Source organism: Caenorhabditis remanei, chromosome IV, assembly GCF_010183535.1.
Source record: "Caenorhabditis remanei strain PX506 chromosome IV, whole genome shotgun sequence".
NCBI classification, from domain to species: Eukaryota; Metazoa; Nematoda; class Chromadorea; order Rhabditida; family Rhabditidae; genus Caenorhabditis; species Caenorhabditis remanei.
This window is the reverse complement of record NC_071331.1, coordinates 24,749,446-25,008,214: the sequence shown is the minus strand read 5'-3', so window position 1 is coordinate 25,008,214 and position 258,769 is coordinate 24,749,446. Positions and strand designations below refer to the sequence as shown.

The following is a 258,769-nucleotide window of genomic DNA, read 5'->3' as shown; positions in this document are numbered from 1 at the left end:
TTTTGACTTTTCTCAAATAAATTCATATTTTTCATCGAACAATTGTTCAAATTTTTAAAAAAAAGTCGTTCTGATTCTTCTAAAAAGAAAAAAATGCAAACGCGCTCCATTCGAACTAGAGTTCTATTTTGTAACAGTTCTATTTTGTAGCAGTTCCATTGCGTCCCGTTCTATTTTGTTGAGTTCTGTTTTGTTGCGGTTCTAACTTTCACTGTTCCACTTTGTAACAGTTCTATTTTCGCCTGTTCTATATTTTCACAGTTTTATTTTGTCGCAGTTCTATTCTTCCGAGTTCTAAACTCAAATACCTCTTATTTGGAACATCCTGTATGTCTAGAACATGAATCTAAAGAGTTTGTGGTGTTTCAAGAAGTATAGGCGCAATAGTTTTGAAAAATGAAGTTTGAGGAAAAAAAAAATTTTTTGGCTTTTTTCTTGAGGGCAAAATCAATATTCTGTTCGTTCCCGCCTGATTATTCTACATTCATTCTCAATTTTTGCCCATTTTCGGTTCTATTTTTTCATTTTTTGTCCAACTTCCCCCCAAAATGCTCATATTCTCAAGCCAAATTGTAATTTTGAAAGAATATTAGAAATCAGATCTTTGAGAGCTTTTAGAAAAGCGTAATCATGCCTATAATCCGATCATTTTAGGTCTTATTACAAAAACTACAGTAACCCAGTAACCCCCGAAACTACTGCAAGCCCTATCAAGATGGAGTTATGATGAAGTTAAAGCGGGAAAATCGTATTTCGTAAATGCAGAAGAGCGGCTAAACAACACGCAGTGCGGAATTTTCCATAACATCCGTTTGATTTGTGATTTTTGAGATAAATTTTGAAGGAACACGACAACACAGCCTCCTGTGAGCGAAAAAGTCGGAGAAAGTATCTGAGCGAGGAGAGACGTCAAGAGGAAGACAAAGATAAAGTTTGGGACGATGGTACAGGCTTCGGAACAGAGAAAAAGTTTTGAAACTTTGTGTATGAATAGATCAATCCTTGTACTTTAATTTTGTAGTTGGTTGTTTTTTGATGCGGGTCTTCCCTAGACTGTTGTACTTCATTGAGCATGACTGACTCTCTATGAGCTACCCAGAGAGGGGTCTTACAAAAAGTGACCGAGTACCTCCCTTTCGTTGACTCATGAAGCTATCAGATATGAAATGAAACGAAAGTTGAACAAAACGACAAAAACTGACTTTCAGCTATTTAACTGTGTTTTTGATGTATATTCCAATGTTTTCCAGAAGTTTCTAAGGTTTTGAGTCATAATCTGGAAAGTTACGAGAGGTAAAATATTTTGACTCGAAAAAATGGCTGTCAGCTGTCTGTAACTCACTGAAACATGGCTAGAATTGTCTGAAAAGTTGTGCCAGCACTATTTTAGCTCTGAATAACTAAAACCAGAAATATTTTTGATTTTCGTCATCCAGCCATTTTTAACCATGGAGAGGGGTACGTTGAAATGCATCAAATCCGTCACTTTTTTTAATCATAATTCACCTAGACAGTGAAACCTGAGGAAAGTATTTATATTTTCAGATAGCCAACACAAATTTGTATCTTACCATCATAAATTTACTTCGGACCACAGTACTTCGACCACCCGAAAAATCCAAAAAACATGAAAAAATAAAAAAAATTTTCAAAAAGTGCTTTTTTCTCTATGATGCAGGAGAGTTAGAAAAAGTAGTTATCTTGTAAAATGCACAAAATGAAGCTGGCAATTCATTTCTTAAGAGATTTTGATTCTATCTTTCAAAAGAAAAATTTTCATTTTTCTACTTCAATCGATCGTTCCGGTAGGTCAAAGGGGGCGGAGCCTAATCTGGTATAGTATAAAATTCTTAGAATTCCTAGGGTACTAACATCTTTACTATTAACAAACACCAGATTCTGTATGTTTGTTTGTGTGTCGCCGATCCTACCGCCCTCCCTACAGAACCGATTTTCTTCAAATTTGGACCAAAAGGTCAGAAATTTTCTCTTAATGATGCCCGTCTTTTTCATTTTTCAAAATTCTCAAAATGACGTCTTCTGAGCCAAAAACACTGATAAAGCATAGGGAATGAAAAACGGAAAAAGCGACGTGAAACTGTCGGCCTAAGCTTCGTCATTTCTTTCCTTTCTTCGGCTCTCATTTTCTGTGGCCGCATGGTTCGGGTTGGCGTCACAGGTGGTTCGCGATGGATGCTATATGGGGCATATTCAAAATGGAAGCACATAACCTCCCATGTGCTCGCATAAAACGATGTGCTTCGCGCGCGGAAGTGATATGCTTCGAGGCGTGGTGCTTGTGGCACGGATCCTGCGTGCTTCCATATAGCTCGCATATAGGATCCATGTTTTCATCGTAAACCTGAAACTTGCAACGACACTCCGCCATTACACCTTGGCGTGTTGTTTATCGTAATTGAAACTGCATTTTTTTTTCAAAGACATTTTCATAATTTTCTCCGTTTTCGAAGATTTTCATGCACTTTTTGTCAAATTTTGCTGAAAACAAATTACGACTAAATAAAAATTAATTTTTAATTAATGTCCGAAAAGAATAATTTTAATTTTCGAGCTGAATCGTAATTTTTTTTAGGAAAAGCTCAATGAAATGAAATGATAGAGTTATCTTATTCCATGAAAGTAAGAGCGTCTTTATTTTTCTTACTTCGGATTGGCTATAATAATTATTTTTAGATGGAAAAAGGTAAGACGGTAAGTTTTTGTCAAGACGAAGTAAGAAAAGTAAGAAGCTCATCACTGTGCACTGTGCCAAACGGCTTTCGGAAAACATTCATTTCATTGATTAGCGTATTTAAACTTTTTTGATTCATTGATTGATTTCAGTTTTTCGGTAAAGAATAGAATGAAAGAAAAAGGAACGAAAAAAAAGTTAAAGTTTTTGTGCTTTCTCGAAAACTATTCGTGTTTTTGTTTCTGAAAGTATAGTCGTAATTTGTTTTCCATGAAAACTGAAAACGGAGAAAATGAATATGTCATAAAGAATAGAGCTGAACAGACTCGGAATGGAATAGCAAAGTAGCAACACATTATAATGGGTGGAATTAGTGGGCGAGAGCATCGTACGAGCTGTCGGGAGGCATGACAAACGGCAAGAATAACACGGATCGCGCGTGGGTCATATATGCTTCTCGATGCCGCATGCTTCCATATACCAGGCATATAACTAGCACATAAGTTTCCTATGACTCCCATATTCGACACCGCGCGAACGCACAATGCTTCCATCGCGAACCACCTGTGGTGTCGCCGCGTCCGATGTGGCAAGTTAAGCAACGTTGACTACAGTTAGTTGGTTCGATCCCGGGGGCGATGAGAGATTTTTTGATTTTTTTTTTGTTGATTAGATTCGGAAAAAATAGAGGTTTCCGAACGCGTTGTCTATTTTCAGTGAGATCTTCGTCACGAAAAAATGCGAACCGTTTTCTAAATAGGGACGACGAAAAAGACTTTTTGTTATCATCTGGCTCAGAAAAAATTGTTGATTAAAAACGTTTCGTTTGCTTTCAGATTGATCGGTATCACAAAAAGATACGGGCAGTTTTCCGGACACAGGCTAAGGGATATGGATCCATTATTGATCCACATGGGTTCACTTTTTTAAGTTTTAATAGTCATTTGGTTAGCATTTCTCTGCTTTTTACCACTGTTTTCGCTCAGCCCATTTGTAAAATACAGTCACGAGCGGAAGTTCTGTAAAGTCCAGATATGGTATCAGGTAAAACTCACGGCATTGAGATCCGATTACCGGTTATCAGATCGGATGCTCTATGTCTGATGGCTACTGAAGGCGAGATTCATGAAATTGTGCTCTATCGCTCAGAACCAGAGGGGAGCGCGAAGCTCGGAGGAACCAACGACAAATGGGTTGGAATTAGAAGGGAAAACAAGTCTAAAATGATTAGACGACATCTAGGCGGGCTTCAGTGACTTCCCAGGCAGCTGTCAGACGATCAAAAAAAACTGATGACGTGACGGCGAAAAGAACGAGGGCCAACACCATCAGAACTCCTCTAACTCGGGCAAAACTCAAGCTTTACTATTAACAAACACCAGATTCTGTGACGAAAAGATCAGAAAATTTCCTCTCGGGATGCCCGTTTTTCCTTTTTCAAAATTCTCAAAATGACGTCTTCTGATCCAGAAACATTGATAAAGAATTGAATAATCGGCAGCGGATAAAGAGGGTCGGCAAAGCGTTGTCTCTTCTTTACTTGCCCGGCCGGCATTCTCCAGTTTGTTCATATTGCGAGGCGCTATATTTCAAAGCTAACTAGGGAATGTTGTGAGTGGGGTATGGAGTTATGGCAAGTGACCTATATCATTGGAAAGCTGAGAACACGTTGTTTATTTTTCTGTTTTTCGTTTTTGCTATGGACCCTCACGGTTCGAGAAATTTAGGTCTGAAAATTTGAAGATATTTTCCCCGTGAACTCGCGGTCACAGTTGATTTTCTGAGATTTTCAGCAGATTCAGCTCACGTGAAGTTTCATAATATAATTAAACTGAAAACCTTCAAAAATCACCGGTCGAATGGTTCAGTGGTAGAGTTCGGGAATAGTAATCAGAGGGTATGGGGTTCGATTCCCTCTGATGGAATTGTTTTTTTTTTGTAGTTTATCTGTAGATCCTATAACTGGGTCGCAGAGCAGTCTAGGTCACTTTTTCTATGTTTTCGTTGTTGTCCTAGCTTTGGAGTATCTGATTCAGGCCTTTTTCAAAAAAAAATTTTTTGAATTTTTTCAAGATTTTAAATGATCATTTCCGACAAAAAATTTTCGAATTTTTTTCTGTTTAAAAATGTGAAAGTTACCTATGTAAGGTTGCTCCTGTGTGCGAAAAAGTGGCAAAAACTCATTGACTACACCTCTCAATGACTACATTGTCTCATTGACTCCACATTCTCAATGACTACAAAGTCTCTTTGACTTCATTTTTCTCAATGACTACACTTTTCTCATTGACTACACCACTCATTGACTACAAAATTCGAGAAATGCTCTCATTGACTACATCAACAGTACTAGGCAAAAAGAACGCGATACTCGCAGCTTTTGAGTTAAAATTAGTCAGCTTTGAGCATGTGCCACACCCTCACTGACTGTCTTACTTTTTTTTTGACCAGTACATTATCCAAATCTGGAAAAAATCGGGGATTCCAAATCAGTGTGCTGAAAGAGGAACAAAGTTTACCCAATCTGTGATTCTTGTGGGGGGACCACTTTTCACCATTCTCTTAGGCTTAGGTTTCTCAAAAATTCGGGGAAAAACTTGACAAAAACGGTTATTAATCGTTTCTCGTTTTTGTCAATTCTTTTCCGAATTTCTAAGAAACCTAAGCCTAAGAGAATGGTGAAAACTTGTTCCTAATTTGGTCAGTCCGCTACCTTTTCTGGTCCTTTTTGGAATACAAGGCTTCTGAGATATGTTATAAATTTAGATGGTCTGCTGGACTGTCTTTCAGAGAGATGTAGTCAATGAGAGAATCCCTCGAATTTTGTAGTCAATGAGTGGTGTAGTCAATGAGAAAAGTGTAGTCATTGAGAAAAATGAAGTCAACGAGACTTTGTAGTCATTGAGAATGTGGAGTCAATGAGACAATGTAGTCATTGAGAGGTGTAGTCAATGAGTTTTTGCCCGAAAAAGTGACCTAGACTGCTCCTCGAGTCAGTTATTGGATCTACAGAAAAACCAAAAAAAAAATTCCACCAGAGAGAATCGAACACCAGACCCTCTGATTACTATTCCCGAACTCTACCACTGAACCATTCGAACGATGATTCTGACGGTTTTCAGTTTAATTATATTACACGGTCTCCCATACTGCGAAAAAGAACTGCAAGGAACGTGAAGGCGATTTTTTCACGTTTTAATTCAATTCTTTTATTTTTTGCACTGAAAATTCAGTTTTTTCAGGTTTTTAGACGACGCAATGGATGAAAAAAGGTCCCGTCCTACAGAATTGTAGAAAATAAAATTCTCTATCTTATGAGCCAGAAAACGTGAAATTTGGTCTGAAATTCACTTTTTCTATACAGAAAAACTGATTTTCAGAATATTGAGATTTTCTGCCATTTCATCCAATATTTTTTTTCAAAAAAATTGTAACAGTTTTGGAGCATCCTCAAGAACATTATGTGCAATTTTTATTAGAAAGTGTTTTCTACCAAAAAAGTTATACTCAATATTCTGAAAATCAGTTTTTCTGTATAGAAAAAGTGAATTTCAGACCAAATTTCACGTTTTCTGGCTCATAAGATAGAGAATTCTATTTTCTACAATTCTGTAGGACGGGACCTTTTTCCATCCATTGCGACGTCTAAAAACCTGAAAAAACTGAATTTTCAGTGCAAAAAATAAAAGAATTGAATTAAAACGTGAAAAAATCGCCTCCACGTTCCTTGCAGTTCTTTTTCGCAGTATGGGAGACCGTGTATTATGAAACTTCACGTGAACTGAATCTGCTGAAAATCTCAGAAAATCAACTGTGACCGCGAGTTCACGGGGAAAATATCTTCAAATTTTCAGACCTAAATTTCTCGAACCGTGAGGGTCCATAGCAAAAACGAAAAACAGAAAAATAAACAACGTGTTCTCAGCTTTCCAATGATATAGGTCACTTGCCATAACTCCATACCCCACTCACAACATTCCCTAGTAAATGTAAGTTCGACTTTTAAACGGTGAAGGTCGGTGCCTTCAGGAATCAGATCTGGCAAGTTAAGCAATGTTGACTGCAGTTAGTTGGTTCGAACCCATATGTGGACGTGAAAATGCTTTCTCTTCGCCAGATTCAGAAAAAGTAAAGGAGCAAGGGATCGAAATCGTATCAGAAGGAGAGATTTTACAATTGTGATTTACCGGAACGGATTGCTCACAGCTAACAAAGAATACCAACAAGTTAAGAAAAACAATACGATCCAGAAGTTTGAGATAATTCTGAGACCTCGATAGTTTGGAAAGGGCCGCAGGCGCTGTAACAAGTAAAAGGGTGGTGTAGAAAAGGAGGTTTAGTCGCCGTTAGGCGACGTGAACCGACTGGTCTTTACTATTAACAAACGCAAACGGCTGTATGTTTGTGTGTCTGTCGCCGATCCTACCGCCCTTACTACTGAACCGATTTTCTTCAAATTTGGAACAAAAGATCAGAAATTTTCTCTTAATGATGCCCGTCTATTTTTTAGTTAGAATAGGTCTCGACTAGGTCACTAGGTGAAAAAACGTGGTTTTCAAGCCTTTCAGTGGCTTTTGATTCCGAAATAGGGAAATAGGAGTTCACGGGGGAAATAATTATAGAACATTTTCATTCTTCAAATGAATTCATCTCTTCAAATTTTCAACACGGGTGGTGTAGAAAAAGAGGTTGAGCAGCCGTTAGGCGGCATTAACCGACTGGTATCAAAAATTCAGCCGAAACGGATCACTTTGGTTTATATGAAACATGACCTGGTGGCTTGAGCGAGACATTGTCTCTTAAACTGTTTGGGCAGAAAAAATACGCAAAAATGTCTGTATTCTTGATATATCAGAGTTGAATGCACAAATCGCTTAATGCTCATTTCCCTGTTTTTTGTGAATTTTCTACAATTTTTTTTTCATCAAAAATTCAAAATTAGTATTATCAACATTTCTAGTTTTTCTCCAAATTTCACTCGAATTTCCGAGTTCGACAAGCTTTTCGAAACTTGAAAAAATATTTTTTCGGGTTACTGTACTTTTCGCTACGTACCTCGGCTGAGTGTCTATCGCACGATTTTTCTAGTCCCTCGTCGTTTTGGCGACGCTGTGCGTCAACAAACCCAAACGACCCAACTACCGTAAAAACTGTAATAGACATACTTGCAATCCGGGCCGATCCGGGCCGACGGTTTTTATTAAATAACTTTCTTCAAAAAAATCGTATCGGGTTGGTTAATAGCTCAAAAGATGAGTATTTCGACCTGTCATCAGACAAATGCAAAACAAACTTCCATGAAGATCCACAGAGGCCCCGGACCGGGCAAAAGTGTCCGGGCCGGGCCGGTCCGGCCCAACAGCAGTTTTAGCCGGCCCTGCAAAATTTGGTTTGATTATGTCTGATGGCAGGTCGAAATACCTATTTTTTGAGCTATTAACCAACCCGATACGATTTTTTGAAGAAAGTTATTTAATAAAAACCGTCGGCCCGGATCGGCCCGGATTGCAAGTTTGGTAATAGAAGCGCCCCTTTATTAGAGGCGGCCCTCTAATAGTGGCGCACCCTGAAAAGCGGTTTGAATAATAGTGGCGCACCCTCTAATAGAGGCGCCTCTTTAGTACACTTCAAATATTTTTTTCTGATTTTCAGTCATTCTTTTTCAAAGTTTGTGAAAAAACAATAATAAAATCCAATTTTTTCCATTCAAAGTACTGCAAATTTGGGGATTTTCGTGTAATTTTGTCCGAGAAAATGTGAGTTTGGTTGAAAATTGATCACTTAAAGGAGGACTGAAGTCATTTTTTTTAATTTCAGATTCTGATACTTCATAAAATTCTGAACAACTTTCATCATTGGAACATGTGCTAAAAATCGCTCTAAACGCCCTAAATTCACGTTTTCCCGGCTCAAACGGAGCCTAGGTGGAAGAGTTTTCTTTTTATTTCTCGATTTTTCGTTTTCTTGTTTTTTTCAACAAAATTTTCGTTTTTTTCTTCTTTTTTACGATATAAATTGAAAAAAACACGAAAACTTGTTGAAAAAAGCAAGAAAACGAGAAATAAAAAGCAATAATTTTGTCCGAGAGGACTACACGGGGGCAAAAATTTGCATGGGAAAACTCTTCCACCTAGGCTCCTTTTGAGCCGGGAAAACGTGAATTTAGGACGTTTAGAGCGATTTTTAGCAAATGCTCCAATGATGAAAGTTGTTCAGAATTTTCTGAAGTATCAAAATCTGAAATAAAAAATATGACTTCAGTCCTCCTTTAAAAGTTGAAAAAATAGACAAACGAACAAGTTGAAAAATAGAGGCGCACCCTCTATTAGAAGCGCCCTTGTAATAAAGACGCATCTGTGAACGAGGGTTGAAAAATAGAAGCGCATGCGCCTCTATTACAGTTTTTACGGTAGTTGTGTTTATTTTTTTCACATTTCATTTTTGAAAATAAATCTATTCTTGTGAAACCTGTAATGTTTGAATCTAACTATAAGAATAATAATGTAAATTATAAGCAATGCATTTATTTCCGCAGGCCAACTGCTCAAAAGTGCAATAACTACGTGAAAAATTAACAGAAGTAAAATTATTCATCGTCCTCCGCCTCCTCCTCATCATCAGCTTCCGACGAGTCTTGCTCGTTCTCATGGTCGTTGACGACTTCTTGGAGAGCTGGGGAGACGGTTCCACTTCTGCCAATCGATGAGCTCGTTGGACGTTCGGGGAGACTGAAACTATCAAGATAATTGCTTTTTTCATTCGAAACCATCAAAATGAGCCCAGAAGCAACTTTTTTGACCTCGGGGACTAATTTTCCATGAATTTGGGTTTCTAGGCCACGAGTCGGAAAACTCGGCCACGGACCACTTTTGGTGGTTTTTGTTGTTTTTAGGCTGTAGCTCTAAGAGCGCTTGAAATGTCAAAAACTAACTTTCTGAGCTCGCGGACTAGTTTTTCATAAATTTGGGTTTCTAGGCTACGAGTCGGAAAACTCGGCCATAAACTAAATTGGTTAGCGGTGAGCATAAAACTTGGAAAAAGGGAGTAATTTGCGATGATTTAGAGGCAAAGATCTGGATTTTTCAAGACTGGCGTGACGTGGACGCGTTTTTGACCACTTTTGTTCAAAAATCGGCAAATTTTAATCGGCAAATCCAGAATTTGCGGGGCTGTCGTGCCTTGGTCGCATTTTGGCAAAATGTGTGATTTCCGATGAAAAAACCTGGAACTTTCAAGGCTGGCGTGACATGGAAGCATTTTTGTTCAAAAATCGGCAAATTTTAGAACTATTACGTCTTTTTTTGCAATTTTCCAAATTTTGACCTCATTTTTCTCGAATACCAGACCTCGAGGGCAAAAACTGATTATATATTTAAAATCAGCGTTTTCTCAGCTTTCCAATGGTATAGGTCACGCCCCTTATCTACAAACTGACTCCATGATCTTTCCTAGTTAGTGAGATATTGGATCCAGGATCTAGGATAGGATACAGTAACCTCCATAGGATCCTGGAACTAGGATATAAGATTGGGTACAGTAGTCCACAGGATCCAGGAATCCTCGGTTCTCTAGGATCGACTACAGTACCCATCTAGGATAGGGAAGGACCTTCCCTACTAAGTAGTATTACAGTCTGGCGCAACTCCGACGCGTTAACTTACATTGGATCCAAAAACGCGGATCTAGGATAGGGTACAGTAACCTCTATAGGATCCTGGAACTAGGATATAAGATTGGGTACAGTAATCCACAGGATCCAGGAATCCTCGGTTCTCTAGGATCGACTACAGTACCCATCTAGGATAGGAAAGGACCTTTCCCTTAAAGTCAGGCGCACCTCCGACGCGTTAACTCACATCGGATCCAAAAACGCGAGATTTTTGTAGTCATGAGTGATCGCTTTACTCGACGCGAACTCCGATTCATACACCGCCATCTGCGCCTGATCGACCACGGCGCCCGTCGCCATCGCCGCCATCAAATGTTCGTAAGCTGGAATGACTTGACGGAATTTCAGCATATAATCGGCCTTCATTCGATGGAATTTATGGGTTTTCACTGGGGAGATGAGCTGTCGTGCGGCCGTCAATTTGTCCAATATCTCCTTGCACTTTTCGTTATTTTTGAGCCGCGCGTACTCGCTGAGCAGGAAACAGTAGGCTGCTAGAATGTGTGGGTGCTCGTCGATGACTTCTTCCAGTAGTTGGTAGAGTTCCTTAAACTGATCAGTGGTGTTCTAGAGGAAACGTTTTTGAGAGATTTAGAGGTTTTTAGAGAGGGAATGAGAGTGTTTTAACATGTTTTTCAATCATTCTAGCTCTAAAATCTGGCTCCGGCACTACCGGGACGTCCCAGAGCCTTAATTTTCCCTTTTTTCAGTAATATCTTGATGCTGGCGCACCTTCGACGTGTTTTTGAATCGAAAATTAGATTTCTGGCGCACCTTTGGCGCCAAACGATCTGAAGAGTTCTGGCGTGACGTGGGCACGTTTTTCAGACAAAAAACCGCGAATTTTGGCATTTTTTATCACAAAAATCGTCCGAAAAACATAAAACTGTTTTTTTTTACTTTGCGGACAGAATTTCAGTGCTCTAAAACACAAAAAATGTGTGTTTTATCTGAAAAATTCAGATTATATATGAAAAAACGGGAAAATTGAGGATTTTAGGTAGTTTTTCTCTCATTCCAGCCCTAAAATCCCCCTGAAACTTCATTTACTTTGGTATGATTCGCCTCAGGATTCCGGCTGACTCCATTCACGAGTACATGAACTTTCAGCAGTTTCGCATGCACGTTATTCTGATTCTCATGCAAGAACTTTGTCGCGAAGATCTTTGCAGCACGATGGCCTCTGGAATTTCAGTTTATTTCAGATATATATTCATATAAAATGTGACACGAACTCTTCATCCTCCAATAGTGTATCCACATAGAGTAGACCGAGATCCGTACTGCTGGGCATCAAATTCACGGCTTCTTCCAGGAATCGGTGCGCTTGATGACGGTCTGGAAATGTACCGATAGAATAGGTTTAGAATGAAATTTGCTGTTTCAGACCGGCCAAAAACGTTATTTTCAAGACTAACTCGCCTCAAGGTTATAAGCTGAAAAATATATCAGAAAAGCTGAAAAACTGTCTAAAAATCACTCAAATATGCATTTTTCAACCAAGAACGAGTCAAAAATCACAATTTTCGAACTAAATTTGATAAGAAAAGTGAGAAAAATGGCGAAAAATGCAATTTTCGGCTGAAAATCAATAAAAATTTGACTGAAATTCTGCTATTCTCTGCGTCTCTACTGAATTTGGCGAAAATTTCGATATTCTGAAGATCAAAATCGTCTGAAACTCCTCTAGAATCGACTATACCTAACTTTTTTTGGCTGAAACTCGACTATACCTAACTCCTACCAAATCTGACGGTTGTTCTTGGTTGAAAAATGCATTTTTGAGTGTTTTCAGAAAGAAAATGCGATTTTTACTCGAAAAAATAAAAAAAACGGGCTGAATAACTCGAAAATCAGCTGAAAAATGGCGATTTCCGGATAAAAAAAGACAGATTTCATGAAAATTTCATCCAAATTCTGAAAAAGTCTCATTTTTTTCACTTTTCCCTCACATTTATCAGCATCCACTCCTCTCGCCTTCACCTCCAACGTTCTCAAGCAATAAGCCTTCAAGTGCACCGCAAACACGTATTGATCCGATGGTGGCGCCGCGCATTTCATAGCTCGATTCGCGTAAGCCCACGCCATATCCAAATCCATTTGATGTATCATAAACCCATTGACAACATATGTCTCCACTCGATGAGGCCATTCTGTGTTGAGTGTGGTCGCCAGCTCCTCGATGAGCGTCTCATATTGTGCGAAATCCTGGAAATTTTCCTAAGATTCATTGGAGAAACCGCACGAAAAAGATCAAATCCCCGTACCCCGATACAAAGAAACGCGAGCAAATCCATTCCGTCGATCCAAAGAGGGTCATTGGCATGGGCGGTACGAAGCAGACGACGTGCTTCGTCTCTTTTATCGATTCGATAATTGAGACGAGCCATCGCTGTGAGTACTCGAGGATTCTGATGGGACATCTTCTTAAGGCAAGCGATGGCGTCGTAGATATTCTGATTCCCGACCGCTTCCATTGATTTCAGCCACCAGAAGACGTCAGATCTCTCTGTACCAAGAAATTGGTCGGAGAATCGTTTGACGAGCGTCGCGTCTCCTTTGCCTTTCAGAAGAACGGACATCACCGGTCCGAGAGAAGAGGAACAGATTCTGGCGCTGTTTCTGGAAAAAATGAAACTGAAGTTGGCATTTTTCGAGATTTTTAGATGATTTTAAGCTATCTTTACACCGTTTTCAGCTGATTTTTCATTAAATATGCGAAAAATTCAGGCGGAATAGCCACTTTTTCGAAATTTGGCCATTTTTAATGCGAAATTCCACTTTTTGGCTCAAACTGCAAAATTCCAATGAATTCAAAGTTGATTTTCAGCTAAAAATTCAAAAATTTGATATTTTTCGAAAATATTTCTGGAAATATGAGGTTGAAATTGACATTTTTCGATGATTTTGAGCTATTTTCAGTTTTTCTCTGATTTTCATCGAAAATCTCAAAAAATTCAGCCAGACGAGCCAATTATTCGAAATTTGGCCATTTTTAAAGCTAAATTGGACGTTTTCAGCTAGAAAGTGGGATAAGGGGCAGATTCTGGCGATGTTTCTGGAAAAATCGTTATTTTTCACAATTTTCGTCAGATTTTCATCAAAATCGGCGAAAAATACATTGATTTTCAGCTAAAAAGTTAAGATTTTGGAAATTTTTAGCTCTTTTTTGGTTTTTTTACTCGATTTTAGCTAATATTTTCTCCACATACTCGTCTGGAAGTTCATTATCACATTGCTCCGGCACTGCAGTACTCAGCGGTTCTTCTTTCTTCAGTTGTCGCTTAACTCGCTTCATTTCGCTCAATTTTTGCGGTGTGTATGTCTTACCGCGCACATGTTTAAGAGCTTCTGTAAGGAATTATTGATTTTTTTGAATTCCAAATTTCATCTGCTAACCGTAAGCCTCTTTCAGTTTATTTGTCTTCTGAAGAGTGCGATACAAGCACATCCACGTGAAATCCCTGTCTTCAATTTCTCTAGGTGTCTCAACCACTTCATCCTCATCATTCCCCTTTGGAAAAGAGAGGCTTGGACGGGAAAATGGTGTTTTATTTGGGAAAGTTTGAATGATGGTCTTAAAAATTGCATTTGCTTGAGCGTATCTCTTCGTCTTATCATAGAAATTGCCCAACAGATGAAATACTTCGAATTCTTCTGGATTCTCGGGAACAGTCCAACGAGTCGAACTTGTACTTTGATTGGTAATCTCGTAGAGTAATAGCGCGTCTTCGGCGTACGCATGATCTGCTAGGATTTTCAGATGTTTCCATAATGGGATCGGTCGCCGCAACATTTCCATCGGTGCACCGCCGACAGGAGCGCGAGGTCTTCGTGTTACTGTGGGAACTTTTGCTCGAGGCATTAGTAGTCTGAACCGATGCACCAGTACTAATTTGTCTATTTGTAACCCACAAAGATACCCCAAATGAAGACAACATTATTGCAATAAGACAGAACACGGTTTTTTTTAGAACAGATTTATTGGAAAGTAACAACAAGTCGGGGGAGTCGACGCTTAGCGAAGTCTTCTGGCTTCTCTCTCGGACTCGAGGAGGGTGAGGATGTCTCCCTCGCGGACTGGGCCCTGAAAGATAAAATAGTTTCGAAAAGTTTCAAAAGTCTGTTGATTTTTCTCTAGAACACAAATATTCTTACGGAACAACAGTGAAACGAACTGGAGAACCTTCCGATACTAGAAACACTCAAATCAGGCTTTCTGATTCGCAGTCTTCACCGTCTCAGAAGGTTAAAAGCTCTTTCAGGTTGTCCCGAACAATATTTTTGCCAGAGAAAAAGGAAACGACAGACGACTAGCTTACCTTAACGTTTCTGATGATGGAACGGTTGTTCTGGTCGTTGATGAACTCGACGCGAACTTGGGTACATTGTCCCTGGGATCCGGTGCGGCCGATGACCTTGGTGACCTGAAAATGATATCATAAGTCTCGGATATGTTTGGTTTGAAAGCAGAAATATCGATTTCTGTAAAACTTGAGAGAAATAACTTACACGAGCAAGAGTAAGCTTGTCCATGGTGACTGATTACCTGAAACAACAATTTTGGTGGGAGAAATTCGTAGAGGAGCGATAAACGGAGAGAAATGAACGGAATTAAGGCAGAAAAGTTTCGAAAAAGATTTTCAGAGCAATTTTGCCCATTTTTCAGCAATTTTCAGCGATGAATCGATAGAAAATGTTAGTTTTCAGCAGCAAAAACAGATTTTTTAACAATATTCGCACTTTAAAACAAAGGAAACCGTCAAAAAACCAACAAAACAGCGAAAAAAAGAGTAAAAAAATTTAGGCCAGCTCGACGAAAAACGTCACCGCACAGAAAAGTGGGCGGAGTCGAAAAGGCAAGCGCGCCGCACGGTCTTTGGCAGCGGAATAGCGGAGCGTCGTTGTAAGAAACCGTCTTTTTCTCTGCGTTTCTTCTTGAATTTTGTTTCAAAATGAGAATAAAAAAAGGAATTCTGGAGCGTGATTCGACGTCTCATGTGACTCCCCCGCTTGCTGAAAATTGAAAATGTACCTATTTTAATGATAAAATAGTAGAAATAGCAAAACTAGTGTACCTAAAACTTTTAAAAACCAAAGATGATAGGTGGTAGACAATAAAAATAGAAAAACATGCAAAAAAATCAAAAAACAAAAACTTTCGGATCACCTGGCCATCTCGTCACCTTCTCTGCCCACTAAACATCAAACTAATTCGCTCAATACTATACAAAATTTCAGTTTTTCCCTTCATTTTACCCTTTTCTCCGCCGAAAACTCTTCTCTCCACGTGTACTTTTCTTTTCCTAAATGCACTTTTCTCTAGTAGTTTTGCGTATCCAATTTCCGCCCTTTCTGGTCTTTTTCTCGTCCTTTTTCCTGGAAATTTCGCGTTGGTAATTGAAAATTCTGTTCCCCATGACGACTGTTGGTAGCGAAGGTGCCTCGAAAATATAATTTTTTAACAAAAAGTCTCACGGAGCCTGTTTTAAGACTAATTTTGACCCATTTTTCACTATTTTTGACCAGAAATCATTGAAAAAGTGAAAAATGGGTCGAAATTACTCAAAAAACAAAAATTTTAGCCTGAAAAAGCGATTTTCGAGGATTTTAAAGGAATTTTCACTGAAACAGTTGACATTTTTGAGCAAAAAATCTCAAAAAATGACTAAAAATATAGATTTTGAGCATTTTTGAGCAGAAAAGTGCAGTTTTTCGGTAAACTTTCCCCTAAATTCCCTCGGTCTGTGTGTCTGTCAATCCAGATGTCCAAAACCTGAAAAATCACGTTTTCAGGGTCTGAGGAGCGCCAGGTCGCTAATTGGCCAATTTCGTTCGAGTTTCGGTCAATTTTCATCCAAAAGGCGCGCCAGAGGTGCGCCAGATCACTTTCATCGAAAAATCGCGTCAAAGATGCGCCAGACATCGTTTTTGAGCGAATTAGGTGGATATATTATCATTTTCATCAAAAAATCGCGTCAAAGGGTGCGCCAGACATCATTTTTGAGCGATTTTGGCTGATCCCTGCCTAGAAATAGATTAAAATGTCCTCATCCTCTCGCGTAGTCCTCAACATCTTCTCCGTTCATCGGTCGGTTCTGTCAAGGTTGTTGTCCTATTTCTTCTCCATCCGATTCGATTATTTTCTCCTCTTTTTAGGTTGTTCTCAAGTGCGTTTAGGTCAATTTGACACATATTATCTAAGATTGATAAAAACACAAAAACTGTGGTTTGATTATCAGGAATTGCTGAAAAGACGATGAAAATGGGAATTTTTGGCAGAAAATCTCATTTTTTTCGTGATTTTCAGCACTAAAACTGTAATTTTCATTCAAATTTGTGTCAATGTTAGTGATATTTGAATTTTGGCTTTATATTCCATTTTTCGGCTGAAAAAGTGCAATTTCGCTCAAAAATCACTATTTTTACAGTTTTTGGTGCTGTAAATCGCGAAAAAAAGTTTTTCGCTGGAAAATAAGGATTTTGATACGAAAACCGCGATTTTCAGCATTTAAACTGTGAAAATAATGATTTTTGATCTAAAATTGCACCTTTTTCAGTCAAAAAATATTAGAAATTTTGAGAATTCGCGATTATTTTCGTTTTTTCTGAGATTTCTCCAGAATCCGCCTTCTGAATCCCACTACCACTCTCCTCTCTCAGTCTGCTGATGATCTAGTTGGCATTGTGTCAACTGTGTCAACAGAAAGAGTCTGAACACAACCCCCCATTGATGTTTCTTTGCAATATGAACAAGAAAGAATTTTTTTTTCTCTTTTGTCATAAAAATGATGATTTTTGCTCCATTTTGAATGCTATTTTCGCTTAAAATTGATACAAAATGATACCGCTAGCTGAAAATTTCTGAAAATTGCTGAAAATTGCTGAAAATTTCTGAAAATTGCTGAAAATTTCTGAAAATTTCTGAAAATAGAATAGTAGACTTGGCTTTGCATTCATTGAATTCAGGTTGTTTTCCCATATTGACCAAATTTTTCATATTCAAAACAGCTGGTTGTCGATATATAGCAAGTACAGAACAGAGTATCCATCTCTGCGTCTCTTCTCGCCTCGTCTCTCTCGTACCTCCGCCGTTTGTAAATACACTCACAAAAGTCCATCCTTTTCCCCTCATTCGACCATCGAAACTAAGCGTTTCCTAGTGGAAGTTTCAAAAAGTTGTAAATGCGCTCTATTGATAAGCTCTGTTTTCTTTGAGTCTCTCAATTTCGCACACTATTTTCTCACTGTTTCGGTAGAGCGCACTTTTTCCACTCTGTCGACCAAAGTTGAAATTGAAATAGTGACGAACAATTTGATCTTTGATGAAACTTTTTAGTAATAAGAAAACCAAACAATTCTCTCTAGATTGATAATTATCAATGGAGCGTATTCGCATTCACCTTACAGCTATCTTCCCCCTCTTGTTAGTTTTTTGTTCAATGACGTTTCCTCGCTGCTGATCGGGCTGGTTTTGTGTGATGTGTGTGTGTGTGTATGTACATGTGAGAGACACGAAAAGGAAAAAGAGGAGACACACAGTACAGTTTCTATATTTTTTCGGTCGCCGCTCGGTTTTCGTCCTTTTTAGTAACTTTTTGCCATGCAAAAACGCGTGGAAAATGAAACAGTTCTAGACTCTAACAGTTTCCGTCAAACTCAATATTATGAGCTGAAAACTATACCAAAATGTAGAACTCGTCGAGATCTACATTTTGGTATACTTTTCAGCTCATAAGATTGCGTTCGACCCGTTTAGCAAGTTTGAAATAGATCAGTTCAATTTCTAACACAAAAATCACACCGTCCTTATCAGGAAAACGACTAGAAACGGTCTAACTTTCCGATTTTTGTAAAAATGGTCAACACGAACCTCAGTTTCTAGCGGGAGGGCTATAAACTTGTGCAACAAAACGGTTTCATAGGATTCCTGCCAAAAATACAGAAAGAAACTCTCTCCTATCTACCCAACCATCCAAATCAACACAACCCGTTCACGTGTATCTTTTTCTCTCTCGTTATCATCCGCCTCTTTCGTTTTTCCACCCCGAACACAATACGTATCAAAGTTCACATGCGCTCTATCGATTTAGTTCAAAATGTTACCTTTCCTTGGTGCCAGAAAGCCTTCTTCCAGATTCTGGAGTCCAGAATCCTTCTGAAAATCTGAAAATGACTAGAGACCTCGGGTACCTTTTTCCCCCCAGATTCTGTTAATTTGGTCCCGTGGCTTACTGTAATTAGATTTGGCCAATAATTACCAAGATCTCCTCCACTAACCTCCGAGATCCTATCTCAGAGCTCACCTGCTCTCTCTTCTCACGTTGCCCCGGGTTTCCCCCCGCCGTTGTTTCGATGGTCCCTGTGTCTTTTCCCCAACCGAGACGTTCGTGTTCTCTGCACCACAGAAACACAACAAACGCTCATCTTTCCTCCTATATTTTCTTTACGGCCAGCAGCAATTATTCGGGGTTCAAAATGTATAGGAAAGAGGCTTATCCTTCATACATCCGTTGTATATTTTCATATAGTAATTAGGACCTAGAATTCCGCAGAATTTGGCTTGAAAAGCTTTGCAAAACTACATTCTAGCTGCATTCTGCAAATGCGTACTTTAGGTACAAATATCTGATTCAAAGAATAGCAGTCAGAATAAGTGATTTTTGAATTTGGAGTATTCATGCTTATGCATAATAGAGAAAATTCCAAATTCTCACGTAATCAGCTGCCTAAGTTCATCTCTAGAACTCATTTTCTCCAAAAAAAGTGAGAAAAAGTTACATGATCTACGGGTGTCCCTATCCCCCTCTCCACTATTCCCACACACTCTATCTGTCACATTCTCTGTGTCTTTTGAAGATAGCAGTAACATTTTCACTTTTTCAAGTTTCTGAGCGCCCGCCAACGACCAGTATGTGTGTATGTGTGTGTGTGCCGGGTGTGTTCTTTGGTCGGGTGCACTTTATAGGAGTCTTCTCTAGTTTCATGTGTTTCATAAGCTTGTTTTCACTTTTTCATACAAATTTCCGGTTGTTCTTTGTAGCCTGTAATACATTTATCAATTTAGAAGATTCTAGCTCAAGGGATTTGATTAGGTTTTGATCTAGTGAGCTGAAATCGTAAGCTCTTACAATGAGAAATTTCTGAAAATTGGTTTATAGGTAGTTTCGACCATTCTGAACACGATGAGCACAAAATCATTTTGCTACTTTCTGCGGAGCTCAAAAAACGAGCTCTCTTCTTTGATCTCCCGAGCAGGAATGAGCAAAACATTTTGTTATCATCGTATTCAGAATGGTCGAAACCAATTTTCAGCAAATTCTCAAACATTTTCTAAAAGTTGTTCCCTTGTCGGTGTTCGAATTTCGTCGAATTTCCCACATGTTTTATACATTTTTTCTTCTGAAATAAGTTTTTTTCCGAAGATCAGCGGGAACCCGAATCCGAGCAAACACACTCCCACAATCATTTTCTACACGTTACATTTCGTTCCGACGAAGAGAAAAGAGGCAATGTGTAAATAATAGTGAACTCGGTCGGTCTCCTGTTTTCGTCGGAATGATGTAATTGGAATGGGAATACTTCGCGCTTTTCGCGCTCCACTGAACCTGATAAACCTCTGGTGTGTCAATTAGAGCGAGTTTGCATTATGAACACGGAAACCTCGAGGGGAATGTTATATTTTCACGAATCCTGAAATTTTCATTTGAAAAGTAGTTTCAAATGTCTTTTTAGAGCGTATTTGCATAGGTATCGTGGATCTCATCGTGATTTCGTTGATCTACAACATCAGTTCTAATTCTAAGAATCTTTATCTATCTCGAGATATCTCCCACGCGCGTTATCTCCCCACCAAACTACATACAAATTCGCCGTAGATTTTGCGCATTGTGGTGATCACATCACTAAGGACAACATAGTGTAAGTAAATAATTTTTCGGACATTTTTTGTTTTGGCACAAAATTGGGGGCGGAGCTTTGCTCATTTAGCCGTTGTTAATCTCACTTTGATCATTCGATCCCCTCACATACTAATTATAGTGTTTTTGATCTTTACACATGATTTTATCCCCACTATTTTTCGAAAAATAAGTTTCTCGTGATTCTCTTTTTCCGCCCCGCTTCCAATACACAAAAACTTTATTTTCCTTTTTTCGATCCGCCAGTACTTAGATATAATCATTCCTTTTCCTAGAAGAGGAGCAGGTGAAACTAATAGTCTGGCGTAACGTTGACGCGTTTCTGAATTTTCGAATTCTAGGCGTATTCTTTCGTATTTTCCAGGCAATATTGTGATTTTCGTAACAAAAACACGAAAAAAATTGAGTCTGGCGCACCTACGGCGCGTTTTTGGAAGCACAAATTGCTCAATTCATCGGAAATCTGAGTCTGGTGTGCCTTGGGCGCTTTTTCTGACATTTTTCGAGAATTCCTGAAAAAGACTTAAAAATTAACATTTTGAGGTCAAAAAACCAACAAACTGGCGTGCCGTTGGCGCGTTTCTGAATTTCCAAATTCTAGCCAACAATTTCGAAATCTTTTGTTTTTTCCAGGCAAAATTGTGGAAAAATTCGGAAAAATTGAGTCTGGCGCTCCTATGACGCTTTTGTTGCTCAAATCATCGGAAATCGGAGTCTGGGGTGCCTTGGACGTTTTTTTTCTCGAAATTTCCATCAATTTAAGACATTTCTGGCGCTTTTTCTTACAATTTTTGAGAATTCCTAAAAGGTCTTAAAATATAACATTTTGAGGTTAGAAAACCGACAAAAACACATATTTTATGACTTTTTCATGATTTCTCAAAAATTGTCAGAAAAGCGCCCAAGGCGCGCCAGAAAGCTCTGAAATTTCCAATTTTCGGTTCCAAAAACGCGCCGTAGGTACGCCAGACTCATTTTCTTCGAGTTTTTTGCCATCAAAATTCAGAAAATCTTTTTTGAAAAAAAAACTTTTTTTCATTTTCATTCTTTGTCCTTGCCTCCGTTTCATCGGTGTCAGTGCACTTCTCCTTTATAGATACCGATCTTTCGAATCTTCTTCTTCTAATCGATTTTCCGATCTTCTCCGACAAAAAAAAATAATTCGTTTCAATTTTCTCAGCCTCTCTCAAATGCCTCCAACTTCAGAATCACACTGGTTTTCGGCCTCCCCAATAGCTCCGATAATGTCATCGGGCGGCCTGATGACATACGGTGGCATCGGCACCTCTTCCTCACCAGAGCTCTCGCCACCGGGCACATCATCGACACAATTCGATGATGGGTGTGCGGTGTGTGGCGATCGAGTGAACGGGAAACGGTACGGAGCACCGGCGTGTCTCGGGTGCATAGTGTTCTTTCGGCGAGCGGTGACGAACGATGTCACGTATAAATGTTTGAAAGGAGGCAATTGTGTGATTACGAATGGTTAGTGTCGATTGATATACAGTACTGAAGAAAGTGACATTTGCAGTTTTTAGTTGAAAATGGTCCTGACCATAGTGGTCACCGGACCTTGAGATACCTCGCTTCAAAATGACAATTAGGAGTCGATCAACCTGTCAAATTGTAGATCTCGGTGAGCTCTACTCGATTCTGTTTTCACTTTCTTTGTGAGTTTAGTGATAACCCCCTGTACAATCCATTTAGTGGTCGGGCCTTGAACAGCCGGGCCTTGAATCAGCCACTAAAGCGGCTCTCACTGAACTCACAGAGAAAGTGAAAATAGAATCGAGTAGAGCTCACCGAGATCTACAATTTGACAGGTTGATCGACCCCTTATTGTCATTTTGAAGCGAGTTATCTCAAGGCCCGAATCGGCAACTATGGTCCTGACGACCTCCCTGATAGTCTCACAATATCGATTGTTAATTATGTGTTTAGATCACAATTAGAGTTGTGAATAGTTGACAACTTTTTTGTACGGACACTCTTAAAATGACCATAGGAAGTGTCCGTATCAAGAAAGTTGTCAACTATTCACAACTCTAATTGTGATTTAAGCACATAATTAACAATCGATATTGAGATATCATCAGGGAGGTCGTCAGGACCATTTTCAACTAAAAACTGTATCTCCAAATTCCCAGAATCCCGATGTATATGTCGATACTGTCGACTCCAGAAGTGCTACACCGTCGGTATGAAAGCGTCGGCGATTCAGAGGCGTGATGTGATGGGTCCGCGAAAGCCGAAGACCAAAGAGACCCCGATAAAACAAGAAATCGTCGAGGATAATAACACACCGAATTTGAAATGTATATCGAATCCGTCGAGTAGCAGTAGTATGGTCGATAGTGAGTGGGATATTTTAAGCGTACTTGGAAACAGGGTGTAACTCGCTTCAAACTTAATCCTATGATCTGAAAAATATACCCAAATGTAGATCTTGGGGCGGATCGGTAATGTGCCGTGCGTCGAGAAAAAAGTGCAAAAATGGTTTTAAAACAAAACTTTTTTGAAATTTTTCGAATTTTCATCTGAAAATAGTCAAAAATCCTGTGTATTGTCGAAAAAATAAAGTTTCGACAAGGATTTCAAAAAAAAATTTCGCGGGCTGGAACACGCAAGCGCATAAAGTTCTGGGCGGAGCTTAAACTGCAATCGCCGCATTTCTAATTTCAGTTGTTTTTTTTCAAATTAAGAACCGCGCCGCTTGCAGATTTAAGCTCCGCCCAGAACTTTATGCGCTTGCTTGTTCCAGCCCGCGAAATTTTTTTTTGAAATCCTTGTCGAAACTTTATTTTTTCGACAGTACATTCGACTTTCAAAGCAAAAAATTCAAAATTTCCAACTTTTATACTGAAAAATCGGGCGGAACGGGTGAATTTAGTACAAAAATTGGAAATTGCGAATTTTTTGCAAAAAAGTCGAAAGTACACATGATTTTTGATTATTTTTGATGAAATTTTCAAAGAATGTATTTTTTGACCACTTTGGCCCTTTTGGTACCGGAAAAAGTGTCAAAATGGTCAAAAAAGGAACCATTTTTGACATTTTTTGAAAAGTTTCATGAATTAATCAAAAATCCTGTGTACATTCAACTTTTAATCGAAAAAAATGCAAAAATTGTCAAAAAAGTCGAATTTTCGAAATTTCGATTAAAAATTGAATACACAGGATTTTAGACTATTTAAGATTTTTAGGTTAGTCTCATGCATACTCGCTCGAAGTTCAGTATTATGAGCTGAAAAATATACGAAAATGTAGATCTCAGCGTGTTCTATGTCTCTGATATAATACGGGACCGACTTAGGGTCCCTTATTGTACCGCAGAGCGAAAAAAGGCGAAAATCGTCAAAAAATGGCACTTTAGCCCGGAAAAATACGGTGGTGAGCTGGGCTAAAGTGTAATTTTCGACGATTTTGTCCTTTTTTCGCTCTGTGGTACAATAAAGGTTCCTAAGTATTATATCATAGACATAGAACACGCTGAGATCTGCATTTTGGTATATTTTTCAGTTCATAATATCCATTTTGAAGCTAGTTACGTCCTGTTTCCAAGAATGATCTTTAAGTTCTCTGAAAATTGCCTGATTATAGGATCCCCATTCATCCACCCTCATCGTCACGGTCTCATCGATACGCTGGTGCGCCTTCAACGCTTTCAAATCGACAAACATCGCGAGTTCTTTGCGGCACACGAAACGGTCAACTTGGACGGTGACTTGTATGCTCATTTGCATAGAAAAGTAGGTGCCGACGCAACAATGCCTATTTGCAGGACCTCATGTCCTTATTTGAAGCTAAACGGCACGAATCATCGGAGAGCTCGTGCTCAAGACGTGAACAGTATGCTCAAATTGGGACTCATCGACGCGGCGACGTGGGGAAATCAGTTCGAACCGTTTCGACGCTTGTCAACTGAAGATAAGAAGCACATTTTGACGGAATTCGGTTTCACATTCATGTTGGTCGATCAGGGATTCAAGACCGCTCAGAAGGCGGAGGAGGGATTCTGGTTGTTGCAGAATGACACTTTCATGCATGAGGATTATTTTTTGGGATTGCCAGAGGATGATGCGAAGAAGGAGAATGCGGCGACGAAGGCAAAGTTAGTGTGTGTGGAAAAGTCAATTTTCGTTTAAAAAAAATCGAAAAAATTTGACTTTTGAATTGCCGATTTAAGCCATTTTTGCGATTTTTAGCCAATTTAAGCCATGTTGGCCATTTTTAGCTAATTTTAGCCAATTCCAGCGATTTTTTTGCCATTTTATACGATTTTTAGCCGGTTTGAGCCATTTTCAACAGTTTTTAGCCTATTTTAGCGATTTTTGGTCACTTTAATCGATTTTTAGCCGATTTAATCCATTTTTCAACTATTTTTAGCCTATTTTAGCGATTTTTAGCCGATTTAATCCATTTTTCAAACATTTTCTGTCATTTTAATCCATTTTAATCTATTTTAGCTAGTTTAAGTGATTTATAGCCGATTTCATCCATTTTTCAACCTTTTTGTAGCCAATTTTAGCGATTTTTGGTCATTTTAAGCGATTTTTGGCTATTTTAAGCCATTTTGGTGATTTTAAGTTGACTTTTTCGCTAAAAAATTAGAAAAAAATTCAAAATTGAAATTTGAACTTTTGCGATAAACTTGTAATCCTCTTCTCGTTCCAGACTCCACCCACTATTCGTCAATGAGAGTCTGAATTGTGTCGGCTATCCGTTTCGAACGTTACAAATCGACGAATTCGAGTGCGCCGTTCTCAAGACGGTTCTACTATTGACTCGTGAGTTTCGGGGAAAATTCAGGATTTTTAGACTGAAAAAAATTCATTTTTGTGTCAAAAATGGCAATTTTCAGACAAAAATTCGAGGATTTCAAGCCAAAAACCGCATTTTTCAGACAAAAGTTCGGGAAATCCGCACTTTTTAGACATCTAAAGAACCATATTGCAATTGAAACTCCGCCCATTTGAGTTTTTCGGGCTGAAAAAAAATTGACTGAAAATCTACTTTTTTCAGGTCAATATGACCAATTTCGCATTGAAAACCTCAATTTTCAGTCATTTTCCGGCTCAAAATCATGTTTTTGATTCAAAAATCTTATTTTTGACCCAATTTTCAGACTGAAACCTAATTTTCCGACTCAAAATCATGTTTTTGATTCAAAAAACTCATTTTTGATCCAATTTTCAGACTGAAACCCAATTTTCCGACTCGAAATCCTCGTTTCCTCAATTCTCTAACCTCTTCCAGAACAAGGAATCTTCAAAGAGCACTCGGACGCCGCCCGTGACATCTCCAATCGATGTATGCAGGAACTAATGGATTACGCTCAACGAAAGCATCCAGACGCCGCCGCCGAACGATTCGGTACCGTAATCCTGTTGACGAGCTCGATTCGTTGCTCCATCAACGCTTTGTATAACCAGACGAGAGTGTCCGATGTATTCGATTTGATGAAGTTTGATCCACTTGTAAGGGATGTTCTCCTATCGTGAGTCTCCACTCTATTATCACCGCTTACAACTGCGCTCTACCGAAACCCGGAGACAATTGTGTGCGGTGGAGCGCAGTTGTAAGAACTAATAGTTCTATTTATGTATTCGGTGTGATCCCCTCTTCCCTCACTTCGGTTATTGTTATTATGCACATGCGCTCTATTGTTAATTTTTGCGTAGGCGTTGCGGTAGAGCGCACTTTCAACGTTTCTAGTCTTTATGTACCATAAATCTGTGATCACTACCCCCCTACCTCCATATTTTTCGTATTTATTCCCCTTCACTTTTTTCCATTCTTTCATTGTTTTTAAAAAAACTTCTTTTGAGACACATACGAGTATATTCCATGTAGATATTATATGTAGATCTCAAATAAATTGGTTATCATTTGCGAGCGATAGTCTGTAATTTTCAGATGCGGAAGCGTCGAGGCGGATTTCGAATTCAATCATCGAGTGCTGTGCCCGCCGATGATGGTCATGGTCTAGGGGATGGAATTATTTCGATTTTCAATAATCAAAATGTATATTCAAAGAATTTTATTAATTAAATTTTTAATTTCAAGTTTTCGGATAGTTGAAGGTGATTATCGTCCGAATAGAAAGGGGAGTGGAGATCCCATGCTCTGAAATAATTGCAATTAATTAATTCAATTAATATGCTAAAAATCGCTCTAATTCCCGTTCTCCTGACCCAAAATGAGCCTTCGCGGAAGAGCGAGTTTTTTCCACCGTGTAGTCCTTTCGGACAAAATTTTTCTTTTTTTTGTGTTTCCTCGCTTTTTTCAACAAAATTTCGTGTTTTTTTCGCAAAAAAAACGAGGAAACAAGGAATTGAAAAATAGTTTTGTCCGAGAGGACTACACGAAGCCTCCTTTTGAGCCGGGATAACGGGAGTTGTGGCGTTTATATGTTCCAATGATGAAAGTTTCTTAGAATTTTCTGAAGAATCTGAAAAAAAAGAATCCAAAAAATTACCATCAATGGACCCAACATTTTCGACACATCCATCCCTCCTACCGGTCCATCATCGACAGCGAATCGACTCGGTGTCGACTCTCTGTGTCTCATTATCGATTTCCGTGATCCTGAATCCTTGGTTAGGGCCTCATGTTTCCTATCAAGTTCGGCACTTTTATCCAACAGAATACTTTTGACAAGACTCATTGGATATGGGTCTTTCCGTTCCTTTCGTTTTGGGTCCCAGCTAGATTTCGATTCCGAATCGTTATCAAACGAGATACCAATGGAAACTGGAGAGGACTCCCGATGAACAATCTCGTCTTGCAGTGCCATTATACTTTTGAAGAGATCTTGGAACACTGACTTTCGTTTGGAAGGTTTAGAGATTTCCTCTTCTTCCTCTTCCTCATCGTCTTCCTTAATCTCAACAGTCCTGATCTCGTTATCCACCTTCGTACTCTCCTTGAATCTCTTCACAAGTTCTGGAAGTTTCGTCAAGTCGACGGAATAGTCGGTGTTTACTTTCAGGTTATTGTTCTCGGCGCCTTCATCGCATGAGTAGAAACAGAAGCGATCGCATTTTGAACCTCGAAAGTTCCTGTAATTAAGTTCATGTAATTTTGGGAATTTTTGCACTGGAAATGAGAAATTATACACTCCTTGGGGTCATAAATGATCCAAACTTGAAAAAATTCGGTTTTTCAAAAAAACGTATACGGCAAATTGCGTATAATTCAAAAAGGGGCGGAGTCAGAAAAAAGAGGTACACTACAAAAATGTAGCAAATTTCATGTGCTTGGGGGTCGGCTACACAAAAACGAGTTAGAGATCTCAGATTGGGGGGAATTTCAGCTTTTGAATGATATACAGTCCTTCACATGAATATAGGTCCACACCCCAAAATGACCCAAACTTTAAAAAGTTAAATTTTTCAAAAAAGGTGAATACGGCAATAATAAGCAAGTAGGAAGAAGCCAATTTTAATGGTCAAAGTTCAAATTCTGTAAGTTTTGAGAAATTTCGAAAAATCTTGAAAACTTCCGGAAATCAAACTTTAACCTTTAAAATAGGCTTCCTACATTTTCGTATTCACCTTTTTTGAAAAATTTAACTTTTTAAAGTTTGGGTCATTTTGGGGCGTTGACCTATACAGGGTGGCTAATAAGTATACGACGCTCTTAATTCTTGGATATTTGGCGGGAAAACGCTTTAATCAACAAAAAAACGTTATTAATAGTTAAAATGTTCAAAATAGATTTAGTATACAAAAGGAATTCGAAGTTGGATACTTTGGCTTTGATACATGCCTTCAGACGTAAGACGCCAAAATCGCCTGTGCGCCGCGTGTCGGGCGTGATCTGGACTTATGATAAACATTTTATTATTGAACCTTTTTCCAACTGTCAAAAGCAAAAACTTTTGTTATCAAAAGGTGATAGTAGGTCCCCTTAACGTCACCAGGCCCATGACCACCTTATTTCTAAAACTGTGATGGCGTGGGCCGCGGTGACATCATACGGTAGAACTTCGTTAGTTTTCATTTAAAAAAATGCGAAAATCAACTCGGGGTCTTCCAAAACTTGGTTTTGAAGGATGTTTTGTTCCTCTGTACAGCTCAACACTCTACTGGACTCTTTTCCATCTTTCAACAAGATTGGGTTACCTCCCATAGTTCCAAAACAACAAAATTCATCATCTCTCTCATGTTCCTGGCTTCTGGAATAACGACTTTAGGCTTTCCTCGTCGGCGGATCTGAGTCCGATGGATTTCATCGTATGGGAATATTTGGAGAGCAAGTTATCAGGAATCTCTCACAACATGGCCGTTGTTCTCAAGACCGTCCTTCAGAAGATATGGGACGAAGTCGACGTCGACTACCTGCGGCGCACAGGCGATTTTGGCCCCTTATGTCAGAGGGCCTGTATCAAAGCCAAAGTATCCAACTTCGAACTCCTTTTGTATACTAAATCTATTTTGAACATTCCAACTATTAATAACGTTTTTTTGTTGATTCAAGCGTTTTCCCGAAGAATATCCAAAAAGTAAGAGCGTCGTATACTTATTAGCCACCCTGTATTTATGTGGAGGACTGTATGCCATTCGTAGGCTGAAATTCCTCCATCAATCTGAGATCTCTAACTCGTTTTGTGTAGCCGACCCCCTTGGGACCTAGAAACTAATAAAAAAAGACGAAAAATAGGAAATCCCCGAATGTTCACAATGTTACTTTCTTGCATACTTGTCATCCGGACCGGTACGCAATTCGCTTCAAAATATATATTCTGCGACCGAAACTATACCAAAATGCAGATCTCAACGAGTTCTTTGTCTTTGATATAACACGGGACCGACTTAGGATTCATCATTGTACCGCGGGCCGGGCTAAACTCCAAAAAATTGCGAAAATCTCAAGGCCCAAGGTACAATAACAGGCCTGTATTATATCAGAAACATAGAACTAGTTGAGATCTACATTTTGGTATATTTTTCAGCTCATAATATTGAGTTTTAAGCGAGTAATGTGCCAGAAACTAGCATAGTGAAAATTCGGGAATTTTCCTATTTTTCGACTAATTTTAATAGTTTCTAGGTCCCAAGGCGTCGGCTACAAAAACGAGTTGTAGATCTAAGATTGGTGGAACTTCAGCTTTTGAATGATATATAATTTCACATTGGTAAATCTTGATAGATTTATGTGCCGGCCCGGATGATAAGTATGATTTCTTATCATTCCTTTAACTTGGACCCCAAAACACCGATTACTCACTTGTCACACTCAAAAATGAGCTCCAACCCATTCAACGGAAGATGAAGTTGCTTTGGTGACAGAACTCCTCGAGTCGGTGTGAATAGAGCGGTGTGAGTACTTCCGTTGATTCCTGGAAGTACATACATATGCCTTAGGGAATTGTTCCATCCTAAGTACTGTAATGGGCTCCGGGACATTTCGCCACCAGACGTTTCGCCACCAAAAAATGGAGAATTTCCAAAGCTTTATAGGGAAAAAGCACATAACTTTAATTAGCCTAATCAAAACGTACTAGTGGTATGTTTTTTTCCCTATAAAGCTTTGGAAATTCTCCATTTTTTGGTGGCGAAACGTCTGGTGGCGAAATGTCCCGGAGCCCTGTAATGGAGTACTGTAGTGGACTTACCAAGCTCTTCAACACGTCCACCATTAATACTCAATTTATACATCGTCCCATTGAATTCGATTGGGAATTTCCCGAGTTTTCTGACTTTTCCCGCTTGAAGAACAGTTGGGAGTGAGAGATAAGTAGTGGAGCGTGAGACATAAGTAGTGGAGAGTCCTTGGCTTATTTCGATTGTCGCCTCTTGACGATACTCACTTTTCAAGCGGATCTCCATGTAACCGGAACATGACACCTGGAATAGTAGCTACAGTAACCCACAGTAATCCTCTTCCAAGATCTAGGATCCCAACTACAGTAGCCCAATCCTAAATTTTTAACTGAAAAACTCACCTCATAAACCAGAGCACTACTGAGCAGCAGTGCAGTGAAGAATTGTATCATGGTGATTCCTGCAAATGACTAATGCCAAATGGTAAAGATGAGATGAGACGTTCTTCTCGTTTCTAGGTCATTCGAGGAAGGACATCAGATCCGCGGATGACATTGGGGAGGTGATCGTATAGTTACTGTATACAGATAAAGGAACAGAGATTACATTATATCATGTGTTTTGTAACTGACGAACTGGAATAGTGTCAGTGTCCAAGGTACATTGTATTGTAGTATTGCCTACAGTATCCCAAGCGATCCAGTACCGTAACCCACAGCAATCCTCTTCCAGGATCTAGGATCCAAACTACAGTACCCCGATCCTACATTTTTAACTGAAAAACATTGAAAAAACATTTCCGTAGTCCCCCTATCAAGTTACGTAAGCTGAAAATCTCAAATGTTCACTCTTGGTTACTGTAGATGCACCATACCTCACGATAAAATACAAAAAGTTTCAAAATTTTGACAAAAACGCATTTCTAGGCTTAAGAAACATCAAAAAAGTAGATTCCGACATCAAAAATGTTGAATCGATTCCTTTGAACAAAATCGATAAACAACGTCATCACATCTTTTTCTCGAACATTTTATTGGATGAACATGTGATAAGAAACGCAACTTGTCCAGTTTGGAAACGCATTCAAACTTGATATAAATCATCGATCTGGGGTACTTTTGACGCGCTTTTTGGCTGAAAAGATCCCATTCAATTATTAATCATTTATTAATTATACGATAATCTTCTCAAAAATTGAATCAGAAGTATGTAACACAAAACAATAATTTATTTCTCCCCACTTCCATCTCCAGACGCCTCCATAATCTCCTCCTGCTCCAACAATCTCTCCACTTCCAGATTCTCCTCGGCGAACGAATTCGAAATCTCATTCTCTTTCTTCAACATCCCAACGATTGTATCCAATTTTTGTGTGTTCATTGTGTAGTCCACATCGAGTTCCAAGTCATTCAGTGAATTTGAATTTTCGAGTAGTTGTTCTGCACCTGAACCTTCGATTTCCTGTCCCGAGAGGAGATCACACTTCTCTCCCGTCCAGTTTCTGAAAAATATTGAAATTCAGAAAAATTAATGCACGGTACTGTAACTCGCTTCATAATAAATATTATGAGCTAAAAAATATACCAAAATGTAGATCTCAGCGAGTTCTATATCCTAAGGGTACTGTAGCTATGACTACAGTAGGATATGAAAGGGACTGCATTCTGAGAGCTCATCACGGCTTTATTTTCAATTCGATTAAGATGAATTTTTATTTATCTTGTAGATAAAACCTAGATCTCCATTTTTGTAGCTGACAAGTTTTTGATAACTCTCCCCATTTTTAAGATACGGGTCTTTAAAGATAGGCACCTGGGAGGAGAGACGCAGAGCAATTTGTACCGCGTATCTCCTCAACGTTCAGCGCTATCAAAAAGTTCTCAACTACAAAAATTATCTATTAGGTTGGCAAGAAAGTTTTTGACCATGATTTGTTTTGAATGCTGTCAGACAAATGACGAGAATCAAAACCAACTATGCATGGCCTATGTTAGATAAACTCTCTGGAATTCTGATAGTATACAGCATTTCCCTCCGACGCTTCCCTTCTGGGAGAGCCCTGCCTATTTTCTTTCTTGACCAACAATTCTTACAACAATATTTTCGATTTCCCTTTACATGTTATACTAAAATTACTATAATTGCTCAACCGATAGGAGAACTTAGCAAGGGTGAAATCTTCTATCGACACACTAAAAGTAATTTAGTTCACAACGTTGAGAAATGTCATTTTTTATGATCAAAGTATCACGTACTAAAAGACCATATGAACAGGATTTGTACATGCTGTGAGTTATAGAGGAAGAGTATCCATCCAAGTATTTTTGTGAATTATCAATGACAGTCCACACTGTTTACTACCACAATTAAAAACTTCTTGAAACGTGTTGGCAAGAATAAAAATTGAGACATGTGTTCGACATCTTTTAGTCGTTTTTAACTTTTAGCGAAGGGTAGTCCTACGACTTCAATTCCTCTCTTCTCCTCCAAATTTTAATTGATTGAACCGTTTCTTAGTTTTAACAGGGCGATGGTCTTGTACAGTAATTATTACAGAAAAGTCAAGTGACTCGGGGTTGATAGAACGCCAGCAGACATCGTCAAACGAGAACGATTCCAAATGAAAGTCATGCCCTCCCTACACGACGTTTATAACTGGAATCTTCTAGACAAGTGCAAAACCATAATCTTACACTACTGCTCTTTCACTGTGCAAAAAATTAAAGCTCTACGCAAGTCCTCAGTTTCACGCGGTCAAAAAATCCACCGCCTCCATGATGTTGCGCATCCGCATGTTACATAATCGACGACGTACATTCTCACCTACTTTTGCAAAATACTTCTTGCTCACAAAAATTACAGCTGTAACCTTCCTCTAACAAAATATCATATATTCGGGGTAATACAGCGTGCTACAGCTGGACAGGAATACGAAACTTGAAGTCAAGTCGAGAAATGGGTCCAAGTTTATTTTAGCATGAAACAACCGGAGTTTTGGCAGGAAGATATCCGGAACGTACCCAATAAACAGCAGACTGTTGTGTACCAATATAGTCACTACGTATGCTATCGGGCATATTTTCTGTCTGAGTAGGAATGACTTGAGTTATGGTCAAAAACTTTCTTGCCAACCTAATACTTGAAATCTTGCACATTTTTATAATTAACACCTTTTTGATAGCTCCGCCCATTTTTGAGATGTACGCTTTTAAAAATAGCAACCTTTGAGACAGGAGGAGAACTAGAGCACAACTTTCTAAGAGTATATCTCAAAAGTGGGCGGAGCATTCAAAAAGTTGTCAACTACAAAAATATAGAACTTGTCGAGATCTACATTTTGGTATATTTTTCAGCTCATAATATTGAGTTTGATTACGCGTTACTCAGTTACGCGTTACTCACTTCTCGCATTTGAAATCGAATCTCACTCCAGTCAATGGCAAATTCAATTTCTTCGGAGAAGATGTTCCAAGAATCGGTGTGATCTCTCCTCGGTAGACACTTTTTGCAAGTCCCAACGCTTCAGTTTCATCCAATTCGATGGTCACTTTGTAGGTCTCATTGAAGTTGATGAACATATCTTCGAACGACGTCTCTTCACCTTTCACCAGTTTGATAGGTAGTACGAGGTATGTTGGGTTGACATCGTTTGAGAGGATTACGGTAGCTTTTTGGTTGTGAGCACTCTTCAAACGGATGTCTAATAGGCCGGCTGCATCGATCTAGAAATTTCAGACATTTAAAGTTTTAGTTTTGAAAAATTGACCAACCTTGGAAAATAAGACAGCGATAAGAGTAACTAGTATCCACATTCTTCTTCAGGAGATAGAATAACAGTAGCTGTAGTCGTCGGGTTGTATATAGAATTGTGGAGCAAGGTCATCTCGGAGAATGGGTTGATGGATGATGATAACATCGGGAACACCAAATGACCAGGAGAAAGATAAGACACGGATAGAAAAGGGGGACACTCGGGGAAGGGAAAGATTGGGGGAGAGAGGGGGTAAAAGACGGTTTAGAAGGGGAAATCCAAGTTTTCTAGAAAATGTGTCAATTTTGGTTTCAGCTATCTCAGCTTTCTTCATACCGACCAGACCATAGTGACGAATTCCTTATCCGGAAGTGAAAAAATAGTTTTTGGCCGAATAAAAGCCGGTTCATCGCTTTTCGGTTCATCACTTTTCCTTGTATTTCTGCAGTACCGTGCAGTAAGATACACAATTTGGCCTTGTCTGTTGAAAATGACCAGCTTTGAGAGCGTTTCATGGTAATACTGATTGTCTCATCAAGTAGATTTTTAATGGATCATACAGACCAAGAGTAGAGCTTCATTTTTGTAGTTGACAACTTTTTTGTACGAGCAATCCCTAGAGAGTTATGGTCATTTTAAGAGCATAGCTCAAAAATCACTATTTTGCACTGAAATGGGTAGATTTGAAGGAGAAATTACATTGTCGATATGTAACTTGCTAGTGAGTACAAAAAAGTTGTCAACTACAAAAATGGAGCTCTACTTTTGATCTGTATGATCCATTAAAAAAAATTTTGTGAGACAATCAGTATTGGCATGACAAAAGGCTGTCAGAAATTGCGGCCGGCGGTGAAGGGCCTTTTTAGAGTTTCAATGGAAAACATGACTTAATATACTTATGAGTTTTTGGTACCAGTGTGACCAGCAGACGTTTTTGGGCCGGCCGTTCGATAGCCTTGGCAAGACAAGTTGGAAAATTGCAACATTCAAAAACTCCAATCAGTTTTTGTCTGAAAAAAGCCAATTTTCGGTCCTTTTTGATCATTTTTCATTATATTCCTGCGATATACTCTTCAGAGCTGTGCGGAATTCATTCCTTCGACTTCCGGGCTTTTTCCACTTCCGACATTCTTCTTCCTCCTTCTAGCTTCCAGATTCCGCCTTTTCGGCAGAATTTTGGTGGTTTTTGATGAAATTTTGAATGAAAACCATATCTAAGATAAAACCAAATAATTAATTCATTCTAGAGATCAATATACATAATTCCAGGACTAAAACATATAATTACTTCTCAAAGATGTCCAAATTTCGGCAAGCAATTGTCATAGAACTTCTCATCGACTGCATACGCTTTGAGCACATGACTCAACTCGATATCTTCCAAGAATCGGCGAGTGGCTCTCTGCAAATTACTTTTTCCTATGGTTATTATAGAAAAAAGTTCAAAACTCACATGTAAACTCGGAATTATCGAAATCAAATTTCCCAATCTCAATGATGCGTCTTCAGGAGTCATTGTAGAAATATAATATTTGAGCATCTCCTTCTGAATCCTCTGTCTGACTTTCCGACAGACACTCGCAGTATCTTCTGATATATTCTCTAGATCCGCATCAAACAAGGCTAACCCAGTTAGCGCCAGAAACTCAAATCGATCCGCGTTCTCTCGCAACATTGGATGTGTCACGTTCCGCCGGTAGCTTTGGAATGAAGACGCGAACATTCTGGAAGAAACACAAATTATTTAATTAGTTAATTACTTTAATTATGGAATCTCTTACGTCACTGCCTCATCTGGAGTCATTGGTTGTAATCCATCAGGATCGTAGTAATACGTCTCAGGATTCACACAATCTATGTAGTCACCGGATGGAAGGTATCGAATGTCACTTCTTTCTGAAAAAAACAGGATATTGAATCGGAAAAGAAGAATAGAAAAGCTTACTGTGGTTACAGGAGAAGAATCCACCCTCGAGGACGACGAATTGCAGATAAAAGCTACGGTGCAGAAGGTCCTTCTGATCTACCGGGAATGCCGCGAACTCGGGAAAGCAATGGGACAGCCAGTCGCCAACCAAATAGTACTCTTTTAGGAAAACCGCTATTGTCTCCTTATAGTTTACTGGTTTCGGTGATCTTTTCTGGAATTGTTTTGTATAACAGATAACAGATAATAACCATTATTCTAACAACTTTTTCCAGAAGAAAATGTGTCAGAGGGGTGATGGTGGCACCGAGTGTTCTTGGAGTTATAAGATGTGACGTATACCATTGAAAAGCTGAAAAAACGCTGATTCCAAATATATATTCAGTTTTTGCCCTCGAGGCCTGGTATTCGAGAAAAACGGAAACAAAATTCGACAAAATGGAGAATTATTACTTTTTTAGGGCAATGGCTTGAGGTCTAAGACTCCAAGTACCTTAAAACGTAATTTATATGGAAAATGAAGTCATGACCTTCAAAATTATATTAATATCTTTAGATTTGGTTGAGTTTTCCGAGAGTTAGAACGATTTTTTTAACGCGAAAAAAATTTTTGTACAAAAAAAATTATTTTGAGACTTTTGGACCTAAGGCTGCACCAAAAACACACATTTTGTATCTATCTGTCTGTCGGTGTTTCGGTTATGTTTCCAGAAAGTTAAACTTGGTGACCGGACGGAATTGAACCAAAAAGTGGTTGTGCATTAACCATCTCTGCTACCACCTACACCACTCTGCCGATATTTTACACACGTCGGTTAGGTAATGACTTGTTAGGGCTCGAAACTTTGACCTCGTTTTTCTCGAATACCAGACCTCAAGGGTAAAAAAAGAATATATAGTTGGAATCATCATTTTCTCAGCTTTCTAATGGTATAGGTCACGTCCAACGACTCCATGACCTTCCCCCGTAAGTAAATTTTTTATGGATCGTGAAGATCAAAAATAGAGCTTCATTTTTCAAGTTGACACCTTTTCTGTACGGACACTCCCTAGCAAGTTACATATCGCCGAGGTAATTTCTCCATCAAATTGAACTTTTTCAGATTTTTGAGCTATAACAACAATATTGTTAACTACAAAAATGAAGTTCTACTTTTGATCTGTATGGTCCGTACATTTTCAACTTTTGTAACTTACCGGAAATACTTCTCCGTTTGGCCCCCGATGTACACAAATTCTGACATTCTCCAATGTCTTATAGGTCTCCACAATGGTGTCCAGAATCGGAAGACCTTGACGATTGATTTTGAAATTATTGAGATTTTGAGAAGAAGAAACAACTGCCAATTCCATTTTCTCTCTTCTTCCGTATCCTTCTCTCCCCTTTTGTACTATTTCTTTCTGCATTCCAACACTCAGACATTTCGCAAATCGACAACTTTTACAGAATGCGGATCCAGCTGAAATAGGTATACGGTAAGGATAAACAAATTCTGGAGAAGTTCTTGCACTTGAAACGACTTTACAGCAATTGATAGGCTCTCCCCAGCAACGGAATTTGCGGTTTTTGAAGACGGTGCGGCGGAAGAAGGCAGAGCAGGCACTAGAAATTATATATTTTTGATTTTTGATGGACATTTTCAATAAAATACCTGCAAACTTCGATTCCGAAGTGAAATCCATTCGATGGGGCCTCACAAACTGGACACGGTGGTGGAGAAGGTGTCATGAGGGAGTTCTAGACAAGTGCAATGATGCAACATCAATCGATGATCATCGACGATTATTGTGTGAGAGGCGGAGAGAAATAGAGAAAATAAGTATTTACGGGAGACGACATGTGGTGAGTGGGGGGGGGGGGGGACCTGGAGGAGAAGGGGAACTTTTCATTGAAAGTGAGACATTGGAGGAATAGAGAATAGAGAATAGTCACGTAGTTGTTTCGTAGTCTAAGGCGTTCTCGGTTTCAACGACTACTGTACTAGGCTCATGACTTTTTTCATACTTGCAAACCGGGCCAGCGCGTAACTTGCTTAAAAAGCAATATTATGAGCTGAAAAATATACCAAAATGTAGATATCGACGAGTTCTATCTCCGTGACCCACTACGGGCCGGAAGGATATTTGTTACTATGCCGCAGGCCGGAAAAGGGGCCAAAAAACGCGAAAATGGCCAAAGAAGCCATTCTAGCCCGGCCAGCGGCACATTAGCGAATAGCCATCCGGCCTGTAGTGGGTCACGGATATAGAACTCGTCGAGATCTACAATTTGGTATATTTTTCAGCTCATAATATTGAGTTTTGAGGGAGTTACGAGCCGGCCCGTGTCGGCCCGTTTCCGCCCGGTTTGCAAGCATGATTTTTTTTAGTTCGATTCTTTGTAATTTTAAATGTTTCAACCAGATCTTACTTAAAGGAGGACTGAAGTCATGTTTTTATCTCAGATTCCTACACTTCAACAAATTCTTAAAAAAAGCGTTTATTATTGCCGCATATGCTAAAAATCGCCCAGAATTCCATTCTCCTGGAGCTAATGTAGAAGAGTTTTCCCGCGCGGCCGTGTAGTCCTCTCGGAAAAGATTTTTTGGTTTGTTCAATTCCTCGTTTCCTCACTTTTTACCATGCTTGTCAAGGGACCGGGTTTTTTCAAAACTTTCAACCCGGCCTGGTCCGTCTTTCAGAGGAAATTTTTTAAGGCTATCATGAAGAAAGCATAAAAAAAACCAACGAGAAAAATTTCTTCGAAAACCCCATACTCCTAAAAAGACGGTCCTAACGGACCGGGCGTTTATATCGAGAACATTTTTTTTAAACTGAGAAAACGAGGAATTGAGCAAGAATCTTGTCCGAGAGGAGTACACGACCGAGCGGAAAAACTCTTCCGGTAATTGCAGCGTTTAGAGCAATTTTCAACATTTGCGTCAATAATAAAAGTTTCTTAGAATTGTCTGAAGTATCAGAATCTGAAACACAAAATATGACTTCAATATTCCTTATTTTCTTATAGAAAAAGTTCGAGAAGTGAGAAGTACAAAAATCCAAACAATTCATATAAAACAAAAAATACAACTACAACTTTCCAAGTTCATAAAACTTCTGATCCACTGAATACGCATTCATCACATTGCTCAACGTCATATCCTCATGGAATCGTCTTGCGGCTCTCTGGAAATTTGAATTTTGTTATTTTGTTCACAGTTTTTAAAACTGCGCTCCACCACACAATTTTCTGTGATTCCGGTAGAGCGCAGTTGTAAGAAGCGGTACCTGTAAATTGGGAAGAATCGATAGCATATTCCCCAAACGAATCGACGCATCCAACTCTGTCCTCTTTTTCAACTTGCAGTACAGTAACACCTCCCGCTGAATGGATTCTCTCATTCGTCGGCATATTTCAATATTTTCATCCGATTGTCCTTCCAAACCAGTGTCGAATAGAGTTAATGCGGAGAGAGCGAGAAACTCGAATTGATCTACATGGTCTCGTTGCATCGGGTGCGTCACGTTTCGACGGTATGTGCCGAAGGAGCTGGCGAACATTCTGGAAGAAAGAAGCTAGATTAAAAAAAAAAGTCAGACACTTTTAGCGTCTCCCTTTCTCACTCTCACTTTTAACCTTTGAAAACGCGTCTATCTCTAAAGTGGGCGGAGCTACCAGAAAGTTGTCAACTACAAAAATGTAGCCCTTGAAATTCTCTATATTTTGTTAATTAAAATATTTTTGATAGCTCTTTAACTCAAAGAGTTATAGTCGTTTTAAAGTTGGCGAAGAGAGCGAGAGGAGAGAGCACAGACAGCGAGACACTCTAAAAAAACCAAAAATTTACTTCGCCGCATCTCCTGCAGAAATCGGTTGCCGACCATCCGGATCGTTATAATATGTCTCTGGATTCACACAATCTATATAATCCCCAGATGGCAAGAAGGTGATGTCACTTCTGCCACGTTGACATGCAAAGTGTCCGCCTTCGAGTAGTACGAATTGAAGATAGAAATTGCGGAGGAGTACAGACTGAAATAGAAGGGTTGGAGGTGTAATGGGACGTGGTGAATATCATTGAAAAGCTGAAATCACGCGTTGATTTCAAATATATATTCAGTTATTGTCCTTGAGGCTTGGTACTCGAGAAAAACCAAATTTAAACAGATGCCGATCAGAAACGCGTCCTATGCGCCCCAGACTCTAAACATTTGGGTTCTTTACTCAAAATCACAAGGGGATTAAAAAAATATCATAAAGAGGCGCTCAAGACTCGACATTTTTTGATTTTTGAGCCAGTGCTGATGAAAAACGCGTTCAACGCGCTCCAGTTTATGAAAATTCCAGGTTTCAAGCTCAAAATCGACAAAAATCACTCATTTTTATCCAAATTTTTCTGAAATTAACAAAAACGCGCCCAAGGTACGACAGCTTTCTAACTATTAGATTTAAAGCTTGAAATAAATTCTAGGTTTTTGGCTCTAAATCATCCCAAATTACTCCTTTTCCAAGTTTTGAGTTTAGCGGAAGATAAAAACGCGTCGAAGAAGCCCCAGACTCCAAATGGTGAAATTCGTCTAAAACCACAATGAACATAAGGTAATGACTTGTCAGCGGTCACAATTTCGACCCCATTTTTCTCGAATACCAGGCCCCGAGGGCAAAAACTGAATATATATTTGAAATCAGCGTGATTTCAGCTTTCTTGTGGTATAGGTCACGTCACAAGTACCAACCTTCTGATCACTTGGAAACATGGCAAACTCATTGAATGAGTTGACAATCCAGTCCTCCACAAGTTGATATTCTTTCAGGAACACATTGATTGACTCTTTGTAGTTGAGTGCTCGCGGACTCTTTTCCAGGAAAACACTTTTCGTCTCATCTCGATGTATCACTTGTCTCACGTTCTCCAGATGTGTATAGTTACGAACGAGAGAGTCTAGAATCGGAAATCTTGGGATGGAAGGGGACACTCGGGGACATTCACGTTTACCGTAGACATCTCGGAATTTTTGAACGCCTAGAAAAGTTAACCGGTTATATTGCCATAAATTGTAATTGTATGAGTTGTAGGTACCAACTACAGTGCGTCCAATAATGTTAAGACACCCCCCTAAAATGAAGGTTCCGAGAAAATGGGAGGTGATCTGAAAAACTGTGAATGCAGTTCGATTCAGAATCTTTGAAAACCCCTACAAACAAATTTCTAAACAAAAACACCTTAGGTAAAGGAGTTGGAGGAACATGGGACGGACTGCACTCACGGTCCTCCACGCATGCCTCTCCTTAAAATTATAAAAATTATTTAACTGAATTAGGTAAAGGAGTTGGAGTTGGAGGATTAGGTAAAGGAGTTGGAGGAAGGAGTTGGAGGAAAGAAATGCTGAAAAAATGAGAAAACGAGAGGAATTGACCAAAAAATCTTGTCCCAGAGGACTACGGAAAACCTCCATCAAAGCTCCAGGAGAAAGAGAATTGCGTTTAGAGCGATTTATAGAATGTGCGAGTTTATTTGGTTTTGACCACTTTCAATGGGAAACTAGTCTGCGATTTTTCAGTTGAATTTATTTTTTATAAATCGTCTTCAAGATTCCGCACATTTTGAGCCTAAAACCACTTCTCTAAGTTGTTCTAGGTTGAGTTTCGAAAAATTTCGAAAACCCTAATATTATTGTTTGTCATAAAATACAAGCAGACCTACCATCTTTCTTCATCCCCACTGCCAAACACTTTGCAAATCGACAAGACTTGCAAATATTCCGGATTGCTGCAAACAATAGTTATAAAAGGGTTTTTATTAAAAATTTTGGACAAACAGACATTCAGACAGACATACACATAGTTAAGAGACTCACTTGACAGAATCTCACACGCTTTCTTCTCCTTACACCTGTATCGTTGGTTTTTAGAGACAGTTCTTCGGAAAAATGCTGTGCAAGCGCTGAAATTCAAGAGTGATTAATATTAAGACTCAAATGTTTTGGAATACCTGCAAACCTGAACACCGAAATGTGTTCCAGTTGAAGCGTCATGACAGACTTGACATAAATTGGTCATTTTGAGAAAATTGGAGAATAGAAAACAATGTGTGAATTAGCGATGGTACAAACGTGACACACTACAAAATACATATTGTGTACGGAATCTGATAGAGTACGTAGGAATGAGAGAGTGTGATAGAGAAATGATGATAGGAAAAGTGTAGGCGACGGTTTTATTTAGAGACCATTTGTAATATTATTCGTTATTTTTTAAAACTTTCCCAAACACGTATCATAAAACTTTCGGTCCACGGAATACGCTTTCAACACATGTCTCAATTCGATTTCCTCTTGAAACCGCCGCGTTGCTCTCTGAAAATATGGCGATTGAGGATGATGACATCAAATTGCTTTGTAGATAATCTTCCTCAAAGTTGTGCTGATTTTTGGCTTTAAATTATCGTGGAATTCAACTTTTTTATATGATAATCAATGAAATGCTCAAAATCGAGTACCACTTGCTTTATCCGCGTCCAAAAGGAGCTCTTAATAGGGAAGGCCTCCAAATGACCGTAGAGTTGCGAGACGTTACATATACCATTGGAAAGCTAAGAAAACGCTGATTTCAAATGTATATTCAGTTTTTCCCATCGAGGTCTGGTATTTGAGAAAAATGAGGTCAAAGTTTGGATAGCTGTCAAGTCTCTACCAGTGTCCAAACTTTGACCTCTTTTTTCTCGAACACCAGACATCAAGGGAAAAAACTGAATATATATTTGGAATCAGTGTGATTTCAGCTTTTTAATGGTATAGGCCCCTAACGGTCACTCGGTGAGACAACATTTTGTTAGATACTGTAAATACCTGTATATTCGGTAGCATTGACAGTACACATCCCATTCGAAGTGGTGCTTCTTCTGTAGTCTTCGTGATTTTGTAGTAGTCAAGCATCTCTTTTTGAACACGTTCTCTCATCTGCCGACGTAGTTCATAACACTCTTCGGATTGCCCATCGATGCCTGTATTTAGTCAAAGGGTTAGAACTGAAAAACAGTCTTACAAATAGTACCTGTTGAGAAGAGTATCAACGTTGCCAGAACCAATAACTCTACAGTATCAATTTGATGGTTAATCATTGGAATGGACACGTTCCTATGATATACACCAAATGACCATCCGAAGACTCTGGAACTCGGATTTCAAAAGTGAGGTTACTATTAGCTAGCTCACTTGACAGCTTCCTCTGAACTCATTGGTTGGGGCGTGTCCGGGTCGTGAAAGAAAGTGTCCAGATTAACACAGTCTATGTAATCCATGGAAGGCATGAACCAAACATCATTCCGCCTATGTTGACCGGCTCGGAAACCCGCTTCAAGCACCACAAATTGGAAGAAAAAGTTGCGGAATAAAACTTCTTTTTGATCGTTTGCCAGTGCGGCGTAGTAGCTGTCAAATGAGTTGTATATCCAATCAGAGAGCAAGTGATATTCTTGCAGTAATACTTGAGTTGTATGCTTGAAATTTATAGGACTCCTCCCGGGTCTTGGGGTGTAGACTGCTAATCGTTTGACACCCAACTGGTTATACATTTCCACAAGATTTTTGAGAAATTCAGGTATTGTCATCGATCGTTTTCCATACAAATCTCGATTCTTCTGTACACAATCTTTTCTCATTCCAATCACAGTGCACTTCACGAATCGACAACTTTTACACATTGTTCGTCTAGCTGGAATTGGGGATTAGGGATTAGCTGGAGGGGACCTAGTATATGTCTGTCTGAATACACAAAAAGTACCAACCTGACATAATTTCACACGACCCTTGACCCTTGCATTTGTACACGTGGCTTCTGGAGACTGAACGACGGAAGAATGCAGAGCAGGCTCTGAAAAAATGATTCTAGGAATTTGAGTATCAAAAAAAGCGCCAAAGGTACGCCAGATTCGAAATATCCCGACATTGAGTTTTTGAAACAGCGATTTTTAGCGATTTCTGGCTGTTTTTAGCGATTTTTTTGCGATTGTTAGTGATTTTTATTCATTTTTAGACATTTTTAATCTATTTTAGCCATTTTTAGCCATTTTAGGATAGACGCGTCGGCGACGCCCCAGACACTTCTAAATCTTTCAATTTAGGGTATCAAAAACGCGGCAACGACACGCCAGACACTGAACCTAAAATTGCCCAAAATTGTATGACGTTTGTTTTCGGATCCAAAGTGCCAACTCAATTTTTTTTGGCTCCTTTAAAAATGCTCACCTACAAACATCGGCTCCAAAATGGACTCCACTGGCCGGCCCATCACAAACCTGACATTTAAAGCTCATTTTTTCTCAAAAAGAAGAAAATGAACACCACCAGACAGAAGTCCTTTTCCACCCAGTTAAACAATGTTTGCTAAGCCAACATTCATTTCAAAAGACTAGAGACTACAAGATACAAAACTAGAGACCGTGTTGAGTGGAGAGGCGCAGAGAGCGATGACAATTAGTGGCCGATGGGGGGAGAATATGGAAGGGATTAACACGATGAGGTACAGTTTTATTCAACTTTTGAACATTTAACAACGCGGATCTGAGAAATATTTATAGAATGACCCAACGTCAGGGGTGTTGTTGAGAAGATGCACTAGCTCCATATCATCTAGCATTTTGTAAGTGGCTTTCTGAAATGGAAAAAGGAGTTAGGGGCTTGATTCCAGTTTTGTGGGTATAGTCGAAATAAACTTTCTTGAGATCGCTCAAGATTGGCTGGGATCGGTTGACATTGTTCAAGATTGCTTCAGATCGGTTGAGATCGCCTAACAAGGGAAGTCGTTGGTGACGGGACCTTCAAACTATCTATAAATCTGACCATAGGTACTTTCGACTACGGGGAACCCATTTCTAAAATCAAAACTTGCTAGATGTCTCTGCGAGCCGAGTTATGATCTCTCAAGCGTTTCAAAGGTCTTCTATTTATTCTTAACCATTCGAAAAGTTTGAAAGATCAAAACTAGGCTCGCAGAGACAGCAGAAATGAACACCACGTAGTCAAAAGTACCCAAATTTATAAATAGTTTGAAAAGATCCGCTGAAATCGCTTAAGATCGGTTGAGATCGTACATATCCTCCGGTCCAACACGGGCGGCACGTAACTCCCTTCAAAATATATATTGTCAAAATAAACTTTCTTGACATTTGGCGTTTGCGGTCCGTTGCCTCGGCTATATATTTAGAAAAGCTTGGGAAGTTCGTCTCATAGCCGAGATAACGGAAACATGGCGTGACTTATTTTAAGCTTGGGAACTTTAGTCCGCAAACACCAAATGTCAAGAAAGTTTATTTCGACAATATACATTTTGAAGCGAGTTACGTGCCGACACGTGTTGGGCCGGAGGACTTGTACGATCTCAACTGATCTTGAGCGATTTCTGACGATCTTTGCCAATCCCAGCCGATCTGAATCGATTTCCACCAATGTCAGTTGTTTCCAGCCGATCTTAAACGATCTCAGCCGATTTTATGCAATCTCAAGCAATCTCAACCGATCCCAGTCGATCTCCACCGATCTCAACCTATCCCAGTCGATTTTCTTGAGTAACCAGTAATTAGTCAATTACAAAAATAAAGGCCAATACCTGCAAACTCGGAAGTATTGATAAAATATTGCCCACTCGTAGAGAATACTCATCAACACGCCTCGCTGCATAATATTGTAAAAGCTCCCGTTGTACTGTGTTCCTGATTTTGTAGCATATCTCGGAACTTTCTTTCGATTGTCCTTCGAGGCCTTAAGTATCATTTTCTTGTAGCTTCTTAACACTAAAGTTCACCTGATTCGAATAATATCAACGCGGCGAGGGCCAAAAACTTAAATTGATCAATTTTCTCTCTCAACATCGGATGTGTCACCATTCGTCTACACCCAACACATGTTCCTTTTGATAATCTGAAAATATTAGAACGTTGTAGATTTGCTCCGTCGCACAACGGTTGGCACGGTGCTAAAAAAGACTTTTAAGAATTTCTGACGTTTTTTGGGTCTTTGTCGTGTGATATGGTGCATTTACAGTAGCATATGGTGAAATTTAACGATTGAACCGAGACGGGGCACGCATCGCGAATTGGAAAAAAACAAATCTCTTAATACTCACTTCGCCGCATTTTCCGAGTACGTCGACGACTGTTGTGGTTTACTGTGATCCGTGTAGAAACTTCCAAGATTCTGACAGTCAATATAATCTCCATTTGGCAAGAACCATACATCATTCCGTTGTTTTTTACAAGCAAGAAAACCACCTTCAAGAATGAAGAATTGGATGTAGAAGTGTCTCAACAGAATATTCTTCTGGTCAGTTTCGAGATCCGATATTTGAGGAAACGAGTTGAAAATCCAATCTTTGATGATTTCAAACTCGATTCGCATCAGCTTATCTGTTTCTTTGAATGTGTGTCGTCGCGGAACTTTTTTCTGGAAAAGATTTTAAATCTTTGACAGAAAACTTTTTGTAACGCACCCAAAAGGCCCAAGGAATTACTTACGATTAAGCAGTGCAAATTCTTACTGTAGTTTTAAAGGCGCATAGCAAAAAAGCTTTCATACAGTATACAAGAGTTACTAATTCAGCCATTTTCTACCGAACTCAGTGAACTTTTGGTATTTTATAGCAATAAAATTTCGAAAATTCCCCTAAGCTTATTTTTAATCTCTGTCAAAAACTAACCATAAACATACTGCTCCCCTCCTCCAAATGCACCACTAGCCTGAGATTTTCCAAATGTGAATAATTGTTTCCAATTGGTTCCAAAATCAAAGAAGGTACTGGGAACTTGAGCCTATTACTTCCAGATGGCGAGGGTACAACTGCCATCAAATTCTTCCGACTACCATAAGAATCTCGATTTTTCTGAACTGCATCCTTTTTCATTCCAACGTTCAGACACTTCTCAAATCGACACCTTCTACACTTTTGCGACATATCAATCGAGAGATTTCCAATGTCACAGGAATAGTCTTCATTGCATTTATACACCTTTTCTTGGACAATGGAACGACGGAAAAATGAAGTGCAGCCTCTGAAAATTTATATTTAAAAACTAAGTAAAACATGGGACCTACCTGCAAGCCTCGACTCCAAAATGAAGTCCATTTCCAGTAGAATTACATATTTGACAAAAAGTTTTCAAGTTTTTCATGTCTTTTTTCATCATGCGCATATAAATCAATAGAAGAAGAGAAGGAGGAAAGTACAAACAGAGAAAGAGAGTGTGTAGAGAAACAGAGATGACCACTCTTATCTATGACAGGTATTACATGGAGAAAAAGGAAGAACTGTCGGTCAAAATTGATCTGGAAGTATTCACGCATTTGTAGATGCGGTTTTACGCTACAGTACAAAGTCATATAGACAGTTAAAAAAAATTTTCAAGTCTAACTATGGAATGGTCTACACATAGAATGGAGTTCTGAGTGGGAAAATATTGCAAATTTTGCGCTGATTCCGAATCTGTGTTTTGTTTTTGCAAGATCCGTCTTTGAAAAGAGTTATTAATGCATTTTCACGAATATCAAAATTGTGTTTTTAGAAAAAAAAATTCCTCAATTTTTAAAAAATTTAATAATATTGAATGTTGTTTGGTTTTTAACTTCGTTAGTGAGTTTTTTCTGATTTAAAAACAGCTAGAAAATGAAAAAATAGTTTGTAAAAAACATCGAAAAGGACAAGTTTGAGATCCGTGTAAATTAACCATTTGTTACCTGGAGCACTTGAGTAACTTTTTTCACAGATGAATTCTGCAAAAACGGAACACAGATTCGGAATCAGCGCAAAATTTGATATGATAGAATTTGTCTCAACTCGAAACTCCATCTTATGTGTATGAACCTATGGGTCAAGTTAAGGGCCTACTTACCGGAATGCATGTAGAAGAATCTGACAGATATCTAGACAGACGGGACAATGGAAATTGTGAAGACTAAGCCCAAACGTCTTCCTAAGAGTCTGTTTAACGTCTTCCTAAGAGTCTTTTTTTTTTCCTCAGGTTCATCTAAAGGGTTTGCGTGAGTCTTCTTCGGGTCCAAACATCTGGACAGACCGACAGGCAGGATGATGACCAAAACGCCGAAACGTTATGAGAACAGGCTTGAGGTTTTACGGTACCTAAAATTATAACCTTGGCTTTTCCAAATTTTTTGTCTGGCAAGGGAACCACCAAAGGACTTTTCCAAACTTCTCAAGAATTTGGTCTCTGATACTTTCGAGTCTGTAGATTCCGAATCTGAAATAATATTATGCTTAATCCTTCTGTCAATCGAATTGTGACCCGTCAAACCTTGGAAAAGTGGTAGACATTCCGGCAGTCCCCTAGGAAAAGACTGAAATACTCTAACAAAGGAAGTCGTCGAAGTGTCCTCTTTCGCACGACTCAAGAATTTGACCCCTGATACTTTCGAGTCCGTAAATTCCGAATCTGAAATAAAATTCTGCGAAAACCTAATTTGGGCCGAGTTATGACTCGTCCAACTTTTCCTATTGTTAAGCTTTTTTGCTACAGAACGATAGGAAAAGTTTGGCGGTTCATAACTCGGTTCACAGGAGCATTTTGCAGAATTTTCATTTTAATTCGGAATCTACGGACTTCAAAGTACTGGAGGACACTTTTTGTTACCAAAGAGTGAATATACATTTTTTGAGAAAATTATTTATCAAATACCAATAATTATAAAAATAGAAGCTGATCACAGAAGTGTTTCATATGGAGAATGTAGACAGCACTTTGTCGGAGATTTCTTAGCGCCCGTCACTTCAGAAATTGGAATGCATTCCGAGTTAGTTGCTTCACCTCTACTCTGTAACATAACATATTTCTTAGAGTTTTCAGTTAAAAAAATTTAAAAACTCACCAAAAAACTGGTGTCTGTCTCAACGGATTTCAATCGCTCGCCAAGTTTTTCAGGGGACGATGAACTCTGGAAACATCTGAGTACTGCAAAAACAGATAGCGTCTCTAATTTCACCCCAATTACTCACACATGGAACACAAAGTCGCTTGAATCGCAGAAATATCTCACGACGGAGAACTGGTTGACAGTAAAGGTAGATGGGGAGGCGTGCGGCACACGCCATTGTGGTGAGGAGGGACACCAAGTCAATTAGGACAATGTAGAGGCTGAAAATGGTACACTTCTATTAGCACGGCACGTTTCTTACAACCGAGCTCTGCTACATTTTTGTAGTTTGCCACTTTTCTCTAACTCCGCCCTTTTTTGAATTATCAAGGATTTTCAACGTTTCAAAACTCACTCTGGATGATCATCAGCCAACTCGTTATTAGTCTGTTCCAATGAAGTTAGTATCACATTGATGATATTTGACACGATATAACAGCACCCAACCATTACCAATGTCCGAGTTGCTGCACGAGCACTTGCCTAGAATAAAAACCGTTGACTAGAGAAAGTTACGGAATGACCGTGGAGTTATGGAGCGTGACCTATACCATTAGAAAGCTGAAATCACGCTGATTCCAAATATATATTCAGTTTTTGCCCTCGAGGTCTGGTATTCGAGAAAAACTAGGTAAAATCTACCACCCACGCCTCGTTCCCCATATATTGACTCGTCTACGAACTAAAATGGTTGACCTCATTTTTCTCGAATACCAGGCCTCCAGGGCAAAAACTGATTATATATTTGGAATCGGTGTAATTTCAGCTTTCCAATTATATAAGTCACGTCCCATAACTCTATGTTCACTCCACCTTCCCTAGTGAGTTTAACAATTATGGTTACTATTACCTTTCTTTTCTGCAAGTCCTCACTGTTTCCATTAGTTACTAGGCATACTGTAGCGGTGGTGTATGTGGTTAGCGCCTTTACTATTCGAATATTCAGATAGAGAAGAATAAAGAATGGTGCGAAGACTGTCACAAAGTTTCGATACCAGAAACGAAAGAGGTAATGGTATTGGGTCTCAAAGACAAATGGGCGGAACTTCATCGTGGTCGCCATCATTTGACCGATACATTGTTCGTGATGGACTAGCTCAAACTCAATTGAAATCGTTCCTTTACTCACAACTCCCAGAAAAACTGCACATAGTGCAAGGAATGATCGGTTTCTGAAATAAAGTACTGTACTGTGAGAAAATTGTTTCAAACTTCCTAACGTACCTCTGCGCAAACCTTAAATACGGTGAGTTCAATGTTGCACAATATCTTTCAAACGACGCAGCAACAATGAGAAAAGAAGATGACGTCATTGCAATATGGGATACGGTAAGAATTGGTATCATATACGTGTACCAGACACTGACAAGAACTGGCGACATCAACACATCGGATAACACGTTCACTGACATCAGCATGATGTACGCCATTGATACGAAGATGTCGAAAAACGCCAGAAGCATTATGAAGAGGTTTTCTCGACGATGTCGACGACTAGAAGTAAAAAAATTCGATTGTTGAACGGTTAAACCACTAAAAAGCCGAGAAAGGGCTAAAACCGAGAATTTTGAACTTTAGGGTTTCTAGGTTTCTCACTGTTTTAATGGTTTCCCAGCTTGAAAAAAACAGTTGGGGGACTAACTTTCGCAAATTTGGTTTTCAAGGCCACGTTTATTTTCTTAAAACATATTTTTGGTGTTAAAAAACGTAAAATGTCAATCAGGGACTAGTTTTGGATGTCTAGGTCATATGCTCATATTCGGGTACTCCAGGCAATTCTAAGAAACTATTATCATTGGCGCATATGCTAATAATCGCCGTGTAGTCCTCCAGGATTTTCAAAATTTTTCAAAATCCAGGAAAGACCTAAAAGAATTTCGGAAAAAAATCAGAAATCCGAAAACCCTTTTTTTTCCCCGAATTTTCAAAGTCTGGGGAAGAAAAAAGAAGAACGAAAAAGGGATTTCCCACTGTATTCTGTTTTGAAAGATCCAGCTGAATCAGAATCCACGGAGTCTGTTTTCATTTCCTCACATTTTCCTGTTTTTTCCTTATTTTTCGGTATAAAAAATGGAATTTAGCAAAAAACTTGTCCGAGAGGACTACACGGAAAAACTTTTCCACCTAGGCTCATTTTGAGTCAGGATAACCGGAATTGTCGCCAATTTTCAGCTCAAGCTCCCAGGTTTCTAGTATAACTCGGATTTTGAAAAATTTTGAAAATCTTGGAAAGAGTCCGAGAGGACTATTAGCATGTGCGTCAATAATAAAAGTTTCTCAAAATTTTCTGAAGTATCGGAATCTGCAAAGTCCTCGTTTAACTAAAAACCAAAAGTAGAACCCACCTCGTAACAAAAAGCCAAAACAAGAAGATATTCTCAATCATAGAAATGAAAGAAATCGTCGACCCAAATATGGAAACCATCCAAAACCGCATAACAAGCATATGGGGTTGTAGGACTTCATAGTGACAGTAATCTTCGACAATGTCTGTCACATTTCCAGATGTTGATTCCATTTCCAGATGTGAAGAGATGGTGGTGTTCAGTAGATCCATTCTAAATGCTTAAAAATTGCTTGGAATATGAAAAATGTGATAACCAGAGAGTCATAATAAACTCTATTCTCGCGCCCAGGTTCGTGGGTGATGAAGAGAGAAAAATGGCTCTGGAAATTCAATTTTCCCGCTATGAGTCCCCCATCTACTCACACAAACACTCGTTCGGATGTATCAGGAAAAAAATTGGTAAAAGAAGAAGAAAAAAAGAAGAAGAACACATACACGCAGATGCTGTTATTCTTTTACTAGAAGAGGAACCCTTTCGAGATGTTTTTTTAGAAGAGTGTGACCAACAAACATTTCGGAAAACGGGTCTATAAGGATATCTTCTTGAGAATTTTTTTTGTTGAAATCAGTTAAAGGGAAAATCTGATTAAAATTAAATAAGGTAGTTAATTGAAGGACAAATAGTAACTGGCAGAATATGAAAATAGGTGATAATAAAATCGTTAAGATTGAACTTGTGCGTAGGTGCATTTGACTACGTAGAATCTGGAATCCATTTTTGCAGTCAAAACCGGCTAAGTGTCACTGCGAGCCGAGTTACGGGCTCTCAAAGGTTTCATATGGTGAAAAAAGGAGAACACTTACATCATTCGCCATTTCGGAATCCCATGCTTTACCATATGAAATGTTTAAAACCTCATTTCTCGGCTCGCAGAGACATTTAGCCGGTTTTGAGTACAGAAATGAATTCCAAAATTCTACTTGATGTGACAATAAGTATTACCAGGACACACTATCAAAGTCGGACCTTTTCAACTGAAAAAGGTAAAACTTAATGTACTTTTGAGCGGTACTGTAGGTACTTTTGACTACGTGGAATCCATTTCTGCACTGAAAACCGGCTAAGTGCCGAGTTACGGGCTCTCAAACTTTTCATGTGGTTAAGACCTTCACCATTTTGGAATTCCATGTGAAAGAGCTCATAACTCGGCTCGCAGAGACATTTAGCTGGTTTTGACTGCGGAAATGGATTCCACGTAGTCGAAACTACCTATGACCAGATTTAAAGATCGTTTGAAAGCCGCATCTCCAAATAATTCCTTATAAGAGATTAAGAATTGCTCCAAGTAAGTTTGACCTAAATGCAATAGAGGAAATATCTTCACATCCCATAAGAGGTAATGTAAAAATGTTTCGAATCAAGTCATTCTGAATGACCCACAGATTCTGAGAAAATAATCAAAGTTAGAATGTGTTACTAGAACTTCAAGAATAGCGTGATGAAACAAGAATCAAAAGCGAATTTTGAGAAGACATCAAGAAACAACGGTTCTAAACTAAACTATAGTTGTGCTTCTCGGGCTTACTTACCAAATTTAAGACTTCTAGCTTTTTAGGGAGTTACAGTACTGACCATACAGAATGCGACACTTGCTGTTTTTAGTTGAAAATGGTCATGAGTGTGACACGGCCTCCCTGATATTTTCACAATACTCATTGTTTATGGACAATACGAAACAAGGGTAGAGCTTCATTTTTGTAGTTGACAATTTTTTTGTACGAGCACATCTTAAGAAGTTATGGGTAGTCAATGAAAACAGCTCAAAAATCGCTTCTTTTAGCATTGAAAAAGGGCAACAATTGCGAGAAATTTCTTTGACGATTGATAACTTCTTTGGATGTGTCCGTACAAAAAAGTTGTCAATTACAAGAATGAAGCTCTATTTGTGATCTATACATTCCAAAAACAATCGATATTGTGAGACTATCAGGTAGGCCGTGTCACAGTCACAAAGTTGCCCATTTTCAACTAAAAACTGCAAGTGTCGCATTCTTTATGGTCAGTACTGTACAACAGTCATAAAAATCGAACCAAATCTTTTTCTGCCCCCAAAAGGTCTGGCCGCACCAGACTCAATTAGATACTCTTAAAAATAGTAAACCAACGAGGATGCGAAAAGAATTTTGAATTTACAAATAATGAACTAAAGAATATGAATATCTGTCAAACGCAGCAAAGGAAGTGAAATTAAACAAAGATTTCCAATATTTTCTATTTTCGGGTAATTTCGAGAGCCCATTGACCAAAAAGTCATTTCTGAATCATTCTTGTGAATGAAAAAGCAAATGGGGATTATCCCATTGCCTCCCACCACCAACAGTTGCCTGTGGGCAATGTGAATCTCTGAGTCTTTAGTAGGTTCAGAATAAAAGATGGAGAAAAGAGGAGGACAAATGATCGAGAATCACACTTCTTCTGTTCTGGAACTCACTTAGTGTGAATAAGGGGAATAGAAGATAGGGGAGGGGGGGAGTAAAAGAAAAGAGATGTTGTTTTTTTTAGTGAGGGGTAACTTCGTTGTTTGAAAATCACTGTGAGGGAGGGTGATGAACAGTTATTAGCTCCGCCCACTTTTGAGATATACGCCTTTAAAGTACCGAAACTTGGGAGACGCAGACAGTTAGACACTCTAGCTTCTCTGCGTCTCTCTAAACTTTGAACGCGTTTATCTCAAAAGTGGGCGGAGTTAGGAAAAAGGTTTAAACTACAAAAATGATCAGCATTAAATTCTCTACGCTCAGCACAGTTCTTACAAATCTGAGTTTCTCAATTTCGCACACAATTTTCTGTGGTTTCGGTAGAGCGTGGTTGTAAGGAGAGTGCAGTGTGTGACTTGGGGAATCTGAGCAATAAATAAATTCCGAGTTTCCCATCCCACAGATATCAGTTTCAAATCTAAATCTTTGGATAATATCCCTTCTCTATGAGTTTTCATTTCTGGATCTCAAAAATACTTCCTAGAAATAACAACATAAAGAAATCTGAATCTAATCCTAAAGTAGTGTATGAGAAGAATGGAGAACTGAATGAATTAGTCACACCAGGTTTTTCTTCACAAAAAAAAACGAGAGGAGAAAGAAGAGAAGAGAAGTGGTGTAGGAAAATGCGGAAACACATTTGTATGAGGTCCGCAGAAAAAAAAGGAACAGGAATCTCATAAAGAATAAAAATGATGATTATAGGTGTGCACAAGGTTGCACACGCTAACGGACAATGAATATGTGAATGGATATTCGATGGTTCTTACTAGGGAAAATCATGGAGTCAATTTGAAGATATAGAATGTGGTCTATATCATTGGAAAGCTGTGAAAACGCTGATTCCAAATATATATTCAGTTTTTGCCCTCGAGGCCTGGTATTCGAGAAAAATGGGGTCAAAGTAAGGACAAATGACAATTCGACAAAAAATTAGGCTTGTCAAAAATCGGGCCGGCTCGTTTCGGCCCGGTTCGCAAGTATGGTTTTAAACATAATTTCTTCAAATTTTTTGAAAATTTTTAGTAAAAGTACTTAAATTTATCATCCAAATCATATTATTCATCTTTTAAGTCGAAAACTCGAGAAGACGAGCGTCAAAGCACATTTCTACCTTTTCCTCGGCTTGAAAATTCATTTTTCAGACTTGCAACAAACCGGCCTGGGTTTCAGTACAAAAATTTGAATTTTTCATAGTTTTTTTTTTAAATATCGATAAAAATACAAGCGTATGGGAGATTTTTGACTATTGATTAAAACTTCAAAAAAATTCGAAAAAAGTGTGACGGGCCGAGATTTGGAACCCTGAACGGACGTGTTGAAAATATCAGTGGTCTAAACTTTGACCCCGCTTTTCTCGAATACCAGACGTCGAGCGCAAAAACTGAATATATATTTGGAATCAGCGTTTTCTGAGCTTTCCAATGATATAAGTCCTGTCCTATAACTCCAAACTGACAGCTTTTAAAATAATATGCCTAAACAGCTGAAGTAACCTTGTGTTTTCTAAATTCAAAACATAAGTCTCTCTAATTTCGTTCACCAAAGAGAAAAAATAAGTCAACGAACGTCTGGTTTCAATTTACAAACGTCTGCTTTTAATTCATAGAACCAGCCGTGTGGATATGAGTTTTTTCCTACTGAAAAACAGCTTTAGAGGGGGAAAAATGTGTTGCAAGGTGAAAGTGTCCAAAGGGGGTATTTGAAATTAAATTATTTGCGAAAATGTATGAATAAACATAGAAACCGCGGGTAGACACAAGATCTCAATTAATTTGATTTTGGTCTCTTACTTTCAGCAAGTTTCGAGGAGACACAATTCCAGCAGTGAGTGTTGAAGAATCCAATAAAAAATTTTATTCTCTTGGGACTTGAAGAAATGTGCTTTACTCACAAACAAATGATCGTTCCAGATTTTTCTCGCGGATAAGAAGAAAAAATTTGTTGCAGAGTCTTCTTACAGGGGAAGTTTTTGGAGACTTCAAACGATCTATATAATTCTGGGCCTAGGTACTTTCGACTACGTGGAATCCATTTTTGCAGTCAAAACCTGCTAAATGTCTCTACGAGCCGAGTTATGAGCTCTCAAACTTTTCGAATGGTTAAGCTTGTTAGAGATGAACGTGTCTAAGCTTTGTGTTTTATTCTCTTATCTTTGAAGATGGCAACTGCTGGAGTCAAAGTACATAAGACCACATTAAAAGTAGGTGGAAAGATGAGCAACTGACGTTTTTTTTTGAAAGGTACATGGGAGGTCAAAGGATGATATTGGAAGAGAGGAGTATTTTGATTGATAGCGAGCATTTGAAATGGCGGAAGGCACAAAGCGAAATGAAAATAGTGCCAAAAATCGAAAAAGTGTAATTTTTAATAGACGATGTTGACCATATATTGATGTGTTGTCGCTGTAATTGGTTGGTCAGTGTGATGGCCGAGTTGTCGGATCCTAGGCCACGACTACCAATTTTTAAAACCAACTTCAATAACGGGTTGAATTTGAGTAAACTTTAGTTTTAGGTAAAAACAGAAAAAACAAGTTTTGCTATAAAAAACTTAGAAATGTACATAAACTTAGAAATGTACATAGGTCAAAGGATGATATTGGAAAAGAGGGGTATTTTGATTGATAGGGAGCAGTTCGGTTTTAGAATTGAAAGAAAAAGGTTATTCATTTTTTCTAACCTGAATTTTTGAAATTAGTCTATACTGATAGAGAAAAACACGGGCTTTCTAATAATGTAAAAATCTCGTTGATGCGATCAAAACTGGCAAAGTTATGATGAACACCATTTTGAGGGAAAACCCCGTTGGTTATATCAGATCATATTTTGCAGTGAATTTTTTGAAATTAGACTATATCAATAGAGAAAAATACAGGCTTTCTGATGGTATAAAAATCTTGCCGATCCGATTAAAACTCAGACATCGGCTGATAGCAATTTTCGGATACGTACAGACACATATTGCTACTTATTTGGGATGAGAGAGGATTACGTTCTAAATAGTTTGGAAAGCTAATATACCGTAAAAACTGTATTAGAGCGACACCTCTAATAGAACGACGCCCATAAATACTCAGGATTCATGAATATGATTATTCCAGTGTATTTTCTTGGTTCTGATTAGAAGCAGCATGATTAGTAACCTCTAGATAAACAAATAGATCGTTCAAAAAGTTTTTTTCCGTTTAGCTTTAATGAGTTTCTGAAACCACAAAATTTTTCTGAGAGGCGGTTGAAAAATAGAGCGACATCTCGCTCTAATACAGTTTTTACGGTAATTATGTTCCTAATTATCTCAGATGTAGGTCTAACCTAACAGTCACCGCATAACATCAGGAAAAGGGGAGAGCAGTCCCATTCATCACACCCTTGTTGTGATTTTTGCAAAGGGGAAGAAAGAAAAAGGAAGAGAAGAAGAATTTTAAATGAGTCTGCTATGTGTGTGACTTATAGGATAAATGTGTGTTTTTTTCTTATTCTGTTTGCTTAATTTTTGAAGTCAAGGGCGGTGGGATTATAGCTGGAAATGTAGCAGAGACATTGTTTTTGTAAGTGGGTACAAAAGTTGTCTAGTTGGATTTTAAGTGGTAGAAATCTAAGTTTTAAGTTTAAACAATTTTCCCCGATATTTTCGTTCTTCTTTTTTTTCCCCAGATTTTCCAAATTTCGGGGAAGAAAAAGGTTTTTCGGATTTTGATTTTTTTTTAGAATTTTCAAATCTTTTTCCGAATTCTTGCTCTCACCAGATTTCTAGTCTAACTCGGATTTTAGGTCTTCCCCCGGATTTTGAAAAATTTTGAAAATCCTGGAAAGAGTTGTACGAGAGGACTACACGGCCAAAAGAAAGATGTTTTTAAAGATGTCTGAAATATACGTGTTGTTCGATCGAAAAGTTCTTTGTGCCTAACAAAGAATCGGAAAAAAATATGTTCTTTGTTTTGTTACGCACAATTTTGTTATAGTTTTTCAAGGAAAAACCGAAAAAAAAATTTCAGCCCTAAAAATGTACGAATGTGTTGTGACAGCGTGTTTATTTCAGTTTTTGCGGTTTTTTGCGCTCACAGAGTCAATATGAGATTACTAGTGCCGATGGCCGCAAAATTAGATCACGGTTTCCTTTGGTTTTCTTTATTCGTAGAAACATAGGCTTATTTTCTAGATTGGAAGGGGGCGGGGGATTTTTGACCGATGATGTACAAAGTATGGGATCGTGGCAGCTAGTTGAAATTCTCAGGTACACCCTACTATTAGCACAGCACGTGTCATACAACCGCGCCCTACCGAAACAGAAGATAATTCTGTGCGAAATTGAGAGACTCAGAGAAAAAGGGCATTTCAGTGGAGCGCAGTTCTTAGAAATGTAATAACTAGTCGTACTCAGGAAAAAATCACTCATTCCTTTTTTTCAAACAAAAAAAAGTTTTTAAGTTATTCATGAGAGCGAAGTACAAGTTAAAAAGGAAGAGTAACACACAAAGTTGAATATGTAATCAGCCTAGTTGAGACAACCAAAAATCGGGATTATCTGCCCAGAAATGGTTTAAATGGGAAATGGTAATGGGTAAAATGGTAAAAATGAGTAAAAATGGTTGAAAATGGCTTAAAATGGCCAAAAATAGGTAAAATGATATTTTTTAAAGGCATTTGTTAAAAATTTTCGAAAATTCAGACTAAAAGTGCTTAAATTATCAAACATATTCACATTTTGAATTTTGAGTCGAAAACTAGACTTTTTTCAAAAAAAATTCAAATTTTCATAATTTACACTGTTGGGTATTGTGTGTAGGTTGGTGAGTGCGTTTTAGAGCAAAAATTGACTGAAAACGACCCAATAAATCGATTTTTCGCTCCCAAACTGGTGCACCTCTGACGCGTTTAATTGTCACATTTTGAAGGCCTAGACAAAATCTGGCGTGCCTTTGGACGCGTTTATAGACTTTAAAAATGCGCCACACACTTCAAAAATGAATCTGACGCTTCATTGACCCAATATATACAAAACTTAAATTTGACAAGTTTTCTGGAAAGTAATTTTCAAAAATGGTACGTAACCAGTTGAGTAAAAAATAAGAAAAAAAACTGGAAAACTATTTTCAATTTTTCTTCGAAAATGTGAACATTCACGGTGATTTTTCAGGATTTCTTCTAGTTTTGAATGATAGTCGAAAATTTGACTTTTTCGCAAAAAAAAATTCGAAAAAAAATTGAAATTTGACTTTTAGCGCCAAGTACCCGGGCTTAAGACCCAGGGATTGACAAGTATTTTTTTAAAATTCAAACTTCGTAATTTGCTCAAAACATGTTTCAAAACAGGCTGAGCCGGGCTAAGGACCGGGCCGGTCCGAGAACATTTTTGATTTCGGCTGAAGCGTAATTTTCGAAAATGGTATGTAGAGTAAGGAATAAGGAAAAAAAGCTGGAAAAAAGATTTGGAGAGGGGACGGGAAGAAAACGTAAACTCAAAGGCCCGCACGAATTTTATTTCCTGTTTTATGATGACACATCCTCTTTCTTGCTATCTTTTCTTTCTTTTTTTTCCTCATTTTTTTTACCTTTTTACAACAAAAAAAATGGTGTTAGGATGAAGTTCTGCAAAAAAAAAGTGTTTTTTTTTTCATTTCAAAATCTAATCTAGAAAATATCTATGTGCAAGGAATGCATGAAGAAAGAAAAACAGAAGAAAGAAGATGACCAGGATATCAAATTTGACGTGGCAGCACACACACAGACACACACCACACAAAAGACAGATGATGGAGATGCGTCTTTTGGAACAAAAAATGTGGAATGATGAAGGAGAACGGGAACTACAAAACCTGTCATAACTCGAAATCCCAAAGTTTTCAGGGGACATCACTATGATTTTCAGATTCAGCTCATCAAGACGGTTCAAAAAAGTATAATCATGACACACTTTGGACAAGTTTGGGTTTTGGTCCCAAAAGGTGCCTAGAGGGTGTCTAAAACTGAAAATCTCCAAAAGGGGGCGTGATTATACTTTTCTGAACCGTCTTGCTTTGCTGATTTCAAAAATACCAGTTTGACCTGTGTCACGTCAATCCTGACGGAGTTACGGTAGATTTTGTAGCTTCGTGTCAGGAGCAAAAATTTCAAAATCTCAAAAGTATGGCTTGATTATACTTTTCTAAACCGTCTCAACGCGCATATGTCAAATATAAAACTTATATCTCTCTTTGAGATGTTGTGACCAAGTTACGATAGATTTTTAAAAAGTTTTCGTAAATTTCATCGAAAATCCACATCATTAAGTTAACTCGTGGTGATAAAAGTAAGTTTCCTGGAAAGACACTCGATTGAATAATATCCGCCCAAACCCAGACTCTGCTCGTTCCAGAAACCAAATATGTACACCCACAAAATGATTTCATTTTCTTCTCCAATAGAGAAAAAGAGAGTGAGAGAGAGAATGTGTTTCCAGATAGTTAAACACCTTGGAAGGAGATTAGGCTTAGGTTTTGAGTGTAGTTTGATTGGCAGGGTGCAAGAATTTCGCCCCAGACACTTTTGGGTCCGTAGATTCCGAATCTGAAATAAAATTTTGCAAATCCATTTGTGAGCCGAGTTATGACCCGTCAAACTATTCCTATGGAAGTAACTTGACCTTAGGAAAGTTTGACGGCTCATAACTCGGCTCACAGAAGGATTCAGCAAAATTTTTTTTCAGATTCGGAATCTACAGACTCAAAAGTACCTTTGGTGAAACCTACAGTAGTCCAATGTGCAAGAACTTACGTATTTCCTTCCTTCCGCAGCGTTATTTGTTCCTTGAAGCTGACCAATTGAGAACTTTCCTGGAAATAGATGAAAAGTGGTGTGTAATAAAAAATGGAAGGAAATTAATTCGCGAATTAAATTAGAAGTATAAATTTGGGATAGGAGTCGTAGGGGAAAGGAAAAGGGGAAGGAATCAGGAGGCAAAAAGGGGGAGATCGAGATGAAATTACGAGGAGAAGAAAAGAGAATTCGTGTTGAACCAAGGAACAATTGTATTTAAGAAAAGGAAAAGCGCACGCACACTGCGGAGAGAGACAAAATGACGTTTTGAGAGAAAAGTATCAAAGGGATTTCGATATGAAGGTTTTAGAGGGAGAGTTCCTTTAGGATTTTGCTGAAAAACTGAAAAATCACATAGGGACTTAGACTTACTTCCAGATCGGAATGCATTATTTCCATAAGTGCAACCGGGCCGAGTGCGGGCCGTGGGCGGGCCTCGAGATACCTCGCTTCCAAATGAAATTACTAGTCGATCAACCTGTCAAACTGTAGATCTCGGTGAGCTCTACTCGATTCTATTTTCACTTTCTCTGTGAGTTTAGTGATAACCGCTGTACAATCCATTTAGTGATCGGCCCGGTTGCAAGTATGGTTATTTCAGAACTGCGGCTTTCAAACAATCTATAAATTTGGTCCCAGGTACTTCCTACTACGGGGAGTCCATTTCTGCCATCAAAACCTGCTAAATGTCTATGCTTGCCGAGTTATGAGCTCTTGAACTTTTTAGATATTTCACATAAAACTCCAAAATGGTGAAGGTCTTAACCACATGAGGGCCGGGTGGCTATTCGTTATTGTGCTGCAGGCCGGGAAAAAGTGCCAAAAAAGCCATTCTAGCCCGGCCCGCGGCACAGTAATGAATAGCCATCAGGTCCATATTTGGTCACAGATATAGAACTCGCCGAGATCTACATCTTGGTATATTTTTCAGTTCATAAGCCCGGTTTGCAAGTATGAATTGTAGATCTTCCTCGGATTTTGAAAATTTTTGAAAATCCTTTAATTTCCTAGAATCGTAGTTTATGGACGGATGATTCCTCCTGAAATCGAATCTCCCAATTCGAAAATCGAAAAGATTCTCTCTCCATGAAACTTGAAAAAGCCCAGTCCCCCCAATGGATCTACGTCATATATTGTTGTTCGCCAGAGATCGAATGATCACTTGCTTTGTTGCATACACTGTGTTTGTTTCCCCGTTTCGATAGGTATCTTGCATGCAAAATTGCTTAATCTTTGTCTGGATGACAGATCTTTCCGCATTTCTAGTTTGTACGATTTCTTATTGACGGAAAATGTTTAAAAGACCGTTTTCTCATATAAGAGAACACTAGGTTTACATTTTTCTGAAGATATTTTTGTAATATTATTTACCGTTTATATCTTTTTCTGGGTGTCTGAAACTATAAAACTATGTACAATTTTCTGTTCAATAGATTCTAGCTGTCATATACTTTCAGCCAACGGGTATCCAAGAGATGGCAACATCTAATAATGGGAGTGGAGCCGAGAAAAAGGTGAGTTGCTGATTAAAATTTACTTTACTATAAAGAAGACTTGTCATAAATGATTACTGTGCTTAAATTTTAAATTTTTAGTCGAAAATTAGACTTTTTCAAAAAATTCTATAAAGATTGCGATAAATTGCTTTGAGAGAATCTGTTACCGAGTGCGTCAACTAATTATGTAACTTCTTTCCCCATTTTGTTCAAAACGTGTTTCAAAACAGGCCGGGCCGAAAATACTTTTGATTTTTTTGATCTTGCAGACCAGATTGTAGACGAGAATTGTATTTCTTCTGAAATTGTGAAATTTACATGATCCTGGAAGTCTCAAAAGTTTTCCGCTACCGTAAAATCTGTAATAGAGGCGCACCAAGGGCACTCTATCTCTGCTGTCTTTAGAGATATGAAAACGGTTTTAACTAAAGAAATATTTCATGAATCCTAAGGTATATTTTGTCAGTTAAAAACTTTTTGATATTTCCTTTGGGAACCGAGATATACCGCTGCGAACAGGCGCCTCTTTTACGGCTTTTACGGTAACTAGGGAAGGTCATGGAGCCAGTATGAAGTTATGTTACGTGACCTATACCGTTAGAAAGCTGAGAGTACCCTGATTTTAAATATGTATTCAGTTTTTGCCATCGAGGTCTGGTATTCGAGAAAAACAAGGTTAAAGTTTGTACTCCCAGACCACGCTGCTGAAATTTTTCGCACATTTTTCGCACAAGGTAATGACCTACCAACCAACGGTCCCAGTTTTGACTCTGTTTTTTTCGAATACCAGGCCTCAAGGGCGAAAATTGAATATATATTTAGAATCAGCGTTTTCTCAGCTTTCTCATTATATATAACACATCTCATGTCTTCACTGACTTTATGAACAAAACTTAGCTATAAATCGGGAATTTCCATTGTGAAACCCCTATAACTCGGTCCAAAATCAACTTTTTGAAATTCTGAAAACGGATTCAGAATCTTCACGTCTTCATCATCAAAGTTATCCTTTTAGACCGCTCGGAACCGCGTGAATACGAGTATTCTTAAAATTTTCAAAAAGTTATTGAAATTTGTTCATTGTAGTTTTTTTGGTCAGTGTAACTTTTTGGTCAGTGCAACTTTTCGAGGCGGAAGTGACCTTGTTTATACTACCTACATTACCGCATCACTCGATGAAACCCCTGTGACCTCCGTGATCTTCCTCAAAGTATTTGCACGTCAGTTGCATCCGGAGTTACAGTACCGGACAAAAAGGTATCAACTTTGGCTGTTTTCAGTGGAAAATGACCAACTTTGAGAGTGTGTCATGGTGATTCTGAATGTCACACCAAGAAAACTTTTAATGGATCATACAGATCGAAAATAGAGCTTCATTTTGTAGTTGACAACTTTTTTGTACAGACACTCCCTAGAGAGTTACATATCGACAAAGTAATTTCTCTATCAAATCGACCAATTTCAGTGCAAATTAGTGATGAGGTCTTAAAATGATCATAACTCTTTAGGGAGTGTCCGTACAAAAAAGTTGTCAACTACAAAAATGGAGCCCTACCTTTGTTCTGTATAGTCCATACATAATCTACTTTGTGAGTCAATCAGGAATACCGTAACACCATCTCAAAGTTGGACCTTTCCAACTGTAAAAACCAAAACTTAATACACTCTTGAGCGGTACTGTTTATATGGTTAACTACAGTATACTTTTCACCTTCATCGGTTATTCTCAAAGATCATCGCAGTCTATGGATGGCAGTGTCCGTAAGCGATCCAATTACATACCGTATCACTGAGTGCTGAAATTAATCAATTTATCGGATCTTTCGTCTTACGAAGAACATGAGACTTTCATTCCGTAGATCACAATCTCAAACCGTAAGGACGACGGGGGGAAAACGGGTGCGTATCGTCGGAATGAAGAGAAAAAGAGAAAGAGAAATCCACTCTCCACGTTTTCTCATCTCAATTTGGTCTTTGCGAATGATTTTTATACATTTTCTTTAAGTCTTAAAAAACAAAAATCGTTTAAAAGTGAATATTTCAGACTACTCAAGCTCTACAACTTGTGACCACCACTATCTTCCATGTAAGTGTTTTTTTAGCCGGGGCGTAACTCCCTTAAAACTCAATATTATGAGCTGAAAAATATACCAAAATGTAGATCTCGACGAGTTCTATAACTTTGGCCTACTCCGCGGGTCGTGGAAACTGCCAAAAAAGCGCGAAAATGATTTTAAAAAACCATTCCAGCCAGGCTCGCGGCATACCAGCATATAGCCATTAAGTGATGTACGGAACTATTCTGATTCTCGGAAATTCCGGATATTTCGGAAACTCGGGTTTTCAAGTTTTTTATGGACAAAATCTATAAATATGCAGTAAAAACTAACTACGAATTCTGTAAATTTTGGTAGGTTTTCAAAAAAAAGTTTGATTCCTCAAAAATTCCTTTTTCACGAAAATCTTTGAAATTTCGGAAAGATTACAAGAAAAGATTGGAAATTTTGAATTTCCGATTCCCGTTCCGTACATTCCTGTACCTAATCTGAGTACACTTTTAATATGTCGCAACCGGAAAAAAAGTGCCAAGAAACGCGAAAATGGCCTCAAATTCATTCTGAGCCGGCCTGCGGCACATTAACGAATAGTCATCTGGCCCGTATTATATCAGTGACATAGAACTCGTCGAGATCTACATTTTGGTATATTTTTCAGCTCATAATATTGAGTTTTAAGCGAGATAGGTGGCGGCCCAATTTGCAATAAGCTCACGATGTGGCATCGGCTACCAATGCATCCGCGCCCTATTGTCAATAATGGTACATTTTTTGCGTCATGGTTAATATTCGAACTTAATGTTCACCGTGACGCAAAAAATGTGTCATTCTTGGCAATAGAGCGCGGCTGCATTGGTAGCACTGGCCTCAGCGTGAAATCTTTTTCTCTACTTTAATGTTTCTGTCAAATAAAAATGCCCAATTTCCAGATGCTGGTTTCCCGACGGATACCAATTCTAGCCTATCTGTTCCTGGCCTCCCTTATAGCTCTACTTGCATTCAAATTCCATTTATCCACACTTTCAGATGGTGGGGTCTTTGAAGATGGTATCGAAATGCGGTGACGTTGTCTGAAAACGAAAATGATTTCAGAAGACGACCCGACTCCGTTCGATTTCGCGTTGAATTTTATTCTGAAACCAAAGTTTCCGGATAACTTGAATGCGGGGAATACACCGAATGTGTTGGTACTGGTGACTACTACTGCGTCGGAGGGGAAGATGAGAGAACAAGTTAGACAGTCATGGGCAAACTACACAAGTCGCGCGGTTCGAGTGGAGTTTCTGATTGGGATTCCGGTAAGTGAAGGATTCAGAATTCTCAGAATTCATCGAGTCTTACAAGGGAAGGTCTCCGAGTGACCGTGGAGTCGTGGGACGTGACCTATATCATTGAAAAGCTGAGAAAACGCGGATTCCAAATATATATTCAGTTTTTGCCCTCGAGGCTCACCGATTTAACCAAAAGTAAATGGAAAATTGAGAAAACTACAGTTTTTAGTCTAGAAACGTCTAAAAAATCAGCTGGAGAGACGCAGAGAAACGAGACACTCTAACAGTCTGCGCTCTCTCTCTCTCCCTCTTGGTAGAAAACTCTCAACTTGTAGCTACCGTATCTCCTTGGGGTAAATAGCTATCAAAACGTTGTCAACTAGTAAAATGTAGAGAATTTTACGGGCTACATTTTTAAAGTTAACAACTTTTTGATAGCTCCGCCCCTTGTCGAGTTATGGCGTGTCAAAGATGAGCGGCAGGCTAGAACGAAAGGACTTTCACCTTTTTTGAGATGAATATGTGTATTTTGACCGCAAAATTCGTAGACAGTAAAACTTGGTCTATAACGCGGCAAACACTGATTTCAAATATATATTCAGTTTTTGCTCTCGAGATCTGGTATTCGAGAAAAACAAGGGAAAAGTTTGGACACGCAAAAAATTGATTTTTTTGCAATTTTCAAATCTTTGTAACTTTTTGGAAACAAAACTAATCTTTGGGATATTTGGACATTCGGACACACCGACAGACAGATAAACACAAAATGTGTGTTTTTGGTGGAGCCTTATGCTCAAAAGTCTCAAAGGAAATTTTTTGAACAAAAAAATTTCTCGCGTTTTTTTTTTCAAATTTTTCAAACTCTCTGAAAAATCTGTCAAAACTTAAGATTTTAATACTATTTTGAAGGTCGTGACTTCATTTTTCATATGAACAACGTTTTAAGGTACTTGGAGCAGTAGACCTCAAGCCTTAGGCATAAAAAGGTAATAATTCTCTAATTTCCCAAACTTTGACCCCATTTTTCTCGAATTCCAGACCTCCTAGGGTGAAAATTGAATATATATTTGGAATCAGCAAGATTTCAGCTTTCCAATGATATATAACACATCTTATATCTCCATGACATTTCCTAGTTATACGTTTCAGACCGACGAACAACTCCCACTGATTCAAAAAGAAAATGAAGAGTATGACGATATGATTATAGCAGATGTAGTTGAAGGGTATTATAGTTTGGCAGCGAAGACCATGGCTATGCTCATTTATAAAACTAGGTGAGGGCTCGAAATTTTGAATCAAGAAATACTTTTTTCAAGGTACTATCCCGACTCAAAGTGTCTTGTGAAAGCAGATGTGGACAATGTGTTGATATTGAGGAATTATGAGAGACTATGCGAAGAAGCTAGTACGTTTTATTATTATAGGATGTGACCTATATCATTGGAAAGCTGAGAAAACGCTGATTCCAAATATATATTCAATTTTTGCCCTCGAGATCGGGTATTCGAGAAAAATGAGGTCAAAATTTTGAAAAATTACAAATTATTACCTACCGGACCACAACTTCAAAATTTCGGATTTCTTAAAATTAGGTCTAAAACAGGTAAAAATCAAAAACCCTCGGTGGCCAATATATTTCAGCGGTGGCCTAGAAAACGCAACAACTCGGCCACCATCAAAATTTTTGTTTTTTGAAGATTTCCAGAACAAAGTTTTTTTTCCCATTTTTTTTCGGTTTTAAAATTTTTACTCAAATACCCGATGTTCCAGCAATTTGTAATGAAAAATAACCAAAAAGTAGTTTTCTTGCAAAAATTTAGGTCTAGAACAACTAAACATCATGAGAAACGCCCTGTGGCCGAAGTATTCCAGCGGTGGCCTAGGAAACTCAGGAGGACGGTTCTCCATTGAATTTCCTAAATTTTGAGGGTGATATTGCCCCGATTCAAGATTAGTGGCCTAGAAATCCAAAATTTTGGGTTTCTAGGCCACCGGAAGATTTTTAGCAGATTTGAACGTTTTAAGGGAATTTTCGCAATTTGGGGTCGAGTTAGCCCTATTTCTGATAATTTTCATGTTGTGGCCTAGGATTCCAAATTTTGGGTTTTTAGGCCACCAATCTTAAATTTCTCTAAAACATGGCAATATGGGGCTCAAAACTTTGGAAATTTTAAGGAGAATTTGAATATGACCACGGTTTTATCCAAGTGTTCAAAATACAGAAAAACCGCATTCCGCTCAACATCGACCTCGTTTTTCTCGAATTCCAAGCGTCCAGGGCAAAAACGGAATATATATTTGAAATCAGTGTGATTTCAGCTTTCCAATGGTATAGGTCACGCCCATATTTAGAAAAATTTAGAAAATTTTCAAAATTCCTCGTTACAGTAGCTCCACTGATTCTTGGAAAATGCAATGTCCCACGCACCGTCCTCCGCAACACCACAAAATGGGCGGTCCCTGAATTTGTCTATTCTGAGCCAGTCTATCCAACATATTGTTCCACTGGAACATATGTGTTGGCTGGAAAGACAGTACCACAGAGATTGATAAAAGAAGCAATGAGAAGTCCGTTTGCGAATTCACTCAATTTTAGGTACAGTACTACTACTACTACAGTAATCCGTCAAAACCTCCTCCACCATATCTGAATTCCAGAAAACTCTCCGAAGACGTCATCTTCACCGGAATTCTTGCGGAAAAAGCGGGAATTCGACGACGCCATATCAATGGTCTCTCATTCTTCGAAATCCCAGAATTCTTCTGTCGAAATGGTTATAAAACGACGTACAGTACGCATTTGTTGAGCGATAAGAACCCCGTCAAGAACTATTACAAATTGATGAAAATCGAGGGGGTTTTGTGTCGATGGTGGGATCCGTATGGGGTCCGGAGGTGGTGAGATTACTGTAGCTCTCTATTTCAGAGAAGAGACAAGGGGTCATGTCAAACGGGTTTTTTATTGTTTTGCAATGTATTTTGTTGTATTAGGTTACTGTTAATAAAACTTTTTTCTACCTATCATTCCTTTAAACTATCGTAACCCTGTCAGACTTGCTTCAAATGTTCTGAAATTTGTATTTTTGGATTCAGGACGTCAAGACAGTATTCCAAGTTTTTTAGGTAACACCACGAAAACTACAGTAACTCCCTTAAAACTCAATATTATGCGCTGAAAAATATACTAAAATGTAGATCTCGACGAGTTCTATGTCACTGACCTTTTTTAAAAACCATTTGGTACTAGTTTTCCCCGGCCCGCTGCGTATTTAGAGGTTTGTTCTTATATTTCCGTAGGGTAATGTATGCATTCCCGTCAACAAAGAAGTAGAAAGAAGGAAAGGCACCAGCGTTCAACGGAGGCGGTGGAATGAATGTGAAATCGACAAGGAGATCAGGTTAGACGACTACTTGACAAGGCTGTCAAAAAGGCCGTCGGCAGATTCCTTATCTCAGTTCCCAGCCATGGAAAATTTGCGCTTCTTCAGGCGGCCTTGTAGAGGACCAAAAGATTAGTCGATGTACAAAAATTCAGCCCATTTGGTTAATCCGCGGCCTCTGCGGCCCTAAAAGCCGAGCGCCGTGACAGCCTTGCTACTTGATATATATGTGAATATTATTTCAGTCTTCCTGGCGTCGATGAATCTCGTGCGAAACTCCTCACTCGTTTCAATCCAATCCAACTTTTTCTTCTATTTCTTCATTCATATCTTCAATTTTTCCTCCGATTGTTTGTTTTGAAAAGTTTTACTAGCTCAATATTGTCATTTTGAGCTCAGTTTCTTTCTAATTCCTTTACCATGAATAATTAAAAAAAAAAGACATTTAAGAAAACAGGGATCACAATAAATATTTATTTTCAGATAATCAATATAAATCAATCATAATATTCTTTCAATTGAACAAAACAACTTGTTTCACCACTCGACAGATTTTACATTTCACTCGCTTCGTGAGAAAAGGTCGAATTCGAGTATCGACTGAGAGAATTCATCCGTTTTCCTTCGAGTTTCAGTGTTTTTCATCTTCTCTGCCTTCCAATGTCGACGGATCCACTTCCAGGCATTCAATTTGTTAAGCGTTGTCGCTTTACACTTATCGATTCTCCATCTCCACTCTGAAATAATTTCTCATTTCATTTTCAGCTATATCCACTATATCCTCACCTGTAGTTATTGGTAACCGTCAGTGATTTGATTGTCAGTTGGATTTGATCGTCAGTGGTTCGTCAGTGATTTGATCGTAAGTGGTATAGGATGTATTTGGAGCCGTCTGAAACGTTAGAAGTTTAAACAACTTTCATGACAAACAGTACTCACTTGTCCATACCAGCTTGACATCTTTGACGAATAATTTCTCGGTTTCTCACTGTCCAATGGAAAAGTAGCTTTCGCGCAAGCCAGCTCCAACGCAGCCAACTGTCCGTCGAATTCTTGTGTCATCGATGTGCGTCCGAGAGGTGATGCCCCAGCCAAGCAATGAAAAGTCGCGTGTACCTCCATTATGGCTTCGTTCGTGCTTCGAAACTGTTTTCCGCCTTAAATAATCATTTTTAGACACACCTCTAATCACCGGAAAATGAAACAAATATGTTTCATATTGAAAAGTTTTCGCTAAAAACGGACAAACTGCTTTACTACTTAAAATTTGGCTTATTGCAAAACTAGATAATGCAGACGCTGTTATTGCTAAAAACGCGTGCTCGGGTTGCAATAATTTCCGTGAGTCTCATTGGCCGCATCCGCCCCTTTTTGTGGACAAACTTTTCAAAACTCACCGTGTTCATCTGATTGAATTCCTTCAGTTTCCAGTTGCCTTCATCAGCTTCATTCCTTCTGCTTTGTCTTCGTTGTCATCACCGTCCTATATTTTTGTCCTCTAATTCGCTCATAAATCTAATCACCGGAGTGGATGTAATCATCGCGAATTGTGAACCTACTCCTAAACGCATGGAACAGTAGACTAGCCACTGATCCGGAGTCGTTCCTAAGGGCACGCGTGCGAAGAACTGGAAGAGGTTCTCCGACTTGAAAAAAGCTAGAGTGTTTGTTGTATACACTCATCATCGCTTCTTTCTTCAAGTTTTCGAGAACTATTGGCGTCGGTTCTGAAAAATGTGAATTTTGCTAGAGATTTTGGAAAGAAATAATAAGGATGAAAGAAAACAAAGGAGACATTGAAAATGAACTTGGAAAGCAATGGAGCGCAAAAAAAGTAGCAATACGGATTTCAGCAAAAAATTTCCTAGAAAACAAATAAAGTTTTGGATGATTAGGAAACTAGAGTTGAAATTAGAGTTTAGAAAAACATACGAGCAAAATACAACATTAAAGCTAGCGATAAAGAACTTTGACAAAAAGAACTAGAAACGGCAGAAAACGGAAGAAAGATGTTGCCAAAAAACAACAGAACTTCAACGAATTGATGCAAAAAAGTAAAGTTTTCGATTAAAATGAGGATACCGTAAAACCTGTAATATAAGGGCACCCACGTGGAATAGTTTAGAGCATTATGGCTCGGCGGGTTTCACAGCTATGAAAATTTTATCAACTAATGAAATATTCAATGGATATTGAATAATTTTTTGTCTCTTGACAACTTTTTGATATATTTTTGGAAAGCGAGATATACCGTCTAGAACTGATTTCTCTGGGTGCCCTTCTATTACAGTTTTTACGGTAAATCTACAGGAACTTTGAATTTGAAAACTTTAACGCTGAGAAAATGAGTTAAACAGGCATTCGAATGAAAACTGAAAAAATTCGTGTCTGCGAGAATGGTCCCTGGGATAAAAAACTGGGAAAACTTTGCAGTAACGAATCCATAGCCTCACGACTACCAGACGCGCCCACGGGCCCACTAATCAAACATGAATCGCGACTCGATTCCTTCAACAGGAGAAACCGAAAAAAAAAGACTATTTGTAAGAAACTGTGTACTTGTCGTCTATTTTCATCAGGACCCTATCTCCCCGTATATATACGCGGGCAACTTGGGGGCAGAACCGTGTCTATCATTTTTTCGTTATTCTTCCTCGGTTTTCTGCAATTTTCTGGTTTTTTCTTCTGTTTGAATAAACGGAGGAATAATTTACTGGTTTTTGGCAATTTCTTGCGTTGAAAAACGTTGGAACTTGGAGGAATCATTCGAAGAATCGAAGTAATCTTCGTGACGAAAGTTTCTTCGTCGATTGAGAATCAACGAAAAGTAGACAGTTTTTGAATAAAGACTTTGTTTACGAACGACAACGCAGAAGATGAGCGACAAAACATCGTCGAAGCACTCAACGTTGAAAAGGGACGGCGATCGGATGATTGTCGAGAAATCCCAATGAGCTCGAAGGAGAGAAGAAAGAAAGGGAAGAAATTCACCAAACTCATCGCTAGCAGCGTCCAAGTGGAAGACGAAACAAGGTTGCAATTCGAAGAGTTGACAACAAAATGCAGCGAAAAGGAGAGAGAGGCGATCTTGGAGCCGATGAGAACTTTCCACAGAGAGTTGTTGGAAAAGTTCGAAGAAATCGGAGGAAATGAATGGCCACGATCGGTGATTCGAGTGATGAGAGAGTTCAAACTCGAATCGGTGGAAGAGTTGAGAGAGGCGTGTGCGAAAGCAGCGCAAGTGCAAGTCGAGAAAAACTTATTGACGGAGTGCTGGGTTGAAGAAAGGGAGATGCTCGGGGAGCAAATCCAGAAAATACAGAGGGAAAAGGAGGTGGCTGAGGCCCAGGTCAATAAGCTGGAGAAGGCGCTGACGCAACTGAGGAAGAAGCTGGAGCAGGAGGAACGCAAGTCGAATGGCTTGTGGGATGAAGCCCAGGAAATCGCTGTGGAAACAGTGAAGGGTGAGGAAAAAACCGAGGTGCAACAGAAGAAGGGAAAGAGAGATGCGAGAAAGTGGAAAAGCAAAAGAAGTCTGTCAAGAGGTGGGACGAGTAGTGAGGAGAAGAAGGTTTCCATGGTAGGAAATCTTGGAATCAGTGTTGGAAACACGGATCCTTACAAGAAAACACCGGAGAAGAACGAGGAAATCGTTGTGTAAACAGTGACGGAGGAGAAAGAAGAAGGGATGAAACCAAAGAAGACGGTGATTAGAGAATCGAAGATTCTCATAACTCCTAGGATCGGCGAGAAGGGAAAATCCATTTTTGAGTATCGGAAAAGTGCGTTGAACACGTGAAAGGATAAATTCGGTTTTACGAATGTAGAAGCGATTGTATTCTTGTTAGAGCTCACGGAAGACGAGGAGACTAACCAAAATTGTTAATTAATTGTTTTGTTTTAGTAGTAGTGTAAAATGATGGTAGTATTTTGCATTGAGGTTTCCTGAAGACAACTTAATTATTATTTTTATGTTAGGGTGGTGTGACTGAGTTTAGGCTAGGTGTTGTAAGCTGAGGGGAGAAGAATGTAAGTCGTATCTGTGAGAGTACTCGAACCGGTCGGGGACCGGTTTATGTAAGAGGGGGGGGGGGGGGGGGGGGAGAAGTTGCCGGTGGCAAGGTACGTGTCAAGGTCCCTCATAACCCTGTAGTTCTCCGAGTCCTCACAATAAATACGCAACGACACTCTGCCAAAGCCTCACGCGCCTACCGTAACTTCAGCGCGTCAGTTCACGTGGACACGTGTACTCCACGTGGCAGCAAGTAGTTTTCTGAAGTCGGTTGGCTTTCAGGGTTAGTTCTGATTTTAGCGATTGTGCTTTTGACTGTTGTTTTGTAAGTTATCGCTTTTATTCTTATTTTCTTGCAATAAAGTAAATTTATTGTAAGAAACTGTGTACTTGTCGTCTATTTTTATCAGGACCCTATCACCCCGTATTTATACGCGGGCAACTGCAGCTTTGCCAAAGCAACAAAATGAGATAAACTCGATAGGAGCAGTGTGTGGTTTCGAGACCGCATCGAATAATTTATCGTCCTATATTACATACTGATAGGAAGGAACGGAGATTTGTGAGAAAAGAGACAACAATTTTTGTCAGTTTTCACTTTCAAAAGTGAAGGACACTTCTGACAATGAACAATTCAAAAGCAACGGAGAAGCAGCAAAAAATAATAAGCATTATTTTAAAGCTATTTAACTAAACTCGGCAAACCCTGAATTAAAAACGATCGGCGAAGAAAACAAGTTTTAGTGACAACCAGTACCTCAACGAAAACTCAAAAATATCAAAGTTTCGAAGTTCCGCATTTTTAAGTGATCGGCATCTCAAAAAACGAACATTATGATCATGAAAAGCAACGGAGAAGCAGTGGACAATAAATAATATTTCGAAGGTATCATCTCTCTGGTTAAAATCAGCGAAACCTGTGTAAAAAACGGTCGGTGACGCGTAAAAATGAGATAAACACGATCGGAAGGAACGAAAATTAACAAAATAGCAAGCAAAATGCACCAAAAGCGTTAAAATTGAGCAATTTTCAAAAAATTTCAGCGAAAACTATAAAAAAATATCGTGACGGTGTTTACGGCCGTGTCGTCACAATCAGGGATGTGCGGAACGGAAATCGGAAATTCCGAAATTTCCGAAATTTCCGACTTTTTTCAGAACCTTTTTCCGTCGGAAAATTTCCGAAATGTTTTTTTCGGAAATTTCGGAAATTTCCGATTTCCGAAAATAATTCCACATCAAATCACCAGATTCTGTTCCCACACAATGAATCGATTTGATTTTCAATGGAATTTCACTTTTCTTCAGAACTTCGTCAAGTTCTTCTGTAAATATTTTCGAGTCGTAAGTCGATCCGATTTGAAACTGTCCGATTGTGATGTTCTTCTGAAGACACATCTGTCTGAACCAGTCGACCGCTTCATCCATTGGATCCGAATTTTCAATCAACACTTCCTTCCGAAAATCTTGACAAATTCTTGTCCCGCCTGTCTGATTTTTCTTGAATTTCAGCGTGTAATCGTCTTTGAAGAGATTGATTGTCAGCTTCACGAATACTCCTTCGTTCGAAAGTTCCTTGATTTTCACAAATGGAATGTATAGTTTTGTGGAATTGACGACTTGATACATGAGGGAAGAGGAAGCGCGGAGTCGACGTCTGGAAATTTTCGTTTGAAAAATTTTGAGAAAGCTTTTCTACAAAGCGAACGCTCCAGAACAACTTTTTTTTGAAAAATTGAATGATTTTCGTACAAATGTGTCTGAAAATCAAGAATTACTGGCATTTTCCAAAAAAACTGTTTTTCTTGTTTTTTTTTGAATAAAAACAACTTTTCTACAGCGAAACGTGACTAAAAACAAAAATTCTAGCGAAAAAAAATCGTTAAAAAAGTCAAGAATAACTGATTGAGAATTAAAAAAAACCTTGTAATAAAATCACATTTGTCCACCAGTAATTGCTGAATCTCCGGTGGTAATTCGGATAATTCGATTGATTTTTCGGTCATCTGGAATGAATTTTTTGTTAATCGAAAACTTCTGAAATCGAAAATTCAAGATTAGAAAGTAACGCGTGAATTCAAAAAGGGAAAAATAACAAGGAAACAACACCAAGTTTCCGGAAACAAAACAAAAAAACAACGCTGATTGATTCGAACTAAATTTTATTGAATTGCCCACTTGGAGCACACAACAAATCAGAAAAAAAACATAAATTCACAACAAAAGAACGAGTGTGCTCTACCGAGAGAGCAGTTGTCAGAACAAGAATTATCGATACCAAAAAAAAATCAAATCATAATTCTACTCGGGTGCATTATCATTCGCGTCAGAATCACTGTCCGTACCAGAAGAAGAATCGTCGCCGCTTGTGTCGAAATCGAACTCATTGTCACTAAAGAAAGTCCCTTTTTTGGTGTCTCCAATCTGAAGAAGAACTTGATCTTCACTGACACGGAGGTAGACGGTCGGATGGTTTGTGCCGATGAGTTGATTGCTGTATTTCTTGCTGAAAATTGAAATTTATGATAAATTCTCATTGAAATTACAATAACTCACAATCTTCTTGTACTATCCGTCTCCTTGAATCCTGGCGGAATCGGAATCAGTTTGAAATCCAAATCGTCTTCTTCGCTAGAGTTCTTAATACAGAATGCCGAACCATCTTCTCTTCTGTTTGTGAACTTTTCGATGAGTTTGTAGACAAAATCGTTTGTGAAATTCGGGGAATCCAAGTAGATCACAGATGCGTTCAGAGATAGAACGTCTTCAACGGAAACATTGAAGGAATCGTTGATCTGGAAATCAGGGAAGGGATTTTAATTTTAATTTTTTTAATTTCTCACCTGAATCTTCTTCAAATTTTTTACAATTTCGTCCTGCTTTCCAAACAATTCGAAATCAGAATACACATTGATCCAGGGAGGTGCTAACGCTTTGGGCCCTGAAAGATTTTAAAGTGGGCGAAAATGCGACGAGAGAGAGTGTGTAAAATCGAGAGAGAGAGAGAGTGCGTCTGCGTTTCTTCAATTCGCACACTCTCTCGTCGCATTTTCAAATTTCGGCTAAAAATTCGAGGCGATCAACGCCACCCAGGCACATACCTTCTATTAACACTTCCATCTCTTTCAGCAGTCTCTTATCACAATACTCTGTAATCTTCCACATGACATTTCCAGAATCGACGAGTCCCCAATCCGCAAATTTAATCGATTTGATTTTCAATGGGATTTCACTTTTCCCCAGAACTTTGTCGAGTTTTTCTGCCAATTGTTTTTTTCCGTTTCGCAAATTGTTTTCTTTCGTTTCGTGTGTACTCACATCCGTGTACAACTTTCCGATTGTGACGTTCTTCTGGTGACACATCTGTACGAACCAGTCGATCGCTGCATTCATTGGATCCGAGTTTTCAATCAACACTTCCTTTCGAAAATCAGACCTCATTCGAGTTCCGCCAGTCTCATTTTTCTCGAATGTCAGATTGTAATGGTGTTGGAAGGGTGGGTCGACTGAAAGACTCACGAATATTTCGTAACCGCAGAAGCTCATATCCACTGAATGAATGTATAGTTTTGTGGAATTGACGACTTGATACATGAGGGAAGAGGAAGCGCGGAGTCGACGTCTGGAAATAATCATTTGATGTAAAATTGAGATATTTTGAGAAAGCTTTTCTAGAAAGCGAACGCTTCGGGGCAATTTTTTTTGTTGATATTTTACAAATGTGTCTGAAAAGCATTACAGACATTTTTCAACAAAATACCGTAAATACTGTATTATAACGGCATGCAGTTATATTTTTCAACCAGCTCCCAGAGAAATTTTGTGGTTTCAGAAACTTATTAAAATTTACCGGAAAAACTTTTTTTGGGAGTTCTATCGGCTGATCAAGAAGTTACTAATCACGCTGCTTCTAGTCAGAACCAAAAAAAGACACCGGGATGATCACATTCATGAATTCTGAGTATAGATGGGGTGCCGTTATAATACAGGTGCCGTTCTATTACAGGTGCCGTTATAATACAGAATTTACGGTATATACCTTTTCCAGATTTTTAGAAGGAAAACAACTTCTCCTCAGCGAAAAAGTGGCTAAAAACAAAAATTCTAGCTAGAAGTTAGCTGAAAAATTTAAGAATAACTAATTGAGAATAAAAAAACCAACCTTGTAACAAAATCACATTTCTCCACCAATAGTTGCAGTATTTCCGGTGGTAAATCGGATAATTCGATGCATTTTTTGGGCATCTGGAAAAATTTGAGTCACTTGACCTCTTCAGAACCTGGAAACGAACAAGAAAATTTTCAAAAAAATCGTGCCTGAGCTGTTGAACAGGTAAAAAATCCAGAAAACAATAGAATTGATTTTAAAATTTGTAAATTCACAAGTATCAATAGAAAATAAATCAAGTTAGACATTGGAAAATAATTGAAAAAAGTTATAATTATATTCACAGAGATCATATCATGCATAAGTGGGATTTGGTTTGAAAAAAATTGAATTTTTTGATTTATTTGTTTAGTTATCATCACTGTCACTACTCGATGAGCCGCTTGATAGTGTCACGTTCCTTCGTTTGGCCGCTTGACGGATTCTGAAAAAAAATGGAATGATTTTGGGACATTTGAGATGGAATATTAGAATCTCGTCAAAGAATTTCCAGAATTCTCACTCACTTCTCTTTAATATCCTGCAACTTCATATTCGCCCATTTCTTCCCCATCGTCGACGTCTTCTCTTCAGAATCATCATCATCAGAAGACGTGGATTCATCTGAATCCTCCGTCCAATCGGCTCCTCTTCTCCTCGCTTCTCTCCTAATCCATTCTCGAATTTCAGCAGGTCTCATACTGGATACATCCACCTTTTTCTTCTCTAACTGAGCGGGCGGTTCTCTACTTTTCGATCTTTCGTATCTCTCCAGTTTCGTTGTCGATTCCATTTCCAGTTTCTTCTCGAATCGTTCGTCTTCTGAATTGTCATCGTCATCTGAGGAAGAGGAAGAAGACGTGGCATTCCACGTGTCTCTCCGATTTCGAGCGTTTGCTTGGAGCACTTTGAAGGTTTCAGTCAGAATACGTCGCGCATCCATCGCCGATTTTCGACTGCGAGGCTGAAAAAGCATTATTTGAGTGAAATCGAGAACTTATTTATTAAAATCCAGTTGATTTCAGAGTTGTGCGGAAGTCGGAAGTAGTTTTTTTTTCGCAAATATTCAAACCTCCAAGAGAAAAGCCATAAAAGTCGCAAAAATCAGTGGAAAATCAATTTTTGGCTGAAGAAAAGCCAATTTTCTGTCCTTTTAGACCGTTTTTCCACATGTTTCTGCGTTAAATTTTTATAACGGAAGTCGGAAGCAGGAATTCCGCACAACTCTGGTTGATTCCCCTTACCGTCGACATCTCTCCATCTGTATCTATCTCACTTTTAAACGGTGTCGTAATATCAGATAATCTCGACATATTGTTAATTTTCCGTTCATTCATCAAATCCATCTTCGCTTTCAATCGTTTCCCATCAACCGACAGAATCGTAAGGGGCTCATCGTCGAGTTCCGCGTCCGAATAGTTGTTTTGTCCCATCAATTCGCGAACTTTTATGTCGAGAGTGACGGGTCGGAGTTCGCAGGATACGCTTTGATCCACGATGAATCCATGAATCACAATATGAAGGAAAAAGTCGATTCGGTTAAAAGATCGATAACAGAATCCACAGATCACTGTGTTCGTCGCGTATTCCTTTGGAAGGAAATAGTATTGTTGAGGGAGCATGTAGTCGTTCGGATCTCTGGAATAAGAAGATTTCGGATCTGGGACATTTCGCAACGAGACATTCCGCAGCCGGACGTTTCGCAGCCCAGCGTTCTGCAGCCTCAATTTCCCGTTTTTCAGGGATAACTTGACTTTTTCAGATAATTAATTATTTGAGAAATCAAGACAAATATGTTGTTGTTGTTTTCATAAAGGGGATCACAGATTGTCAAAAAAAAACCAAAAAATACTGAAAATTTGATTTTTTCATAGAATTAGCAGGACAACTAAAGTTTAAAGGTTCAGAAAATGACAAAAACCGCAACTTCTTTGAGAAAATCAATTTTCAAAAACTTTTTCTTGGTTTTTTTTTGACAACATTTCTTATGATCCCCTTTAAGAAAACAACAACAAAACATTTGTTTCGACTTCTCAAACAATTATCTGAAAAAGTCAAGTTATCCCTGAAAAAACGGGAAAATTGAGAATGTGAAACGCAAGGCTGTGAAACGCAAGGCTGCGAATTGTCACAGAGGCAAGATTTCAGAGTTTTCAACTGGAAAAAATTCTGAGAAACCTTATTTTTTTGGGGTGCTCGATTTTAGAACTCGGAAAGATAGAACTGCAACAAAATAAAACTGTAACAATATAGAACTGACTAAAATAAAACTGAACAAAATGGAACTGTGACGAAATAGAACTGAACGCAATGGAACTGCTACAAAATAGAACTGCTACAAAATAGAACTCTAGTTCGATTGGAGCGCGTTTGCATTCGTGCCTTTTTAGAAGAATTATGTTATGTCGTGAGGAAGAGTAGAATAGAGAGTGATAGACAGAATAATAGTTTACTTGAGCACAGGTTTCTTAGTGTAGGAAACCAAGGAATAATCAATAATTAAGAGTTCAATACTACGTAGAAGTTCACGTCACGTTAATGCCAGCGAGGGCGGCCACGTTCCTTGCCAACACCTCCCCCCTTCGACGACGAATTAGGTAGAACAAAACGATTCGAGGCTGGAGCAACACCTCGGTCACGAGCGGCTGGATGATCCGGATGGTAGGATCCTCGTGATTTTCCTCGACCTTGACTTGGAGCTGGACAAGGATCGAATCGGTTTGGAGCACGCTTTGTCCGTTGGCTTCGTCGCAAAGAATGACTTGGGTTGGTAGTGGATTCGGATTGTGGACCTTTGATATTCGCTGGATTGATGGCAGTGGCAGTTGTGGTGTTCGCTGAAGCACTGCGGTTGCTGGTAGTAGACTCTTGAGCTGCTCTTCTGTCACTCATCATATCACAATCATCAGCAAAGTTCACTTCCTCTGGTGCCCGCGCACTTCTTCCACTCACTCTTCTACCAAATACCTCTTCCCCAACGAAAGTATCACAAAAATCTGAGGAAACATCTGAGGACTGAAGCGGGTCTGAAAATTGTAATGAGTTAAGCCCCTCCCTGTGAACCCTCGGGCCCCCAGATAGTTGGTTCTCTACCCCGTCACCTTCAGCCTGTCCGAAAAACATTGGAAATACAGTCTCCTCAAACATATCCTCTTTACTTCTGTCTCCGACACGCAGTCTCAACTGGTTCGCATGAGATCGATGAAAACGTTCACCAACTTGAACCTCATATAAGACGTTACCGAAACGTCTCCGGACGACTCCCAAACCCCATAACGACTTGTTTCCACGTTGGATTTGCACATAAACTTTTTGACCAACCTGAAAACATTTAGCGCGCGCCGCATTATGCTGATCATATTGATGCTTCATGCTTGCCTGATAACGAGATAACGCGACTTGCTGATTTTTTGCGCTTGGAATTAGAAGTGATAAGTGGGTACGGATTTTTCGATTGAAGTGCTTTTCAGCCGGAGTCATTCCATTCAAAGCCGCATGTGGCGTGTTTCGGTAATGATACAGAAACTTGGTTAGCAACTGTCTCGTAATTGAGCCAGTACCTTTCAACTTGGCCAGACCTCTTTTTAGAGTGTCTACCATTCTCTCAGCAGCCCCGTTGAAGCGTGGATAGTACGTGGCAGTCGTGGAGTGTTGAATTCCATGAGTTTTACACATGTTCTTGAATAGAGAACTAGTGAACTGAGTTCCATTGTCAGAAATAATCAACTCAGGAAACCCATGCACACAGAATATATCCTCCATTAAATCGACGGTAGCCACTGCAGAGATAGTTTTTGTCATCTTTACTTCTGCGTATTTCGTTAACGCGTCCACGGCAACCAGCAGATAAGTTCCATCTACAGGTCCTGCATAATCAAGATGAATTCGAGACCATGGCTTCTTCGGAGCCGGCCACGGATTCAGAGGAGCCACGATAGGCATCTTTGATTGTTCTTGGCAGTTGGAACATCTGAGCACAGCACGTTCCACTTCAGAGTCAAGTCCTCTCCAAAAAACGTAAGCTCGCGCTTTTTGTTTCATTTTGATAACTCCCGGATGGCCCTCATGCAATTGAGTTAGCACAGCTTCTTGGAGTTTCCTGGGTACCACGACTCTATCATCAATCATCAAACAATTTCGAATTATTTTCAACCGGTCCTTGTAACGATTCCAATATTTCTCGATATCGGAGCTCGGTTTTGGTTTCCATGAATTATTCCTAACCAATTCTATAACTGTGGAGATTTCACCATCAGTTTCCGACGATTTCCGGATATCTTCTGACGTAACAGGCAGATGTTTAGGAAACTGGTCCTCATCATCATCATCTTCGATAATCTCAGCAATAACGACGTCATCTTCGTCGCGCGGATAGTTTTGAATCATTCAAGACAACCAATCGGCTTTCGAAAATTTAGCAGTTGAGACGTAACTGATGTCGAAATTGTAAGCTAGCAATGTTGTAGCCCAACGAACTAATCGGTTTTGAGAATGCACTGGTAAGTCTCTGCTATCTCCGAATATAGCTAGCAACGGTTTGTGATCAGTCTGAAGTGAGAACTTCCTCCCGAACACAAATTTGTGTGACTTCTTGACAGTATATACCAAAGCCAGCGCTTCCTTCTCTATCTGACTATATCGCTTCTCTGTGTCAGTTAACGATCTCGCAAAATGAGCGATTGGAACTTCTTGTCCATCTGGAGTTTCATGCATTAGAACTCCACCAATACCATACTGACTTGCATCGGCAGCGACCATAATCTTCCAATCCTCTTTGAAGTGAGAGAGCATCGTGCTATCAGCAACGGCATTTTTTAGTTTATCAAATGCATTCTGCTCGATTGGGGTCCATTTCCATTCGACGTCTTGTTTCATAAGTCTGTCCAACGGACCTCTTAATTCACTCAATTTTGGCACGAATCTACTGTAGAAGCAAATGGCTCCTAGGAAAGAAGCTAGCTGCTTCTGATTCTTTGGTGAATCCATTTTCCGGATGACTTCAGTCTTCTCTGGATCGGGTTTTCTACCTTCTCCATTTACTATGAAACCGAGAAATTTTATTTCTGACTTTGCAAATGTACACTTCTCAAGACTGACCTTAAACCCATATTCCTGAAAACGAGCGAACAACTTCTTGAGAATTTTCTCATGTTCTTGCATCGTATCAGTAGCCACGATGACATCGTCAAGATAAGCGGCTACACCGGGTATCTCAGCTATCAGCTTGTCAATCACTTTTTGGAAGACTGCTGGTGCTGGTTTCAATCCGAATGGCATTCGTCGATATTTAAACAATCCCAAATGAGTATTGATGACGGCCAATTTTTGAGCTTCTTCGTCAAGTTCCAATTGAAGGTAAGCATCACGTAGATCAATCTGCGAGAATATACTTCCCTTCAACTTTCCGAATATATCTTCACTAGTGGGTAATGGATGGTGCTCGTCCTGCAACGCAGCGTTGAGCCCTGAGCTCTTGAAGTCAGCGCATATTCTGATCTTATCAGAGTTCTTCTTCCGGACGACGACAATGGGCGAAGCCCAATCTGTGTGTGACACCCTCTCGATCACTCCCATGTCTTCCAATCTTTTCAATTCAGTTTCGACCGCTTTCTCAGAACCATACGGCACGGGACGACTTTTCTTAAAAATCGCCTTCACATTCGGAAGAGTACGAACACGAGCTTTCTCTTTTTTGCACAATCCCAACGCTTCCTCGAACACTTGTGGATAATCATGTTGCAAAGAACTCTCCAATCGGCTGATTTCCTTTTCGGGAACAGATGTATTCACGGTTTGCACCATTACGGCTAGACCTTCACACATCCCTGGAGACTGAGAAATCCACGACATCCCAATGAGATTGTCGTCCTTCGCTCTAACGTACACATAATCAGTATACTGTATTCCTTTTAGCTCAAAAGAAACGAGAGCGCGGCCTTTCACGGACATTTGCGTTCCGTTAGCACACGAGATTCGGTGTGGAACCTTTTCCAGTTCCGGACATCCAACATCCTTCCAACTCTGCTCATTAATTAATGTGATTTCACTGCCAGTGTCTACTTGGAATGACAACAACTGACCATCAACATTCACACGCATCGTTGGTTTAGACACATTATTCTGATTCTCATGTAGACCATCTACTCGAACACATTGAGTTTTTTGCACTCCTTTTTTAACCCAGTATCTACCCTTCTTCTTTTTTCCCGAGTTTTGAGGACATTGCGGTGCAAGGTGTCCCCTTTCTCCGCATTTGAAGCAGGTAACTTCTTTATTCGAATGAGAGTCAGACTTATTAGCTGTAGTATCGGTTTTGTTTTTGTTGTCTCCTCGGAAATTCTTCTTCTCAACCTTGTTCACCCCGACTTGCTGTTTCGGCGATGAAGCCGCAACTGTCTTGGTTAGTAGATAGGTGTGTAAATTTTACCCCCCATGGTGATAAATTTACCCTCTGACTTAGTGAATGACGGTATAAGCGTGGGGCTCGAGTTCGCAAGTTGGTCAGAGACATGGTCAGAGCATGAGGAAAAAGAGCACGAAAATGTGTCGAATATGCCCCATCTGACCCGACCTATGGGATCATATGGGTAAATTAACCGCATTTGAACCGCCCTCTTGGTGGTGATAATTTTACCACGAGATATTATGTTGTGAGTTGACCAGTCACCTACAATCAAATACTAGGCTCAGTGGATTCTCACACGCTCACTGGCTCAGAATAGGAGCTCAAAAAGACGTCGAAGGTGCGCCAGCTGGTTCTAGCTATTGGGTCATATGGTTAAATTTACACCGCCCAGCCCATCCTCAGATGTAGTTAATTTCGCCATGGGGTTCTCTTCTGTGAGATCTGGCGCCAGATTCAAGGTTGCTTAGATAGACGAAACCACTCACTATCATGAAACTTTGAGCCGTGACCCGTAGACTTGACTTTCCGTCATGTGAACATCAAGTGAGGGTAATGTGAGGCCCACAGAGTCCATCTCTTTTTGGAGGTTCTCGCGCGTTCTAGGCACATAGGACAGATCTCCAAATTTACACGTTTTGTCAAGTTCATGGCCAGGCTTTCTATCAATTTTCACTCAATGTTTGATCTGATAATGATGATCGTAGGAAAGGCACAACCATGTAAAACCTGATGGGTAAAAATTTTTTGTTTTATCTTCTATGTTGTTAAAATTGTGAGCGACTCCTCATCTCACACAACCAGGCAAGGATTGTGCGAGTCGAGGGCATAAGTAAGTGTGGTTTATTCTCTTACAAGGGGGTCTTTTTCATACACCGATTGAAAATTCTCATTTGACATTTGTATGACGCATCCACAGAGAAGACGCTTCCATGTTTGTGAGTCACATTCAAATGCTAGCGATTAAAACTTTATTGTTTTTTCATTAATTCTCAACATTTTACCGTTTTTAAATATTGTATATACAAAAAAAAAAACAAAAAAAAAAAAAAAAAAGACATTGGAAATGATCATATAATATTATTATTCAGACTTTCTGGGTATCTTCATTTGATTTCGGAAAGTTGGTTGTTGGGAGCTGTGGAGTTGATGGGGACTGTGGCAGGTTTTGACAGGAGGAGCACGGTGTTCTGAAAGATTTGAAAAAGTGTTGACAAATATATCGATAGTTACTTACGGAACTTTGGCAATAAACAGTTCAGAAATAGGATGGTATCTCCCTTGCTTATCCATCAGAACAAATTGTTCATCAGTAATATTCTTCTTGAGCTTGTTGTTGTAAAATTCAAGCAAATTAACACCGTCTTGAATCGAGGGAACTTCACTTGGACATTTAGCAATCACATCACTGTATTCAAGAATTCGACCGTCTCTAAAGTGGAAAATTGCTTCATCTTTTCCCAATTGGTCATCAATTATGAATCGTATAGTTTCCAAATCCTGAAGGAGTTCACATCGTATGCCCAAACCACCACGATATCTTATTTCACGAAAAGTACAAAATATCTTGCATTGACTTGTATACTTTGATCGAACGTCCCGAAGAGGGTCCATGCAATTGCATCGTTTTCCACGTTTACCGGATAACTTTGGAGGCATTAGAAAATCTGGAAAACAATTATAGAAAAGACAGAACTCAGAAACAGGTCACCTACCACTATCACGTAATAAATCACGAATGACAATTTTTCGTTTAAAACCATAGAACGAGAGAGTATGAAAAGGAGAGACGAAGAAAACAAAATAAAAGTTAGTGATGACGTCATCAACCAAAAAGTAACAGCTGACGTTTGCAGAGAGTGATTTGAGATATTCATAATCTGTGGCTCATTTTCATCTTTTTACCGGATGGTAAATGGTGACCTATTTTTGAGCTCTCATTTTTCATTTCTTTTCCTTTTCTCTCGGCCGTTCATTCATCCTTTTTTCATCCTTTCTTTTTCAGTTATGAAACGCAAAACGCTAAACGCTCACAATTCACGAGGAGGAGCCCCTCCACCAACTAGTCTTGAACCAAAGACAAAAAAGACAAAACCAGAAAGTCGATCACATGAAAAAGAAGAAGAAAACGTAGACCACACAAGAACGGACAAGAAGAGAAAATATCAACCATCAACTAGTTCAGTTCAGAATCAAGGAGGATTTTTAGAAGAAAAGAAAAGACAATCTAAGCCAGCCAGAATAGTTTCGACACAAAGACGTGAGTGATAATGAGAAACATAAAAAATTTCAATTATTCATTTTAGATGGCAAAGGACCGCAGCGAAAAATGCAATTACGAGACTTTGAAAGAAGCGAGACCTTTCCAACACCCGAGGAAGAAGAGTTCTTCACAGAAAATGTTATAACTTCTAATGAACCACATTTTCGAAGACACAACAACCAGTTTCTGATTGCGGACACTGTCAGAATGAAATTCATCAATCTTGATAAAGTAAAAGACAACACGATACTTCATCAACATGTGGCCAAACTCTTGGACATTTTTATTCGTAGAATGCTCAAAAAATCAGGAGGAAATCTGAAAACAACCAAATATTGGCTTCAGTAAGTTTTATCATAATTTCAAATCATAAGAAGAACGTTTACAGACTGAACCATGATGGGTATACCGATAGAGATGGTTTCTTTGTAACCCACAAAACGTATGCAGTGGCTGATGGAGGAGTGATAATGAATGAGATTGCCAAGCAGATGCAATCTAACAAAGAGCTCCGCTTAGATGAAAGTTTTACTGTTGCTATGAACGTTTTCAAGGATAAGCAATCACAACTACGAGGCAGAGGGACACGAGGTTCTCGGAAATCCGATAAAATTGAAAAAATAAGAAAAACGCTACTGGTAAGGCTTACTCTCATTTGTCAAACGATAATATATTTTATAACAGAAACAACATTTTGGTGTTAGCCTATGCAGGATCACGGGAACGAGTCATTGTCTACCAAAAGCACTTGCACTAGGAAAACTGGAGAGTGATATACAAACCACGACAAACGTAGACCAAAAACAGAAAATGGAAAAGTTTTATCGAAGTCTCGTAAGACCAGAGGTACTTTTATATTCTTTGATTGGTTGTAATATGTGTGTTTTACAGAGAACTCAAACATTCAAAAGTGAAGCACAAGGAAAGCTTGCCAGACAGCTTTTGGCGGATGCAGGGATGGATGTGAACAAAGAAGAACATGGTCGAAAAGACCTTGTGGAGCTTGCAAATTATCTTTCAAACTATCAAATAATATTGTGGACTGCAAACAAACATCAGGCCGTCCCAACTGAAGAAAAGCGATTCAATCCTGATGGTGAAGGATTTATTGGTTTATTTTATTATGAGGGACATTATGAACATGTGAATCACACCAAAGGAAAACATGCATCAAGGTAAGTTACCAATTTATTGTAATAAACTATTTTTATTTTCAGGTTTTGTTATCAATGCTCTACTTTCGACGACGACTATCATTATCGAAAATGCAAAGCCAAGTGCAAGAGATGTGGGGCCACAGGATGCAAACAAGAAGATGAGAACATTTATTGCAGCTTTTGTAATATTTACTTTCGAAGTAAAATGTGTTTTGACGCACATCTCACTGCAAAATCAAAGAAGGGATTGCCACATTGCAAGAAATATAGCAGGTAGCTAAGCAATTAGACAAACATTAGTAATGTCTTACAGATGCGAAAAGTGTAATTTGATTGATAGATCAGAGAGGATTCGTGGAGAAACACACGTATGTGACGCAAAAGCATACTGTCCTATATGCAGGGAGAAAGCGTTGAAGGGGCATACTTGTGCTCACCATGTCCCTGACGAGAAGGAAAAGTTGAGGAAGCAAGAAAACCAAAAACAATGGGCTATTATCGTGTATGATATGGAATGCATTGTGGCAGAGTCGGGATTATTCGAAGGTAAGGACGTAAACATTCAAAGTATACACTTTCCTTTTTCCAGGACATATCGAAAGAGGTCCCAAACACAAACCCAACTTTATTTGTGTAAGAATGATCTGCAGTGATTGCCGAGGAGAGGAAGGATGTCAATTATGCGCCCAACCATGGACCTACAGCTACAAGAATTTTCCACCATTCAAAAATAACAAACACGATTCTCCATTAGCCAGTTTTGCAGATTTCTTGCTACATAATCCACGAGCAGCTGGTGCTTACGTTATAGCACACAATGGTGGAAGGTATGTTTCAGTAATAAAACATTTTCAACTTCCAAGATATTTTCAGGTATGACCATGTTATGTTGTTAGCAGAGCTCGATAGGCAAGGAGGCACAAAGGCAAAAGAACCAAAAATTTTATTGAATGGGATGACAATCATAACGGCAGAGTTTGAATATGAGAAAAGAAAGTTGCATTTTCGTGATTCTTTCCAATACTTGCAAATGGGACTAGCCAAAATGCCTGGAGCTTTTGGCCTGGAGGGCGAGGCAAAAGGTTTCTTTCCCCACTTATACAATCATCCGGACAATTACGATAAAGAATTGAAAACGTTGCCATCGAAGGAATACTACAGCCCACAGTTCATGGCACCTTCTACAAAGAAAGAATTTGATGACTGGTATGAAAAGTGTTACCATGATGGATTCAAGTTACATGATGAGCTGCTAAAGTATTGCCAATCGGATGTTCGCATTCTCACGTTAACATTGATGTCTTTCATTGAGGTTAGTAAATTGTTTCAACCTGTTAGTATTTTTGTTTTTACAGATGTGTGAATCGACTTTCAATGGTTGGAACCCAATTGTCAATGGATGTACTATAGCTTCCTATGTTATGTTCGTATTGAAGCACGAATACATCAAGAAGGGAGATGTTGGATATACTCCCGAGAATGGCTATGGAGGGGGAAATAATTCAATGTTAGCGTTAAAGTATATCCAATGGCTTGAGAAAATAGATCCAACACTACATTTGAAGTACAAATTACGTGGAGGAGAAGTTAAAATCAAAGCTAATGGACATTCTTACTTTGCTGACGCTTTCAATGAGACCACAAATGAAGTTTTTGAGGTATATTTTCATTTTAGATACAAACCCATTCCATTTACACACACACAGACCCAAGGAAGACTGACCCTCACAGCAAGTGAGGTGAAGGAAACCTTTTTCTCTGTATCGAATAATATTATTTTTCATGTAATTTTTTCAGATTTACGGATGTGTATGGCACGGGTGCCCAAAGTGTTATCCGGATCGTGACAAGAAATGTCCAATGAGGCCCGACAAAACAATGGAAGCTTTGTATAAGGAAACGATGAAGAGAGAAGAAGATATTCTAAATGAGGGATTTAATCTAAATTCTGTTTGGGAATGTGAAATATACGAGCAGATGGAAAAAGATAGAGAGATGCAAAAATTCTTTGAGCTAGTAAGTTTTCAAACAAATAGGCTAAACATAAAGTTTTCTTCAGAACAAGTACGATCAAAGACTCAAACCACGCGAAGCATTGTATGGAGGAAGAACACAGGCATTTCGATCAATGGCAGTTGCGATTGAAGACATACTTCTAAATTATTATGATTTCAATAGTTTATACCCATATCTCAATGCAGGAGGTACAGCTTACCCACGAGGAAACCCAATTGTGGTCGATAAGGACTTTCCCAATACTGATGAACCATTAAAACTTAAAGGTATGCATATTTTTCCTATTCTTACTAACATTTACATTATAGGAATTGTGTTTTGTGATGTACTACCCACACAAGACGCAGCCATGGGGTATTTACCGCAGAAAATAATGAAGAAGCTCATGTTTGTTCTCTGTAGAACTTGTGCGAATAATCAGAATATTGAAGGAAAATGTACACATACCAAGGTCTCTGAAAGATTTTTGACTGGCGTATGGTGCACAGATGAGTTGAACAAGGCAGTTTCAAAGGGGTACAAAGTGCTCAAGTACCATGAAATCTGGCATTGGCCAGAAGAGGCTTGGGTCAAAGGAGGATTCTTTGCCGATTACATCAAACCTCTATTGAAATTGAAACACGAAAGTAGTGGATGGCCAAAGGAAAATATGACGGATGAGGAAAAGAAAGCATACATCGCAAGAATATGGGAGATGGATAAAGTCAAACTGGATCCCTTGAAGATCATAAAAAACAAAGCATTGCGAAGCCTGTGCAAAATATTCCTCAATTCCGCATGGGGTAAGTAGAAATCTATTGTCTTCTAATGTTATTCCTTTTTCAGGAAAATTTGCACAAAACCCAATGAAAGTTGAGACAAGACTCATCTACAACAGTGATGGACTTGCAATGGCCAATTTTTTCAACGATCCCAACTTTGAACCAACCGGACTGCTTCCTTATGGCGAACACAAGCATTTCATCTCAAGAAGACCCAAGAAAGACTTTCTCAAGACATCACCATTCACAAATCTTGCTATTGCGGCAATCACAACATGTGCGGCCAGGTTGAGACTCACTGAAGCTATAGAGAGAGTTGGAATCAAGAATATGATTTATTGCGGTATGTGAGTAAATGTAACACAAATACAACTATTATTTTTAGACACTGACTCTGTGATTTTCAAACAGAAGAAAGGCAGTGATCCTCTCGGGGACCTCAAGGGAGATAATTTAGGTTACTTAACGAACGAAATCCCACCAGGGAATGAGTTGGTTGAAGTCGTTGCAATGGCTCCAAAGGTTTATGCTTTGAAGATAAGAGACAAGGACGGCAACTACAGCTATACAGTAAAAGCAAAAGGAATGTGTTTGAACAGTGGCAACACTGGAAGTATCAACTTTGACACTATGAAAGAAAGTGTAGGTATCAGTTCTATGATCGTTGACAAACGTATTCTTTTCAGATGAATGCATTCATTCGAGATGGCGTAGCAACTCCCATGGAAGGCGAGATGTTAACGTTCAAAAGAGGAGATAATGCATTAGATGGCCTTTGGACCTTCAGATTGAAGAAGACTCTCAACCCTCGAATGGACAAGGGACACTACGTTGATGGTGTTGTAGCACCATTCGGACAAATATCAGGAGATATACAATTAATTAATGATTATCCTTTCTAACATTGTAAATAAATATTGTAGAGACAAAACATTTGTACACATTTCATACACAATCTACACAATCTACGCACAATGTTTGCACAAAAAATATATTGAAAAACAATCTATGCACAATCTCAAAACAAAAATTTTGCAGAGACACAATCTATGCACAATCTCAAAATATACAGAAATCAGTGTGAAATCTTACAAAAATTGAGAAAAAACAACACGTTTATCAGATTTTCAAAGCTTTTTAGTCAGTTTTTCATGTGAGCATGTCTGATTTCACGACATATGTATGCATATATCAACGTTTTAGTAATTTAACCTGAACATATACTCATTTTAAAGGCATAGCCATACATACAGGTCTATATTTTGATCCATATACATGCACTTTTACAATATTTCGGTGTATATGCACACGTTTTTGATATATTTCGGTGTATACGCACACGTTTTCACAATATTTCAGTGCATATGCAGACATTTTCATAATTGTTTAATGTATATGCGTACATTGTTTGCATTATTTTAGTGTATACGCACAGATTTTCACAATACTTTAGTGTATATACACCCATTTTCACAATATTTTGATACATACGCACAGATTTTTAAAATATTTTGATCCATATGCGTAGATTTTCGCAATACTTTGGTGTATATGCACCCATTTTCACAATATTTTAGTTGTATATACATACATTTCAACATTATTCTGAGGTATACGCACAGATTTTTGCAATATTTCTGTGTATATACACATGTTTTCAAGATATTTTGGTGTAAATGCACACACTATCACAATGTTTTAGGTGTATATGCACACTTTCTACTTTATTTTTGGTGTATGCACACATATTTCTCACATTATTTTAGTGTATACGCACAGGTTTTACAATGTTTTGTTGTATATGCGCAGATTTTCACGAAAATTTGAAACAAATCTAAACATTTTACTCTATTTTCATGTATGTCTACACATTTTTTGCCTACAAGTCTACATTTTTTCGTGCACGTGCACACATTTATTAGTTGTTTTTCTTTTTTTTTCATGTAAGATTGCCTGATTTCACGACATTTGTATGCATACATACCACCGTTTTAGTGATTTATTCTGAACATATACCCATTTTTACGGTGTTTCCATACATACACACCCACTTTTTGTGTATATGCACACACTTTCTCAGTTTTTATTAATTCTGATATAGGCATTTCACGATATTTTGATACAATTCTAGCCATTTTACTCTATTTTTATGCGTCGGCACACGTTTTAGGCTATTTTCCGTGCACATACACACATTTTTCGTGCACGTACATACATTTTACGTGTATATCTACCCTTTTTCCGTGTATTTCTACATATTTTCGTGCATTTCCACAGATTTTTCGTAAATGCCCACAGATTTTTCGTGTATTCCTACACTTGTTTCGTATATGCACACATATTTTTCGTGCGTATACACACATTTTTATGTATGAATACAACTTTTTTGTGTATGTCTTCTAGTTTTTACATATACGCCTACAAATTTTTCGTGTATTCCTATATATTTTCGTACATTTCCACAGATTTTTCATGTATGCCTGCATATTCTTAGGGTATGCCTACATATTCTTCGGGTATACCTACATATTTTTCATGCATACCTGCATATTTTTCATGGATGCTTACACTTTTTCGCGAAAGCCTGCATATTTTTGCCTATGTCTACACTTTTTTCTCTATAGGATTATGTTTTTCAATCTTTTGAGATGATACTCGAGCTTCAATATGGCGGCAACGTTTCTTTTTAACAATATTTACCGTGATAAACACTAACGTATTCATATTACGAAGTACTTGTCATCATATTACCGCTTCATGCAAAGAAAGCTGATGATACGGGCGCGCATTTTTGCATCTAGGGATGCTTTCCGAGGAAGATGTTTAGTGTTTGTTCATCAACAAATGCCTAAGTTCAGTCGTAAAAGCTTCATACTTTTATCAATAACCACTTATATTTGCTATCGCTTTTATCTATATGGATCTTTTCTTTGCATTAGGTAGTCACGGTATATTACATTTTTTCATGGACATATACTTACAGAGCATCAGCATACTACTATCTTCTATTCTATCAACAAAAACACTAAGGTGTAGTTTTTCAATGATGGTTTGATAATCTATTTCAGGTACAAGATATGCAACCAACACTATGTATCCTTGAAGAAATATGTGTGTACAGAATAGAACTAAATAGGGTAGCGACAATTTCCAGAAAGGAGAAGGGTTTTTGACCTAAGCACTTTCTCTGCGTCTCTAACTCTCTCACATTCAGCTACTCAAGGACTATTTTGTGCCATTCCGTATTTTTAACGTCATTGTGATTGGTGATCTATTTCATAGGCTCTCGTCGTATTATTATGGATTCCTGTGAGGATTTTGATATGTGTGAGGACTTGGACAGATCAGATATGTACTTGCCAACAAAGAAAGAGGATAACTCAAAACCATGCAATCATCAAGAGATTGAAGACCGTTTTCGTGAATTCAAGCAATCAACATACAAAGAAATTCACCAGATGTCGTGTGCTTTGAAGAAAGTTGGATATTCTCCTTTGTGTCCAGACGTCAAACGACGAACAGATTTGGATTATATTCGCGAATGTTTGGATCGAATGACTGCTGACCAAGCTGTGTTTTACAGCCGAGCTGGTGAAGTATTGGTAGGGTGCTACGTCACTCCATTACGTCCGACTGAAGTTCAATGTGGCCAAGGAAATCTTAACCTTTGTCAGTATTTTGCTGATAAATGGTGCTATAACATTGATGACAACCAGTATGTAGTGATCAACGGATGTGGGGCTGCTTATCCTGTGTCAGAGCTGTTCATTGTCAGAGTTCCAAGGTAACTACACTTCTTTTAATTAGAAAATATAATAGTTTTTACAGACCTGAAGCTATGCAAAACGATAAAGAGGTTCGTGCTCAGAAGAAACGAGACAGCGGCATGAGATGGTCCATACCTTCATCGGATACTTCTGGGGCTCGAGGAATTCTACGTCCTACCAAGTGATATGATATTGTCAAATTGATGAATAATTGATCTTTATGTATATGTTTTGTGTGCTTACTCCTACTTGTTAATAATGTATCAATTGTACACGAATAATGCAACGATTTCAGTTATATAACTTTTCTATAATGCCTAAAACTGTGTTGAATAAAGAACTATACATAATGTGAAGTTGAAAGAAACAACTATAAAAATGCGGTCTTTACCACAAAGTCATCGAAAATAAAAAGAACTGACAGGTCTTTAAATCAAATGGGTTTGAAACATATGCATACTTTATCAAAAGTCAGTGGAGGTCTTCTAACCCATATGCATTATTCGTCGACATAATTATAACATATAACCCCAATAAATGATCATAGCCAGAATTTGTGTGCACTTTCGGAGATTGTTAAAGACAAAAAGGGTAATTTTTGAAGAAAGTACGAGGAACGGTAACTCAAATAGGTGCAAAGTCAAATAGCCGCATTGCGATATAATAAGCTCAGGAGAACACACGAAACCTATGTTTCAATATAAATTTAGCAAAATATTAGTATTTAGAAATAACTTTCATTGAAAAAATCATTCAATTTATGAGTTTTTGTCATGAATACTCATTTTTGCAACTCAAAACAACACGCAAAAAGACATAGACCCGCGATATTCTCCCGCAATTGTAAGGGTGAGGAGAAGGGGGGTCCTGTTTTTTTTGGCACTGTGTGAGATAGAGTGTGTAAAGACGATGTGCCCCGGTTTTTTGACAACGCGAATAGCGGTGAGTAGTATGGGGGTAAGGATCCGGGAAGGGGAAGGTCCCCCTAACAGCTGTTCCCCGCACGACACCCCCCAACCCAGCGGAAAAAAACAGGACCACCCTCCTCTTTTTACACACTCTCTCACCACCCCAGCGGAAAAAAACAGGACCACCCTCCTCCCCACCCCAGCGGAAAAAAAACAGGACCACCCCAGCGGAAAAAAACGGGACAACTTTCCGAAAAAAGAAGACCCGCTGGGGGGTTCCCGTTTTTTTCTGCTGGGGTGAGGAGGAGGGTGGCCCGGTATGCTTCCGCTTTGGTGGATGAGAGAGTGTGAAAAAAGAGGAGGGCGTCCCCCTTCCATCCTTACCCCCATACTACTCACCGCTATTCGCGTTGTCAAAAAACCGGGGCACATCGTCTTTACACACTCTATCTCACACAGTGCCAAAAAAAACAGGACCCCCCTTCTCCTCACCCTTACAATTGCGGGAGAATATCGCGGGTCTATGTCTTTTTGCGTGTTGTTTTGAGTTGCAAAAATGAGTATTCATGACAAAAACTCATAAATTGAATGATTTTTTCAATGAAAGTTATTTCTAAATACTAATATTTTGCTAAATTTATATTGAAACATAGGTTTCGTGTGTTCTCCTGAGCTTATTATATCGCAATGCGGCTATTTGACTTTGCACCTATTTGAGTTACCGTTCCTCGTACTTTCTTCAAAAATTACCCTTTTTGTCTTTAACAATCTCCGAAAGTGCACACAAATTCTGGCTATGATCATTTATTGGGGTTATATGTTATAATTATGTCGACGAATAATGCATATGGGTTAGAAGACCTCCACTGACTTTTGATAAAGTATGCATATGTTTCAAACCCATTTGATTTAAAGACCTGTCAGTTCTTTTTATTTTCGATGACTTTGTGGTAAAGACCGCATTTTTATAGTTGTTTCTTTCAACTTCACATTATGTATAGTTCTTTATTCAACACAGTTTTAGGCATTATAGAAAAGTTATATAACTGAAATCGTTGCATTATTCGTGTACAATTGATACATTATTAACAAGTAGGAGTAAGCACACAAAACATATACATAAAGATCAATTATTCATCAATTTGACAATATCATATCACTTGGTAGGACGTAGAATTCCTCGAGCCCCAGAAGTATCCGATGAAGGTATGGACCATCTCATGCCGCTGTCTCGTTTCTTCTGAGCACGAACCTCTTTATCGTTTTGCATAGCTTCAGGTCTGTAAAAACTATTATATTTTCTAATTAAAAGAAGTGTAGTTACCTTGGAACTCTGACAATGAACAGCTCTGACACAGGATAAGCAGCCCCACATCCGTTGATCACTACATACTGGTTGTCATCAATGTTATAGCACCATTTATCAGCAAAATACTGACAAAGGTTAAGATTTCCTTGGCCACATTGAACTTCAGTCGGACGTAATGGAGTGACGTAGCACCCTACCAATACTTCACCAGCTCGGCTGTAAAACACAGCTTGGTCAGCAGTCATTCGATCCAAACATTCGCGAATATAATCCAAATCTGTTCGTCGTTTGACGTCTGGACACAAAGGAGAATATCCAACTTTCTTCAAAGCACACGACATCTGGTGAATTTCTTTGTATGTTGATTGCTTGAATTCACGAAAACGGTCTTCAATCTCTTGATGATTGCATGGTTTTGAGTTATCCTCTTTCTTTGTTGGCAAGTACATATCTGATCTGTCCAAGTCCTCACACATATCAAAATCCTCACAGGAATCCATAATAATACGACGAGAGCCTATGAAATAGATCACCAATCACAATGACGTTAAAAATACGGAATGGCACAAAATAGTCCTTGAGTAGCTGAATGTGAGAGAGTTAGAGACGCAGAGAAAGTGCTTAGGTCAAAAACCCTTCTCCTTTCTGGAAATTGTCGCTACCCTATTTAGTTCTATTCTGTACACACATATTTCTTCAAGGATACATAGTGTTGGTTGCATATCTTGTACCTGAAATAGATTATCAAACCATCATTGAAAAACTACACCTTAGTGTTTTTGTTGATAGAATAGAAGATAGTAGTATGCTGATGCTCTGTAAGTATATGTCCATGAAAAAATGTAATATACCGTGACTACCTAATGCAAAGAAAAGATCCATATAGATAAAAGCGATAGCAAATATAAGTGGTTATTGATAAAAGTATGAAGCTTTTACGACTGAACTTAGGCATTTGTTGATGAACAAACACTAAACATCTTCCTCGGAAAGCATCCCTAGATGCAAAAATGCGCGCCCGTATCATCAGCTTTCTTTGCATGAAGCGGTAATATGATGACAAGTACTTCGTAATATGAATACGTTAGTGTTTATCACGGTAAATATTGTTAAAAAGAAACGTTGCCGCCATATTGAAGCTCGAGTATCATCTCAAAAGATTGAAAAACATAATCCTATAGAGAAAAAAGTGTAGACATAGGCAAAAATATGCAGGCTTTCGCGAAAAAGTGTAAGCATCCATGAAAAATATGCAGGTATGCATGAAAAATATGTAGGTATACCCGAAGAATATGTAGGCATACCCTAAGAATATGCAGGCATACATGAAAAATCTGTGGAAATGTACGAAAATATATAGGAATACACGAAAAATTTGTAGGCGTATATGTAAAAACTAGAAGACATACACAAAAAAGTTGTATTCATACATAAAAATGTGTGTATACGCACGAAAAATATGTGTGCATATACGAAACAAGTGTAGGAATACACGAAAAATCTGTGGGCATTTACGAAAAATCTGTGGAAATGCACGAAAATATGTAGAAATACACGGAAAAAGGGTAGATATACACGTAAAATGTATGTACGTGCACGAAAAATGTGTGTATGTGCACGGAAAATAGCCTAAAACGTGTGCCGACGCATAAAAATAGAGTAAAATGGCTAGAATTGTATCAAAATATCGTGAAATGCCTATATCAGAATTAATAAAAACTGAGAAAGTGTGTGCATATACACAAAAAGTGGGTGTGTATGTATGGAAACACCGTAAAAATGGGTATATGTTCAGAATAAATCACTAAAACGGTGGTATGTATGCATACAAATGTCGTGAAATCAGGCAATCTTACATGAAAAAAAAAGAAAAACAACTAATAAATGTGTGCACGTGCACGAAAAAATGTAGACTTGTAGGCAAAAAATGTGTAGACATACATGAAAATAGAGTAAAATGTTTAGATTTGTTTCAAATTTTCGTGAAAATCTGCGCATATACAACAAAACATTGTAAAACCTGTGCGTATACACTAAAATAATGTGAGAAATATGTGTGCATACACCAAAAATAAAGTAGAAAGTGTGCATATACACCTAAAACATTGTGATAGTGTGTGCATTTACACCAAAATATCTTGAAAACATGTGTATATACACAGAAATATTGCAAAAATCTGTGCGTATACCTCAGAATAATGTTGAAATGTATGTATATACAACTAAAATATTGTGAAAATGGGTGCATATACACCAAAGTATTGCGAAAATCTACGCATATGGATCAAAATATTTTAAAAATCTGTGCGTATGTATCAAAATATTGTGAAAATGGGTGTATATACACTAAAGTATTGTGAAAATCTGTGCGTATACACTAAAATAATGCAAACAATGTACGCATATACATTAAACAATTATGAAAATGTCTGCATATGCACTGAAATATTGTGAAAACGTGTGCGTATACACCGAAATATATCAAAAACGTGTGCATATACACCGAAATATTGTAAAAGTGCATGTATATGGATCAAAATATAGACCTGTATGTATGGCTATGCCTTTAAAATGAGTATATGTTCAGGTTAAATTACTAAAACGTTGATATATGCATACATATGTCGTGAAATCAGACATGCTCACATGAAAAACTGACTAAAAAGCTTTGAAAATCTGATAAACGTGTTGTTTTTTCTCAATTTTTGTAAGATTTCACACTGATTTCTGTATATTTTGAGATTGTGCATAGATTGTGTCTCTGCAAAATTTTTGTTTTGAGATTGTGCATAGATTGTTTTTCAATATATTTTTTGTGCAAACATTGTGCGTAGATTGTGTAGATTGTGTATGAAATGTGTACAAATGTTTTGTCTCTACAATATTTATTTACAATGTTAGAAAGGATAATCATTAATTAATTGTATATCTCCTGATATTTGTCCGAATGGTGCTACAACACCATCAACGTAGTGTCCCTTGTCCATTCGAGGGTTGAGAGTCTTCTTCAATCTGAAGGTCCAAAGGCCATCTAATGCATTATCTCCTCTTTTGAACGTTAACATCTCGCCTTCCATGGGAGTTGCTACGCCATCTCGAATGAATGCATTCATCTGAAAAGAATACGTTTGTCAACGATCATAGAACTGATACCTACACTTTCTTTCATAGTGTCAAAGTTGATACTTCCAGTGTTGCCACTGTTCAAACACATTCCTTTTGCTTTTACTGTATAGCTGTAGTTGCCGTCCTTGTCTCTTATCTTCAAAGCATAAACCTTTGGAGCCATTGCAACGACTTCAACCAACTCATTCCCTGGTGGGATTTCGTTCGTTAAGTAACCTAAATTATCTCCCTTGAGGTCCCCGAGAGGATCACTGCCTTTCTTCTGTTTGAAAATCACAGAGTCAGTGTCTAAAAATAATAGTTGTATTTGTGTTACATTTACTCACATACCGCAATAAATCATATTCTTGATTCCAACTCTCTCTATAGCTTCAGTGAGTCTCAACCTGGCCGCACATGTTGTGATTGCCGCAATAGCAAGATTTGTGAATGGTGATGTCTTGAGAAAGTCTTTCTTGGGTCTTCTTGAGATGAAATGCTTGTGTTCGCCATAAGGAAGCAGTCCGGTTGGTTCAAAGTTGGGATCGTTGAAAAAATTGGCCATTGCAAGTCCATCACTGTTGTAGATGAGTCTTGTCTCAACTTTCATTGGGTTTTGTGCAAATTTTCCTGAAAAAGGAATAACATTAGAAGACAATAGATTTCTACTTACCCCATGCGGAATTGAGGAATATTTTGCACAGGCTTCGCAATGCTTTGTTTTTTATGATCTTCAAGGGATCCAGTTTGACTTTATCCATCTCCCATATTCTTGCGATGTATGCTTTCTTTTCCTCATCCGTCATATTTTCCTTTGGCCATCCACTACTTTCGTGTTTCAATTTCAATAGAGGTTTGATGTAATCGGCAAAGAATCCTCCTTTGACCCAAGCCTCTTCTGGCCAATGCCAGATTTCATGGTACTTGAGCACTTTGTACCCCTTTGAAACTGCCTTGTTCAACTCATCTGTGCACCATACGCCAGTCAAAAATCTTTCAGAGACCTTGGTATGTGTACATTTTCCTTCAATATTCTGATTATTCGCACAAGTTCTACAGAGAACAAACATGAGCTTCTTCATTATTTTCTGCGGTAAATACCCCATGGCTGCGTCTTGTGTGGGTAGTACATCACAAAACACAATTCCTATAATGTAAATGTTAGTAAGAATAGGAAAAATATGCATACCTTTAAGTTTTAATGGTTCATCAGTATTGGGAAAGTCCTTATCGACCACAATTGGGTTTCCTCGTGGGTAAGCTGTACCTCCTGCATTGAGATATGGGTATAAACTATTGAAATCATAATAATTTAGAAGTATGTCTTCAATCGCAACTGCCATTGATCGAAATGCCTGTGTTCTTCCTCCATACAATGCTTCGCGTGGTTTGAGTCTTTGATCGTACTTGTTCTGAAGAAAACTTTATGTTTAGCCTATTTGTTTGAAAACTTACTAGCTCAAAGAATTTTTGCATCTCTCTATCTTTTTCCATCTGCTCGTATATTTCACATTCCCAAACAGAATTTAGATTAAATCCCTCATTTAGAATATCTTCTTCTCTCTTCATCGTTTCCTTATACAAAGCTTCCATTGTTTTGTCGGGCCTCATTGGACATTTCTTGTCACGATCCGGATAACACTTTGGGCACCCGTGCCATACACATCCGTAAATCTGAAAAAATTACATGAAAAATAATATTATTCGATACAGAGAAAAAGGTTTCCTTCACCTCACTTGCTGTGAGGGTCAGTCTTCCTTGGGTCTGTGTGTGTGTAAATGGAATGGGTTTGTATCTAAAATGAAAATATACCTCAAAAACTTCATTTGTGGTCTCATTGAAAGCGTCAGCAAAGTAAGAATGTCCATTAGCTTTGATTTTAACTTCTCCTCCACGTAATTTGTACTTCAAATGTAGTGTTGGATCTATTTTCTCAAGCCATTGGATATACTTTAACGCTAACATTGAATTATTTCCCCCTCCATAGCCATTCTCGGGAGTATATCCAACATCTCCCTTCTTGATGTATTCGTGCTTCAATACGAACATAACATAGGAAGCTATAGTACATCCATTGACAATTGGGTTCCAACCATTGAAAGTCGATTCACACATCTGTAAAAACAAAAATACTAACAGGTTGAAACAATTTACTAACCTCAATGAAAGACATCAATGTTAACGTGAGAATGCGAACATCCGATTGGCAATACTTTAGCAGCTCATCATGTAACTTGAATCCATCATGGTAACACTTTTCATACCAGTCATCAAATTCTTTCTTTGTAGAAGGTGCCATGAACTGTGGGCTGTAGTATTCCTTCGATGGCAACGTTTTCAATTCTTTATCGTAATTGTCCGGATGATTGTATAAGTGGGGAAAGAAACCTTTTGCCTCGCCCTCCAGGCCAAAAGCTCCAGGCATTTTGGCTAGTCCCATTTGCAAGTATTGGAAAGAATCACGAAAATGCAACTTTCTTTTCTCATATTCAAACTCTGCCGTTATGATTGTCATCCCATTCAATAAAATTTTTGGTTCTTTTGCCTTTGTGCCTCCTTGCCTATCGAGCTCTGCTAACAACATAACATGGTCATACCTGAAAATATCTTGGAAGTTGAAAATGTTTTATTACTGAAACATACCTTCCACCATTGTGTGCTATAACGTAAGCACCAGCTGCTCGTGGATTATGTAGCAAGAAATCTGCAAAACTGGCTAATGGAGAATCGTGTTTGTTATTTTTGAATGGTGGAAAATTCTTGTAGCTGTAGGTCCATGGTTGGGCGCATAATTGACATCCTTCCTCTCCTCGGCAATCACTGCAGATCATTCTTACACAAATAAAGTTGGGTTTGTGTTTGGGACCTCTTTCGATATGTCCTGGAAAAAGGAAAGTGTATACTTTGAATGTTTACGTCCTTACCTTCGAATAATCCCGACTCTGCCACAATGCATTCCATATCATACACGATAATAGCCCATTGTTTTTGGTTTTCTTGCTTCCTCAACTTTTCCTTCTCGTCAGGGACATGGTGAGCACAAGTATGCCCCTTCAACGCTTTCTCCCTGCATATAGGACAGTATGCTTTTGCGTCACATACGTGTGTTTCTCCACGAATCCTCTCTGATCTATCAATCAAATTACACTTTTCGCATCTGTAAGACATTACTAATGTTTGTCTAATTGCTTAGCTACCTGCTATATTTCTTGCAATGTGGCAATCCCTTCTTTGATTTTGCAGTGAGATGTGCGTCAAAACACATTTTACTTCGAAAGTAAATATTACAAAAGCTGCAATAAATGTTCTCATCTTCTTGTTTGCATCCTGTGGCCCCACATCTCTTGCACTTGGCTTTGCATTTTCGATAATGATAGTCGTCGTCGAAAGTAGAGCATTGATAACAAAACCTGAAAATAAAAATAGTTTATTACAATAAATTGGTAACTTACCTTGATGCATGTTTTCCTTTGGTGTGATTCACATGTTCATAATGTCCCTCATAATAAAATAAACCAATAAATCCTTCACCATCAGGATTGAATCGCTTTTCTTCAGTTGGGACGGCCTGATGTTTGTTTGCAGTCCACAATATTATTTGATAGTTTGAAAGATAATTTGCAAGCTCCACAAGGTCTTTTCGACCATGTTCTTCTTTGTTCACATCCATCCCTGCATCCGCCAAAAGCTGTCTGGCAAGCTTTCCTTGTGCTTCACTTTTGAATGTTTGAGTTCTCTGTAAAACACACATATTACAACCAATCAAAGAATATAAAAGTACCTCTGGTCTTACGAGACTTCGATAAAACTTTTCCATTTTCTGTTTTTGGTCTACGTTTGTCGTGGTTTGTATATCACTCTCCAGTTTTCCTAGTGCAAGTGCTTTTGGTAGACAATGACTCGTTCCCGTGATCCTGCATAGGCTAACACCAAAATGTTGTTTCTGTTATAAAATATATTATCGTTTGACAAATGAGAGTAAGCCTTACCAGTAGCGTTTTTCTTATTTTTTCAATTTTATCGGATTTCCGAGAACCTCGTGTCCCTCTGCCTCGTAGTTGTGATTGCTTATCCTTGAAAACGTTCATAGCAACAGTAAAACTTTCATCTAAGCGGAGCTCTTTGTTAGATTGCATCTGCTTGGCAATCTCATTCATTATCACTCCTCCATCAGCCACTGCATACGTTTTGTGGGTTACAAAGAAACCATCTCTATCGGTATACCCATCATGGTTCAGTCTGTAAACGTTCTTCTTATGATTTGAAATTATGATAAAACTTACTGAAGCCAATATTTGGTTGTTTTCAGATTTCCTCCTGATTTTTTGAGCATTCTACGAATAAAAATGTCCAAGAGTTTGGCCACATGTTGATGAAGTATCGTGTTGTCTTTTACTTTATCAAGATTGATGAATTTCATTCTGACAGTGTCCGCAATCAGAAACTGGTTGTTGTGTCTTCGAAAATGTGGTTCATTAGAAGTTATAACATTTTCTGTGAAGAACTCTTCTTCCTCGGGTGTTGGAAAGGTCTCGCTTCTTTCAAAGTCTCGTAATTGCATTTTTCGCTGCGGTCCTTTGCCATCTAAAATGAATAATTGAAATTTTTTATGTTTCTCATTATCACTCACGTCTTTGTGTCGAAACTATTCTGGCTGGCTTAGATTGTCTTTTCTTTTCTTCTAAAAATCCTCCTTGATTCTGAACTGAACTAGTTGATGGTTGATATTTTCTCTTCTTGTCCGTTCTTGTGTGGTCTACGTTTTCTTCTTCTTTTTCATGTGATCGACTTTCTGGTTTTGTCTTTTTTGTCTTTGGTTCAAGACTAGTTGGTGGAGGGGCTCCTCCTCGTGAATTGTGAGCGTTTAGCGTTTTGCGTTTCATAACTGAAAAAGAAAGGATGAAAAAAGGATGAATGAACGGCCGAGAGAAAAGGAAAAGAAATGAAAAATGAGAGCTCAAAAATAGGTCACCATTTACCATCCGGTAAAAAGATGAAAATGAGCCACAGATTATGAATATCTCAAATCACTCTCTGCAAACGTCAGCTGTTACTTTTTGGTTGATGACGTCATCACTAACTTTTATTTTGTTTTCTTCGTCTCTCCTTTTCATACTCTCTCGTTCTATGGTTTTAAACGAAAAATTGTCATTCGTGATTTATTACGTGATAGTGGTAGGTGACCTGTTTCTGAGTTCTGTCTTTTCTATAATTGTTTTCCAGATTTTCTAATGCCTCCAAAGTTATCCGGTAAACGTGGAAAACGATGCAATTGCATGGACCCTCTTCGGGACGTTCGATCAAAGTATACAAGTCAATGCAAGATATTTTGTACTTTTCGTGAAATAAGATATCGTGGTGGTTTGGGCATACGATGTGAACTCCTTCAGGATTTGGAAACTATACGATTCATAATTGATGACCAATTGGGAAAAGATGAAGCAATTTTCCACTTTAGAGACGGTCGAATTCTTGAATACAGTGATGTGATTGCTAAATGTCCAAGTGAAGTTCCCTCGATTCAAGACGGTGTTAATTTGCTTGAATTTTACAACAACAAGCTCAAGAAGAATATTACTGATGAACAATTTGTTCTGATGGATAAGCAAGGGAGATACCATCCTATTTCTGAACTGTTTATTGCCAAAGTTCCGTAAGTAACTATCGATATATTTGTCAACACTTTTTCAAATCTTTCAGAACACCGTGCTCCTCCTGTCAAAACCTGCCACAGTCCCCATCAACTCCACAGCTCCCAACAACCAACTTTCCGAAATCAAATGAAGATACCCAGAAAGTCTGAATAATAATATTATATGATCATTTCCAATGTCTTTTTTTTTTTTTTTTTTGTTTTTTTTTTTGTATATACAATATTTAAAAACGGTAAAATGTTGAGAATTAATGAAAAAACAATAAAGTTTTAATCGCTAGCATTTGAATGTGACTCACAAACATGGAAGCGTCTTCTCTGTGGATGCGTCATACAAATGTCAAATGAGAATTTTCAATCGGTGTATGAAAAAGACCCCCTTGTAAGAGAATAAACCACACTTACTTATGCCCTCGACTCGCACAATCCTTGCCTGGTTGTGTGAGATGAGGAGTCGCTCACAATTTTAACAACATAGAAGATAAAACAAAAAATTTTTACCCATCAGGTTTTACATGGTTGTGCCTTTCCTACGATCATCATTATCAGATCAAACATTGAGTGAAAATTGATAGAAAGCCTGGCCATGAACTTGACAAAACGTGTAAATTTGGAGATCTGTCCTATGTGCCTAGAACGCGCGAGAACCTCCAAAAAGAGATGGACTCTGTGGGCCTCACATTACCCTCACTTGATGTTCACATGACGGAAAGTCAAGTCTACGGGTCACGGCTCAAAGTTTCATGATAGTGAGTGGTTTCGTCTATCTAAGCAACCTTGAATCTGGCGCCAGATCTCACAGAAGAGAACCCCATGGCGAAATTAACTACATCTGAGGATGGGCTGGGCGGTGTAAATTTAACCATATGACCCAATAGCTAGAACCAGCTGGCGCACCTTCGACGTCTTTTTGAGCTCCTATTCTGAGCCAGTGAGCGTGTGAGAATCCACTGAGCCTAGTATTTGATTGTAGGTGACTGGTCAACTCACAACATAATATCTCGTGGTAAAATTATCACCACCAAGAGGGCGGTTCAAATGCGGTTAATTTACCCATATGATCCCATAGGTCGGGTCAGATGGGGCATATTCGACACATTTTCGTGCTCTTTTTCCTCATGCTCTGACCATGTCTCTGACCAACTTGCGAACTCGAGCCCCACGCTTATACCGTCATTCACTAAGTCAGAGGGTAAATTTATCACCATGGGGGGTAAAATTTACACACCTATCTACTTTGGTTTGTTGCTTCAGCTGGATGAATCTAATCCACTCATCATGGATAGCCGCCAATGTGACGGTCTCCTTCTTTCTTTCGCTCTGCTCAGCCCACTGCATCAGATATGCCTTTGCGGCAGCGTCCCCTGGACTATCCAACCCTCGAAGGAACAAGAACACAGACCAATCATCAGAGGTCATGGTTGACAGTTTCGCGTCTAGAACGGCTTCACTGATCTTGTTACTATACTCCAATGGGCCATGGAATAGTCCCGGCGAGCGGCTTATCTGTAGGCATTCTTGTCGTCGAATCATCATGCTTCGATGAGATCCAAAAACTTTATTGAGCGATGCGACTGTATCTTTGAAGGCGATTTCGTATATATCACCCGAATCTCTTTGAGAATCAACATATCTGTGGAACGTAGATTCCTCTAACGCTCCTAACAATAACCGAACTTTTTCTCTTTCCGTCAGATCCTTTCCGTCTTCTGTGATGGTCAACTCGTTACGCGTTATCCACTTCCGGAATGCGTCCGGCTCGTCCAGAATGAACTGAAACTTTGGGATCCGACGAGCCAGATCTCCCATGAGACGAGCGCTGTACCCCGATCGCAACGGTGTGGTTGTGATAGCGTCCCCTCCCAGATTCGATTCGGACCCCCCAGTCGCGCGCGCCAAACTCTCCCGCAATAACTTGTTTTCTTCGAGTTGCCTCCTGTTAACCTCAGTAGAGACTTCGATCTGCTCGCGAAAAGCTCTCAGAGTTTCTGTTAACTCTTTAGCCATAATCATTTTTTCGTCCCCCATAATACCTTATTTTTCTTGCAAATCCTGATCGCCAATGTTATGTCGTGAGGAAGAGTAGAATAGAGAGTGATAGACAGAATAATAGTTTACTTGAGCACAGGTTTCTTAGTGTAGGAAACCAAGGAATAATCAATAATTAAGAGTTCAATACTACGTAGAAGTTCACGTCACGTTAATGCCAGCGAGGGCGGCCACGTTCCTTGCCAACAAATTATAACCAGTTTTCGAGGAGAAAAGTCGACTAAAAACACTTATTTTATGAAGATAAAGTCTTTGTCTATTTAATAGTCAACAAAAAACTATATAAAATTATTTTCGATCGGCCCAATAAGCCTTTTCAAAACCAGTGGTAGAGTTCTATTTTGTAGCAGTTCTATTTTGTAGCAGTTCCATTTTGTTCAGTTCTATTTCGTGGAGTTCTATTTTAGTCAGTTATATATTGTTGCAGTTTTATTTTGTCGCAGTTCTATTTTTCCGAGTTCTAAAATCGAGTACCCCCATCTGTGTTTCCACGTGTCCGGATATCCAAAAATTGTGAAAATTCGGTCAAAAACAGCCAAATTTTACAATTTTCGTGTCTATCTGTGCGTCCGAACGTCCAGATGTCCAAGAATTATGAAATATGGGTCAAAAATCGCTAAAATTTAACGATTTTCATGACCATATGTGCGTCCGAACGCCAGATGTCCAAAAATTGTGAAAATTCGGTTAAAAACAGCCAAATTTCACAATTTTCATGTCTATCTGGTTGTCGAAAAGTCCAGATGTCCAAGAATTGTGAAATTTGGGTCGAAATCAACCAAATTTTACAATTTTCATGTCCATCTGTGAGTCTGAGTGTCCAGATGTCCAACAAATGCGGATTTTCGGTCAAAAACAGCCAAATTGAACAATTTTCAAGTCCATCTGTGTTTCCACGTGTCCAGATGTCCAAAAATTGTGAAAATTTGGTCAAAAACAGCCAAATTTTACAATTTTCATGTCCATCTGTGTTTCCACGTGTCCAGATGTCCAAAAATTGTGAAAATTTGGTCAAAAACAGCCAAATTTTACAATTTTCATGTCCATCTGTGTTTCCACGTGTCCGGATATCCAAAATTGTGAAAATTCGGTCAAAAAACAGCCAAATTTTACAATTTTCATGTCCATCTGTGTTTCCACGTGTCCAGTCTGTGTTTCCACGTGTCCAGATGTCCAAAAATTGTGAAAATTTGGTCAAAAACAGCCAAATTTTACAATTTTCATGTCCATCTGTGTTCCCACGTGTCCAGATGTCCAAAAATTGTGAATTTTCGGTCAAAAACAACCGAATTTTACAATTTTAATGTCCATCTGTGTGTCCGAATGTCCAGATGTCCAAAAATTGTGAAAATTTGGTCAAAAACAGCCAAATTTTACAATTTTCATGTCCATCTGTGTTTCCACGTGTCCGGATATCCAAAATTGTGAAAATTCGGTCAAAAACAGCCAAATTTTACAATTTTCATGTCCATCTGTGTTTCCACGTGTCCGGATATCCAAAATTGTGAAAATTCGGTCAAAAACAGCCAAATTTTACAATTTTCATGTCCATCTGTGTTTCCACGTGTCCAGATGTCCAAAAATTGTGAAAATTTGGTCAAAAACAGCCAAATTTTACAATTTTCATGTCCATCTGTGTTTCCACGTGTCCGGATATCCAAAATTGTGAAAATTCGGTCAAAAACAGCCAAATTTTACAATTTTCATGTCCATCTGTGTTTCCACGTGTCCGGATATCCAAAATTGTGAAAATTCGGTCAAAAACAGCCAAATTTTACAATTTTCATGTCCATCTGTGTTTCCACGTGTCCAGTCTGTGTTTCCACGTGTCCAGATGTCCAAAAATTGTGAAAATTTGGTCAAAAACAGCCAAATTTTACAATTTTCATGTCCATCTGTGTTCCCACGTGTCCAGATGTCCAAAAATTGTGAATTTTCGGTCAAAAACAACCGAATTTTACAATTTTCATGTCCATCTGTGTTTCCACGTGTCCAGTCTGTGTTTCCACGTGTCCAGATGTCCAAAAATTGTGAAAATTTGGTCAAAAACAGCCAAATTTTACAATTTTCATGTCCATCTGTGTTTCCACGTGTCCAGATGTCCAAAAATTGTGAAAATTCGGTCAAAAACAGCCAAATTTTACAATTTTCATGTCCATCTGTGTTTCCACGTGTCCAGATGTCCAAAAATTGTGAAAATTCGGTCAAAAACAGCCAAATTTTACAATTTTCATGTCCATCTGTGTTCCCACGTGTCCAGATGTCCAAAAATTGTGAAAATTTGGTCAAAAACAGCCAAATTTTACAATTTTCATGTCCATCTGTGTTCCCACGTGTCCAGATGTCCAAAAATTGTGAAAATTTGGTCAAAAACAGCCAAATTTTACAATTTTCATGTCCATCTGTGTTTCCACGTGTCCAGATGTCCAAAATTGTGAAAATTTGGTCAAAAACAGCCAAATTTTACAATTTTCATGTCCATCTGTGTTCCCACGTGTCCAGATGTCCAAAAATTGTGAAAATTTGGTCAAAAAACAGCCAAATTTTACAATTTTCATGTCCATCTGTGTTTCCACGTGTCCAGATGTCCAAAAATTGTGAAAATTTGGTCAAAAACAGCCAAATTTTACAATTTTCATGTCCATCTGTGTTTCCACGTGTCCAGATGTCCAAAAATTGTGAAAATTTGGTCAAAAACAGCCAAATTTTACAATTTTCATGTCCATCTGTGTTCCCACGTGTCCAGATGTCCAAAAATTGTGAAAATTCGGTCAAAAACAGCCAAATTTTACAATTTTCATGTCCATCTGTGTTTCCACGTGTCCGGATATCCAAAATTGTGAAAATTTGGTCAAAAACAGCCAAATTTTACAATTTTCATGTCCATCTGTGTTTCCACGTGTCCAGTCTGTGTTTCCACGTGTCCAGATGTCCAAAAATTGTGAAAATTTGGTCAAAAACAGCCAAATTTTACAATTTTCATGTCCATCTGTGTTTCCACGTGTCCGGATATCCAAAATTGTGAAAATTCGGTCAAAAACAGCCAAATTTTACAATTTTCATGTCCATCTGTGTGTCCGAATGTCCAGATGTCCAAAAATTGTGAAAATTTGGTCAAAAACAGCCAAATTTTACAATTTTCATGTCCATCTGTGTTTCCACGTGTCCGGATATCCAAAATTGTGAAAATTCGGTCAAAAACAGCCAAATTTTACAATTTTCATGTCCATCTGTGTTTCCACGTGTCCGGATATCCAAAATTGTGAAAATTCGGTCAAAAACAGCCAAATTTTACAATTTTCATGTCCATCTGTGTTTCCACGTGTCCGGATATCCAAAATTGTGAAAATTTGGTCAAAAACAGCCAAATTTTACAATTTTCATGTCCATCTGTGTTTCCACGTGTCCGGATATCCAAAATTGTGAAAATTTGGTCAAAAACAGCCAAATTTTACAATTTTCATGTCCATCTGTGTTTCCACGTGTCCGGATATCCAAAATTGTGAAAATTCGGTCAAAAACAGCCAAATTTTACAATTTTCATGTCCATCTGTGTTTCCACGTGTCCGGATATCCAAAATTGTGAAAATTCGGTCAAAAACAGCCAAATTTTACAATTTTCATGTCCATCTGTGTTTCCACGTGTCCGGATATCCAAAATTGTGAAAATTCGGTCAAAAACAGCCAAATTTTACAATTTTCATGTCCATCTGTGTGTCCGAATGTCCAGATGTCCAAAAATTGTGAAAATTTGGTCAAAAACAGCCAAATTTTACAATTTTCATGTCCATCTGTGTTTCCACGTGTCCGGATATCCAAAATTGTGAAAATTCGGTCAAAAACAGCCAAATTTTACAATTTTCATGTCCATCTGTGTTTCCACGTGTCCAGATGTCCAAAAATTGTGAATTTTCGGTCAAAAACAACCGAATTTTACAATTTTAATGTCCATCTGTGTGTCCGAATGTCCAGATGTCCAAAAATTGTGAAAATTTGGTCAAAACAGCCAAATTTTACAATTTTCATGTCCATCTGTGTTTCCACGTGTCCGGATATCCAAAATTGTGAAAATTCGGTCAAAAACAGCCAAATTTTACAATTTTCATGTCCATCTGTGTTTCCACGTGTCCAGATGTCCAAAAATTGTGAAAATTCGGTCAAAAACAGCCAAATTTTACAATTTTCATGTCCATCTGTGTTTCCACGTGTCCGGATATCCAAAATTGTGAAAATTCGGTCAAAAACAGCCAAATTTTACAATTTTCATGTCCATCTGTGTTTCCACGTGTCCGGATATCCAAAATTGTGAAAATTCGGTCAAAAACAGCCAAATTTTACAATTTTCATGTCCATCTGTGTTTCCACGTGTCCGGATATCCAAAATTGTGAAAATTTGGTCAAAAACAGCCAAATTTTACAATTTTCATGTCCATCTGTGTTTCCACGTGTCCGGATATCCAAAATTGTGAAAATTTGGTCAAAAACAGCCAAATTTTACAATTTTCATGTCCATCTGTGTTTCCACGTGTCCGGATATCCAAAATTGTGAAAATTCGGTCAAAAACAGCCAAATTTTACAATTTTCATGTCCATCTGTGTTTCCACGTGTCCGGATATCCAAAATTGTGAAAATTCGGTCAAAAACAGCCAAATTTTACAATTTTCATGTCCATCTGTGTTTCCACGTGTCCGGATATCCAAAATTGTGAAAATTCGGTCAAAAACAGCCAAATTTTACAATTTTCATGTCCATCTGTGTGTCCGAATGTCCAGATGTCCAAAAATTGTGAAAATTTGGTCAAAAACAGCCAAATTTTACAATTTTCATGTCCATCTGTGTTTCCACGTGTCCGGATATCCAAAATTGTGAAAATTCGGTCAAAAACAGCCAAATTTTACAATTTTCATGTCCATCTGTGTTTCCACGTGTCCAGATGTCCAAAAATTGTGAATTTTCGGTCAAAAACAACCGAATTTTACAATTTTAATGTCCATCTGTGTGTCCGAATGTCCAGATGTCCAAAAATTGTGAAAATTTGGTCAAAAACAGCCAAATTTTACAATTTTCATGTCCATCTGTGTTTCCACGTGTCCGGATATCCAAAATTGTGAAAATTCGGTCAAAAACAGCCAAATTTTACAATTTTCATGTCCATCTGTGTTTCCACGTGTCCAGATGTCCAAAAATTGTGAAAATTCGGTCAAAAACAGCCAAATTTTACAATTTTCATGTCCATCTGTGTTTCCACGTGTCCGGATATCCAAAATTGTGAAAATTCGGTCAAAAACAGCCAAATTTTACAATTTTCATGTCCATCTGTGTTTCCACGTGTCCGGATATCCAAAATTGTGAAAATTCGGTCAAAAACAGCCAAATTTTACAATTTTCATGTCCATCTGTGTTTCCACGTGTCCAGATGTCCAAAAATTGTGAAAATTCGGTCAAAAACAGCCAAATTTTACAATTTTCGTGTCTATCTGTGCGTCCGAACGTCCAGATGTCCAAGAATTATGAAATATGGGTCAAAAATCGCTAAAATTTAACGATTTTCATGACCATATGTGCGTCCGAACGCCCAGATGTCCAAAAATTGTGAAAATTCGGTTAAAAACAGCCAAATTTCACAATTTTCATGTCTATCTGGTTGTCGAAAAGTCCAGATGTCCAAGAATTGTGAAATTTGGGTCGAAATCAACCAAATTTTACAATTTTCATGTCCATCTGTGAGTCTGAGTGTCCAGATGTCCAACAAATGCGGATTTTCGGTCAAAAACAGCCAAATTGAACAATTTCAAGTCCATCTGTGTTTCCACGTGTCCAGATGTCCAAAAATTGTGAAAATTTGGTCAAAAACAGCCAAATTTTACAATTTTCATGTCCATCTGTGTTTCCACGTGTCCAGATGTCCAAAAATTGTGAAAATTTGGTCAAAAACAGCCAAATTTTACAATTTTCATGTCCATCTGTGTTTCCACGTGTCCGGATATCCAAAATTGTGAAAATTCGGTCAAAAACAGCCAAATTTTACAATTTTCATGTCCATCTGTGTTTCCACGTGTCCAGTCTGTGTTTCCACGTGTCCAGATGTCCAAAAATTGTGAAAATTTGGTCAAAAACAGCCAAATTTTACAATTTTCATGTCCATCTGTGTTCCCACGTGTCCAGATGTCCAAAAATTGTGAATTTTCGGTCAAAAACAACCGAATTTTACAATTTTAATGTCCATCTGTGTGTCCGAATGTCCAGATGTCCAAAAATTGTGAAAATTTGGTCAAAAACAGCCAAATTTTACAATTTTCATGTCCATCTGTGTTTCCACGTGTCCGGATATCCAAAATTGTGAAAATTCGGTCAAAAACAGCCAAATTTTACAATTTTCATGTCCATCTGTGTTTCCACGTGTCCGGATATCCAAAATTGTGAAAATTCGGTCAAAAACAGCCAAATTTTACAATTTTCATGTCCATCTGTGTTTCCACGTGTCCAGATGTCCAAAAATTGTGAAAATTTGGTCAAAAACAGCCAAATTTTACAATTTTCATGTCCATCTGTGTTTCCACGTGTCCGGATATCCAAAATTGTGAAAATTCGGTCAAAAACAGCCAAATTTTACAATTTTCATGTCCATCTGTGTTTCCACGTGTCCGGATATCCAAAATTGTGAAAATTCGGTCAAAAACAGCCAAATTTTACAATTTTCATGTCCATCTGTGTTTCCACGTGTCCAGTCTGTGTTTCCACGTGTCCAGATGTCCAAAAATTGTGAAAATTTGGTCAAAAACAGCCAAATTTTACAATTTTCATGTCCATCTGTGTTCCCACGTGTCCAGATGTCCAAAAATTGTGAATTTTCGGTCAAAAACAACCGAATTTTACAATTTTCATGTCCATCTGTGTTTCCACGTGTCCAGTCTGTGTTTCCACGTGTCCAGATGTCCAAAAATTGTGAAAATTTGGTCAAAAACAGCCAAATTTTACAATTTTCATGTCCATCTGTGTTTCCACGTGTCCAGATGTCCAAAAATTGTGAAAATTCGGTCAAAAACAGCCAAATTTTACAATTTTCATGTCCATCTGTGTTTCCACGTGTCCAGATGTCCAAAAATTGTGAAAATTCGGTCAAAAACAGCCAAATTTTACAATTTTCATGTCCATCTGTGTTCCCACGTGTCCAGATGTCCAAAAATTGTGAAAATTTGGTCAAAAACAGCCAAATTTTACAATTTTCATGTCCATCTGTGTTCCCACGTGTCCAGATGTCCAAAAATTGTGAAAATTTGGTCAAAAACAGCCAAATTTTACAATTTTCATGTCCATCTGTGTTTCCACGTGTCCAGATGTCCAAAAATTGTGAAAATTTGGTCAAAAACAGCCAAATTTTACAATTTTCATGTCCATCTGTGTTCCCACGTGTCCAGATGTCCAAAAATTGTGAAAATTTGGTCAAAAACAGCCAAATTTTACAATTTTCATGTCCATCTGTGTTTCCACGTGTCCAGATGTCCAAAAATTGTGAAAATTTGGTCAAAAACAGCCAAATTTTACAATTTTCATGTCCATCTGTGTTTCCACGTGTCCAGATGTCCAAAAATTGTGAAAATTTGGTCAAAAACAGCCAAATTTTACAATTTTCATGTCCATCTGTGTTCCCACGTGTCCAGATGTCCAAAAATTGTGAAAATTCGGTCAAAAAACAGCCAAATTTTACAATTTTCATGTCCATCTGTGTTTCCACGTGTCCGGATATCCAAAATTGTGAAAATTTGGTCAAAAACAGCCAAATTTTACAATTTTCATGTCCATCTGTGTTTCCACGTGTCCAGTCTGTGTTTCCACGTGTCCAGATGTCCAAAAATTGTGAAAATTTGGTCAAAAACAGCCAAATTTTACAATTTTCATGTCCATCTGTGTTTCCACGTGTCCGGATATCCAAAATTGTGAAAATTCGGTCAAAAACAGCCAAATTTTACAATTTTCATGTCCATCTGTGTGTCCGAATGTCCAGATGTCCAAAAATTGTGAAAATTTGGTCAAAAACAGCCAAATTTTACAATTTTCATGTCCATCTGTGTTTCCACGTGTCCGGATATCCAAAATTGTGAAAATTCGGTCAAAAACAGCCAAATTTTACAATTTTCATGTCCATCTGTGTTTCCACGTGTCCGGATATCCAAAATTGTGAAAATTCGGTCAAAAACAGCCAAATTTTACAATTTTCATGTCCATCTGTGTTTCCACGTGTCCGGATATCCAAAATTGTGAAAATTTGGTCAAAAACAGCCAAATTTTACAATTTTCATGTCCATCTGTGTTTCCACGTGTCCGGATATCCAAAATTGTGAAAATTTGGTCAAAAACAGCCAAATTTTACAATTTTCATGTCCATCTGTGTTTCCACGTGTCCGGATATCCAAAATTGTGAAAATTCGGTCAAAAACAGCCAAATTTTACAATTTTCATGTCCATCTGTGTTTCCACGTGTCCGGATATCCAAAATTGTGAAAATTCGGTCAAAAACAGCCAAATTTTACAATTTTCATGTCCATCTGTGTTTCCACGTGTCCGGATATCCAAAATTGTGAAAATTCGGTCAAAAACAGCCAAATTTTACAATTTTCATGTCCATCTGTGTGTCCGAATGTCCAGATGTCCAAAAATTGTGAAAATTTGGTCAAAAACAGCCAAATTTTACAATTTTCATGTCCATCTGTGTTTCCACGTGTCCGGATATCCAAAATTGTGAAAATTCGGTCAAAAACAGCCAAATTTTACAATTTTCATGTCCATCTGTGTTTCCACGTGTCCAGATGTCCAAAAATTGTGAATTTTCGGTCAAAAACAACCGAATTTTACAATTTTAATGTCCATCTGTGTGTCCGAATGTCCAGATGTCCAAAAATTGTGAAAATTTGGTCAAAAACAGCCAAATTTTACAATTTTCATGTCCATCTGTGTTTCCACGTGTCCGGATATCCAAAATTGTGAAAATTCGGTCAAAAACAGCCAAATTTTACAATTTTCATGTCCATCTGTGTTTCCACGTGTCCAGATGTCCAAAAATTGTGAAAATTCGGTCAAAAACAGCCAAATTTTACAATTTTCATGTCCATCTGTGTTTCCACGTGTCCGGATATCCAAAATTGTGAAAATTCGGTCAAAAACAGCCAAATTTTACAATTTTCATGTCCATCTGTGTTTCCACGTGTCCGGATATCCAAAATTGTGAAAATTCGGTCAAAAACAGCCAAATTTTACAATTTTCATGTCCATCTGTGTTTCCACGTGTCCGGATATCCAAAATTGTGAAAATTTGGTCAAAAACAGCCAAATTTTACAATTTTCATGTCCATCTGTGTTTCCACGTGTCCGGATATCCAAAATTGTGAAAATTTGGTCAAAAACAGCCAAATTTTACAATTTTCATGTCCATCTGTGTTTCCACGTGTCCGGATATCCAAAATTGTGAAAATTCGGTCAAAAACAGCCAAATTTTACAATTTTCATGTCCATCTGTGTTTCCACGTGTCCGGATATCCAAAATTGTGAAAATTCGGTCAAAAACAGCCAAATTTTACAATTTTCATGTCCATCTGTGTTTCCACGTGTCCGGATATCCAAAATTGTGAAAATTCGGTCAAAAACAGCCAAATTTTACAATTTTCATGTCCATCTGTGTGTCCGAATGTCCAGATGTCCAAAAATTGTGAAAATTTGGTCAAAAACAGCCAAATTTTACAATTTTCATGTCCATCTGTGTTTCCACGTGTCCGGATATCCAAAATTGTGAAAATTCGGTCAAAAACAGCCAAATTTTACAATTTTCATGTCCATCTGTGTTTCCACGTGTCCAGATGTCCAAAAATTGTGAATTTTCGGTCAAAAACAACCGAATTTTACAATTTTAATGTCCATCTGTGTGTCCGAATGTCCAGATGTCCAAAAATTGTGAAAATTTGGTCAAAAACAGCCAAATTTTACAATTTTCATGTCCATCTGTGTTTCCACGTGTCCGGATATCCAAAATTGTGAAAATTCGGTCAAAAACAGCCAAATTTTACAATTTTCATGTCCATCTGTGTTTCCACGTGTCCAGATGTCCAAAAATTGTGAAAATTCGGTCAAAAACAGCCAAATTTTACAATTTTCATGTCCATCTGTGTTTCCACGTGTCCGGATATCCAAAATTGTGAAAATTCGGTCAAAAACAGCCAAATTTTACAATTTTCATGTCCATCTGTGTTTCCACGTGTCCGGATATCCAAAATTGTGAAAATTCGGTCAAAAACAGCCAAATTTTACAATTTTCATGTCCATCTGTGTTTCCACGTGTCCAGATGTCCAAAAATTGTGAAAATTCGGTCAAAAACAGCCAAATTTTACAATTTTCATGTCCATCTGTGTTTCCACGTGTCCGGATATCCAAAATTGTGAAAATTCGGTCAAAAACAGCCAAATTTTACAATTTTCATGTCCATCTGTGTTTCCACGTGTCCGGATATCCAAAATTGTGAAAATTCGGTCAAAAACAGCCAAATTTTACAATTTTCATGTCCATCTGTGTTTCCACGTGTCCGGATATCCAAAATTGTGAAAATTCGGTCAAAAACAGCCAAATTTTACAATTTTCATGTCCATCTGTGTTTCCACGTGTCCAGATGTCCAAAAATTGTGAATTTTCGGTCAAAAACAACCGAATTTTACAATTTTAATGTCCATCTGTGTGTCCGAATGTCCAGATGTCCAAAAATTGTGAAAATTTGGTCAAAAACAGCCAAATTTTACAATTTTCATGTCCATCTGTGTTTCCACGTGTCCGGATATCCAAAATTGTGAAAATTCGGTCAAAAACAGCCAAATTTTACAATTTTCATGTCCATCTGTGTTTCCACGTGTCCGGATATCCAAAATTGTGAAAATTCGGTCAAAAACAGCCAAATTTTACAATTTTCATGTCCATCTGTGTTTCCACGTGTCCGGATATCCAAAATTGTGAAAATTCGGTCAAAAACAGCCAAATTTTACAATTTTCATGTCCATCTGTGTTTCCACGTGTCCGGATATCCAAAATTGTGAAAATTCGGTCAAAAACAGCCAAATTTTACAATTTTCATGTCCATCTGTGTTTCCACGTGTCCAGATGTCCAAAAATTGTGAAAATTCGGTCAAAAACAGCCAAATTTTACAATTTTCATGTCCATCTGTGTTTCCACGTGTCCGGATATCCAAAATTGTGAAAATTCGGTCAAAAACAGCCAAATTTTACAATTTTCATGTCCATCTGTGTTTCCACGTGTCCGGATATCCAAAATTGTGAATTTTCGGTCAAAAATCGCTAAAATTTAACGATTTTCATGACCATCTGTGTGTCCGAACGTCCAGATGTCCAAAAATTGTAAAAATTCGGTCAAAAACAGCCGAATTTTACAATTTTCACGTCCATCTGTGTGTCCGAATATTAAAAAATAACTATTTATTTACAAATTTCAGGCGCCTATCCTGGTTCACTGCTCGAATGGAATCGGACCCGCAATGATGTTCACAGGAATCGACTACGTCTCAAGGTGGATGGAAATTGACGAGTCGATGACTTTTGAAGAGTCATTCAAACGATTAGCCGAGAAAAGACATCATTCGGTTCAAAATGTGAGACAAATCGGATGGATTCATGTTGGAGCCGTGTATATGCTGTCAGTTAATAATGAGGTGGATTTATTTGGATACAACGACATCAAGGGAGTTTTCAACGATATGATCCAAAAACGTGTAGGAGTTCCGAGAGATGCTCAGTTTTGATGGTTACAATTGGAATTTATTACTCGATGAAATGGAATTTGACTACTCGAATTTAATTTATGTGTGTGTGAAATGGATAGAAAGGAAACTATTTTAAAATTATTTTTTAATGAGAACTGGATTTGGATTTGAAATGCTATGAATGAATGAATTGTGGATTTGAATTTGTGTTTTTTAGCGAAAAATTACAGATTTTGGAGGTTAGAATCATGGAAAATGGAAAAAATCTGAATTTTCTATGATACTTTTAACATTTTTCAGCCTTTTTTCAAAATTTCTCCCCGCATACCTTCATCAGAATTCCAATCTGAATTTCGACGTCTTCTGGATTCTGAATATCCACTAGATTCCCAATTTCTCCTCGTAATCTCTCGATGATTCCAATCTTCGTCCATCCGAATCCATAACCGAATTTCTTGATTTCCGTATCACTTTTTGGCGTTTCAGCACTCGGAATCTCCTGATCGACGAGCAATTCGTTGCCTTCGGAATCCCTCAACCTGAAAACATCGATTTCTCTCAATTTTACGCTAAAAATGAGTTAAAAATCGATGATTTACCTCAAAAAATTGGGCAGACATGTAAAAACGAATATGAATGATCCAGAAGACCGGTGTGAGCATCTGGAAATAAGGAAATGGAAGAAAATTGAGGTTTGAAATGGAAAAAAATTGGATTTTAAGGAGAAAATAGAGTTTTTGAACGAAAAACAAACAGGTTTTGTGGGAAAAACGGCGGTTTTTAGACTAAAAATGTGAGTTTTCAGCATTTTTATCAACTTTTGGACAAACTTGAATATTTTTCTATTTTAAATTCAATTTTGTAGCTGGCAAATAGATTTCCGGTTCAAAAAATAGATTTTTCACTCTAAAAATCGTATTTTTCTTTCAAGAAAGTTTTTTGACGGGAAATTTGAAATTCTTCAGGTTTTTTAACGGTTTTTCGGATTTCTTCAGTAAATTTGACTATCTTTCCTTGATTTTCCACCTTAAAACACTCCAAATATCACATCTTCCCCTAAAAATCGTCTAAAAATGAGCTATATCTGAAATTTACACTTTTTTGAAATTATAAACTTCTTGGGGTGAAAAGAGAACAATTATGAAAACTGTAATTTTCAGTTTTCTAAACCGAATTTTCTAGAACTTTCCGGATTTTCTCTTCAAAAACCTCATTTTTAGCTCTAAAATCACATTTTCCATCTCTGAAATTAAAAAAAAACTGTTTGGAGTACGGTCAGCGACGACAAAGTCCGCAAACACCGAATGGCGGGAAGCTGCGAATTTTGAATATTTTTTCTCGGAAATGTGCTTAAAATCATCACTTTTCAACGGTTCCCATTGCGTTTTAGTATGTTTTTTTTGCTGAATTTCCGAATTTCAACAAAAATTATCAATTTACAAATTAAATTTCCAGCTCTTCACCGTTAAAACCTGATTTTTAGCTTAAATTCAACACTTTCTGATGAAAATTCGATCATTTTTCAGCGCAAAATGTCGGAAACTCCATCGATTAGTATCTACGAGTCGCTATTCGCTCAATCGGATGAAACTGACGCGATTCTGGTGGTGGAGGGAAAGAAAATGCATGTTAATAAAACGGTAGGCTCTATTTCAAATGAAAATTTAAAAAGTTCGATTTTCAGGTTCTCTCGTTCCATTCTGACTACTTCAAAACGCTTTTCAATGGAGAATTCAAAGAAAAATCGATGCCAGAAATTCCGATTGAAGATGTAAACTTCGAGGATTTCGCAGCGACTTTGAGTCTTCTTTTTCCATCTCCAATCAAGCCGACAGGTATAATATTAAAATTATTAATCTGAAAAAAGACTCATTTTTCCAGATGAAAACGTGGAGCGACTTCTGGAAATTGCTGATCGATTTCTTATTCCATCAGTCAAATATACATTGGAACTATTCGTGAAAACGTGCTTTATGGATGAAATCGACAAGATTCGAAATGCCGACAAATTCAAATTCAAGGATTCTCCAATCGATATTTATGCACTCATTCTTTATGATAGCTCTCAATGGAAAACTGCTGAGAAATCATATGAAAATTATGAAAAGTTGTGTGGAGCAATGGGAAAACCAGCGTTTTCATTTAACGACTATAAATATTGGTTCAAAAAGTATTCCAAACAAAGAGGAAGGTAAGAAAACATGTTTTGTGGATGATATTTTACAATTCTCTATTTTCAGAGATGATCTCCCGATTCCTGACATTCGTGGATGCATTCTATTAGATGTCATCAATGGGAAACCAGCTGAAAAATCGATGGATGATTTGTGTAAAGCATTCAAACATCATAAAATCAATAGGGAAGATCATGACTACTGGTACCAACGATTTCAAAATGGACACCTGTTCAATCCAATTACATTCTCCGATTTGCCGGAAGATGTGGTCTCTGAAATTGTTGAGAGATGTGATATTAAGTCATAGTAAGCAATTATAAATTGCAATTAATGATATAATTATCTTAATTTTTTTCAGTCTTCAACTCCGAAAAGTGTCAAATGGCCTCCGAAGAATTGTCGATCACTCAAAACCACCACTCACACATTTCTCATTCGAATTTGAAGAAAACCAGATCTCCTTGAATCTGAACAATGAAGTGCCAGTGATTTTTACTGATCTTAACGACCTGGACCCTCCTTCACATTTCCCTGGTCATTTCTACAAGTTTAAGGACAACGATTACGCGAAGGTGGCGTTCAACTATTTGGAGATGGTGCTGAAAAATCGGAAACTACAATTGAACCATTTTGGAGTTGTATTTCCCAAGGAAAAGCATAATAAAAGCAATCAAATGCTTCGTGATCTTCTCAGCTCATTGAGTCATAAAATCCACGCGAAACATTTTGTCATTCGTTTTCAAAATGACGAGGATCTCATTACTATGCTGAAATGTATCAAACCGGGAACACTCAAATCTTTGTCGTTGGGCGCATACATCGAAGACGACGGAGAACTCCCAGAACTCCCGAGTATTGCGAGTATTGATATATTGGTGGAGATGGAACAATGGAAACAAGCTAAATACCTTCGTATCTTACTATTTCTAGACACATCGATCGAGCACTTCTTCCATTTCAAGGCGTTTGATATCTATATTATCTCGCTTTCGATTGAAGACGCACTGAACCTGGCACACGTCAGTTGAATACAATCTGAAAGCATTTATAAATTATTGATTTTCAGGCTCTCTCCAATAATTCAGATTTCAATAGCTGTCGAATAGAAGTTGAAAGATACGATCAGGAAGCTGTCAAGAACGCGCTTCGTATTGATCAGGACAATTTGACAGAACTGTTTCCAAATCTTTACATTCAATTTGACATATCAGAGATCGTGATTCGGAACGTTGACTCTCCACTGATGTTTCATTTCCACTGATGTTTCATCTGTTTATTTTTTGTTTCTATAAAACTCATATTGTTGTTTCTTGCGTTCAAAAATTGTAAAATTGATAAGGGTTTTTTTGCATGTTTCTTCTTTTTTTAATAAAAAAATGCCAAAATATATGTTTTCAGTTGTTTTTCTTTTCATTTTTGGTTTTCGAGACCGATTTCATAGCAACTGAGTTGACAATAGCGAATTTTCCGCCAATTCTTGACATTCTCGTATTCTTACCAATGGAACGTCTCAAATCATCTCAATGTCACTCCCGGTGTCTAGAATTCCCCCTTTCAAGTACATCTCCATTCTTATATTATTCTTTCTTTACGAATTACACTCCCCCTTTTTCCTTCCTTCTCCATGACTACATAGCATTTCGAAATTGTTTCGTTCTTCTCTTCCCAAAACTCCGCCCACTACTCGCAGTCCAGTCCTCCAGAAATTGAGCGCATCCGAGGGTCGCTCAATTATCCAAAGCGTCAACCGGATAGTTGTTGAGTATTGGTAGGGAATGGTGTAAAATCAACCTACTCTTTTCTCTTTTCAACTTGGTTTTTAGTGATTTTTTGCATTTTTTTTTCAATTTCATTTTCAGACAATGAGATTGCTCTTCCTTCTCATCATCACCCTGGTATGTACCGTACTCCCTTGTGCACCGCCCGGATTTGTGCAGTCGAATGACCCGTCACAAGTTGGTGCGCGATGCTCCGATTTGATTCTCTACCCGGTTTCAGCTGTAGATCAGACAGATCAGTATAGGTAAGAGGATCTTCTAACGCGCTCCATCGCACAACGGTGCCAAAATCGAGAAAACGCGACGCGCACGCAACGCGGGAGGTAAATTCAACACTTTTCGATGGAGACCTTGGTGCGAAGGTCCGCAACGAAAAGTTTTGAATTTCCCTGCCGCGTTGCGTGTGCGTCGCGGTTTTCTTGAATTTGGCACTCAGCCAAGTGGCATCCCTGTGACAATACTCATGAGATTTTCTGTTTCCAGATTCGACTATAGTGATGTCTCATTCGGAAACACTCACGCGCAGGGAGCCACCGTCGCCATAACATGTACGACTGGCGGCCAAGCGGCCACTGTGGAGGGATATGACCAGGTACGTCGCTTGTTGCTAAGGGGGATCCTTTTTGAAAATCGTATAGTGGTCAACAGCACTGGGAATTATTTATCATGGGTCTATTCACAATGTAGCAAAAAAAGCAAAAAAGCTATTTTTACAAGGAAAAATAGGTTTTTTTTGCTTTTTTGCTACATTGGTCCATTATTACTTGTACATTTTCAGCAACGAGCATCGATCTCTGCTGCTCCGTCCCTGCTCGCCACCTGCACCAACGTCGGCGGTTCACAGTACACGTGGACGATTTTGGGACGAATTTTGCAGTTTGTCGATTGTCGATTCTAATTTTTTTGTATTTTTTTATTTCTTCTCCAAAACCGCCGAGCTTTTGCAATAGTCTTTCATAATGAATCTCTAATTTTAGGTGTTCAAAGTCCATAACCCTAATAGCCACGTGTACTTTTCCTCTATTGGACTTTTATCTCACCTGTATTTTTGAATCTGAATCTATAATAATAAATAAAACTTTCCAATCGACGTTCCACGCGGGTAGTTTCCGTGTGAATACCGGTCAGGACGCATGCGCACATAGCTAGTTAGCTATTGCCGAGGATGGGGGGCAATTACGCCGCTCAGATGCACTTGGATGGGGGGTAGCAGCAAAATTTCTGTAAGCGTGACGTGATTGATGACCAACCTATGGTGATTTGTGACAATTTAAAAGAGAGGGAGTTTTTCATGAGAGGAAAACGAATAATTTAGCACAAATAATACATTAAAACCGGAGCATAGCGGTAAAAACGAAAATCGGATGGGTGAAAAGAGAGAGAGAGAGAGAGCGATTTAGAGAACTTGCTCGATGTGTGGTGGGAAAGAGAGATGTGGAGTCGGGGTCTGCACGAATGGGAATCCTGGTTTGTCTGGACGGAAAAGTTCGAACTTTGAGCCAGTTTTGTCGATGACGGCGAGACGGACAACTCCTCCGGATGATCTCAAATCAAACATTATTTTTAAATTCTGCTTATAGTTTAAAAAAAAACTTTGAAAATCATATGTAAGTGTCGTTTTAAAGCTCGAAATAACGATTTTAAGGCTGAGGCCAGAAAAATCGCTCTAGAATGTAGTTTTGAGCCGAAAAACACGAAAAAATCGCTGAAAGTTGCGATTTTAAAGCAAAATCGTGATAAATCGGTCCGAACTGTCATTTTTAAAAGGAGAAGTTCCTAAAAATTGAAAAATGGTGTCAAAATTACGATTATTCGACTGGAAATAACTTTTTCAGTCTATAAACGGAAAAAATCGCTCGAAAATAACGATTTTAAGGCTGAATCCAGAAAAATCGCTCTAGAATGTCGTCTTCCTCCAAAAGCAATTGTTTCAGAGGAAAATGTTGGGATAAAGGGAATTCTCGCTTAAATTCAGAATATTTCCAAACATGACTGGCTAGAGAAGACCAAAACGGAGCTTAAAAGTGATCCCAGAATAGTTTTTTTGCGAAATTTTGGCCAAACAAGTCATTTGATTCTTCAAAAGAGCCGTACCCATCACGGAATGTGGCAAGACCGACGGCTTGCTTGACAATAGCCTTGCACTCATCAAGAGTCAAATCAGGTCTCCATTGACTATCAAGGAATCCTTGCACAAAGGTTGATCCAGATCCAGAAGCCGTCGACCGTTGGCGCGACACGAATCCTCCAATTGGAATGGCGTAAACCTGTCCGCCAAGTTCGCTATCCCATCCAGCGACGAGTACGGAGGCCGAGAGCTGCTCACGATAGTTGTAGAGAAACTGACGGAAAATTTGACTTGAGCGGTAGATCGTGACTGGTTTGTTCTCGGTCATACTGCAAAAAAATGATTAAAATAGGCAAAAAATGAAGATTTCCTTACGTATAAACGTCAATATGATACTTGGCGATATCAGCGATCGCTTGAGTGTCGGCAGCAGATCCCGAACGGCACACAACCATGTTCTCCGTGATTGGAGTGATTTTGTTGGTGGCACGAGAGGTGATGAACGATCCTGCACTGGTTCTCGAGTCGGTACCCACGACAACACCTCCGTTGTACTCCATGGCGATGAGTGTGGTCTGAAAATTGTGATTTAGTCAAATTTTCGCTTTATTTTAGTCAAAAAAGCTTACACCAGTGCTGATCTCCTCTTGTGGGTAGAATCCGATGGCTGGAATAGCCTTGCGCTTCTCGTCTCGCATAGTATCCATGATTCTGGAAAAATTTGATTAATTTCATTTCAAAACTATTCGAAAAAAAGGTTTTTGAACGATTTGAAACAGTTTTTTTCACAAAAAATCGTTATTACCGATTTTGAATAATCGGAAATTGGAGTTTTTGTGAACATTTATTTCGAAAAACAACAAAAAGTCTTCGCATTTCGAAAAAAAACGTATTTTTATCATTTTTAACCAATTTTTCCATAACAAATCGAAAAATTTCACTTCTTTTTCAAAATAGCAACTTGAAATTATAGAACATTGGAGTTTTTGTGAGTATTCAACAAAAAAGTCTTCGCATTCCGAATTTATTCGAAAAAAAAGTATTTTGAACAGTTTTTCACCAATTTTTTCACAAAAATTGATGAATTTTACTTATTTTTCAGATAAATTATCGGAAATCTGGGTTTTAGTGAATTTTTATTCCGAAAAATCACAAAAATCAACAAAAAACACACTAAAAAGAATTGTCATCCCGCCGCTAGCTGACAAAAACTCGCGTTCGAAATGGCGCTCTAACGGACAACCTGCACATCTAACTTTCCTGGCACGCTGCCAATTTTCGATTTTGGGAACGTTCAACGTGTTCTCTCCACGTTTCTTCGGATTTTCTCTACTCGTGTCGTCGTTTTTTGTCTCGAACCGGTTGCTGAAACTAGTTTTTAATGTATTTATTGAGATTCAGCAGCATTTATGCAGTATATTCCATGGAATATATTTGTTTTTATTCCCATGATTCTCGTTTATGAGAAATTATGTTAATTTCGTCGCTTTCTTTGATAATTAATATTTTCGCTTCGCTTATATTTAAAAAAATAGTTATTTTTCAGAAATGTCCGACCAGAGCTGCTACAAGTGCCAACAGCCAGGCCACATCTCTCGTAATTGCCCACAACGCGAGCAAGATGGTGGACGTAGAGGAGGTGGAGTGGTGTTGTATTTGGGGTGTTGAGTTGATTTAGGTAAATACATTATCTCTCTAAATTTCTTACCGAATTACAATTGTTTTTGAAGTTCTGGAGGAGAGGAGGCGAAGAGAAATGTGTTTAATGTGGCGGAGTTAGAGACTTGTTGAAGGATTTCGTTTTGTTTAGTAAAATAGTCATAATTTTCTTTCCAGGTGGTGGATCCACATGCTACAATTGCCAAGAAACTGGACACTTCTCGCGCGATTGCCCAAAGGGAGGATCCGGAGGAGGTCAACGTGATCGCAACAGCGGCGGTGGTGGTGGTGGATCGTGCTACAACTGTGGAGGACGCGGACACTACTCTCGTGACTGTCCATCTGCTAGAAGTGAGGAAGGAAGCGGCAGCAGAGGATACGGAGGAGGTGGACGTGGCGGAGGCAGCAGAAGCTTCGGCGGACAGAAGTGCTACAATTGCGGTCGCAACGGACACATTTCCCGCGAGTGCACCGAGAGCGGATCGGCTGAAGAGAAGCGTTGCTATAACTGCCAGGAGACTGGACACATCTCACGCGACTGCCCAACCACAAACAACTAAACAATTCGCCCCTGGCTTTTGTTTTTTTCCCTTTCTTCTCCCCACTGTTCTGTAACTCGAAATGTTATATCCCCCCAAACTTCCTACTCGTTCATTATTGTATAACCCTATCCCCATACTTCTGCATCTCAAATATATATATGTGAATGCTGGTTGTTATTCTCCCATTCTCCACGCACTATTCCCTTTTCTCTCTGAACCTCTTAATATTGAACGAAAGAAGTAATAAATTGTTGATTGAAGTCACACTTCCCTTCCTTCCTGCCCCTCTTCCAAATCGGAAGCCGGGGCGCGCGGGGGGCTCTCGTCGTCATAGCGACCACTCGAGAGCCGGCCCAAACTCGCGCGCGCCTCATTCTGTGTCCATTTCCCGTCGTATTGACTGCTTCGTGCGAGATGAGTTGCTGTTTCTCGAAGAAGCTTTTCAACCGCGGCGCGAATCGTCGTGAGGACTGTTATAGAGTCAAAGAGACCGGAGAAGCCAAGCCAGAGGACGGAGAAGCTCCAAAGTACTCGTGGTAAGTGCTAATTAATTAATTAATTGACTAATTAACAATTAAAGGGATCGTCGTGAAAAGGTGGATCCCGCTGATTTCACCGTTCAAGACATTCACAGCAAGACGTTGAGAAAGGAGGGGAAAGAGGGAGGACCTCTTCAAATCGAGAATTGCACGGCAAGTGATAAATCTGGCGTGTCGTGGGCGCGTTTTGTGTGACTGATGACGTCATGAAGCATTTCTAGAAGCTTCTGTCACAAGACCGTGGGAGTTGTTGCCATGGTTACACACGTCAGATTCCTCAGAGAGTCAGAGAAAGAGACAAGGCTATAATTTTTTTGTATGTGTCGAGTATTTATGTCTGAAAGCGATTCACCTGAAAATGTATGGAATTATGCTTGCAGGTGAAATTTTCAGAAGGAAAATAATGATTTTTGGCGCTTCTTACAACCGCGCTCTACCGAAATCGATGAAAATAGTGTGCGAAACTGAGAGACGCAGAGAAAAAGGGTGGAGCGCAGTTATAAGAACTGTACATAGCTAATACGTGTCAAAGCCCGGATAATTGGTGCCAAAATTCAATTTTTTTCGAATTTTTTTGATTTTTTTCACAAAACAGTCAAATTTCTGAGTATGATTCAGAATTAGAAGAAACTATTCTAAAAAACGTAACAAGGATTTTCAGTCATTTTTAATAATTTCCGGTGGAAATATTGCATTTTTCGAGAAAAACAATTTCAGACCTAATTTTTTGAATTTTCGCTGTGTATTCTGTGTGAGTATTAGCTCGGCACAGTTTTTTTCAACTGCGCTCCACCGAAATGAGCTTGAAAAATGTATCTTTTTCTCTGAATCTCTCAATTTCGCATACTATTTTCTTCGTTTTCGGTAGAACGCGGTTGTAAGACGCGTGCAGTGCTAATAAAAGTCGAAAAAGCACGATAGCAACGTTTTCAGCCTATATTTACTCGTATTACATAGAGAAAATTCGAAAAATTGGGTCTGAAATTGATTTTGAGTAGTCTCTCGAAAAATGCAATGTTTGCACGACTTAAAATTCGTATATCTCTGAAGTTCAATGAAGATTGTTGCGATATTGGATTATATATTCGGAATTAGAGTGTTGTGAAGTACATATTAGCCAATTTAAAAGATCGAGATACGTCTGGAACTTATTAGCACGACACCGGTCTTACAACCGCGCTCTACCGAAATCGATGAAAACAGACATTTTTCAAGGGCATCTCGGTGGAGCGCAGTTGTAAGATCTGTGCCAAGCTAATACCCTAGTGAATTTCAGAATTTTTCAGCAGTCGTTTTTCAGAAAATCAAAAAATTTCGTATCTTTTCCAGGACGCCACAATCCTCTTCCTCCATCAAACGTCTCAAGTCATCATCGACGATTGCCGTCGCTGTACCATCGTTCTCGGCCCAACCCAAGGCAGTGTCTTCGTCCGTGACTCGTCGAATTGCACTATTCTGACGTCATGCCAACAGCTGCGTACTCGCGACTGTACCAGCGTTCGCATTGGGATTCTGTGCCCAACGGAACCGATTATCGAGAATTCCAACGATATTTGCTTCTTCCATTTGGCAATGAAGTATCCACACTTGAAAGGTGAAAAATGGAAAACTAGTCATAATCACAGAGGTGCGAAGCTTAAGGTCGCTCCGTTGCACAGTGGTTGGCATAGTGCCAGAAAAGACTTGGCTGAGTGCCAAATTCAAGTTTAGCGTGTCTTTGTCGCATCTTTCAATGAAAAACCCGACCGGAGCGGTAAATTCCATACTTGTCAACCGGGCCGGCTTATAACTCGCTTCAAACTCAATATTATGAGCTGAAAAATATACCAAAATGTAGATCATGATGAGTTCTATGTCCGTGACCTATTACGGGCTGGATGGCAAAACGTTAATGTGCCGCGGGCCGGCAAAAAGTGCCAAAAAACACGAAAATGGCCAATAAAGCCATTCTAGCCCGGCCCGCGGCGCATTAACGAATAGACATCCGGCCCGTAGTAAGTCACAGATATAGAACTCGCCGAGATCTACAATTTGGTATATTTTTCAGCTCATAAAACTCAGTTGGAAGCGAGTTACGCGCCGGCCCGTGTCGGCCCGGTTTGCAAGTATGGTATCTTTCAATGAAAAACCCGACTCAGGCGGTAAATTCAAATCGTTTTATAGCGAACCTTACACCTTGCATCCCCGTGCATAATTAACATCTTTTACTTTTTATTTCAGATCAAATGCACGCTGTCGGTCTCCGCCCATTCACCAATCGTGTCGTCTCGGTACACGACTTCTCTCCAGCGGTCGGCAAGCCCAACTTTGTGGTGTCAGCTGAACCGTTGAAGATGTCGGAGGGTCAGGATGAGATTCTGAAAGTGAACACAGTGATTCTCAAGGCAACACCAGCTGACTTTATTCCACGTTTCACCGCAATGAAAGACGAAGATCCGACGTATCTTTACATTCTTGGAAAGTCCGAGCCAGTTGATGAGTTGGGCGACAGGGCTATCGAAATACTTCACGCCGTCTATAAGGCCGGTATGAAGGTGATGGCCACTTACGATGTGGAGACGAAGAATCTCGACGCGACACTCATTCCGTTCGCCAGAATGTCGGAACGACTCATTCTCTTCCAACTCTCCGGAAGTCTCGCCAATCTCGAGTGTGACGTGGATTTCGATCTGATCTCTGAGAACGACATGGAGCCACTTCAGAAGTTGCTCATTCATCTCAACGGAAGAAAAAGTGGCTAATTTTTCATGTTCCTTTAAACATCATTTTATCTGGAATCTCTCTCATTCTTTATCAAAATAATTTCGATTAATCTCTGTCCTTCCCTCTTTTCTTGTACATTTCTTCTCAAATACATTGTGAAAAGTTTTTTCATTATTTTTCATCCGTTTTGACCCCATCCATCATCTGGTGGTTTCCCATCCCTCATTTCTCTGGTCAATGTCTGGATTGACAAGTGATCAGGTCGGTGCAACTCGATAGCCTCAATCATCAAGTGTTTTCTGATTATTGTGATACGTCATCAGTTGGGTTTTGAACCCGGGAGATTCCAAAAGAGTTTTTTCTTTGATCTACCCACTGTACCCGCAAAGTTTTGACCCCACGGGGTCCTAAACAGTCCATATGAAGGATCTGCGCTCCAGTAAGATTTGCGCGAAGTTCAAAAATTTATCAACAAAAAAAGTTGTGCTGAAAATTCGTATATTAATTCGATTTTTGTGCGAATTCTAATTGAAAATAGCGAGAAACATGGAAAAAAGTGAGCAAAAAGGAATTTCTCATAATCCATCTCAATCAATCTTTCGAAAAAGATCCCGATTATTGGACACTCCGACTCTGAGAAAAAGAAATTTCGAAAGAAAATCAGAAATCCGAAAAACTTTTTTCTTACCCGTATTTTGAAAATCTGGAGAAGAAAAAAGAAGCATTTAAAAGAGATTATCCACTATATTCTAAGTTAAAAAAAAAAGTCTATTTTCAAAAATCGCTATTATTGCCCAACTTTCGACCCATTCAGTTTCATGTAAACATCACTTTGGATTTCGTGTGTTATGCTCTCTTATTCAAGTTGTCTCTTTGTGTTGCTTTCAGCACACTTGTAGCATTTTTATTTATTTTCAAGTCAAAAAAGAAAAAAAAAAGAAACCAACTGAGTTTGAGTCTGAGATAAGAAGAAAGATGTTAGGCATACTGAAATTAGAAATAAGTCAACTTTGACAGGGTGTTAGGGTATTCCTGATTGACCCACAAGGAAAATTTTGTATGGACTATACAGAACAAGAGTAGAACTCTATTTGACAACTTTCTGATAGCTTTTCTAGTTTATGAGATATGAACCTTCAAAGACAGCAGGCCCCATAAGAGACGAAGAGAAACGAGAGCGTCGGCCTTCTCTGCGTCTTCTCCAAGGCTTCCAATCTTTAAACACGTGTATCTCAAAAGTGGGCGGAGCTATCAAAAAGTTGTCAACTATGAAAATGTGCAAAATTTCAAGTAGATGCTTTTTGTAGTTGGCAACTTTTTTGTACGGACACACCCTAGCAAGTTACAGGTCTCTAGACAAAGTAGTGCGGTTTTTTCGCTTCCGTCTTAAAAAGACCATAACTCTCTAGGGAGTGCTCGTACAAAAAAGTGGTCAACTACAAAAATAAAGTTCTACTCTTGATCTTTATAGTCCTTTTAAAGTTTTTCTTGTGTACAAATCATTTTCACCTGAAAACAAAATAGCCAGTGCTCTGACCCTAGAGCCGAACATCTTCATATCTCAGGCTCTATCTCATATCCTCTCCTCCTTCTGATATAAATATGTTTTCTTTTTTCACTCGTCCCCGTTCCCCCCCCCCCCTGTTCCCCTGCTCACTGACACAAACTGGCTCATCCGTTCGTTTGCAACACACGGAGCCACCCAGCCTCCTCTTCCTTCTTTACTCTGTTTTTCTCTCGCCGTTCCCCCCGATGTCAATGTCAATGGTGAACACAATATATATATCTTCTCTCTTTTCAGACATCACTTTTTTTTCCAGCAAACTCTGTATATACCTAAACGTCTCTGTTTTCAAAGATTCAGGAACATGATTTTTTTGTAAAGTGTGCTAATTTTGTTGTGTTGGTAAAAACTAGTAGTTTTGGTGCAAAAGACCTCAAAAAATATCATTATCCTCTAGGCGAAACGGAAAAACTTGGTGAATTTAGATTTTGAATGCTCCACTTACCTGAGAGTTACCTGAAAGTAAGTGGAGCCAATGGAATCCGAAATTTCTGTAAATATTTGAAAAATTCAAGAAATTTGCGTCATTTTAGTATAAAAATCTCAAAAATCGAGTAAAAATTGTGAAAGTTGGAAAATGTTGAATTTTTTCGATTTTTTAAAAAATTTTCTAATTTTTCGATTCTAGTCAATTTCTGACCGATTTCTGTGGTTTTTAGCTCAAAATAAAGCTCAAAATCTGAATTTTCAGAAAATTTACCCACAAACTTTATTTCTTACGATTTGACCTCTAAACCCTGCTCGCTAGCGTGGTACGCGTTCTAATGGTACACTGACAAAAATAATACAATGACCAAGGTACACTGACCATTTTTGGTCAGTGTAACCTATGTCAGGCTACTTTTTCAAACAAAGTTTCATGTTTCCCCTTATTTTCCTATATAAATATTGAAAAATCTTGTCCGAGAGGACTACACGGGGGGGTCGCGCGGAAAAACTCTTCCATCAAAGCTTCAGGAGAACGAGAATTTTAGAACATGCGAAAAATTTTCGGAGGAATTCCGCTACTCAGAATCAGAAATAGCGTACGATGTGGCAAACGCTACCAATGCAAACACGCTCTAATGTGAGAAATTTAAGATCACGTGTTTTTAGCTAAAATTTTAGAGCGCATTTGCATAGATAACATGCGCCATATCGTGATACCCTGTGTTTTCTGTACTGACTACAAACTACAAATCCAGAAAATTCACCTGTCCCCTCCCCTAAAGAACAACGTCTGTACTTTAGATCTCCGTCATGATTTGCATAAAATTCGATTTTTTGACTAGAAGTCGTGTTCCCGTTTAGCAGGAAGCTTATTTTTATTATCTAGTTTGCAAATCTTTTTTCCTTTTCCTTCTTCTTTGACCTTCCTCCACTTTGGAACAAACTTCGAACTGTTCTCCGGTCCAAGAAGGAAGGAAAAGTTGGCTCCAACCAAATTTTTGCATTTCATTTTAATCTTTTCCATCTTCACGCCTTTGACCCCCAACCCCTCCAACTCCCACTTTCTCTTCCGCTTCAACATTCAAAATTCGATTCTCTCTGTGTCCCACTCCCAGTCATAAACAAGTGACATACATGGAGAAGAAGCAGAGAGAGGGAAAATGGAGGAGTTAGTTGCCTTTTCTTCTCTTTTTTCCAAAATTCTTCCGGTTCCTTTTTTTTGGATTTTCTTGAAACAATGAGTGAAGTAAGGACAAAAGGTTAGGTACGTAGCTTGAGTCTCAAAAAAGTGAATCATGAGATTGGCCCCCAGTGGGTATGAGCCTAGGACCTGTGTGCATGGTACAGCTAGGAGATATAGTTGAAAAAACAAAAATTACAGAAAACTGCCTAAATTAGTCATTTTAACAACAAAATGATCGGAAAAATCCATTTCTGACGTTAAAAACTATTTAAAATCTAATTTTCCATGTCGGGAACCAAATTTTTAGCAAAAACCAAGTTTGGATAAAAGATCTTGGTCATCTTGCACCTTTTAAGAAAAAAAAGTCATTTAGATCTTTAGCAACCCTTACAAAAAGTTTTAGGCTCGGTGTTACGGTAGTACTGTAGGTGTTGCTCAAAGAGTATTAAAAATGTTTTCGCTAGTATCAGTTCCTGTCAAGTCTAACAGGGACTGCGTTATATAGTTGAGAACCTGCACACTTTTTTTTGGAAATTTTTGTTCCAATTTTACGACTCCGTCAATTTACTCAATTTACTCGAATTATACCTAAAAAAGCCCCAAAAACTCTTTTTCCATAAATTACTGCTTAGAAGGCAAACTTTTCAGATTTCGGTCGGCCGGATTCTAGAAAAGGTATATCTATTTTTACATTGAAAAAATCCGATTTCTTCTGGCGTTCCTTTGACGCGTTCTCCATGTTCTCAGGAGTAAAGTGAGGTGTCTTCTATTTCTCTGAGCTAATGAAGCACAAAATAAAAGTGCCTGGCGTTCCTTTGACGCGTTTTAACATCAGGCCTTTTCACCTCTTATCAAACTCCTGAAATTCACGAGTCCTGATTCATGATTTTGTCCTCTTTACCAGAAATTCAGTGCTCAACAGGTGCAATTATAGTTTCCCCTTCACACACGTTTTGTCTTTTTTGCTTTACTCCCGTTATACACTACTTTTTGCCCTCTTTTTCTCCGTCCTCCTCATTTTACACAACTGCTCTCCATAGTTTTGTCGAAATTAGAAACTCTGAAGTATGTAGAGTAGCACTCTTTTGACTTATGACCTTGTTCTCACACTTGTCAATGAATGTGTATGTTACTTCCGGTGGATGGATCCCCCTTAGGACAATGCGGAATGAATAGTTGAACACGTTGAGTGGGGGGAATGTCTTGAAACAAGCCAAACTCATCTAGAACCTTCTAGACCCGGATAATTGGTGCCAAAATTCAAATTTCTCGAATTTTTTGAAATTTTTTGCATAACTCGCTTAAAACTCAATATTATGAGCTGAAAAATATACAAAAATGTAGATCTCGGCGAGTTCTATCTCCGCGACCCACTACGGGCCGGATGGCTATTTGTTATTGTGCCGCGGGCGGGGAAAAAGTGCCGAAAAACGCAAAAATGGCCAAAAAACCCATTCTAGCCCGGTCCGCGGCACATTAACGAATAGCCATCCGGCCCGTAGTGGATCACGGAATTTTTGAAAATTTTTTCCGTGAAAGCGCCACATTTTTGTCTATACTTGTAAACCGCATAACTCGCTTCAAACTCAATGGTTTGAGCAGAAAAATATACCAAAATGTAGATCTCAGCGAGTTCTATCTCCGTGACCTACTACGGGACCGGATGGCAAAACGTTAATGTGTCGTGGCCAGCCTAGAATGGCTTCTTTGGAAGGTTTTCCCGGCCGGCGGCATATTTAGAGGTGTCTGTTCTCATATTTTCCTATTGTAATTCAAAAAATCCATTCTAGCTGAGCCCCCGCGGCACATTAACAAATATCAGACTGGCAACGAGAGGTTTCTGTACAAAGGTTTCTGGATTCTTGTCTTCCCCAGATTTCTAGTCTAACTCGGATTGTTGGTATTCCCCGGGTTTTGAATATTTTTGAAAATTCTGGAAAGAGAAATTGCTCAAGTTTATATCAGATACCGTAAAGACTGTATTAGAGCAACACCTTTAATAGACCGACACCCTCCGCAGACAGAAGCGGCCGTGTTGTGTATTTTCGACTGTTTCTTGGTTTTTTTTTGGGTGTTTTCGTTGTTTTTCATCAATTTTTCAAGTTTTTTTCTTTTGATTTCACTTTTATTCACATAAATCGAACCTGACTGATTTTTAGAACTTCGTTCGAAAAATAAAACGGCAGCTTCTAATATTAACACGAAACGCTTCTTTCAACCGCGTTCTACCGAAACCGAAGAAAATAGTTTGCGAAATTGAGAGATTCAGAGAAAAAAGAGACATTTCTAAAGGGGATTTCGGTGGAGCGCAGTTGTAAGAAGCGTACCGTGCTAATAGAACAACAACAAAAACCTTTTCGAAAAATAGAACGACATGTCACTCTAATACAGATTTTACGGTATGTAGAGGCCTGATATTCGTTAATGTGCTGTGAGCCGAGCTAGAATGAGTTTTTCGGATTACAATAGGTAAATATGAGAACAGACCTCTAAATATGCCGCCGGCCGGGGAAAACTTCCAAAGAAGCCGTTCCAGGCTGGCCACGACACACTAAAGTTTCGCCATCCGGTCCCGTAGTAGGTCATACATAGATCTCGCTGAGATCTACATTTTCGTATAATTTTCAGCTCATAAAATTCATTTTGAAGCAAATTTTGAAGCAAAGGCCCGGTTTTTATAAAAATAATCCTGGCGTATCACCACGCTGTTTGTCCCGCACCACATCGTTCAAACATTGATTCTCTAGAAAAAGAAACTTGACAATATTCCGGACACGATGGTCCTCCCCAGGGACCTCAAAACACACACAAAATATCTTTTTTTCTCGACTAGTGTGAACTTCTCTCTCCAAGTTTCAATGAATCTCAGTTGACTGCCTCCGGGCGCTTTTCCATTTTTTCTCCAGAATTTGGTATCCGGAATTCGAACCTATCCTTCTCTCCTCCAAGAGGAGTCCACTTTGCTTTTTTTCCACAAAGTACCCTCTAAACACCCCCCAACACGTCACTTTGTTTTCCACTTTTCGCTCCGTTTTTTTCTTTTTTTTCTCTTTTTTCTCTTTTTTCCACCAATTTTTCTACTCTCACTTCTTGATTCCTTTATGTGTTCAGGTATTGAGGGTACGGGGGGGACCGATTATCGGCTCAATTGACTCTTTCTCCCTTCCTTCCGTCCTCTTTCTAGAAATTTCCTGGTTGACGAAGAGGAGGAAGAGGAGGAGGAGACAATAAAAAGAAGATGAATTTAGAGTCATGTGCTGCTGTATCTCCTAATAAACACTCACTGACTCGAATTAAATTGTTTCATAAAAGTGCTCATGGCCTAGAAATTCTATAGTTCTTTAATTCTATAAATCCGAAAATCCTTTTTCTTCCCCGAATTTTGAAAATCTGGGGAAGAAAAAAGAAGAACGAAAAAGAGATTTTCCACTATATTCTGTTTCTCCAGACAATTCTAAGAAACTTTTATTCTAAACGCTTATGCTAAAAATCGGCTCTTTCCAGGATTTTCAAAATTTTTTCAAAATCCGGGGAAGACCTAAAATCCGAGTTAGACTAGAAATCTGGGGAAGACAAGAATTTGGAGAAGGCTAAAATCTGAAAAAAGACTAAAATTCGAGAAATAGCAGAATTTCGGGAGGAAATCCGAAAAACCTTTTTCTTCCCCTAATTTTGAAAATCTGGGGAAGAAAAAAGAAGAACGAAAAAGAGATTTTCCACTATATTCTGGTTTGAATGATCCATCTTTTTCGAATTTTCGTGTTTATTCGACTTTCTTCGGTATAAATGTAGCAAGTATTATGGAAACGAGTAGTCGAACAAAACTCTTGTCCGAGAGGAGTACACGGCAATTTTTAGCATTTTCGTCAATAATTAAAATTTCTTTAAAATTTCAAAACTATCGAATTATTCAAAACAGAATAAAGTGGAAAATCTCTTTTTCGTTCTTCTTTTTTCTTCCCCAGATTTTCAAAATTTGGGGAAGAAATAGGTTTTTCGGATTTCAGATTTTCTTCCCGAAATTCCTTTTTTATTTTAGTCTTTTCCGGATTCTTGCCTTCCCCATATTTCTAGTCAAACTCCGGTTTTAGGGCTTCCCCGGATTTTGAAAAGTTTTGAAATCCTAGAAAGAGTTGTCCGAAAGGACTACATGGGGGTCGCACGGAAAAACTCTTCCACCAAAATCACAGGGCAAGTCCCCTGATCATGAGAATTCTGATCATTTGCCAACTCTTTATCCAATCACTCTAAACTTTCAATTTTCACCTGTTTTTCCTACCTAGTGTCACATACTCCCCTAATGACATTTTTTCCCGATATTTTATTCAATAAAGAGTGTTTTACTTACTCGGAGTATACATATCTGAAAAAAGACTAAAATTCGAGAAAAAACCAGAAATCCGAAAAACCTTTTTCTTCCCCGAATTTTGAAAATCTGGGGAAGAAAAAAGAAGAACGAAAAAGAGATTTTCCACTATATTCTGCTTTCATTAATCCGATACAATTCTAAGAAACTTTTATTCTAAATGTTTATGCTAAGAATCGACTCAAACGGCTCTTTCCAGGATTGACAAAATTTTTCAAAATCCGGGGAAGACCTAAAATCCGAGTTAGACTAGACAATACATGGAGTCTGTTTTATATAAGAATTCCCCATGGAATTTCAGATATCTAGTCGTTATGATTAAAAAATTCAAAAATCTCAAAAACTGAGACGTCTGTGTCTAAAAATAGAATAATGACTACGTCACTATCCTTTTTTGTTTTTTTCTTCTTTTTTCAAAACTTTTCTTTTCTCAGACAAATGAGGTTAATTAAGCTTCTCCTCAACTGTGTCATCATATTCTTTGTTCCATTCTTAGATATTTTGGGATGACGGGGCTTCTTCCAACTGATTTCATGACATTCTTTCTTAGTTTCCCCCGTGTTGATTCGATATCAAGATCCCTTTCTCTCTCTTTTTTTATTTTTGTTCTTCTTCCCGAGTCTTTCCAATCTCAACACTATCTAGATATCTCTTTCGAATGGGTTTAATTATCAGGAAAGAGTATCAAACGGGGTCGAAAAGAGAAATGAGAAATGAGAGAGAGAGAGACAGTTGTTTTCGGGAGTCTAGTGATAAATCGAGTGCAGTTGTTGGCTCTCCGAATCATACACGTCTTGGTGAGACTTTTCGGTCAGATTTTGTTAATCGAGACAGTGTTCTTTTTGATGATACCCACTTTCGCTCATACTTTACCTTTACAGTACCGGACAAAAAGGTTATCAACTTTGGCTGTTTTCAGTGGAAAATGACCAACTTTGAGAGTGTGCCATAGTAATTCTGAATGTCACACCATAAAAATTTTTAATGAATCATACAGATCAAAAGTAGTGCTTCATTTTTGTAGTTGACAACTTTTTTGTACGGATGCTCCCTAGAGAGTTATGGTTATTTTAAGACGACCACTCAAAAATCTGAAAATGGTCGATTTAAGGGAGTAATAACTTTGTCGATATGTAACTTGCTAGGGAGTGTCCGTACAAAAAAGTTGTCAACTACAAAAATGAAGCTCTACTTTTGATATGTATAATTCATTAAAAATCTACTTGATGGGACAATAAGTATTTTTTCAAACTTTGACCTCATTTTTCTCAAATACCAAATTTTGAGGGTAAAAACTGAATATATATTTGGAATCAGCGTGATTTCAGCTTTCTAATGGTATAGGTCATGTTCCAAAACTCCACGGTCACTGGAACTAAATAAGAAAAAAGACACAATCTCACTTGATATGTATATGACAATTTGAGAATAAGACGAATAAGGAGAAACGCAGATTTGAAAAAAGTGCCTTGAAACACGATTTTGTTTCATAATTTGTTGCATTACTTAATTATAGTTGAGGCATGTTTCAAATATAGCAGGTTTCAAACAATCACTCAAACAATTTGCCCAGCTCTGTTTGGGATAATACTCTCATAGTGGTTCTTGGATTCTTAGTGTGCTTAATAGAACATAGACGATATGCACTTTTAAGTCGTTCTCAAGATATTATTTCTTTGAAAATGGCTGGAAATAAGTTTTCTGGAAATAACAATTCCTGTAAATATGAATGGTCATATAGTCTGCTGCATTGACATTTCCCCCCATCTTTCGCCTTTTTTATTGGTTTTAAGAATGTCGATTCATTTCGTGTCTAGTTCCGTTTCCCCTTTTTGTTGGCGTCACGATTTCAAATGTCGTCGTGGCAGAAGCATGCTTCAATGAATATAAGGTGTCAAGAGAGGAAGAATACGGAGTTTCTCGTTTTTTATATATATTGGAGTCGTTTCGGAGAGCACACTTCCGGAGCAGATTTCTCACTTTTAACAGAGCAAGACGCAGTTTTTTCTTAAATTTCTAGTTTTTGAGTTTCTTGTTCTTACAACCGCGCTCTACTGTAACGTTGAAGCACAGTTATTAAAATTTTATATCAATCGATGGATCTTGTCTAGATCTTCATTCTTGCAGTTGAGAATTTTTTGATAGCTCCGCCCACTTTTGAGATATAAGCTTTTAAAGACAGATAGATTGCAGTACCCAATCTTTAAAGGCGCATATCTCAAAAGTGGGCAGAGCTATCAAAAAGTAGTCAACTATGAAAATGTGCAGAATTTCACGTAGATAATTTTTGTAGTTAAAAACTTTTTAATAGCGCTGAACGCTGAGGAGATACATGCGGTACAAATTGCTCTGCGTCTCTCCTCTCAGGTGCCTATCTTTAAAGGCGCATATCTCAAAAGTGGGCGGAGCTATCGAAAAGTTGTTAACTACGAAAATGAAGATATAGACATGATCTAACGATTGATATTAAAATTTTGCACCAGTACACCCCTTCCCTTGTGCTGTGCTAATACGTGGAATTCTAGTCATCTATAATTCAAATGTCTCCTACTCGATGTTCCCATAATCTGAGTATGTCATCCGGATAATCGTGTTGCCCCCTCTTTCTCAAATAGATTTAGAATATTCCTTTCCTAAAAAAAATGATTGTGATACAACCAACAACCCAGCTGCAAGAGACAAGACTATAATTAAGTTTTGGCGGCCCTTTCCAAAAAAATTTCTTTTTTTCTCGCTTTCAATGAGTTTTGTTGGCTCCGCCACGAACCAGTGTCAAAATTACATGTCCTTCCTTCCGCTCATTCATTTCCTTTTTTTCATTTGGAGCATAGAGGCATACACACACTCTCTCAGAATGTATGGGTTAATTCGAAATGCATGAAAGATATGACTGACGGGAGACTGACGCAACTCTATGAAAAGAGAGAGATCTCTTTTTTATCGGTTTTCAGGAAAAAAGTGCTCCTTTTTTTGGGGTATATTTGGATTTTGGTCACTTTTGTTCTGTTCTCAATAGGGTACTAGATCCATGAGCTGTAAGTCTCAAATCCTTCAAAATTGTTCTCCTGACTCAAAAAGGAGCTTAGGTGGAAGAGTTTTTCCGCCCAGCGGTGTAGTCCTCTCGGACAAGATTTTCGCTCAAATTTTTCCCCGGTCGACATGGAGTTACAGGTTGAAATATATACCAACAGAACGGAAATTTTGCGCTCATTTTAGATTTCAAATCTGTATTCTGTTTTTGAAAAACGATATCTTGAGTTTCAGCATAAACAATACAATCTACATATCAGGAAATACACGTAAAACACAAGAAATGGCTCATTTTCGCGTTGACAACCAATTTTTAGCAAAGTTTTGCAAAATTTAAAGAATTTAGTATTGAATTCAACGCTCCTGAAAACGGGGCTTGAATTTCAGTCAATTTTTTTTAATTCCCGCGTTTTCTCCATTTTGTCACATTTGAAACTGTGTCAATCTACTTGTTCACTGTAAGTAAACTCAGGTTGTTACAAGTCAAAATAACTTTTTCCCCCGAGATTGTTCAGCGAAAACAAGAAATAGATTTGAAATCTGAAATCTAAAATCAGCGCGAAATTTCCGTTCTATTGGTATATATTTCGACCTGTAACTCCATGTCGATCCTTCCCTAGTAAGAAAATAGCTGTAAAACCAACGGCAACGCCAAAATTTTCTAAATTTTAAGTTTTTGATGCTATACTTACAGTACCGCTCAAAGGTATATTAAGTTTTGCCTTTTTCTGTTATAAAGGTCTAACTTTGAAATTGCGTCATGGTAATACTTATTGTCCAATCAAGCAGATTTTTAATGGATCATACAGAACAAAGGTAGAACTCCATTTTTGTAGTTGACAACTTTTTTGTACAGACACTCCCTAGCAAGTTATGGTCATTTTAAAGAGACAGCTCAAAAATTGCACTGAAAAGAGTCGGTTTGATGGAGAAATTACTTTGACGATATGTAACTCTCTAGGGAGTGTCCGTACAAAAAAGTTGTCAACTACAAAAATGGAGCTCTACCTTTGATCTGTATTACCCATTAAAAATTTACATGATGGGACAATAAGTATAACCATGACACACTCTCAAAGTTGGACCTTTTCAACTGAAAAAAACCAAAACTTAACATACTTTTGAGCGGTACTGTATTGATTTTTTGTCTAATATAAACTTGAAAAACCGAGTTCTCGAAATTTCCGGCATTTTTAGTTCCGCCCATCCCAGATCGGCACTAGATAGGTGCACCAGACCCTATCCAAGATATAAACAAGAAGTCAAGAATATTGCTGTGCACTTTTCTGTTTTCCCCTCCCTACTCTTCACCAGAAAACAAAAAGGATATCTCTTGTCGTTTTCCAAAATAAACGAGACCCATGGGACGAATTTCGAATGATACATTGAAATAACTCTACAGTTTTGTCTCTTTTTGTCAGAAAACGTTTCTGATTTTTGAACTCTTCACTTCCTGTTTTATGTATATCCTAATTAGTTCTCATATTCCGTCTTTTGGGGGTGGGTGGTGTCAAATGTTTCTCCTTCTTAAGCTCCGCCCACTTTCTGGCTTCTTCCTTTTTCTTCAAGCTCCTCAAGTTGCCTACTCAATTTTCAGAGTCACTTTTGTGTGTTTTTCTCTTTTTTTTTGAAATTTTTTGAAGTTTCCTGTTTTTGCTTTTCAAGATGAAAAGAGTCCTTTCCCAAAATTTTCCAAGTTGGATTTGGAGGACACAAAGTGCACAAATAGTACTGTAGACCTTGATTTTTGATATTCTCTGATAAAATGCGTCATTTGCTGAAAGTCAGCTGAAAAAAAGAAAAAAAAATCAGGTTTTGGCATTTCAACAAAGTCTGAAAAATAGCTCATTCTGACTTTCGAGTTGAGCACTTTTTGGCGCCAAAACTCAAATTTCAATTTTTTTCACAAAAAAAGTCGAATTTTCGACTATCATTCAGAAAAAAGTTCATATTTTTGATGAAAAATTGAAAAAAATTTCAAAAAAATTGCTTTATTTTTTGAAGCCCGGTCATCGGGCTGGGTCGGACGTTCAAAAATTTTCCAACTGATTAGGCGAAACCTGACTGGCGCGCCTTTGACGTGTTTTTCAGCTATAAGTCATGGGAGAGGTTATGTAACTTCTCTCGCCTGTTTTTCAACGATTTCCGGTATTGATCTGGCGTGCCTTTGGCGCGTTTCTGAAAAATTGCTCATTCTGACATAAACTCAGGAGTTAATCATTTTTTTGAATATAAAAACAGATTGGCGTGCCTTTGACGCGTTTTTCAGCTATGGAGGGTTTTTAGGAACATATTTCATCTAATTCTCAACTTAAAATTCTAAGCCATGTATCTCGATGAGTTTTTGTCGTTGATTAACTTTGAAAATAGTTTCAGAATCCTCATGATCTCAGCTTTTTAGAAATATAAATACTTGTGCTGGAAATTAATTTTAAGCATGTGTAATTATGTAATTAGTAGAGCGCGTCTTTCACGACGAAGCGCATTTTCAAAAAAAGGTTCCTAGATAATTTTCCGCTTTTTTAAACGATTTTTTTCCCGTGGATCTGGCGTGCCTTTGGCGCGTTTCTCAGATGTGTCAAAATGTAAAACAAAAAGTTTTTATGAACTTTTGAGCTGAAAAACTAGATTTTTTGAAAGCTTCGCCTATTTTAAATCATGCCTGGCAAGTTTCAGTAGTATCTGGCGCGCCTTAGGCGCGTTTCTGATTATGGATGGAACGTGGGGGTCTTTTAAGCTATTTTAAGTCAATTTCAGTTATTTTTCGCTCAATTTTGAATAAACTATTGGTTCAAAATATCACAAAACCGGGACGAGATACTAGAGAAAACCAAAAAAGAGAAAAAAATAAATATTTCATGTGTTTTCTTTTATTTTCTCTGAAAAAAGAAGAGAGGAGAGAGTTGATTATGGAAGAAAAGGCACAGGGAGGGGGCAGTGTGTGTCGCTCTCTGTCTCTCTTTTTCTGATGATTGACGAGTTGTTTTTGAGAGAGACAAATGAGGATAAAGTGGGGTGGAGAAGTCTGGGAGAGAAGTTCCAGCAAAGACAATTTTGAACACTTTTTTTTGAAAATGAAGAAGAATTTTTTCAGTTTCTGATAATTCTTTCATTTCCGTCATGATTTTGAGTTTCCCCTAGTAGTTGTAGCGATTTCAGTTTGGAAGTCGAGTCACTCATACTAAAAACGCTATTACTCGCTTGAATTTTGACCAACACAAAATCTGAAACTTGGTTTAGAATCCTTATAACTCTAGCTATCCGGGCATATAGACATCTGGACACACAGACAAACTGACAGACTCTTAAGAAGCCTCCTGCTATCTAGCTATCTATTTCCATTCTTACATATGTCTGTCTGTGTGTTCTCGTATCCAAATGTCCAATATGTTCAAATTTTATATGATTAGAAAGCTGAAATTATGAGGATTCTGAATCAGGTTTCAGATTTTGTGTAGATAGAAAATGAAGGGAGATAAAAAGCAATTCAAAAAAAGGAACCTTTTTTCGCATTAAAAAAATTTTCATCGAAACTGTGAACATTTTTGGTGATTTCTCAGCATTTTTTTGTGAAAAAAATTCAAAAAATTCGAAAAAAATTTAATTTGGACTTTGGCGTCAATTATCCGAGCCTTGCCAATTTAAGATTTTTGATGATGTGGCACTGCTACTGTACGAAAAACTCACTTTTTGACTAATCTCAGAAACGCGCCAGATCAATACCGGAAATAGTTGAAAAACAGGCGAGAGAAGTGCTAAAACCTCTCCCATAACTCATAGCTGAAAAACGCGTTAAAGGCACGCCAGTCAAGTTTCCATGAAAATCCTAGATGATCACTTTTGTTTGTTGGGTCACAAGTAGCCATCACGTCGAGATATTCGAAAAAATAAGGAAATTTTGGCATTCACAGGGATCCTAAGGTCCGCAACGGAAAGTTTTGAATTTACCGGCCGAGTCGCGTTGCGTGTGCGTCGCGTTTTTTGAATTTTTCTCACTCAGCCAACGCGCTGAGCGACGGGGCGTGTTTACGCGACCTTCCGTTATGCACCCCTGTGGGCATTGATTCAAAAATACCTAATATTCACCACGTCACCAAAAGTTATCAATAGAGCGCGTCTGCCTCACCATTGTTCCTCATCTCCACTCCATCTGTCTTCCACAATATCAATTGTTGTTTTTTGGTCCGAATCCACTCCCGTGGGTGTGAATCTTTTCAGGAAGAAGATTGAGAGGAGTCAGCTGTGTTTTTTTCTTCCCCCTCCATGTCAACTCAGTGTTTTGATATATTTTATTTTTTTGTGCGCTTTTTCTTTTATTTTTCTTCTTTTTTAGTACCCCTTCTAACCCCATAACTAGTATCGTATGAGATAATTGGGCAATTAAGTATTCCACTTTTATAGTGCTCATAACTTTTTAAGGGATATCGTATTCCTATTCCCCCTTTCGTCATCATTCCTCGAAAAGTTGGCCCCCCTCGGACCACAATTAAATATTCATGTACTAACAATTCGCTCATCATGATACGTATGAATGATTCTAAGGACATATATGATGAAAAATTTGGAAGAAATGAATAGAAATTTGAAGAAGAAAGATCATTCATGTTTAGTCATCCGGTAAAAAAAAGGAAAAACTTGTAATTCATCTTTTTTGGAAAGTTTTTGAGCTCAGCGTTAGCACGGCACGCTTCTTACAACTGCGCTCTATCGGAACCGAAAAAATTGTAGCATGTCGATGGAGCGCAGTTGTAAAAACTGTGTCGAGCTAATAGTCACGAAATTTCGTTTTGATTTGTTTTTTCTCCACAAATCGTCTATTGTCCATTCCTTCAGGAAGTAAAAACAGAAAACGTATACACTCTTGAACAAGAAGAACACCACCGACCACCCTGCTCCAACTCCCCCCGACCCTAATCTATTTTTCGATTTGTGTTTTGTTTTTCTTTTGAGACTTCTTCCTTCTATCTCTATGTCTCTTTCTTCCTCTATTTCTTCTTGTTAGCCGATGTGATGTCTTAATACGAGAGAGACGTGTGTTCGTTTTCCCGTTTCAGTTTTAGACATTTTACTTTATCTAATAAAGAGAGAAGGGGCGAAATGTCGAATAGTTCGTTATTGGTATTTTGACACCGGCTATCTTGCTTCAAACTGAGTTTTATGAGCTGATAAATATACCAAATGTAGACCGAGACCTATATTCGTGACTCAATACGGATCGGATGACTATTTGTTAATGTACCGCGAACTGGGCTAGACTGACCTTTTTGGCCATTTTCGCCAATCTTTAACACTTTTACCCGATTGGCGACATATTAAAGGTGTATTGAGGTCTGTTCTAATGTCTTCAAGTGTCTTCAAGTTTAGATCTGGAAATAGAGCGGTTTTGATACATTTTGCATAAGCGGGGCCGTAATTCACTCAAAACTCAATTTTATGAGCTGAAAAATAGATCTCGCCGAGATCTACATTTTGGTATATTTTTCAGCGCATAATATTGAGTTTCAAGCGAATTATACAGTTATGTGTCTATACTAACCATCAAAAATCTGAAACCTCTACATCAAGCTGTCCTGATTTCCTTGAGAACTACAGACCACTGATATTTTCTACTTTTCGTTAGGTACTTGTCAGCGGTCCCAACTTAGACCCCATTTTTCTCGAATACCAGACCTCGAGGGCAAAAACTGAATATATATTTGGAATCAGCATGATTTCAGCTTTCTAATGATATCGGTCACGCCACTCGATGACCTTCCCTAGTTAGACACTTTTTAATTAGAAGAATAACACATCATCGCGTGATATCTCGAAACTTGTTTCCGCGAAAAAAAGAGAAAAAATTGCTGCCTCTAATTTTGGTCAAGAAGTGTTCCTTCTCGTCATTCTATCTGCGTTTCTTTTTTTGAGGGCTTCTTCGTATTTTTCTTATTCTGAAATTGTCATATTATCGGTTCACAAACCATTGCCAGGGGGTGTTAAAAGCGCATCCAATTTATTGGAGATTTCTGTAGTCTCGTAATTGATAAAGAACAATTGTTGTATTTTTGAGTTTTGTACAGTACTGACCATAAAGAATGCAACAAGAGCAGTTTTTAGTTGAAAAATGTCAACTTTGTTACTGTGACACGGCCTCCCTGATCGTATCACAATATCGATTGTCAATGGAGTGTATAGATCACGAATAGAGCTTCATTTTTGTAGTTGATGACTTTTTTGTACGAGCACATCCTAAGAAGTTACAGGCGGTCAAAGTAATTTCTCGCAGTTTTTGCCCCTTTTCAGTGCTAAAAGGAGAGATTTTTAAGCGTTTTAATTTCACTGCCTGTAACTTCTTAGGGTGCACTCGTAAAGTCGTCAACTACAAAAATGAAGCTCTATCTATACAATAAAATATTTTGATACAATCAGGGAGGCTGTGACACATTCACAAAGTTGACCTTTTTCAACTAAAAACTGCTCTAGTCGCATTCTTTATGACCAGTACTGTATGTCTGAAGATCTGCAAACAACGTTTTCTTCCTCGTCTTATTTCGCATTTCTTTTCTGTTGGATTTCTAGAAAATTCCCTCGGAGATACCGTAACTTCAGTTGCTTTTTGAAGTCCAAATAACCATAACGTCATAGTATCCCTTCTCCTTATTTATACTTTGCAGGTGTTTCGGTTAAAACTCATTCTCCTTCCTCTTTTGCCCCTCCCACTCTTTTCACCCGTAATTTCATTCTCTTTCTTCTCCAACACCACTAATTTTAGACACATTTTTATACATATACCTATAATTCGGTTGCTTTCCGCTTTCTAACACTATTATTTACTTCTTCTTGGTATTTCTGATTTGCTCCGCCCGAATCTTATTAGGAATTTTTTTTCTCATTCATTCTTGTGAGAAGGTTGTCATGGCGAGAGGTGTGCTTGTTTTCTTTGGTTTCTAGAATTCTTGATTCTTGAGAAGTCTTTTCCGTCACTCCCCTTGTCTTTTATACCCTAAACAATTGATATAATTTCCAGGTCAGGTCAAGCCGCTAGTCATGCCTCCCACCAACTCCAATTTCACATCTCCTTCTGGAGACGTTAATTCAACACTGTCCAATATCACAATGGGTGTTCTCTCTGACCTGATGGCCTCCACCACTACTATTGATCCTTCACAATTCATCCAGGAGACTAATTTCTGCGAGGGACTCAATGTATCATGTGCATGTCATACCGAATATTCAAGTTATGAGCCGTTAGAGAGGTGAGTTCTATGTGAAGAGTCTGACTCGGGAATTCTTTAGATACCCGGCTTTCAAACTATCTATAAATTTGGTTATAGGTATTTTCGACTACGGGGAATCCATATCTGCAGTCAAAACGGACCAAATGTCTCTGCGAACCGAGTTATGAGCTCTCAAACTTTAAGCTTTGTCACATGGAATTCCGCAAATACCCCAAAGCGCGGTTTCATAGTTGTCCGGAATCCGGATTCCGGAAAATGAAAATTTCAATTCCGGTTTCCAATTTTCAGAATCCGGAAGATAATTTTTTATAATTAATAACACTCAAAAAAATGACTTGCTCTTGCAAATTTATAGAATCATTCGGAATTCCGGATTCCGTAATTCCGGAGCTCCGGGTTTTTTGTCATTCCGGTTCCGGATTCTGGATTCCGGAAATCGAAAAATGTCATTCCGTACAACAGATACGCCACCGCGCAGTTCCATATGTGTTCACCTGTGCTCGTAAGTTGGAAAAATGAGAACGCTTTGCCGACTCGCAATTCCATGTGAAAAAGCTTAAAGTTTAAGAGCTCATAACTCGGCTCACAGAGACATTCAGCCGGTTTTAACTTCACAAATGGATTCCACATAGTCGAAAGTACCTATGACACCAAATTTGTAGATTGTTTGAAGTCTCCATCCCTTGTAAGACGGTCTCAACCGATCCCAGCCAATCTGAATTGATTCCTACCGATTCCAGCTGATCGCCTCCAAAGACTTTCCTTATAAGACATTAACGTTTTCTAGAATAATACTCGGCCTGGTCGCCGTGCCAGTCATCATGTTCGGAATCCTTGCAAACGTCACATCAATGCGCATCTTCACACATCGAATCATGTCGAGCTCATCGATCAACTGGTACTTGGCAGTGCTCTCCGCTTCTGACACTCTCATTCTGGTCTCCGCGTTCTTCGTTCTCTCGTTACCACGTTTCGGCGAGTATTTGACATGGTGGAGAGCGAATTATATCAGGTAACGGTTGTGTTGGGTGTTTGAGGCATGTTCATACTGTTGGCTACTGTAACTAGAAAAGTTTGTGGAGTTGTGGGGTGTGGCCTATATCATTAGAAAGCTGGGAAAACGTTGATTCTAAATATATATTCAGTTTTTGTACTCAAGGCCTGGTATTCGATGAGTTTTTAACTAGCGGCATTGAATTTTAAGCGAAATTCGAACTTTAATTGGTTTTTCCAAAGTTTTTGTATATTTACCATGTTTAATCGATAAAAAAGTTTTTTGCGGGTTCCTGGTGAAACCTATACAATCTGAAGATTCTTGCGGAATCATTATTTCTTCCGCAGTAATTTGTCATTTTTCAGAACTTCGACCCCGTTTTTCTCGTTTAACAGGCCTCCAGGGCAAAAAATAATTATATATTTGGAATCAGCGTTTTCCCAGCTTTCTAATGATATAGGCCACGTCCGATATCTCTAAAGTGGCCTATCCTAGCACACCATTTTTGTTCGTATCTTTATTTTTTGTTCTGTTTTTTGTTCCAGTTTTTTTTGCATTCATCTTCTAGTCTGAAACTCTTCATTATTTCCAGCTACTCAGTCACCCCGTATATGTACGGTCTTATGATGACAGCACAAACATGCAGTGTCTTCATGACAGTCGGCGTCTCAGTCCATCGTTACATCGGTGTCTGCCATCCGTACAAATCGGTGGAGTGGCTCCCCAAAAAACGGGTGACCACTTTTATCATTGGTCTACTCACGTTTTCGGTCATTTTCAATACGACCCGGTTTTTTGAGGTAAATTTTACTAAAAATAGTCTTGACTTAAAAATAATAATTATCGCCTCTCAGGTCCACATCTCAAATGTGTGCTACCGTGCAAATATCGACTACTACATGCCGTCTCTTCAACCAACAGCTCTCCGTAATAGTCATTTGTACAAACAATTATTTTTTGGATGGGTTTATACGGTTGTGATGTACGTTGTTCCGTTCACCCTGTTGATCGCCCTCAACTCGATGGTGTTGTCAGCGGTGAGACGTTCGAGACGAATGCATATGGTGTCACAGGTGGGTGAAACCAACTGGAAGGGGTTTATATTACCAATTAGTGTATATTTAATGAAATAAATGAAAGCACAGCTAAATTGCGAACAATCCGTTCAAAAATGAACAAAGTTAGAGAGTTTCAATGAAAATTTTCGAAAATCTGAAACTCACATTTTCTGTTATAACTTGCTGCGATTTTGTTCAAAACAGAAAATTTAAAGATACTTGGAATCAGCGTAATTTTGCGGTTCAGAAAAGTATAATCATGCCTACCTTTTAAAAAATTTAAAAAATTTCGAAAATTTGGGTCTCACCACGAAAACATGAAAATTGAAAGGATAAATGTATTTCTGGAATCAGCAAAACAAGAGGGTTCAATGATTATACTCTTGATATATATCGAAATGTTGTAGAAATTTTTAAGCGATTTCACCCTAATTTTCAATGAAAAAACCCAAAAAGAGTCTTTTCCAGTGTGGTGCTGAAAGTGAGGAATTCTCGAAGAAAGCCGAACGAAAGGAGCGTCAAACTTCCATCATGCTCGTCGCAATTGTACTCCTATTCATCTCCTGTAACACACTCGCCTTCGTTTGTAATGTAGTGGAGAACATGGAATTGTATGGACAACTTTATGAAACTCTTGTCACGCTGAATAATTTACTGGTTAGTCTATTTTACAGATATACAGTGCCATGCAGGAAAATGTACAATTTGGCTTTTTTCAGTTGAAAATCTTCAACTTTGAAAGGGCGTTACGGTATCACCTGATTGTCCCATCAAGTTGATTTTTAATGAATCATACAGATCAAAACTATTGCTTCATTTTTGTAGTTGACAACTTTTTTGTACAGACACTCCCTAGAGAGTTATGGTTATTTCAAGGCGGCGGCTCAAAAATCTCTCTATTTTGCACTGAAATTGGTCAGAGACATTACTTTATCGATATGTAACTCTCTAGGGAGTGTCCGTACAAAAAAGTTGTCAACTACAAAAATGAAGCTCTATTTTTGATCTGTACGATTTATTGAAAAATGTCGGCTCTATTCCAGTTTTGAACGTCCCAAAAACACTTAGACGTCCCTTGAAACACTTAGACGTCCCTTAAAACATTTAGACGTCCTTTCGGATCCAAAATATGTTCAAAAGTGTTTAAACGTTCCAAAGAACATTTAGACGTCCCAAAAATGTTTAGACGTCCCTTCAACACTAAAAGTCACTGAAAGTGTTCAAGGGACGTCTAAATCTTCAGACCTGTATTTTGGGACTTCAAGGGACGTCTAAATATTTTTTGGGACGTTTAAACATTTTTGAGCATATTTGGGATCCGAAAGGACGTTTAAATGTTTCAAAGGACGTCTAAGTGTTTTTTGGGACGTTCAAGTTTTTAAAGGACATTTAAACTGGAATAGAGCCGTCGATTTTTAATGGATCATACAGAACAAAGGTAGTGCTTCATTTTTGTAGTTGACAACTTTTTTGTACGGACACTCCCTAGAGAGTTGTGGTCATTTTAAGACGACACTTCAAAAATCGCACTATTTTGCACTGAAATTGGTCAGAGACATTACTTTGTCGATGCGTAACTCTCCAGGGAGTGTCCGTACAAAAAAGTTGGCAACTACAAAAATGAAGCTCTATCCTTGATCTGTACGATCCATCAAGGGATACTGTAACCCCTCTGGACATTTTCAACTGAAAACGGCCAAACCTTTTGACCGGTACTCTATCTCGAAACTAAAAAGTAATTTTCCAGGTAATAATCAATGCATCATGCAATATCTGTGTCTACATGCTATTCTCTGACAAGTATCGAATGCTTCTCCGATATTATCTATTCTGTGATTGGAGTCGTCAAGGCGAACTTCTCGTTAGTTCTGTCCTCAATTGAAAAGGACACCCCCCATTTTCCTTCCATGATTATTATATATTTTTTCCTTCAGTTGTGTGGTTTCTGTTCTTTTATCCAGTTTTTATCATTATATCCCGCTTAGTTTGCATGTTCCATTCCCTTTTCCTAAGTAGATCACCACCCCAAAAAACTGAAACTATTTCTAGATTGATCGCTTCGAGAAAAGTCAGACATGAGCAGTGGATGTCTTCTACGCTTCTTCTATCCTCTTCTCTCCTCATTTTCTTTTCCCTATCGCGGGTATCTCCAATTCAGGCGGAAAATTCAAAAAATAACACGTACATGCATGTAGAAGTTAATTGTGTCACTCAGCTAACATATATAAAACTGTACATTTTTATCAATAAATCGGTATTATTTTGTATTCTTTAAGTATGAAGAAAAAAGTTTCAGAATGTACAGTAAGACCTGCAGTAAGATATATAATTTGGCTGTTTTCAGGTAGAAATGTGTCCAAGGGGGTATTACGGTATTGTATTGTCGCACAAATAAAGATTTTGTATGGACCATACAGAACCAAGGTAGATCTTCATTTTTGTAGTTGACAACTTTTTTGTACGGACACTCCCTAGAGAGTTATGGTCATTTTAAGAGGCGGGATGGGACAATCACTGATACCGTAACACCCTCTGGTCATTTTCCATTGAAAAAGCCAAAATTTTATATCTTACTGTAACTCAACAACAGATATTTCCACTCCGACAAGTCCGTCCACCACCACATTGTCCCGATACACAACTTCCGAACGGTTGTTGATTATTTGGACAAACTGGACAACAGTTTCCATTTGCTTGGCATGTGAACCCAGTTGGACAAATACCCTTAAAGATGGAATCATGAAGTCATTACGCCAAAAAGCAATACGTCGAGGAAAACTTACATTCCCACAAGTACCGTATGCCTGACCGTATGGACATTCACAGCAATAGTTGGAGGAAGTGCATACTTGCGAGAGAGATGTGCATCTGGATGTGAAGTCACACGAGTTCAGAGCTGGCAGACCTCCACAGGCAACTGGAAAAAAGAAACAATGAAATAGAGTTTTCCGGGATTTAGACCCCAAGTTTTCTGAAAATTTCTGTGTCATAAAGGCAATTTGGAGTCATGAGACGTGGGCTATATGATTGGAAAGCTGAGAAAATGTTGATTCCAAATATATATTCAGTTTTCACCCGCGACGTCTGGTTTTCAAGAAAAATGAGGTTGAAATTGAAAATAATGACAAAAAATTGTTTTTATAACCAACATTTTCCTAAGAAAACGTTATTACTAAGCAAATCCAGAGCCTGTTAGTAATATTAGATTCATCTGAAGTTGAAGTTTTTTTTTTTTGAAAATGAATTCTTGACTGAACTACAATTTCAATGAATAGAATATGCTTATAAGTAGAAAAATAGTCACCTATTTGTTTTGAAATGTTTAATTTTTGAATTCGTAGATACGGATCTTTTTACATTTTTTTATTTTGTGACTTTTTGGCATTTTTGGACGTTTTTGAGCTCGGGACGCTTTATTCGTTTCCATGTATTGTCAAAAAATGGCTTAAAACAACCTCAAAAACAGCAAAAATTGAGTGTGGCCGAGTTTTCTCAAAATTTGGTTTTCTAGACCACGAATCCATTTTTACTTCTTCAGTGATTTTCTATTGTTTCTTCATTCTAAACCATCAAATTAAGCCCTAAAGCAACTAACTTTTTTGCCCACGGTGACTAGTTTTTGAAAATTTTTTTCCAAAGCTCAAGGGTAAAAACTGATTATATATTTGGAATCAGCGTCTACTCAGCTTTCCAATGGTATAGGTCAAATACCATAACTCCATGACCTTCTCTAGCAAGTAGAAAATATATAGTTCCATAAGATTTAGTTGGTTTCCAATAGAATTCAATCAACTTTGTTTCTTTTCCAATATGTATCGTCACATCCCATTTGCTTTTTCTATTCAATCCCCCCCCCCTTTCCGTCTACTTTACATACCATTCCATTCATTTCCTGTTATTGTACAGCACAGTCCTCCAATACAGGTTTGTCCGGATGCGCACTGGCCACGTGTTGTGCAACGAACTTCTGATAGTTGACCAGATGGGCAGACACCTGATAAGAAAGTTTTGAAAAGAAACATATTGGCTTGGCACAGTTGTTACAACTGCGCTGCACTGAAATGTCTCTTTTTCTCTGTGTCTCTCAATTTCGCACACAATTTTCTTGAGGTTTCGCTAGAGCGCGGTTGTAAGAAGTGTGTCCTGTTAATAACATCGCTACTAACCGAATCCACCGGGCGCTCGAGTAGTAGTCGTAGTTGTGATTGGAATCGGGTTATTCGGAGAATTGGGAGATGTGCAACAGAATCCACTGATACACGAAGACACTCCAGAGTAATATGGAGTACATTGGTACGATTGAGTGCACGGGACATTCATGAATATGCCACCGTTTGGACAAGATTGGGACGTTGGGCATTCTGAAGGAAAGTTCGCAAAAAATCGTTTGATATTGTGATTTTTGCATTTTTCAGGTCAGTAGCTTTCATTTGATACCTATATCGACCTGTTTCCGATCACTTCAATTTTAGAATCGAAAATTTCAAACCTGACCAAAACTAGTCGACATTAGTATCAAATGAAAGCTAACAACCTCAGGAGTTCAAAAATTTAAAAATCGAGAAGATTGCACGAGATTTTAAAGTATTAGGCGGGCTAGCTAAGCTGGCTAATAGTAAGCTATTAAAAAATTTAAACAGATACTATTTTTTACGGATGTCGTCCGAACAGTTTTCTATTGTGATTTTTGCATTCTTTAGGTCAGTAGCTTTCATTTGATACCCATATCGACCTATTTCCAATCACTTCAATTTTTCGAACCGCAACGCGACACGCGCCGCGCGACCTCGAAATTTTCAAATTTGACCAAAATTAGTCGATATTGATATCAAATGAAAGCTAACAACCTCAGGAGTCCAAAAATTTAGAAATCAAAAAAATTGCACGTGATTTTTGCAAGGTTTTTGCAATAGAACTCACGACTAGTCGAATAATACTGATATGGCTGAACTCCACACAAATACAGTTGTCTTTTGAATTTCAGCGACAGTAGTTCATTCTCAATTTTTATAGAACATTGAGTTTCAGTGGCAAAGTTGAGAAAAATAAGTGTAGCAAAAAATATATTCTGCATCTCGTGTTACTGTCAGTCAAAAATAGAAATGATGTGGGGGGTTTGCATTTCCCATATATATTGTATATACCATTTATTATTTTGGTGGGTTTATGCGCGCATTCTATAGTCATTTCCCATTCGGATGACACAATTATGCACTTTATTTGAACAGCTTTTTTTCCAGATAGCGAAAGTGGTGTATATGCGTACGGTTAGTCATAACAAACAAAAAGAGAAAATTTTGCAATAGGTATCGAAAAGTGATACATTTTCTGTTATAACTTGGTCACGTTTTGTTCAAAACTGATAAATTTTGATAACTTTGAAATCAGCGTAACTTTGCGGTTTAGAAAATTATAATCATGCCTATATTCTTCAAAATTCCAAAAATTTGGAAAATTTAGGTCTCGACACGAAAACATAAAAACTGATGCAACTCCGCGAGTTTTGGGGCTAGCGCAAAAATGAATATAGTTTTAAAATCAGCAAAACAAGACGGTTCAAATTATTATACTCGTGATATGCAATGAAAAATTTCGAAAAATTTTGAAAATCTGAAATTTACATTTTCAGTTATAACTTGGTCAAATTTGTTTAAAACTGATAAATTTTAATATATTTGAAATCAGCGCAATTTTGCGGTTCAGAAAAATATAATCATGCCTGCCTTCTTGAAAATTTCAAAATTTTGGAAAATTTGGGTCTCGACACGAAAACATAAAAATTGTTGTAACTCGGTGAGGTTTGGGATTTGCGCAAGGATAAATGTATTTTTGAAATCTGCAAAACAAGACGGTTCTAATAATTATACTCTTGAAGTACAATTAAATTTTTCAGAAATTTTTGTAAATCGGTTTTCAGCCGATTTTTAGTGGTTTTCGCAATTTTTGGAAACGTAATTCGCTGAGTGTTGTTCTATTTCTGTTGGTGTAATGATAAAACGCAAAGTTGAATGATGAAATATTTATTTGAAAGATTGAAAAGAGTGCAAAATCGCTTAACGGCGAGTTCCGTCCTCGAAGAAGACTCCTCCGTCGATGGCGCAGTATTTTGGACAGATTCCCTTCTCTCCGGCACCTCCTGGAGTTCCAGCTTGTCCTGGGGCTCCTGGGTTTCCGTCGGCTCCTGGGGCTCCTGGATTTCCATTTGGTCCCTTTGGTCCTGGGGCTCCTGGTTGTCCGTCGTGTCCTGGTTGTCCTGGGGCTCCTGGTGGTCCTTGTGGTCCGGCTGGTCCAGCTGGTCCTGGTGCTCCTGGGGTGATTGGCTCAGATGGAGCGTCTTGTCCTGGTTGTCCTGGGGCTCCTGGAGCTCCTGGGTTTCCGTTTGGTCCAGATGGTCCCTTGTTTCCTGGGGCTCCTGGTTGTCCGTCGTTTCCTGGGGCTCCTGGGTTTCCGTTGGATCCGGCGTCTCCGGCTGGTCCTGGTGGTCCTGGTGGTCCGGCTGGTCCGGCTGGGCATGGCTTGCATGGTGGTGGGGTGACTGGCTCACATGGTTGCTGTGGTGGGCGTCCTGGGTTTCCTGGAAGTCCTGGTGCTCCTGGCTTTCCTGGACGTCCTGGCTTTCCTGGGGTTCCGGCTGGTCCAGCGGCTCCTGGAAGACAGCAAGCGTCGCATCCTCCGGCAGAGGCGGATCCTCCGGAGACTCCAGCATCATAACCGGCTTGACGGGCGGTACGGTTTCCGGCTGGGATAGCCTTCAAGTGGTTGACCTCTGACCAGATATCCTTGGCGGATCCCTTGCAGAAGTTGATCTCAGAGTGCATCGTTCTCTTGACATGGTGCACGTAGTTGTACACCATTGGGAGGGTGACGCATACCTAAATTGGATAATAATTTAAGATTATCAAAAATCAATTTTAGAAAATGAAACCTACCGAAATAACGGCAACGACGGAGAAAGCGACTGCCGAGTAGGCAACGAAGCGGTAAGCCTTGATACGTTGTTCGAGGTCCATGTTGGCACTGAATTCCAACGTCCGCCACATTTCCTTTTATACTATCGAGACTCCGCCCATCTTCTTTTACCTGCAAGTGGCAGGTATCTCTTTTTCCATCTCTCTAAACACAAGACAAAAAACTTGATCGTAGCGGTAAGCGTTGACGCAACCGATCGCTTCCTTGTGTTGCGTTCTTTTGGGTGAAGAGGAAGCCTATTACACAACAAATTTGAGATCTAATCGGATCTATCTCACATCGACATATTTAAGAGTGCAACAATATTAGGCAAAGGTTGTAAAAATTGATTGGGAGAACGTACAGAACAATTTATCGGTTTTTATTCCAAATATACCTATAACAGTACGATACAAACGTGTTTTACCTCAAAATGACAAGGAGTTATAGGACTTGACCTATACCATTAGAAAGCTGAGAAAACACTGATTCCAAATATATATTCAATTTTTTTCCTGGAGGTCTGGTATTTGAGGAAAACGAGGTGAAAGTTTTTTTTTTGGTGTGGCATGGGGTGGAAGAAAAAGTTCAACTTTTTGGTGAATATTACTACATTCATTCTAAAAATTGGTAGTTTTTTTAATTTTAAAAATATAAATTGAGTCCTTTTTACCGTTTTTAATTCAAAAACCCCATTTTTTCCCCACTCAAAACCTATTTTTGACTTAAACGCCGACACCACGCTGCCGACTTATTTCATATGTTAGCAGGCTAATGTTTGGAGCATGATATCACGGCTGTCTTTAAAGATATGAAAATGTTTTTAACTGAAGAAATATTCTACAAATATTAAGCTATATTTTGTCAGTTAGCACCATTTTGATATTTCCTTTGTGAACTGAGATACACCGCTGCGAATAGGTGCGCCAAATTTCGACCTTTTTTTCTCGAATACCAGACCTCGAGGCTAAAAACTGATTATATATTTGAAATCAGCGGTTTCTTAGCTCTCCAATGGTGGATGTCACGTTCTACAACTCCACGACCATCCCCAGTTACAGTAACCAACAGTCCATAACACTTACCAGAGTTTTCAGAGGGTCGCAAGTTTCTAATCGATCCAAATTGCTTCCAGGTATTCAAGACAACTTGAATAGGCATATCTCAAATTTTTGTTTTGTGTTCATCACTGTCACTGAGAAAACCCGTCTCAAAGTTTCAGCGGCTACTTTCTTCTCCTAAACAACACTCGAAATGGCACCCCTGGGCTCTATGACCTTCCCAAGAATACCTCTGTTAACAAAGGAAATACAAAAAAGCTGCCAACTGACAAAATATAGCTTAATACTCATAAAATATCTCTTTAGTTGAAAACATTTTTATAAAGACACCTAAGATTGAATGCTTCAAACTCTTACTACTGGGTTTTACGGTATCTTGACCAAAAATTTCTTTTCCTCAACCTGTCTTCTTCAGTTTCCTCACTTATCTAACAAAACATCTTGTAGGTGACCAACCATACCACACCGATTAACTGTTTCAAGGGGGCAAAAGAATTTCAATGCCATTTTCTTCTATCCGTTTTTCTTTCCGACTAAACACGGAACCTTTTCATGTAGGTAGTAACATGTAGGTAGCATTGTTGATAACAAGAAAACGGAAACCTAAACCCAATACCTCAAGGCCGAATATCAAATGACCTCCACGATAGCATGTAATCTGATTGTACTTCTTCTTTTTTTCAAATTCCCCTTCTCGTTGATGTCTTCTGATGGTTGGCTTATTTCATTTGCCCCTTCAAATTACACTCGCAAATGAAAGGTGTCTAGAGGCAAAGAAGGGAAGAGAGATGTTTATCGAAAGGACGAGAAAATAAAGAAACATTTTTGTTATTGTTGTTGACTGTACCGCCCGTCCCTTTTTTTCTGTACACAACTCATTATGGTACGGGGGAAGAGAGAGAGAGAAAGGAATGGATTGTGTTCATTTTACTGAAACGACGGACGAAGTGAAACTTTTAATGGGATATGAATCGGAGGGGATGGAATCCAAACTTTCAGGCGAGATTGCAATTGTCGAGAATATTCTATTAAAAGAAATTGAAATATTACTGGGAAGGAAAATTCATAGAAAAAATGTTTTCTAGTGTTTATAAATTTCTGTCCTCGATCAGACATCCTAGGATACGTAAAACCTGTAATACATGCGCATCTAGAGGTGCCTATTCCCTGTGGTATATCTCGGTTCCCAAAGGAAATATCAAAAAGCTGCTAACTGACAAAATATACCTTAGGAGTCATAGAATATTTCTTCAGTTAAAGAATTTTTTATATCTTTAAAGACAGCCGAGATATTATGCTCCAAAATACTGGAATTTTATATCGGATTATGAGCAACCGAGTTTAGAGCAAAGAACGCGTCGAAGGAACGCCAGACTTTGAGGTTTTTGGTGATAACCGAAAGTTTCGAGCAATATTTTTGGTTTCTGAGCTGTTTTCAGCGAGTTTTCAGCGAGTTCCAACTTTTTTAAAAATGTTTTAGAGCTAGAAATCCGAGTTTTTGAGAGAACGCGTCAAAGGCACGCCAGGCGGTTTAGAAGATCATTTTACCGTCAAAAAAGTCAAAATTTTCACATTTCCGATGCTAAATTGATGAATTTGTGGTGTTTCAATCAATTTTGAATAACAACTTTTGAGTCCATGATAAGTATGATCTAAAACCGCTAATTTATTCATGAATCTTTTTTTCTGAAATTTTTTTGTAAAATGATCTGCATTAACAAATTCAAGTCTTCCTTAAAATTTCTGTGTTCTTCATCAATACTAATACCACATTTAATCCAATACTCAATCGATATTCTTTCATTCCTCTTTTTTTGCAGCAAACAAATAGTGTCAAATAGTCGGACGAGGAGGACGAAAGCCGACGACCCTAAAACACAAACTAAATTTTTTGTTTGGTGTCTTTTCTATTTCTCGCTATTTGCTATTCAAACAGTTTGTCGGAAATAATAATAATAAAACGTTTTTCCTTCTTTTATTTCATTGACTTGGAGTTGACTTGGAGTGAGTTGGTACTCCTCGAAGAAGACATCCCCCCAGATGACGTCATTTGAGCTGGAGACTCTTCTTTCGTTTTCCAAGTCAATCTTCTTCTGCAAAAGAGAGAGGAAACTCAATTTAGGATGTGGATGTGGAGGGAGGGAGAAGATTTATTCAGTTAATTGAGTCATGTCTATCTAATATTTTTCTTATTTTTGGTCTTATTTTCCACATTAACGACTTTTATGATAAGAACTGTTAATTAGGGGAACAATGTTAGGATCTCTAGGGAAGCTTGGGGCCCTTTGTGAAGAACTAAGAAAATAACTCAGAAATTATAATTTAGCCTCTAATTTTTTTAATTTTGTTGAGATTTCAAAAAGTCTGAATGATTTGAAAAATTGCAAAAAAATAAAACGAAAATGTAAGATCGCTCTGTCAGTCTGTGTGTCTGGCTCTCTGGATGTTCGGATATTCAATAATCTCGAAATTTGGTTTATGTGACCTATATCATTAAAAAGCTGAAAAAACACTGATTCCAAATATATATTCAGTTTTTGCCCTCGATGTCTGATATTCAAAAAAAAACAAGGTCAACGTTAGGTTTTTTTCAATTTTTCCGCATTTTTTCGAACTTTGACCCCATTTTTCTCAAATACCAGAACGTGAGGGCCAAAACTAAATATATATTTGGAATCAGCTTTTTCTCAGCTTTCCAATGATATAGGTCATGTCTTACGACTCTTTGACCTCCCCTAGTAAACAGAAGGAACATGTAGGAAATTTCAATACCCGGATAATTGGCGCCAAAATTCCATACTTGTCAACCGGGCCGAAACGGGCCGACACGGGCCGGCGCGTAACTGGCGTCAAAATGAATATTATGAGCTGAAAAATATACCAAAATGTAGATCTCGACGAGTTCTATGTCCGTACGAGCCGGATGGCTATTCGTTAATGTGCCGCGGGCCGGGAAAAAGTGCCCAAAAACGCGAAAATGGCCAAAAAAGGCATTCCAGCCCGGCCCGCGGCATATTAACGAATAGACGTCCGGCCCGTAGCAGGTCACGGGTATAGAACTCGTCGAGATCTACAATTTGGTATATTTTTCAGCTCATAATATTGAGTTTTAAGCGAGTTACGCGGCGGCCCGTGTCGGCCCGTTTCGGCCCGGTTGACAAGTATGCAAAATTCAAAATTCAAATTTTTCGAAGTTTTCTGAATTTTTTTGCGAGAAAGTCCTTTTTTGAAGCCTAACTTTTGACAAGTATGTCCATTCTCTTATAATTTCCTACTAGCCCATTTGTGATCCCAATGTACTCTCTTAAATAAATTTTTCATCATTCTCCTGCTTTAATTTGCACCCACCAGATCCTCCTTCATCCAAACAACCCGTAAATCAATCTCGAATCTCCCTTTGTTTCAAGACAAAATTAACCCATTTGAATACCATCGCGTGCGTCATTCTCTTCTCCTCTCTATCCCTTATTTCACATGGCTCGACCCGAAATTGAGCTGCTTCTCCTCTTCTCTTCTTTTTTTGCTCTATCCGTTTTTCTCTTGAAAAAGATGTTGTACATTCATATACATGCACCGGGACATGTGTACATATCATTTTTCATTGTAGGTAGCTTTTTTTGGTTTTTAATTTTATGTAGCTATGAGTTTCGATTGACTGTCAAACTAGGGTGAATATACTTTTTTGAAAACTTTATAAATAAAATTTATGTACCTTTTTTTCAAAACTTGAAAATTTTGATCTCAAGAATTTGTTTCTGGGCCACCACGGGTACCACCTAGTTCCTTGTTTTTTTGAAACAATGCCTCATTTTTTATATCAAAATTTTATTGGGGGTCAGATGCCCAATTATACGTGTCAACCCCGGATAATTGGCGCCAAAATTCAAAACTCAAACGTGACAGGCACGCCAGATTGGAAAAATGTGGTATTGGTCATGAAGGCACGCCAGACGGTTTTAATAATGAAATTAATGATCTAGTGTCTGGCGCGCATTTGACGCGTTTTCAATTAAAAAGAAACTTTTTTGGTGAGAAATGTTCAAAATAAACCGACTTCGGTCAAATTTTTGAATTTCTCCGAATCTGGCGCACCTTTGACGCGTGTTTTCTGGGGATTTTGGCTGAAAATGGTTTGAATTTTTTTGAATTTTTTCCTCAAAAGGTCGTCAAATTTTTTCTTGGCCCCAGGTCTTTCAGAATATAATTCCCATTACGTTAAATTTCGTTAAATTTTCACTTCCAGCATTCAAAATGATCCAAAAATTGAGTTTATGACCTAAAAACTGAAAAATTTACAAAAAAGCGGTCAAAATGAATATGATCCTAATTTTGACCACCTAACACCCCTCAAAACAAGAAACAAAAAAAATTGACCCGTGTGGGGATCGAACCCCGGTCACATTCCTACCACCCCTACCTTAACCACTCGGCTAGAAAGTTTTAAAGGAAAATTTTTAGGGTGAATTTTTCTGATTTCGTATTGCCAGAACACCTACCTCATCTCCTAACTTTTGATATTTTTCTGAATTTCCTGCACTTCCAGCAGAGTTGCCCGGAATCCGGATTCCTAATTCCGAAATTCCGGAATTCCGGAATTCCGGGTTTTTTCGGCATTCCGGTTCCGCATTCCGGAAACTGTAAAATGGCATTCCGTACAACTCTGACTTCCAGTATACCCAAAAAAAACGCCAACGACACGCCAGAGCTAATTTATAAAATTTCCTCATCCTCTTACGTCAAACCTCCTTGTCTTTCGCAATTGAACTAATTTCTATCGTTGTTTCATTTTTCTTCTTCCCCCAATATAAAAGTTAGACGTCCGTTTAGTCACCAGCCACCGGGACGTCCAGAAGCTATTTGCGTCATTTGTGCCACCACGAAAACTTTTTGTTGAGAGAAAGAAGAACCTTAGAGAGTAGACAACGAAAAACAATAATTACACAAGACAGATGACCAGTCTCTTTTTTTCTATTTTCTCACATCAAGAATCTGTTAGAAGGTGGTACATGTAGTAGTAGTATAAGTAAGACCTTCTTCCCCCCGTTCCGCAGAGATAGAAGAGAAAAGCCATTGTTTGGGGAAAAGAGAGAGAGATTGCTTCCGACACAATACGTTTATACGTATATGTGTATGTATATGCAAAAATAAATGATCTGCCTGCCCCCAGGTTGGTTTTTTCCACATAAACTTTGTAGAGAGTCGGAACTTTCTAACATTCCAAATATCAGGCTTGCAATTTTTTAAAATATTTTGAAAAAAAAAATCTTGAAATGTTCCATATTTTCGCTCAAGTACTACCCCGGCACAGTTCTTACAACTGCGCTCCAGCAAAATGCCTTTTTTTTCTGCGTCTCTCAATTTCGCACACAATTTTCTTCGGTAGATCGCGATTGTAAGACGGGTGTCGTGCTAATATATCTGAAAATGAAAAAAAAGGAGAAAATTTTGAGTCTAAGTTAAAAATTGAAACATTTTCGAACTCAGGGTGTTAAGGCGGTTCAAGTGAGTATAGTCATGCCTAGAATCTGGAATTTTCGAATTTTTGGGTCCTGCCGCGAAATCAGAAATACTACCGTAACTCACTCAATTTTGGTCCAAACTGTCCAAAATTTGTATTTTTGAAATCAGCGCGTTTTTGCGGTTCAGAAAAGTATAATCATGTCATATTTTTGAAAAACTCAAATTTGACACCCCTGGGGACTAAAACCTGAAATATTATAAAGCATGGCATGATTATACTTTTCTGAACCGTCTTAACCTGCTAAATTTAAAAAATTTATATAGAATCGCTGAAAACTTGATTTGAACGAATTATGACTAAAAAACTTTGAAAAATCAGTTTTTGGTCTATAACAGCCTTAATTTCGGATTTCAGCAGGAGTAGTGTTGATCACAGGGCTAAGCAAGCCAAGATGGCTCATAAAATAATAATAATGGTGTATTTCAGAAAAACTTAAATTTTGACACCCTTGGGGCCTGAAATATTTCAAAAAAAAAAAAAAAAAAGTGAAAAATATGCAGAACTTTTTTAAAATTCTAGGCGAATTCCCCCGTTACCGTTACCATCATATTAGTATCTTATACAGCATCAGAATTTTTTGTTGTTTTCCGTTTTTTCAAAAAATTTTGTTTTCGGTATAAAAGTCTATACCTGTTCTCATCTCCTAATTAGCGGATTCCGTTGTTTATGACTCCGTATCACCGTTCTAGAAACTTCTAACTTTTAACTCCTCATATCTTGCAAATCGGAGTCTCTCGATTGATGACGTCACAATCCCGAGGGAATCAGAAGACCCCCCCCCCCTTCTCAACAGCTGTCCACTCTCCGAGAACTAGTTCATTTTCTTCCCCCACCACTGGCCACTCCCTACTCTATTGTTTATGAAATTTTCCGCTTCATTTCCACATTTCTACTACCAACGAAATTTAATTTTCTTCCCAAACCAACCAGCCTGTTGCTTCCAAACCTAACATCCAAACCTAATTCATAAAAAGACGAAACAATGAAATTGGAATAAGGGACACTTTTTTCATGACTATTATATTAGTTTCTTCGCATTTTCTTTTTTCCCAACATCTTTTTTTTCTATCTTCAGTTTTAAAATAATGTTCCAAGAAGTACTGGCTGCCAGCTGACAACCCACGTGTGCTGGTTCCTTGGGTACTTACGTCCATTTGTCCTTTTTTCCTGTAAGTGAGCAAAAACTACGAAAAATGGATGAAAATCACTGAAAATCCACATTTTTTCGACAATCTGGCGCGCCTTTGGCGCGTTCTTTGAGGTTCGAAAGCTTGACTATACCGTTCCTTCCAATTTCTATTTTTACCCCTCTCATTTAAAAAAAAACTTTAAAATGTAAACATTTACTTTTTGAATTCGAATGGTAGATATCGAATTTCCCGAAGTGTTCCCTGTTCTATTTTTGAGAAGCTTTGAACGTTTTTTCAGTAATTTGATAGTTGACGGATCAGACTATACCCTACAGTACTTACTTACTTAGTAACTATGTAAGTAACAGTAACAGTTCTGTATATAGTCTGATCCGTCAACTATCAAATTACTAAATATACAGTACTGATCATTGTATATAAATAAGCCTTTTGGAACAAAAACTTCATTTTTCAGTCGTTTTTTTTCTGCTGGCCGTTATTCTGCTATTCTGGCCAATTGGTGGTATTAAGAATGACATACGTGAGTCATGTTTCAACTTTTAGCAACTGCAACTTTACATCTTACTCACAATTCCGAAAGGGAGTTTTGGACCAAAATAGTATTCATCATAACTTTATCAGTTTTGGTCGGATCAGCGATATTTTTATACCATTAGAAAGCCCGCATTTTTCTCTATCGATATAGACTGATTCCATGATATTATATATATCAATAGAGAAAAACGAGAGCTTTCTAATGGTCTAAATATTTCAATGGTCCGACTAAAACTGATAAAGTTATGATGAAAACGATCTTTGGAAACTTTAAACAATTTGGTCACAGGTACTTTCGACAACGTGGAATTCATTACTGTAGTCAAAACCGGTAAAATGTCTCTGCGAGTCGAGTTAGGAGCTCTCAAACTTTTCATATGAGTAAGACCTTCACCATTTTAGAATTCCTTGTGAAAAAGCTTAACCTCTTGGCTCTCGGCTCGCAGAGACATTTAGCCGGTTTCGATTGCAGAAATGATTTCTAGATTCCATGAAAGTACCTATGACCAAATTATATACAGTACTGGCCATAAAGAATGCGACACTTGCAGTTGATAGTTGAAAATGGTCAACTTTCTGAGTGTGAGACGTCCTCCATGATGATATCACAATATCGATTGTTTATGGAGTGTATAGATCGCAAATAGAGCTTCAGTTTTGTAGTTGACAACTTTCCCTAGCAAGTTACGTATCGACAAAGTAATGTCTCCCTCAAATCGACCAATTTCAGTGCAATTTTTGAGCTGTTGTCTTAAAATGACCACAACTCTCTAGGGAGTGCCCGTACAAAAAAGTTGTCAACTACAAAAATGAAGCTCTACTTTTGATCTATACACTCCATAAACACTCGATATTGTGATATCATCAGGGAGGACGTCTCACACTCACAAAGTTGACCATTTTCAACAAAAGTGTTGCATTCTTATTGGTCAGTACTGTATCGTTTGAAAGCCGCGTCACCAAAGACTTCCCTTATGAGGCAACGGTTCATGACACCGTGATCCTTTACCCTATTTATTTAACTATCTTTTAAAATTTTGGGGAGGAACACACACATGTTCTTGTTGATTTCTCAATTTCTCACGTTCTTATCAATTCCCTGCAAAATAACTGAATCCTATCCACCCACCTGCAGGTTCAAAAACTTGCACGCTCACCTCCTGATCATCTATTTATACTTCCAGACACACATATCTCTTCTCTATCCCTTTCAGATCAGATCAATCTCTTTCTCTGAGTCTCTCTCTCTCTGATCCCATCATCATACTCACGAGTCTTCTTTATCTTCCCTTCAGCCAGTTGTTCTCTTTCCTTCCCGTCACCACATGTCTTCCCAAAAGTCTTTCGAATACTTACGAAACCGACCTTTTTTTTCTTTTTTCTCTTGTTGTTATTTATTTGCTTTTATTTTCAGTTTTTATTTCAGAAACAACTCTATGAGCTGATTGTTGATATGCGCTCGAAAATTGTCGATAGTGAATCGGATATTAATAAAAATGTGAGTTAAACTATATATTTATATACCATTGGAAAGCTGAAAAAACGCTGATTTTGAATATATATTTAGTTTTTGCCTTTGATGTCTGGTATTTGAGAAAAATGAGATCAAAGTTCTAAAAAAAAATCGTCAAACCTGTATATCGGCTGGCTGTCTTTGAAGATATGAAAATTCTTCCTATTAACGAAATATTCTATGAATTCTAAACTATATTTTGTCAGTTAGCAACTTTTTGATATTTCCTTTGGGAACCAAGATATACCGCTGCGAACAGGTGCACCCGCTAGGTGACCGCCTCACCAGGAGGGTAATGACTCCAAACTTTGATCTCGTGTTTCTCGAATACCAGACCTCTAGGGCAAAAACTGAAAATATATTTGGAATCAGCGTGATTCCAGCTTTCCAATGGTATAATTCACGTCCCATAACTCTACGACCTTCACTAGTTACAGTAACCAACAGTCCGTAACCTTATTTTTTCTGTAGTATATAAACTACGTTCTGCTGTCCTTCCCTAAACAGCTCTCAAAATTTATGGATTTTATTTTGAAAAATTGTTCTTTCATAAATTCAGTGTTTTTTAGTAAAATATGTTCACGAATTCTAAGTTTTACATCAAAAAATGACAATTTGATCTCAAAATTACCAGACGTCCGGGCTTTTTTGGCCAAGCCATAAGTCCTGACCGTATGTTTTGCTGAAACTGTGTATTATTTATATTTTTCTGATAGCCCTTGAGTTCCCGGTCTTTTTGAGACAAAACCCATGGTTTTACCTAAAAATCGAAGAAAGTTATGACCCCCTTCTTCCGATCCATGATAATCTATCTCCACAATCTACTACTATGGCACCGCTTCCCCTTTCCCTTCCATTTCCCAAATAAATCACATCTAAGTCACGTCACACTGGTCTGCCTTCTCATCTTTTTTCGTCTTCCTTCTGCTAGAGGAGTCCACAAAAATTTGGTCTCCTTTCCTCCTTTTTGGATGTCTTCTTCCATTTTCATGACATTAGTTTCCCAACTACTACCACTATAGTAGTCCAATTATTCTATCTTCGTAGTTCATGAAGATTTCATAAAGAACGTGATAGAGAGGTTGGATACTCGCTGCTCTCTCCTCCGGGATTGATTGATCGGCCATCCCGCTTCATTTTTCTTAGTTAACTGCTCGTAACCTTCCGTTTCTCATGATGGCTCCTACAAATTCAATCGATTTGACGAAACAAAAATTTGGTCGTAACGAGATGATGTTCAAATGGTTCAGACAGGTTATTTCAATAATTTTTACTAATGTGAATCGGAAATTTTGCACCACAGCTAAGGACCTTGATTCAGAGATCAAGTCACGCTTCCCTCCATTTTTCTAAACTTTAACCTCGTTTTTCTCGAAAACTAGGCGTCGATGGTAAAAACTGAATATATATTTGGAATCAGCGTTTTCTCGGCTATCTAATGATATAGGTCACTTCCTATGACTCCATGACTTTCCCTACTGAAAGTGGACCTGAAAATTCGAAAATGATTTTTTAGGATAAATACCAATTCTTTTTGGAGTCCTATGACATTTATACCAAATGAAAGCCCGCGTTTTTTTCTATAGAAATGATCTAGTTTAAAAAAATTCTGTTCAAAAATGAAGTTGTAGTGACAATTCCGTCAATTTTGAGATTTGGTCCAAGTGGAATTATCTGTCAAAACGTTTTGGATCAGAACTCGGCCAGTTTTTTACGGATCTTAGAGATTTTTATACCAAATGAAAGCCCGCGTTTTTTTCTATAGAAATGATCTAGTTTTAAAAAATTCTGTTCAAAAATGAAGTTGTAGTGACAATTCCATGTCATAGAACTCCAAACTGACTCCACGGCTTCCCTTAGTGAGGACTTAAGTTCATAGATCAAGTAGCAAAACTTTAAACTTTGACCTTGTTTTTCTCGAATACCAGGTCTCCCGGGGAAAAACTGAATATATATTTGAAATCAGTGCGATTTCAGCTTTTCAATGATATAGGTCATGTACCATATCTCCAAACTGACTCCAGGACCTTAGATTCATAGATCAAGTAGCTATATTATCATATTCAATATATTTTATATTTCCAGATGAATCCAAAGCCGGGCTTCCTACGGCGACAGTGGCGAAAAGTCAAAGGAGAGTTGACGACCTCCCTGATATCCCAATATCGTCGATGCGTGATCCGGATGAAGCGGTGTCTACACGAGAACAACGATGTGGAGCAACAGAGGAGAAAGAGTCAGGCGAAACTTCATCCATTGCCAGGTACCCGAATTATTACCGATTTGAATTAATGTAGTGTAGCAAATGAGCTCTACTGGATTGTTTCCGAATTCCGAGTCATTTTCTATTCGTGAAACAGTCTAGGCGGGGTTGACATGAGAACTGAAATATGACGAATGTCAAAAGAAAGACAGCTGACTTTGTCCTGTTGTTTTGAGAAAAAGAAATGAAAAAAGAGAGAACGTTTTCGAGGGGAAGATAAAAACGAGAGTGATAAAACGATGTCTTGAGATCTTGAAAAAGTGATAAAAACAATGGATGAGGGGTCTTAATTGTTATGGGTTACAACAACAGCAGGAGATGATTGTACTGAAGACCTCAAAAATCTTCAGGTGGGATCTGAAAAGGGGGATTGCCATAAACCGTAAAACCTGTAATAGAGGCGGAACAAGAGTTTGGAGCATTCTATCTCGGTTGTCTTTAAAGATATCAAATTTGTTTCAACTGAAGAAACATTCTATGAGCACTAAGCTATATTTTGTCAGTTAACACCTTTTTGAAATTTCCTTCGGGAACCGAGATATACCGCTGCGAACAGGCTGCGCCTCTATTAAAAGTTTTACGGTATTAGAAGTGTCCGCGCAATTATTCATGCTGTGTATCCATTTAGGTTCATATTTTTAGACAGTTTTATACCAATCTCAATATTTTTACTACGATGTTTTCGATTTTAACAAAATTGAAACCATACTTGACAATCCGAGGCGTCACTCGCTTCAAACTGAGTTTTATTAGCTGAGAAATATACCAAAATGTAGATCTTGACGAGATCTATCAGACTTGTCACGACTCGGTTCGAAACAAAATTTGGAATTTTTTGGTTTTTATGTTTGAAAAAAGTCGACTGAAAATTTGAAATTCACTCAAAAAGGTTTTATAATTTAGGAAAATCTTTTTACTCTAAATTTTCGAAAGATTTCAACTAATTTTGCTTTCAACAAACCCATTTTTGAATCCGGCCCGACCGGGATCCATCCCGATTTTTGACTGTCTTCTGAATTCTATATCCGTCATAACTCTGTAAGTGACCTACTACGGTCCGGGTAAAAGTGCCAAAAAACACAAAAAACGGCTTAAAAATCCATTCTAACCCGATAGTAGATCACAGCTGTAGATCTCGTCGAGATCTACGTTTTGCTGTATTTTTCAGCTCATAAAACTCAGTTTTAACGGAGTTACGCGCCTTGACAAGTATAATTTATTTATCATTTTCAACACCTATTATGGGCCTATTCTTGGCAAGCAAAAAACGTTTTTCGCTGCTTTTTTTTCGATTCACGGAACCAGAAAATCAGCGAAAAACTCTTAGTTTTCGCTGATTTTTGAACGTTTTTCGCTGGTGTTTTTACCGTTCGCTTCGAGACCTGCGGTGTCGAAAAAAGCATGTGCCAGCGAAAAATAGTTTTTCGCTGCTTCTTTCCGATTCACGAGAGAAGGAAATCAGCGAAAAACTATTTTTCGCTGGCACATGCCTTTTCGACACCGCAGGTCTCGAAGCGAACGGTAAAAACACCAGCGAAAAACGTTCAAAAATCAGCGAAAACTAAGAGTTTTTCGCTGATTTTCTGGTTCCGTGAATCGAAAAAAAAGCAGCGAAAAACGTTTTTTGCTTGCCAAGAATAGGCCCATTACGGACGACCGAAAGCCTTTGTTTCAACCCCCAAACCAGAATTCAAGCGTTTTCAGGCGAATTTTCGAAATATTCAGTAGTTTTCCAGACGTAAGCTATATTTAACGAGATCCTAGTCAATTTCCCGACACTTTTGAGACATTTTCCTCATCCAGGGGCTGGGCTAGAATGGTTTTCTAAAAAAAGAAATTTCGAGTTTTTGACACTTTCTAAATGTTCACTTCCATACAACTTTGGCCACAGATATAGATCTCGTTGAGATCTACATTTTGGTATATTTTTCAGCTCATAATATTGGGTTTGAAGCGAGTTCTTCAAAACGAGCAACATTTCATTTTCAACATCTGAAATTGCCTTCTGATTTCTGATCACTCTCTTCTCCCTTGCTATCACCTAAGACAGTGTGTCACGTAACACATGTGTGTGCGTGCTTGTCTCCCCTATCATCTCTTTCTTCAAATCATTCGCTTTATCACAATGTACACTCTATGATGATGACGTAATCAGGGAGAAAAAGAGCAACTTTTACGAAATTTTCTTTTGAAATCACCGATGGATGATTGAATGAGGGGGATTAAGGATGTGTAAATCTAAAATAAGATTCTTATTTTATTTCAGACCGTCCACTCCGTCGAGCCGCCTCAAAACTCAGCCGAAAACCGACGAATGAGATCGAGAGGTTGCGGAAGAAAGGGGATGATTGGAATGCGAATGATCTGTTCAAATTCCAATATTCGGATCCAGAAGAGGGAACGCCAGAGGAGAGGAAACAGTTGTGTTACGATTGGTTGGATCGGTTACACGATATTTCGAAAAAATATTGCTATTTGGCGTGGTTAGTCGTTTAAAACATTTGGTACGAAGGAGGGAGACGCAGAGAAACGGGAGTGTCTAACTACGCTGCATCTCTGCGTCTCTCTTATCTCTCAGACACATTCAAACCGCTATATCTCCACAGGGTGATTAGCTATCAAAAAGTTGTCAACTACAAAAATAATCAGCATGAATTTCTCTACATTTTTGCAGTTGACAACGTTTTGATATCTCTACTCCTTGCAGAGTTATAGCGTCTCAAAGACATATAACATCTCGCTCGAGAGACGCAGAGAAGTCAGACACTCTCGTTTCTCTGCGTCTCCCTCTGACGTCAGCGAGCAAAAATAGCAAAAATAAGAGAGCCCCGACCACCATTAAAACTCAATTTTAATCGTTTTCATATGTGTCGGTTTATTTTTAGTTTTCAAAATCTTCAAGTTATTTATATTCTTACCAGCCTGGCTGCCGCTTGGCCTCTCCTCATTTACTTGTTCACCTTCTCAGAAATGTGTCCGCGTGGCCGAGTGGTCCAAGGCGGCGATCTTTGCGCAAAGAGCGCAAGTTCGATTTTGGGCCCGGCCGTCTTTCTTTCTCATTTCTCGAATGATATATTTTTTCTTCTCCAGGTACGAATCAGCCATCTACGCATGCTACTACCGTCTCGCTCCAATCCTTGTGGATCCCGTCGAAAAGCAGCGAATCTGGCATGACGTGAAACACGAATACGCCGAGATATTCATGATGGGACGGCGGATATGGCGACGTGCGATTCATCCGAGTCGCCTTCGCGTTTTCTACGATTTGGCCATGTTGTGTGTCAGATTCGGAGATATGGAGGTGAGCGTTCTTACAATCGCGCTCTACCGACAAAACCAATGCGTATTTTATAGAAAGATGATACTGTACCAAAATTCAAAGAATTGATGTCGGATTCAACGAATTTCGACTTCAAAATTCTTAATGAGACGGAGTTTATCAAGTCACTTGATAAGGTAGGCGCGGTTAACCGCGATCCAAAAAAAAACGCTCCAATTTACAGGTGATAAAACTCGAGAATTTCGTGATCGACCAATTCTACAAACGTCGTCGTAGCAGTGGATCAATCCGCTCTTCATTCCGTTCCCGTCGGAACACAGATTGCTCTCCGTCACGACGTTCGGAGCTTCTGGATTCGAAGACCGAGGACGATGCGGATGATATATGTAGTCTTGCTGAATCTCTTCAACAAGTTTCCGTCAGTCTACCAGCGACTACTGTTGTCGACAACAAACCTACCGTAACCCTCTCCATCCCGACTATTGTTATCGATGGACCTGACTCCGGATCGCCACGTAGTCGTCCACCGTCCCCTCGTCTTGTTCGTTTTGATGAGTGACAAACGCGCTCTATTGTACTTCTCCAAATCGCCAACGGGTTTCCTATAGTCTAAACGGGGAACTACTTTTCTAGACATTTTTTCTTCGTTCACCACATATTTTGTTCACTTACCTGTATTTGTGCCTTCATCTATCATAATACATATGTTTTCTGGAATAAATTGATTGAGTTTCTTAAAAGATTATTAGAAACAACAGAAAAAGAAAAAAGCGGAACGGGAATACAATAAATAAGGGGGGATTTGTTGTCGATTACCTACCAATCACCAGACAACAAATATTTTATAAATATCATTCTTATAATACACAGGAAGGGGAAAAGCGAATGAGAAAGGGAAAGGAAGGAGAGAACACCAAGCGTTAAAGAAAATCGGAAATGGATAAACTGGAGAGAGATTCGGTAAACAAAATTATATTATTAGGGGATTAATCGATTTTCACTGTTTGATAGATCTTTCGAACGAATTTCGCGGTTCCAACGTATCCGATGGTGCCTGTCATCAAGCCGAGAGCAGCAGCGAAGATTCCCATATATCCAAAGTAGAATACTGTTTGGAAAAGACCATACATTCTGAAAGTTTGTGATTAATTTTTAAAAAATACAGAAATTATATAGTAAAAACTCACTTTGTCTTGAAGAAGAAATAATACATTGAATACATGTAGACATAGAATGAAGTGGAGGCTCCACATGCGAAACTAGTCCATCTCCATCTATAATCTTCGGCGTTCAACAGGAAATAGGAGCAGACAATTGTGACGCATACAGTGACAATTGAGAGGATGATAGTTACAAGAAGCATGAATCCATACACATAATAGATCTTGTACGCCCAGAATGAAGTGAATATGAAGTACATCTCAATGAAAATGGAACCGAATGGAAGGACACCTCCGGCGAGAGTGATAAGCCATGGTTGAACAAACCATTTCTTGTCAGGAATCGGTCGTGGCACTGCGTTCACTCTGCACGGATAATCCGCTGTTCCAGCCATATTTCTTCCAATGACAGTTCCCACCAACGTCAATGGAAGAATCACAAACAGGCAGATAGCAGTGACAGCGAGCATAATTGTGAACGGAATCGCACGGGATGCATGATAGTAGATGGCGATGAAGTTGATAAGGAATGCAACTCCACAGACCATACTTGGAAGAAGGAATGCTCCAAGAAGCATTTGTTTAATCCAGTGACGTCCTCCGAATCGAGCATACATTGAGCCACCTGCATATCCGTTGACCGGCGAGCAAGCTGCATACACAAAGATCGCGGCGGATAGGAGGGATCCACGTCTGAAAAAGTGAAATTAAGATGCATCTCTTGATATTTTGGTGGTTTTCCGCGCGTAACTCGCTTAAAACGCAATCTTTTGAGCTGAAAAATATACCAAAATGTAGATCTCGATAAGTTATATATCTGTGACCTAATACGGGCCGGATAGCGGATCGGTATTGTGCCGTGGGCCGGGCTAGAACGGGTTTTCGGCACATTAACTATAACAATCCGGCCCGTAGTAAGTCGCGGACAAAAATGAGGTTTTCCGGATGAAACTACCTAATACTAGGGGGAAATGACTGAAAATCGGTATTTCAACACGAAAAACAGGAATTGTCGGATGAAAATTGTCGAAAAAACAGTAAAAATTACCAAAAATCTATATTTCCAGCAAAGAATAGGGAATTTCAGGCTGGAATTAATCGAAAATTCAGTTAAAATCGACAATTTTAGTGAGAACTGTGATTTTTTGCGTGAAATCAGATTTAAAAATGGAAAAATGATTGAAAATCATCATTTTTCGAAAGAAAATCGATATTGTCAGACAAAAATCTATTCTAGCCCGGCCCGCGGCACATTAATCAGTTAGCCTCAGCAAAACGTCAGTTAGCCTCAGCAAAACCTCATTTAGCCTCAGCAAAACCTCAGCAAAACCTCATTTAGCCTCAGCAAAACCTCAGTTAGCCTCAGCAAAATCTCAGTTAGCCTCAGCAAAACCTCAGTTAGCCTCAGCAAAGGTGAGAGACGCCGAGATCTACATTTTGGTGTATTTTTCAGGAAACAACATTGCGTTTCAAGTGAGTTAGCCCGGTTTGCAAGTACGCTTACTCCGTGTAGAACTCTCCAACGATAGCCAAAATAGTTGTGATCACTGCAACAGTGAAGACATGATATCCTGCACCAATACAGGAAGAGAACAACAAAGGCAATGTTGGTGGCCGGAAGACGTCTCCATGAACTTGCTTCCATCCGTATTCATCTCCAAGATCTGCATCCAAATCGTCCAAACTGTCTTCTTTTTGGTAACGAGCGTAGTCTTTTCTCAGTGTGCGAACGAGAATCATCCATACCAATCCGACAAGGAAAACGACCATCATGAAACTGTTGAAAATGGAGAACCAGTGAATCTAAACGAATTATATAATACGAAATTGCGCTTTACAAACTAACTCTGTGTTGGAAGAAGCTTGGATCAAGATATTTATCAAATCTCTTGGTGAAATCAATTTCAGACTTGCTCCATTGCACTTCATAAGTGAAAGTGAGCTCAGCGCCTGGTCGAATGTCAACTCTCCCATCTGTCGTCAAATTCACATCGACCACTTGCTTATCATTGTACCCAATATCCAATCGTTTATGTGTGTACAACTTGTATGCCGGTGGGCTGACACTGTTGTCAATCTCTCCAACCATTCCCCAAATCGGCATATCATCCAGGTACATTTGGTAATAGTAACTGTTCTGGATAGCGTACAGAAGTGTCTTATAGTCGGTTTCGGTCAACTTTTTCTGGCAGACAACTGTCTTTTTGGTGTTCGTTCTGAACTTGATATCAAGTCCGGAGAACTCAAGTTCTACTCCCAACAAAGATTCTCCCATTGTTTCGTGATAATGTCCAATTTCCTTCTTTTCTCCTTTGCAGAATGGCAAAGAGAAGTATGTATAGGTCTCCTGTCGGTTTGAGTATGGGCCAACCTGGAATTGTTCGATTTTTAAAAATTTTATATTAAATTCAAACAATTCTTACCGTGTTCATCCATAACACAACTTCCTCGTCAACTTCATACAAATGATCATGTTCGTCGGCTTCAACAAGCAATGCAGATAGTAGTAACAGGCTTATGAGTACCCGCATTTCTGAAAAAATATATTTTTTAGAGAATTATCGATTATGATGCTTTGTTTACAAGTTTTTTTTGAGAGAGAAGAGAGTCACGTGGAACAAAACAAGAAAAAAGTTTGGCGGCACATTAATGAACATCGAACATCAAGATCTCAGTTAGCCTCAGCAAATTTTCAGTTAGCCTCAGCAAAATCTCAATTAGCCTCAGCAAAAGTCGCTAAGCCTCAACAAAAGTCGGTTAGCCTCAGCAAAAAATAATAATAAATTTTGTTCAGCGGGCCGGGCTAGAATGGCTTTTTTGGCACTTATGAGTACCCGCATTTCTGAAAAAATCTAATTTTTAGAGAGAATGGTGCTTTGTTTACGAGAAAATAGAGTCACAGTCACGTGGCACAACAAAACAAGGGGAGAAAAAGAAAAAAACGGTAAATTGATAAAAATTGATTAAAAATGCACCGAAAACAAATTGAATTTTATTAAATTAGGCTCCAACTCAATTAAAAGTAATTTTTTGAAAGAAAACTCTAGAATTCTGGAATTTACAGCACGATTTGTCAATTGAAAACAAAAAAAAACAATTTCAGCAACAAAAGTTTCAAAAGTAATTTTTCGGACGATAAACATCAAAAATTGACTTAATTTCTGGATGAATAAACAAAAAACCTTTATGTTTCGCTAATTTCCCTCAAAAAAATCTGAAAAAATCTGAAAATAGCGCAAAATTCCACACAAAAACAGCGGAATCCACAACGCGTTACAGCGAACGGTGGAGTTTACGTGGCAAGCGAGACAGTGTGCGGCGAGGAGAGACGCAGACAGTTTGGAGAGCGACGGAGCGCGCTTGCTTCGTTTTGTGTGAATAGCGCAGAGTTTTTTTTCTGAATGGAATGCAGCGAATCGAGTCGGCTATCGAGAAAGCGGTGAAATTTCGTCGTCATGGAATTTTCATCAGTGAGACGTTCGATTTAGCAAGAACACAAGCCAGAGAGGCGATACAAAAAGGGATAACGCCGTTTCCAGTCGCTGTTAAGGATTGTTTCTTGTAATCGAATAATCAAAACTGAATTAACTGAAAAAAAATCAGAAAATTCCAGAACGAATACTGCAAACACAACATGCGCTTCACAAATGCTAGAGAACTACTGCGCGCCGGTGAATGCAACAATTGTTGAGCGAATCGTCGCGAATGGAGGATGCATTATCGGAAAGACGAATCTTGATGAATTCTGTATGGGAACATCATCAGCTCTCGGACATTTCGGACCTGTAAAGAGTGCAGTGAAAGAAGAAGACTCCCCGGATGATTGGATTATTCCGGGTGGTAGTTCCGGTGGATCCGCTGTGGCTGTACAAGCTGGAATTGTGGACATGGCGCTTGGCTCAGATACGGGCGGTTCCACACGAAATCCCGCGGCATTCAATGGAATCTACGGTTTGAAGCCGACATATGGAGTTCTCTCGCGATATGGGCTCATACCGCTCGTCAATTCACTAGATTCCCCGTCTATTCTAGCAACAAGCGCAGAAAAATGTTGGAAATATCTGGAAATTATGACATCGAAAGGAATCGACGCCGCCGATTCGACTTCTGTAACTCTACCGCAGGAATCGAAAGAATCTCCTAGAATTAATAGTCTGAAGGGTCTTAAAGTAGGCATTCCTATAGAATATCATAATGAATGTTTATCTGAAGACGCGTGGAGACATTGGAATCGTATAGTGGGAATATTGAAGAGAGAAGGCGCGTTTGTTCGAGTGATAAGCTTACCGACAACAAAATACTCGCTAGCTTGCTATTCGGTAATTGCTGCTGCCGATGTTGCTTCCAATATGGCAAGGTTTAAATGCAACTTTTCAAAAATTTAAAATATTTTATTTGTTCCAGATATGACAGTGTTGCTTATGGCCATCGCTCCGAGAAAAATGAGTCCACTTACGAAATGTACGCCACGTCACGCTCGGAATCATTGAATACTGTTGTGAGACGGCGGATTTTTGCGGGAAACTACTTTTTGATGAAGCAGTGGGTTTTTATGAGACTTGCGAACCGGGCCGACGCGTAACTCCCTTAAAACTTGATGCTATTAGCTGAAAAATATAGGAAAATGTAGATCTCGGCAAAAAATGCTGATTTTTCTTGATTTTTAATCGAAATTTGCGAATATTCCTGTTTACAACACAAATTTTCTGCTTAAAAACAATGAACAATAATTAATTTCGCTCAAAAATCAACCAAAAACTCATAAAAATTGGTTTTTAGGCTTTGCTGAGGCTAACTAGGATTTTGCTGAGGCTAACTGGAAAAGATGATTTTTCTAAACTTTTTAACTGAAATTTGCGAATATTCCGGTTTACAACACATATTTTCAGCTTAAAAACGTTGAAAAATCATTCATTTTACTAAAAATCAATCAAAATCTCATAAAAATTGATTTTTCGGCTTTGCTGAGATTTTGCTGAGGCAAACTGTGATTTTGCTGAGGCTAGGCGATTTTTACTGAGGCTAACTGAGATTTTGCTGAGGCTAACTGAGGTTTTGCTGAGGCTAACAGATTTTGCTGAGGCTAAGCGATTTTTGCTGAGGCTAATTGAGATTGTGCTGTTATCGCGCAGGTCCGGTTTGCAAGTATGGTTTTTATCAAGTTTCCTGAAGAAATACGACATTTTTAGGTATCGGAAACTATATCTCGACAAAGCTTTAAAAGTTCGGAGACTCATCACCGATGAAATGCTCGCCGCATTCAACGAAGTCGATATCATAGTCACCCCCACAGCCACTGGACCTGCTCCAAAATATTCTCAACTACGTGACACACTATTCTCAAAGGAGGACGACGATGACTATTTCACACAGGCAGCGAATTTGGTTGGGATTCCAGCGATATCGATTCCGGTTGGAAGGAGTGATGAGGATGGTCTGCCGATTGGTGTGCAGTTGATGGCGAATCGACTCGAAGATCGGGCTTTGTGTGATATCGCACAGATTTTGAGTGGAATTATTTAAATTTTAATAAACTTTATTTACATTGGAGCAAAGTATGCCATTAAAGCCAAGCACTTGTGCAGCACTTTGATAAGAACTTTATTGCTTTCTCCACGTCATTCACACTTTTTAATCGATTTTCACATAGCGATGAGATTCAGGACGCAGATATCTACTCCCGTCCGGTGTATTGCGAATTCGATCAGATTAGAGCACCGTCCCAAAAAAAAAAGAGGCCGACGCCTGACTCAACACTGGCGCAGCGCCCCTTTCCGACAGTAAAGTGTGCAAATTAATGTGAAGGTGTTTGCGGTCGCGTCACTTTTCTCTTTTTTCTTCATCTCACTGGGTCACCACCACCTGTGTATACCCAAAACCAGAGTGAAAGAAGAAGAAGAAGAGGAGCGAGGATTCTATTTATGTCGTTTTTCGCCATTTTTCTCCTTGTGAGAGAGAGAGTGTGTTTTATCGATTCGAGCATACTGCCTATTGGTGGTGACTCATCACTTTTACAGGCGAAAAGCATTTTCTTATTCGCTTCTCCTAAAAAAAAGAAGAAAAAAGAGAAAGAATGCAACGAATTCCTGGAAATGTCCGCCCGCTTTTTCAGCTTTTATATCCGGCTTTGGAGGGGGAGGGTGTTAGAGAAACCAGAAGAGGAAGGACTCTTTTTTTCTCTTTTTTTACTTTAATTGCTGGGTTCTCGCCAGTTTTCGCTTTTTAAGGTACCAATTTACAGAAATCCCTTCATTAATAAGCCTAAAATTAATTTTTTTTTGTTGCACTTTTAAAGTTTTTAGGCATACGACCAAAATTATTTCAATTTCAACATTTTTTTGTTCTTTTTGAAACCCGCGTATTTCGACATAGCGCGTTTACATTCTAAGATTAGAAGAGGCGCGAGAAATGAGTCATTTTCTTTTTTTTTCAACATAAACTGTCTTTTTTTCGGCGATTTTCTGCAAGTGTTAAGTGATTGCCGAAGAAAATGTTCAAAATTTCGAAAAATTGCAGAAGAAATCACTCAAGTTTTGTGATTTTTTGGTTTTCCGAGTGACTTTTAAGCTAATTTTTCTAAAGGCCGAAAATTGCTTATTTTTAGCCAAAAATTGCTTATTTTTAGCCAAAAATTGCTTATTTTTAGCCAAAAATTGCTTGTTTTTAGGCAAAAATTGCTTATTTTTAGCCAAAAATTGCTTATTTTTAGCCAAAAATTGCTTGTTTTTAGGCAAAAATTGTCTGCTTTCAGCCAGAATTTTCTTATTTTCAGCCATTTTCTCGAAGTTTTGAATGATTTTCGAAGAAATTTTGAAAAATTGCAAAAGAAATTGGCCAGGTTTTGTAATTATTAGGTTTTGTTATTGAATTTCTTCATTTTTCGAGAAGAATTGTAGTTTTTGGTTTTCCGAGTGACGCGAAACTTCCAACGACCAAAAATTGTCTATTTTCAGTCAAAAAATGCATATTTTCTGCCTTTTTTCTTGCTGATTTTTTTCGCTATTTGTTCAAAAAAAAAACTCTTTTAGCCATCTTAATTTTCTTAATTTCCAGGTAACGAAAACACGGCGAATGTCAGAAAGCACCGTCAGAAATGAGGACGGTCCCCCATTGGAAGATGTGGATTCCTCGAAGAACAGCCGACAACCACCGCCACTTCCAGCGACGAATCCTGTAGTGAAAGCAGAAGAAGGTGAGCTATCGCGCTCTACCGAAAACACGAGAAAATAGTGTGCGAAATTGAGAGACTCAGAGAAAATAGAGACTAAACGACTTTTGCTGAGGCTAACTGAGGTTTTGCTGAGGCTAACTGAGGTTTTGCTGAGGCTAACTGAGATTTTGCTGAGGCTAACTGAGATTTTACTGAGGCTAACTGAGATTTTGCTGAGGCTAACTGAGATTTTGCTGAGGCTAACTGGGAGAACTATTTTTTTTTCTTTTTTCAGTTCCTGTCGGCGACCTCATTCAATTCGAAAGCGAAGAAGAGCGAGCAGCAACTATTCCAGACGGTTCCATGCCGTCTGGAACGGCTTCGGCTGTCCCAGCCACTGCACCAACAGAGGAGACGCCATCGATGGAATCGGCTCTTCGCGCTTTTCTGAAAGAGGAGGAGACGTTGATTCATGGCGATTTTCAGAAACGATTCTACGTAAGATAGGGAATTTTTGACTGAATTAGAGAAGTTATTTCAGCAAGTTCGCCTTGAACAAGACAAGTGGAGAATGGAGCCGGATTACAAGACAGATTGTGCTCTCGCTCCACAGCATTACGCCAGAAATAGATATAGAGACATTTTACCGTGTGAGATTTTGACTTGAGGCTTTTTCCTGCTTTAAACTGAGTTTTATGAGCTGAAAAATATACAAAAATGTAGTTTTTTCTCAATTTTAATTGAAATTTGCGAATATTCCGGTTTACAACACATATTTTCAGCTTAAAAACGTTGAAAAATGATTGATTTCGACCAAAAATCAACAAAAAACCGATGAAAATTGATTTTTAGTTTTTGCTGAGGCTAACCTACTTTTGGTGAGGCTAAGAGATTTTGCTGAGGCTAACTGAGATTTTGCTGAGGCTAACTGAGATTTTGCTGAGGCTAACTGAGATTTTGCTGAGGCTAACTGAAATTTTACTGAGGCTAACTGAGATTTTGCTGAGGCTAAGCGATTTTTGCTGAGGCTAACCGAGATTTTGCTGAGGCTAACTGAGATTTTGCTGAGGCTAACTGCGATTTTGCTGAGGCTAAGCAAAATTGCGTCATTTTAGTTCGAATTTTCGTAATTTCAGCTAAAATCACCGGGTTTTTAACGTATGTGATATACTTTTCAGCTCATAAAACTCGGTTTGAGGCAATTTAAGTCTGTTTTTAATTAATTTCATTGAATTTCTTTTTTCCAGATGATCACAATAGAGTGAAACTGTCTGAAGATGACGATAATTACGATGGTTACATGAACGCTTCAATCATCCAACTCCCAGGTAGCACGACCACCTTCATCGCTGCCCAAGCGCCACTCCCAGCGACTCTCGACGAGTGGTGGAAAATGATTGACGAGAATAATGTCCAATTAATTGTTATCCTTTGTAAATTAGTGGAATTGAATAAGGTGAAATGTGAAAGATATTGGCCGGAAAAGGTCGGCGAACCCGAGATGTTTGGAGAGTACGATTTGACGATTGAAGAGGAGAAACACTTTGATGACGATGAGTACTTGTTGAGAGTGTTGAAAATGGAGAATACGACGACCGGGACGACACGGACGGTGCATCAGTTACACTATAGAGAGTGGCCAGATCATGGATGTCCGTCTGGGGAGAAACAGTTGTTGAACATGATTGATAGGATGGAGACGTTGCATTCTGAGAATCCAGGGTCCCCGATTCTGGTGCATTGTAGTGCGGGTGTTGGGAGAACTGGAACGATCATTGCGATCAATCATATTCGAGAGCAGATGAAGGCGGAGACACTCACGAATATTGATATTTTCGGATTGGTCATCGCTTTGAGGAAGCAGCGGTCGAGTATGGTTCAGACTCAAGTGAGTTGTAGTTGTCATGGAGTTTGGAGTTGTGGAACATGACCTATACCATTAGAAAGCTGAAATCACACTGATTCCAAATATATATTCAGTTTTTACCCTGCAGGCTAGGTATTCGAGAAAATAGGGGTCTAATTCCCATGTTGCTTGGGAAAATAAGGCTTTCAAGGCAAAACCCCATTTTTTAAAGTTTTTTCTTGGGAGAATACTTTTTTTTCGCATTTTTTTATGGAACAATTCAGATTTGTGAGCTTTTTTCTTGAGAAAACAGGGTTTTTTTTGCATTTTTCAAAGAATTACTCCGATTTATAGCTTTTTTTTATAAGAAAATTCGGTTTTTTTTCTTGAAAAATGGTTTTTTTTGCATTTTTCGTGGAAAAAAAAACAGTTTTTCAAGCTTAGTGCTTGGAAAAATCAAATTTTTTCGTGTTTTTCATAGAAAAATTCCGATATTTGAGCTTTTTTCTCGAGAAAATCAGGTTTTTTTGACTTTCTGAATGTCTCGGAGCCCAAAAAGATATATGGGACATGACCTATACCATTGGAAAGCTGAGAAAACGATGATTCTAAATATATATTCAGTTTTTGCCCCCGAGGTATGGTATTCGAGAAAAACGAGGTCAAATTTTTTGTGTTTTCCCAAACTTTGACTTCGTTTTTCTCGAACACCACGAATCGACGGCAAAAATTGAATACATATTTGGAATCAGCATGATTTCAGCTTTCCAATGATATAGGTCACTTTCTATGACTCCATGGCCTTCCCTAATTGGACCTGAAAATTGCAAAATTATATTTTTTAGGATCAATACCAATTCGTGCACCGCTGCATCGCCGCCTACTGTCGTCGCTATCTGGGGATCCCTGAGCCGCGACTCGAAGATCTTCCAGCTACACAACAACTTCCCGTTGGCTCCAGTGGAAATGTTCGATTGATCGCCCCGCCCACACCGACAACGTCGAATGATCAGCAGACGATTCAGAGCATTGCAAACTATCAACCGGATCCAATGACAGCGTCTAGAATCGAAGAAGACGAGAACCCAGAACAACAAGCCACCAGTGTGCCGGATTTTCCGGAAGAGCCGCCTGCCCCAATGGGGCCGGAGGATCTTGGCAACAGTGCGGCGTTCTGAATGTTAGTTTGGAAAGTTTTAGAGAAATCTCGCTTAAAACTCAATCTTATGAGCTGAAAAATATACGAAAATGTAGATCTCGGCGGCTCTGACCTTTGCTGAGGCTAATTGTGATTTTACTGAGGCTAACTGAGATTTTGCTGAGGCTAACTGAGATTTTGCTGAGGCTAACTGAGATTTTTCTGAGGCTAACTGAGATTTTGCTGAGGCTAACTGAGATTTTGCTGAGGCTAACTGAGATTTTGCTGAGGCTAACTGAGATTTTACTGAGGCTAACTGAGATTTTGCTGAGGCTAACTGAGATTTTGCTGAGGCTAACTGAGATTTTACTGAGGCTAACTGAGATTTTGCTGAGGCTAACTGAGATTTTGCTGAGGCTAACTGAGATTTTGCTGAGGCTAACCTACTTTTGGTGAGGCTAAGAGATTTTGCTGAGGCTAACTGAGATTTTGCTGAGGCTAACTGAGATTTTGCTGAGGCTAACTGAGATTTTACTGAGGCTAACTGAGATTTTGCTGAGGCTAACTGAGATTTTGCTGAGGCTAAGCGATTTTTGCGGAGGCTAACGATATATTGAGATGACTAGTCGTTAGTGTGCCGCGGGCCGGACTAGAATGGATTTTTGTCTGAAAATATCGATTTTCTCACGAAAAGTGATGATTTTCAGTCATTTTTCCACTTTTTAATCTGATTTAACCCGGGAAATCCCATTTTTCGATCAATTCGACCCTGAAATCCCGTGTTTTTCGCTGGAAATGTCGATTTCAGGTCATTTTTCTACATTTTCGACAATTTTTATCCGGAAAATCCAATATTTCGTGTCGAAATACCGATTTTCAGTCACTTTTCACTAATTTCAACCCGGAACCTCATTTTTCATCTGAAAATCCCAATTTTCCGAGATTTTCCCCTATTTTTCTCTAATTTCATCCGGAAAACTCTTTTTCGTTTCGAAAAGCTCAATTTTCAGCGATTATTACCCGATTTTCGAGCAATTCCTATTTTTCAGCTGAAAATGTCGATTTGCGGCAATTTTCATCCGGAAAATTCAAGAATTTCAGCCATTTTTTCTTTAGGTGATCTTACAACCGCGCTCTACCGAAACCACGAGAAAATAGTGTGCGAAATTGAGAGACGAAGAGAAAAAGGGCATTTCGGTGGAGCACAGTTGTAACAACTGTGCCGAGCTAATATGTTTCTATTCCGCAATTTTCAAAAAAGAATTTTCAGCCCGAATGTATCTCAATCAACTCTGCATCCGCCGGTTCAACATCTTCCAACACCATCCGATCATCCATCGACTCGTTTGTCATCCGTGCTTCCACCGCTTTCCGTGAACAGAAGAATCGTCTCGAACGTGGAACTTCTCGTTTTTTAGACTCAATTAAAATGGCGACTTCTTCTTCTTCCACATCTTCTTCCACATCATCATCAACTTCATCATCTTAGTTTTAAAATGACCAAATCTCTCCTTTTTTTGTTTAATTTTTTCATTTTTTCCCCTAATTTTATCCCCGTTATTCGCAACTTTCCCGGGTTTTTACTTCCACCCCCCGCCTACCCAAGTGTTCCATTTTCCGCTGATTGTGATGGTTCTTTTTCACTAAGAATTGTATTATTCCCGATTTTTTCGATTCCAATTTTTTTGAGTATTGTGTGTTTTAATTGTTATTTAGCGACAAGACTAAATTGTTTTATTTCTTATTATATCATTATTCTCCCCGTCCCGTCCCGTCCTCTAATCTTTCTCATGCGGCTAACATTGTTTTCATTTTTTTTTCTTTTTTGCTCCAACCTTCTCCCCCCCTCCCCACAGCTATTATATGGTCTCTACGCCACCAAAAAGCTCCCTGATTCACACAATGAATTCGTCGATAAGAAGAAATTTAGAAATTTATTAAATATAGGAACATTATTTCGATGGATAGCACTGGTTCTCCTGACCCAAACAAAAGTGTCCAACTGGACATTGAGTGTTGATGCATGGTCCGATGGAGACGGTTCCAGGGCGAGCTTTTGGTCTCTCACGGATACATTCATTCCGCTGACATTCGTAGGTATGTGGGCAATGGCTGTTTACGCAGGGACCGACGATTTCAACTGGAAAATTTACAATTTATTGAGAGATTTTAGCGGTGAAAAAGTGAAGGAGTGACTACATTTATCACAGTCTCGAGTGGGTAGTTTTATTGTCGGCAGTGTAGCTTAGGCGGTGGCGCTTTTGATTTTTGTACCACTGCGCGTGTGGTCCAGAGTTCGGACCCCCCATCGGACAAAACTTTTTTGTTTTAGTTTTTACCTTTTTTAAGGTAACTTTTGGGATTAAAAACTTGTCGTTTCTTTAAAATAAGGGATATTTGAGATTACAGAGGCTCCACTAATCGGCTGATCGGCTGAAATCGGCTTCATTTTCATAATGACAGTAATCGAGAAAATGCAAAATACCCTACTTTGGTTACCTGTGTTAACTACAGAAATGAAGTTTAAGTATTGATCCCGTAAAAAAATTTAATTTAATATTCTATTCATGTATTGCCAAAGTAGATTATTTTGCACTGAACTGACCACTACCATATTTGCCAACCGGGCTGAAACAGGCCGCGTAACTCGCTTGAAACTCAATATTATAAGCTGAAAATTATACCAAAATGTAGATCTTGATGAGTCCTAGATTTTGGTATATTTTTCAGATCATAATATTCAGTTTGAAGCGAGTTACGACTTGTCTCGATTGCAAGTACCATAAAATCTCAAAAATGAAGGCGCCTGTTTGCAGGGGTATATCTCGGTTCCCAAAGGAAATATCAAAAAGGTGTTAACTGACAAAATATAGCTTATTATTTATAGAATATTTCTTTAGTTGAAACAATTTTCATATCTTTAAAGACAACCGAGATAAGATGCTCCAAACTTTAGCTACAGCTTTTACGGTACAACAAAACCCCCTTACCATCAGAAGTGCTCTTTGCAGTACATATCGCCATCAACACCGACAAAATAAGAATATAGGAAAGCGAGGAGGAAGCCATATTGCTGAAAATGAGTAATTATCGGGGGTGCCTTTGACGCGTTTTTATTAAACAGCAAGAAATACTGAAAACAGCGGATTTCTCAGAAATGAACCGACTGAATGCAAGAGAGTGGACACTATAAAGGGCTCTTTTGTATTCCCATTTTTTCCATCAAGTCATTCATTTCCTCCCCCATGTGTTTGTCTACAAGATCATAATACTGTCTGTGTCTCTTCATGTCGTATGATCTCTCACCATCAAAAGAAAGCCTGTTTATTTTCTTGCTCTCACTTAGCGAGCTTATTGTTGTAGTGATGTTTTCCACCGGAAAGGAACCGGTCATTTCCATTGAAAAGATGATGTTGGTGGGTGGATTCATCCGGATCTAACAGTTAACGGTACTCCACTGTACAGATTATTTGAATTGCAGAGACTCGTGGCATGGCCTACTGTAAGCGCAATCAAAAAGTTGGAAGTTATCGAAATTTGTATAATTTCAGGTTTTGTCAGTTAGCATAAGTGATCTACAAAACACTTTTTGGCCCGCGAAAACACTGTAGTCAGGAGTGGCAAGTTTGGAGTTATGAGACGTGTTATATATCATTGGAAAGCTGAAATCTTGACGATTCCAAATATATATTCAGTTTTTGCCTTCACGCCCTGGTATTCCAGAAAAATGGGGTCAAAGTTTTGCAAAAATTATAGACTATTATAGACCTTTGTGACATGAGAAACATTTTTGCATTTTTTTGTTGCAATTTTCAAATCTTTGTAACAAAACCGAATTTTGGGATTTTTGAACATTCAGACAATCGTACACACCGACAGACAGATAGACACAAAAATGTGTTTTTGGCGCAAGGCTAACTTTTTTCAGAGAAATTTTTTGAACAAAAAAATTGTTTGGCTTTTTTTCAAATCCTTCTAACTCTCTGAAAACTCAACCAAATTTAATGATATTAATATAATTTTGAAGTTCTTGACATCATTTTTCATATAAACTACGTTTTAAAGTTTTTGGAACCAATAATTTTCTACTTTCCCAAACTTTGACCACATTTTTCTCGAATACCATACCTCGATGGTAAAAACTGATTATATATTTGGAATCAGCGTGATTTCAGCTTTCCAGTGATATAGGTCACGCCCTATAACTGACTTCATGACCTTCTCTAGTTAGGCTTGATTTTATCGGATTAGAGGCTACACGTCACATTCTACTCTCCTCCTATATAATTATTCATTTTTGAAAAATTTTAAAAATTTCCTATGCACTTATCTTTCCTATGCAATCTAGACAAGCCATATAACTCGACGACAGAAATTCCGTGTTATTATATTAAATCACTCATTTTTCACGACGTCACATAAGGCGGAAGGAGCAAAATATTATTGAATGACACCAAAGTGGTCTATGTCGTAGAGAAGCAATTTTTTTTGAGTTTTGCGCCTGAAATTCTATATGAATATAGATGTAAATCTAACTTTTGTAAACTCGACATTCACCAATTTGGAATATCTTAACAGAGATTTCTCTATTTTTGTCGGTATGTTTATCTCATTTTGTTCTGTTATTATCAACTCAATTGCTGTTGTATTGATTACTACTAAATCGAAGAAAGAGACGAGTGCTTATAAACTGGCACTTGTTTCATCGAGAGTGAGTTTTATTCTTTTTATATTTGTTAAGCGTTGAAGATCACACCTTGAGCTTCATTTTTGTAGTTGACCACTTTTTTCTACGGGCGGTCCTTGAAGAGTTATGGAGAATAACCGGTATATGGTGCATCGACATTTTTCGAATTCGATTTTTTTCTGATTTTAGAGACTCTCATGATTTTTTGAGATTATCACTTATTTTAGCCCTCTTAAACACGGTTGAAACCCCAATTTTCCATTTTCCGTGTAGTCCTCTCGGACGACTCTTTCCAGGATTTTCAATATTTTTCAAAATCCGAGTTAGACTAGAAATCTGGAAAGAAAAGAATCTGGAGAAGACTAAAATCCGAAAAAAATAATACTGAAATTAGAGAAAAAACCAGAATTTGAGAAAAAAGTGTGTGAAAAAAATTCCAAAAAATTCAGAAATCCGAAAAAACCATTTTCTTCCCCGAATTTTGAAAATCTGGGGAAGAAAAAAGAAGAACGAAAAAGAGATTTTCCACTATATTCTGTTTTCAATGATCCAGCTGAATCAGAATTCACTGAGTCTGTTGATCCTTTTTCGTTCTTCTTTTTTCTTCCCCAGATTTTCCAAATTCGGGGAAGAAAAATGATTTTAGAATTTCTGATTTTTTTTCCGAAATTCCGTTTTTTCTCAAATTTCATTCTTTTTTTTGGATTTTATCCTTCTCAGGATTCTTTTCTTCCCCAGATTTCTAGTCTAACTCGGATTTTTGCTCTTCCCGGATTTGGAAAAATTTTTGAAAATCCTGGAAAGAGGACTACACGGCGATTTTTAGCATATGCGTCAATAATAAAAATGTCTTAGAATTTTTTGAAATATCGAAATCTGACGTCTTCCAGATCCTTCTATGCGTTGCTCAATTCCAATGGGGCTTCCTAATGTGTATCGTTCCTCTCCTCCCATTTCCTGCATTCATATTTTACGGTGTACTCAAAAATTCGGTTGATGTGATTCTACTCATTGTAAGTGTCTTTTTTTATTGTACCTATTAGCACGGCACGCTTCTTACAACCGCGCTCTATCGAAACCAATAAGTACGAAATTGAGAGACTCACAGAAAAAGTGGACTTCGGTGGAGCGCAATTGTAAGAACTGTGACGAGCTAATATTTTTTCAAAACTTCAGCAAATTTGGGTTCTACTAATTGTCAGTTTCCTGTGGTCTCTCTATGGAACATTGGTTGTTCGCTTTCGAATGGTAGTCAGGAGAAAATCACGGCTAGATGTACGTTACGAGATACGGGGAGCCTTAAATAATGGCATAATATTTCCAGATATCGTCCAGAACGTACTGGATAACAAGCATCATTTCATATATTGCATGCATTGTTACAGTCATCTATATGCTCGAAATTTTGAGAAAACCTGCAGAAATAAATGAGTCGTATATTGCTTATGTGAGTCTAACTTGCGTAATTCACTTAAAACTCAATATTTTGAGCTGAAAAATATACCAAAATGTAGATCTCGGCGAGTTCTATGTCACTGATATAAAACGGATCGGATGGTTAGTTGTTAATGTGCCGTTAGCCAGGAAAAATTGCCAAAAAATGCATTCTAGCTCGACTACCGGCACATTAACGAGCATCAGACTTGCAACAAACTGGGCCAGGTCATAGTACAAAAATTAGAAAATTAGAATTTTTATATTGTTTTACAAAAAAAAGTAGAATGTTTTTTTGTTGAAAACTAATGCTGCGTCCAAAGTAGCCTTTTCCTCGTTTTCCTCTGCGCCTAATCGGTGCAAGACCTGCGAATTTTTAGGAGGGAGATTTAAACTCTTGAAATTGAAGCTTTTTTGAATTCCCTCTAAAAAGCGATTAGGCGCAGAGGAAAACGAGGAAAAGAAAAAGATGCGCTACTTTAGACCCAACAAAAACTTTTTATTTAATATCGAAAATTTCATAAATGGCCCGGCCCGTTCCGTGACAAGTCTGTCACTAATCTGCCGGGGGCGGGCCTAGAATGGATTTTTTGGTAGTTTTTGCGTTTTTCAACTTTTCCCGGGTCATAGTAGGTCACAACTCGCCGAGATCTACGTTTTGGTATATTTTCCAGCCGATAATATTGACTTTCAAGCAAGTCCCGCGTCTTTCTCAGTACCCTTTCAACAAATTCGTGTTTAGAGATACCCAAAATATGCATCAGTTCCAAAACAAAATAGTCTATTGATATTTGCCGACAAGAAAACCATGCGGGTCAGTATATTCAGTTGCATCGCTATCTCAGGTGGTCTAATCACGGTAGTGTTGCTAAATCGGTCAAATCTTTAACTGAAATGAAACAAATGAAAAATTTCAGTGCTACATTACGCTCAGTATATTGATATTTTTGGAAGTTCGAAATCGAGTGAATTCGATGAGTGCAACGGTCCAAAAATACCATCTGAAAGTGCTGAAAGATATTATTCAACAAGTGAGTTTTTTGAGGCGTAAAAGTAGTAGAATCCTAAATTTCATTAATTGCAGATTATAATAAAACTAATTACTTTCATATTTTATCCACTTCTGACTTGCTGTCTTTATTTTGTGACGCCTGAGTATAACTCAATAAGTAAGTTTTGCAAACTTGGGAATGATGTACGCAAAGGATGAAGTTTTCCGTGGAGAAAAAAGTTATCTCTTAGCGAATTTTGCGCTGATTCTGAATCTGTATTCCGTTTTTGCAGATGCCGTCAGTGAAAAAAGTTATTCAGGTTTTAGTGAGCTCCCAGTACGTGCTCCCAGTAAGTGTGAGCGGTGCATTTTCACAGGTCTCAAAATTGTCCTTTTTAAAAACCATTTTTTGCATTTTCTAGCTGTTTTAAAAGTAGACAACTCACTAGTGTTTTTAGAAACCAAAAACATTTAAAAAATTTTCCAGTTTAAATTTTTATTGAGGAATCTCTTTTTCTGAAATTTTGAGTAAATGTAAACAAAAATTTAAAATCAAACTGTATATTGCCAAACCCTTGGCAGTCTTCTATTTAACTCACTAAAAACCTGAATAACTTTTTTCACAGACGGACTCAGAAAAAACAAAATACAAATTCGGAATCAGCGCAAAATATGACATCAGATAACATTTGTCTCCACTCAAAACCTTAGTAAATGTTCGTTGAGTCATTTCCGTATTCCCTTGTTTTCAGATATCACTATGCTAATCTACAACATATTCGTTGCTGCTCCAATACCTGGAACAATTGCACTTATCATTCAAACACCTGCATACCGTCAATTCCTTTTGAAAACGTTTTCAAAGCGTGTACAGTCTTTTTGATATCAAAAAAACAGACTGTTGCCGTATCCAATTCACTATACATCAATCGGCTAATGAAACCGGTTTTCAACTTTTTGCCAAACACATTTAGCAATTTCGAAAAGAAATACGCGTACGGTTTCATGTGATTTAATAGCAACAACAGTAAATTTTTAATGTTTTTATTGTCTTGAAGAAGAGAAGTTATAAAGTATACATCTACTACTCAAATTATTAGTTTCCTGAATTGAAAAATGTGTGACTGGCAGTTTGCTGAGATTTGGGAAATCGGCGAGTGAAAAGGTTTAAGATCTGTATCCGGAGTCGGTGGCGGCTGGAGCTGGAGCAGCTGGGGCAGCAGATCCACAGTCTGGGGCTGGAGCAGCGGCTGGGGCTGGTGCTGGGACGGCGACTGGGGCTTGCTCGACTGGTGCCTCAGAGGCGGCTGGGGCGGCTGGAGCTGGGGTCACTTGCTCATCTCCATAGGCGTTTCTCTTGCTTCTGTAACCAGAGTCGGTGGCGGCTGGAGCAGCTGGAGCAGCTGGGGCAGCAGATCCACAGTCTGGGGCTGGAGCAGCGGCTGGAGCTGGGGCTGGGACGGCGACTGGAGCTTGCTCGACTGGGGCTTCTGAGGCAGCTGGGGCAGCTGGGGCTGGAGTGACTTGCTCATCTCCATAGGCGTTTCTCTTATTTCTGTATCCAGAGGCGGCGGCTGGAGCTGGAGCAGCTGGTGCAGCGGATCCACAGTCTGGAGCTGGAGCGGCGGCTGGTGCTGGTGCTGGGACAGCAACTGGGGCCTGCTCGACTGGAGCCTCGGAGGCTGCTGGGGCAGCTGGGGCTGGAGTGACTTGCTCGTCTCCGTATGCGTTTCTCTTGCTGCGGTATCCAGAATCAGTGGCGGCTGGGGCGGCTGGAGCTGGAGCGGCGGATCCACAGTCTGGGGTTGGAGCTGGAGCAGCAGCTGGTGCTGGGACAGCGACTGGAGCTTGCTCGACTGGGGCTTCTGAGGCAGCTGGGGCAGCTGGAGCTGGAGTGACTTGCTCGTCTCCATAGGCATTTCTCTTGCTTCTGTAACCGGAATCAGTGGCGGCTGGGGCGGCTGGGGCTGGGGCAGCAGATCCACAGTCTGGTGCTGGAGCAGCGGCTGGAGCTGGGGCTGGGACAGCAACTGGTGCTTGCTCGACTGGAGCCTCAGAGGCGGCTGGGGCGGCTGGAGCTGGGGTCACTTGCTCATCTCCGTAGGCGTTTCTCTTGCTTCTGTAACCAGAGTCGGTGGCGGCTGGAGCTGGAGCAGCGGCGGCGGCTCCGCAATCTGGGGCTGGAGCAGCGGCTGGTGCTGGTGCTGGAACAGCTACTGGAGCTTGTTCTACTGGGGCTTCTGAGGCAGCTGGGGCAGCTGGAGCTGGGGTCACTTGCTCATCTCCATAGGCGTTTCTCTTGCTTCTGTATCCGGAGTCGGCGGCTGGAGCTGGGGCAGCGGCAGCGGCTCCACAATCTGGAGCTGGAGCGGCGGCTGGTGCTGGAACAGCTACTGGGGCTTGTTCCACTGGAGCCTCAGAAGCGGCTGGGGCAGCTGGAGCTGGGGTCACTTGCTCATCTCCATAGGCGTTTCTCTTGCTGCGGTATCCGGAGTCAGTGGCGGCTGGAGCTGGGGCGGCTGGGGCAGCAGATCCACAATCTGGAGCTGGAGCGGCAGCTGGGGCTGGTGCTGGAACAGCTACTGGGGCTTGCTCGACTGGTGCCTCAGAAGCGGCTGGAGCTGCTGGGGCTGGAGTCACTTGTTCATCTCCGTAGGCATTTCTCTTGTTTCTATATCCGGAGTCGGTGGCGGCTGGAGCAGCTGGGGCAGCGGCGGCGGCTCCACAGTCTGGAGCTGGAGCGGCGGCTGGTGCTGGTGCTGGAACGGCAACTGGAGCTTGCTCGACTGGTGCCTCAGAAGCGGCCGGAGCAGCTGGAGCTGGGGTTACTTGCTCATCTCCATAGGCGTTTCTCTTCACCACTGTAATATTGAAAAACTTATAAATTTCCAGAGAATACAAAAAGGCCTAAAACTAACCGTAGCGTGAAGAAGCGAGGGCAATGATGGAAAGGAATACAAACACCTTCATGGTTTTGTTGGCTGATGGACGCTAAAGAGGCGACTCGACAGTGTCTATACCCGGCGAAGCGAGTAGCATTTATACCCAAACCCAAGTTCATCATGGAAAGCAGGTAGAGAGGAAATAGTGTGTGAAGCGTCGAGAGTGACCTTTACGTCTCGTCAATTGTATTTCGTCGAGAAGAGGGCGATTCCAGCAGACCCCGAGTACTAAACCGTACTCGTACGTCAAGCTCCGCCCCCTCTCTTCGGTTTTTTTGTCCGGTGGAGACAGCCAGGAGACGCATACATTGAGAGAGATGTGATAAGTTCGAGAAGATTCCAAAAAACGATTCGGTTCTTTCTCTCTTTTTGTGGACGAAATAGAGATCAGACAGTGAGACTGTGTGTGTGTTGACAATTGCCTCGGAACGTTTAGAAATTCATGGTCACATTCTTTTTCGCTGTCGTCGACTTTTCGTAGTGGTCAAAAACGGAAGAATACAATCTCATTATGTTGATGGCAGGTTAATTGCAAGAGTGATGATGTATGTGGTAGCCAAATCCTAGAACATCAAAGATGATTGGGTTTTTGTGGTTTGGGTCTAAGAATTTGTGGAATGGTTTGAGTTGTTTATTGGAGTAGCTAATCTTACTAGTGAAGGTCATGGAGACAGTTTGAAGACATGAGATGTGTTATATATCATTGGAAAGCTGAAATCACACTGATTCCAAATATATATTCAGTTTTTGCCCTCAAGGTTTGACATTTCAGAAAAACGAGATCAAAGTTTGGATAGCTGACATTTACACCACAAATTTTGGTCTTGTTTTTCTTGACTACCAGTCGTCGAGGGCAAAAACTGAATATATATTTGAAATCAGCGTTTTTTCAGCTTTTCAATGAATTAAGGAACGTTCCATAATCCCACGGTAACTTGGTGAATTTCCCTAGTTATTTATTCTTCTTATAAAACAACCCGGTGTTCAGAAATGGCTTACAAAGAGCTGAGATAGTACAAGTCTTTGGCATGGCTTTGAATTCAAATGATATTTTTCATATATATATATATCGGTTTTTCTCAAAGATATTCGAAGCTTGTCTGTATCCGCTGATTCCATAATTGCAAAGCAAGTAACTCGCTTAAAACCCAATATTATCGGCTGAAAAATACACCAAAATGTAGATCTCAGCGAGCTCTATATCCTTTACCTACTTTGGGCCAAATGGCAGACAGTTAATGTGCCACGGACCGGGATAGAATAGATTTTTGGTATTCTAGAGTGGAATAGACTTCTTGGGTGGCCCAGACTCGATGATTTTATTATTAGTACAAGTGGTATTTTGATATCGGTATTCGATATTGCATTTGGATATATAGTGCATCGAATAGTGGTAAAATTATCTCGATATTTTGGTATTTTGACCATTGTCAAGAGTGTAGGCTTAATTTTTTTTACCTGCAAAAAGAAATATAGGCAAAGACCTATTTAGAAAAAGAAATACTAAATGTAAGTTGAAAAACAGAGACTTCTGGAACCAACTAGAACGAAATCTTGAAAACCGGCCCGATGTAGATCACAGATATAGAACTCGTTGAGATCTACATTTTGGTATATTTTTCAGCTCATAAAACTCAGTTTGAAGAGAGTTACACCTCCGGAAAGCTGAAAATTCACTTTTTGGTTTCAATTTCTTTGGTTTCAATTTTAGCTCGATATCTCATAACATCGCCTTCTTAACCAAACGCATGATTCATTTTTCTCTCTTTCAATTAATTTTGGTTTGATTCAGGTCAAAGTAGCTATCTCATCTCGATGACGTTGAAAACAGTTTGCCGAAGTAGTGGAGAGTGACTTTAGATCAGATCAATCATCGGTTTGGGTTGTTCAGTTCGTGTCGTTTCCATATAATACGATAACAGTATCTCTCTATTCCATTTTCTTTCTTTCATCCTTATCATTTTGGAACATACAGTGTAAAGTGGCGATACCCGATCGAACCAAAAGAGAGAAGATACCGTTTTTTGTGTTTTCCAGAGAGAGAAAAAAGACAAAAGGTTGCCTGCGCGGACAATGGAATTGTACTCCTGGTCATTATTGCTTGTGTATGTTATGTTACACTATTTTAACAGAAAAGTGCGTGTTTGAAGTTCTGAAGAAGGGCAAACGGTCAAGTAGATGAAACTGAAAGTTTTCGAGAGGTGCCTGAAGGACGATTGAGTGCAAGGTTAGGCGGGTGGTACTGTCTGATGACGATCTTTGGATTGAAGCCAGCATGAAATTGTCTGAAAAATTTTGAGTCTGAAATAATGTGGAATTATTTTTCTGCTTTTTGAACAGCTTTTTCTGGGATAGCGATGAAAAAATCTGGAACAAGGTTGACTTTTGAATCATAGTCGAAAATTTGACTTCTTCGCGGTGAAAATACAAATTTCGGAAAAACTTCAATTTTAAATTTTGGCGCCTTGGCAAACTTCGACCACATTTTTTTCCTGGTTTCGTTCTTTATCTCTTCCTGCTTAAGGTTCCTAGTGGCCATAACCATTCTTTGAAAATCAGGTCAGTGATAACACACACACATTTAATTTCCGGGTTGTTTTTATTTCTTTATCGGTATTTCCCAGAGATAATTAATTACTTATGTTATTAATACAATTAGTCTACTGACACAATTGTTGTGTACCACATACATAGATTAGAAAATGAAAATGAAAACCACTTCCCGTCCGTCTCGAATCAGTTCCTTGTGTTTACGAAAATTGTTGAAACCAGAAGAAAAAAAAACTTTATCATTCGTAGTGTTGACCGTTGACTTTTTACATTCAATATTGGAATTGAAAGTGTCAACTTCCCCTAATGTCAACATACGGTGATTAGGGGTTTAAAGATCTGAAACAAAAACTTTTTGAAAATGGACAATTTCTGAAGAGTGGGAATCAAAATGGGAAAAACAGGATTTTGAGTCAGTTTTTATTGAATTTAGGCGATTTTTAAAGTTTTCAGATGGAAAATACGGATTTAGATATATATTTTATGCAAAAAACCGGAGAAAATCGGTAGAAAATGAATCAAAAACAGGATTTTGAGTCAATTTCTACCAATTTTAGGCAATTTTTAAAGTTTTTAAGTTGAAAAATGAGGTTTGGTAGCAAATGTTTTAATCGATTTTGCTCAAAACCCATCAAAATCGATGAATTTTCACATGCTTGGGTGTCTGGGGCGCCGTTGACGCATTTATTCGCGTGAGATTTGCAAACGCGTCAAAGGTGCGCCAGTCAAAATTTCTCAAATATCGTGTCTGGCGCGCGTTTAACGCGTTTTAAAGTTGGAGAATATAAAGTTGGAGAATCATCATAATCCAAGAATTTTTTACACGTGAACTACATGCGCGCCAGCCGCACGCCAGCCTCCTGATTTCCGATCAAAACAGAAAAAAACTTCTCAATTATCCAAGAACTGTAATTACATCACATTAGTACATACACCTTTGATTTCACTCTTTCTCTCTCATCTTCTCGCCGCCTTTTTTTCTATTTCTTTTTTATATTGTTGACCCCAAAAAAATGGCGTGCTATGACCATAGAACGAACCAGTTCCACGAAAACGCATTTTTTGATTCGGTGAAAATTCGAATTGGATAGTAAAAGTGGGGGGTTTCCGCTTGAAGAACGTGAAGGACATCCGAATAATTTGCAATTTTCATTTTTCCGCGCGAGACATGGTCAATTTGTATTTAAAATGAAGGGAGAAAAGAATCGAATTGAATTTGAGAGAGGTCATTTTAGGTTCGATTCTTGAAAATAGGCAATTTGTTTGTTTAGATGGGTTTTTGTTGGGTAAAAAATGGAAATTTTTTAATCGGAAGGTCAATTCGAGAATTGGGGGGCTACTTTGAACAGTTTGTGAAGTTTCAGAAGAAAATCTGACATGACTGGAAGGATCGGACAAAGAACATGTATATACAGTACTGGCCATAAAGAATGCGACACTTGCAGTTTTTAGTTGAAAATGGTCAACTTTGAGAGTCTGGCACGGTCTTCCTGATAGTCTCACAATACTGATTGTTTATGGAGTGTATAGATCACAGATAGAACTTCATTCTTGTAGTTGACAACTTTTTTGTACGAGCACATCCTAAGAAGTTATGGGTAGTCAATGAAAACAGCTCAAAAATCGCTTTTTTTAGCACTGAAAAAGGGCAACAATTGCGAGATATTTCTTAGACGATTGATAACTCTCTAGGGAGTGCCCGTACAAAAAAGTTGTCAACTACAAAAATGAAGCTCTACTTGTGATCTATACACTCCATAAACAATCAATATTGTGAGACTATCAGGGAGGCCGTGTCACAGTCACAAAGTTGACCATTTTCAACTAAAATCTGAAGTGTCGCATTCTTTATGGTTAGTACTGTATACCGTAAAACCTGTAAAAGAGGCGCCCAGCTAGAAATTGTTTGGAGCATCCTATCTCCGCTGTCTTTAGAGATATAAAAATGTTTTTAACTGAAAAAATATTCTACGAATACTAAGCTATATTTTTTCAGTTAGCAGCAATTTGGTATTCTCTTTGGGAACCGAGATATACCGCTGTGAACAGACACCGTTTAGTGCGCACAGGTTTTACGAAAATTTCAAATATTGAACTGACTAGGGAATACAAATGCTATCTTATTGCAAATTTAGCGCTGATTCCAAATTTGTGTTCCGTTTTTGCAGAATCCACCTCTGGAAAAAGTTATTCATGTTTTTCTAAACTCCTAGTGCGTTTTTCTAATATACAGTACCGGACAAAAAGGTATGAACTTTGGCTGTTTTCAGTGGAAAATGACCAACTTTGAGAGGGTGCCATAGTAATTCTGATTGTCACACTAAGAAAATTTTTAATGGATCATATAGATTGAACGTAGAACTCCATTTTTGTAGTTGACAACTTTTTTGTACGGACACTCCCTAGACAGTTATGGTCATTTTTAGACGACAGCTCAAAAATCACTCTATTTTGCACTGAAATTGGTCGATTTGAGGAAAAAATTATTTTGACGATATGTAACTTGCTAGGGAGTGTCCGTACAAAAAAGTTGTCAAGTACAAAAATGGAGCTCTATATTCAATCTATATGATCCATTAAAAATTTTCGTGGTGACAATCAGAATTACTATGGCACACTCTCAAAGTTGGCCATTTTCTATTGAAAACAGCCAAACTTCATACTTTTTTGTCAGGTACTGTAGAAACAGCTATAAAATGGAAAAATAGTCTTGAAAAGAACAATTTTTCTGTGAAAATAGAATTTCAGTCATTTAAACATAAAAACCAACAATTTAGCACATTTTCAGCCTGAGATACGGTATTTTCAAAATTTTCAAAACGCTTAGTGACCTTTCCCCTCCCTCAGATCGTGGACATTGCCACCAGCACCGGGTTTTGAGATTTTCGGAGTGGTTTTAGGGGATTTTAAGCAATTTTAAGCAATTATAGCCAATTTTTTGCCCCTCTAAAGGCCGAGTGCATAGGAATTTTTTAACCCGTCTAGCCCGACACAATAACAAATAGATGAAGCTGGAATACTACTTTGAATAGTCGAAACACTGCAAACAAGTATTCACTTTATAATATACACGTGACTGATCTGTACTTACTACAAATTAATCTTAAATATCCAATAATACACTATTTTTTAGAAATCTGCAAAAAAATCGGGGGGGGGGGTGAGACAGGAGAGAAAATCACATTGTTTTGTTGTTGTTCTTTGATTCAATGAAAACTTGATTCGGTTTCGGGGACGGACGGAGAGAGAAAACAAATATGGCCAAAAAGTGACAGAACGATTTGAGAATTACAGGAAAAAAGTGGAAAATGGGGGGAAAAGGGTGAATATTATCCATTGAATATGTCATGATCATTTTGATAGCGTTGTACTTCTTGGAAGATGAGACCTACAAAAATCGAATTCCGTTTGGAGATTAAGAAAATTGGGGTTTTTTTTTGCATTTTCAGTGTGAAAAGCCGGTTTTTGAGCATTTTTCTTGGGAAAATCGGGGGTTTTTGACTATTTGAATGTCTCGGAGCCCAAAAATTACAGAGATATGGAAAGTGACCTATATCATCGGAAAGCTGAGAGAACGCAGATTCCAAATATATATTCAGTTTTTGCCCTAGGAGGTCTGGAAATCGAGAAAAATGGGGTCAAAGTTTTGAGTTTGACAATTTGATCTACGACCCTAAGTCATCTGGAGGAAGCGCCATGAAGTCAGTTTGGAGTTACGGGACGTGGCCTATACCATCCGAAAGCTGAGAAAACGCTGATTCCAAATATATATTCAGTTTTTACCCTCAAGACCTGGTAGTCGAGAAAAATGAGGTCAAAGTTTGGAAACGCAAGAAAAATTTGGCCATTTTTTCCTAATTTTCAAATCTTTGTAACTTTCTGGATACATAACCAAATTTTGGGAGTTTTGGACATCCAGACATTCGGACACACCGACAGACAGATAAACCCAAAATTAAAGCAAAACAAACAAAATGTATGAGGTGCAGCCTTAGGCTCAAAAGTCTCAAAAGTCTAACTTTTTTCAGCGAACCTTTTTTTTGCGTTTTTTTCAAATCCTCACAATTCTTTGAAAACTTAACCAAATTTTAAGGTATTAGTATCGTTTTGAAGGTCTTGACTTGGTTTTTCATATAAGCTACGTTTTGAGGTATTTGGAGCCTATAGGCTTCAAGAGTTAGGCCTAAACTTTGACCTTATTTTTCTCGAATACCAGACCTCGAGGGCAAAAACTGAATATATATTTGGAATCAGCGTTTTCTTAGCTTTCCAATGATATAGGTTACATCCCATAACTCCAAATTGAATCCATGACCATCCATAGTTTCAGGATTGTTCAGCTATTTAAAAACTTCAGGAGCGAATTTCACTATTTTTCTTGATTTTTTTGCTTTTCGATGAAAACTTTAAGTTTTTCACATAAGAAATAACTTAAGCATGGTGTTTTTGAGCGAAAAGACGATTTTAGTCAATTTTCAGCTATTTCCAGTCCAATCTCTCATTCTCAAACCTACATATGGCTTATAATAATTTGTAAGAAAATGAGAAAGAGGTGGAGCTTGGGAGGGTCATGGTGTTATGGGACGTGACCTATATCATTTGAAAGCTGAAAAAACGCTGATTCCAAATATATATTCAGTTTTTGCCCTCGAGGTCTGGTATTCGAGAAAAATAAGGTTAAGGTCCGGAAAATACAAAAAATTGTCAATTTTCCGAACTTTGACCTTATTTTTCTCGAATACCAAACCTCGAGGGCAAAAAGTGAATATATGTTTGGAATCAGCGTTTTCTTAGCTTTCCAATGGTATAGGTCACGCTCCACGACTCCGTGACCTTTCCTAGTTAGAGCTTTATGAACAGCGCACTTACCCTTCCACTCCTGAAGTGTCTTATCGGCAAAGTCGATATCCTGATCGTATCGATTTTCGGATGCAGGGGCGTTCACTTCCTCTTCTTTAAACCATAATCTGACATATGGATGATTGAGTGCATCTTCTACTGAATATCTCTCATCTGGATTGATTTTCAGCATATTTGCAAGTAGATCACGAGCGGATGTGGCTGGAAAATTATTGTTTTTTGAATATTGGTCTGTCTATACCGTCTATACCGCCACAAACACATCCACCTAATATTTTGACACATCTGGCGCGCCAGCCTGTTCTGTATACCGTAAAAGCCTGGAATAGAGGCGCACCTGCTAGATCTCGGCTGTCTTTAAAGATATGAAAATTTTTTCAACTGAAGAAATATTCTATGAATATTAAACTATATTTTGCCAGTTAAAAACTTTTTGATATTTCCTTTGGGAACCGAGATATACCGCTGCGAACAGGCATTACAGGTTTTATAGCACTTAAAATCGGGACCAGTATCTTGCTTAAACGGCGATATTATGCGCTGAAAAATATACCAAAATGTACAACTCGTTGAGATCTACAATTTCGTATATTTTTCATCTCATAAAACTCAATTTGAAGCGAGTTATGCGCCTTGAAAAGTATGATAGTGGTCAGTTCAGTGCAAAATAATGCATTCCAGCGCCGCAGGCACCCCAAATAGTTCTAGATAACGATTCGCAGACATATGACGACAATTGGTCCCAACGTATTAAACTAATCATAAAATTTCCAGACTTACACGTCAAATTGACACGTGGATTCTCGGTTTCTGGGAGGAAATTCGAGTCGGGTACAATTTCAGCCAATGACTTGGGACTGGATCTTCGCAACGACCGGACGTACATCGCTGCGGATTGACCGAGTTGATTAATGAAATCGTCATTGGGTGTTCCCATCACATTGTAGATTTTCGTCCATTGATCGATACGATCTTTGCCGGGGAAGAGTACGGTATGATTGATCATTTCAGCGAAGATACAGCCGACTGACCAAATGTCCACTGCAGAAATGGGGATGTGGATTTTGGGATTTCAGGTTCAAAACAAGATTAAATGTTCAGCTAAAATACCGTAAATACCACTTTTGTCAACCGTGCCGACAAATGCCGGTACGGGCCACCGCGTAACTTGCTTGAAACTCAATATTATGAGCTGAAAACTATACCAAAATGTAGATCTCGGCAAGATCTACATATTTCGGGAACCTACTGCAACCCGGATGGCTATCCGGTAATTGGACACGCTAGAATATCTTTTTTGACCATTTTTGCGTTTTCTAGCACTTTACAGCCATCCGGCTCGTAGTAGGTTCCCGACATATGTAGATCTTGCCGAGATCTACCTTTCGGTATAATTTTCAGCTCATAATATTGAATTTAAAGTTTGTAAGTATGTAATTGTAACTGAAGCACACGCTTAGGACCGTTCTGAAAGATAAAAACATTAACCTCTAAAATAAAGGCACACCTGTTATAGAAGCACATAAAATTTTGGTCAGGTTTAGTGCAAAACGTATACTTTTGAAGAGCGTTTCGCTGGTTTTCCCATAAATACAAGTGTAGGCACTAATTTCCTTAAATATCATTTGATTTTCTATAAATTTTTCAAAACGCTATATTATAATTCTAACAACATTGTTCGTTTTCAGTTGAAAATGTCCAACTTTGAGAATGTGTTACGGTATTCCTAATTGTCCCACCAAATTAATTTTTTATGGATTATACAAATTAAAAATAGTGCTCCATTTTTGTAGTTGACACCTTTTTTGTACGGACACTCACTAGAGAGTTATGGCCATTTTAAGACGACAGCTCTCAAAAATCTGAAAATGGTCGATTTAAGGGAGCCTTTGTCGATACGTAACTCTCTAGGATGTGTCCGTACAAAAAAGTGGTCAACTACAAAAATGAAGCTTTAGGTTGGATCTGTATGATCCGTCAAAAATTTATTTGGTGGGTCAATCAATAATACCCACTCTCGGAGATTTGTAACTGAAAAAGGCCAAAGTTGTACAATTATGACCATAGGACACCTATAACTAAGTACTTCAGTATTTACAGTAACCTAATCATCAATTCCTCATTAAGCGTACCTTTCTCCGAATAGGGCAGACCCAGAATAACTTCTGGAGCTCTATAGTATCTGGTGACGACGTAATCCGACATTCTCATCGACGTGTCCACATTCTTCTTTCTCGCCAACCCGAAATCCAACACTTTCAGAACACATCGATCGTTGACAACGATATTCGACGGTTTTAGATCCTGAAATTGGGGAAAAAGTTAATTAATTAATTGATTATCTAATTACTCACTCGATGGATGACTCCAGAAGTGTGAAGATGTTTGATGGCACACAAACTTTGATAGACGAAAAACGAGAGCGTTTTGTGGTCCAATCTGTAACTTCATCTCAATAAAATCATCTACTACAGTAACCCTTACCGTAATCTATGAATGACTTCGTGTAGGTTGTGTGTCATTAACTCCATTACAAGATAGACTTCTGTGAAGTTGTTGATGGAGGTGTCTGGTGTGAAGGCGTTTAGGAGACGGATTATCTGGAAATTGATAGAAATTTTTTATGGTGACCAAATTTGAGAGGCCACAGGCTAACTCTGTGAGCCGGTCTCATGTGGCACGAGCAATAAAATTTTATAGGTTTTCAGTTAGGACTGAAGTGTCTTTTATTTTAGTTGCAAAATCCGGGGAAGACCAAAAATCCGAGTTATATGAAATTATGTTTATTGAGTAGATCACACGTCTAGCTTTATTTTTGTAGTTGACCACTTTTTTTCTACGGGCGGTCCTTGAAGAGTTATGGGGAATAACCGGAGTATGGTGCATCGACATTTTTCGAATTCGATCTTTTCTGATTTTAGAGACTCTCATGATTTTTTGAGATGTCTGCTTATTTTAGCCCACTTGAACGGTTGAAACCCCAATTTTCCATTTTCCGTGTAATCCTCTCGGACTACTCTTTCCAGGATTTTCAAAAATTTTCAAAATTTGAGTTAGACTAGAAATCTGGGGGAAGGCAAGAATCAGGAGAAAGTGAAAATTTGAAAAAAAGACTGAAATTCGAAAAATTTTCTTAAAATTCCAAAAAATCAAAAATCCGAAAAACCCTTTTTCTTCCCCAGATTTTCAAAATTCGGGGAAGAAAAAGGTTTTTCGGATTTCTGATTTTCTTTCGAAATTCCGTTTTTTTCTTGGTTTTCAGTCTTTTTGTTAAATGTTAGCCTTCTCCGGATTCTTTTCTTCCCCAGATTTCAAGCCTAACTCGGATTTTAAAAAATTTAAAAATTCTGGAAAGAGTCGTTTGAGAGGACTACACGGAAAATGGAAAATTGGGGTTTCAAACGTCTGAAAATCATAAAAAAAAACGGTCAAAAACGCGTTCGGTGCATCTAAAACCAGAAAAATTTGAATTCGAAAAATGTCGATGCACCATATTCCGGTTATTCCCCCATAACTCTTCAAGGACAGCCCGTAGAAAAAAGTGGTCAACTACAAAAATAGAATTCAAGGTGTGATCTACTCAATAAACATGATTTCATAATACCTATAAGCCGATTTATAGGTTTTTAGGATCAATTTGCAAAAATGACGTAAAAAACTCACATTTGGATGTTTAATAGTGGTTAGAAGGATGAATTCTCGATACGCTCGTTTCGCACTCATTGTCATCACGAAAGGTTGTTGCATCTTTTTAATGGCGACACGTTCTCCGCTCACTGCGTCATCTGCCATTCTGAAATTTTTTTTTAAATTTTGGATTTTTTGAAATTCGGGGAAGAAAAACCTTTTTCCTTCCCCGAATTTTGAAAATCTGGGGAAGAAAAAAGAAGAACGAAAAAGAGATTTTCCACTATATTCTGTTTTCAATGATCCTCCTGAATCAGAATCTTCTTTTTCCAACAAGTTTTTCTAGTTTTTTCCCTATTTTTTGTAAAAACTGGAATTGAGCAAAAAATCTTGTCCGAGAGGACTACACGACTGGATTCTGATTCATCTGGATTATTCAAAACAGAATATAGCAGAAAATCTCTTTTTCGTTCTTCTTTTTTCTTCCCCAGATTTTCAAAATTCGGGGAAGAAAAAGGTTTTTTGGATTTCGGATTTTTTTTTCCAAAATTCTTCTTTTTTTCTCCAAATTCTATATTTTCAAAATCTAAAAAAACTTACACAACAGTCCCTTGTGCTCCTGCATTCAAAAAGTTGAGGTTACTGTATCTACGGGGAATTGTGAATGTACTGTCCGCACTGGCGATCGGATCTCTTATAGTGACTTGATGGAATTTCGAGGTGTCATATTGCTGTGCCGGTGGGTCCACTTCCATTGAGGATCTGGAAAAAAAAATCAGAAATTAAAAAAAAAATTAGGAAAAGAAAAAAATGTGGAAAAAAGTAGGTATGTCATGTTTCCTTATCTTTAGTTCTACACCCTCATACGTAACAGGAAATGAAACAAAAATAGATAAAACATATTTGAGTCATTTTGTGTCTGCATGAAAATCGATATTCTATGTTTGATCATTCCATAAGAAACGGCACACAAAAAATAAATGTCTTCTTATGTTTACTTTCCATTTCTGGAGACACCACCTCGTGAGGAAATAGAGAAGGGGGAAGAGAAGAAGAAAGGTGTGTGTGGGAAAATATTGAATATTCTAGAAATGAAACTTGAACATTACTTGAACAATTTCGGAAAAAAAAATCCAAAATCCGAAAAAACCTTTTTCTTCCCCGAATTTTGAAAATCTGGGGAAGAAAAAAGAAGAACGAAAAAGAGATTTCCTACTATATTCTTCTTTGAATTATCCAGTTAAATCAGAATCCTCGTTTCCTTACTTTTTATTACATTTCTGGACACCAATGTAGCATACATGCAAACCGGGCCGGCTCGTAACTCCTTTAAAACTCAATATTATGAGCTCAAAAATATACCAAAATGTAGATCTCGACGAGTTCTATATCTTTGATTTTGATTCGGGCCGGATGGCTATTCGTTAATGTGCCGCGGGCCGGGATAAAGTGCCATAAAACCAAAAAAGCCATTCTAGCCCGGCCCGCGGCACATTAACGAATAGCCATCCGGCCCGAATCAAAATCAAAGATATAGAACTCGTCGAGATCTACATTTTGGTATATTTTTGAGCTCATAATATTGAGTTTTAAAGGAGTTACGAGCCGGCCCGGTTTCGGCCCGGTTTGCAAGTATGCAATTTAGAAATTGAGTCTATAAAATTCAGTACTAAAAACTTCAGAAGTCAGAAAATCTTCTTCCTAAATATCATGTTATTCAGTGTCACCTACATAACAAGAGCGGCTAATAGGGACGGAGTGGAATAATAACTGGAGAAAATGAATAACATGATATCTATAGAAAGGTTTTCAGACTTCTGAAGTGAAGCAGTGAAATACTCGCGTTGTTATCAGAGAGAATACATTCTAACTTTCTTGAATATTCAAATTTTTTTCAATGGACAGAAAACTTGGTATTCGAAACCGGAATGAACCATATGAATTGTACAATAGAAACGTCTATTAGTTGCCGGGAGATTTTTTAGGAGTAGACCAGAAAAAAGATGTTGCCTCGCAAATTTTAAATAAAGTGGGTCTAGAATATAGGGAGAACCTTATATAGGGGTCTAGGACTACTACGATCAAAATAATTTTTTCAAATAACAGTGATCTAAAACTGACCAAAAATGCGGAAAAACTGACGTAAATCGGGTCAAAAAGTTGTCGATTAGAGGCCGATAGAAATATTTTCTAAAAGTCGGATATTTTTATATGCTTCGACCCAGAATTCATGGGAAAATCGAATAACCTCTTGATGGTAATTCCAAGAATCGGCCTAGAAAATGTTATCAGCAAAAAAAATCCAAAAATATTATCAGAAGCTGAAAATAATAAGGGTCTGGAAACACCAATAAGCACATTTCGAAAGTAAGCAACATTATTGACAAGAACCGCCCACGCATTATTACATTATCACTATTTTTGTAATTTGGGTTGTTCAAACTTTAAGGAAATCCAGTGAAGCACATTTATTTCAACTGCGCTCCACCGGAATACCCTTTTTCTCTGAGTCTCTCAATTTCGTACTCTTTGGTTTTGGTAGAGCGCGGTTGTAAGAGCTCTGCTGCGTTAATACTTTTATACCGGACACCTTAATGTTATACAGTTAGACAGTCAGTACCCTGTATATTCTCACGAGATAATTGAATAATTGAAACTATGCAATTAGACTACGTATGCCCATAAAACCCATAAATTGAAAGAAAAAAAGTTGTACAATAATAAAAAGGAAGAGAAAGAAAGAGATGGTTGGTAAAGGTATTAAAAGTGTACGTCAGTCCTCCGGGTGTCTGTGTTGTCTCTCTCTCTCTCACTCTCTCTCTCACTCTCTCTATCAATGTGTGCGGAACGAAAGAGAGTGTCCCCCCTCCCCAACATCTCTTCTTCTTCTTCTTCTCCTAGGAATGAATAGAGAAAGGAAAAGGGAAGAGACGCAGGAAATGAAAAATCGAAGTGAGAAGAGAAGAGGAGAGAGAGAGGATTCTGGAGTAAAGAGAAGAATTCCTTCCGTTTTTTTTTTGATTTTTTGTCATTAGTTTTTACACTATTTGATTAGTCATCAGGGTTATGGGTTATCAATAGCCACTGTGATTTGATTCTGTATTAGTCATTCAATGATGATTTTTGATTTTGAAAATTCTGGAAATTTCATTCATTTTTACTGGAAAATAGGTCTCAAACTCAGATTTCTTGGGCTTTTCTGAAAATCAGTTCTGTAACCGAAATTTGAAAGATGAAAATCGGAGTTTTGATAGAAAATTGTCTTCGTACAGCAGAATTCATTAGAAGGGTACTTACCAACCCCTGTAACTCCCTTAAAACTCAATATTATGAGCTGAAAAATATACCAAAATGTAGATCTCGGCGAGTTCTATATCCTTGACCTACAACGCGGCGGATGCCAAACAGTAAAAACTGCGAAAAAACGAAAAAATTGCCAAAATTCTCAATATGCTCTCCTTACGTCTTTCCCCTCCCTCTGATCGCGGACATTGGCAAAAATGGGGTTTGGCGCATTCTAGGTTGAGCTAAAATACTATTTTTTTAATGATGTGATAAATCTGGTCACGACAAACATTTTGAGCCTGAAACCGGCTTTCTAGCTAAAATTTGAAGGAAGTTGTGGGCTCTCAAATATTTTAAAAACGCTTAGTGCTCTCTGTACGTCTTTCCCCTCCCTTTGATCGCGGACATTGCCATCAATCTTTGCGGACGCTTGTATCAAGGGGTCTGGGTAAGGTATCCGACCTAAATTTTGATGGGGAAACCGTATTTTTAAGTTTGAACCTCTGAATTTATGATTTGAAGTGAGAAAATCAGGATTTTTAGTCCCCCTTGCTGTAGGCCTTTCCCTTCACTCTATTGGCACCAGTACCGGGTTTTGAGATTTTTAAGCAATTCCAGCCGATTTTTTGTGTATCTGAAGGCCGAAGGGGTCCGAATTCATAGAATTTGACATTTTTCGAAAAAAAAGGGGTTTTTTCGCTTTTTTCGGGCACTTTTCACGGCCCGTGGTGCATGATCGACTAGCCATCCGGTTCTCGTTGTAAGTCACAGACAGAGTTGCGCGGAATTCCGACTTCCGACTTCCGTTTTTAGAAAAAACCACTTCCGCGCAACTCTGGTCACAGATATAGATCTCCCTGTGATCTACATTTTCGTATATTTTTCAGCTCATAATATTGAGTTTCAGCTTCAGATTTTAGACGATCTCAATCGATTTCCAAGAATAAAAAAAACTCACTCATTATTGTATCCGATAGGAGATGAAGAGTCAAAGACGGTATAAAACATGGTGATCAATCACAGGATTCAATAAATTATTTAGAAAAATAATTATTAGATAGAAAATAATAAATTGATAAGAGAGAGTACTGGTGATATTCGCACTAACACGAGTCAAGCAAAAGACCAAGAATGCTGATTTTACGCATAGGTAAATTTGTGCATTGATGTGTATGTATGAAATACGGGCGGTGTGTTGAGGGGAGAGGAAAGAGGGAGGAGATTAGAGATGTATGTATGTATCACAAGACTAGGATTAAGAGAATGATTAGAAGTGCTTTCATCCCCTGAGAGAGTATATAATAAGAGATTGGGAAGTCACAAGTACAGTAATCCGGTAGCTTGATTCTCAGAGCTTAAATATCACAATTTTAGCACGGCACACTTCTTACAACCGCGCTCCAGTGGATTCCGGTAGAGCGCTGTGGTAAGAACTTTTCCCAAACGTCCTTTTTCTATCCCATGTATTACCTCATTTTAATTTAGTAACAAGACAGAATAATAATTGCTTTTCTAGGAACTAGAGGGAGGGTTGGTGTACTTTTTGTAGTCAACAACAAAGGGGAGGAGGTATTCTAGTAATGGGGAAGATGGGAGGAAAATAGGGGTGAAGAATGTTATGTAAAAACCTGGACGAGGGATTCCAAGACACTTACCCTAGAGATGTATATTATATATCATTGGAAAGCTGAAGTCACACTGATTCCAAATATATATTCAGTTTTTACCCTCGAGCCCTGGTTTTCGAGAAAAACGGCTTCAAAGTTTCGTACGTCAAGAGGGTAACGACTTCTCCCAAACTTTGACCCCGTTTTTCTCGAAGGCCAGACCTCGATCGCAAAAACTGAATATATATTTGGAATCAGCGTTCTCTGAGCTTTCCAATGATATATAACAAATCTTATATCTCCAAACTGACTCCATGACCTTCAACTAAAATTGTGAAGGGAGTTATTTTCAACGCCTCATTCCAGTGATCCAGTCGGAGGCCCATCTCCTGGAACGGTGTTGATGTGTAATGAAAAAATTGAGTTTTTGACGTAAAAAACGCAAAAATTCCGCGAAAAATGGAGGATTTGAGCCAATTTTCAATTAGTATGGCGTGCCTTTGGCGCGTTTGGGATTTCGAGTCAGACAGTTTGACCCAACAAGGAGTGGACTCTGTCGAGTCATTTTTTACGATACTCGTTGAAAATATCATAGCAAAAACTAATTCCGTTGTTTCACGGAGTTACAACTACGCTCCATCGAAATGTCTCTCTTTCTCAGAGTCTCTGAATTTCGCCGACAATTTTCTCGCGGTTTCGGTAGAGCGCGGTTGTAATAAGTGCGCCCACAGTAGTACATAAAAGTACCTAAAGTTCACCAGAAAATTGAAAAGTGCTTTTTGATTCTGCTATTAAAGCCAGAATATAATTACTGCCCTATAACAAACCTATAATTATTTTCCCTTACTTTTCTTCAATTCCCACTTTCCTCCTGCTCTCACGAGTGCTCCCCTCTCAATTTCAAGTGCCCCCCGCAAACACCGTCACGTCATAATGCACTTTTTAAAATTTTCAATCCAATCCAGAGAATTCGAATGATTTCAGAATGGTATTCCTGACACTCCGTGAGTTCACCACATGGCTTGACGTCACTCTCTTCGAGTTATGGATCCATTTTTTGGGAATTATCGTTTCGTCGATTTTATTGGTAAGGAGACTTCAGTAGTATCCTTCGATGACGTGGAATCTAGAATCTGAGGCTCCGCCCCCATTTTCCGCTTCAGTGCTTTTGACCCTTATTGAGATTTCGGAAAAATAAGAGAAAAAAAAGGCGGGAATCACAGGGGTGTCCGTGCAACGAAAATATTTGAATTTTTGACCGAGTTGCGTTGCGTGCGCGTCGCGGTTTTTATTTTTATCGTAAAATTCTAATTTGGCATCGCGTTGTGCGATGGAGCGCGTTTCTGCTGTGCTACTGGAAAAAATCGAAAAATTTCGATTTTTTCAACTTTTTCAAAAAATTCTTAGGCCTGTAGGTTTCAAGGGATTTTAAGGGATATACTTGAAAAATTTCAGAAAAAATTTTACGCAAAAAATATTTTTTTCGAAAATTTCAGATTTATTTTGGAAAAACTTCTTTAAACTGATTTTTTGAAGGATTTTGAGCTATTTTGTGTAAATAAAACTGACAAAATCTAGCAACTTTTTGAAAATTTTCCAGTTACTATAATTCAGTCAGTTTTCTATCAAACTTCAGGAAACATCTATTTTCGGATTCAGCTCGTTGAGACGCTTCGAATGACTATAATCATGCCCAGGTTCGCTTCATTTCGTGTGTCCCACCACGAAAACTACAGTACACCCAGATCACGGGCTACGGTAGTTTTCGCGTCGAGACCCGATTCTCTCCGAACCTAGTCATGATTATACTCATTCGAAGCGTCTCAACGAGCTGAATTCGATAATGTGGGTTTCAGAGAGGTTAGCCGAAATCTGAGCGAGTTACGGTACCTGAAACATGAGAAAAATTCACTTTTTTCAGTGTCTAAAAGTGCACTCCATCCTGCACATCTCCTATTTCTGGGTGGCATCTCCAATGTTTATTGGAATCGGTTTCGTCTATTATTTCATTTTCATAATCTACCTGAGATCGTGTGTCGAGTATAAAGACTATCGAGCGCCCACGTTCAAGTGAGTCTAATTTCTGGAGTCAGTGGGATGTGTTATATATCATTGGAAAGCTGAGAAAACGCTGATTTCAAATATATATTCAGTATTTGCCATCGAGCTCTGGTATTCGAGAAAAACGAGGTCAAAGTTTGAAAAATTGACAATTTTTTTGTATTTTCCGGATTTTAACCTTGTTTTTCTCGAATACCAGAGCTCGACGGTAAAATCTGAATATATATTTGAAATCAGCGTTTTCAGGGCTTTCCAATGATATAGGCCACGTCCCATAACTCCATGACCCTCCCTAAGCTCCGCCCCTTTCTCATCTTCATATTTTCAGAGTAATCTGCAACATGCTTCGTCTCACGTTACTCACCTCATTTCTCTATTTGTTAATCAGTAAAATTAGTGGAGATTTGGAAAAATCAGAAGTCGCCGATCAGAGATCGTACGGTTGGGTGTTCTCACCGATTTGGGCGCTATTCTTGATATGGGCGGTGCAGATTTGCAGGACGACTAATAGTTAGTATATATATAATTCTGGAATTCCTATGTGCCTTGATATCATTATCTGAAAACGGGTTAATTGTGATAATAAATGAGAAATAAATGGTTAATATTATACACGATCGATAAAAAAGGCATAGAGAAAAAGAAAAAAAAGGTAAAAATACAAAAAAAATGGTTCCGGGACGTTTTGCAACCTCAATTTTCCAGTTTTTTCAGTTATAACTCGACTTTTTCAGATAATTAATTGTTTGAGAAGTCAAAAATGGTCAAATGTTGGCTAAATATCGCCTTTTTTGTCTGAAAATTGACAATTTTGGACTAAAAATGATTAATTTTTGGGTGAAAATGGTCAAATTTTGACAGAATCGAATTTTCTGGTTTTTTGGACAGCTTTTGATAAGAAAACCACAAAAATGAGTTTTTTTGACTTTTCAGCGAAAATTGAGGATGCAAAGCATCCCGGAGCCGAAAAAAAAATGCAAATACAAAAAAATGGTTCCGGGACGTTTTGCAACCTCAATTTTCCCGTTTTTTCAGTGAAAACTTTAGTTTTTCAGATACTTAATTGTTTGAAAAGTCAAAAAAACTCATTTTTTTGCGGTCATAAGAAAGTTTTTCCAAAAAATCCTAAATTTGACCGTTTTCACCCAAAAATTGATCATTTTTAGTCCAAAATTGACAATTTTCAGACGAAAAATGCGTTTTCAGACGTTATTTAGCCAAAAATCAAGCATTTTCAGAAATTTCTTGTCTGAAAATGGTTGATTTTTGGCGAAATATCGTCTGAAAACGCATTTTTCGTCTGAAAATTGTCAATTTTGGACTAAAAATGATCAATTTTTGGATTTTTTTCAAGAAAATTTGACCATTTTCACCCAAAAATTGATCATTTTTAGTCCAAAATTGACAATTTTCAGACGAAAAATGCGTTTTCAAGCGATATTTAGCCAAAAATCAACCATTTTCAGACAAGAAATTTTGTCCAAAAACAAATAGAAAGGTTTAGCTAAATATCGCCTGAAAACGCATTTTTCATCTGAAAATTGACAATTTTGGACTAAAAATGATCAATTTTTGGGTGAAAATAGTCAAATTTTGGATTTTTTGGTTTTTTGGACCAAATTTCAGTGCTCTGAACCACAAAAAATGAGTTTTTTTTACTTTTCTAACAGTTAATGGAAAATTGAGGCTGCGAATCACCCGGGAGCCGAAAAAAAGATGCAAATACAAAAAATCAATAAAAATTAATTATGCGTAATTATCATAAATCCCTAGTAATTATCATTTCGACTACTCCGATTCGTCGATGCCAACGAGTTCTTCGGGGGCGGAGCCATCAACTCCATATCCTCAACTGACGACGACTCCAGAATATCGTCGAATGACATGACGCGTGTGGAGACGAGTGATGACGTGGCACGTGACGTGGAATACGCGTAATCGCCAAGTGACACCACGCCTTCTGCTGAATATTACGGTTGTTACAAGTGCGCTCCATCGAAATGCCCTTTTTCTCTGCGTCTCTCAATTTTGCACACTATTTTATGGGGTTTCGGTAGAGCGCGGTTGCAAGAGGAATATTAGAATAGAATATTTAGAATATAGGAAAATAAATATAGTGAATATCAATCAGATGTTACAGAGGACGATGAAGAAGACGATGCTGAAATTTTTTTGTCAAAAAAGTAAAAAATCAAGAAAAATTATCAGATTTTTGTGATTTTTCTTGTGAAAATGTGAAGAATATCTATAAATTACTGTAAAAAATCAAGTTTCCGCGAGAATTTTCACTTTCTTTTCAATTTTGGGCTGAAACGCAAGTGCGGCAGGGAATTGTGGGCGGAGCTTAAGGTTTCTTGAGTTTTGGTGTGTTTTTGGTTGGTTTTTCACGGAATTTCTATTGAAAATTGGTTCTAATTGCGATTTTTTTGTGTTTTACCAGTTTGAATTACAAAAATCCGGCAAAAAATTGATTTTTTTCGAGTTTTGACCGAATTTTTAGTCGAAAACGGGGCGGAGCTTAAATTGTGGGCGGGGCTTAAACTGCAAGCGATTAAAAATTTCATCTGATTTTCTGCTGAATTTCAATGCAAAAAATCAGATGAAATTTTTAATCGCTTGCAGTTTAAGCCCCGCCCACAATTTAAGCTCCGCCCACTTTCGATTGAAAATTCGGTCAAAAAACTCAAAAAAATTGATTTTTAGCGGGATTTTTTCATACTTGTCAAATGACGGGCCGGCCCGCCGGCCCGGCCCGGCCCGGCCCGGCCCGCCGGCCCGGCCCGGCCCGGCCCGTAAAAAGCCCGGCCCGGCCCGGCCCGCCGGGCCGGGCCGGGCCGGGCCTGAAAAGCTTCGGCCCGGGCCCGGCCCGTCAGGCCCGTCTTTTCAGGAATCTTGGATTTTTGAAATTTTTTTAATGAAATTTTGTTTTTGAAATTTTCCACGTGTTTTTTCTTTTGAAACTGAACATGTCGAATTTGGAAGGAAAGAAAGCGTGGAGTCGTACTGGCAAAGAAATTTACTTTTTTTTGGTAATTTCAAAATATTCATTAAAAATTTGAAAAAAAAAATTCCCTCCAAAAAGACGGGCCTGGCGGGCCGGGCCGGGCCGGCCCGGGCCGGGCCGGGCTTCGGGCCGGGCCGGGCCGGGCCTGACGTTTTGAAAAAAAAGCCCGGCCCGGCCCGGCCCGGCCCGGCCCTTGACAAGTATGGATTTTTTCGATTAAAACTGGTAAAACACCAAGAAAAGACCGATTTTAAATGTAAAATCCGTGAAAAAATAACAAAAAAAGACCAAAACCTTAAGCTCCGCCACAATTCCCTGCCGCACTTGCGTTTCTCGCGCGCGACACTGAAATTCCGGAGAAATTCGTGATTTTATCGATTTTTTTTTCATGTTAAATCGATAAAATCACGAATTTCTCCTTCATTTCAATGTCGCGCGCTAGAAAATAGCTGAGCTCCGCCCACAATTCCCTGCCGCGCTTGCTACAAACCTTGTCCATCCGATTCACTACCCCTTCGCTGCCAGATCTCATTCAGCTCGACAGCTTCTGAAGGCGGTTCATCGGAATTTATTGAATCCTGAAAAAAATTTTTTTTGAAAAGTTTTTTTTTTTTCGAAATTTTTTTTTCTAAAAAAAATTCAAATTTTTACCACAATATCCATCATTTCAAATTCCCGCCGATACTCCTCCTCATCGCTCTCCGAATCCTCGTTATCTCTAACGGGCGGTGGTGTTGGTGTCGGCTCATTGGCGGGTGCTCTGAAAAAAAGGGGCGTGGCCTGGAAAAAGGGGGCGTGGCCTAAAATTTACCCTTCGGCAAACTTGTTGAATTCGTCCTCGTCAATCGTCTCGATTTCAGCACGATTCGCCATTTTATCCTCGAATGATTGAGCGTCGTTCTGGAAGATTTTTATGGAATTTTTGAGATTTTATTGAAAAAAAATATATTAAAAATCATTTATTTCATTGAAAAAAAAACACTAAAAAAGTCTAAAAAATGCTACAAGGCGGCTCCGCCCCCTTCTTCTTCTCCAACTCGACAATTTTATAAATGTCACATTTGTGGACATGCTTAGCTCTCGATGGATTTGTCACCTTATCGTCTGTCAACTCGTCACAAGATTCACAGTCCAAATACTCTTCATTCAGGAATTCACGACGTGTCACACTGGATAATTTCAGTGGAAGACGACGAAGCCACATCTGGAAATCACGACGGGAGACGTCGATTGACGCTAGGTCCACGTGGTCACCGATCTGAAATTAGGGCGATTTTCGAGTGTTTTCTTAGGACTGAAGTCATATTTTTTAAATTTCAGATTCTGATACTTTAGAAAATTCGGAAAAACTTTCATCATTGGAGCATATGCTAAAAATCGCTCTAAACGCCCTAAATTCACGTTTTCCGGGCTCAAAATGAGAATAGGTGGAAAAGTTTTCCCATGTGAATTTTTGCCCCCCTGTAGTCCATTTCAACACTAAAATTGCTCTTTTTCAGTTAATTTTCAGCAATTTCCAGCCCAAAACCCTAATTTTTCGGTGCTTTTTTCATGGAAAATACGATTTTTGACGGAAAATTGGATGACGAATCTCGAAACAATCTATTTTGAAATCAATTTTGAGTCTTTTTCAGCCATTTTCAGCCATTTCAAGTCGAAATGTGTCATTTTAATTCTAAAACAGGTCAATTTTCGACTGGAAATGGCTGAAAATGACTCAAAATTGATTGAAAAACAGAGTTTTTTGAGATTCGTAATCCATTTTTCCGTCAAAAACCGAAATTTCGATGAAAAAACCACAGAAAAATTATGATTTTGGGCTGGAAATTGCTGGAAATTGCTGAAAATTAACTGAAAATGAGAAATCTTAATGCTGAAATCACAAATTTCGACCGGAAATGGCTGAAAATGACTCGAAACTGAATGAAAAACAGAGTTTTTCGACTGAACAACAACTGAAAATAGTAGGATATCCAGTTTTTTCGCCTGAAAATCGATAGTAATCATTTCAAGTCATTAATGACCGAAATTCTCCATTAAAATTGAGAAAAGAGACTCAAAAATGTGAGAAATCAGAATTTTCTGTATTTTCTGCATAAAACTTGAAAAATATTGTTCCTTGGACTCAAAAAATGCGAGAAAAGTCATTATTCCTTCACTAGACCTAGGTTTTTGAAAAAAAAAACAGAATCGTATTAGCAGCCCACGCCTTCTTACAACTGCGCCCCATCGCAAACGAGAGAGTATCGGCGAGAGAGACGCAGAGTTTTTTTTCTGTTTTTTCTCGCGCCGACACAGATTTTCACAGTTTTCGACCTATTTTCGCCGTTTTTCATAGAAATTTTCAAAAAAACTTTTGAAAAACAGTGAAAATCTATGTCTCTCTCGCCGATACTCGTTTGCGGTGGGGCGCAGTTGTAAGAGGGGATGGGCTGCTAATAGGTCCTATTAAATAGGATTTCCAGATTTTGGTCTGAAAATCGATCTACATTTTTATTTTCATCCATATCTACCTCTTCATCCTCTTTAAGTGTATGATACGATGGCTCATGCCAAGAGCACTTTTGATTAATTCTCAACTCAATCTTCAATTTCATCATCTGAATCGCAATCTGAGCAATATTCCTCGCGTCATCCAATCCGCTGTGTTTATTCCCAATAAACGACAATTCCAGTCTTTCCAGCATATTCTCAATTCCAGATTTCCCATTTCCCTTCACAAGTCCATTGAATTTCTCTTTGAACGTCTTTTTGATATTAATGAAATTTCTGAACATGTGAGGCATTCGAATATTGGATAAAAGACACTGAAATTGCATGAATTTCCACATATCATGAGGTCCGTCGGTCACGAATGCGAAGCGAGTGTTCTTCTCGCCGAGACCGAATTGACGCATCCATTGAATGAGTCGGTCGAGGGCCTCACGGAAGTATGGAGCCTCGTCGACTGTTTCTTGGGCGATTTCTGGAAGGAAAAGTGGTTAGATGACGTGGAATTAGGTATACTTGAAAACCACCGCATAACTCGCTTCAAACTGAGTTTTATGATCTGAAAAATATACCAAAATGTAAATCTCAACGAGTTCTATTTCCTTGATCTACAACGGCGCGGATGCCAAACAGTAAAAAGTGCGAAAAAACGAAAAAAGGACCAAAATTTTCAAAGTGCTCTCCATACGTCGTTCCCCTCCCTCTGATCGCGGACATTCCCATTAACCGGTGCGGAGTGGTCTGGATAAGGTATCCGACCTAAATTTTGATGGGGAAACCGAATTTTTTAGTTTGAACCTTTGAATTTCTGATTTGAAGGGAAAAAATCATGATTTTTAGTCATAACTCTCACTGTAGGCCTTTCCCCTCCCTCTGATAGCGGGCAGTACCGGGATTTGAGGTTTTTTAAGCGATTTCAACCAATTTTTCGTGTATTTAAAGACCGAGAGGTGCGAATTCATGGGATTTAACGTTTTTCAAAAAAAAAAAAAGGTTTTCGGGCACTTTTCAGGGCCATTAATGAGGTTATTCAAGTCATGTACAAATATACTTTTTTTCACCTTTTTCCTACAGTTTCCGTCACCAATTCGACAGTTCATAATCAGTTTTTGAGCTGAAAATTTCAGATTTCCAGATAATAAGGAAATTCCTCTTCAAATTATGAATTTCTGCCGGGAAATTCCGATTTTGGAGCTATAAAAGTCTAGAGATGTCTTTTTGATTCAAAGCTGGAAATTTCAGCCTGAGATTTGCAAGTTTATGGTTCCAATTGCTCCGATTTTGACTTAAAACCTCAATTTTTAAAATTTTCAGCTCTTTAACTCAAATTCTTGAAAATTTGAGTGAAAATAGAGCAAATTTGCAGTTTTTTGAGATGGATTCTTGTGGTGTGTCTCATCGTTTTCTCCGAAACTCCGTTCTGGCTCGGCACAAACCCGCATCAGGCGCGCAGCACTCCAGAGTTTTCAGCTCAAAAACTGATTATGAACTGTCGAATTGGAGAAGGATGTAGGAAAAAGGTGCAAAAAAGTAAAAGTTGGTAAAAACGAGAGAAAACCTGTAAAAAATTAATACATTTTTCACCGTTTTTGAATAAGGTAAAATATGTATTAAAATACATTTTTACACGACCTGAATAACCTCATTAATGTCACAGATATAGAACTCGCCGAGATCTACATTTTGGTATATTTTTCAGCTCATAATATTGAGTTTCAAGTGAGTTTCAGCCCGGTTTGCAAGTATGGTTGGGGCCACCTACTAGTGAATTGAATACAAAATTCGCTAAGTTTTGGATTTTTGACTGGTCTAACATAAGACCGAAATTCGCTGACAATCTTCATCTCCCGAACATCGATCAATACGGCTGGCAACTCGATGATCTCATGTGGATAATCGTAAATCACCTCGACACAAGTACACTCGAAATCTGCTGCCTGGAATTTGAAAAGAAACTAAAAAAGAACTTTTTTCAATGTGATTTACAATTAAATAATCGAAATATCGATAAGTTTTGTCGGAATTCGGTTCAGACTTCCGATTGAGCAGCGCATTTTCCTTTCGGTAGTATTGAGCAACACGTTTTCGAAGTGTCTTCTTGTTTCCGCTGAAAATTTTGGAATTGTTGAAGGGTTTTCAAGAATTGGCGCCGAAAAACTCCAATTTTCCGGCTTTTTTCGCGAAAAAGTCCAATTTTCTGAATTTTTATCGCGGAAAAGTGGATTATTTTTGGATCTTTTGTGAAAAACTCAAAATTGTTCGAATTTTGGAACTTGTTTTCGCGGAAAAGTTCATTTATTGAAATTATTTCTTTTCCAGCTAGAAATTGGATATCTGGACCGAAAATCGTGTCTTTTTAGCTCAAAAATTAAGTTTTCTGGTGGAAAATTCAATTTTCGACCCAAAAATCGAGTTTTCCTCTCGAAAATCCAAAATTTCAGCTGGAAAATCAGTTTCAAAGCGAAAAACTCAAATTTCGACCCTAAAATCTCATTTTAAGCCGAAAAAATGTTGAAAAAGTCCAAATTCCTTGAATTTTTAATGCGATAAGTCGAGGTTTTCGAACTTTTTACGAGAAAAGGTGTTTTTTTTGCGAAAATGCCACATTTTCGACTACGATTCAGAATTCCAACTCGAATTATAAGAAAATCTGGAAAATCATCGTAAATGTTCACGTTTTCGATGAAAAACTGACTTTAAAAAAGAATTTCCAGCCAGAAATTCAATTTCTAATCCGAAAATTGTCTTTTTAGCTCAAAAAATAATTTTTTGACACGAGAATCCAATTTTTTGAAGGAAAATTCTATTTTTGAGTTTTGCTTTCTAAAATTCACCGAATTTTCAGCTGGAAATTCCTTTTCTGAGCAAAAAACTCAAATAAGTACCCTGAAATCTCATTTTAAGCTGAAAAAATGCCACTTTTTCACTCAATTTTCGCTACTTTTCCACAAGTTTCGCGGCGAAAGTCATATTTTTCGAAAATTTTTTGCAAAAAAAGCTAAAAATTAGATTTTTTCGCGAAAAAGTTGTTTTTTTTTTCCAAATTTGCGTCTTTTCTCTCAGTACCCCGTGGAGACTTTAATCCGCATCAATGCCTGTTTCAACTGTTCTGTCGTCATCGTATCCATCTGACGAATCACTTTTCTCACATAATCCGGTTCGACCATCGATTGAAGCGGCTCGACTCGTTCAGCCGGTTCAATCATCTGTTCCAATGGAATCTCCACTGGATTCTCGGATCCTTCTGTCCTCAAATTGTCTTCCGTCTCCTCCTCATCTGGAGTCTCCTTTTTCCCGAGATTCCTCAACTTTTCATGCTCTTCACTGATTTTCAGCAAATTTTTCAGACTATCCAGATACTTTTCGTCTTCTGGTGACAGTTGGGTACTCATCTGAAACTCTCGAGTAGGGGTTTTCGTTCGGGGGGTCTAGAGGTACTTCCAGAAAAGTTTAAACTTTTAAGAGGGTTAAAGATTGAACCGCTAATAAAAATTTATGTTACAAGTGGTGGGGCGAGTTAAATATACAAAATAATCTAAGAATAGTATGTGTGTGGTTGTGGGTACAAATGGTACAATATATAACATATGAAGTGAGTAATAGAGAGTTAGTCTTCTAATCAAATCCTCGACGATCACAACGATCGATCCACTTCTTTCCGACGTCTTCAACGGTCAACTTGTTGAATTGATGTACTGGTGGAAGATGTTCCTCACGAGGCTCGATTTCTGGTTGGAGAATCTCCGTGTCGAAGTAGTCCTTGACGTACGGACGTTGACGTTGCTCCTTCCACATGTTCTTCACCTTATGGTAGATCTGAAAATAGAGCGGTTTTGATACATTTCAGCTCTTAAAACTGAATATTATGAGCTGAAAAATATACGAAAATGTAGGTAGATCTCTGTTTTGGGTGCCTGCGGCGCTAGAATCCGCTGGGGCGCCTTCGGCGCGAAATTGTTGCTGTTCGGGAGACAGCTATCCTTAAAGGCGCATATCTCAAAAGTGGGCGGAGCAAACAAAAAACAAGCAATCACAAAATTGTAGATCAAAACGAGAGCTCCATTTTCAGATAGCTCCGCCCACTTTTTAGATACCCGTCTTTGAAGTTGGAAATTCGCAAAAATTAGTCATTTTCAACGACAAAATGTGATTTTCACATCAAAATAACCGAAAAAATTCAAATTTTACATTTGAATTCATGAAAAAAACGAGTAATTTTTGAAAAGAATTGGCTGGAAATAGCGTTTTTCGACTGAATTCGAGGATTTCAAAGATGTTAACCAATTTTTGGCAAGAAAACACAGGAATTGAGCCAAAAATAGTTTTTTTTTTTCATCATAAATCCGCTGAAAATGACCAAAATCCAGCGAAAATCAGAATTTACCGGATCGAAATTGTCAAAAAGCTAGATTTTCAGGGGATTCTGAGCTAAAGTCGGCTGAAAACATGATTTATACATCAAATAACCGAAAAATCGCATTTCTGACGTTATAAAATATTCAAAATCGTTCTGTGGCCTACTACGAGATAAGCGGCAGAGCTGAAATGTAGACCTCGCCGAGATCTACATTTTCGTATATTTTTTAGCTCTTAGTACTCAGTATGGATTCGAGCTCCGTACCTTGTAAAGGTTGGGACGAGAATGCATCGTTTTCAGACGCAGCTTCTCCTCCTTCAGGAATTTATCCTCTTCATTCGATAAACCTGGACGAACAAGTCCATCAAGATCAACTTGATTCCGTTCCAAATCATCAGCCAGACTGTAATCCAGTCCAACTCGGAAAGCCTTTCTTTCAGCAACATATGCATCATCATCGTCAATAAACTTTTCTTGCTCACTAGACCAGAGATTGACGAGTTGACCAGTGAGGTGATCAACTTCATCATCAATTTTTGGATCTTCAGACCCATCAAAAGGTGCATTTGGGACACTGTAGTCTACTGTTTCCTGTGGAATGTAGAAACCCGTTTCGACTCGTTTCTGCTCGGATGGAACGTTGGAGAAACAATCACTCAGATACTTTACGTATCGCTTATCGTCGAGTGTGTGATGAGCGACTTGGAATGGGCGGGACTCGAAGTCCTCGTCGTCGACGTCCTGGAATTAGAATGTATGTATATATTAGCAGCCTACGCTCCCTCTTACAACCGCGCCCCACCGCAAACGAGAGAGTTTCGGAGAGAGAGACGCAGAGTTTTATCAGTTTTTCAAAAAAAAACCTGTGAAAATCTGTGTCTCTCTCGCCGATCCTCTCTGGTTTGCAGTAGAGCGCGGTTGTAAGAAGCGTGCAGTGATAATAGAAGGAGAGAAACCAGAGAGGAAAATCTTACAATTTCAGACCGGCTTGTCGATGCAAATGATGCATATTGTTTATAATAACAGGGTGAATAGAGAATACTAGATTGAATTTTTCAGTTTTTCAGAAAGAATATATAGACAATGTTTTTTCAGCCATTCCGTACCGCTTCCACTGAATCGTAGTCCGGAAGCAACAATCTCCAGAATTTACTGAAGATGTTAAGCTTCTTCAGAATCAGAAAACGAGTACGCTCCGCGTCCGCACAGTCCGCATCGTTTGCCCGTAAGGCTGCCAGAAGAACATCCTCTCCTGCTTCTTCGAACTTCTCGAATCCTTCGTAATTGGTGAAGGCCACGTTTTGAAGTGGGATCGATGGTGCGGGCTCTCCGGCCTCTGGTGGTGCTCCTCCGTCTGGAGCAGGTTCTCCACCTTCTGGCTCTGGCGCTCCAGAAGCTCCTGGCTTCTCTTCCTGTCTTTTCGAGACATCTGGAGTTGGAGCAGACGTTGAAGGTCCACTAGTGGATGGTCCACTCGACGATGACGTTCCTGGAGAGCCCCCTCTTCCACTGCCGCCAACGCTCGGTCCCGGAGTGTTATCGGCGTCCGGATCGTAGAATTCGTCACCGTGTCGGAACATTGTGCCGGCCAGTGTGCAACTGAAAGAGATGGATGATAGATAAAAAACTCGATTGAAAATCAATATTATGAGCTGTAAAATATACGAAAATGTAGGTAGATCTCCTTTTTGGGTGCCAGCGGCGCTAGAATCGACTGGGGCGCCTTCGGCGCGAAAATGTTGCTGTTGGCGAGACAGCGAAGGCGCATATCTAAAAAGTGGGCGGAGCAAACAAAAAACAAGCAACTACAAAATTGTATATCAAAACGAGAGCTCCATTTTTGTAGTTGATGGTTTTTCTCTAGCTCCGCCCACTTTTGAGATATGCGAGTTTTTTGTCACGGACATGGAACTCACCGAGATTTTGTGCTAAAAATGCACGAAAAACGCTTGAAATTTTAGAAAAAATCAGCTATTTTCAATATTGTCAGCTATTTTCGAATGTTTTTTTGATGAAAACCGGAAAAAATTGATAAAAATAGGTATTTCAGCACGAAAACTTGGACTTTCCGGATGAAAATTGTCGAAAATTCAGTAAAAATGAGCAAAAATCGATATTTCCAGTGAAAAATATGAGATTTCAGGCTGGAATTAATCGAAAATTCAGTGAAAATCGACAATTGTAGTGAGAAAACTGGGATTTTCCGTGGTGACATCAGATTCAACAATGGAAAAAATGACTGAAAATCATCATTTTTGTGAGAAAATCGATCTTTTCAGACAAAAATCCATTCTATCCGACCTGAGCTCGTTGAGATCAACATTATGGTATATTTTTCAGCTCATAAGGTTGCGTTTGAAGCATCCAAACTTACACAGGCTTATATGTTGGATAACGACTCGGTGAGTGTGGTCTTCCTTCTTGTTCTCCCTGTTGTAGCTCCTGATTTCTTTGCTTATAGAAATAACGACACCAACGGGGACTTTTAGCGAACAAATAACTCGGCGTGCCTTGACGGAATTGATGATCTGTGAGGTATGGATGAGGAGTTCCATTGTACGTTCCCTCCGTCGCATATCTCACAGCTGGTGGGACTTTCATCTCAGCGCCAATCGCTCCAGCCGGTGCTCGTTGTGCTGGACGATACTGCTCTTCAAAGAGGTTTCCAGCTTGTCTCGCGATTCGTTCCTCGTTTTGGAATGTCTTGTCACAGAACGTCTGAGCCAATTGGTATTGTTCTTGGTCCCGTGCGTCGATACATCTCAACACGACATGCATCTTCATTCCCTTGTTGAGTTTCTTGTCTTTCAGCGCTCGATCGATCTCGTAGACTGGAAACGTGAGAAGATGCTCTCGGTTGTTGCGTGGAACTTTGACAGGTCCACCGACGTCTCCTGTACATTCGAGGTCTCCGGTGGGTTCGTAGGAAACTGCCTTGACAGGATACCGACTCTTCGCGTAATCATCCAAAACGATGTTCTTGTGATGGGCCTCGTGGAGAACACGACTGATATGATCGCGTGGTCTGGAAAAAGGGAGAAAATATTTAGTTCGAATTTCACCATTCTTGCAAGGCGCGTATCTCGCTTAAAACTCAATGCTATGAATTGAAAAATATACGAAAATGTAGATCTCAAAGAGGTCTATATCCATGACTAAACCCATTTTTGATCTAAAATAACTGATTTCTGAGGTTTTGAGCTAGAAATACAACTTTTATCGAGCAAATGTGAAAAAAACTCATTTTTAGACAGAAAATTGTGAGTTTTAGAGATTTTTTGAGCAAAACACTCAGTTTTTATTGGTTTTTATTAAAATTCCTCGAGTTTTTGAGAGCCGAACACTCATTTTTACTAGAAATTTCCCACATATCCAATTAAAACCGAGTTTTTTGCTCCAGAAACCAGGAAAAAGTGTCAAAAACACGAAAACGACCAAAAGAGTCATTCTGGAGACCTGCTCGCGGTACATTAACGAATAGCCATCCGGCAGAAGCAATAAAAACTGAGTGTTTTGCTCGAAAAATCTCTAAAACTCACAATTTTCTGTGTAAAAATGAGTTTTTTCTTCACATTTGTTCAATAAAAGTTGAATTTCTAGCTCAAAACCTTAGAAATCACTCAATTTTCCACCTAAATCATCCATTTTCAGTTATTTTCGATCCAAAATGAGTTTAGTCACGGACATAGACCTCGTCGAGATCTACATTTTGGTATATTTTTCAGCTCATAATATTGAGTTTGAAGGGAATTACGGCGCGTTTCGGTGCGGATGACAAGTATGTAATTCACAACTTACGGAGCAATTCCATACGCATGATAAATCTTATCCAATGACTCCTCAGTCACATGTCGATCCAGACCAGGTGGTTTCAGAATCTTCCAATTAGTGTCTAACGGAGTCAACCCACTAGTGTCGAACATTCTCTCGTGATCCGGAATCGCCGGTCCATTCTTCCCAATCGATGTACAGCAAAAGTGATACGGCCATTTTCTATCACCATACTTGAACTCCTCCCGACACATTCCCTCACACACGAACATTGTATTGAACCAGACATGGCCAATCTTCTTATCCGATTGTACCTTGAATATCTTGTCAGAATTCAGTAAATCAATACGGACATCTCCCTCGACGAACACTCGATTGTTACGAGGAATTTTGAAGCAATACGCCCGTTTCGAGATGAACTGAATACCACACTCCGGTATGAGAAGGTCATCATCGTCCTTCCAAGAACCTGTTTCCTTAGCATAATCCTCTGAAGAAATGCTGAGAACGCCAGAAGTGAACAGAGTTGTAGAACCATTTGCCACCTTGATCTTGATCTTGGATCCCCTGCCAGTCTGTGGAGGACGTTCGAGATAAACGGCCATCAGTTCCATCCGGAGAGGGAAATAGTTTAGTCTCTGACGCCGGAGACAATCATAGTAGTAGATGTAGCGACGTTGCGATGGAATAGTGACACCTTTATTGTTACTGGTACGCACGATTGAGTAGTAATCGAGGACTTGACGTGGATTATTGTAGAAGTTGATGTAAATTAGGAATGCACAAATCATCACACCGGTACGTCCTTTTCCAGCTTTACAGTGAACTGCAATGACGTTTTCTGGATCTGCTTCGAGCCACAACGCGGCTTCTCGACAGAACGGAGCCATCAACTCCAACTTTGGAGGGTGATGATCCGTCATATCGAAATAGATGACGTTGTTGTCGAATTTCTCCGGTTTGTATAAGAAACCACCGCGCAAGTTGAACACCTTCACGTGGTTCGCTCCGTGACGACGCCAAAGGAATTCGCGGGTCTGCGCCATGGTGTTACGGATACGGGACTCGAGACCTTTGGAGGGGTAGCCGACAGCGATGATGCGATCCGTGATGTCTGGAATGAAACATTTTAAGAATTCTATAGATTTTCAAGGGGTTTCTCATCTAAAATCGGCTGAAATCTTGTGAAAACCAGGATTTTTTATAAATTTTTGCCGTTTTTCAGCGAAAACCTATTCGAAAATGGCTGAAAATTGCTGATTTTGTTCTAAAATTCCGAGCGTTTTTCGAGAAAATGACCAAAATCCAGCGAAAATCTGAATGTATCGGGTCGAAAATGTCAAATTGCTCGATTTTCAGGGATTTATGAGCTAAAATCTTGTGAAAACCAGGATTTTTATAAATTTTTGCCGTTTTTCAGCAAAAACCCATTCGAAAATGGCTGATTTTTTTCTAAAATTCCGAGCGTTTTTCGACCTTTTTTAAGCAATTTCCAACTTCAAAGGCTCGTATCTCAAAAGTGGGCGGAGCTAGAGAAAAACCGTCAACTACAAAACTGGAGCTCTCGTTTTGGTCTACAATTTCATAATTGCTTGTTTTTTGTTGACTCCGCCCACTTTTGAGATATGCGCCTTTAAAGATTGCACCAGCAAGCAATTTTGCGCCGCAGGCATTCCAAATCGCGATTTTTAGCATTTCTACACCGAAAAATCCCGATTTTTAGCGTTTATACACCAAAAAGTGAGATTTTCAGCATTTATACACCGAAAAATCGCGATTTTCAGCATTTTGCACACAGCTGTTTCAACAAGATCCTCTCCTCTCTCCCCAATCACTATTGCGCCGAAGGCGCCCCAGACGATTCTAGCGCCGCAGACACCCAAAACAGAGATCTACCTATAAAAGAGATCGTATAACTCACAAGCAAGATCCAAATCGATTCCCTGGTACACAGTACGATGTCGTTTCTGCGAGATCATTTTCCGAAGTCTATGACACATACGATCCAGCGCATTCGCTTCATGATCTCGGGATACACGAGGATCCCCGTACTCCCGAACGAGATCTTCGACCATGAATGGCCGTTGTTGTGGGGCGCCTGATGAACCGGGCACGTCGTCGCCGGCCATGGTGAAGAAGTGAGTATGATGAGGGTTAGTTTCAAGAGAGAGAGAGAGCTGGAAATTACTACTGCTTATTACGAAAATCGAAGAGGATTATAGCGGATTAAATGAGAAGCCTAGGCGGATATGGAATCGCAGAGAAGCAGAGAATGGGCAGAAAAGAAGCGACGGAAAGGGAAATTTGGCAGGGGCAAAATGAGCAAAACCCCGAAAAAACTGAAATTTTATAAAAAAAATTTCGGAAAGAGAGAAGAAAGCAGCAGAAAAAGGGGAAAAATGGGATTTTTCAGTGAAAAACAAACGAAAAATTTGCGCGCTCGCGGGTACAAGTGGAGATCACAGATTTTTTTGTATTTTTGCGTTTGCTTTTCCGTTTTCTGGAGAATTTTAATTTGATTATTTGAATTTACTATAATAAAATCACCTGAATTTTTTATTTTTAGCTTTTTCATATTTTATCAATTTCAAAAGCTTCCCCAAATGCTCAAAAAGCTCATGTTTCGCGGTGGAATTGCCAATTAAAATTTTTATTTAAAGGCGCATGGAGTTTCCGAGCGCGCGGGTCTCGCAACGATCGTCGTTTCTCAACGCTTTTTCTTTTTTTCTCAGCGATTCTGCCGGTTATTTTATGGATTTTTTTGGATTTTTCATTGATTTTTGAAGATTTAAACATTGAAAAATGGATTGGAATTAAAATTTGGAACAAAATTCACTCAAATCTCTGCTAGAAATCGTGGAAAACTGCAGTTTTGGGAGGAAAATCGATTTTCGCGATATTGTAGCTTTTTCCGTGGTTTTTGAAAAGTAAAACTTTAAAAAATGGATTGGAATTAAAATTTGCAACAATATTCACCTAAATCTCCGCTAAAATATGTTAAAAACTGCGGTTTAGGGAGGAAAATCGATTTTCGGAATGTTTTCACTCTTTTTCGCTTCATAAACGAAATAAATAATATTAATTTTTGCAGTATGAGTTTCCGTGGACGTGGTGGAGGCGGCGGTGGATTCCGAGGAGGTCGTGGCGGTGACCGTGGTGGCGGTGGCTTCCGTGGTGGACGTGGCGGTGACCGAGGTGGTGGCGGCTTCCGTGGTGGTCGTGGCGGCGGTGGTCGTGGTGGATTTGGCGGCGGAGGTCGCGGAGGTTATGATCAAGGACCGCCAGATGAGGTTGTGATCGTCGGAGTCTTCTCCCATCAATGCCAGGATGATATTGTTTGCAATAACACCAGTGGAAAGATCCCATATTTCAATGCTCCAATTTACTTTGGAAATAAGGAACAGGTCGGAAAGATTGATGAAATTTTTGGATCTCCAGGAGAGAATGTAAGTTTTAAAGTTATTTTTGAAGTTTAAGCCATTAAATTTCTGTTTTCTAGGGATTCTCTGTAACACTATCCCAAGGAGTGAAAGCATCGTCATTCAAAACCGGCTCCGAGCTCTATATTGATCCAGGAAAGCTGTTACCCGTCGAACGATTCCTTCCACAAGTTGGCGGCGGTCGTGGACGAGGTGGACGTGGACGTGGTGGAGACAGAGGCGGTCGTGGTGGAGATCGCGGAGGTCGAGGGGGATTCGGAGGCGGTCGTGGTGGCGGTGGATTCGGTGGCGGCGGATTCCGAGGTGGAAGCCGTGGAGGTTTCGGCGGTGGAGATCGCGGAGGCTTCCGTGGTGGACGAGGAGGCGGAGACTTCGGTGGACGTGGACGAGGAGACTTCAAACGATCGTACGATGGCGGTGGTTTCGGAGGAGGAAACAATAAACGAACCAAGTTCGATTAATTACTTTTCTCTCTCGAAAAATCTGTATGTTCCATTCGTTCTCATCTCTTTTTACCTTATTTGTTGATTTTTCATTGTTTTTTCCCCTTCTCCTGCCCCTATTACTCTCAATCATTGACTTTTTTTGTTGAACTTGTTGGTATTTTATACACTTTAAGTCTTAATTAGTCTTTATTTATCATTATCACATTTCTCATTATTACATCATTAATGTCCCGGACAAGCCCCAAAAAGATCAGTGTAGGATACGCATCCGAATCCCTGCACTGCAATCAAGTCATAGAATCCGCCAAGCGAGTCTTGGAGGCCACGGATGATTGCTTCAAATGCGTGAGGCTCGAAAAGTGCCTGGCACAGATCCTGATTTAGGAAGGCACAAGCTTCATCAATGGCTTCCGCAACACTTCCCAGCATTGGATTTTCAAGGATGTCTAAAGCGAGAAGAATTTCAGATGTTTAGATGATGTCAACACCTACTGTAATTGATGTACTTCAAAACATCATACACCAAGAAGCACAACATGCATTGAGCTGGATTCATGTTATCCTCACTGATAACTGGTGCATTGGAATCAATGGAACATTTCCCCACCGCCCGGGACACGAATTCAATGGAGTTTTGGAACTTTTCAGGCGTCTTCTCGATTTCCGAGTGGATTACGGTAATTATCTGGAATATGGATACACTTTCTGCTGAAACCTGCTGAAACAAGAATACCTCACAATCGGTCATCTCCACTTGACACCCATCATTCTTCTGGCAGTGAGCAACCTTCTCCGCACGAGTGGCTCCGGGAGTTCTCGCTGCTTGCGATGCTCCAAGGAATTGACAAGTGGCACATTGTAGCTGCTTGGCCTGTTCAAGCACACTTTTCGCTGCGGGACCCGCGAGAACGGTGCCGAGAATGACGGCAAAAATTATAGGGAAACGAAGCATCTCTACAGCGAATAGGCAAAAAATTGATTGAAAAAGGAAAAAAATTGATTTTCAGTCTTTTTCTTATCAGTAAGTGAGCACATAGTTTCAAATTTTATCATTAAAAACGCCACGTAGCATTTGAAAACAGGGAAAAAAATTATAAATTAGTCGCCACCAGCCTGCTTCCACTGGCTCTCAAACTCCGCCTCCGAAATTTCAGCGCCACTTTTCCACTCGAGACCCGTCTCGCTTAATGTGAGCTCACACATCTGAAGGTCGTCCCGACCTGGAAAAATAAATTAAAAAAAACATTAAAATATGTATGCAAAATTTAAAAAAAAAAAAAGGAAAAAACGCAGCAGGGCCCCAACTTGCGCTCTTTGCGCACCGACCGCCGCCTTGGACCACTCGGCCATGCGGACACTTTTGAGAGAAGAGCCTACCCGCTATCATTAACTGCGGCCTTTGAGATGGGCGAAGCGTCAGCTGCCGTTGAACGTGTTGCCCGGAGAAGTGAGCGAACCATAAGCCGGTTTTTTCTAGAATTAGAAAATTAGTGGAGTAATTAATTAATTAATTAAGTGGATTACCCAATGGAGAACCGACATCGAATGCGTACTTGAAATATCTTTGTTTTTGAGATGAATCCCTGAAAACAGTCAACGCGGCACGAACGGGCGGTGCATCGTCGCGTTTCGCCGCATTTCGAGAACGCCATTCGTTGTAAATTCGAAGACGTCGACGGAATTCTTCTTCGCATGCGACGAGGAGATTTATGTCTGGAATTGTCTTGAAAATAATTGCAAAACTCACTAATTTGGGTGCCTTGTCTCAAAAGTGGGCGGAGAAAACAAAAAACAAGCAATTACAAAATTGTAGATGAAAACAAGAGCTCCATTTTTGTAGTTGACGGTTTTTCTCTAGCTCCGCCCACTCTTGAGATATCCGTCTTTGAAGTTGGAAATTCCCGAGTCTCGTTATCTGTGTCTCTCCCCAAACTTTTAACGTGTATATCTCAAAAAGGGGCGGAGCTACCAAAACATTGTCAACCACAAAAATGTGCAGAATTTCAAGTAGATCATTTTTGTAGTTGACAACATTTTGATAGCGCTAAAACTTGAGGAGATACGGGCGGTACAAGTATGTGGGAGTGCAGGTAGCAGCTCCAAACTTTCCGAGCGCGATATCTTCCGACGCTTCACAGCTGTCAAAAAGTTGTCAACTACAAAAATGATCAGCATGAAATTCTCTACATTTTATCAATTGAAAACTTTTCGATAGCTCCGCCCCCTTTGGAGATATAATCACATTTTGGCGTGGAAAAGCGAATTTCCAACTTCAAAAACAGATATCTCAAAAGTGGGCGGAGCTAGAGAAAAACCGTCAACTACAAAAATGGAGCTCTCGTTTTGATCTACAATTTTGTAATTGCTTGTTTTTTGTTTGCTCCGCCCACTTTTGAGATATGCGCCTTTACTCACCCATACTATTATTGATAGCATCTCTCAACTCTGCATATTTCCAATTCTTCAAATCATAAACCCCTCCACGACTACTCTTCATCGTCGAACTTCCGGAACTAGATCCAGAAGATTCTGGAGGAGCCGTCGGAACTATCAACGCGACGCCATCTGAATCTCGAAGCCTCGACGAAACCATTGAATCCAGCGCCTCTTGTTGAGATCTCTTCTGATTCTCCTCGTTCTCGGCGGCGCCTTTTCGAATTTGTTGGAGAAGTTCTGCTTCGTGTTGCTTCTGAGCCAACGCCTTCTTTTCGTCGAGTTGTTTTTGTCTGGAAAAGGAGAATTTTATGAAATTTATGGTGAAAATGCTCTAAAAATCGCACACGTTTTCCTGGAGCCCCGTGTAGTCCTCTCGGACTACTCTTTCCAGGATTTTCAAAAATTTTTTAAAATCCAAGGAAGAGCGAAAGTCCAAGTTAGACTTGATATCCAGGGAAGACAAGAATCCGGAGAATCCGAAAAATGACAGAAATTCAAAAAAAAAAAACGAAATTTTGGAAAAATCCTTTTTCTTCCCCGAATTTTGAAAATTTGGGGAAGAAAAAAGAAGAACGAAAAAGAGATTTTTCACTATATTCTGGTTCAAATGATCCATCTGAATCAGAATCCACGGAGTTTTTCCGCGCGACCCCCGTGTAGTCCTCTCGGGCAAGAATTTTGCTCGATTCCGGGTCTGTCACTTTAATTTAATTTATCCTTCTCGAAATTCTTCCACCACCACTTTCACAGTTCGGTTTTATAATCCTTACCCCAATCCTATCTTGCCATTATGATTCTCAATTTTTTATTTTTTATTTGTTCCCCCCACCCCTACCTGGTCTGTCGCCTCGTGAGGGGCTTGATCAGGTCTCTAGTGTATAGCATTGATTTTTTTTTTAGTCAATAAATTAAATTAAATTAAATTAAATTCCAGTTTATATCCCGAAAAATTGGCAAAAAATTACGATAAGTTGTTGGAAAAGGTGGATTCTGATTCATCTGGATCATTCAAAACAGAATATAGTGAAAAATCTCTTTTTCGTTCTTCTTTTTTCTTCCCCAGATTTTCTAAATTCCGAGAAGAAAAAGGTTTTTTCGGATTTTTGATTTTTTTGATAATTTTCAAAACCTTTTTTTGGAAACTCTGTTCTTTTCTCAACTTTCAGTCTTTTTTTTTTGGATTTTATCCTTCTCCGGATTCTTGTCTTCCCCGGATTTCGAAAAGTTTTGAAAATCCTGGAAAGATTAGTCCGAGAGGACTACATTTTTAGCACTTTTTTCTTGAATAATTTGTCATCAATTAGTAATTATCTCATGCTAATTAGTCACCTAATTACCTTTCCCTCTCTCTTTCCACTTCCAACTTCCTCTCAACCTCCTTCCTCTCCTTCTCTTCCACTTCCTTCCGTTTTCTCTCCAACTCTTCCATTTCATCATTCTTCTGTTGCCTTCTTAAATCCGAAATCATCGAATCCACTCGTTTCACATAGTGTTCATACGCATTTTCAGCTTTCTCGATTTGATCTACACTCGACACCTTTATATGAGCAACGAGCTTCTCGAGATCTTTGATAGTCGAGTGGGCGGAGCTTGTCCATTTTGCACGTGACGTTTCGTTGAGGTGGGATAGAATCTGAAATTTTGAAAAAAGAACCATAAAAATCCATCGAAAAATCAAAATTTCGAAAATCCAAATTTTACTTATACTATCATAACTCATACGGATTTTGTCTGAAAATCTTGAAATAATGATTTTCAGATTCAACTCGTCGAGGCGGTTCGAATGAGTATAATCATGATATGGTTTGAAGCGATTTGAGATTTTCGGGTCCCACCACGAAAACTATTATACAGTAACCCCCGAAAATCGCGTCGAGACCCAATTTTCTTCAAACCTAGTCATGATTATACTCGTTCGAAGCGTCTTCTCGAGCTGAATTCAAAAAACATGGTTTTGTTCTGTTTGAAGAAAATCTGGCCGAGTTTTACCTTTTCGATTTGTTTCGAGTTCTTCAGAAGAGCACACGCCTTCCGATAAACGGTGATTGGTCTTGAAAACTTCTGACGTGTCAAGTAGCCACGTGTCAATGATTGCAGTTTCGTCACCTGGGCGGTACGGTAGGCAATCTTGTTTTTTACTGGAAATTTTGTATTTTAAAATTCAGAAAAATTCTGGAAAATTCACATTTAATAACACTCCACACTGCGTACTGTGCCTGTCGCCAACGTGCTTTCACAAGCCATTCATTCACTCGGTTGATCAATTGGAGCATATGCTCCGTGTCTTGTTTCATCATCTGAAATATTTTGATTTGGAAGAGTTTTTCCATGATTTTCAGAAAATTTTCAAAATCCGAGTTTGACAAGAAATCTGGGGAAGACGAGAATCTGAAAAAAAGACTGAAATTCGATAAAACACGGAATTTCTTTTTTTTTTTTGAAAATTCCAAAAAAATCTGAAAAACCTTTTTCTTCCCCGAATTTTGAAAATCTGGGGAAGAAAAAAGAAGAACGAAAAAGAGATTTCCCACTATATTATGGTTTGAGCGATCCAGATGAATCAGAATCCACGGAGGCTGTTTCCTCTTTTTCGTTCTTCTTTTTTCTTCACCAGATTTTCAAAATTCGGGGAAGAAAAAGGTTTTTTCGGATTTCTGATTTTTTTCCAAATTCTGTTTTTTTCTCAAATTTCTGTCTTTTTTGGATTTTAGCCTTTTCCGGATTCTTGTCTTCTCCAGAGTTCTAGAATTTTTTTTTGAAAATTCCAAAAAAAATCAAAAATCCGAAAAACCTTTTTCTTCCCCAGATTTTCAAAATTCGGGGAAGACGACTCCGTGGGATTCTGTTTCATCTGGATCATTCAAAACAGAATATCGTGGAAAATCTCTTTTTCGTTCTTCTTTTTTTTTCACCAGATTTTCAAAATTCCGAGAAGAAAAAGGTTTTTCGGATTTTTGATTTTTTTCGGATTTCTGATTTTTTTTTCCCGAAATTCCGTTTTTTCTCGAATTTCAGTATTATTTTTATTTTAGCCTTCTCCGGATTCTTCTCTTCCCCAGATTTCTAGTCTAACTCGGAGTTTAGGTCTTCCCCGGAAATCCGGGGAAGAAAAAAGAAGAACGAAAAAGAGATTTTCCACTAAATTCTGTTGGAAGACGATACCTGATCAAACTCTGCAAACTTTCCGGCTCTAAAAAACACTTTCGTCAATCCGAACTGAAAATCGTGTTGATCCAACCCAAGTGCTCTGAAGAGACACTTGGCAAACAGTCTCGGGTCAAGTCTCGCTAATTTCGGTGGCAGTTTTCTTTGATAGCTGGAGTACAAGTCCCCGAAGGATGTTCTACTCGGGAACCCATCTTGCATCAACTTCAGAACCGACGTCATTCCGGCACACTGTAGTTGAGAAAGGATAGCGGCGCCGTCGAATTTCCATGCGTCCATTTGGTTGTTTGGTTTGATGCAACGGACGAAATGAGTGCCTGTCGATTGGAGTTTCTCGAGAAGAACTGTTAGTTGGGACTTGAATTTTGATCCAACACTTTGAGATTTTAGTTTGTTTCCAGAAGGTCTTGAAGATGTGGCAGACGGGAATAGAGATACAAGAAGTGGGGATCTGGAAAAAAGAGTAAAAAAATTCAGACAGGTTGACAGACTATAATCCGAAGAAAGACTGAAATTCTGAAAAAGTTTCAAAAATCCAAAAAAAAAAAAATCAAAAATCCGAAAACCCTTTTTCTTCCCCGAATTTTGAAAATCTGGGGAAGAAAAAAGAAGAACGAAAAAGAGATTTTCCACCATATTCTGTTTTGAATGATCCATTTGAATCAGAATCCATTTTTTTCCAACAAGTTTTCGTAGTTTTTCCCTATTTTTCGGGATATATATTCGAGGAAAAAGGAATTAAGCAAAAATCTTGTCCGAGAGGACTACACGAGAATTAAAAACTGACTCCGTGGATTCTAATTTAGCTGGATCATTCAAAACATAATATAACGAAAAATCTATTTTTCGTTCTTCTTTTTTCTTCCCCAGATTTTCAAAATGCGGGGAAGAAAAAGGTTTTTCGGATTTCTGATTTTTTTTTCTAAAATTTCAGTCTTTTTTTGGGTTTTAGCCTTCTCCGGATTCTTTTCTTCCCCAGATTTCTAGAAAATTCCCGACAAGGACTCACGCGGACTGCTCAATAAGTATCTGCAATGAATTGTGAAGCTGATCATCATTTTTCTCCACAAACTGCTTTGTCTCATAGCAAACCGATCCAGCATAGTGACGAATCAGAAGTCCTTCGTCGTCTCTCATTTCTCGATGCGTTTTTACTTTTGATTTTCGAGGTTTCTGGAAGTTTTTTTTTTGGAAAAAGAAAAGTTGACTAGGGTGGGTCACCGAGTCAGTTTGAAGATTAGGGGCGTGGCCTATATCATTGGAAAGCTGAGGAAACGCTTATTCCAAATATATATTCAGTTTTTGCCCTCGAGGTCTGGTTTTAGAGAAAAACGGATTTATCGGCAGCGTGCGGTCAAGGCACGCCCGCTTCACCGCATCCGTGAATATAGTAATCTTCAGGTGTGTGACTTTACCCATACAGTACTCCCTCATGAATTTCGGCTAATTTGAATCCTGATCCCTGTATCCAGACGTCTTCCGTGCGAACTGGAGAAATGGTCGCACGTAGAGTCCCAGACTACCTATGGGAACGCGCTCTATCGACAAGTATGGTACACTTTTGCGTCATCGTGAACTGCCGAAACTTTTCAACGTTTGTAGTTTCGAAAAATCACCGTGACGCAAAAGTGTACCATGCTTGTCGATAGAGCGCGTCTGCATGGTCGGAATTTTCCAAAAAACTTGATGGCCGACACCGGAATTGAACTAATAAGTGGTTGTGCCCTACTGTAGGGGTAAAGCCACACCTGAAGATTGCTATATTTCCGGATGTTTTGAATTGGACCGCCTGCAGTGCACTCGATGGCAAAAGTGCCTTGACCAGGCTGGTGGCCTAGGAAACACAGTATTTTGGTTTCTAGGACACCAAACCAAAATCTGATGTCATATTCAGATTTTCCGTAAAATTTCCAAAGTTTTGAGCCCCATATTGCCCTGTTTTGGAGCAATCAGGGATTGGTGGCCTAGAAATCCCAATTTTTTACGACTTGCCAGCAGCCCAAACTTTGACCTCATTTTTTCTCGAATACCAGACCTCGAGGGCAAAAACTGAATATATAATTGGAATCAGCGTTTTCTCAGCTTTCCAATGGTATAGGACACGTCCCACTGACTCCATAACCTTCGCAACTCAACTAACATCAAGTCTGAAATGTTTCCGATTCTCCTCATGTGCTCTTTTCGTGAAATTCTTGTAACTCGGTGTGGGTAGTCTCGCCTCCTCATCCAGTAGATCAAACAGTCCCTTCCCCTTCATTTCAAACAAATCAATACAATCTTTGTTATCCATAAACTCAATTCTTCTCACATTCAACGCCTCTTTCTCATACAATTCCTGTTCTTCCTTCAGTATTCGTTCGTTGAAAAAATTCTGAAGTTTCTCATTGCAGAAATTGATACAAAATTGTTCGAATGAGTTAACGGCGTAATACTCGAAACCGGCCACATCCAGCACTCCGATGAAGTGAGTGCTCTCCTCGAATGGAATACTACGGTTGATTCTGGAGACAAGCCAATCGAATAGTTTGGAATAGATCGATTTGGAAAGGGCATCACGACCGGCAATGGCTTCATAGGATTTCAGGGGTACACGGATTAATGTTCCACGGGCGCCTCCTTTTGTTGTCTGCGGGGGAAAAGTAAAGGGATCGTAACAATTATACAAACTTGCGAACGTGTAACTCGTTTCAAACTCAATATTATGAGCTGAAAAATAGCCCAAAATGTAGATCTCAGCGAGTTCTATGACTGTGACCTACTACGTGATTGTCAATGTGCCGCGGGATGGGAATAATTGCCCTGGTATGCCTGCGGCGCAAAAAGGGTTGCTGTTGGGGAGACAGCTATCTTTAAAGGCGCATATCACAAAAGTGGGCGGAGCGAACAAAAAACAAGCAATTACAAAATTGTAGATCAAAACGAGAGCTCCATTTTTGTAGTTGATGGTTTTTCTCTAGCTCCGCCCACTTTGGAGATACCCGTCTTTGAAGTTGGAAATTCCTAAATTGGTCATTTTCAACGCAAAATGTGATTTTTACATCAAAATAACAGCTAAAAATTTTCGGTCTAAACTTTTCGAAAAAAGTTTTGAAAAATTTTGAAAATTCCTGCTAAAATTTTAAAAAATTAGGTAACAAAAATTGTGATTTTCCGACTTTTCCTGAAATTGTTCCTAATTTTGAGTTAAAAACTGGTTTTTTGGGGTCTGTCCTTGAAATACTTGAACTTTTCGTACAAATTCAAGATTTTTGTCTTTGAAAACTCATTTTTTTCAGACAGTTTACCAGAAATTTCTTTCAAATGTTTCGGGTTTTCTTGGTCAAAAATTTTTGAAAACACAGCCCTGTTACAGACATACAACTCACCGAGATCTACATTTTGGTGTATTTTTCAGATTTTAAAACTCAGTTTAAAGAGAGTTACACCCATTTCAGCCGTATTGACAACCTCACCTGCATAATCCTCGCACACAATCCCATCCTCAACTCAACTGTCTCCAAACCCAGAAGTCGTGCGGCCTGATCGACGTACCCTTCACTCCTCTGACTAACTTTACATCCGCCTCTCGAGTCTCCATGATTCTCCTCGAATTCAATGTTTCCTAAATGTAAAATTCCGGCAACTGTTGACCAGATGAACATCAACTCTTTTTCATTCAATCCAGTCAGTTTCAGTGCGTTTTCTAGTCGCTGAAAATCCAGATAATCATCGACCATTGAATCTTCCGAAAATCTTGAATCCGACCATCTGCTCTTCAGAATGTTGGTTTGAGAACTGACAGAATGAGTGAAGAACCCAAGAAATCCTTTGCTTAGGTACTGTAAGTGAGAATTTCGAATTCCGTGTCAACGACACGCCAGACACTTACATTAAAACAGTGTGGTTGACCTAGTGCCAGGTACTTGTATAGTTCTGGCGAGCTGCCAGCAATTAGTTGATAGAAAATGTGGTAGTTTCGTTCTCCAGAAGTCTGACGGCAGATTCGAGACGTTTCGAGAAGGTAATGGGAAACGTGGCCGCCTGCGACGTTTCCCTGAAAATAAGGTGTCCTACAAGGGAAGGTCATGGAGTCAATGGGATGTGTTATATACCATTAGAAAGCTGAAAAAACACTGATTTCAAATATACATTCAGTTTTTGCCCTCGAGGCCTGGTATTCGAGAAAAATTGGGTCAAAGTTTGGGCTGCTGGCAAGTCGTCAAAAATTTGGATTTCTAGGCCACCAACCCCAAATTGCTCCAATACGGGACAATATGGAGCTCAAAACTTTGGAAATTTTAAGGAGAATCTGAATATAACATTAGCTTTTAATTTGGTGGCCTAGAAACCAAAATTCTCTGTTTCCTATGCCACCAACCTCACTACCCCTCTCAGTATCGGTCAAAAGGTTATCAACTTTTGGTTTTTCAAACAAAACTTATTTCGAATTGGTGGAACTTTCGGAGAAAACTTCAAATATAGAGTTTTTGTTATATTCAATGAACATTCTGTGTAAAAAATCATGTTTCACATGTTTTTTGAAAAACTTTCGAAAATCTTGAAAATCTCGAACATTCGAGAAATCGCTTATTTTTATTTCCATGGCTGGTACATCAACAATAGAATGTAAAAGTTCTAATTTTTAATTGTTTTTTAATGAAAAAAATCTTGATCTTCAATTTTTGATCATTGGACTACTACTCTAGGCTTGTTACCCATATCTCCCGGGCGGTCAAGGATTTTTAGTACTAATACCATAAAACCTGTAATAGAGGCGCAGCCTGTTCGCAGCGGTATATCTGGATTCCCAAAGGAAATATCAAAAAGGTGTTAACTGACAAAATATAGCTTAATATTCATAGAATATTTCTTCAGTTGAAAAAATTTTCATATCTTTGAAGACAGCCGAGATAGGGTGTGCCAAACTCTTGCTAGCGCCTCTATTACCGGTTTTACGGTATATAGAGTTTTGAACTTCAAACACTGTGAAACTTGTATTTTTGTAGAAAACTGTATTGAAGTTTGCCAAACTATGGAGAAAAATGTGTCAACACCTTTTGAGCGGTTCCGTATACCACACTGCCGTCATTTTTCACACTTTTTGAGGGTAATGACTCTAAACTCCGACCTCATTTTTCTCGAATTCCAGGAATCAAGGTAAAATATTGAATATATGTTTGGAATAAGCGTTTTCTAAGCTTTCCAATGATATAAATATGACGTCCCCTATCCATTACCTCCCCTTGTAAGTACTTACGTTATCCGCAAAATGAATTTGCACAAATTTTCCGAACCGACTCGAATTATTGTTCCTCAAAGTTTTCGCATTTCCAAACGCTTCCAGAATTGGGTTTGCTGCAAATGCACAATTTTCATTACCGCTAAAAAGTATATTAACTAGGGAATGGCTCACACAATGGTTGGAGATACACAACATGATATATATCACCGGAAAGCTGACGTTTCCCTGATTCCGAATCTATTTTCAGTTTTTGCAATGGCGCTCCCAGTTTTGAGAAATCCGGCTCCAAAGTTTGGTTAAATTTTAGTGCTAAAACTCGAGTTTCCTACCCGCGTGTTGCCCCAACACGTAAACCCATTCGGAAGATAGTTAAATCAGCGTTCGAATGGTCGAGGGGGTTACAGGTGTGGTAGTAGGTGAATACTCTATGGTTCGATTCCTTGCTTTTTTTCCTTCTTTTTTACTTTTTTGTAATCCTTGCTTTTGGTCATCACAATGTGTCAAAATGGGTTTTTGAAGCTTTTCCAGTCTATATTGACTTCCTACGACGTTTTAACAAAAATATTTTTTTCCAAGAAGTTTGCGGTGGGGCGCAGTTGTAAGAAGGCGTGGGCTGCTAATATTTAATAGTTAGAAAATTTTGTAGCAATCTATAAAAATGATTTATATCAAAACGGATTTACTATTGTTTTTGTAACTATTAAATATAAGTTTTTTGAAAAAAAGTTCCGACTGCCTTCTCACCATGGACTTGCTCACAGAAAAGTCAATTTTCTTGGAAAAAAATATTTTTGTTAAAACGTCGTAGGAAGTCAATATAGACTGGAAAAGCTTCAAAAACCCATTTTGACACATTGTGATGACCAAAAGCAAGGAAGGAAAAAAAGCAAGGAATCGAACCATAGAGTATTCACCTACTACCACACCTGTAACCCCCTCGACCATTCGAACGCTGATTTAACTATCTTCCGAATGGGTTTACGTGTTGGGGCAACACGCGGGTAGGAAACTCGAGTTTTAGCACTAAAATTTAACCAAACTTTGGAGCCGGATTTCTCAAAACTGGGAGCGCCATTGCAAAAACTGAAAATAGATTCGGAATCAGGGAAACGTCAGCTTTCCGGTGATATATATCATGTTGTGTATCTCCAACCATTGTGTGAGCCATTCCCTAGTAAGTTTGGCCTTTATCAGTTGAAAACGCCCAACTTTGAGAGTGTGTGGTAGTAAAACTAACTGTCCCACAAAGTAAATTATGTATAAATCATACAGAACAAAGGTAGAACTCCATTTTTGTAGTTGACAACTTTTTTGTACGGACACTCCCTAGCAAGTTACATATCGACAAAGTAATTTCTCCCTCAAATCTACCAATTTCAGTGCAAAACAGGGCGATTTTTGAGCTGTCCCCTTAAAATGACCATAACTCTCTAGGGAGTGTCCGTACAGAAAATATGATAACTACAAAAATGAAACTCTACTTTTGATATGTGCGATCCATTAAAAATGTACTTGATGGGACAATCAGTATTACCATGACACACTCTCAAAGTTTGCCCTTTTCAACTGAAAAAACCAAAATTTAATATACTTTTGTGCGGTACTGTAAGTTTTCGGACACCAATTTCCAGAATAATCACTCACTCTCCAAAAGTCTCTGTTGAATGGGTCCAGCGTCGGCTCCCCAATTCTCACATAAATACCGTAAGATCGCTTTCTGAGACTCGGTTTTTCCGGCTCCAGACTCGCCGGACACAATAATTGATTGAGATTTCCGGTGTCGTCTCATTTCACGGAACGATTTGTCTGCGATCGCATAGATGTGTGGCTCTTTTTGACCGAGAGACTTTCCACGGTATTCTTTGATTTTTTGGGAGGAGTAGAATCCATCGATGGTTTGGTACGGGTTGATGGAGATGAGAATGTTGGCGACGTAGGACTAAAAAAAGAGAAAATTAATAACTAACTGGGACAAAATGGGTGGAAACTCGCTTCAAACTGAATATTATGAGCTGAAAGATATACCAAAATGTAAATCTCAGCGAGATCTATGTTCGGGATTTACTACGGGTCGGATGGATATTCGGAAATGTGTCTCGGGTCGGGATAAACAACCGAAAAACGCGAAAATGGTCGGAAAATGTATTATTGCCCGACACGCAGCATATTGACGAATAGCCATCCGGCCCGTGGTAAATCACATCTATAGAATTCGCCGAGATCTACATTTTCGTATATTTTTCAGCGCGTAATATTGAGTTTAAAGCGAGTTACGTGCCTTTGTAACAGAGATGAGCGGAAGAGATGGCGGAAGAAATCCTTAAATTGGCGGAATAGCTTTTCGTATGGACGGTCGCAAAAAGTGTTCAATAGATAAAATATGCAACACGATCTTGTCTATCGAGCAGAAAAAATCGGGGCCCAAAAATATTAAAGTCATTCAAGCTTTGTATTCCGCCTTCCAATATCACCGGTTGAATGATCTAGGAAGGTCTAATTGTAAGGGGTACTAAAATGTTGCCAAACTTTGGAGCTGAATTTCTCAAAACTGGGATGGGCACTGCAAAAACTGAATATAGATTCGGAATCAGGGGAACATCAGCTTTCCGGTGATATATACCATTACGTGTTTCTAAATCCTATGTGTAAGTCATTTCCTTAGTCAGCGAGATCTGATATAATGGCTAGTCGTTAGTGTACCGCGGGCCGCGCTAGAATGACAAAAAACGCGAAAAAACCATTCTAGTCCGGTCCGCGGTACATTAGGAACTAGTCATCCGAATCAAAGTAGGTCATAGCCATAGAACTCGCCGAGATCTACATTTTTGTATATTTTTCAGCTCATAATATTGAGTTTTAAGCGAGTTATACGTCTTTGCAAGTATGGTTTCACAAAAACTCACATAAATCTTCTTTTGTTTATATCTCAGGCGACAATTATTCAAAAGTGTGGCCTCATTCAAATGCATCAATGCACAGTTGTCTTCAACCGACTTGTTGGGATCCTCCTCGCTCGAAAAGACCTCTTCATACTTCCGATTGACAGTCTCATTTGAGTGGAGAAGGGTCAGGGTGAACCCGGATTTCGATAGATCAACGATACGGGCGGCTTGGAATCCGGTCTCTGCGTCTGTTATCCACACGATTCTACCGTAATCCGGAGGAAGGGAATCTGGAGAACAAGAAATGGAAGATTTTAGTAGTACAGACTAACAGCTAGACTAGGATTCACTGTCTGTCTGTGTGTCGGTTTGTCCTGGACATCCGGAAATCTGGATACAGACACACAGACAGACTTGAAAATGAGAACTCACTTCTTTTGTTGATTCTTCGAGATGCTATCGGTGTTGAGCTTGATGACGTCAAGATCACTTCAGAACGAATTTCAGATTTTTGAGAAAGTGGTACCCTTGGTGGCTCGGATTTCGTTATTTCAGGACGTGCGGGTTTTACGGTGGTTTCAGAAGAAGCATCAGGTTTTTTCACATTTGATGCATTAGCACTTTTAGATTTTACGGGATTCTCAGAAGCCGTTCCGCCTTTTTGTCGTTTATCAAGTGTCCGCAACATTAGGAATAATAACAAGAAATTGAAAAAGTAGCAGCCAAAAAGTGGGAGAGTGGAATGCTTATCGACCTGTTTTTCGGAAGAATGTTGACAAATACGTCAAAAATTTTGGGAGTAGGAGCGGGAAGGAATGGAGAGACGCAGACACTCGAGACTGATAAGGAGTGAAAATGAATGAGTCAAATTGGAAATGCCACGTCATTTCAGTAATGTTAACCGACAAATACAGAGGTATTGATATGGGAAGTTAGCACTATTTGGTAAGGGAACTCGTTTTTAGGTTAATTGAGTTTTAAACCTTTTTAAAGGGTGCAAAACTAGAAAATTGGCAGTACCTAAAATACCGAAAGATGATATTCATTTTAATAAATAATTATACGCTTAAAAGGCTAGAAACTGGGAAAAGTACACCTGCGAAATTCGAAAATCGAAAATCGCCGAGACCGCTAGAAGAGAGCGCGGGTACTCCTAGTCCGCAAAAACCAATGTCAGGAAAAATAATTTTGACAATGAGACCTTGAACCGTCCTTGGTATCCCAAAGAACTGCAATAACATTTTTGCTCTATCTCCACAAAACGAAAATTTTGAAAAAATTGTAGGTCTAAGGAAATGAGTTTTAGAATTATTCAGAGGGTTACATGTTTAACTTAATTTAATTATCAAGTTAATGGTATCTCAAAATATTATTCTTTATAAGTTTTGTTTAGTAAAGATAGATTAAAATTTACTTGATATTCATTTTTGGAAAGAAGGAGGCTTACCGTAAAATCTCTAATAGACGTGCCCCCAGCAAAGCCTTTTTAACGCGGTATATCTTTTTCCGAAAGGAGATATCAAAAAGTTGCCGACATACAAAATATAGCTGAACACTAATAAAATATTTCTTCAATAGGAAATCATTTGATGGCTCTTAAGGCAGTTGAGATATTGCGCACCAAAATCTTGCTACTGGAGCCACCTCTATTAGAAGTTTTACGGTATCAGAAATGGTTTTGCATTACATTAACATACCCAAGACTTTTCTGGGGAAATCTAAGCAAATTTGAAGAAAGGTGCGCGACTTTGGGAAAATATACGTTAAATAAACCACATATTGTTAGTTTCATGCTGAATAGAATTTCATAGGATTTCCACTTACTAGGGATTGTCATGGAGTCCGTGTGTCCTCAAATTCTGGTATTCGAGAAGAATAGGGTCAAAGTTTGAAAAACACAAATTATTACCTTTCTGTCAAGTGATTTTTTTTGAACATCTTTACTATTAACAAACACCAGATTCTGTATGTTTGTTTGTGTGTCGCCGATCCTACCGCCCTTCCTACTGAACCGATTTTCTTCAAATATGGACCAAAAGATCAGGAATTTTCTCTTAATGATGCCCGTCTTTTTCTTTTTTCAAAATTCTCAAAATGACGCCTTCTGAGTCAAAAACACTGATAAAGCATAGGGGAATAAAAAACGGAAAAAGTGGCGTGAAACTGTCGGCCTAAGCATCGCCATTTTTTTCCTCGCTTTTGTGTTCATTTTCCGTGGGCCGCGTGGTTAAGGTTGGTGCGTCGCCGCATCCGATCTGGCAAGTTATGCAACGTTGACTACAGTTAGTTTTTAGTTCGATCCCGGGTGCAACGAGAAAGGTTTTTTTTTCTTTGATTGGTTCGGAAAAATAGAAGTTTCTGTTGTCTGTTGCCAAAATACGGGACGACGAGACACTATTGTTGTTATCATTGGATTCAGAAAAACCAAGGATTAAAAACGTTTCGTTTGTTTCCTGATTGATAGACATCACAAAATGATAGGGCAGTTTTCTGAACACAGGTAAAGGGAGATGGACCCACTAATAATATTAATACCCATTTTTTCAAGTTCTAATAGCCATTTGGGTTAGGATTTCTCTTCTTCTTCTTACCACTGTAATAGCTCCGACTATTTTTTACGTGTAGAATATAGGGACCAGCGAAAGTTGCATGAAGTCCAGACATGGGGCCACGTAAAACCCGTTCTTTGAACCGCGTATAACTATCATTTTCCTTTTCCCGTTATGGCGTTACTCTCTCCAACTACTACTGTTCCCGCTGATAATTCACTCGATGATTATGGTGCACATTCTCCTGTTCCAGGTGATTTCACCTCTATCTCGGAAGCTGTTCTACTGCTTCGAGATCCTCCGACTAACAGGTAGAGTGTTCTACGGCTGATTGTTACAGAAAAAGAGGTAGATGAAGATGTGGTCCATCTCTCAGCATCGAATGATAGCGTGGAGCTCGGAGGAATCAAAACCAAACGGGTCGGAATCAGAAGTGAAAACGAGTCTAAAATGACCAAACAAGCTCTAGACGGGCTTCAGTGACTTCCCGGGCAGAAACGTTCCCCTCGCGATTCCCGTCTTTTCTTTTTTCAAGATTCTCAAAGTGACGTCCTCGGAGCCAGAAAAACTGATAAAGCATAAGGGAATAGGTGAATCGACAGCGAAAAAAGAATGAGAGACGGTCTATAAAGTGGTGAATCGAGTGGTGAATCAATGGCGGCTGAACGATCGCCAACGGGCCAACGACGGCCTGTTACGGGCCAGCCAAAACAGTCAGAAAAACCACGAAAAAATGGATTTCCGAAATACATCTTCAAAATCATTCGAAAGTCGACACGCCAGTGAGCTCTTCTCGGAGTAGCTGCTACTGATGCATAACCAGACCCTCATTACATCATAAGGATGGATAAAGTTTGTTCATTTTACGAGGCACTATATTTAAAAGCTAAGATCGACTTTCAAAGGATGATAGTGGGTGCGTTCAGGAAGCGTTTCTGCCAAGTTAGGCAAAATTGACTGTAGTTTGTTGTTTAGAACCCATATGGGGACGTGAAAGATTTTTTCTTCGCAACAGATTTCGAAAAAATAGAGGATTGAGGGATCGAAATCGTATCAGAAGAGCAGAGATTTTACAATTATGCTTTACCAGAACGGACTGCTCACAGCTAACAAAGACCACCAACAAGTTAAAAAAAAATACGATGCAGAAGTTGGAGAGAATTCTGAAACCAGTCTCAACCGTTTGGGAAACGCCGCAGGCGCTGTAACAACCGGAAGGGTGGTGTAGAAAAGGAGGTTTAGTCGCCGTTAGGCGACGTGAACCGACTGGTTTTCTTAAATTTGTCATGTTTTTTCGAACTTTGACCCTGTTTTTCTCGAATACCAGTCCTCCAGGGCAAAAACTGAATATATATTTGGAATCAGCGTTTTCTCAGCTTCCCAACGACTTGGGGACCTTCCCTAGTTACTTGAACACACTGTATTTCTTTGCAATAATTTGAATCATTTCTCCTCGACTCAACTTGTTTGAATTAGCGTTTTGCTAAAAGTTTCAACTGTCTCAACAATGGGAAATTGTACGGGAAGGTAAGACTTTTATAAGTTTTGGGACCCTCCTAGAGACTTATAACACATCGGAATCATTTCAAGCCCAATTAACTAATTGTGAATTTTTTCATCCCCATTTAATTTGAGTGTTGAAGTTTTTTGGAAATGATGTCCTCCTGAAGGCTACCCAGTTAGTAAATGCATACTGTCAACTCTTCCCTGACAGGTTGAAGTTCAAAAACTCAAAAAACCAATTATCTTCAACAATTAAAATGTCAATTTTGACACCCCTCTACTCTTCCCCCCAATTGACACAAAATCAGTGATCCATGTTATCGAGTGAAGAGAGAAAGTGCGTTTTTAATGGCGTCACGTTTCCCCGCTCTTCCGATAAAACGACTAATAAAACAACGTTACTTTTTTCTTTTTGTATGGTGCTTATATGTACAAGTGGTTTTTTTCTACTCCCATTAACTTTTTCAGTACAATTTTATGACTTTTATCAACAAAAAATCTAGTTCCGCTTCACATTGGTCCATATCATACCATATCATATCAAACAACAAACATCAAGTCACATTTTTGAATAATTTGAATAATTTGGAATCATCTGACTTAATTATGTTGAATTTATGGTAATTGGCTTTGAAATCAGTATAAATAGGCAAAAAATGGGTTTTGTTCCAGTTTCTCCACTCAACTCGATTGTTATCACCAAGAGTTTCTGCTGTGTATTTCTATCAACTACGTATTCAGGGAAGGTCTTAGAGTTATAGGACGTGGCATATATCATGAGGAAGCTCAGAAAACGCTGATTCCAAATATATATTCAATTTTTGTCCTGAAAACTTGGTATTCAAGAAAAACGGGGTCAAAGTTTGGACCCAGAGTTGCATGGAAGTCGGAAGTTAGACGGAAGTGAGTTTTATTTCGATAATATAAGAGGAGTAGAATTTCAAAAGTTGGCGATTTTCGTGAAAAAAACAGTAATTTACGTTAAAATGTGTAGTTTTATACACTTTTAGACAATGATGCTTCTCGGTGCTGGAATTTCGGATAAAACTACAGTTTTAGAACGCTTCTACGCCCAGCATGTGGAAAGTGTAGCCAAATTATGAAAATATACGAAAACTACTTCATTTTTATTTTAGAATGCAAATTTTCACTTTGACCTATTAGTTTGTTAAAAAACTTTATTGAACAGAAAAAAAAACAGAGATACTTGAATAAATAAAGAAAAACACGTGAACTACAGAAAATGAACATGTTCAAATTCTGTAGTTTAAGGAGAAAGCTACGTGGACTACAGAAAATAATCATGTTGATTTTCTGTAGTTTAAGGAGAAAAAGACGTGGACTACAGAAAATAAACATGTTTATTTTCTGTAGTTTGAAGAGAAAGCCACGTGGACTACAGAAAATGAACATGTTCAAATTCTGTAGTTTAAGGAGAAAGCTACGTGGACTACAGAAAATAATCATGTTGATTTTCTGTAGTTTAAGGAGAAAAAGACGTGGACTACAGAAAATAAACATGTTTATTTTCTGTAGTTTGAAGAGAAAGCCACGTGGACTACAGAAAATGAACATGTTCAAATTCTGTAGTTTGAATAGAAAAAGGATAAAATAAACCCATTGAATGTCAAAAACCAATATGGTCCGAGTACTATCAAAGGGTTGAATCCGACCATAAAGACTGTGTAGTGATGAGTGAGTTAGTAGAATTATCTGAAAAGAACAACGGTTTACTATGTCTCATCAACATCAAACTAACATAATCTAACAAGCAAAATGGTAGATTTCGAATATTTTGAACAAGTGTCTCGAGAAAAAAATCTGAAAATGAATTCGTTTCGTCTGTGCTTGTTTTCCTGATTTCAAACATACATTTTCTCTCAATTGAACTGACATACTTTCGACCGACAAAGAGACAACATAGAAAAATATCCGTTCCATGACAAAAATTAAGTATAACCGTATGCATTGTATGTATAAACCCATTATTAGAAAAAAAAATCAGATTAGCTGAAATTACTTCGAGAATTAGATTACTTACCGCTCCATCAACACAGAGACATTGGAAAAAGGAATATATTTAAATGTATGCATTTTGAAAATGAATTAAACACAACAATAGCACGTTCACTCTTTTAGTAGAACACGTTGCAAATTTTGGAACGTGCTCTAGATTCAGTTCCTCTGAAGAAATAAAAAGACACGTGTCATGTTTTATTCTTTCAAAAAAATTTTGTCAATGCATTTGAAATTATGTTTTTCCAATGTCTCTGTGTTGATGGAGCGGTAAGTAATCTAATTCTCGAAGTAATTTCAGCTAATCTGATTTTTTTTTTCTAATAATGGGTTCATACATACAATGCATACGGTTATACTTAATTTTTGTCATGGAACGGATATTTTTCTATGTTGTCTCTTTGTCGGTCGAATGTATGTCAGTTCAATTGAGAGAAAATGTATGTTTGAAATCAGGAAAAGAAGCACAGACGAAACGAATTCATTTTCAGATTTTTTTCTCGAGACACTTGTTCAAAATATTCGAAATCTACCATTTTGCTTGTTAGATTATGTTAGTTTGATGTTGATGAGACATAGTAAACCGTTGTTCTTTTCAGATAATTCTACTAACTCACTCATCACTACACAGTCTTTATGGTCGGATTCAACCCTTTGATAGTACTCGGACCATATTGGTTTTTGACATTCAATGGGTTTATTTTATCCTTTTTCTATTCAAACTACAGAATTTGAACATGTTCATTTTCTGTAGTCCACGTGGCTTTCTCTTCAAACTACAGAAAATAAACATGTTTATTTTCTGTAGTCCACGTGGCTTTCTCTTCAAACTACAGAAAATAAACATGTTCATTTTCTGTAGTCCACGTAGCTTTCTCCTTAAACTACAGAATTTGAACATGTTCATTTTCTGTAGTTCACGTGTTTTTCTTTATTTATTCAAGTATCTCTGTTTTTTTTCTGTTCAATAAAGTTTTTCAACAAACTAATAGGTCACGTCGGCAAAAATAGAAAACTCAGCGATGAATTTATAGGAAAATACTGTAAATTTGGTTTTCCTTATTAACTTCAAGAATTCTTGTATTATTATACAGCTAATTTATGGTGTCCTCTCCTCATGCAAAAACCTGGATTGGCTACAGAATATTACAAAACCTATCGAATTATGGCCGAAAATAAAAACTTTTGAAATTTGACCCTTCTTATATAAAACGAACAGCAAGCATTTCCTACTTCCGACATCCATGTGTTAAATTCAGCTTCTTTTTCAGGTTTAAACGGTACCGGATAAGAAAAATGTTGAGATCTTTTATTCTCGGAAGGTAGGAATACCATATTAACTTTATCTTTTAGCCGTTCAATTTATACTGTTGAAAAAAATTCACTCCCGTCTAATTTCCATGCAACTCTGACCAAAGAATGACTTGCCAATGGTCCAGACTTTGACCCCATTTTTCTCAAATACCTGACCTAGAGACCAAAAACTGAATATATATTTGGAATCAGCGTTTTCTCAACTTTCCAATGGTATAGGTCAAGTCTTACGTCTCCGAACTGATTCCATAGCCTTTCCTAGTAGGATTTTTCTGGTTTTGCGTGACACTTGCATTCAAAATTTCTAATTTTACTAACAAGAAAATGGAATAACCTATGGTTCCAAATAATTGCCCTGTTTGTGCTGCAAAACTGTCAAAAAAGACGTGAGGTAATTTTATTTTGGAGTTCCCAGTCATGGCGGCCTTGTAGAGTACGAGAAGACTAGTCGATGCTCAAAAATTCAGCCCATTTGGTTAATTTTCAGCCCATTTGGTTAATTCAGCCCATTTGGTTAATTTTTCATTTGGTGGCCGACCATAAGACAGTCTTGTTGTTCTGGTAAAAATTGTTAGAATCCTATTTCTAAATAGTTTAAAATCCTACTTGCCTAGAACCCACTACTGTTTTCCATATTCTTCCCATTTCCCATAATTCCTTGCTCTTTTAGTCTCAACGATTCCCAAGCTCGTCCATTCCAGTTGCATCAGAAAAATGATAAGATACTCCGGTAAAATGGTGTAAAAGACACATTTCTGCGACTTTTTTCTATCGCTTCCTTATCAACGTTTATAATTTCTCACTCTCTCTCCAAATCATCATTATTCGCCCCCTGTAAGTTCGCACCACGTGACTATTCATTAAGATGGGGGAAAAGAAGAGAGGGAGAGAGTTGTTTGTGACATGAACGTACCAAACATTTAAGACGCTTATAGGGTTGGAAATATCAAGATTTTTTTCTTAAACTTCCGCTTAAAATGGATAGAAAAACTGAAATTAAGTAGATGACATATGTCACTTTGGGCTTTTGATTTATGGGAATTCAAAAATTGCAAATTCAAAAATCGCTAGTTTTACAGAATCTATGTTCAGAGTGATGTTTTCAAAATGATATATCTCGGTTTCCAAAAGAGATATCAAAAAATTGTTAACTGACAATATATAGTTCAATACTTATAGAACATTTCTTTAGTTGAAAAAAGTTAAGTATCTTTAAAGCCTACCGAGATATTATGCTTCAAAATCTTGCTAGTCTTTAAAGTGCCTCACATGATCTCACTTGTCTGATTTTTATAGTTTTCTTGTAGATCAAAACTTGGGCTACATTTTTGTAATTAACAGTTTTTCTCTACCTCCGACCACTTTTGAGATATGCGTCTTTGGAAATTCGAAACAATTGACTAATTGTCATTTTCAACGCCAAAATGTGATTTTTATATCAAAATAACCTAAAAATTCGATTTCTGACGTTAAAAACTATTGAAAACCTAATTTTCCATGCCGGGAAAATATTATGCTTCAAATTTTTCCTAGTTCTTGGGTAATACATGTAAAATTACGGTTTTTTAGTGTTGTTTATCTTAAATAGCAAAAAATAACTAGTTTTTTGATGACTGGTCCTTCTGAATTCCTCATGTTTCTATTCCTCATGTTTTTTGTTACCTTCCTATAAAACGTTAACCTAAATAAGAAGATTATTCAAAATTCTGGTTTTTCGGATTTAAGTTTAAAGTTTGAATTTTTTAATCCAATTTGAACCAATTCAAATCTAGTCAGCCTTACCTACATGTTCTTCATTTCGACCTATATATATTGTACCGCCCTTGTTTGTCCTAATAAGTCACGTGGGGGGTGGCCAATGTACCCGTAATGACGTAAAGTCACAAGGTATGGGTCCACCGAACCTTTATCACCCTGGCAAATGATATCAGTATCAGTACGTGTTGTCAATGTCACCTGACTATACATATTCGGAGCACCACAACCATATCATTTTAATCACCTTCTTGGAAAACGCCACCTTTAACACTTTTTTGGCCTTTTTAGGGTCATAAACCCTTTCCCAACATTCTCGGAATCGAGTGGAAAAGAAAAAACATGCTCTCGGGCTCTCTCACTCTTTTCGTACCGCCCTTATTTCTTATCAGTTTAAATAGAGATGTACAGTGGTGTCACTCACTCTCACACAAGGTCTCACTTCGCACCTTTTTTGGGTCGAGTTCTCCTAAATTTTTCAGTATTTTTGTGGGAAGTCTTACAGTAACATTCTACAGTAAGCTAAAGTTTCCTCATCTTCCTAATATTCCTAATTTGGGAGTCGAGTTCTCTATTTTTCATTATTTATTTAGCCAACATCTTCCTAATAGTTAAAGTAACCTTCCGCCCAGAAACAAAAGCATTTTCTCCTTCCCCTCGAGATTTGTCAATGAAAAACATAGATAATGCGAGAAAAGTCTGTCGTTTTCCTATCTTTCTACGCCTCCGTCTCCTCCTATATAAGTACTCCATACTGATTCCGTTTTCCTTTTTAAGATTTCCAAACACAACTACAATGGAGAACAATAATGCCCCAACTCATGCTGCCGAGCCTCACCAGAAGATTGAGTGAGTTTTACTAGGTTTACCCCTGAGTGACCGTGGAGATATAGGACGTGACATATATCATTGGAAAGCTGAGAAAACGCTGATTCCAGATATACATTCAGTTTTTGCTCTCGACACGTGGCATTCGAGAAAATTGAGGTCAACGTTTGTTTGTGGGCTGTCACCGGTCCAAACTTTGCTTCCAATTTTCTCGAATACCAGGCGCCGAGGGCAAAAACCGAATATATATTTGGAATCAGCGTTTTCTCAGCTTTCCAATGGTATAGGTCACATTCCATCTCTCCACGGTCACAGATTGCCCACTTTGCTGTAAATACTCTATCTTTCCAGTCCCCGCAACTTTGACGACATTCTCGCTGTCGTCGCTTCTATCAAGGAACAAGTCGGCGAAGAGACCGCCCGTGCTGAACTCGGCATCATTTGTGGCTCTGGCTTAGGCCCCATTGGAGATGCCGTCGAGGAGGCCACCATCCTCCCATACGGCAAGATTCCAGGATTCCCAGCCACCCACGTCGTGGGACACAAGGGTAACATGATCTTCGGAAAGCTCGGCGGCAAAAAAGTGGTTTGCCTTCAAGGACGCTTTCATCCGTACGAGCACAACATGGACCTCGCCTTGTGCACCCTGCCGGTCCGGGTGATGCATCAACTCGGCATCAAAATCATGATCGTGTCGAACGCGGCGGGAGGAATCAATACCGTGTTGAGACATGGAGATCTTATGTTGATCAAGGATCACATTTTCCTACCAGCACTTGCTGGGTTCTCACCACTTGTCGGGTGCAACGACCCGAGATTCGGGGCTAGATTCGTCTCCGTCCACGATGCCTATGACAAACAGCTCAGGTAGGGCACAACTATCCATAAATCTGGTCCGAGGTACTTTCGACTACATCCATTTCTGCAGTCAAACCCTGCAAAATGTCTCTGCGAGCCGAGCTATCAACATGGAATTTCAAATCGGCGGCATGTGCGCCACCGCGCGATTAGAACATCTTTGCGTTGCCGATTCGGAATTCCATGTGAAAAAGCATAACTTTTTGGCTCACAGAGACATTCAGGTTTTGATGGGAGACATGGATTCCAGATTCCACGTAGCCAAAAGTACTATAACGGTCAAATTTATAGAAAACCGTGTCTCCAAAGGTTTCCCTTAAACGGTTTTTCTACAATTTTTCAATTCTTTAATATTCCAGACAATTGGCCATTGAGGTTGGAAGAAAATCTAACATGACCCTCTACGAAGGCGTCTACGTTATGAGCGGTGGTCCACAGTACGAGAGTCCAGCGGAGGTAAGAGTAACTAGGGAGTCTCAAGGGGTCGCAAGTTTGGAATCGTTCCAAATTGCTACCAGGTATTAAGGACAACTTGATTAGGCATATCTCTTGTCTCTGAGAAAAACCGTCTTCACTCCTGGTTTTGGAATCCATTCTCGGGCTTTTGAAGGGATTAACCACAGAAGTAAAACTATGAGACGGATTTCTCAGCGGCAAGTGACGAGCACAAAACAAAAACTTTTGGATATGCCTATGTAATCAAGTTGTCCTTAATACCTGGTAGCAATCTGAAATGATTCCAAACTTGCGACCCCTTGAGGTACCCTTCTGTCACTAACCCAACAATTCTTTCCAGGTGTCTCTCTTCAAAACTGTTGGTGCCGATGCCCTCGGAATGAGCACCTGCCACGAGGTCACAGTTGCTCGACAATGTGGAATCAAGGTGCTCGGATTCTCGCTCATCACTAACATCGCTAACTTGGATTGTGATGCTTCTGTTGAGGTGTCCCACGAAGAAGTGCTCGACATTGCCGAACAAGCTGGACAACGTGCATCCCTCTTCGTGTCCGATATCATCAAGGAGCTTAATTTCTGATAATTCTTCTTGCAAAAATGATCTTCTCTGATTCATCGCTTTTTTCCTAATCAACTTCGAACCTTTCAAAGGATTTCAATTTTCACTATTCCCTATATAACAATGATCCTGTACAATTGTTGATAACAATAACACACGCAACCTGATAATAAATGCATTCTTCAAATGTTTTCTTGTGATTATTTGTCCTTATTCAAATATTGTTGTACATAGAACATGAGAATGATGTAATATGTGCAATTCAGCAGATAATGATAATGATAATTAATATAATTGCAGGAAAGTGATAATGATGTGGGGCAACTTTAGGTATGTTTAAACAACTTACACGTAGATTTTTTATATTGAGAGTCATGTACAGTACATTATGATGTATAAATTGTCCTTTTTCAGTTGAAAATTACCAACTTTGACGCTATTTTGCACTGAAATGGGTCAAATTGAGGGAGAAATTACTTTGTCGATATGTAACTTGCTAGGGAGTTTCCGTACAGTTGTAAACTACAAAAATGAAGATTTTATATGTTACTGCACGGTACTGTAGATCTATATTTACTACGAGATCCATTCAAAAAACTCCATGCGCCTTCAAATCGAACCAGCCTGCAAACCGATAATCCGATAATTGCGCTTAACAAGCTTAAAACTCAATATTATGAGCTGAAAAATATACCAAAATGTAGATCTCAGCGAGCTCTATGTCTGTGATCTATTATACTCTGGCACGGTTTGTTATTCTTGTGCTGAAAATGTCTGCGAAGTGTAGAGAAAGTTGTGGGGGCGGAACTTCAGAAACCGCGCCGCAGATAATTGCGTATAATACGGTCCGGACTAGAATCACTTTTTTTGGCTCTTTATCCCGCCCCGCGGCATGTTAACTATTCATCCGTTGGACATAGATATAGAACTCGCCGAAATCTACATTTTGGTATATTTTTTAGCTCATAACTTTCAGTTTGAAGCAAATTGGTAGGGATTCTCTAAAAGCTCTGCCAGTTTAGACTAATTAATTAATGACGTGCATTCCCCTATCCAAACACATACAACATGTTGTTTGACTCATCATTCCCCTCCCGTTTGACCATTTGACAACACACTCTTGACCCTTCTTTCGGCGTCGGCGGATAAAAGGTAAATAGATAAAGAGTAGCGGCCGTCGCCGTGTTTAGGTCGGATAAGGAAAGCTTTAGTTGATAGATAAAACGAGCACATGTCATCACTTTTATTGATTTCTGCTTATCAGATATTTCTTGTTCTCATATTATATACAGAAGGAAATGAGTTGGGAGGTATAAACATACGTTTTGATAGATCATCATGCCTTCCTAACTATAATAATCGTTCAGGATTCATCTGCCGTCTTCCAAAAAACAATGGATTCGGGTGTGGAGTCACCACTCCTCACTCTGCTTATTATTTTGATGTAGAGATTCGAGAGTGCATCGAGTTCATGTTTGAAGGATGTGGTGGAAATCAGAATCGGTTTTCGAGTCGACAAGAGTGTATAAATGGATGCAAAAGTTTGAGTGAGTACTTTTTATTATACTTGCAGACACGGCCGGCGCATAACTCGTTTAAAACTCAAAGTTATCAGGTGAAAAATATACCAAAATGTAGATTTCGACGAGTTCTATATTTGTCGTCTACTACGGGCCGGATGTTTAAAATACCGCGAATTAGGCTAGAATGTTTTTTTTATGAAACAATGTTAAATTCAATGAGTCAAAACCATTCGCCCATAGATAGACAAAAATTTTTCTGAAACCGCTTAAAATTCTCTAAAATCACTCCAAAAATCTCAAAACCCGCTTCTATACTAATTGATGGCAATGTCCGAGGGGAAGGCTAATTAAGCGTTTTGAAAATTTTGGAAATACTGTATCTGTCAGGTTGAAAATGTACTATTATAAATTCACAAAACTCTGCCGCAGGGTTTTAAAGAAATGGTCTCGTAGTTGAAAAAGACCAAATGCCGTATTTTCGAGCTTTGCTGGTCTGAAAAGAACTGCAAATCATGTTTTCCGCTTCGAGACCATTTCGTACAAGTTAGATGTGCCGTTAACAACCTCCGGTAGCAGACTGTTAATTTATAATAAAAAGTTGCCGTTTTCGGTTCAAATGACTGAAATTCTGCTTAAAATATATACCAAAATGTAGATATCGGTGAGTTCTATGCCACTGTTACTTACTACGGGTGGGATATTTGTTTGTTAATGTACTGCGGGCCAAGCTAGAATGACCGTTTGGACATTTTTGCGTTTTTGAGACTTTTTTCCAGGCCTGCGAGTCATTAACGATTCGCCACCTGGTCCTTGGTAGATCACGGATATATAATTCGTCGAGATCTACATTTTCGTATATTTTTGAGCTCATAAGATTGAATTTAAAGCGAGCTATGCGGCGGCCCATTTCGACCCGGTTTATAAGTATCCTTTCTAGGGGGCCTAAAATGTTTAAATCATTTCATCATTTATATTCAGCTTCATGTGGAAAAGGGATGCCTCTAATGGATTTCGCTGGCAACATCAAACGATGCGACGGCGAACGAGTCCCATGCCCCGGAAGCCACGAATGTATAGGGAATGGGATGAGTAGTGTATGTTGTCAAAAAGCAGACAGAATCTGCCAGGCATCCGTCCACCCTGGAACCCCTTGTGGCGTACCACCGACCACCAGATACTACTTCGACTCCTCCTCCAAAACGTGCCGCCCGTTTGCGTTCACCGGTTGCGGAGGGAATGAGAATAATTTCAAGGCGAAAGGAGAGTGCATGATGTTTTGTAGTACGGAAAGTAAGTTTTTTAGAATAATTTGGTGTTTATTCTGAAAATTACAGTAATCTGTCCGCGTGGCGAGCCGCACGCTGATCGCTATTCAATTAACAACATTGCCACATGTATGGAGGATAAACATTGCCCGAGGAATTACACGTGTACAGCGAAAGTTGGCAGGAAGGGAGCGTGTTGTCCGAGTAAAGGTAGGGGAGAGGTTTTTGAGAAGCACTGGAAATCGCTATCTCAAACGTTTTTAAACCTGAGAGACTAACAAGAGAAGTCATGTTTCAAACGCCTCAAGAATTATGCCCTTGATACTTTCAAGTCCGTAGATTCCGAATCTGAAATAAAATTCTGTTGAATCCTTCTGTGAGCCGCGTTATGACTCGTCAAACCTTGGGAAGGTGGAAAGCTCATACTTGTCAATCGAGCCAAAACGGGCCGCCGCGTAACTCGTTTCAAACTGGATTGTATGAGATGAAAAATATACCAATATATAGATCTCGGAGTGCTCTATACATGTGTCCTACTACGGGCCGGATGGTTATCTTTTAATGTACCGCGGGACGGAGTAAAGTGCAAAAAAACACTAAAATAGCCAAACAGTCGTTCTAGCCCGGTTGCGAGACCGTACAAATCGGGAAGGACGCCTTTTTTGAAAACTTCTGTGACGGAAATGGAAGAAACTGCCATTTGAAAGTGAGCCCCGGGTTAGAATGATAGTTTGATCATTTTCGCGTTTTTTTTGCATTTTATACCGGTCCGCTGTACATTATCAAATAACTATCCGGTCCGTTTTATATCAGAGACATAGAACTCGCTGAGATCTACATTTTGGTATATTTTTCAGCTCATGATATTGGGTTTCAAGCGAGTTACACGCCTGACAAGTATAACCAAAAATCTTGACTTTGCACAACCAACGTGACTTTTTCCAGATTTCGTTTGCGGAACCCCGTTCGCCATCAAAAACAACTGCCGAAAACCTGAGCCAGTCAGCACCTACTGGTTTGACTACCGAAAAGGGGAATGTAAACGGGCGGAGCATTCGAATTGTGAAGAGCACTTCAACTCGTTCGCCAACTTGGAACAATGCGCGGACTATTGTATTGGTATGTTGTAACTCTCTAACTTTTACATATTCCCAATTATAGGAACCTGTCCGAATGGTTTGGAAATCCACACAAATCCGCGAACCAGTCAGCCCCACTTGTGTGACTCATCGAAAAACGAGGGGTGTCCGATGGGTTTCGAGTGTCTGAAAAGCAGTCCGTACGCGTCGATTTGTTGTAAAACTCATCCAGTTTGTCCGTCTGCTGAATCTATTCTGTTGGTTGATGAGGATAATGAGGCTGTGCGATGCTCGGCCAGTAGGGATACTTGTCCGGATCAATATTTGTGTCAACCGGCGAAAAATTTGGTAGGATTTTGACCATACTTGCAGACCGGGCTTAAAATGTAGTCTTATGAGCTGAAAAATATACCAAAATGTAGATCTCAGCAAGATCTATAACTGTGACCTACTACAAGCCGGATGGTTATTCATCATTGTGCCGCGGGCCAAGCCTGAATGGCCGCGGGCCAAGCAGATCCGGCTAGAATGACTTTTCTGGCTACTTTCGCGTTTTTGACACTTTTTCTAATTTGGCTCGAAAAATTGTTTTCCGATTTGTCTGAAATCGCATCAAAACCCCCTTTAGCTCAAAAATGCAATGAGTTTCGATAAAATCCAATAAAATTAGAGTATTTTTGCTCAAAAAATTTACTGCGGGCCGGATGGCTAGTCGTTAATGTGCAAGGGGCCAGGAAAAAGGGCCTATAATGCAAAAACGTCTTAACGAGCCATTCCCAGCCAGCGGCACAGTACCACAGATATAGAACTCGCCGAGATTTACATTTTGGTCTATTTTTCAGCTTATAATATTGAGTTTTAAGCGAGTTACGCTCATTTCAGCCTAGTTTGCAAGTATGATTTTTACAGTAAAATCTTGTGACCCAAAAAATCTTTATTATCTTCTAGGAACACATCTGTTGCACGAAACCACTCAACTGTCCCACTGGAATGGATGCTCTTCGAGAGAACGGAGGACGCCCACGTATCTGTTCGATCGGTGTCGATGGAAATTGCCCTCAGGATCATATGTGTGTACAAGGCGATGGGTCATCTGGTGCCGCACGTCACCTCTGCTGTAAACCCCGGAAGAAGTGTGTCATCCCGTATGTGGATCCAGACAAGAAGCGACCGATTCGATGTTTCCCCGGGGACGAGTCATGTCCATTATCCACAGACTGTCTTCCAGCTCTAGAGAATTCGGAGACATTCTCAAATCTAACGAATGCAATCGATGTGATGTTCTTCTGTTGTCATACGGTATCTATCTTCAGTTGTCCAGATGGCTCCACCCCGTTCCTTGACCCCAACTCTGGTCAACCTGCCACATGTCTTCCCGCCAATCCCTTCTCCTGTCC

The 258,769-nt window shown here is 38.7% G+C and overlaps 47 protein-coding genes across 47 annotated transcripts in view; 17 read left to right on the top strand and 30 right to left on the bottom strand.

Annotated features, from left to right (window-relative positions):
- Positions 1 to 9,278: 9,278 nt before the first annotated feature.
- On the bottom strand, positions 9,279 to 14,226 carry GCK72_016191 (uncharacterized protein; the record flags this gene model as incomplete). Its single annotated transcript, XM_003094091.2, has 8 exons — positions 9,279 to 9,420; positions 10,549 to 10,928; positions 11,412 to 11,544; positions 11,597 to 11,699; positions 12,314 to 12,569; positions 12,629 to 12,983; positions 13,574 to 13,712; positions 13,761 to 14,226. The coding sequence occupies 8 exons, from the start codon at positions 14,224 to 14,226 to the stop codon at positions 9,279 to 9,281; spliced, it is 1,974 nt and encodes a 657-aa protein (XP_003094139.2).
- A 7,241-nt stretch (positions 14,227 to 21,467) lies between these two features.
- GCK72_016190 (uncharacterized protein) lies at positions 21,468 to 21,689 on the bottom strand (the record flags this gene model as incomplete). Its single annotated transcript, XM_053731376.1, has 1 exon — positions 21,468 to 21,689. The coding sequence occupies one exon, from the start codon at positions 21,687 to 21,689 to the stop codon at positions 21,468 to 21,470; it is 222 nt and encodes a 73-aa protein (XP_053586148.1).
- Positions 21,472 to 25,782, top strand: GCK72_016189 (uncharacterized protein; the record flags this gene model as incomplete). The annotated part of the gene is made up of 6 exons (XM_053731375.1): positions 21,472 to 21,766; positions 22,429 to 22,635; positions 23,882 to 24,030; positions 24,085 to 24,392; positions 24,956 to 25,068; positions 25,538 to 25,782. 6 exons carry the CDS (start codon positions 21,472 to 21,474, stop codon positions 25,780 to 25,782), a joined length of 1,317 nt encoding a protein of 438 aa, XP_053586147.1.
- A 586-nt stretch (positions 25,783 to 26,368) lies between these two features.
- Positions 26,369 to 30,281, bottom strand: GCK72_016188 (uncharacterized protein; the record flags this gene model as incomplete). The annotated part of the gene is made up of 5 exons (XM_003094104.2): positions 26,369 to 26,407; positions 26,760 to 27,342; positions 29,513 to 29,624; positions 29,901 to 30,132; positions 30,231 to 30,281. 5 exons carry the CDS (start codon positions 30,279 to 30,281, stop codon positions 26,369 to 26,371), a joined length of 1,017 nt encoding a protein of 338 aa, XP_003094152.2.
- Positions 30,282 to 31,056: 775 nt separating this feature from the next.
- GCK72_016187 (uncharacterized protein) lies at positions 31,057 to 33,641 on the bottom strand (the record flags this gene model as incomplete). The annotated part of the gene is made up of 3 exons (XM_003094109.2): positions 31,057 to 31,330; positions 33,232 to 33,551; positions 33,600 to 33,641. The coding sequence occupies 3 exons, from the start codon at positions 33,639 to 33,641 to the stop codon at positions 31,057 to 31,059; spliced, it is 636 nt and encodes a 211-aa protein (XP_003094157.2).
- A 1,230-nt stretch (positions 33,642 to 34,871) lies between these two features.
- GCK72_016186 (uncharacterized protein) lies at positions 34,872 to 37,236 on the bottom strand (the record flags this gene model as incomplete). Its single annotated transcript, XM_003094112.2, has 6 exons — positions 34,872 to 34,982; positions 35,034 to 35,304; positions 35,362 to 35,476; positions 35,526 to 35,721; positions 36,705 to 37,110; positions 37,160 to 37,236. The coding sequence occupies 6 exons, from the start codon at positions 37,234 to 37,236 to the stop codon at positions 34,872 to 34,874; spliced, it is 1,176 nt and encodes a 391-aa protein (XP_003094160.2).
- Positions 37,237 to 38,576: 1,340 nt separating this feature from the next.
- Positions 38,577 to 41,547, bottom strand: GCK72_016185 (uncharacterized protein; the record flags this gene model as incomplete). The annotated part of the gene is made up of 7 exons (XM_003094114.2): positions 38,577 to 38,672; positions 38,775 to 39,048; positions 39,335 to 39,519; positions 40,224 to 40,510; positions 41,192 to 41,257; positions 41,346 to 41,431; positions 41,480 to 41,547. 7 exons carry the CDS (start codon positions 41,545 to 41,547, stop codon positions 38,577 to 38,579), a joined length of 1,062 nt encoding a protein of 353 aa, XP_003094162.2.
- Positions 41,548 to 41,741: 194 nt separating this feature from the next.
- On the bottom strand, positions 41,742 to 43,801 carry GCK72_016184 (uncharacterized protein; the record flags this gene model as incomplete). Its single annotated transcript, XM_003094113.2, has 6 exons — positions 41,742 to 41,843; positions 42,336 to 42,490; positions 42,541 to 42,656; positions 42,702 to 43,200; positions 43,274 to 43,359; positions 43,734 to 43,801. The coding sequence occupies 6 exons, from the start codon at positions 43,799 to 43,801 to the stop codon at positions 41,742 to 41,744; spliced, it is 1,026 nt and encodes a 341-aa protein (XP_003094161.2).
- Positions 43,802 to 44,034: 233 nt separating this feature from the next.
- Positions 44,035 to 46,666, bottom strand: GCK72_016183 (uncharacterized protein; the record flags this gene model as incomplete). Its single annotated transcript, XM_003094110.2, has 6 exons — positions 44,035 to 44,139; positions 45,094 to 45,245; positions 45,289 to 45,404; positions 45,610 to 45,926; positions 46,180 to 46,531; positions 46,575 to 46,666. 6 exons carry the CDS (start codon positions 46,664 to 46,666, stop codon positions 44,035 to 44,037), a joined length of 1,134 nt encoding a protein of 377 aa, XP_003094158.2.
- A 1,528-nt stretch (positions 46,667 to 48,194) lies between these two features.
- Positions 48,195 to 49,867, bottom strand: GCK72_016182 (uncharacterized protein; the record flags this gene model as incomplete). The annotated part of the gene is made up of 6 exons (XM_003094092.2): positions 48,195 to 48,305; positions 48,360 to 48,425; positions 48,487 to 48,625; positions 48,760 to 48,887; positions 49,255 to 49,576; positions 49,629 to 49,867. The coding sequence occupies 6 exons, from the start codon at positions 49,865 to 49,867 to the stop codon at positions 48,195 to 48,197; spliced, it is 1,005 nt and encodes a 334-aa protein (XP_003094140.2).
- An 11,634-nt stretch (positions 49,868 to 61,501) lies between these two features.
- On the top strand, positions 61,502 to 67,755 carry GCK72_016181 (uncharacterized protein; the record flags this gene model as incomplete). Its single annotated transcript, XM_053731374.1, has 8 exons — positions 61,502 to 61,540; positions 63,567 to 63,608; positions 64,509 to 64,626; positions 64,672 to 64,877; positions 66,000 to 66,127; positions 66,170 to 66,258; positions 67,242 to 67,449; positions 67,512 to 67,755. The coding sequence occupies 8 exons, from the start codon at positions 61,502 to 61,504 to the stop codon at positions 67,753 to 67,755; spliced, it is 1,074 nt and encodes a 357-aa protein (XP_053586146.1).
- Positions 67,756 to 69,053: 1,298 nt separating this feature from the next.
- Positions 69,054 to 69,355, bottom strand: GCK72_016180 (uncharacterized protein; the record flags this gene model as incomplete). Its single annotated transcript, XM_053731373.1, has 2 exons — positions 69,054 to 69,125; positions 69,173 to 69,355. 2 exons carry the CDS (start codon positions 69,353 to 69,355, stop codon positions 69,054 to 69,056), a joined length of 255 nt encoding a protein of 84 aa, XP_053586145.1.
- A 1,828-nt stretch (positions 69,356 to 71,183) lies between these two features.
- Positions 71,184 to 71,894, top strand: GCK72_016179 (uncharacterized protein; the record flags this gene model as incomplete). Its single annotated transcript, XM_053731372.1, has 1 exon — positions 71,184 to 71,894. One exon carries the CDS (start codon positions 71,184 to 71,186, stop codon positions 71,892 to 71,894), a length of 711 nt encoding a protein of 236 aa, XP_053586144.1.
- Positions 71,895 to 73,340: 1,446 nt separating this feature from the next.
- On the bottom strand, positions 73,341 to 74,251 carry GCK72_016178 (uncharacterized protein; the record flags this gene model as incomplete). The annotated part of the gene is made up of 2 exons (XM_053731371.1): positions 73,341 to 73,902; positions 74,169 to 74,251. 2 exons carry the CDS (start codon positions 74,249 to 74,251, stop codon positions 73,341 to 73,343), a joined length of 645 nt encoding a protein of 214 aa, XP_053586143.1.
- Positions 74,252 to 74,546: 295 nt separating this feature from the next.
- GCK72_016177 (uncharacterized protein) lies at positions 74,547 to 76,490 on the bottom strand (the record flags this gene model as incomplete). The annotated part of the gene is made up of 5 exons (XM_053731370.1): positions 74,547 to 74,751; positions 74,802 to 75,040; positions 75,089 to 75,186; positions 75,347 to 75,867; positions 76,408 to 76,490. 5 exons carry the CDS (start codon positions 76,488 to 76,490, stop codon positions 74,547 to 74,549), a joined length of 1,146 nt encoding a protein of 381 aa, XP_053586142.1.
- A 271-nt stretch (positions 76,491 to 76,761) lies between these two features.
- Positions 76,762 to 78,014, bottom strand: GCK72_016176 (uncharacterized protein; the record flags this gene model as incomplete). Its single annotated transcript, XM_053731369.1, has 3 exons — positions 76,762 to 76,837; positions 76,920 to 77,356; positions 77,637 to 78,014. The coding sequence occupies 3 exons, from the start codon at positions 78,012 to 78,014 to the stop codon at positions 76,762 to 76,764; spliced, it is 891 nt and encodes a 296-aa protein (XP_053586141.1).
- Positions 78,015 to 83,882: 5,868 nt separating this feature from the next.
- Positions 83,883 to 84,454, bottom strand: GCK72_016175 (uncharacterized protein; the record flags this gene model as incomplete). Its single annotated transcript, XM_053731368.1, has 2 exons — positions 83,883 to 83,985; positions 84,033 to 84,454. 2 exons carry the CDS (start codon positions 84,452 to 84,454, stop codon positions 83,883 to 83,885), a joined length of 525 nt encoding a protein of 174 aa, XP_053586140.1.
- A 7,837-nt stretch (positions 84,455 to 92,291) lies between these two features.
- GCK72_016174 (uncharacterized protein) lies at positions 92,292 to 92,944 on the top strand (the record flags this gene model as incomplete). The annotated part of the gene is made up of 2 exons (XM_053731367.1): positions 92,292 to 92,776; positions 92,821 to 92,944. 2 exons carry the CDS (start codon positions 92,292 to 92,294, stop codon positions 92,942 to 92,944), a joined length of 609 nt encoding a protein of 202 aa, XP_053586139.1.
- Positions 92,945 to 94,823: 1,879 nt separating this feature from the next.
- Positions 94,824 to 95,476, bottom strand: GCK72_016173 (uncharacterized protein; the record flags this gene model as incomplete). Its single annotated transcript, XM_053731366.1, has 2 exons — positions 94,824 to 94,947; positions 94,992 to 95,476. The coding sequence occupies 2 exons, from the start codon at positions 95,474 to 95,476 to the stop codon at positions 94,824 to 94,826; spliced, it is 609 nt and encodes a 202-aa protein (XP_053586138.1).
- A 7,837-nt stretch (positions 95,477 to 103,313) lies between these two features.
- GCK72_016172 (uncharacterized protein) lies at positions 103,314 to 103,885 on the top strand (the record flags this gene model as incomplete). Its single annotated transcript, XM_053731365.1, has 2 exons — positions 103,314 to 103,735; positions 103,783 to 103,885. The coding sequence occupies 2 exons, from the start codon at positions 103,314 to 103,316 to the stop codon at positions 103,883 to 103,885; spliced, it is 525 nt and encodes a 174-aa protein (XP_053586137.1).
- A 13,429-nt stretch (positions 103,886 to 117,314) lies between these two features.
- On the top strand, positions 117,315 to 117,578 carry GCK72_016171 (uncharacterized protein; the record flags this gene model as incomplete). Its single annotated transcript, XM_053731364.1, has 1 exon — positions 117,315 to 117,578. One exon carries the CDS (start codon positions 117,315 to 117,317, stop codon positions 117,576 to 117,578), a length of 264 nt encoding a protein of 87 aa, XP_053586136.1.
- Positions 117,579 to 117,846: 268 nt separating this feature from the next.
- Positions 117,847 to 118,201, bottom strand: GCK72_016170 (uncharacterized protein; the record flags this gene model as incomplete). Its single annotated transcript, XM_053731363.1, has 2 exons — positions 117,847 to 118,078; positions 118,158 to 118,201. 2 exons carry the CDS (start codon positions 118,199 to 118,201, stop codon positions 117,847 to 117,849), a joined length of 276 nt encoding a protein of 91 aa, XP_053586135.1.
- A 3,377-nt stretch (positions 118,202 to 121,578) lies between these two features.
- On the top strand, positions 121,579 to 122,392 carry GCK72_016169 (uncharacterized protein; the record flags this gene model as incomplete). The annotated part of the gene is made up of 3 exons (XM_003094111.2): positions 121,579 to 121,739; positions 121,978 to 122,086; positions 122,273 to 122,392. The coding sequence occupies 3 exons, from the start codon at positions 121,579 to 121,581 to the stop codon at positions 122,390 to 122,392; spliced, it is 390 nt and encodes a 129-aa protein (XP_003094159.2).
- Positions 122,393 to 122,890: 498 nt separating this feature from the next.
- GCK72_016168 (uncharacterized protein) lies at positions 122,891 to 124,269 on the bottom strand (the record flags this gene model as incomplete). The annotated part of the gene is made up of 4 exons (XM_003094090.2): positions 122,891 to 123,038; positions 123,589 to 123,891; positions 123,938 to 124,137; positions 124,192 to 124,269. The coding sequence occupies 4 exons, from the start codon at positions 124,267 to 124,269 to the stop codon at positions 122,891 to 122,893; spliced, it is 729 nt and encodes a 242-aa protein (XP_003094138.2).
- Positions 124,270 to 125,110: 841 nt separating this feature from the next.
- Positions 125,111 to 125,781, top strand: GCK72_016167 (uncharacterized protein; the record flags this gene model as incomplete). The annotated part of the gene is made up of 2 exons (XM_003094102.2): positions 125,111 to 125,201; positions 125,399 to 125,781. 2 exons carry the CDS (start codon positions 125,111 to 125,113, stop codon positions 125,779 to 125,781), a joined length of 474 nt encoding a protein of 157 aa, XP_003094150.2.
- GCK72_016166 (uncharacterized protein) lies at positions 125,275 to 129,019 on the bottom strand (the record flags this gene model as incomplete). The annotated part of the gene is made up of 3 exons (XM_053731362.1): positions 125,275 to 125,707; positions 128,557 to 128,659; positions 128,719 to 129,019. The coding sequence occupies 3 exons, from the start codon at positions 129,017 to 129,019 to the stop codon at positions 125,275 to 125,277; spliced, it is 837 nt and encodes a 278-aa protein (XP_053586134.1).
- GCK72_016165 (uncharacterized protein) lies at positions 126,178 to 129,043 on the top strand (the record flags this gene model as incomplete). Its single annotated transcript, XM_053731361.1, has 4 exons — positions 126,178 to 126,299; positions 126,344 to 126,473; positions 127,632 to 127,896; positions 128,523 to 129,043. 4 exons carry the CDS (start codon positions 126,178 to 126,180, stop codon positions 129,041 to 129,043), a joined length of 1,038 nt encoding a protein of 345 aa, XP_053586133.1.
- A 17,560-nt stretch (positions 129,044 to 146,603) lies between these two features.
- GCK72_016164 (uncharacterized protein) lies at positions 146,604 to 150,728 on the top strand (the record flags this gene model as incomplete). The annotated part of the gene is made up of 6 exons (XM_053731360.1): positions 146,604 to 146,812; positions 147,582 to 147,806; positions 148,381 to 148,588; positions 148,643 to 148,861; positions 149,315 to 149,503; positions 150,594 to 150,728. The coding sequence occupies 6 exons, from the start codon at positions 146,604 to 146,606 to the stop codon at positions 150,726 to 150,728; spliced, it is 1,185 nt and encodes a 394-aa protein (XP_053586132.1).
- Positions 150,729 to 151,426: 698 nt separating this feature from the next.
- On the bottom strand, positions 151,427 to 153,166 carry GCK72_016163 (uncharacterized protein; the record flags this gene model as incomplete). The annotated part of the gene is made up of 4 exons (XM_053731359.1): positions 151,427 to 151,570; positions 151,630 to 151,763; positions 152,724 to 152,840; positions 153,013 to 153,166. 4 exons carry the CDS (start codon positions 153,164 to 153,166, stop codon positions 151,427 to 151,429), a joined length of 549 nt encoding a protein of 182 aa, XP_053586131.1.
- Positions 153,167 to 154,899: 1,733 nt separating this feature from the next.
- Positions 154,900 to 155,886, bottom strand: GCK72_016162 (uncharacterized protein; the record flags this gene model as incomplete). Its single annotated transcript, XM_003094107.2, has 2 exons — positions 154,900 to 155,718; positions 155,776 to 155,886. The coding sequence occupies 2 exons, from the start codon at positions 155,884 to 155,886 to the stop codon at positions 154,900 to 154,902; spliced, it is 930 nt and encodes a 309-aa protein (XP_003094155.2).
- Positions 155,887 to 166,747: 10,861 nt separating this feature from the next.
- Positions 166,748 to 171,676, top strand: GCK72_016161 (uncharacterized protein; the record flags this gene model as incomplete). The annotated part of the gene is made up of 6 exons (XM_003094103.2): positions 166,748 to 166,828; positions 167,660 to 167,837; positions 170,104 to 170,320; positions 170,928 to 171,138; positions 171,192 to 171,293; positions 171,341 to 171,676. 6 exons carry the CDS (start codon positions 166,748 to 166,750, stop codon positions 171,674 to 171,676), a joined length of 1,125 nt encoding a protein of 374 aa, XP_003094151.2.
- A 427-nt stretch (positions 171,677 to 172,103) lies between these two features.
- GCK72_016160 (uncharacterized protein) lies at positions 172,104 to 174,808 on the bottom strand (the record flags this gene model as incomplete). The annotated part of the gene is made up of 5 exons (XM_053731358.1): positions 172,104 to 172,248; positions 172,305 to 172,970; positions 173,782 to 174,080; positions 174,124 to 174,648; positions 174,701 to 174,808. The coding sequence occupies 5 exons, from the start codon at positions 174,806 to 174,808 to the stop codon at positions 172,104 to 172,106; spliced, it is 1,743 nt and encodes a 580-aa protein (XP_053586130.1).
- Positions 174,809 to 175,683: 875 nt separating this feature from the next.
- Positions 175,684 to 177,800, top strand: GCK72_016159 (uncharacterized protein; the record flags this gene model as incomplete). Its single annotated transcript, XM_003094099.2, has 4 exons — positions 175,684 to 175,838; positions 175,891 to 176,634; positions 176,682 to 176,819; positions 177,467 to 177,800. The coding sequence occupies 4 exons, from the start codon at positions 175,684 to 175,686 to the stop codon at positions 177,798 to 177,800; spliced, it is 1,371 nt and encodes a 456-aa protein (XP_003094147.2).
- A 1,548-nt stretch (positions 177,801 to 179,348) lies between these two features.
- GCK72_016158 (uncharacterized protein) lies at positions 179,349 to 182,451 on the top strand (the record flags this gene model as incomplete). Its single annotated transcript, XM_003094118.2, has 5 exons — positions 179,349 to 179,469; positions 179,723 to 179,925; positions 179,969 to 180,077; positions 180,675 to 181,315; positions 182,119 to 182,451. The coding sequence occupies 5 exons, from the start codon at positions 179,349 to 179,351 to the stop codon at positions 182,449 to 182,451; spliced, it is 1,407 nt and encodes a 468-aa protein (XP_003094166.2).
- A 1,912-nt stretch (positions 182,452 to 184,363) lies between these two features.
- On the bottom strand, positions 184,364 to 185,480 carry GCK72_016157 (uncharacterized protein; the record flags this gene model as incomplete). The annotated part of the gene is made up of 2 exons (XM_053731357.1): positions 184,364 to 184,551; positions 185,402 to 185,480. The coding sequence occupies 2 exons, from the start codon at positions 185,478 to 185,480 to the stop codon at positions 184,364 to 184,366; spliced, it is 267 nt and encodes an 88-aa protein (XP_053586129.1).
- A 5,210-nt stretch (positions 185,481 to 190,690) lies between these two features.
- GCK72_016156 (uncharacterized protein) lies at positions 190,691 to 192,493 on the bottom strand (the record flags this gene model as incomplete). The annotated part of the gene is made up of 2 exons (XM_003091258.2): positions 190,691 to 192,384; positions 192,442 to 192,493. 2 exons carry the CDS (start codon positions 192,491 to 192,493, stop codon positions 190,691 to 190,693), a joined length of 1,746 nt encoding a protein of 581 aa, XP_003091306.2.
- A 5,851-nt stretch (positions 192,494 to 198,344) lies between these two features.
- On the bottom strand, positions 198,345 to 204,257 carry GCK72_016155 (uncharacterized protein; the record flags this gene model as incomplete). The annotated part of the gene is made up of 8 exons (XM_003091257.2): positions 198,345 to 198,403; positions 199,885 to 200,076; positions 200,656 to 200,916; positions 202,008 to 202,179; positions 202,230 to 202,314; positions 202,360 to 202,475; positions 203,539 to 203,668; positions 204,103 to 204,257. 8 exons carry the CDS (start codon positions 204,255 to 204,257, stop codon positions 198,345 to 198,347), a joined length of 1,170 nt encoding a protein of 389 aa, XP_003091305.2.
- A 5,122-nt stretch (positions 204,258 to 209,379) lies between these two features.
- GCK72_016154 (uncharacterized protein) lies at positions 209,380 to 210,970 on the top strand (the record flags this gene model as incomplete). Its single annotated transcript, XM_053731356.1, has 3 exons — positions 209,380 to 209,481; positions 210,316 to 210,464; positions 210,784 to 210,970. 3 exons carry the CDS (start codon positions 209,380 to 209,382, stop codon positions 210,968 to 210,970), a joined length of 438 nt encoding a protein of 145 aa, XP_053586128.1.
- Positions 210,971 to 212,224: 1,254 nt separating this feature from the next.
- GCK72_016153 (uncharacterized protein) lies at positions 212,225 to 219,341 on the bottom strand (the record flags this gene model as incomplete). Its single annotated transcript, XM_053731355.1, has 9 exons — positions 212,225 to 212,418; positions 213,950 to 214,037; positions 214,111 to 214,219; positions 214,271 to 214,359; positions 214,556 to 214,717; positions 215,973 to 216,424; positions 217,712 to 217,886; positions 217,936 to 218,056; positions 219,016 to 219,341. 9 exons carry the CDS (start codon positions 219,339 to 219,341, stop codon positions 212,225 to 212,227), a joined length of 1,716 nt encoding a protein of 571 aa, XP_053586127.1.
- A 223-nt stretch (positions 219,342 to 219,564) lies between these two features.
- GCK72_016152 (uncharacterized protein) lies at positions 219,565 to 226,206 on the bottom strand (the record flags this gene model as incomplete). The annotated part of the gene is made up of 6 exons (XM_053731354.1): positions 219,565 to 219,765; positions 220,571 to 221,047; positions 221,413 to 221,905; positions 222,681 to 223,331; positions 224,105 to 225,191; positions 225,999 to 226,206. 6 exons carry the CDS (start codon positions 226,204 to 226,206, stop codon positions 219,565 to 219,567), a joined length of 3,117 nt encoding a protein of 1,038 aa, XP_053586126.1.
- An 882-nt stretch (positions 226,207 to 227,088) lies between these two features.
- On the bottom strand, positions 227,089 to 227,394 carry GCK72_016151 (uncharacterized protein; the record flags this gene model as incomplete). The annotated part of the gene is made up of 1 exon (XM_053731353.1): positions 227,089 to 227,394. One exon carries the CDS (start codon positions 227,392 to 227,394, stop codon positions 227,089 to 227,091), a length of 306 nt encoding a protein of 101 aa, XP_053586125.1.
- Positions 227,170 to 227,978, top strand: GCK72_016150 (uncharacterized protein; the record flags this gene model as incomplete). The annotated part of the gene is made up of 2 exons (XM_003090205.2): positions 227,170 to 227,523; positions 227,577 to 227,978. 2 exons carry the CDS (start codon positions 227,170 to 227,172, stop codon positions 227,976 to 227,978), a joined length of 756 nt encoding a protein of 251 aa, XP_003090253.1.
- On the bottom strand, positions 227,639 to 228,093 carry GCK72_016149 (uncharacterized protein; the record flags this gene model as incomplete). Its single annotated transcript, XM_053731352.1, has 2 exons — positions 227,639 to 227,911; positions 228,034 to 228,093. The coding sequence occupies 2 exons, from the start codon at positions 228,091 to 228,093 to the stop codon at positions 227,639 to 227,641; spliced, it is 333 nt and encodes a 110-aa protein (XP_053586124.1).
- Positions 228,094 to 228,185: 92 nt separating this feature from the next.
- GCK72_016148 (uncharacterized protein) lies at positions 228,186 to 228,915 on the bottom strand (the record flags this gene model as incomplete). The annotated part of the gene is made up of 3 exons (XM_053731351.1): positions 228,186 to 228,409; positions 228,456 to 228,648; positions 228,697 to 228,915. 3 exons carry the CDS (start codon positions 228,913 to 228,915, stop codon positions 228,186 to 228,188), a joined length of 636 nt encoding a protein of 211 aa, XP_053586123.1.
- A 22,685-nt stretch (positions 228,916 to 251,600) lies between these two features.
- GCK72_016147 (uncharacterized protein) lies at positions 251,601 to 253,526 on the top strand (the record flags this gene model as incomplete). Its single annotated transcript, XM_003091593.2, has 4 exons — positions 251,601 to 251,653; positions 251,984 to 252,499; positions 252,850 to 252,946; positions 253,287 to 253,526. The coding sequence occupies 4 exons, from the start codon at positions 251,601 to 251,603 to the stop codon at positions 253,524 to 253,526; spliced, it is 906 nt and encodes a 301-aa protein (XP_003091641.2).
- Positions 253,182 to 253,562, bottom strand: GCK72_016146 (uncharacterized protein; the record flags this gene model as incomplete). Its single annotated transcript, XM_053731350.1, has 1 exon — positions 253,182 to 253,562. One exon carries the CDS (start codon positions 253,560 to 253,562, stop codon positions 253,182 to 253,184), a length of 381 nt encoding a protein of 126 aa, XP_053586122.1.
- Positions 253,563 to 254,736: 1,174 nt separating this feature from the next.
- The window catches only part of GCK72_016145 (uncharacterized protein), a gene marked incomplete at both ends in the record, with an annotated part of 4,403 nt that continues 370 nt past the window's right edge, over positions 254,737 to 258,769 (top strand). Inside the window, 7 exons of the mRNA XM_003091597.2 lie at positions 254,737 to 254,815; positions 254,873 to 255,052; positions 256,007 to 256,318; positions 256,363 to 256,503; positions 257,239 to 257,412; positions 257,455 to 257,720; positions 258,321 to 258,769. The exon at positions 258,321 to 258,769 is cut by the window's right edge and continues 370 nt beyond it. Of these exons, the coding sequence (XP_003091645.2) occupies positions 254,737 to 254,815; positions 254,873 to 255,052; positions 256,007 to 256,318; positions 256,363 to 256,503; positions 257,239 to 257,412; positions 257,455 to 257,720; positions 258,321 to 258,769 (1,601 nt within the window). The remainder of the gene's footprint in view (positions 254,816 to 254,872; positions 255,053 to 256,006; positions 256,319 to 256,362; positions 256,504 to 257,238; positions 257,413 to 257,454; positions 257,721 to 258,320) is intronic.